Raw genomic sequence first — 283553 nt, forward strand, 5'->3', positions numbered from 1 at the left:
AGAGTTTTTTCTTTGTAGTTGTTGTCTTTGTGCATAATATTCATGCAAATGCAGTAAATAGCGCTTCACATTTCAGCAACTGAATTCTTGACATTTTCATGTTTTTTTCTGTATCAATACAGCACCAAGGATTCAGTAGGTTTTTTCCTAGAGTAAGCCCAGGTATAAAACTACAGTAGTCTGTACTAGTGCACGGTTGAGGTATGGCAGTTTTGACTCCAGTCTCTTGTGGAACAATATCACATCTTTTATATTTCTGCCTGAGAATTGTCAAATGAGGATGAACAGTCTTTCGACATGGCTATCTAAAATACACACATATGTAACAACATGTATATATGTATATGCATACTTGAAAGGTCTCAGTAGAAATCAAACATCATCCTTTTCATAGCTTTGTTGTTGGTGTTTATATTATTTTAAGACAAAATGCAATGGTCCTAATTGTCATCCAGATAATGACCTGAAATAAATCACGGAAATCTAAGAGCCTTCCAGCTGCTGGTTATGGTTATATTGAATAGAGGTTGTATATGTGCAGCCCAAACCTGTTGGTTCTGTGATAGCACCAAATGAATGTGGTTACAGTGACATGTATCCAGCAGCCATCTTTCAGTTTCATGTGAAATATCGACAGCTTGTGGAGTCAATGTAACAATATGAAGTGCATTTCAGTTCCCCGTAAGACCTAAAGCAAACAAATATAATACAAAAAGTGAACCAGAATCTTTAAATATGCTTTCATAAAGGGCTGTATATACAAAAAAACTCAAATAGATAATACAGTACACAGCTGGTATCCACAACCAAAAGGGCAAACAAAAATGGGAAGGATTGAAAGAAAATCCATAAACCCAAGAAATGTGAAGTAACACTAAATGATGGAAACACGCACTTGATCAATTAGTACACAAAGGGTAAAGATAGGCTAATCTTTTGCCTAGACCCTTCTGATGAGCCATTCATTCACCTAGACCACTCTCACAGGCTCTCCATTGGATGTTTACAAAGTGCTATTGGCGAAACCTGGTTGCAGGTCTCCTGATTGAAGATAGCTCATATCGCAGGTTCTCACGAAAGAGGGAGAGTAGAAATGTATTTATTTATTTTTAAAAGCTCTTTTGAAGCCTTTTCAAAAAATCACTAAGCACACACATTCCTCATCAGAGCTCACTTCAAGGAGTTGTATGTAGGGGATCAACATTCAGTCTTCAGGTGAACTTACCCGGGAAGATAGGTTTTACAGGTTTGATAACCAAAATCTTTGCCATCACATTCTTCAAGTCCCTTCCATAGGTATCCATCCCCACAGTGGGCTTGCTTACAATCTGCAACAATGCAACAACACAGCACTTGTATTATCGGAAGCTTATGACACAGATCAGCATCACTGAAGGGTATAAAGTAGTTCTATTAAATTGTATTTAAAGGTCCACTTTTTAAATCATAAATTATTATTATATTCACTAGAAAGTGTAACCTGCACAGCATTTTTATATTCTTAAACAGAATATGTATATTAATTAATTTTCCAAAAACAAGTGTGCTTTGATGATTCTTTAGTCTTCACTAGTGACATTCAGAGATAACAAATTATTACTGAAGATACTTGAAGGAATTTATTGACTAATTATGAATATTACTTTTGTCCCAGTTATTCAGAAACATTTAACCTGATTGGACTTTAAGATTTTAGAGATATTTGCGGCACTAATGACAGATTTGGTTTTTTTTGGAAATTAGGAATGACTGTGAATAGAACTACCTGCTTACATCCATACAAACAAGGGGATGTTCTTTTACTGACTACTGCAGTCCTCTGGCATGACCATCACCATCAAATTGTGGATGAAATTTGGTTGCCCAACTCAATACTCTTCAGGTTGTATTATTTATTTGACTGCTAATGCCTTTCTGCCCATGGAGCTGGGTATTGTGGAGTCACTGGGCCAAGGGTAATCTTAAGTTAGCTTGGTTTGATTCAAATGTTTGGTTTACGCATGGCAGGACCCTTCCCAGAAAACTCTGAGAGCAGCGCTCAAGAAGTAGGTGCAGAGGAGACCTCGGGCAGAATTTTCTGCCTTCTGGGCGGGCGAGCCCAACCCAATCTCTGGCGGGCGGGGAGCAGATCACCGCCGGAGAAGTGGGCCCCGCCACCATTTTACATGGGCGGGCCCATTAAGGACCGCCCAGCGTGATGTCCGCCGGGAAGCGCTATGCGCTTCCTGTGCAGGCGGAGGGGGGGATTCCCCAAAAGCGAGAGTGCGCTTTTTCGCGCATGCGCATGAAAGAGTGCACATCTCTCTGAGGCAAAGTGCTGTCTCAGGGAGATCGCTGACAGCTGTATAAACATTAAAAATAGGAAAAAAAATCATTAACATGTCCCCCTCATGAGATGGGACATGTTCATAATTTACACTAAAACTTTATTAAACTGTTTAAATCCCTACATGAAACCTCATTCTGCCGGTGGTTGGACAGGCAGGTCCTTTAATTGTTAAATTATCCTGTCAATGGCCTCAACTGGCCATTGACAGGTTGGCGGGCCTGCAGCTGATTTTGCTGTGCCCCCGCCTTCCTGAAAATTTAAATGGGGCGGGATGACATCGGGGGTTACCCCCGATGTCATCCTGTGTCATTTTGCGCGTCGGCAAGCGGGCCCCGCCCTCTCCCCTGCTCGCCTACGGCAAAATTCAGCCCCTCATTACTGAATCTCAATCCCTGCATTTGTTATCCCAGCATTTCTAGAGCTTCACCTCCAAGGGTGTGGAGTGTGGTCAGCCCCAGGAGAAAGTATTGGCCAGACAGGGCCATTATAATAAGACTTAAGGGGGTGTTCCTAGGCAAGGACCTTGGGCAGAATTTTCCATCTGGCAGGGGGGGCAGAGTGGGAGCGGTTGCGGGTGGGCAAAGACCTGATTGCCGCCCGCGATCGGGTCCACGCTGCCAATTAAGGCCTGCGCAGCGTATTTCCCGACTCCCGAGGATAGTGGGATTGTGTGGGCGGCGGCGGGCGTGCACAGAGCACCGGGTCCAATGGCGACCCGGCAGTCTGTTTAAAAGAAGGCCTGGCAGCCTCCTGTAGGCTGCTCACAATGGTCAGTGCTAGGCTGCAGCAGAGGGGTTCGGGTGAGTAGGCCAGGCTGGAGGGTAGGCCAGCGCCCCCCTCATTTTTCTGATGACTGCCTTGCTGCCCTCTTTGAGGAGGTGGCAGCACAGCGGGAGGTGATGGTTCCCCAGGACGGGAGGAGGAGGCCCTCCACATGACCAAACGTACCTGAGAGGAGGTGGCAGAGATGGTGAGCTCCCGCGACGTGGGGCAGCGCACCTGGATTCAGTGTTGCAAGCGCTTCAACGATTTGTTGCGCTCTGGCAGGGTGAGAAACATGTTGGCATTGGGCATTTAACCCAGCAGGTAGCCTTACCCTCTGCGGCCCCCCGCCCCCACCCTCCCCACCACCACCACCCCCCCAGGTTTCAGTGTTGTGACTGCATTGAATCATTGACAGCATTTTTCCTTTGCTGGGTGGGCAAGCAAGTAGTGCCCATGCTGAGGTCAGCCTGAGTGGGTCATGAGGAGATGAGTTTTCCCCCGCAGCATGTGTTACACTGTGACTCACATGACTGGTTTGGGGGCAACCTGGAGGAGCTGCACCAAGGCTCAGACTCAGAACTCCAGGACATGTCCTAGTCAGGGTGATGAGATGGTGGAAGGGGAGCTTCAAGATGGCGTGGCAACGAACCATCTGCTGCCCTCTGCGCTGCACGTGCTTGTACCTCCTTGCTATGGGAGGAAATATCCTGTGGTTCCTAGTGTGATGGAGGCAGCATGTGTCCAAGGGGGCGGTGGGGGGGGTGGGAAGCAGGCCTAGTATCTTTTTCTGAGTGATCGGCTGCAGCGGGGCGAGGAGGCACTGGAGGCCTGATATGTCCCACTCTGGTTGGGGTGGGCCGTGCGTGAACAGAGTCCATGTGCAATTTGCCCTAATCAATGCTCTTCTCTCTTTTTCAGGAGAAGAATGCGCAGAACGTGACTGAGCGTGTGAGGATTGGAAGCGGCCAGGCACAGCTCTCCATACTTAGCTGCTTCAAGCAGGAGGCCCTTAAGCTGGAGAGGCGCCATCCACCCAGGTCCACTGGTGTTGGTGAGGCTAGGGTGCCACGGCCAGGTATTTATGCCCAACAGTGAGGTCAGCATTGTCCTCCCAACAGCCATAGCACTGATGATTATTAAATTAGTTATTGTTGCAACATTGCTGGACCATTAGTTGTGGAAGGTTGAGAGCATAATGAGCCGGGGGGACAGGGATGAACTTTGACATTGTCTACACGCTAACCGATCCACTGTCCTTGTTCTTCCTTTCAGCATCATCAGAGCACAGCCAGGAGGAGGAGCAGCAGATTCCCCCTCTCAGACCTGAGTGGCTTGAAGTCTCACCAGCGTCACACCATTTCTGCGAGGCAGGTACCAGCGCAGATACTAGCACCACGGGTGGGAATTCAAACAACGGCTAGTGTCCTGGGGCACAGTGGTGAGGGCACTTCACACTCACTGGAGGAGCTGGCAGAGACAGAGAGTGCCCATGGTGCCAGCAGTCGGAGGACTGCAGGGGACCAGGCACATGCTCAGTCGGTGCCTGATGATGTGCCTCTGGAGTCGTCTGCGACGCAGCAGGGGCAGGAAATGCGGCCGGGTGTGCGGGAGCATCTGGGAGAGATACATGAGGCTATGCTTGGCTTGGTCTCCGTGGTGGAGGAGTCAACGCGGACACTCGCCGAAGCAATGAGACACATGTCCGAACGCCATGTGTCCTCCATGGAGAAAAAGGCGACTCTCATGGAGAGGCTCCTCCAGGAGACCCATCAGGGCTTCCTGGGGATGCAATCTGACCAGCAAGACCTCACATCGGCAATTTCCCTGTGCTTGCTCATCCTCAGAATCATTGCTGGACTCATCGTGTGCAGCCGCAGCCTCTGCGTCGACGTCTTCATCGTCCACTGCATCCCCCCTTTTCCAGCGCAAGATTATGGAGAGCACAACCACTATCACTGAGGCACAATCTGGGGGTACTGGAGTGTGCCCCCTGAGCAGTCCAGGCACTGGAAGCGCATCCTGAGAAGACCGATGGTTCTCTCCACCACAGCCCTTTTGGTGTCGTGGCTCCTATTGTACCACTGCTCAGCTTCTGATATTGGATGACGGAGAGACGTCATGAGCCACCTTCTGAGGGGATAGCCCTCGTCACCCACCAGCCAACCATCGAGCCAGACCAGAGCACTGAAGATCCCCGGCACCTGGGAGTGTCTGAGGATGTAGGCGTCGTGGGAGCTGCCTGGGTACCTTGCACAGACTTGCAGAATCTGCATCCTGTGGTCACGCACTATCTGCACGTTCATGGAGTGGAATCCCTTCCTGTTGACGAAGGCACCGGGCTCACCTGCTGGCGCCTTGATGGCCACATGTGTACAGTCTATAGCACCCTGGACACGGGGGAAGCCAGCAATGGCCACGAAGCCTCTGGTTCGCTGTGTCTGGTTTGCCTGGTCCCAATGGAAATGGATGAAGGTCAATGCACACCTGAACAGAGCGTCTGTAACCTGCTTGACACAAGTGTGAACAGCTGATTGGGAGACACAGTAAAGATCACCCACTGAGCCCTGGAAGGAGCCAGAGGCATAGAAGTTGAGGGCAGATGTGACCTTTAGAGCCACTGGCATTGGGTGTCCGCCCACACAGTTCACGGAGATCTCAGGCCCAATCATCTGATAGATATAGTTCACTGTCTCCCTTGAGAGATGGAGCCTCCTTCGGCACAGCACCTCAGACATATTGAGGTAGCTGCTTCGCTGCCTGTATACCCTGGCAGCAGGATAGTGGCATCTTCTGTGGCCCCTTCCGCCTTGGACTACCTCTTGGTCCTGCGCCCCTTGTGCCTGCGCCTGTCCTCCCAAAGGTGGCTCTCCTGGAGGCTGAATGTGCACTCCTGGCCTCCTCCCCCTTCTAGCCCACCCTTCCCCCTCAGAGGAGCTGCCTCCAGTGGACCGTTCAGCTCCCATTCCTAGGCTAAGGGAAGGCTTCCTGAAACCTGCAGGCCCGGAAAAGATTCCTCACTGCAGAGTGCTGACCTGAAGGTTAAGAGTCCAGCAAAAGCAGCTGGATGTGTTCTGAAGTACTGCAGATCACACAGGCAAGTTTCAATAACTTTCAAAAATAAATAATTCACAGAGCAGATTCACAGCCCCACTGAGCCCTCTTATCCTGCCCGTGGATGAGGTTAATGCAAATGTCTCCTACCCGCCTGCCTGTTGTGCCCGTGCACTGACCCAAAGATCACTTGGGCGCCAAAAAATTGATGCCGATTGAACACTAAAGGGCCTTAAGTGGCCCGTTAATTAATGGCGGGTGTGCGTCGGACTCTATCGTGCGCCCGCCAGCGAAATATCACAATGGTGCGCAGTGACGTCGGGACGTTCACCCAACGTCATCGCGCGTCATTTTACAGGCAGACTTGCGGGGCCCGCCCCCCACACATCAAACCGAAAATTCTACCTCTTATTTCCCTAGGACAAAATTTTTCACTCAGCCTGACGGAATGGAAAATGACGCGCGATGACGTTGGGCGAGCGTCCTGACGTCATCGCACACTCATGCGATATTTCCGTCGGTGGACGTGCGCCGGAGTTGGCAGCGTGCCCGCCGACAGTTAAAAGGCCTATTAAGGCCATTAAAAAGTTAATTACAATAAACTTTTTGCTGCCTGTCCAACCTGACAGTTGGCAGGCAGGCGAAAATGCCAAGAGGCCTTTGCACTTTTTTGGAAACCTCATCCAAATAAAAATGAAATAAAAACTTAAATTTTTCATTAATAACATGTCCCTGCTCATGTAAGTGAGTTACATGAGGGGACATGTTTCGGTACATTTTTATTTTTTTAATTATATTTTTTCATATCTCTTCATCTCCCCGAGGCAGCAGTCTTCCTCAGGTAGATTATGTAGCACACATGCGCATGCATGTGCGAAAGTCACCCTCGCCCCGCTCGCACTCCTCCACCTGCCTGCACAGGCAGCGCTCAAAACTGGCGCTTGCGTTTCACGCTGGGCGGGCCTTAATTGTCCCACCAGCGTGAAATTGCCTTCCGGGCCCGATTGCGGGTGGTGGTTGGCTTCCCGACCGCCCCTGCCAAGTCCACATGCCAAGGGCAAAATTCTGCCCTTATATACTGCTTGTAAGATACCAAAGTGTAAAGTCATCCAAAGATGGTGGCACTGTGGATTGCTCTAAATTCCCAGCTGGCCCTGATTCCATAAAGGTCACGAGGGAGGCTGAAAATTAGGTAGGACACCCCACCACTCCTTCTCTCCCACTTCTGGATTGAATTAGAACCTCCTGGCTCCTAATGGTCCTGATCCTATAGCTACATTTGCAGCTGCAGCTGGCCTTCCTGCCACTACCTCTAATGCTGACCTTTGACTGGGGGTCAAGCCTTTCCCCAGGCCATTTAAACGGATTTGAGCAGGAAAACCAGGCAATTCTAGGACTAGACAGGATTAGTCCACTTCAGGTTTGTTGCTGGTGCCCAGTTCACAAGCAGGGTGGTTTCAGGAACATTAGCTGTACCATGTTTGATTCTTCCTAAATTATGCTCAGCTCAGTTGTCCACAAGTAAAAATAATTATGTGTAGGAGTACTTTTCAAATGAAAATTTTAAGAAATTTTTAAAAATATATAAAAATGACTAACTTACTTATACAGCTATCAGTGACAACCTTGTTTCCATCGTCACATTCTTCTCCATTTTCCTCCTGAACTATTCCGTCTCCACAAAACCCTGCTGGATGTGGAGAAGCCACTGCTAGCTGGATAGGGGAGATCTATATGAAAATAGAAACCATAAGGCAGAATCGTCACTTGCTACAGTCTCATTATTGGCATGGCTGCAGGTTTATGGAGCGGGGTTAATGTAGCCCATTTCATTTATCTTTATTTGTTCATCGGATGTCAGCATTGCTGGGAAGGCCATCATTTTGTCCATCCCTACTGCTAACAGCAAGTCAGTAAAGATGGTGATGGTAACTCTTTTTAAACTAAACCAAAATAAAAATTGACACGGACCTAATGAAGGAGACATTAGGACAGGTGACCAAACACTTGGTTAAAAAGGGACCTATTAAGCAGCACTTTAGAGGGTGACAGAAAACTGAAGAGGCTTGGAGGTTTGGGGAGGGAATTCCCAAATTTAGGATCTAGATGGCTGAAGACATTGCCACCAATGGTGGGTTGAAGCAAATCTGGTGTACAAAAGGGCAAACATGGCAAAGGGCTGGAGGACGGTACAGCATTAGGGAGGGATGGGGCCATTTGAACTCGAGGATAAAAGTTTTAAAATTGAGCCATTGGTCAACCAAGAGCCTATCTAGATAGAGAGCACAGGGGCAGTGGGTGAATGGGACTTGAAGTGAGTTAGGATACGAACAGAAGAGTTTTGGGTGAGCTCAAATTTATGGAGGGTGGAAGGCGGAGGCCAACCAGGAGTGTATTGGAATAGTTAAATCTAAGGGTAACAAAGACGTTGAAAATGGAAACTTTTTATTTGTAAACTTTTAGTAATTTGTTTGTCTAGTTCAGGAAGTATCGATAAATCTCAAGAGTTGATCTTGGTGAATTGATATCAGCTTAACTGCCCTTTGCTGGTTAATTTGAATTGTTGAATCCATTAATTGAAGTAAAAGTTAGAATTTAACAGCTACAATTAATTCTACACTGGCCAGTTTTCAACAACTTCATGTCACCTTTCACTGACTTACACAAACTCCACTACTATTTCCTCTAGAGTAAGCTTCCTTCTTGACAGATGGACAGGCTCTGAGTGAACTCCTTGCAGGTTATGCTCCCAAAGACAGCTTCAAACAAAATGAAGGAAGAATATAATTATTTATTTGTTTTCTGAAGACTCAAACCATGATTCCTGCCTTATCACATCGCTTACAGGTCTTAATGAAGGTTGGAATGAACATTTCATTTGGGGAAAAATGATTTCATCCACTTGGCTTGATGCCTGAAGCCTGGAAGATCAGTGCATGACATATTTCTGGATTGCCAACAATTTCTTCTGTTACTCAGAGCAAGGAAACATCTTTAATTACAGAAGCATGACTCGTTCCTTTTCTTTGCCCTTCTAACTACAGAAAGATGCTACAACCTCTAATTACCACTTCCCCAGCGGAGATAGATGTCAGTCAGATCAACAAATGGTATGGGAAAAATTTAAACTCCTGTTCTTCCCTCACCCACAGCATTTCAAACACCTCCTTTAAGCCAAGACTTTTTAGTGCAGCATTTAAAAGAAGCACACTGGGAGGGATTTATGAATTCACACTCTCGCTGCACACTTTCATTCCACAATAAAACATGTTGAGAATATTTTACATTATTTATTTTCCTTTTCCAATATGAATGGCAAATCCTGCAAGACCCACTAACCTACCTATCTAAATTCCCAATATACACTCCAAGGCCAGCTGTGCGAGTGTAAATTAGTAAAATTGGCCTCAACTTCACATTGTTTCTTTTATCAGTTTATAGCATTTTCAAAAAATGTACTTTCAAATTAAATAACCAACAGTGAATATTTACTGATTATAAATGTCTGGGCCAACTGGGGGTTGGGCAGTGACTTTGTGTGACAGATCATTCAGAAGGAGTAAACACAAAGGATTTTTTCCCTAATGGTCTCCCTTCTTTTTAATGCCAGGGATTAGTTTAACTTGTAACAAAAACAGCTGGAAAAACTCAGCAGGTCTGACAGCATCTGTGGAGAGGAATACAGTTAATGTTTCGAGTCCATATGACTCTTCATCAGAACAAGTTAGTTTAACTTGTACTGCATTTTGGTGTCCCAGTGGAAACATTACAGAATTATCCCAATGAAATTTGAAGGGAAGTAAGCACATAAAATTATGACATTCTGGCTGAGAGCCAAGCATTCACCCATTTGTACCATCAGGCCTCACAAGCCAGCCTGGCAGTTCAAGAAGATTAATTCTCCTCAATGACTGTTAGGGCTCACAAGAACTAAGTCATGGCATTGTCAGATGTGACATTCTCTTTGAGCCAAACTAACAAAAATCAAAAACCTTAAAACATAAGGCCTAGCTTTCTGCCCCTCCAAACAGCACACCCACCTTCGAATTTGTTAAATTAATATTGAGTGGGCAGGGCTTAAAGTTGTTCAGAGACACACTTCCCTGCATCTCCTCAAGATTTCCGGGCAATTGATCCGATTGGGATATGGGTGGATACATGAGGGAAGATTATATAAATAGCATACTAATGCAGAAAACCTGGATTCTGCTGCATTATCTGCCATTTCCATTGTTTCAAAGCTGTGTGCAGAGGATGTTTGGAAGAGGAAGAAAATAGTTTTGCTGTTGCCATTCACAGACCCTAGCCTTGAACACACAAAAGAGGGCAGAGGAAGAGCTTAGTGAAGAACAAAAACATGGAGGTAGCTTGCTTTCTGATACTGCTGTGCTCTCTTCCTAGCAAGACTTCAGTCCGTAGCTCATCACCTGAAAGCCAATGATCCCAAAGCCAGAAGAGTGACTGTAATTTGGGGTTTATTTACTTGGTGGCTAGAAATACCCATTTTTTCTTCTCAGCTGATCAAATGTGAGAGACTGAGCATCAATCACAAATATTTGCAAGCTTCATAGTCTCTGGTTGCAGACAGTACAATCTATGAAAAGAGATTCCAACTCCCCTATACACAGTTGAGGTTAAAAATTAGGTGTTAGAATGCATTGCTGTGTGTTTTTGGTGTGATATTTTGTGTGTCAGATCAAACCCTTACCCCTCCTTGCATCTACAAATCTGATTGGTTTGAAGGCAAGGCCAGCTTGGCATTGATCTGACTGTAATATTTCTTGATCTAGCCAATAAATGTCACAACTTGTAACAATAGATTGTCTCATTGCAATGGAGCAGGGAAAAGCCTGAAAAATGAACACAGTGCACCTGCCTCCATCCTATTCACTCCACCCTTGGTTGAAATTAAGAGGACACAGCCTCAAATGGGGAAATGAAGGGACAGCTATGAAAATAAAATATTACCTATAATTATTGAAATGCCCTTATAGTCGTGACAGCTTAAACCCAATTTTCCATCTTAATGTTCATACAGTCCAGCAGATGGCACTCTGCTATGACTAGAAAACCAGTTTGCATTTAAGAAGCACAGACCTATCTTTAACTGCTGCTGTTCACATTACATTGTTCCAACACAGAAATATGTGAATAAAACTCATAACAAGAGTGGTAGGAGAAAAATTTCAATTTCCTGTTACGCTGTTACTTTCACCCTTCAAATTCCAAGATAAAAGTTCAAGGGAGGACACAACAGTTAAACTCTCACTACCTGAATTGGCAGCCAGCCAACGGTGTCTTTGAAGTACAATGATCTCTGATCTTTCCGGAAGGCTAGTGCATTTTCAGTGTTCAGTTTTTCCAGCTCTTCTTCGCTATCTACAACAAAGATCTAAAAGGAAAATGAAACTCTTTTTCATTTTATTAAATATTACTTTGATGTTTCAATATTTTCAAGAAAGCCAGAATGGATGCAGTATGATTAATTGAAGCAGCAAAAGAACTCAAGAACTACACCGATAATTTGGCCTTTCTGACTGCAGTATTTTTATGAGCAGATTCTAATCTTATACATTGGATGTATAACTATGGGTCGAATCTCCCGAGGAGCGGCAACTACCTTCAGATTGCCACTTTGCTCCTACTTTTTTGCACGAAGATGGAACTCTGCATTTCTGGCCCAGACTTCCGAATGGGCCTCTTCAGAAATGCAGAGCATACCTGTTCTCGGAGTCCTTCCTCGTAGGGTAGGATCGTCAGAGGAAGCCAAGCTATGTCCACTTTTTACGGCATTAGCTGCTGTATTTTAATAAGTCTTCATTCACTAACACAGTGGAATGCTTTGGGACATTTAAGTAGCTTTTCACCGTGTTAGTGAATGAGTGGAAGCGAGATAAGTGGGTAAGTGGATAGAGTGGCAGGGTGATAGGTTGCAGGGTGGGTAGGGTGGTCAAGGTGGATCGAGGGAGTTGGAGGGTAAGGGTTGGGGGGGAGTTGGTGAGTCAGTGGGGAGTTGGAAGGTCAAGGCTGGGGGAGTCAGAAGGCCAAGAGGGGGGAGTCAGAGGTGTCGGGGGAGAAGTCAGAGGGTTGGGGGTGGAGTTGGGGGGTCAAAAGTTCACGGGGGGTAGAACGGTCCTGGGGTGACGGGTGAGGGGTGAAGTGAGTCAGAATATCAATCTACGTAGACAAATGTCATATTTCTTTTTAAAGACTATTTCTGTGTCTATAATGAATGACACCAAGTTCTTTTTCAACTTTGTTTTCTGTTACCAATTTCACTTGGAGGGACATCTTAACATCACCCCTTCATCCATATCCAATCACATCATATGCACATAACGGCACAAACATAAATCCACACATACACATACACATCAACAAAATTAGCCAAGTTAAATGCAGAATTGAAACTGAATTGGATAGCGAGTCAGTAAGTCAAATATTTTTGGAATATAAATTATAGTTCCCACCTAAAATATGTACTTACCGCTGGTACTTGTGGAGAGTTGATCAAAGATGGGAGTTCACCATATGATGGATTGCTTACGGTCTGAGGGAGATTACAGTAACATCTTCCTACTGGCCCTGGGAGTCCTCTTTCACCCTTTGGCCCAACCATTAGGCGACCTTTTATATGAAAACAAATGAGTTAGTATGTAATAATGGCCAGTCAGGAACCATGTGCTTCTTTTTTGCACTGCACGGTTGATTCATTTCCGTGCACATTCCACGCTTCAGAAACACGTGAATGCATTACTATTGTGAAATCAGGCACTAAATTAAGCCTCCTTCAAATAACCTTTGCTAGCCATATAAAGAAGGTATTGAAGGAGCGAGTGTGAAAGGAGCTTAGCATAGTACATCAGACAGCATTCAAAGAACATTCATACATTTCTGAATAATTTTGCATTTGCAAGTCATATTACTGCTCATATAATAAAAGCAAAATGCTGGAAGATGCAGATGCTGGAGATTGGAATTAAAAACATAGTGCTGGGAAAACTCAGCCAGTCTAGCAGCATCTATGGAGAGAGGAACAACCTTTCAGTCTAATGTATCTCTTCAACAGAACCGAAGTTCTTCAATTCCAAACTCGGAAGTGCTAACTCTGTTCTTCACTCCACGGATGTCGCCTGACCTGCTGACATTTTCCAGCACTTTCTGCTTTTAGTTATTATTATATATTGCTGCTCATGCCTGGTGAACATTGGACCAATGCCCATGTGTACCATACCAGATGAATAGTTACTCCTATCTAGAGCGTTCTGCAATTCAAACAATTCTCTTCAAACTAAGCACATACCCACTGTAGATTCCTACCAAGGGGCAGAACTTAATGCTCCTCCCGTTGGCAAGCTTGGACATGGTGGGGAGGGGGAGCAGGAGGCATTTCATCTGCCTCCATCTGATTAAGTCCAGGGCAGGAAGACTTGTGGGCCCCACCCTGACTGCCCAGGTGCTATTGAGGCCCTTAAATGGGCAATTAATGCCCACTTAAGGGCCTCATCATGCTGCAGGCAGAGGATTCACCATGCATGGAGATTGACAAGCAAATCATATCAGACTCATATCTGACACAAACTGTTAACCCGGTTTCTCTCTCCACAGATGCTGCTAGGCCTGCAGAGTTTTTCCAACACTGTTTTTATTTCAGATTTCCAACATCCGCAGTATTTTGCAGTGCTTTTAACATTATAAAATATCCCACCGCTCTTCATAGGAGTATTATAAAGCAAAGTTATACACCTAGCCTCATAAAGCAATATTAAGGTAGATAGACAAAAGCTTGGTCAAAGAGACAGGTTTAAAGGAGCGTCTCAAAGGAGGAAAGTGAGATAAAGAAGTGTAGAGTTTTAGGGAGAGCATTCCAGAGCTTAGGGCCTAGGCACAGCCACTAATGGTGCAGCAATTAAAATAGGAGATGCTCAAGAGGCCAGAATTGGATGAGCGCAGATATTTTAGAGTTATGAGCTGGAGGAGATAATAAAGATACCCAAATTCCTCTGAACACTAACATTTAATAGTTTCTCACCACTTTGAAATCATTTTGTTTTTCTGTTCTTCGTACCAAAGTTAGCCTCACATTTCCTCACATTATATAACACGTGCCACTTTCTTGCCCACTCACATAACCTTTCCAAACTTTGGGCCTACAGGAACAGGAAACAGGAGTTGAGATATTTTCTGGGTCCTGAACCATTATCACCTCCCCCCTCCAACCACCCCTGCCACACACACCGCTACCCCACCCCCCACCCCCCCCGCAAACACCCTCAGAGGAAAGCAGTCACACATTGGGATTTTCACGGAGATGTTCCCTTATTTGGCATGGAGACAGTTTCCCAGTCCAACTAAAGATGGCAGATGGGCTCTTGAAGCTGAAGGGTCAATCAGAGGCCTTCCAGCTTGAGGGGAGCAGCAGAGCAGCAGGCTGTGATGGTAGGTAAATCACTGAGAGGGTGCTTCAACATCGAGTTGCTCTCTCACCAACTTTTTAAAAACTTTAATTTAAAAATGGTTCTTGCATCCAGACCATTATTGTGGAGATCGGGAAGGGAATGTACTCTAAAGGAAGCATGTGGTTGCTATTGCACCCAGCCGGGTGGGCAGGGAGGCCCTCTAGGGTTGCCTGGAGTGCTGGCCTGCTTCTGGGTGCCCGCCTCCAGGCACCTAACCCAGCTGCAGTTGGCCTCTAATTACCCGTAAGACAGAATTTTTCAGTTGGCGTGCGGGGGTGGGCCTGACACGCCGATATGTAAAATGACGTGTGATGACGTTGAGCGTGTGTCCCGACGTCATCTCGCAGTCCTGTGATATTTCATTCGGCAGGCGTGCACCAGAGTCGGCTACACACCCGCCGATATGTAAACGGCCTATTAAGGCCATTAAGAAAGTAAATGAAGTAATTGTTAATGCTGTCTGACCAACCTTACCAACCCAACCTTAAGGTCAGGTCCATTAATTAGTTAAATGATTCTGTCAATGGCCTCAATTGGCCATTGACAGGTCGGCGGGCGCGCAGCTGATTTTGCTGTGCCCCCGCCTACCTGAAAATTTAAATGGGGCATGATGATGTTGGGAGTCCCACCCGACGTCACCATGCGTCATTTTATGCGTCGGCGAGTGGGCCTCACACCTCGCTCGCCGACAGAAAAATCCTGCCCATAGAACCATAGAACACTACAGCACAGAAAACAGGCCATTCGGCCCTTCTAGTCTGTGCCGAAATATTATTCCGCTAGTCCCATTGACCTGCACCTAGTCCATAACCCTCCAGACCTCTCCCATCCATGTATCTATCTAATTTATTCTTAAAACTTAAGAGTGAGCCCGCATTTACCACGTCAGATGGTAGCTCGTTCCACACTCTCACCACTTTCTGAGTGAAGAAGTTTCCCCTAATGTTCCCCCTAAACCTTTCCCCTTTCGCCCTAAAGCCATGTCCTCTCGTGTTTATTTCTCCTAATCTAAGTGGAAAGAGCCTACTCGCATTTACTCTGTCTATACCCCTCATAATTTTGTAAACTTCTATCATATCTCCCCTCATTCTTCTACGCTCCAAGGAATAAAGTCCTAACCTGTTTAATCTTTCTCTGTAACTCAACTCCTTAAGACCCGGCAACATCCTAGTAAATCTTCTCTGCACTCTCTCAATCTTACTGATATCCTTCCTGTAGTTAGGTGACCAGAACTGCACACAATACTCCAAAGTTGACATCACCAATGTCTTATACAACCTCACCATAACATCCCAATTCCTATACTCAATACTTTGATTTATGAAGGACAGTATGCCAAAAGCTTTCTTTACAACCTTGTCTACTTGTGACGCCACTTTCAGGGAATTATGTATCTGAACTCCCAGATCCCTTTGTTCCTCCGCACTCCTCAGTGCCCTACCATTTACTGTGTATGTCCTACCTTGGTTTGATCTTCCAAAATGTAACACCTCACACTTTTCCGCATTAAATTCCATCTGCCATTTTATGGCCCATTTTTCCATTTGGTCCAGATCTCTCTGCAAGCTTTGAAAGCCTTCCTCGCTGTCCACAATGCCTTCAATCTTAGTGTCATCAGCAAACTTGCTGATCCAATTCACCACATTATCATCCAAATCATTGATATAGACAACAAACAACAATGGTCCCAGCACAGATCCCTGAGGCACACCACTAGTCACAGACCTCCAGTCTGAGAAGTAACCACTCTCTGTCTTCTGCCACACAGCCAATTTTGAATCCAGTAAATGTAAATGTAAACATTTATTTTAAATGGGTTAATGCTTCCACTAAAATAGTGCAGGAAGGTCAGACAAGTATAATTGTCCACTAACAGGCAACAGCAATGCAGCAATTTTTGCTGTCAAAGATGATCTAGCATTGCAGTGAGGAAAACAGGGTGTTTGGGACCACAGTGAACAGGGCAAGCAACTCTGTATCTCCATAATCAACCAGATTTAAATTGATCGCCTAAGGACTGAGAAAGAAGTATAAATTAGAATGGGGGAATTTAATGTCAAATCAGGTACAGAAAAGAAAGAAAGAAAGAAAGAGAGGGGAAACAACACTAGATCAAGAGAGAAACAAAATGTAGACAGAAAGGAAAAGTAAAAAAAATAAATTTGATATTTGACATTTTTAAAACCTCCAAAAACAGTTCTTACAGGAAATAGTTAATTTTCACTCCCAGAGAGGTTGTTTGGCAGTAATTAACATGCATGCCATTGTTAAGTGGGTCCTTAGACTGAAATGGACGAGTTTTAACTTTTTGTGGTGAGTTGAGCTCATACCTCCTGCATAAATACAGCAACGTACAGCATTCAATGCTTTCAATAGTGAGGCAAACAGAAAGATGCTGTTTCCATGAAGCTAACAGTGGAGCAGCACAACCCAGAGAGCAAGTTTTGGATATCTGAGTTTAGCCATGCATCTGCCCAATTGCCTGAAGTTGATGTACCATTTATGCATAAATAACAGTGAGCACCATTAACCTCACTCTTATTTTGAGACCAATATCTTCTCATACTTTAAAACAATTGTACTTTGCCCCATAAATTAATGTACAGAGTTTCTCACCTGATGTCGATACCCCAGGTGGACCCGGACGACCAGCTGGTCCTGGTGGACCTGAAGGTCCCATAATTCCAGCTGGACCAATTTCCCCTTTTAGTCCCTTATAGATAAAGAAAATATATTAATATGACACAATAGATTCCTTTTGGAAATTAAACATATCTGATAAAGTAAGTAGGTTATACATCTACATCACAAATCATCTTGAAATGAAGTCCACATTACATTTCTAATAAACTAATAAAATCAATGGCTGTTGTTTTATTTTCTCTTTATTCATTCTCATCATATTATAGGCATAACATGAGGCAGATATTATAGGGGTGCTTTTGCAAGATTCCACTGTTGGTGTGGAGATTCATGAGATGTGAATGTGGGGTTATAATTCTATAGCCCCAATTTTCTAAACGTGCTTGTAGCTAGTGGACAAGTTCCCAAAGCTGCTCTGCAGCCTTTCGGGTCCAGATATAGTTATGGCTTGTTTCAAGTAGTTTGGTGAATCATCACAAACATAAGCATAAGGAAGAAAATAAGGAATGTCCTGTGTTCTCACAGATCATTAAGCAAATGATAGGACATGCCATCCACTTTTGGCGTACATGAATAGCACAGAAACAAATGGTTGGCCCTCCTATCAACTGTGTTTCAATGCCATCTCATTGTATGAAAGATGAAAGGTCTTGGATTTGCAAGTGTTTCTAGCAAAGATATTTCGGCCTAATGCACGTTTATCAGGATTAGCCCCATGTATAGGTAGCTGGACTTTTAAATTCTCTGCAGCTCACCAGCTGGCTAAAACGTCATCTACAACTCTCTCATAAAGGAATTCATTGGATACATCTACAAAAAAAAAGTTCTCAACACACAATGGATAATCCATCAATAAATAAACATTCAGTACAAGGACTAAAACAATTGAAGAGCGCACTCAGTAGAGCGTATACTCGGCCACACTGTGTGAACTCAACATTACTACAGTTATGCAGCTCTTCCTTTTCCCTGTCTGGTTGATGCTGTCAAACTAAAAAGCTGAAAAAAGGAATCTTTGTATTAAGAGCTTCCATCTCACCCAGGATGCTTCAGGCCAATCCATATCCAACAATTTGCTCTGAAAACTCTGCTCACATTTTGACAGCTGTGACAAATTCCACCTCAGCAGCTGAGACAATCCATAATATCCTAACTAAACCAACCTACAAGATTCTAAAAAAAATAGTCAAATTGCCCCAACTCTCAATGTTAACAGGTCTTTTTAAAAAGTTCCACGACCCGGATTTACATCTTTGCTAAAAACTAATCAGTTCTTCCTTGGGCCACATTCTATCTATGTACCCAAGTGTTTTGGAAATCTGTCCATTATTTTTTGAGATATATTGTTTACAGGCAAACAGACTAATGGGGCAAAAAGATTACTTCCGCCCAACCTCCGTGATGGAGGTAATAATTCAATTTAATTTACTTTTAGAAAACATTAGGGGCACGAAATTTGGATCTCTAGCATTGCTGTTAAGGAAGCCAGTGGTTCTCTGAGTGGGATGTAGCAGAGCCTTTGCCCATTTCTGGCATGGCCTGCATGGTGTCCCATGGAAGGGTGCTCACATGCACGTCCACTGCATGTACCTGAACCCTCCCAACTGATGCTGCCATGACATCAAACAGCCATAGTGACTGATTTGATGCTCTGTTTACAACTTGGACCACACAGAACCATTCATATTTGATGTCACTCACCAAAGAACATCTCTTCTGCTGTAAGGCAGGTCCAGCACTGTTATTTAAAGGCCAGGCTCTCAACATGCAGGTATGGCAATTTAGAATAACTTCTGCTATTGCAAATTCTCTGGAAATAGTGTCGGCTGTTTTGGAAGTGTTATTGGATTTGGCAATGAGTGTTGCTGCATCCTTACAGGGAGGGCAAAGGGTTTGGTGATCTGTCCACGCAAAGATTGCAATAGGTATGGGGAAGGCAGCTGCAGTGTCTCTAAGTCTGCAACACGACAGGGAGATGAAACAGAGGCTGCGGAGAGGGCAAGCTCTGCACAACGCCCTCTTCCAGCTGGGAGACAGACTCCTCTATGCTCCTTGACAATAACTGCAGCCTCTCTGACAGGTCAGCCAATGCACCCTATCAAGATCCCTGTAGCAGAATGCATTTGCACCTCATTCCCCTTGGTGAGCTGTCACAATCTATCTTTTCCCTTGGCCACTGGCTGCAGTCCACTCATATCCAGTGACTCACCAGGCTGGATTTTACCTCACCAAACCCACACAGTTGCGGAGGGGCTCTTGTCTTTTAAAGAGACAGGCGCTCTGAGGGCAACTGAATACACTTTGGACACATGGAAAACGCAGCTGGGGTCTCTCAAACAGCCGAGGCGGGGTTCCCCCCAGAGTTGAGAAGGGGAATAAAGCAGGAACATCCCATCAACCGCAATGTTCTCAGCAAACTCGGTTGTCACGGTCTCTTTTGCTGCCAGCCCAATGTTGAGGGGAACCATCTCCTCCATAGAGTTCAGGAGATGCAGGCATGTCTGTCCAGAGCCACTTCTGTTCAGTTCCTTCCTATTTTGTGACACTATCCTGCAGACAGGGGGTAGAATGTCAATGATTATGTTGCACAGTGTTTGGGTGTAGTTCCTAACACAGCTGAGTAGCTGGATGTATGAGGAATCAGCAGGAGCTGGGTGTGAGGTTAGCAGCATTGCTAGGTGTGTGAAGGTGAGGTGGAGATTTTTAATTTGTCCATGAGATCCGGGCACCACTGGCTTGACCAGCATTTATTGCCCATCCCTAATTGCCTTTTAGAAGGTGGTGGTGAGCTGCCTTCTTGAACCGCTGTAGTCCATGTGGTATAGGAACACCCACAGTGCTGTTAGGGTGGGAGTTCCAGGATTTTGACCCAGCGATATTGAAGGAACGGCGATATGTTTCCAAATCAAGATGGTGTGTGGCTTGGAGGAGAACTTGTAGGTGGTGATGTTCCCATGTGTCTGCTGCCCTTGTCCTTCTAGGTAGTAGAGGTTGCAGGTTTGGAAGATGCTGCTGAAGGAGCCTTCGTGAGTTGCTGCAGTGCATCTTGTAGATGGTACATGCTGTTGCCACTGTGCATTGGTGGTGGAGTGAATGATGAACATGGTGGATGTGGTGCCAAACAAGCAGCTGCTCTTTCCTGTATGGTGTCAAGCTTTTTGAATGTTGTTGGAGCCACACTCATCCAGGCAAGTGGAGAGTATTCCATCACACTCCTGACTTGTGCCTTGTAGATGGTGGACAGGCTTTGGGGAGTCAGGAGGTGAGTTACTTGTCGCAGAATTCCCAGCCTCTGACCTGCTCTTTTAGCTACAGTATTTATAGTCCAGTTCAGCTTCAGGTCAATAGTAACCCCCAGGATGTTGATAGTGTGAGATTCAGTGATGGTAATGCCATTGAATTTCAAAGGAAGATGGTTAGATTCTCTCTTGTTGGAGATGGTCATTGCCTGGCACTCTTGTGGCATGAATGTTATTTGCCATTTATCAGCCCAAGCCTGAATATTGTCCATGTCTTGCTGCATATGGACATGGACTGCTTCAGTATCTGAGGAGTCGCAAATGGTGCTAAACATTGTGCAATCATCAGCAAACATCCCCACTTCTGGAAGGATGTTCATGGAAGGAAGATCATTGATGAAGCAGCTGAAGGTGGTTGGGCCTAGGACACTACACTGAGGAACTCCTGCAGCAATATCCCAGGGCTGAGATGATTGACCTCCAACAACCACAACCATCTTCCTTTGTGCTAGGTATAACTCCAACAAGTGGGGAGTTTTCCCTCAATTCCCATTTACTTCATTTTTGCTAGGCCTCCTTGACGCCACACTCTGTTAAATTGGAATATCTGTAATATCTGGATGTTAGGTGTGAGTTCTGAGTGCGATGGAGTTCTGCTGAGTGAGTGATGGGGATGTGGTATATTATACAACACTTGAGGTTACTGTTGTGGTGGGTAGATGTCATATGAAGATGCATTCACTGAACTTGACCACCACGTGAGGTCATTAGACTTTTTGTGGCACTGTTGCTAGGTCCTTGGGGCTAGATCCTCAGCATTGACCTCACTGGTCACCTGCTCTCACTCCTTTCTCAGGATTTGACTTGAGGGCCTCCTGCCTCCTGCAGAAACATGAATATTCTTCAGTTGACCTCCTACATCAAAACCTCCAGCACAGTGTACCTAGGAATCCTCTCTCTTCCCTGATGCTTTATTTTTGCAGCTCATCCATGCAGCCAGTATCAGTACAGACAACTAGCAGCAGCTGCCTTTCTTGAGTGCAGCTCACCCTTAAAAGGGACACACTGCCTTTAAGAAGAGGAGACTCACTGCACCACATGCTATCTGCACACTTGGTCCCTGCAGAGCTTGTTTGTTCAAGCAGCTTGCTGTCTAGGTCCCACTTGGGCCAATGTTATAATCAGGTAAATGAAGAGGCAGCACCAAATTTGCATGCTGCCTACCTCCATGTCTCACGGGCACAGGCTGGTTGTCCAAAAAATGGCATGCCCAATTATTAGCTCAAGCTCATAAAATGAGTAACGACGTAGCTGATTCCAGAGAAATCACCTGCAGATAAAAGGAACCATCAGATTAGAAAATAGTGAATATAATTGCTCTGTTCAAGAAATGAAATGAAAGTCGCCATAGCTCAGAGCACCATTGGCTACTCTCTCATTAGAGACGACTGGTGGTGAGCTTAACCTGAGGGTCACCACACCTCAGGTGAGGTGCGTGGTTGAGAAGGCAGGGCCTTTATGGATGACCTCAGCCCGTATGGGGATTGAACCACGCTACTGGTGTCACTCCATCACAAACCAGCTGTCCAGAAAGGAGGGAGACTGAAAGCAGGAAACCTCAGGTTAGTTGGTTTAACATCTTTCATAGGGAAAATGCTAGATCTATTATTGATGATATAGCTGCAACATCATGCTAAGTTAATAGTTATGACAGATCTATTGTCTGGTATATTACTTGCTGAACTGTGTGCTCGCTTTGTCCTCCAATTTATCCTCCCAATCTTCTGTTCTGCTGATATGCAACCGGTATTACCTGCTACACCATTGCTCTGGGGCAGTAAACCTGTCTGTACTATTCAGATTTTCCACAGATGTGGTAATGCTTTTAAACTTTATTAAATTCACTAACCTCAGGTCTGACCTGAAAATATTCCCCTTTCCAATTTAATGCTGAATATAGCACAATTTCCTTATTGTCAATCTCAACAATCAAGGAACAGACTTTTAATTCACTATTCAGATAATCCTTGCTAATCATCCTTTCTGGATGGGGTAAGAATTCTCAGCCGGTGCTAAGTAGAGAGGAATGTTCTTTTAATATTTTCTACTGGTGTAATACTACGTTTTACTTTACTGCTAAAATTAGTAATGAAGGAAAAAGCTTCATCTATAGTCCATTTTACTGTTCAAAACATTATAAAGTGACAGTGTCTGCAAAAAGCCTCCCTTGTTTTTAATGCTACCCATTCAGCCTATTTATGTACCATTGATTAAGGACATTGAAAAAAATCTTACTTCAGACCACTTTAAATTATTTCCAGTTTCAACACTTAAAAACATCCTTTTCTCCCTCTGTCTCCCTGCCTTTAGTTTTTTTCTGGTTATGCCTGGGGAATATAAAACAAGAAATATAATACAGTACCAAGGAAACATGTCGGGGCATGACATCACAAATCTTATCAGGGTTCAACTTTCGCTCCAGACAGTTAGAGAGTAAATCATGCCAATAGGTTATTTATGTCTACAAATATGCCAAATTTGCTTGTGATATAATTAAACTGTGGAAATAGAAATTCAGTGACCTTTTTTGAACAGGAATTATAAGAGGAGTTAGAATCTAAGAGGACATGCTGCAAAAGAATACCAAATCTAGAAGCTGTCTCTGTTGGATGGTCAATAGCTTGTGGTTTAAAATAGAAATGAGAAGTTTTTTTTTTCTCTCTCCTGAATTAGTGAAAACTTTTTGTGGAGCATCCAATCACAGTGCTCCTATATTAAGAAGTCAACTAAAATATGAAGACTCTTTCAGGAAATAGATTGGACTCCGGCATGACTAACTTTTGGCAGTCTCCTTATAATATCAAGGAAATTATTTTGTCTGACTTTCTTTTAGCTCATTGAACCCAAATCAAAATGGTGTTGACTAAAGGCCACAATCTCAAAACTGATGTTCAAACAGGCAATACCTGCATAAAAAATATTTATTCTATAAGATCCAGGGACTGATATTAACTTTGTGCAAGTGGGTGGATTTTGAGCGAGTTAAAATCTCACCCTTGGATTTGAATCGGTTTGCAACCATAATTCAGAATATCTGTCAGGCCAGAATTTTGACATCGGCATGCAGAGCCAGGCCTGGCATGCCAACATATAAAATGACGCGCGGTGATGTCGGGCGTGCATCCCAATGTCAGCGTGCGTCATTTAGATATTACATTTGGCGGGCATGCACCAGAGGTGGCTGCACGCTCGCCGAACTGTCAACAGCCTAATAAGGCCATTAAAAACCCAATTAAAGTACCTATCAACACTGCCTTAAGGTTGGTGGGCAGGTGAAGAGCCCAAGTGGCCTTCGCGTTTTTCAGGAAACCTCATCCACGGGTGGGATGAGGTTTCCTGAAGGTTTTATTAAATAAATAAATATTTTTTGCACAATTCATAAACATGTCCCAGCTCATGTGACACTGTCACATGAGGGGATATGTCTAAATAATTTTTAACATTATTATTTCTAACCATTTATTATGTACTTAATCTCCCTGAGTCACGGAGCTGCCTCAGGGGGAAGTCTGCGCTCTTTTGCACGCGTGCGCGCTGGTCTTGACTCTCGCTCCTTCCCCGGCCTGCACAGGTAGTGCTGAGCGCTCCCTTAATTGGCCCGCCCACGTAAAATGGCGGCGTGCAGCCAATTGTGGGCGGCAATCGGCTCTGTACACACCTGCACTCGTGCCCATACCCAACCGGCCTGCCCGACAAACAGAAAATTCTCCCCTCACTGTACTATTATTCACAAAATCTATACTGCCTGTAAATTCAGATGTATTATCATTTTATTTCTAATAGTAACAAAAAGTTAAATTTAGAATTAAAGGAGGGAATTGTGTAATCCCAAAAATGAACAATACAAAAAGGGCAAGCAGGGTAATTTATTTCCATGTAACATGATTGCACTAGAAACAGTGTGACAGCGAAACACTGTAAAATTTGTCTAAAGGAAAGTAGAATATAGAACAGTAGAAATTTGTAGCACAGCATAACCTTGCCAGTGTCAGCTTTTTGTGAAAGCAGTCCAAAATTACTGTTCGCTCCTCCTAATCCTGTATCTTCCTCTGTTTCAAATGTTTATCCCAACCTCTTTCTTCACTCCCTTGGGCATAATTTAAAATCGGTATTCCCTTGTCAGTGACTCCCCAACCAGAAGAAATAACCTTTCCCTATTCACCCATACAAGGTTCTTGACAATTTATAAAATCTTGAAGAAATCTCTTCTTTGCTGTCTCTGCTAATTTGGCGTAAATAATCTCAGTGTCTCAAAGTCTCTTCTCATTACTCTAGGTTTTTGTTCTTATCATTGAGATGATTTTGAGCCTTCTGCAATCCTCTGTCTTTAATAGGATGCAAGAAACAGCAGATCCTTACTGTGATTGAACAAAATTATTGTTATCCCTACACTATGTGCCCTTATTATAAGACCAAAATGCCTTTTTTTATGACTTTGCTCATGAGCATCCATACTTGAAAAATTTATTTCCGACAGGGTAGTTCATCAAAGTCTAGCCACGCTACAGTTCCGTTTAGCATCATATATTTTACTGACAGTTGAACTAGTCTTCTCTGAGATCTGAGTGAATAATTTTAACTGGGTTTGACATAGAATAATTTGCATTGAGATTTAAGACATAATTCTTCTCTGAACTACTAGAGGAGATTGAAGATTTGAGAGGTGATTCATCAGAGATTTTAAAGCTGATTCCTCATTGTAATATTATTCTATGGTGACTATCTAGCAAAAATGTCTATTTTGTAAGCTTGAAAATTAAGACAGAGTCTAATAGAACAATAGAACATTAGGACATAACAGAAGATTAGAATTTAATTCAAAGCATGTCTTAAAGCAAGTCACAGAGTGGGGGTGAGGGCAGATGATGGTTGACAATTGTCTGCTCCTATGTGCTAGAAGCCCCATTTATTGAACAAAACCTGTTACCTGTTACAAAAATGCAGTTTAGTTGCTTGCATAAGACCCTAACCCCTAGACTGCATTACAAGAGATGTCTCTTTAAGTGAAGGTGGACACCCAAGAAATGGCCTCAAATGGAGGAATGCAACAGAGCGTGATCCAGAGCAGTCAGTCAGTGAGTCCCAGGTGAAGCAAATGCTATTTAAATAGACTAAAAAGTGTGGGGTGGGGGAAGGGAAATGGAGAAATATGAAGGCAACCAAAAAAGTTTTTTTTCCCCAATGGACCAATCAGCAACATTATTTTTTGTTCATTTGTGGGATGTGAGCCGTGTTGGTAAGGCCAGCATTTTGCTGTCCATCCTTGATCCAACTGCGTGGCTAGATCATTTCCGAGGACAGCTAAAAGCCAACCACATTGCAATGGGTCTGGAGTCAAATGTAGGCCAGACTGGGTAAGGATGGCAGATTTCCTTTCCTGGAGGGCATTAGTGAACCAGATGGGTTTTTATGGCAACCTGGTATTTTCATGATCACTATTACTGAGGCTAACTTTTTGGACTGGATTTTCATTCTACAGGTGGGTAACAGGAGTCGGGAAATTTTCCAGATCGGCGTGCCTGCTTTGGGAGAAAGTGCCTGTAAAGGTGGGATTTTCGTGTCAGAGGAGTGGGTGAAGTCAGGCCTGCCGCACCTGGGAATAGTTTAGAAGCAGCCACATGGGCTTCTGAGTGGTGAGATGGGCTGGTTAAAAGGCCCGCCTCGGTGCTCTGGGACTTCATCCCGTTGTTTTATTTAATATTAGGCCCTCCTTCCCTCACCCCTCACACCCTGTCACTCACCCTCCAAGCCCAATCCATGCCAACTCATGCCCCTCTACCTTCCCCATGGCACCTCATACCCTCCATGCCAAATTATGACCCTCCATCACACTCCCATGGCCCTCATACCCTCCATACCAACCTATGGCACTTGCATGCCCATGTATACACTATGTACAGAACCAACGAACCCAATAGTAACAATGGCATGTGTGGAAAAAGTCAAAAACGGTCATTCAATCGGGACTTTCTCTTAAAAAATTGCTTTTACCACAGCCTTAAAAAACTATCAATCATCACACCTATGTAGCATCAATAGCAGAAACTGCAGGCACTTGACACATTTTTATCTGGTATAAATAAACATTGTACAATTGACAAAATAGATCCTAGAGAAAGAGTTGTAAATCAAGAAATGTTTTCCCTTGGGCACACTTGTTTTAACAGACTAATGGATGTCTTGGCTGTCAGCCAGTAGTCAATTTGTGTGGAAACAAATACTTATTCACTTACCACATCAAAGAGAGATGGTCCTTTCATAACTTCTTAAAACTGTCAACATAGCCCCCGCTGAGATAAGTGGTTCCTTGGCTGTTGAAACTCAGTCAGCTATTCATAATAAGCTCAGCTATCAAAATACAAAGCCTTGGAAATTTAACCAATGGACTTTGTCAAACTGAAGAACAGATAGCCTTTTTTTTCAAAGCACAGATGGTGTATTTTCCATTTCAAAGCAGATGGCCTGTCAATCAATGGAGTGGAGCAGGTGGCTTCAAAGGTAATGATCTTTGGACATTTAAAACTCAGTCCAAAACATGACAGGAGTGTTTCCCAGCACATTTTTCTCCAGTTTTGAATGCATTAGGGCACTTTTTCCTCTGGGAAAAGTGCTCTAATGCATCTCAATAATTAAACAATGCTGATTAATTTAATGGTCACATTTCTTATCAGGACAGAGCCTGATGAATCACTGTAGTTAAAACACATTTATATTATAATACAGCATCTAACAGTGTCATGTGAAGTTGTCAAAACCTTTAACATTCACCTGTCGTAATGTTCCCAACTCCTCAGCAGGCTTCCCCTAGTGGTCTTGAATTCTCCAAAGAATCATTTTTTTTTTTAGAGCTTCCAGTACTCACACCAGCACACAAAAATAATGGGAGTCGAGATCGGGGATTGGTGGTGGGATGGGGATGGTTTGAAATTCAAACTTCCTCTTGAGCTCACATGGCAACCCTGACTTCAGAAGAGGTGTGAGTTGCAACCTGAGGTCTTCCCAATCAGAAAAAAGGCAGCACAAAAATAGTACAGGGTCAGGAAGGCGCTGTAAATTTGAAATTACTGCAAAAAATTCTAAGATTTGTCATCTCCAACCTCAATCTCACCTCCATAACCAGACAAATATCCAGCTTATTATGTTTCTCTTCAAAATATTTACCTTTTTAACCTTAATATTTGATCTTAAAGAGATCTAAACTACTTGGTGCTAAAATCCTCCTTGGTATGCCATTCTGGAAACCTTCCAATCAGATGTAAGATTCCTTACATCTGGCTCTAATCTACCTCTCTTCAGTTTGTACTCGGGTCTCCCTGTCCTGGCGTCGCATACCAATTCCTCTATAATCCTGAGCTTTATGAATTTGCAATCTCAACCATGTTCTCTGTTTCTTCTCCAATGCAAAGATTCTCTGCACTATGCCCATTCATATATATTTTATTCTCTAATTACCACTCATTTATATAGCTCTAATTTGCATATTTGAAGGCTCTGTTGGGCCTGATTGAGGTAAGAAATCACTGCATAATAACTTTATAAAATGCTGAGAAATGTATTGAATATTATAGGAATAGCTCTCTCTCCCTTATAAAGAAAGCTCCCATAGCAATTTTCTGGGCTGACAAATACAAGACAGCAAAGGCTGTTATCTCTGTCAAGGATGTGTCTCTAGCATAGCCACTAGAAAAAAACATTGCTAATCTTGATTGGGGTGGGTAGGAGGGGGTGGGAGGTGAAGTCATGAGCCATATGTGAACCACCTCTCTGAAGGTTAAACAGGATGCCCCAGGAAGCGATGAGCCACAAGATGACTTCATAGACTTCAAATGGAAATAGGATGGATTACCTTGAATATCTGTCCCTTGTCAATGGACAGATGAATAAATGATTGGCATAGCCTCCCAGAAATAAGATATAGAAACAGACTCTTGAGAGGGAAAAACAACACTTCAGATGGTAGAAAGCTTCTCGAGGTGGACTGATACTGATTCCAGCCTAAGACTTTGGCTAGCTCAAGAAGGTGGAAGAAAACAGAAGAAACTGCAACTTCCAACCCTCGCCCAGGAAATGACGAAGAGTTTGCTGATATCTCAGGCGACTCAAGGAGGCAAAGACCAACGAGAGAAGTCGACTGGTGTTTGCAAAAAGTCAAGAGACTGTCACTTCCAGCCACGGAGATCAGCTTCATCCATCTGTTTGTCTGATCTGGGACTAGTAAACCATTCTGAGAAGACTGCCACCCTCAGCCACAGAGCTCAGCTTCCCCCATCCATTTGTCCAATTCGGGACTAGTAAACCATCCTCACTTGTTATGGGTTCTCTGCCTATTTAGATTAGGTATCATATTTCAACCTTTGCTTCTTAATAAACTACCTTAAAATCACTTATGAATCCTTGACTGCCTATTTTGGGAATATGTGACCCTGAACCCTAAATCTTACAATGACTCTAAACATGGGTTTTTTTTTTCTATTTTGTTAATTCTGAGCTCAAGCAGACTGCTCTGATAACTAATCATGCTAAGTTCAAATGAATCGGGTCTTCTCAACCATGAAAAGATGTAAATGATCAGTGAAATGTCCAAACTGACTTTCAATGTCTGAAGCATATTGGATCAAAGACTCTGGGTTTCAATCTACATCTCCCTGTCCTGCTGTCCTGTGAATTTAATGTCCTGAGTGCTAGGTTTAGCACAATAATCACATATTTAACATATATTAATCCAAGGTTCTTCCATGACGGTATCATCAGGAATCCTAAAATGTTGCAGCTATAGTGCCTCCTATCTGAACATTGTAAAGACAAAATCTAAGAGCAGAATCTTAAAGTTTAACAAGTGGAAAAGTAGATAAATCTTAGCAGCAGAATGGAAGGAGAGGAAGCAACTACAGCACCCTCTTCCTCCATGGAGGGTATCACAGAGTCATTAGTATTGCAGCCAGACCCTATACTGTCATCTTTCACATGCTGGTTCACAATTGGTTGTAAAGGAAATCTGTTGGCAACCTGGGCCCCAACTCCCTGCCTCTTGGCTGGGGAAGGAATAGTGAGCAGTGGTTCCAGCAGGAGTTGGGGGGAGCAATTCTTGGCCACACAGTGAGGCCACAGCAAGTTTCATGGTATAGATTTTTAATCATTCTCCACTGAAAATTACCTGATTTTAGGTAGAATCAGAGGACAATCCTTCCCCCTGCTTCATGATGTATTCAACACACTTTAATTGACAATAACCAGCAGTGACATCTTTTGCTAATTTTCTCTTGCATGGCCTAAAACCTTTTGTATTTGCATATTGCTAATTGAACATTAGAAAGCCTTCTGATGGAAGCAATCACATTGCAGCAATTACACTCTTATATTGTTTTGTTGCATCCAATGAAAATATCCTAGACAGTCTGAAATGAAAGCAGCCATTATGTTTCTACATCGGGAGTGCTTAATGGATGGAACAGAGCCCAGGACCTGAGACCAGCTGTAATGTTCCAGCCAGGATCACATAACCTAGAGCAAACAAGGAATGGGACCTTAAGCCATCTGTTCCACATGACTTCATGTGACAGTAAATGGTGCCGTTATCAAGTAAGCCACAGAAAGACTGGGTGGAAGCTTTCCTTCCAAGTATTTTTCAAGGGAGCCATATATGTTGTTTGGTAGAATCTGTTTTCTGTGTTTAATGATATCTGTTTTTGTTAACTACTCACACAACAGTGAACCCTGAACCATCATGCAAAATATAAAGAAAAATTGGAAATAATGTAATAGATAGAAGGGAAAAAATTCTTACAGATTTTCCTCTCTTTCCAGGTCTACCAACAGGTCCTCTGTGTCCAGGGGCTCCAGACTCTCCCTTTGGACCCATTTCGCCCTTTTATCAAGAAAAATATATTATTTTAAAATGTTAGGTTCTTGATATATCATTGTTACTCTTCACAGTTTTATTGACATTTGTAAAACCCCAATTCTTATTCATCATTTGTACCATAACACTGAAGAAAAGAATTCCATAGATTCATATTTTGAGCACCACCTAAAATCTATGATTTTGAATTAATATCCATTTGTATTCTTACCGGTAATTTCAAAATCACTAGTACTTAAGTTACACTGTCTATCACTTGTAAAACCAAGCATGCTGGCACAAGATTTGCCCAAAAGATACTTTAATACCTCTCTTTACATCTCTGCTCCCTCCACCTCCTCACCCACCCATCCTCACACACACACAGACAAAGGTAGCAGGTATGAAAGAAATTTGCCAATCTCTGGAGTTTGAGCACCTCGGAATATCCCAGGGGCACTGGGAGCAAGATTCAAGCCCATGTCCCTTTAGAGAGGGTGGGCCTTGGCATTTTCCAACAGTACTTGGGAAACTTTAGGTGTATTTTTAAATAGTTTCAGCAAATTCTTTTTGAATGTTTGTCAGATTATACACAATGTATGTTTTAGTTGTCAGTTGGATAGAAAAAAAACATGACAATTAAAGAAGCTGGAAAAATTGTTTCTCTAATTTGATTGATTTCTTTTCTAGAAACTACAAGATCCTCATTGGTGTCACTAGGAACAAAATTGACCTGTTGCTTTCTATGACTTGCTGGTTCTTGATTGGTAGTTCACCTGTCTACTGGTTAAGGATTAGAAGTTTTTCCTACCTGTCTAAATTTAAACTAATTGGCAGAGTTAAAGGAGGATGGTGAGGTGCAAGTGCAATGGATACTGTGGGCAGAATTTAATGAGAGTGGCAGGTTGCTTGATGTCCGCCACCAGAACCGGTGACATCTCTGCCAACCAGATTTCCATGAGCCCAGAGGGATTTAGGTTCCTAGTTATCAGCGGGAATGCTGCTGCCAAGCTCCCAACTCCAGGGGGAACATTTAATTGCTGCACTTCCCTGAGCAGGGCGGGAATCCTGCCCAGAGTACCGTCAACCAATCAGAGCCAATCTGCACCCTCTCAGCCGAATAAATGGCCCCTCCCTCCTCAGGACTTGTCTCCAAGGGGAGCATTAAATTACACCGTGTGTGTGTGTGTGTGTGTGTGTGTGTGCAATTCTTTGAAGTTCTTCCGTACACTACATACTTGAGAAATGATGTAGGCAGTTTTATTTTATTATTACTCCATGGCCTGAATGTTTAGGTCAGTGGGCGGGTGTGATCAGCGGGCCCAGGAGTGGCCGGGAAACAAACCGCTGAACGCGATTGGCCCCTGACTATGATTTCACGCTGGCTGGCCAATTTATGGCCAGCCAGCGGGAAACGCGCGGTGAGAAGCTCAGCTCTGCTGGTGTGGGGGCGGGAAGAGGGCGGGCGCTGACGTCGGTGCGGGCGTGGACAAACGCTGACAGAAAGCTCCCTGAAGGCAGGGAGCTGCCTCACGGAGCTGAAGGCCTGAAAATAAAGTTTTTAAAATCAGGGAAAAAAATGTGCAAGCAGCATAGTCACCTGACCATACACATAGTAAAAATGCTGTCCGTAGATTTTTCTTCGTCTTTCATGTAATAACGGAAACCTCATCCCGCCCATGGATGAGGTTTAATGAAAAATGCAAAGTCCGCCTGGCCAATTTGCCCGTCCGCCAACTGTAAGATTGGGCAGACCACGAAAAACCAGAGACAATTGCACCTTTAATTGCCATAAATGGCCTTTTAATTGTTGGCAGGTGCGCTTCCGACTTTTGCATGCACCTGCCAACTGAAATATCGCACGGGTGTGAGGCGCTTGTCCGATGTTATCTTGCGCGATTTCGCATCCAATTGGGTCAGGTGCACACCCACCCGCCGAGCTAAAAATTCTGCCCCATGTGTTCCATTGGCGCATGTGTTATGGTAACCAGGATACATCTCAGGGTTGCATTGTGATTTAGGCAACTTTACTGGGAGTCTGACCTGGAAGTGCGTACTTCACCAACTCTCACCCTCACCTTTTAAAGACACCAAATAAAGCATCTTGTGGGCCAATTAGCGGCCACCTGGTGGTAAGCCAACCAAATAGGAAAGGGAAGAGTGGGCAGTGCACCAAATTGGGCCTCCTTGGCTGGACGTCCAGGGAGTGAGGGGGCAGGCCCCGAACCGGAGGTTGGTCAAGACCACCCATTTAAAGGCACCCTGGCACGGGTTTCTGGCATCTACACTATCATTAGTGGTTTTCAGACCAAAGTTTTGACCCAGAAGTGTGAAATCCTCTGAATTATTGGAGCGGCAGCAGTGAATCAGTGGAGTCGCACAACTGGCTGAAGTGAGTTTGGAGAAAGGCCTCGGGGTGGTGAGATTCCAAGGGAACAAAGCTTTCTCCTGCAAAGATAGTGCTGAAGGTAGGGGGAGCGGCGCGGTCGGAAACTATGCACTGTGGCAGGAGCGAAGCATTGATAGCTTTTGATTTTAAAGGCTTTCTGAATTCAGAGAGGAATGTGTGTCTCAATGTTGAAGGACCTAGGGTTCAAACTCTGCTTACCATCTTGCAACGTTGCAAGTGTGCGTTTTTAAGCAGCATGTCTCTCTGAAGTCACCTGAAATGATACTGTTGCCCTCCAGTCTCCTTGTTCAATTCCCCCACAGGTAAAACATCAGCAGCAGCAGCCACCAGTCCTGAGGGACCAAAGTTAACCTCTGAGGAGGAGGAGGGAGCCCCGGAGCATGCAGCGTCACAGCTTTTCAGAGCACCGTGCGCCAGTGTGGATGCACACACCTCAGTGGGCATGCGTGAGTGAGCTCTCAGGAATCCACAGACTGGTGTGAGCACATCACAGTGACAAGATCAGCTAATGGAGACTGACATGGAGCAACCCTCTGGCAGTCTGAGGAGAGCTGGAGATGACCTAGATGCTGAGCCCCAAGTTGAAAACGAGCCTCTGCAGCCGTCAGTCAGGTGGCAGATGCTGGTTGTGCAGCGTGAGGTACATGAAGATGTGGCAGAGATTCCAAAGGGGGCTGCACACACTGTCACGGACAGAGGAGTCCATCCAGGCCATGAGCGTTGCAATTGCCTGCTCTTCAGAATGCATGGCTTCCTCCATTGAGAGACCAAACCCAGCAGCTCACTGATGGGATACTGGGTATGTGTTCTGACCTGCATTTTATCAGCTTGTCTCTGAGTTCCGATGCCCAGGGCCAGGATGAGAAGTGGACGAGGAGCCTGGAGTCACAGCCAGGTCCTGGTTCCTCTCAGGACAGCAGGGAGGGTCAAACAGCTGAGGATAAGCAGCTGCTGTCACCATCGGGGGGACCTCTCAGGATGCTTCTGATGGGGACAGCATCTCGTCCACCCCTCTGCCATTGATATAAATGCCTTTGAGTGTCGCAGTGACAGATGAGCCTCCTATACCACTGTGCAGAAGACCCCAACCACACCGAGGCTCTCATGGCCTCAGGTGACCACGGAACGCCCGCCAAAGTCATCCCAGGCAAAGGAGAATAAGGATCAGCAGCCTGTATCCAGCACAGGGGGCGGGGGATGGGGGGAGCACCACGTAGTAGTACCCGGAGAAGATTTAAGACACATCAAGACACATTAGTCACACATGGGTTCACAACAGTGATTGTTCAGTCCAGAGTTATGAAAACTATTGAATCATTTTGTTATTACATAATTGTTCTTTTCACTTGATTTCCTGCTGCATTAGGGTTTCATGTGTATGATGTGCTGGTTTTGGTTTGGATCGACCACATGCTGTTAAGAGAGATTGTGCTTATGTGGGTCCCTCTTATTGGTCTAATTTGATACCTCTACATTGACACATCCACAGGCAGACCTTGTGTTGATGCATGGGATATACCAACAAAAAAAGCGATTTTGGTCAAGATGTTATAGTTGAGCAGAAGACACATTGCTATTGGAATCTTCGCAGTATTAGAGAATCTTGCATCTCTTGGGCATCAAAAACATGCTGTGCACCAGTGTGCTCAACTTGGTGGCATGGCTCACCCTCCTCATTATCAGAGGATGTGGCTCTCTCTATCAGATCCTCCCTCTGCCAGGGCTTCCCTGCACTGGAGGGCCAGGTTGTGTGAGGCACAGCAGACCATGACCATGAATGAGATTCTAGCAGCAGCATATTGCAGAGCGCCACCTGAGTGGCTCTGGTGGATGTGTGCCTATCGTTATACCTCCTCTCAGGCTCTGTGCATGGATTTCTCATCGGCTCATTAGCCATTTCTTGAGGGTGTAATCTTTATCAACCAGAAGCCAGGTATCAAAAGGTTTCGAGCCACTAGACATCCTTGCTACCTGGGAGTGCCTAAGTATGTATGAATCGTGACTGCTCCCCGGGAGGAGCTTTTATTGCAACACGTGCGCACTCAATTATGCTTTGCACCCTCAGAAATCCAGCCATGGCTGCAAAGCCTCTGGTTCTTTCTGCTTGACTGGTGTTGTCACTGGTAACTGAGATAATGCATGGGCATCCGTAAAAACCTTTACGCAGTCATGGGCTGCAGGCTGTGAAATTCTGCTATGTATTTTTGTTCCTTGATGGGATGTGGGCATTGCTGGCAAGGCTAGCATTCGTTACCCATCCCTAATTGCCGTTGAAGTGAGTGGCTTGCGAGGCCATTTCAGGGCAGTTAAGTGTCAACCACAGTGCTGTGGGTCTGGAGTCACATGTAGGCCAGACCAGGTAAGGATGGCAGATTTCCTTCCCGAATGGACATTCATGAACAAGATGGATTTTCACGACAATCAATGATAGTTTCGTTACACCATGACTGAGATCAGCTTTCAGTTCCAGATTTAACTTGAATTCCACCACCAACCATGGTGAGATTTGAACCCATGTCCACAAAGTATTAGCCTGGGTCTCTGGATTACTGGTCCAGGTGACATTATCACTACACCATGACCTCCCCCATCTCCACATGATGCCTGGAATAATCCAGAGGCAAAAAGAAAATCAAAACCAGAGCTACTTTTAATACCACAGTCACTACATGGCCACCAACACAAGGAGACAATCTCCCCAGACAGCATGTCACACAGGAATGTGACTATATCCCTTAAGAGATGCAGTTTCTAAAACACTGTCATTTGGACATCTGGAGGTGTGTCATCCTCACCCTGTAGACATGGTTGGTAGGATAGTGCCTTCGCCTACCTCTGCCTGTCTGGTGTTGGTATCTGTCCTCCGCAGCCCCTTGTGCAGCAGCAGGTTGCACGCTTTGCTGGACACAGGGTGCACCTGTCCCTGGCCAGCTCCCCTCCTCACTCGGTGACTATAAAATGAACAATTCCCATGGGGACAGCGATCTAAAGGCCCAATGCTGCAGTGTACAAACTTTCTGTATGCCCCCTTTCCTGAGAAAATATCCTAATGCAGGATGAACGCAATGAAAAATTAAAGTTCAACCATTGTGAAACCTTCCTACCTTCCGCATCAGAGCCTTCTGCTGAATGTAGCCACAGTCCCACTTTGAGCTTTATATTTGACTTTGCAACATATCCTAATACCTGGCATGACTCCCTACGGACATTTTTCACGGGCACCCACCAAAAAATGGTATGGGCAATGTAAAATTCAGGTCTATTGCCTTGTTAACAAGCTTGTTAATTCATTTTTAAAAAATGGCGGGTAGGCTGCTGATTTTGGAGACCCCGAATTCTGTATCATCAGAGACAGCGTGCTGATATTGGGCTAGTGTCCCGATTTTACGTGCGGAAGGGTGAGTGGGTGGCAGCAGTCCCGATTTCTGGATGTAAAATTCTATGTCTTCTGCCTTTCTTCTATTTACCATGTTGGCTACCATCTCAAAACATTATGTGAGATTTGTGAAGCATAATCAAACCTTTTGAAGTTCTTCTACAATTTCCTCTTTATCTAGATATAGCCAGCAGCAAGCGGATAGCACTAGCTGCTCATTACACTCACACTTGTCCACAGAATATTTTGCACTAGAGCTCGCTGTGATTAGAAAGCTGTTTCAGTGCAGCACACTTTGCAAGAGGTCTAGAATCTGTGTGCACAAAAACAAGCAACTGTGTATCTCCCTAACTAATCAGATTGAAGAATCCCTACTGAGGAATGCAGAATCTGAACCAGGATTAGTGAATTTAATGCCACATCATGTACAGAATGCAAAATAAAGAACGGGAAAGAAAAATGCAATCGAAAGACAGATGAAAGGGAGAGAGAGCCAAAGTTAAAAATGCATTACAAATGTTTACTTTCTTCAAATCTCCAACAATAATTAAAATCAGGAGAAATAACACTCCTTACTTGTCAAAGTAAGTTTTCAGTGCCAGAAGTTTGTAGATCAGTAATTAAGACCAATCACGTCATTAAACATTCACTGACATGGGAATGGACATGCCCTGACTTTTTCTGGCTTGTCTGGTGATAGCTGTCAAGTACATACCACGACTTCACACTGTTCCACATATTTAGATACTGAGTCGCTTGGCAAGATGCCAATATAATGCAGCTTCTGGAGGAACAGGGCAACTTGGACAGCAGCTCCGTGATTTCCGTGTTTAAATGTGCATGTGCGTTCACCAGAAGCTGCTCTCAGAGGTGATGTAATTAAAACATGTCACACTCTTAATAGGCTTGACAGGGTCGGTGCGGAGAAAACCTTTCCCCTGGCTGGGGTATCTAGAACACGGGGTCAGAGTCTCAGTGTAAGTGGTTCAGCCATTTAGGACTGAGATTAGGAGAAATTTCTTCACTCAAAGGGTTTTAATCCTTTGGAATTCTCTATCCCAAAGAGCTGTGAATGCTCAGTCATTGGGTATATCCAAGGCAGAGGTTGATAGATTTTTTTGGTACTAAGGAAATTAAGGGATATGGGATAGTGCTGGAAGGTGGAATTGAGGTAGGAGATCAGCCGTAATCTTGTTCAATGACGCAGCAGACCTAGGGCCAAATCACCTTCTCCAGCACCTATGTTCTCATGAATTTGAAGTGACTAAAGAAAGATGGGTAAAATGAAAATTTCAGATACATTAGGCTAAAGGAAGACAAAGTACCAAAGCCAGATGGGATGAATCATGAAAGGTGAAGGAGAAAATTGCTGATGCCCTAATATGCTATTTCATGGCTCTACTGAGTGTAAATGTAAACCAGAGGACTTTAACGTGACCATTGCAGCATCCAAATTTACAAAAGGGAGACCGATTCATGTTTTAATAACCGCAGGTGCTAATAGCCTCACCGTATTTTACCGCAAAATCCAGGCTATGGTGGCAATTTTTTCCTCTGAGACTTTACAATTTTCCCCACTACAGTGTTAATTATCTCCCTTTTTAAGTTCCTCATTCTAACTGGACTCGTGGTTCCCCATGACTTCTGGAATGGTTTTTGTTTCTACTTTTTCACTTCCAAGATCCATCTCATGCATCTAGACCACTGCAAAGTGTTTATCAAATAGCCCTTGCCATTTTTGATCATAATTTACAAATTGGCAAGTCTTTCCTCTCAATGGGGCCACTTCACTTTAACAACCTTACTTTTACTGATGCACTTGTTGCATACTTTACTAATCAATTTTGATGAGTTGAAATGTTTTTCTTATTCTGCCTCTGCATTTTCAAGCACTGCTTTAAATCTGTTTCCTTATTTTTCTAACACTCTCCCAAGTTTCTGGCCAACATTTCTCTTTCTCTGGAGGTGCCTTCCATTGCTGGTACATGACAAACACCGCCCAATCCCTCTTACCCCTCTTTGAGGGCACCTAGCCATTGAGATGTCCTCTCTCTGCAGCTGCAGCCTCAGCAATGGCCACTTCTGATTGGGCCAATAGCTCTCGGCACAGGTCACTGCCCTCATTTAGATGGCAGCCCTAGCTAAAGTCACTCAATTGGTTTCTGCCTGCAAGTTGCAGCCCCAGGTTCCACCACCTACTGAAGCGAGGTCGCCTCCTGCTTTTGGCCCCAGCAGCAGAACATCTAACTTTATGATAGAATATAGCCAACTGTAGATCTGGCAGCATCTGTGGCAATAGAAATAGAGTTAATGTTTCAGGTCTGTGACATTTCATTAGAACTGACAGAAGTTAGAAATATAATGGGTTTTGTGCAAATGCAAAGAGTGGAGGCTGGGAAGAAGAACAAAAGGGAAGGCCTATGATAGGATGGAGGGCAGGAGAGATTAAATGACAAAACGTTTCATGGTACAAATCCAAAATGGAATGGTAACGAGAGAAGTAAAGAAACAAAAAAAGATGCCTCGAGGATATGTGGATGGCAGGATAACAGCCATTTAAGTGCAAAGTAAAGGAATTAAGAAAGAAACCAGAGAAGCAAAATAAACCGGTAAAAAAGGAAACAAAATGGAGGCTGAGGTTGTGATCTAAAATTGTTGAACTCAATGTTGAGTCCAGAAGGCTGTAGAGTTCTGAGTCAAAAGATGAGGTGCTGTTCCTCCAGCTTGTGTTGAGCTTCACTGGAATACTGTAGCAGGCCAAGAATAGAAAGGTCAGAGCAAAGGTAGAGACTTCAAATTTGAAGTGACTAGCAACTTAGGAATCATGCTTGCGGATATGTCCCATAAAGTGGTCACCCAGTGTGGAATTTTATGCTCCCCGGAAGTGGGCTGGCTGGAGGAGGGGTGCAATGCCCATCACCCTCTCCAACTCCACTGACGTTTTACCAGTGTCGGGCTGCCCATTTGTCCATGGGCCATTTGAAGCCCTTAAGTAGCCAATTAATGTGCACTTAAGGGCTTCTTCCCACTGCCACTGGTATTTTACTAGTGCTGGAGGGTACTCATGCCACTTGTCAAAGCCACCAAGTATACTCTGGCAGCCTGACTGCAGAAGCCAAATCAGCTTCCGATCTTGGACTTGCTGCAGTGGCCATGGCTTCTGGTGGCGCTGCTGGGACTGAAGAGCTGCCGGCCCTCTGATTGACTGGCATGTCTTAGATGTGGGACATCCTGCCTCAGGGGGCGGAATGCACAATCTCAGGCAGCCACTTGCATGAGTCATGCAAAATAGCATCGCGGCTTCCAGGGCCAGTGGAGACAGGCTCACCTCCAACTTTCCAGCCAACAGGCTGGCTCTAGGCTCCAGACGCTATTTGGTCTCCCCAGTAAAGAGGAGACCACACTGTGAGCAGTTAATAGGGCATATTAAATTGAAAGAAGTACAAGTAAATTGCATTTTCATCTGGAATTAATTTTTGAAGCCTTGGGTGCTGAGAAAGGAGGAGGTAAAAGGGAAGGTGTTGTATTCCTTGCACTTGCATGGAAAGATGCCATAGGAAAGGGAGGTGGTGCTAGGGTGACTGGGGAGTGGACCAGGTTGTTGCAGAGGGAATGCTGCCCTCAGAACTGGTCATTCATATTTATGTTATTTGTAAATATTAGATGGCTGCCATTTATGCCACAGCTATTACAATTCAAAGTACATAATTGCCTCAGGAGTGCTTTGGGATGATCTTTTCAAAAGTCTATACAAGTGAAATCCTGTATTTCCCTTGTCAACAGATCCTAAATCTATAATCCTTTGATAAGCTCGGGCGGTGGGGGGATTCCCCAAAAGCGGGAGTGCTCTTTTGTGTGCATGCGCATGGAAGAGCGCACACCTCCCTGAGGCTAAGTGCTGCCTCAGGGAGATTGCTTACGCTTTTAAAAAGATTAAAAACAGAAAAAAAAATTCCCTAACATGTCCCCCTCATGTGACATTGTCACGTGAAATGGGACATGTTCATAAATTATAGTAAAACTTTATTAAACTGTTTAGAACCCTACATGAAACCTCATCCCGCCAGTGGATGAGGTTTCATGTTTTTTCTATTCCCCGCTGGGGCTCCTGGCCGACCCGCCAACCTTAAGGTTGGACAGGCCGGTCCTTTAATTGTCAGCGGGCGCACAGGTGATTTTGCTGTGCCCCCGCCTTCCTGAATCTTTAAATGGGGCGGGATGACGTCAGGGGCTCCGCCCAACGTCATCCCGCATCATTTTACACATCGGCAAGCGGGCCCCGCCCCCTGCTCGCCGACGGCAAAATTCGGCCCCATGTCATTTATATAAACGACATAGATGACCATGTGGGGGGTAGGATTAGTAAGTTTGCGGATGACACAAAGGTTGACCGGTTAACAGTGAGGTTGAGTGTCTTGGGCTACAGGAAGATATAGATGGGATGGTCAAATGGGCAGATAAGTGGCAGATGGAATTTAACCCTGAAAAGTGTGAGGTGATACACTTTGGAAGGAGTAATTTGACAAGGAAGTATTCAATGAACGGCATGACACCAGGAAGTTCTGAGGAACAAAGTGGCCTTGGGGTGTGTGTCCATAGATCTCTGAAGGCGGAGGGGTATGTTAGTGGGCTGGTGAAAAAGGCATATGGGACACTTGCCTTTATCAATCGAGGCATAGATTACAAAAGTAGGGAGGTCATGTTGGAGTTGTATAGAACCTTGGTGAGACCACAGCTGGAGTACTGTGTGCAGTTCTGGTCGCCGCATTATAGGAAGGATGTGATTGCACTGGAGGGTGTGCAGAGGAGATTCACCAGGATGTTGCCTGGGATGAAACATTTAAGTTATGAAGAGAGGTTGGATAGACTTGGGTTGTTTTCGTTGGAGCAGAGAAGGCTGAGGGGCAACCTGATCGAAGTGTACAAGATTATGAGGGGCATGGATAGGGTGGATAGGGAGCAGCTGTTCCCCTTAGTTGAAGGGTCAGTCACAAGGGGACGTAAGTTCAAGGTGAGGGGCAGGAGGTTTAGGGGTGATGTGAGGGAAAACTTTTTTACCCAGAGGTTGGTGACGGTCTGGAATGCACAGCCTGGAAGGGTGGTGGAGGCGGGTTGCCTCACATCCTTTAAAACGTACCTGGATGAGCACTTGACACGTCATAACATTCAAGGTTATGGGCCAAGTGCTGGTAAATGGGATTAGGTAGGTAGGTCAGGTGTTTCTCACGTGTCGGTGCAGACTCAATGTGCTGAAGGGCCTCTTCTGCACTGTGTGATTCTGTGATTACATTAAAAGCACTATTATAAATGTGAGTTGTTTTGTCTATTTTATTAATATTACTGTGGTCAGTGTTTCATCAAATATCCCATCTTACATGCCTCCCTCTTCCCTCTACCCTGACTGGGCTAAAATCATAATCCATTCTTTTTTGAAACTTGGATGCTTCTGTCCTGAAATTAGCTTCTTTCCTCCTGTTATCAATTGACATTTAAAACTCAAGTACAGTGTCACCTAAACATTTCAAATCATTCAACTGCTCTTTGAATCCTTCATCTGGATTTCGTCTGTGCCAAACCTGTACCAGCAATATGCATGTATGTGTTTGGAGGCTGGGGGCACATGGAGAGGCACTTTGTGTGTATTTTTGGGGAGAGGGTGGAGAGGCACTAACTGTGTGTGTGTAGTTAGAGGGAGGGTGACATTAGCTGTCTGTGTGTAATTGGTGGGGGTGGTGGGGAGGCAGGGGTAGAGCGAAGGGATGGAGAGGCGCTATCTTTTGTCTGTGTTTGTGGGTGGTGCTGGAGAGGCATTAGTCGTGTGTGTGGTCAGAGTGTAGGTTGGTCAGATTTCAATAGAATGGAATGATCATCCAGTATCAACAAATACTTTTCATAGCTAGAGATACAAAAGACATGCATAACCATCTATTAAGATATAAGCTTAGAAATAGTTATTTCAGCATTATTGCGGGGTTAACTGCACTTTGCTTAATTCTCTGAAAGTTACTAAGCATGATAGTTAATTCCCCATTTTAATGTTGTGTTGGAACTGCAGCAAATTACCCTCACAGCAGGTCACCCAATAAAACAGCAGAATCAATAATCTGAACCAGTAGTTCAAACTTCAATAATGAGCTATTTAAACAGCTGGAATCATGCTGGAAGCCACGGGCAATTAAGACTCAGCAATATCCATGAAGGCTGGAATATTGCAGCCAAAGGGAAGCCACATTTACTGAAAGAATAGTGAAAGCTCTGGAGGAAGCAGCTAGGGAGAAGAAGAACCCAGTTTATGGGATTGATGGACACCCTGCTTGTTGAGAAGCAGGTAGTGCCTGGTACAACAGGAGGAGAAAGTGAAAGAATAAACACCATGTCTAGGAAAAGATATTAGGCCTGAAGAAATCTGCTTAGGTGATTACACATCACAAGCACCTGCCACAAGTAAAAAAATCATCTCTGCAGGCATTTCAATCCTTTCACCCTGGAAGAAATGGTGCAGTTAGAAGAGATTGCCCAGATTCAGAGCTGGCACAGTAGAAAACCTAAGAAATGAACACTTTGCATGCATGGAGAAATTTAGATAAATAGTACAGCTACAATTATGAAGGATATATGAACACTTGTGTGTATAGCAACAATTGTTAGTCTTCACACAAGGAATACATATCTTTAGTTTATAGTATGCAGTATGCCTGAAACTGTGCAGATCTAGAACATTGTCACTGCTCTTGCTGCAATATCTGCACACTTACAAGGTGGCTCCTGATGCTGTCAGGATACAGGAAGACAGAATTCAGATAGCTATCTTTCACATCATTGCTGGGACAGCGTAACAGAATAGGGCATGGTGAAGTCAGTTGCACACAAGGGCCAGCAATACGCAAAATGCAATTGATTAACATTACAATATGATCACTTTCCACACATATTATTATGCTGGCAACAATAAGCTCAATTATCCTAACGGAGATAACACAGATGCATTAAATGAGTGGGAACTGTATGCTATACAGCACTCCTAAAAACTCAGGCACAACTGATGCTGACAGTTATTTCCAGTCTACAAAGAAGGCTACTATGATTATTAAAAATTACTTATTCTCATTGTTTTTTTGTATTGGGTAGTAAATATTTAGGATAAGGGAATATTATAGTCTCAGTTTGCTTTATTTATTTTCTATTTCAAATTTTAATGTTCTTAATTTTGGTTTACCTCTATCACCTTCTCTGTTTTTAGCTTTTGTGTTATTGTGGTCACTATTTGCAACATGTGGTGTATTCAGCTAATTATAACCTAGCTTTAACTTTTCTATTTTTCAGATAGCATGTTAATCATGGTTCCAGCATTGGCATGATGGGCCGAATATCTACCTCTGTGCTGTATCATTCCATGCATAATTCTATGGTAGATACTTACTTTCTGTCCCAGCATTCCAGGAAGACCCATAACACCCTGAAATTTAACAAGAATCTGAAGGTCAATAACCTTGTCAGAGCAACTTTAAACATTTCATGTTCTATTTTTCAAGTCACAGCACATTCCATATTTTATAATGTCAGTGTAACAAATTAGAGAAAATAGTATATGTATAATATATGCCATAATCTACACTACAGGTTATATGACAATTGCTCTTACCATTTCTCCTTTGATTCCTTGTTGACCCCTTTCACCTATTATCCCCTGTAAAAAGCACACTTTATTAGAATACATTTAAAAAATATATTTTTAGCCTGTCCTCTGCAGAGAACAAGTACTAGAAATAGTACTTTAAATGCAATTTTTCAATTTGTTTCCCTTGGCCTTGGTGGTTCTCTTCACGTCCTAAAAGTTCTGACTCATTGCTTGGGTACAGTTACTCCAGGATGTACTGGGCATCCTCCAAGTATCCATCATCAATGCTTCAGCTTACTTGATTAACAAATTCTGTCCTCACCTGACATCCACTTCAGCAGAGGTAGCTGGCTAACAAGCAGGATCAATCACCTCATCCCTAATACAGTAGCAACATGCTCACACTATAGCAGCAATTAACTAAGTCAGCATAGTCTGGGGATTGAACCTCAGAACCTCCTGGTCTAGAAACTGGATTTTCACTGAGTCCCTTTAAAAATCGCAGCTGGGACCCAATTCTGGGATGCCTGACCCTATTCCCGGGTTTCTGATTTTCAGGCGTGCCTTCTAAGGGTGCGGGCAGTCTGGGTTGTGAGCCCGCACCCTGCACTCCCAAACTAGCTGGCTCCATTGCAGGGATAGGTATGTCTTAGTCCTCCACAATTTTTGTGGAGTAGGGCCAGCTTTTCAATGAGTCATGGTTCATGGATCCTCAGAGGGGTAGTGAACCTTACGCAGCATGAGGGAACCATTTGAAAGGTAAGTTCAAAAGGTACTCCTCATGCCGCTCCATGCCAAAGTATGCCCCCAAACATTCCCTATAGCCCCTCATGCCCCCCCATGCCAAGCTATGTCCCGAAAACAGCTTCTATGGCTGCTCATGCCCCCCCCATGTGAAGCTATGTTCCCCCGCACAAACAATCCCTATGGCCCCTCATGCCCTCCATGCCAAACTATGCCATTTCCATGCCTATTCACTCACTATAAACTGTATAGAAGCAATGAACCTTATATTGACAGTAGGATGTGTAAATAAAGTTTAAAAACACCATTTATTAATAACTTTACACTTACTTTTGCCCTTTTCTACAACCTAATAAAAGTATCAATCATCCAGATCCTTTTAAGTATCAATAGCAGAAACACAACCACTTGAAACCTCTATCTTGTGTAAATAATCATTGCAAAATTAACAGCATAGATCAGAGCCAGAGCTGTCAATCGAGTAATTTTTTTCTGGGGTTCAGGTGTTTCAACAGGATAATGGATTTCTGGGTTCTCAGCAAAGAATACATAATGAGGCTTGGCTGAGAGCCCATAAATTCATTAGCCTGTTGAATCACCTGAGCCCCAGAGAAAAACTTGCTTGATTGACAGCTCTGGCTCTCTTGTCTCAGCTGTAAATTGCACAATGTTTCTTTACACAAGATAAAGAGGTTCCAAGTACTTGCAGTTTCTGCTATTGATACTTTAAAGGGTCATAATGATTGACACTTTTATTGGGCTATAGTAAAAAGGAGTTTTTATTAAGAAAGTGGAAATTTATCAATGAATGATTTTTTACTGTCACAGTGTATAGTGGGTGAATGGGCATAGAAGTGCCACAGCTTGGCATGGGGACTTGAGGAGAAATAGGGGTGGTTTGGGGGCATAGTTTCACATTGGGGGCATAGCTTCACATGGTGGGCATGAGGCACCATAGGGGTTGTTTGGAGGGGTATAGATTGGCATGGGGGCATGAGAGGGCATAGGGGGTGGGTGGGTAATGAGGTGGCATGGATGGGGCATGGGAGCATGTGGAGGGGGTGAAGAGATGTGAGGGGTGAGGACTGGAGGGCCTGTTTTTAATTTTACTGGGATGAAGTTCCACAATACCAAGGTGGGCCTTATAAACAGCCCGCCTCTGTACCTGGCAACTCTTGTGGCTGCCTCCAAACTTTTCCTGGGATAGATGGCCTGACTGCAGCCTGTAACCGTGCCCTCATAATGAAAATCCCATTCTTGCAGGCACTTTCTCCCTAGGCGGGTGGGACAAGCCGAGAATTTTCCCAACTCCCGCTACCCATCTTGAGGATGAAAATCCAACTTTATGTACCTGAGTTACACTGTTTCAACCACTAAGTCACCAAGGACCTGAAGGTGGATGTTAAAAATTAAGCTTATTTTATATATCTTGAATGATTTACTGACCTTTTCGCCTTTTTGACCCATCAAACCCTAGAAAAACAGAATAAAAGTGCGATTAACTTTTTCTTATCTTCAGGCAAGGAATGAACATTCCTCTCTAATATGGACATTTTGCCCAAAATGCATTGACCTACAGAGTCAGATTTTACTAATCCCCTTAACAAACAAAAATCTATTAATCTCAGTATTAAAAATTTCTACTGACCCAATATTTTGTAGTCTAGATTTCACTGTTTTTGAAATAGTGCTTCTTGATTTCATTTCTAAATAGTCTAGCTCTAATTTTAGTATTATGCTGCCTCATTCTGAGCTCTCAACTAGAGAAAATAGTTCCCCTATGTCTACCTTATTGCATGCCTTTCTCATTTTAAGCACCTCTTTAAGGTAATCTCTTAACCTTCTGATGGATCCTCCCATTGCTTCAACAGATGAGTGTTCAGCAAGAAGATCAACTGTTCACCACCTAGAGTGGTGTCGTCTTGAATGTGGTGTTAAACTAAATCTCGATTTGCTAATCCGATTGCAAATATCACATATAAAGTTACTGCTTGAGGGCTGGATGAAGGCACTGGCTTTGCAGTGTGCCCACTTACCCTGTAGGTACCTGAGTCTGCCCTCCTCAAATGTTGAGATTACTTGAATACAGAAACTTCTCCGTTTGGATCCGTTCGGGGTCTATTTTTCCCCATGTGGTGGGGTCCAACTTACAGGCCCTTTAACTTTCTAAATTTAAGGAAATACAAGCTACATTTATGCAATCTGCCCTCATAATTTAACCTTTAATCCCTGGCATCATTCAAGTGAATCTGTGCTGCACCCACTGCAAGGCCAAAAAATCCTTCCTGAGATTTAATGACTAAAACTGGTTGCAGTGCTCCAGATGAGGTTTAACGAAGACTCTGCACAACTGTATTCCCACCCCCTTGAGATAGAGGTCAACATTCCAATAGCCTCTTTCTTTACTTTTTCTACCTGTCTACTAGCTTTTGGTCATTTATGCACATGGGTCTCCTTACTACTCCATAGCTCCTAGTTTCTCACACTTAAAATATTCCGATTTGTCTTTCTTAGATCCCAAAGTGGATGATTGCACACTTCCTCACATTGAGCTCCTTTTGCCACAGTTTTGTTCACTTAGTCAGTGTAATGGCCACAGCCGGTGTTAATTGCTATGGAAACCAAATCCCAGAGGGAACCGTGGCTTACGGCCCACAACCTTTTGTTTGTATTCTAATAATGAGAAAATGACATACCAAACTCAGCAGTAAGAGGGTCCATGAAAAATTGAAAGTAAAAGTTTTATTAACCAAAAAAAATGTAAATTTAAACACACAAGATTACAGTTACACAACTAAGGTTAGTCTTATAAAACATTCCCCCAAAACGCTCTACTTGGTCAAACCTACAAGTAAACAATGTCCAGACAACACTCCCTTATAGATATTTAAATATGGAATCCAGTAATATCACACAAGGCAGACTGCTATAGCTTCAATAAACATGTACCACATGACCTGTACCCTCTTCCACTTTGCTATGGAACTCATTTCAGAATAAAACTGCTTGCTACAGGACAAGACTACTCAATAGCTCGAACAGCTCCAACTACCTCCAGCCATCTGCAGCTTAACAGCTCGACAGCTATCCAGCTCAATAGCTACAAACTAGCTATCCACCGTAACTCTAATATACCATTTTCCCCTTTCATCTCAGTCCCATTGTTCTTACACCCCTTTGAAACTCAAACCCTTCCAAATATAAGATCTTACATGTTTCCATCTTGTCTTTGCTTTTGGGTCAATAGAAATATAATATCCCCATTTCTATTTACCTATGGATTCCTGCAAGATGCAAACATTTTCCTTTTTCACCTTTGATCCCTCTTTGAAATTCAAACAACTTCTCAATTTATCTAAAAATGTAAATTTTAGATCTGACCTATTTACTTATACCTCAAACTTTTAACCTTTTCATATTTCCAAACACCCAGACAGCCTAACTCCTATCAACCTGTTGCCCAGCTTAATTAACATGTTGCCCACCTTAATCAACCTGTTGCCCAGCTTAATCAAATCAATCAAATCAATCACTCACACACGCACGTGCACACACACACACACCCCCTAATTCAGATCCCTGGGAACACCAACTTTCTTCTTCATAGCTCCCAACCAAGTCTGAACCCATGCAGCAAGGTTAGCTCCTTTTCTCTGTGTGTTCATTCCGCTAATAATGACTCGTGCAGAACCTTACCAAGTACCTTGTACAGGGAAGTGATTAACTAAACAAGAGTAGTTACTGATTCTGAAATGCTTTCACAATTCTTGCTTGGAAAACCCTTTTTCAATCATACTCATTTCATAAATGAATGAGAATAATTTCTCATCAGGTTTTTTAAAACACTAATATAACTTGCTAATACAGTAATGCAGATTGATAGTTTGTAAGTCAGCAATTATGTTGTAACAGGACAGAATTTTATCCACACTAAGTGGAAATTCCAGCTGTACTTGCAAACCCTCCTGTATGAGCCTCATTATGGTTCAAGGGCATGGAACACACTGGCAAATGGTATCTGCACTGCCAGCCACTGGTAGCACAAAAATGTCCTAAAACTAAAATACCCAACCCCTTCCCCCACATGTTAAATTAAAACGCTATGTTATAAATAGTAAGATATCAGCGAGTCACTTGAAAACTGTAAGCCAATCTCAGGGTTCAGGTGTCGGTCATAAATATCTTGAATTTCACTCACAATTCATGACGTCATCTGAACTCTATGGTTGGATTACAGCCTTGTGCTCACTCCTAAGTACTTTAAAAAAATTATTACTTTTATTTATTTATGCCGTTTGATTAGCATTATAATATTGAGATCAAATGATGTCTCTCATGACTTTAATTCTGATAATAAATATGTTTTTGACAGATTACAAAACCATTCTTTGGTCTCATCAATGATATGGCTTTTAGATGTTGATTCCATTAAATACAATAGCTATGCTTGGACCAGGCACATCAACAATTCCTGTGTAGGCCTGTTGTGACTACATATTTTAAAATCAGCATGCATCTATCTTTGCATATACATTACAAAAACAACTTCACCCCCATTTTGACTCTAGGAACAAGTCGCCTTTTTCCATTCGGTGCTCTATAGATAGATTTCTGTACCATGTAGATGCCATTCAGATGGATGACAAGTAAATTTAGTCAGAGCTGCTATACCTATCTCAAAAGAACAGCTGATTATTGCTGTACATTAGCTTCACTGGCTCCAGTTAAATGGAACATTAGTTGCAATATATAGAGTAATCTACATTCCTCAATGAGTTATATAAGAATCTCAGAAGACTTTGAGTAAGTCTGTTGAGGGCCTGGCAAAGATACAACACGATAATAAGTGACTCGGGAAATGCATTGGAGTATTTTGATCATTCATGCATGTTCAAGCCCAATTCTAAGAGATACTCTTAAGTCACATCTTCTCCCTCAGCTATTATCACAGAAAGCAGATTTTCTGTCTTCATTGATCCTATTTCTTAAACATAGACAAGCAAGGCTAAAGAACTGAGTAATAGGTTAGTTCTAGTTCCTATTCCAATGTCAGGTTATTCTATGATTTGAGTACCTAGTGTAAGCAGTCTCAGATGCAGCACTGAGAATAGCTGCATGTTAAAGTTGCTGTCCTTTGAATTTGATCCAGCGGTTGAGGGTAAAGATGTTAACGATCCCATGCCACTCTTTGAAGAGCATGGAGATTCCAACATTTCACCCTCTGGCAACACCGACCAACAAGTGAACTGATTGTCCTATTAGTTGGATCTAGGTATGCACAAATGGATGTTCCATTGATATAAGTAACAGTAGTCAATGCACTTCCTTCCATGTGAATTGCTGTGATGTGATAGGGTAACATAACTTCAGATTTTTCTTTTACTCATTCATGCAAAATACAAACTTCTTTTTCTGTTGAAAATTTAATTAATTGCCAATTTTTTTTTGATCTTGCTACTTTGTAAAGAAATTCTTATTTTTATCTATCTTTGGAATGTGATCAGTCATGTTAAATTTGTGTTACTGTAAGTGTTGTGTCCCTGGATGAGAAAGAATTCATATCCTGTAGGTATGGCTAGAAATTACATTGTGAGAAAAACCAGATCCACAGATGATGTGGCTGCAAACAGCTGCCATGATACTAGTCGGTCAGATCTGTTGATATGTAATGTTGATCTCGCCAGAAGCAATTCTTAATATAGATAATGATCTGCATTGTTGTGATACTGAATCCAGCTACTGTCAACTCATAGCCTTGATTGCTGGAAACAATATTTGTTGGGATGGGATTGGGATGATGACAAACATGGCTGACTAAAGAGTAAAAAGTATAGCCTTCCCCACATCATCAGATCATCTCGTGCCTCTGTATTGCCTTGAGGAGGTGGTGAGTGGAGAGACTCGGGCTGAATTCTGTTATCCCGTTGGCAGTACCATTGACAGGCCTGAAAGTGGGGTGGGGTGGGGGCAACATCACTTCAGCATCTGTGGAACCTAGAGCTGCATCTTTCAGTGGTAGGTAACTAACTAATTAGTAGGCATACTATTAAGGTGACCGCCCAACCCCAGGAGCTGCCAGCCAGAGGGCCAGCAATTCTTGAGCTCGGTAGCGCCACTGGTATCAGTGGGCACTTCTGGGGCTGCACCTGGAAGAAAAGAATACCACAGAAGCAGGCCACCCTCCCAATCAGGTAAGTGGGGTCTGGATGTGCCAGGGCCAGTTAGGAATGCCCCAGCAGGGAGGGTTTGGTTAGTGAGGGCAGACAGCTCTGTGGCCCAGGGTGTGGCCATTGCCACTGGGGACTCCTCCATGAGCTCCTAAATTGGGGAGCCTCCAAGCTGGCTCACAATGGATGGGCAATCTGGGCTTAACTGATGGTTTCCCCACATGGCAGAGAGCCCACCCACCACTGATAAAATACCAGCAGCAGTGGGAAGAGGCTCTTACTTCCCCACTGTTGGTCATGGACACTCCACACCCCACCTTCCCTCACCATTTTACAGGCCTCACCACCTCCCAGCCAGTCCCCAGAGGGCTGGTAAAATTCAGCCCCTTGTGTTTGTTTGACAAAAAGTCACATATGGCTCATGCTCTCAACGCCGGCCCAGATTCAGTGTTATAATGATAGTTAGAAATAGATAGATAGTTAGAAACTAGAAATTCTGTTACCAAATGAAATTTGTTGTACTGACTTTATGCAATTATTTAGCTGCAAATTTTAATAAAGACAACTCATAGTTTATAGCCTAAGTTACACCGACCGATAAAGTGTTTAGATTATAATAAGTATTATCTTGCCACTAGGCAAAAATTAGGAAAAAGCTAGACAGCTTACTAGAAGGAAAATTTCTTCCTGACCTTTGGGCAATGCTTTCTTGTGTATATAAAGGCACACACTAGGTTCATAGGGAATAAGGGCTTGATTGCTGGACTGGTCTTGGGCAACGAATATGAGAGAAATATCAGAGTAATAATCACATTAGCAGCTTCTTACCCGACGGCAAAATGAAGCTAATGTCTGATCCTGCACAATCAGGTCCAGTTCCCAAGTGTTGCAGTCATTGGAGACACTTGCTTTCTTTCAATTACTGGATACTATGCAAAGTATTTCTGGCATTAAGAGAGACACACAGGAGGAGGAAGTTACAAACCTTAGAGCCCATTGGTCCTCTTGCACCTGGCAATCCCATTAATCCTTGATCACCGATTTCACCCTTAAAATAAGAGATAGAAATGAGTCATTGTACTGAGCACTAAATTACTGTATTGTAATGGCAAAATAGCCTGTGTGATTCCTATTCAACAAAATAGTTCTCTGCAATCCATATCAATTGTGCTTCCTTTGTAATGATAAAGCAATAGCATCTTCAGGGAAAAGTAATTGATAAAGACTTATTTATTTGCAAGTACATTATGTAATTGCATAGGGAGCATTGAGGGTAAATTTCCCAGTGCCTAATTCCATGGGGTGGGAGAAGGACATTATGTGTTCACCACTTGCCCCCTTGGAATTGATGAACAGCATGTGATTGGTTGACATGAGAATAATTCTGGAGAGCTGGCTGCTCCTAATAGGCATTGACAGGTAGCCCCCTTATGGCAGGAGGGGAAAAGGCAGCAGCTGCTCCACTCAGCTGAGATAAAAGGGAGGAGGCAATCCCAGAAAGGGAACTGGAGGAACTGGTAGTGACCATTCATGCCCCTCCTGGCCCCGCAAGAATCAGTGTCACTGTGTATTTTCAGTGGGTTTGGAGGTGCCTGTAATGGTCCCTTCAATATCTGCTGGTTAAGCTGTTACTAAGTACCAATGGTACCTGACAATTGTGTGGGGGCCCTATGTATATCACAGGACATTGAATTGTATATGTTGTGAGGGGCTTGAATGAAATGTATGGACACTCCAGCCACCTATTACCAAGACCCGATGGAAATGGCAGTGGAGACTGGGCTAGAAGCAATGCATTGCCATTTTCCCTGAACTACTGCCCTGTTCCTGCCTGAAATTGAGAAGGAAAATCAAGCCCCATTGTATCAGATTTTCTTGATTTTTTGCTAGACGTGACACACAATTCTACTGGCTCACCCGCTGCTTCCAAATAACAAACAAGGGGCGGGATCTTGTCCATGCTGGAACCTTGAGATGAGTTTTGGGTCAGAAACCCAACTAACTGATTAGCACACCTTGTGACTGCTCTTTGACAGAGCAACCTAGTGATCATCCTACCTTCAAGTTCCCTGACCAACCAGGGAGGGTGGGTGGGTGGGATGAGTAGGGGTTTCTAAATAAAGGGATCAGGCCATGGGTGGGAATGAAGGTGAAGAGAGCAAACAACTTGGCAAGAGGCAGAGAGGGGGAGGAAGGGGGAGGTGGGTTAGTGGTTGGCCCTCCAGTGACAGGCACCTTGTCAGCTATTGACAATTCATCCCTACCTGCTCCACCTGGAAGGAGGTCATGTTCCAGGAGGCTGCAGATGTCCACAGTGACTGGCCAAGGGAGCCTGAACCTCCTGAGGTACTGGGAGAGCTGATCCTCTGCCTGTAGACTCTGTGGTGGAGGGTTGCACCTCCTTCCAGTGGATCTGTGTGTTTATTTCATATGCCCTTTGCAGGGGCATGACATTGTTGGTATTGCTCATTCTGCTGCTGGTGCTGTTGGGGGTGGGAGTGGCTTCTGCTCTTGCACCCAGTGGTGGAAAATAAGCAGCATAAGCTGCTCCCATGCTGTGGTAAAGGCTGGCAGCAGGGAAGTGCAGCTGAAGGCAAGTGAAGTGCCAGACAGGTGAAGTACCTTTGAAGAAGTTGGCAGTCACCAGTCAAACAGAGAGTGCACTCTCAGAGAGAAATGCTTTGAACAGCAGCCTCTCAGTAGCCATGGCTGGAGATCTTCAGTGTAACTGATCAAAACCTTTGCAAATTGTCAGTTTCATTCAAGAAGCTCTTCCCACTGTGCACTTGCCCCAGTGACCCTGGCGAGGTGCAGGCACTGTGTGGAAGATGTGCCCTGTTGGGAAAGAAGGAATTCATGGTTAAAAAGGCTCTGAATTGTCTTTTTAATCACCCCTATTGCTTTCCTGCCAGAATCACAGGAGTTCCCCTGGGAAAGCAGGAAGAGGGCATGATGATATTGGGATTCCGATTCAATGTCATTTTCCTGGACTTTCCCACCCTACACACACTGGAACCAGCCCCGACCTGGCTGGGAAAATCCTGCCCAGCGTGCATAAATAATTTTCTTGAGAATACAGTGCCCCTTTAAAGAAATCTGCCTAAAATGGAAACGATTGTGCAGCATTTTAATTAACTTCTGTTTTGAAATAGTTAAAAAGTGTTTTTTTTTGACTAGGTACTTCCTCCCCCAAGTGTAAATTATTGAGCCACTGGTTTGGTGTAAACATTGCTACTCTCATCGGGTAGATGACGGAGTTCCTGGTGTACAATCACTCTCTGTACTTACGACCCAACAATGAGAAAATTAGCAACAATGTTTGTTCTGAATACCATATATATTATCTGCAACAACAAATAGCTGGTACTGATTCAATCCCAGTCTTTGTTGTCTTTATTTCATAGAATAGTAGAAATTTACGGTACAGGAGGCTGCTATTTGGTCTATCAGGTCTGTGCCAATCAAAAAACAGCCATCCAACCTAAGCCCATTTTCCAGTTCTTGGTCTGCATGATCCAGCACCTTCAATTGCGTATCCAAGACATCTTATAAACACAATGAGGGTTTCTCTCTTGACCACAATTTCAGTGAATTCCAAACCCCATCACCCTCTGGATGAAAAAAAAATGTCTCGATTCCCCTCTAATTCCCCTTCTGTAGTTACTTTAAATCTATGCCCCCTGATATTGACCTTTTTGCTAATGTAAGCAGGTCCTTCCAATGCATTCCAACAAGACCCCTCATAATTCTATCCTCATAAATCTCCTCAATACCTCTCTAGTGCGATGACAACCTTCCTGTAACGTAACGATCAGAAGTGTATGAAGTATACTAGCTGTGGCCCAACTAGAGTTTTAGCATAACCTCCCTGCTCTTGTATTCTATGCCTCAGCTAATAAAGGAAAGTTTTTCATATGCCTTCTTAACTCTTAACTACCTTATCTACTTGCCTGTTACCTTCAGGAATCTATGGACATGCATTCCAAGATCCTTTTGTTCCTCTATACTTCTCAGTATCCTATCATTTATTGTGTATTCCCTTATTTTATTTGCCCATCCCATCTGTGTTACCTCACACTTCTTCAAATTGAGTTCCATTCGACACTTATCTGCTCATCTGAACAGTCTATTGATATTCCCCTGCAGTCTACAGACTACGTGACCAATTTTTGTGTCTTCTGCGAGCTTCTTAATCACAGTCTTACACTTAAGTCTAACTCATTGCTATAAACTATGAACCATGAAAATCAAAGCACCCAGTCCTGAGCCTTGCGGAACCCCACTGGAAACAGCCTTCCTGTCACAAAATACGCACTGATCATTTCCTTTTTGCTTCCTGCCTGAGCCAATTTTGCAACCAAATTGCCACTTTTCCTTGGATCACATGGGTTTTTATTTTTCTAATCAGTCTGCCAGGTGGGACCTTGCCAAAAGCCTTGTCAAAATTCGTGTAGACTGCATCAAACGCGCTACTCTCATCAATCCTTCTTGTTACCTCCTCAAAAAATTCGATCAAGTTAGTCAGACGGCATTTTTCCTTAACAAATCTGTGTTGACTGTTGTTAGTTAACCTGTGCCTTTCTAAATGATGATTAATACTGTCCCTCAGAACTTTTTCCAATAATTTGCCCACTGCCGAGATTGGGCTCACTGGCCTGTAATTACTCAGTCTATTTGTCCCTTTTTAAATAATGCTCCACCTCGCATGTTGCCAGAGAGGATTGGAAAAGGATGGTCCCAGCCTCCATTATTTCTACCCTATATTTAAGCAATAGCGGGCATTTGAAAAGTGACATTGCAGTTATGTTGTACTCCTCTGACAATTAAGGGATCAGGGCACTGAGAAGTTCACTAATTAAGTAGTAAACTTGAAATAGGTTCCCACACAGTCTAAATTTTACTTTCAAATTTTTCCCTGTTGGTAAAGAGTCAATGGGCCAGTTACCTTTTTGCTAAAAAGTAAAAGTAGTTGGAGTTGGACACGTTGGCTAAATAATATTTATTGTTATTGGCCTGTACATCAATTTGTTTATCGGATTAACTAGGTTGATAACTTCATCTCAACATTCTGTCTGGGATTCATATATTTGAAACAATTGGATCCGTTTTAGAGGCAGGAAGTATATGTCTGCGTGCAATATGTCTGTGTGAATCTGGAAAATCAACAGCCCTTACCTTGGGCCCAATTGGTCCTGGTAAGCCTGCTGGCCCTGGCATTCCATGAGGGCCTGGTAAACCTGTACTACCCTTAGAAATAAATATTAAAGAATTAGTGAGATTTCTTTTTTTGAAACAAAACAAAGGCAAGAAAACAATCACACGAAAAGCTTTGAGAACGTCTGTTTTGGAGCAATAACTGTCAATGGTTAAGAATTGATTCTATCAGTGTCCACATTTACTAAACAGATAATACATCAAACTAAATGCAATATTGCTATAGACAATGCTTCATGTTCATTTACTGTGAGGAGAACTGATCGCTGAATTATATTGTTAATACAGTAAAATACAAGCTAGAAGATGTCATGGTAAAACCATATAATCTGCTGGATTGCAATTTGGTCACTGTGACACAAGGAAGTCAGGCAAGCATTGGGGTCGGTGCAGAAAAAGTCACAAAACTGGTCCCTAGAAACTTGGAAGCTGATTGTTAACCCTTTGAATGAAAATACAAACAAAGTCATTCCTAAAATGTAACCGATTCTTAAAATGAAGGTTAAAATGAAAATGAAATGTAGAGCAATATTAATAATTGAGACTCCTGAGTATTGCAGACCACTTCATAATTTGGGAGATGGATAGGATACTAACTTTATTAGGGTTAGGGGATACCAGGAGTACAATATCAGGCACATTTTATCTCAGATCAATTTTAAACTGAATTAGTAGAGGGACCACAAAGCTGAAGAAATGTATTGTTGTCGGCCTTAGCTTTACTCACTTTTCTTCCTGGCCTTCCAATTTCCCCCTAAGAAAGGCAGAAACACACTTGATTGATACCTGTTTCTTGCACTGAGTTTGCAAAGTGATGACTAACAATATAAACTTTAGAATTCCTGTGCAAAGTCAGACAGGAAAGCCGATACAAAGATACTTACATTCTCACCTTTTGGTCCCCTAATCCCTGGAATTCCTGGTGGACCCTGTTAGTAAAAAAATGCACTATTTCAGTTTGAAAAATTCCCAGGTTTGAGGGAAATGTCAAATGCAACAACTGTAAGTTCAACCTTTTGGGAGCAGTGATTTCATTTAATTAAATAGTTTCATAGCTATATCGGGGCTAATTTTTAGCTGAAACAAATGCAAACTCATAGGAGCGTGAAGACATACAATTTCTGACAGCTGAGTATAGCAATGATTTATATAGCATAAATATGAGTATAGCAAAGTGAGATTTATCATATTAATAAGGGCACCAAATTTCTGGGAATTCTCAAGTGTGGAGGAGTGCGATACTCATCCTGCCCATGTAGACCCCATCATCCCTAATTCCAAGAATTGAAATCATTTGCAACATCCCTGCAACTGCACATGCACAGTAGAGGTATAGAAGAAATGAAAATCAGAGCGGGGCCTTAGTCCTGAGGCCCAAGAATGGCCAAAGACAAACATCTCTTAAATTAAGAAAATACTCCTAAGTTATCTTCTGGGAATTTTAAACAGATGACCAATCTTCCCCGAGATCAATTATCTCTTGATAGTGCATTCCTGAGACCCCAATAAACAGGACTCTCACCAGCCCCCTGCTCATTTGACTAACCCGTTTCTCACTGACAGGAATTCAAGAGCTTCTTGTAAAGAACAGGGTCCCAGTGGATACAAGTTCAGCTCCAAACTTCAGCCCTTGTCCAGCACTCTTTACCCTCTTAAATTTATAGCCAATGTGAAAATCCTGCTCTCCCTATTAATAATCCACAAATTGAACATCTGTGAATGGTTTTGGGGGGTGAGTGAAGTAATTTTTTGCCTTTTCCAGAACGGCACCCTGCAGCATCCACAGGCACGGAGGTGGTTTAGGTATTTCTGTCAGCTCTTGGTTTTAAAACTGACAACAACTTGTATTCATATAGTAATTTTTACATAGTAAAATGTCCCAAGACACTGCACAAGAACATTATTGATGAAAGGTTTCATATTGAGCCAATAAGGACATATTAGGTCAGGTGACCAAAAGATTGGTCAAACGAGTAGTTTTTAAAGGAGCGTCTTAAAAGAGCTAGTGAAGTGACTGCCATGATAATAGTTGATTGTGGCAGTGGACTCCAGTATTAGATAACATACGGTACTCTGCACTAGAGAGGGACTGAAGGTCAGCTAGCACATGTTGGAGCCTGTCTTGATAGAATTCAGTTACTGCAGAGATATGTGTTTATGTCAGTAAAATGTGTTATTAATAAAGTTAGCTCAGCTACAATGTCGACAGCCTATGACATCATTGAAACAAAAAAACAAGACATGGTGTCAGAAATAAACTAAATACAACAGTGGAGGTTCTGAAACCACCGACAGAGCTCAGTTTGGAGGGAAATCTCACTCAAAATTGGAGGAGGTTCCGGCAGCAATTCGAGCTGAACCTCACAGCGACGGGCAGTGATAAAAAAGACCCTCAGGTGCAGTCTTCCATCTTTCTTCACGTAGCAGGGGAAGTAGCCCTGGAAGTCTATAACACATTCATGTTTGAAAGTGATGAGAAACAAAATGACTTGAAAGAAATAATGCAAAAATTCGAAGCCTACAGCAGCCCTAACAAAAACATCATCTATGAAAGATACTGATTTTTTACGCGCGTGCAAGACAGCGACAACATTAGTCAGTACATAACTGAGCTGAGAAATGAGATAAATCACGTGAATTTGGAGAGCTTGAAGAGCCACTCATCAGAGATAGAATAATTTGTGGAATGGCAAATAACACTCTGAGATAATGGCTTTTGAGAGAAGTTGATCTCACGCTAGAGAAAGCAATAAATACCTGCAGAGCGGCAGAGACAACAAAATGCCAGATTAGACAGATGACAGAAGATAATAAACTGCACATGGTCAAGCAGTTAGATGCAGTTAAACAGAAACAGCCCCGGGAAGGAACAAAACTGCTGTTAAAACATTTAAATGCAGCTGATGTGGAACAGAGCATTTATCACGTACTTGTTCAGCCTACAGAAAGCAGTATAAGAACTGCGATAAACTAAATCACTTTGCTAAGATGTGTAAATTGAAGAAACTGCACACAATTGCAGATGATGACACAGACACTGAAACTGAGTTCTTTTTGGTGCAGTAACAACAAATTCCAAAGAAAATGAATGGAAGGTTGATTTAAAAATTGCCAATACGATGGTGAATTTCAAGCTTGACACAGGTGCACAAGCAAATGTCATTCCCATAAGCCTGTAAGACAAGCAAAGAAAAACCGCTAAGTAAAACAAAAGTGAAACTGTCTACTTATACAGGTGAAAGAATTGCAGTAGAAGGCAAGTGTACACTTCAAGTGAACTACAAAAACAGTCTCAAGCAGTTCCATTCATAGTGGTGAGAACTGATGCAAAACCCATTCTTGGAATCAAAGCTCGTGAAAATTTGAAACTAATCAAGAGAGTAATGACTGTCACCACTGATGACAGCCTGAGTGAGTATAAAGATGTGTTCCAGGGGATTGGCTGCCTAAAAGGAGAACACACCATCAAGACTGACGAAACTGTGTTGCCCAAAATGCACCCGTCCAGGAAAATACCAGTAATGAGAGACCCACTGAAAGCAGAGTTGGACAAAATGGAGAAACTTCACATCACTAAGAAAATTGAAGAACCAACAAAGTGGGTTAATTGAATTGTAATTGTAGAAAAATCAGATGGGAATCTGCGAGTCTGTCTGGGTCCCAGAGACCTGAACAAAGCAGTAGAAAGAGAGCATTACCAGCTGCCCACAGTAGAAGAGATCACGTGTAAGCTAGCTGATGCTAAATACTATTCATCTTGGATGCAAGTTCAGGCTTCTGGCAGGCCAGGCTGGATGGACGCAGCTCCTATCTCTGTACCTTCAACACACCATACGGGCAACACGGGTTTTAATGCTTACCTTTTGGTATTAGTTCAGCTCTGCAGATGGTCCACAGAACAGTGAAGTAGCTGTTTGAAGGATTAGAGGGCGTGGAAACCTATATCGATGGTGTGCTGGTCTGGGGAGCCTCACGAGAAGAACACGACCACAGACTGAGGCAAGTGCTGGCCAGAGCTAGAGAAAGGAACCTCAAGTTGAAGAAAGAAAAGTGCAAAATAGGTCTTCATGAAATCAAGTGTTTGGGGCATGTGCTGACAAGTGAGGGACTGAAGCAGGACCCGAGTAAAGTCAAAGCAGTCATGAACATGCCACCCCCAGAATGTCAGAAAGACTTGGAGAGGTTTTTGGGAATGTTGACCTGTTGGGAAATTCATTCCAACATGTCAGACCTGACAGCACCTCTCAGAGAACATCTATAAAATGATGTAGAGTGGCACTGAGAACAAAGTCACCAGGAAGCTTTGACCAGTCTGAAGAGGACACTGACCCAGGCAAGTGTTAAAGTATTACAATGTCAGTCAACCAGTCAAGATCTCTGTGCACGCTTCAAAAACTGGCCTGAGAGCTGTCCTCTTGCAAAATGAGGCACCAGTGGCATACGCTTCAAAGACGATGACTGAAATACAGCAGCGGTATGCCCAAGTAGAGAAAGAAATGCTAACAATTGTGTTTGGCCTAGAACGCTTCCAACAGTTTGTCTATGGCAAAGTCATAGAGGTAGAGTCTGATCATAAGCCTTTGGAAGCTATACTTAAAAAGCCCTGAACCAAGAACCTAAAGATTATTAATGCATCTGCAGAAGTACCAGGTCAGAGTTAAATACAAACTGGGCAAGGAAATGTACATCGCAGGCACTCTGTCACGTGCATAACTACCCATCACGGCGGAAGAGGATAAAGAAACTGAAGCACAGGTTCACATGCTGACAAAGAACTTACCTGTGGCTGGAACCAAACTGGATGAGACCAGGGAAACGACCAAGAACGACACCACCCTGACAAAACTGCAGCAGATTGTGCAAACTAGCTGGCCTACACACTGAAGCAGAGCCCCTTCTGCTGTACAAGGATACTAGGACTTTTGTGAGGAGCTTCATGTAGCAGAAGGGATACTTTTCAAAGGAGAAAAGATCATAATTCCTGCAATACTGGGGAAAGAAATGCTGCAGCGCATACATCAAAGTCACCTCAGCATAGAAACATGCAGTTGAAGAGCTCGAGATGTAATGTATTGGACTGGAATGGAATCGGGTAATTGGTGAATGCGTGTGCAGTGTGCCAAAAGTAAATTACAACACAAAGAACCACTTCAACCATACAGTGTTCCAGAGGCACCCTGACAGAAAATTGGAGTGGAATTGTTCACATTTGACAACAGTGAGTACCTACTAGCAGTAGATTATTACTCAAAGTTTTTTTAATCCGTGCTGCTGAGAAATTATAGTAAAAGCATACCTGAAGTGCTCACCTCAGTCAACAGTCCGCATTTCTCAGGCACTGAGTTTTGCAAATTCGTAAGGACCGGGAGTTTTGCCATACTACGTCAAGTTACAAATATCCACAATCCAACATAATGTTGGAACATGACATGCAGACCTTAAAACATCTGTTGAAAAAGGCGAAGGTGGATGGAAGAAACCCCTGCCTGGCTCTGCTGGATTTCAGGAATACTCCATTAGAGGGCATTGGGTCATCTCCAGCACTGCTCCTGATGGGGAGAAGACTAAGAAACTAAGCTTCCAACTGCTCCCCAATTGTTATTTCCACAGCCAGTGAGCTAAAATGTGCAGGAACTGCTCAAACTGAGACAGCAGAAGCAGAAACAGTACTTTGATCGAGGCGCCCAATCTATGCCTGACCTGAACATCGGAGAGACAATGAGGATTCAGCATGAAGGGATCTGGAATCCTGCTGTTGTCACAGGAATCACAGGAGAACCAAAGTCTTACATAGTGCAGACTCCAAACGGACAACAGTACAGGAGAAACCAGAAATTCTTACAGAAAACAAATGAAATGCAACCCTGCTCTGAACCAGAAAGTGTCACTGACGATCAAAAACCAGAATGCACCAGGGAAGCAACAGATAACCAGGCAAAGCCTGAGAGTCCTGAAAACTATCCAAGGGGTGATAGTGACATGGAGCTGGAGAAGGCCCTTTGTCCTTCAAAATCACCTCTGTCACCATTCAGAACATCCAATGGAAGAATTGTGAAAAAAAACCACAAGAGATACAGAGATGAGTAAAAGACAAAACAGGCTGATCAAAACAGAATGAGAAAGAATAGATAAGAGACTTTGTGTACTTGAGTTGTATAGAAGTTTTTTTTTTAAAAGGGGAATGTCATAATAGTCGATTGTGGTAGTAGACTCCAGTATTAGATACTATACGGTACACTGTACTAGATAGGGAGTCACCTGGCCTGGGGATTGAAGGTCAGATAGTACTTGTTGGAGCCTGTCTTGATAGAATTAAGTTACTGCAGAGATATGTGTTTTTATGTTGGAAAAATGTGTTATCAATAAAGTTAGCTCAGCTACAATATCGACACCCTGTGTGCATCACTGAAACAAAAAAACAAGATAGTAACGAGGTGTAGGGAGGGAATTTCAGACTTTAGGGCCTCAGCCGCCGATGGTAGAACAATTAAAATTCAGGGACATACAAGCGGCCAGAATTGGAGGATTGCAGATATCTCGGAGCATTGTACTTCCTTTCTTTGGTAATCGCAGATTCACCATTGCTCTGTATTAAAGCAGAAGGCAAATCAGATTCCTTCTTTTTCAAACGCTGCTCATCTTTCTTCTGTTCAGATCAGAACTCTCCAGCCAGATGTTGCTGGCAAAATATTTTGAAATCTGAATGAGGTTGCAGAATAGGGAAGAGCAAGGAGGCCATGGCGGGGATTTTAAAACGAGGATGAAAATTTTAAAATTGAGGTATTGCTTAACCAGAACCAATGCAGGTCAGTGAACACAAGGGTGGTGAGTGAATGGGACTTGGTGTGAGTTAGGATACAAGCAGCAGAGATTTGGATGAACTCAAGTTTACACTTGATGGCTGGTCAGGAGTGTGCTGGAATTGTCAAGACTAGTGGTAAAAGGCATGGATGAGGGTTTCAGCAGCAGATGAGCTGAGGCAGGGGTTGAATCAGATGATGTTACATATGTTGAAATAGACAATTTTAGTAATGGTGTGGATATGTGATCGGAAGCTCATCTCAGGATTAAATATGACACCAAGATTGTAAACAGATTGAGGGGTTCAAACACGGAGGTCTGGGATAGAGGGACATGGATTTGGGAGGCAGCAGAAATGTTCAAGAACTTTAAAGAGAAAGGGGAGGTTGGAGATGTGGCTGTGGTATCCAAGTATGAAGGGGTCAAGGCCTGGTTTTTTGAGAGGTATGATAACAGCAGATTTGAAGGAGAGGGGCAACACCAAGGAGTGGGAGCTGTTAACAATATCAGCTGCCAGTATGTGTGAAAGAGTGGCCCAAGGGACCCACTAGTTCTTAACTCCTTTCCTGTGGGCGCACATTCAGCTTCCTTCTCCTGACACTTTCTTACAGCTGGGTCAAAATCCTGGAACTCCCTTCCTAACAGCACTGTGGGTGTGCCTACACCACATGGACTACAGCGATTCAAGAAGGCAGCTCACCACCACCTTCTCAAGGGCAGATAGGGATGGGCAATAAATGCTGGCCCAGCCGGCGAAGCCCACATCCCATGAATGAATTTTTAAAAAGCAGTATTGGTGAGTAAAGGAATCAAGTACAGTAAGGGATTATGGCAATAACTTCTGTAACTGTGGCAGAACACGGTTGTGCTCCAACATGTGAAATTATGGTGCTTTTCATCATGCAACAAACTAAAAACTAAAATTCACAGATTCCTAAAAACAAATTTTGAACATACATAATACATTTCTAAATACATGTACTATATATGCATTTACATTTATATGAGTGTATTGGTGTATACTGGAATCACACTGCATGATAACCGTTGCCGGGGTATTTGGATCAGTGGGAGACCATTTGATCTGGATATGGAGTGGTGACACTTGTGCCACTAGGGGTACAATCAGAAAGCCTGCCTGCTCCCAGAGGCCAGAAAGTTCAGTGGAGCTCTACCTCCTCTGTAAAAAGATATTCACATTTACTTCATAAACTCTCCTTGCAAGGAAGTTGAACAACTCCCCTCAAATTTCTTATCTCTTCATCCAGCTTTGGACCCCTGATGGATCCCACTTTTACAAGGGGGAATGTTGACACACTGATCGAGAATATTCCAGCCCCTGACTCCGAGGAACCAGCATTAGAGGTGGGGGACAAAGGAAATTCTGAAAGAGAAGCATTGGGCTGACTCCCAGGACTATCTCCATCTCCAGCTATTTTCCCAGGGTATTATGAGTGAATAGATGGTGAATAGAACCCACGTGGCAATGGCAGGATTTTCATGGCAAAGCACAATTTGCCTGAGGAGAACAGGATTGCCACTGTGTCTGCAGCTTGCCTCCTCAAAGGTGGCAAGAACACAGTGGAAGGTCAGAGCGCCATTGTCTGTGTTTGGAGTCTAATGTTCAAAACAGGAAAAAAAGGTCTTGCACATCAGATCCCAAAAAATGCAGTCATTTGGAGGCATTGCTCCTGCAGCCTGATCCCCAAGATGGTTCTGCTTGTTTGATGCTATTTTACCTCCACCTTGTGGTGCCCTCTTGCTCTCGATCTGTCAGAGCAGTGCTCACCTTTCTCAGTGGGGTTGCTGGCTGACCCTCCCTTCAGTTCCTCTGATTTGCTCTCCTGTATCTGTGCGCTGCTGGTCATTGCTAATTGGATGGCAAATGCAAAGGCAACCTAACAATTGTCTGCCTCCTGTAAAATTAAGCTGGCGGGTATGACACTAAAATGCGTCCTGAAGTTGGGTTCCTGACACCCATGGGAAAGTTCATCCCAGTCATCAGCATCAGAAAATGTGTTTGATCACTGAGTAGTTGAGGTTGCAGGGCCTCAATATGGAAGATGGTGCAGGGAGAGGGGTAATATTAATTTTTGCTAATGGTATGAAATGGCTGATAGCAAATCACCACCACTATACACCCCGATCCAATCTTCTCCAATGATGTGAATAGAAAAGGAAATTAGGCATTGGTATAACTAATATCAACCATTTTGCATCAATGGCCAAACATAAAATTACCCCCAGGGATTCTTCACCCCTCCCACCCCCCCACCCCACCCCCTCCTACCCTAATGCCATCATGTTTTTGGCTTGTAAGCAACAAGGGAACTCCCAGCAGAGAACACTGCTCATCATATCCAAATCCTTGCCTATTTCATGCAATAGTTTAAACACAGGAACAGGAGTAGGCCATTTAGACCTTTAAGTGCATGCCACCATTCAATGTATTCAGAGCATTTTCCTCTGCACTTCCTCTGGTGTCAAGGGCAGGAAAATGCTTGAAGGATTGAGGATCTTTTAAGCCCATAAATATCTTTCTAAAGAAAAATGTCATTCCAATTAAGCCTCATTTCTACAAGGTCTCACAAGTAAGCAAATTAATCCTCACCAGCATTAATTTTATGAGGCTATTAATTATTTTTCACTGGTCATAATGAAACTTCAGCAGAATCAATTAAAGAGGTGTTTTGTAATTATTATTACAATTGTGAGTTTTGTAGGATTATTATAAACCAAAAGATATAGTCCAAAAACATGTGTTAGAGTTTGGCACTGTAACTCGAATTTAGGGTAAACGAAGAGTCATGTGACATATGCTGGCATCTGCCTGACTGTAAAGCTGGTGTGGGTGGTTTAATTGTTAAAGATCAAAGAAACACTCAGACTGTTTTATTGAAAAGGAAGTGCCAGATACTTACACAAGGGGACAATGGCGGGTGTTTCTATGGGAAGACCCTAAGTCTCCTAAAATCCAGAAAAGTGTTGTCGATGCCAAGTTTTAAACAGTTGGTGCTGGAACCTGTCCCTTGGTTTCCAAGATGAAAGGCCATTTTGATTAGAGATAGCTGATTAACATTGCCACTTGGATACAGAGCTAATGGGCAAGATTTTCCCGTCAGCGAGTGGGAGGCGGGGCCGAAGTGAGGTTTCATGTAGGTTTTTTAAAATTTTAATAAAGTTTTTTTGGAAATTATGAACATGTCCCAACTCATGTGGTATTGTCACATGAGGGGACATGTAAGGGATATTTTTTTCTATTTTTAATACTTTTGAAAGTAGAGGCGATCTCCCTGAGGCAGCACTTAGCCTCAGGGAGATGAGTGCGCTCTTTCGTGCACATGCGCGAAAGAGCGCACTCTTGATTTTAGGCAATCCACCACCCCCCACACCCCCCGCCCCGCCCGCACAGGGAGCACCTAGCACTTCCCTGCGGACGTCACGCTGGGCGGGCCTTAATTGGCCCGCTCATGTAAAATGTCAGCGCACATCCGATCGGGGGCGCTGATCGGAAGCGCGCATGCACGCGCCCGCCCATCAACTTCCCCACTGACGTGGGGAAAATTCAGCCCTGTGATTCTGTGAGAAGGTCTGCTTGGGACTTCTTCCTGTTCCACTCCCTTCGATTTTTGGGATCTTTCCTTTAGCTTGGGATTGGCTATCTGTCCCCTTTTCCAGCCTCTCCTGGCAGTTACTTTCAAAACCAACTGAACTCAAAACAACTTCCAAATCAAACTGCTGTTTCTTTAGTTTTTCTGTGTATGTCTATGGGAGGGACCTGCCACTCTGGACCCCTGTTGCTCAGCAACAGCACTGTTTTCCTACTTGTGTTTGCTTAACTTCTTAAGTCGTATAATTCTCAATAGAAATGCAAGCACCTTTTTTAGTTTCACTTTAACTCAATTTGACCTTTTCTTAACACAGATACAGAAAAAATGCAAATCAAACTTAAACATTAAAGCTAAAACTCATTCCTAACACCCACAAATACAAATATAACTTACTTAAGCTGTCTCTATTTCCTAACAGGTTGCAGATTGGATTTGTGAGGTTTGCAGCCAACTGAGAAAGGGGAGAGCAAAAGGAAGGCCTACACAAATGCTGAGCCTATCATTCAACAGACAGAATATGGGTTGAAGCTCGCACTCAGTTTGAAGATCAAGCTCGTGAAGAGTCCAAACAAGGTTGGAGGGTTCACCTAACTAGAGCTAGAGGGAGATTCCCATAGGAAAACTCTCACTGTGGAAGATAGTATTGGGGAAAGGAAAAGAACAGAAATAAAATGCTTGGGAGCTGCAAAACACTTTGAATTCCCCTGGAATCAATGTCTACTTAAGAGATCGAGCAACATAACAAAATTGGGATTTTTAGTTGTCATTAAAGGCAGAAAGGGGAAAATTCTGTCTGGTAGTTCTATCTTCAAAGAGAAAACAGTATTTAGTTTAAAAAGTGTTCTTTTTGTTTCATCATTTGATACAGTATAAATTTTAAAATGAAACCTTGTGTATCCTTCTTTCAGATAATAACTGGAAGTTTAAATTTCTCTTTAAAGCAATACCAATCTCTGTGGAGATCTTAATTTTATAGAATTACATAATTATAATAACAAGATTCCACTGCGCTATTAATGATATTTGCATTTATGCACATCACATCAAGACATCTAACAGTACTTCACAAACAATGTATTACTTTTGCTGTTGTTCAGAAGATTCAAGCCCTTGTCCTAGCTAAGGTTCTATTACATTCAACAGAGGAGCTGAAAAATTTGATTGTATGAACTCTTGCTTAAACTCTCTTGTTAGTTCCCATGTACTTTTAAGAATTACAGCTGGATGTTTGTTCTTGGGCAAGTTTCTTACTTGGCATTAACTAATATATTCACTTGTTTACACTTTCGGAAGCTTATCAATCCAGCTAATTTACACACTAGAGACCTTCATCGTTTATGACAAAGAGCCACATCTATCTTTTCAATTTCTTCTTTATCCTTCCATTTTAATCTCTTTGAGACTTGGACTAATGAAGCAATTAACTGAATGAGTTCAATTATACACTGACTAGGAAAAAGAATCTATATTAACATGTAATATTACTTATATCCCAGAGATCTTTATTAATGCTATTAGCAGATTAATGCTTAATGCTTTCTAATGATCATCCTCTGTCCACTTTTTAAATATCAACCCATTGATAATGTCTCTTTTAAATTAACAGGCAGACAAAAGCCATATAAATATGTTGGGCTGAATTTATGCCATTGAGTTGGGAATTTCGAGTTGCAAAATCTCCAGGCTCGACAGACCAGTCTCCTTGGAAATGACCCACACACACACTATTTCCACTCTGGGGGTGCAGGGGCGTGGGTGAGTTAGGCTCACCGCCTCTGGAGACAGTTCAGAGGTGGCCATGGAGGTGAGCTAGTGCTGAGGCAGGTTGGTTAGAAAGCCTGCTTCTGTTCTGAAACTTCAGCCCATTTGTGCAAAAGGCTGTTAGGCCCTTTAGCCCTCACCCACCCCCACTCAACTCCTATGCCCCCTTATACCCCTCATGCCACCTCCAAGGCCACTCATTTTGTATCCACTATGGGCAGAGCTCAGGAGCCAGGTGGAGATGAATAAAATTAAAATTCAACTTTCAACTCTGTAAAAATCTGGCCCATTTTGTATCAGTATTTTTAGATTTCCTGGTTTAAATCATTTGTAAAATTGATCTTCACTGCATCCTTGAAATTTAAAATTCAATAATATTTTTCATTCATTCCTGGGATGTGGGTGTCACTGGAAAGGCTATATATTGCCCATGGCCAATTTCCCTAGAGAAAGCGCTGGTGAGCCACTGCCTTGAATAGCGGCAATATGGGTGGTGTAGGTACACCCACAGTGATGTTAGCAAGGGAGAGAGTTCCAGGGTTTTGACCCAGTGACAATGAATGACAGCAATATATTTCTGAATCAGGATTGTGAGAGACTTAGAAATTGCAGTTGGTGGTGTTCTCATGTGTCCGGAGCCCTTGTCCTTCATGGCAGGTTTAGAAGGTGCTGCTGCAGGAGCTTTGGTGAGTTGCTGCAATAGATTTGGTAGATGGTACTTCCTGCTGCCACTGCATACTGGTGTAGGTAGAGGGAGTGACCATTTAAAGTGGCAGATGGAGTGCCAATCAAGAAAGCTGCTTTATCCAGGGTAGTGTTAACCTTCTTGAGTGTTGTTGGAACTGTACTCATCCAGACAAGTGGAGAGTATTTCATCACACTCCTGATTTGTGCCTTGTAGATGGTGGAAAAGATTTGTGGAGTCAGGAGGTGAGGTACTCACTGCAAAATTCCCAGCCTCTGACTTGCTCTTGCTCTGGCTGCTCCAGTTAAATTCCTGGTCAATAATGACATGCAAGATGTTGATTCTGGGGGCTTCAGTGATGTTAGTGCCATGGGCCGTAAAGGAGAGATGCTAATATTCTCTTGTTGGGGCTGGTCATTGCTTGGCACTTGTGTGGTGCAAATGATATTTGCCACTTATCAGCCCCAGCCTGTTGTCCATGTCTTGCAGAATGTGGGCACGGACTTCTTCATTACGATGAGTGGTGAATCATACTGAACACTGCAATCATCAGCACACATACCCACTTCCAATCTTATGTTGGGGGGAATAGTTGTGCTGCATACGTCAAAGTGATGACATTAGTTAAAAACAGGGTGGACCACGTGAAGGTTGTCATCTCCCACCCCAAGGGTTCAACCTCCCTCGAAAACAGTGGTCTACACTTGACAGAATCCGCATTCTCCATGCAAGGACATCACACCTCCTCCACAAATGGAATCTCAAGGGAAACCCAGAATGCAACCATGATCACCCGAATCAAACTGTTCACCACAATGAATGAATGTGGCCTATGTAAATTTGCTGCAGGATTCATGGCAATTAACCTAACAACACATTGTGCTGTGACTTGGCTGTCTAAATTGGATTTAGACTTGTAAAGTTGCAAGATGTCATACACAAGAAGTTATTGGAGGGAAAGTCATTGATGAAGCAGCTGAAGATGGTTGGGCCTAGGACACTACCCTGAGGAACTCCTGCAGCGATGTCCTGGAGCTTAGATGACTGACCTTCAACAGCCACAAACTATCTTCTTTTGTGCTAGGTATCACTCCAAACAGCGGAGAATTTTCATCCCGATTCCCACAGACTTCAATTTTACCAGGGCACCTCGGTGTCACTCTATCAAATGCTGCCTTGATGTTTGGATCAAGGCTGTAATGTGGTCTGGAGTCAAGTGATCCAAGTGGAATCCAAGCTGAACATCAGTGAACTAATTAATCTCCTGTGGTGTTAAGGAGAAATATAAAAATGGTTTCCAATAGAAGATTACATGATTGCTAACTCCATCTTACTTTTTTATTTTATCCCCTGAAATCAGGCAAGAAATGAAGGCATAGCAAACAGTGAGTCTACTCCTGCAACTCTGGCCCTACCACTATCGACCTAAATTTCCCTCTCTACCTGCCTTAAATAAAACAATGTGCCCAGACTGCCCTGTCACACATAAATGGCATGGAGCCCAATCACCTTGCTGATTTTCTTCCCTAACATCACTTATCCGTGACCAGGAATAGGCTATTGGTGGTTTTATGACCAGTCCCTGCACGAGGTCCACCAATTTGTTATGCTCCTGGGTGAGGAGGAAGGAGCTGGCTTCCATTCTTTATTCAACTCCCCCTCTGTAGGTTGCAACAAGGTTTAATTTAAAAGGTACCCCTTCCCTCGTGGATGCCTTTTCCAAGTCCAAATGTATTTATGTTCTAGAAGGAGCCAATTTAACCAGGCTTTCTTGAGTCAAAGAAAGTGTAAGATAATTATTTAATAAAACCCAAGAAAAAAATAATAAAAACACAACGCACATAAACACAGATTAGAAATGAGAAGTTGAGTTCAAAAATAAGAGTTAAAAAAATATACAAATCAGTCTTTGGCTTGTCAGTGAGGCGTAGATGGTGAAACCCTACGGCCGTTAAGTTGGGTGATTCCGGTAGAGCTGACTTTGGCAGTTGAGCAATTGGTTTGGAAACATTTGGTTCTGCAGGTTAGCTGAAGTTGTCCTGTTGCCTTTTTGACTGTGGCTTTGCTCACTTACCTCCAGCAACAGAGAAAGAGGAGAGAGAGACTTTTATCTGCAAGTCGCAGGGATGCCTAGTTGCTGTTCTTCTGCTGCAACCTTCACAGCACACACTAGCACATCAGGTCTAGAACACACAGATCATTGCCGGCAATGGTGTTGTGGTATTGTCGCTGGACTTAATAATCCAGAGACAAAGGGTAATGCTCTGGGGACCCAAGTTCGAATCCTGCCATGGCAGATGGTGGAATTTGAATTCAATAAAAATCTGGAATTAAAAGCCTAATGATGACCATGAAACCATTCTCAATTGTTATAAAGACCCATTTGGTTCACTAATCCCCTTTAGGGAAGGAAATATGCTGTCCTACATGTGACTCCAGACCCACAGCAATGTGGTTGACTCTGAAATGGCCTAGCAAACCACTCAGTTGCATCAAACCATTACAAAGCCACAAAAAAAAAAGGAATGAAACCAGACAGACCACCTGGCATTGGCCTAGGCACCGGAAAAAACAACAGCCATGTTGGCCCTGCAAAGTCCTCCTTACTAACATCTGGGGGCTAGTACCAAAATTGGGAGAGCCATCTTGCAGACTAGTCAACCAACAGCCTGACATAGCCATCCTCATGGAATCATACCTCACAGATAATGTCCCAGTGGTATATAGTCAGGAGGGAGTTGCCCTATGAGTCCTTAACATCGACTCCGGACCCCATGAAGACTCATGGCATCAGGTCAAACATGAGCAAGGAAGCCTCCTGCTGATTACAACGTACCGGCCCCCTCAGCTGATGAATCAGCACTCCTCCATGTTGAACACCATGTAGATGAAGCACTGAGGGTGGCAAGGGTGCAAAATGTACTCTGGGTGGGGAATTTCAATGTCCGTCACCAAGTGTGACTTGGTAGCACCACTGCTGACTAAGCTGGCCGAATCCTAAAGGACATAGCTGCTAGATTGGGTCTGCGGCAGGTGATGAAGGAACCAACAAGAAGGAAAAACATACTTATCCTCACCAACTTGCCTGCCGCAGATGCATCTGTCCATGACAGTATTGGTAGGAGTGACCATAGTCGCTGTGGAGGCAAAGTCCTGCTTTCCATCATGTTGTGTGGCACTACCACCATGTTAAATGGGATAGATTTTGAACAGATCTAGCAACTCAAGACTGGGCATCCATGAGGTGCTGTGGCGTAGCAGCAGAATTGTATTCAAACACAATCTGTAATCTCATGGCCCGACATATTTCCCACTCTACCATTACCTTCAAGCCAGGGGTTCAACCCTGGTTCAATGAATAGTGCAGGAAGGCATTCCAGGAGCAGCACCAGGCATACCTAAAAATGAGCTGTCAACCTGGTAAAGCTATAACGCAAGGACTACTTGTGTGTCAAACAGCATAAGCAGCTAGTTATAGACAGAGCCAAGCGATTCCACAACCAACGGATCAGATCTAAGTTTCAGCAGTCCTGCCACATCCAGTCATGAATGGTGGTGGACAATTAAACAACTCACTGGAGGAGGGGGCTCAATAAATATCCCCATCCTCAACGATGGAGGAGCCTAGCACATCAATGCAAGAGATAAGGCTGAAGCATTTGCTACAATCGTCAGCCAGAAGTGCCGAGATGATGATCCATCTCAGCCTCTTTTGGAGGTCCCCAGCATCACAGGCGCCTGTTTTCAGCCAATTTGATTTCCGCCACATGTTATCAAGAAACAGCTGAAGGCACTGGATAGTGCAAAGGCTATGGGCCTTGACAATATTCCAGCAATAGTACTGAAGATGTGTGCTCCAGAACTTACCGCGCCCCTAGCCAAGCTGTTCCAGTACAACTACAACACTGGCATCTAACCATCTATGTGGAAAATTGCCCAAGTATCTCCTGTACACAAAAAGCAGGATAAATCAAACCCAGCCAATTACCGCCCCATCAGTCTACTCTCGATCATCAGTAAAGTAATGGAAGGGATCATCAACTATGCCATCAAGCAGTGATTGCTTAGCAATAACCTGCTCACTGAAGCCCAGTTAGGGTTCTGCCAGGGCCACTCAGCTCCTCATCTCATTACAGCCTTGGTTCAAACATGGACAAAAGAGCTGAACTCTTGAGGTGAGGTGAGAGTGACTGCCCTTGACATCAAGGCAGCATTTGACAGAGTGTGGCATCAAGGAGCCCTAGCAAAACTGGAGTCCATAGGAATCGGGGGAAAACTCTCCACTGGTTGGATTCATACCTAGCAAAATGTAAGATTGTGGTTGTTGGAGGTGAGTCATCTCAGTTCCAGGACATCACTGCAGGAATTCCTCAGGGTAGTGTCCTCGACCCAACCATCTTCAACTGCTTCATCAATGACCTTCCTCCCATCATAAGGTCAGAAGTGGGGATGTTCGCTGATGATTGTGCAATGTTCAGCACCATTCATGACTCCTCAGATACTGAAGCAGTCCATGTCCAAATGCAGCACGACCTGGACAATATCCAGGCTTGGACTGACAAGTGGCAAGTCACTTTCATGCCACACAATTGCCAGGAAATGACCATCTCCAACAAGAGAGAATCTAACCATTGCCCCATGACATTCAATGGCATTACCATCACTGAATCCCCCTCTAGAAACTTCCTGGGGGTTACCATTGACCAGAAACTGAACTGGACTAGCCATAGAAATACTGCGGCTACAAGAGCAGGTCAGAGACTAGGAATCCTATGACAAGTAACTCACCTCCTGACTCCCCAAATTCTGTCCACCTTCTACAAGGCACAAATCAGGAGTGTGATGGAATACTCTCCACTTGCCTGGATGAGTGCAGCTCCCACAACACTCAAGAAGCTTGACACCATCCAGAACAAAGCAGCCAGTTGACTGGCACCAAATCCACAAACATTCACTCCCTCCACCATTGACGCACAGTAGCAGCAGTCTGTACCATCTGCAAGATGCACTGCAGGAATTCACCAAGGCTAATTCGACAGCACCTTCCAAACCCATGACCACTACCATCTAGAAGGGCAATGGCAGCAAATAGATGGGAACACCGCCACCTGAAAGCTCCCCTCCAAGTCATTCACCATCCAGACTTGGAAATATATCGCCTTTCCTTCACTGTCGCTGGGTCAAAATCCTGGAGCTCCCTTCCTAACAGCACTGTGGGTGTACCTACACCACATGGACTGCAGCGGTTCAATAAGGCAGCTCACCACCACCTACTCAAGGGCATCTAGGGATTGGTAATAATGCTGGCCCAGCCAGCGAAGCCCACATCCCGTAAATTAATATTAAAAAATGATTTGCAGCTGACTTTTTAAACGATTCCCTTGTGTATTCCTGGAAGGGAAAAAACAAATGGCTTTTGCCCAGAATCTGCTTTCTTTCAACTCAGATCATGTCTATATTCTGAGACATAACTCAACAGGAGATGGTTTCTGCTAAGATGTGGTAATCTGTCTCCATTGTCTCTGCAACCACAGGAGGTTAAAGTTCAGTCTTTTGCATTGCCTCTCTCCCTTTCAAGTGTCTTTGTATGAATTGGGCCTTGACATCTTTTTAGGCGTGTCATTCCAGGGCCTCTCTGGATTAGTCAATCAAGTATAATCCACATAGGAATTTTCTAGAAAGTGGTTACTTTGCATTCTCAGTCAGCTTTTGCTTGTAGGTATTTTTAAAAAACACGTCTTACTTAAAAAGTTCAATATGACTGTAAGTAATTCAGGATGTGATCTGCTGTCATGACAGTAGTGGTGTATTGTGGGACAGTAGTAGCAATCCTGCTTGGGGTAATATTGGGTAATAGGGCCCTCCCCCTCCATAATGGTCCCTTAGCTCATGTAGCTCATGGAAAGTTTTGTCAAGCTTTAGCAATGTTTCCTCCTCCTTACAGTGCTGTGGCACATGTTCCACAGCAGAACCACTGACCTTTTCCTTACATTCTGTGGTGGGCTGCCTCTTTGTGACAACAGTCCCCTCTTACATGTATAATATGCCCAACTCAGGGTCAGGGTGCGGGTTTGATTGGGAAGGAGAGGCAGGAGGGGGAGAGCTACCGTTACAAATTGTTTGTAAAGTACTATTTAACTGTATCTACTCTGCAAAACAGAATGATTGCACATAAGCAAAATGCCGTGGATGGTGGAAATCCTAAATTAAAGCAGAAAATGCTAGAAATACTCAATATGTCTGGCAGCATCAGTGGAGAGAGGAACAAAGTTAACGATTCAGGTCTGTGACCTTTCATCAGAACTGGGAAAAGCTACAGATGTAATAGGTTTTAAAGGAAAGGGAAAGGGGGTCAGGTGTAAAAAGAACAAAATAGAAGATCTGTGATAGAGTGGAGGGCAGGTGAGATTAAATAGCATTATGACATGGCAGATGGCGTGTGCCAGGCAGACCAAATTCATGAGGGAAACTTGGTCACGCTATCACAGTGGTTTCGCAATTTGTAGTACGAGATGTGTACACTGAATTCAGAAGTAATAAGTCCACAAGACCTTTAAAGTTTTTTTAAAATTAAATTAAAATATTTATGAACAAAATAAAAGATGTCAAGCACATATATAAAACTACAATTACTACTATAATAACTCCTAAAATTCCTAAATTAATCTGACTCCCAGTTACATTCCCTTTAAAGCAATGGTCCACAATAGATTTTAGATTTAAAACAAACTCAGTAAGTTAACACAATACTCTGGACAGTGGAATTCCAAATGGTTTTTCTCCGGGTTCAGTTTCGTTAGATAGCAGACTTATGCACAAATGCTGGAGGCTTCATTAATGCTATTTCACACACACCTGTTAGATCTTACATGACCTTCTGACACATAACCTCTCATTCTCCTTTATATATGTTTCTCTCTTTTTAATATGCAAACTCTGTTGTTCTATATGCATTTGAAACTGTATCTTTCTCATAATATAAAAACTTTCATGTTGCCACTATATATTGACAGTAACCTTTGGGAAAATAAACACCTTCCTTTGCCTTGCTTATCTGGCTTGTTGTAAACAGACTAAGATTCCTCTGAAATCCAAATATCACTTCATTTATCTAAAAATTATAATTCCCTTCACACCTTACATGCTAAGCCAGCATCTACGCTTACTCATTAGTAGTCAAACACCTAGCTTCCTTTGATGATTTAAAGCTTGCAGTCTGCTTGACTACAAAATGTAATTAAATCACACAGACCCAACTATACTTACCCCCCATAAACCTACTTCACAATAAACCAGAAAAATATTCTGAAGAAAACCTTAGTTTCATTACAATAGCAAAAGAGTTCATGGTATAAAGCATGATCGCAATTGTGGTCTGAGGTAGTTAGGAATCTATTCTTCTGAATAACTGGTAATCAGACAATTGAATATGAAGATTTCAATGGCCAACAGGGTTGCCAACTCTGGTTGGAAGCATTCCTGGAAGTTTGATCATGTGACATTATGACCTCATGATATTTGTCAATATGATGCCCAATCACAAGCCATCTGGCCACATGACATCTATAAATTTGTTGTGTATTTTTGCTCTTGGTTTCACCAGTAGCTGTTGTGTAACAAGTTCCAAGAATCAGGAGGCTACCTGTGGGCAGGTGAAGGGAAAGTGAGGATGGGGAATAATTTGCAGAGGGGACACTAGAGGTGGGGATCTTTAATTCCACATGTAATGGTAATTCACTGACACTACATGGACAATGCTAAAATGGTGATACTCCGATTCCCTTCATAACCAACAGTAATGCAATAATTCACTGATAGACTATGTAACTGGTAGTAAAGCCGTGATCACCTAACTGTAAAAGCAATCCTGCTGATATTCATCCTGAAAAAGTAGTTAATTCTTCCTGCACTGCACAAAGAGTGATTTGGCTCGCCAGTCAGCCACTTTAAACAGACCTGATCTGTCTCCTTGGACTATGGTTTGGACTCAGGCTGTGCGTGAAGATGACCACTTTGACCCGAAACCTCATTCAGGCTGATTTATACTTGGACTTCACATGACAAATATCGAGCAGCACAGAACAACCTGACCTAAACCAAGAGGTCGCAAAAGGGGCAGAGGGCTCAGTGTCTGGACAATTCTCACAGGGCACATTGCTCTAAACTCAGCTCAGTGTGCTTACGACACAGGTATCAGGTAGAAAATACAATTGCGGACCAAGAGGAATACAGAAAGTTCAGAAGGGAGGTGAAAAAGCATATCAGAGAAGCAAAGAGGGATTATCAGAAAAGACTGGCAGCCAACATAAAGGGGAATCCCAAAGTCTTCCACAGGCATATAAATAGTAAAAGGGTGGTAAAAGGAAGAGTAGGGCCAATTAGGAACCTCAAAAGGAATTTACACATGGACGAAGGGGCCATGGCTGAGGTATTAAATGAATACTTTACCAAGGAGGTAGATGCTATGCAGGCCATGGTGACAGACAAGGAAATTCTGTCACTAGAAGGGTTCAAAATTGATAAGGAGGAAGTGTTGAATAAACTGTCGATACTTAAAGTTGACAAGGCACCAGGACCGGACAAGATGCATCAAAGGATATTGAAGGAAGTGAGCGTAGAAATTGCAGGGGCACTGCAATAATTTTTCAGTCTTCCCTAGACTCAGGGGAGGTGCCAGAGCACTGGAGAATTGCAAACATCACACCCTTGTTCAAAAAAGGTTGTAAGGATAAGCCCAGCAATTACAGACCAGTCAGTTTAACTTCAGTGGTGGGTAGGATTCTGGAAACAATTATTCAGGATAGAATTAGTAGTCACATGGAAAAATATGGGTTGATAAGGAAGAGCCAGCATGGATATCTGTGTTTAACTAACTTGCTAGAGTTTTTTGAAGAGGTAACAGGGAAGGTCAATGAGGGTAATGCTGTTGATATGTATGGACTTCCAAAAAGCATTTGGTACAGTGCCACACAGACTTGTGAGAAAAGCTATTGCTCATGGAATAAAAGGGACAGTATCAACTTGGATACAAAAGTGGCTGAGAAATAGGCAGCAGAGAGTAACGGTCAATGGATATTTTTTGGGCTGGAGGAAGGTTTGTACTGGAGTCCCCCAGGGGTCGGGATTGGGACCCTTGCTTTTCCATATTTATATTGATTTAGATCTTGGTGTGCAGGAGGCTTGGGAGTATTGTAAACTGCGAAGAGGACAGTGTAGAACTTCAAAAGGACATGGACAAGTTGATGGAATGGGCAGATAGGTGGCAGATGAAGTTCAATGTGGAGAAGTGTGAGGTGATGCATTTTGGTAGGAAGAACATGGACAGACAATATAAAATAAGGGGTGAAATTTTGAAGAGGGTCCAGGTGCAGAAAGACCTGTGTGTTTATGTGCACAGGTCATTGAAGGTGGCAGGACAGGTGGAGAGAGCAGTTAATAAAACATATAGTACTCTGGGCTTTAATAATAGGGGCATAGAGTACAAGAGCAAGGAGGTTATGCTGAATTTATATAAGACACTTGTTAGACCTCAGCTGGAGTATTGTGTACAGTTCTGGGTGCCGCACTTTAGGAAGCATATGAACACATTGGAGAGAGTGCAGAAGAGGTTTACAAGAACGGTTCCAGGGATGAGAAACTTCAGTTATGAAGATAGATTGGAGAGATTGGGACTGTTCTCCTTGGAGAGAAGGCGGCTAAGGGGAGATTTGATAGAAATGTTCAAAATCATGAGGGTGCTGGACAGAATAGATAGGGAGAAGCTGTTCCCGCTCATAAAAGGATCAAGAACGAGATGGTGCAGATACAAAGTGATCCAGAAAAGAATAAAATATGACGTGAGAAAAAACTTTTTCATACAACAAGTGGTTTGAGTCTGGAATGCACTGCCTGGGAGTGTGGTGGAGGCAGGTTCAATCGAGGCATTCAAGAGGGCATTAGATGATTATTTGAATAGAAACAATGTGCAAGGGTACAGGGAAAAGGCAGGGCAATGACACTAAGTCATAATGCTCATTTGGAGAGCCGGTGCAGACACAATGGGCCAAATGGCCTCCTTCTGTGCCATTAAAATTCTGTGATTACCAAAATTCCTAAACTACTCTTTGGTCTCAGTTTCAATAAAGTAGAGGTTTTATAGAATAATGGAAATTACAGCAGAGGCAGAAGCCATTTGATCGCTGGTGCTGATGGTCTGTCCAGTAGCCCCATTCCACCCACTTCACGCCACCCCCCCCCCCACAAAGATCTTTTTAATATTCCACCTTTTCAGGTACATATCCCATTCCCTTATTGAAATTGTGTTTTAGTCTGTTTCTCAAATCACCACACATGAAGGATCCTATGGTCAAACAGCCCTCAGTTGGAGAACTTGCCCCTTCCTCTCTATTGTTTCTTCCATTAAGAAGCCTTGATCTCTGTCCCTGAGTTCCCCATTCACCCACCAATGTGAACAATATTTCACTTATATCCACAGGAAGATCTCACGGTTTCAGCCATAATTTTACTGGCTGTTCCTCTCTTTGTCTTTCCCTCTCACCACGTATATTGCCTTGACCCCAACATTTCACTTTGAAACAATAGGTCGGATTATCGCTCTTGGGCAGTTGGCCAGCAATGTATCTGAGCCAGCTGCCTAATCCCGCTGGCAAGAAGCCTGGACTATTTTGAGGATCAGATCTCATTACATGCTGCTGGCAAGCTGCACACCATGGTGAGCTGCAGCAGGAAACCTGCTATCACCAGGCCAGCCTAATATTGGGTTTTCTGGGGGCTGATCCAGCTGGCAGCAAGGTAGGCCTGGGAAGTGGGGGAGGGGGTGACGGGTGGGGGAGAGAGCCAGAGTGGCAGCAGCCCACATTATTTTTGCCAAGTATTCTTGCCCCTCCTGACCTCTCAAAAATAATTGGTCCCATATCTTTCTGAGACCCCTTCTTCTGCATCACCTGGTAGAAGTGAGGAGCTGCATACCTGGTTATCCCTCAAAGTTATGTATGTCATAGGACACCAGTTTGCTTACAGTAATGAAGATGTAGAAATACACTCTGGAAGGCTTCTTAGTCAAACAAAACAAACTTTATTTACTCGAGAGCTTCCGTGGCTTGATTCAGGTGGACACCTGCGACTCTTGATGGAAAGGCCTAGTAAATATGGTGACAGAGCTGGAACAGGCTGGCAGGTATTGCACAGCTGTTTTAGCTCAATCCCATTTTCACCTTGTGGGCCGAATTAAAAACACCCCGAATAGTTGAAAGAAGCCACCTGGAGGGCAGGGTATGGATCTGCATGAAGTCACCCAACTGCCAGATTACAATACCAGCTCTTGCTTTGCAATCAAACATCATGTGGCAGATTTAACACCAAAGTGGATTATTACAACAATACCTACAGATGTAACTGGTACTGTACATACATGTGGGCACTTTTGTAATGAACTTCCCCACAAAGAATGCCTGACATAGGTGCTTTCAATCGCTTTGAAATGGAACACTGTGGACCACTTAGTGATTTTAATATAAATTTAGATATTTTGATTTTAATTCATTCTAGTTAAATAGTAAAATCTATAGTAATTTGGGAAGCAGCGAAGCAGAGGTAGGTTGAACAGAGAAACTCCTCAACCATTCAGGCTGGAGTTATAAACCCAAGCTGCTCCATCATCACCAGTGGCCGGAGAGTGTAATTACAATGCAACACATTTACAGAGATCATTTCTATTATAAATATGGGCATAGGAAATTAAAGCACATGGAGCGTGCACAGACATTTTTAATATATTAAAGATTCACATTGCACTCCATAGGCTAACACCACAGGAAATGGCAATCAGATTTTTTAAAATTGGTAAAAAAATAAAGGCTGAACTATTGTCAGGGAAAGTCATCTTTTGTTCATTAAGCCATAGGCCAGGATTTTACGGCCCCTCCCGCCTGGCGGAATATTACAGTCCCGCCAAACTGAATGGAAATTTAAATGGCTCGCCCCATCCGCTGGGAGAGACATGCTGGGGTGGGGCCACGATTACCAAATGAGACTCCCACCAACCTCAATGCCAAATTAAATCATGTTTCCTCTTTGGACTCTGTCCTCCAAACGTAGAGGCACAAAATTTGTTCACACAAATGAATCAGCAACACAAAAAATAAACACCTTTTTAAATGTAGCTGCAGCATCTGGAGAATACCCATATTAGAAACTTTACAATGGGAAGTATTACATGAAATTCTTGCATGTGACCTCGTTCACTGCAGAATTATCTATAATCCTGCTCTTTTATTCTTTCAGGTCCCAAGTCTTTCCTTTGGGATCTCCATATACAGTTGTATATCAAAAGGCCTCCATTTACTTTTAGTACTGGTTCATGCAGAGATTTTCACAGTGTTTCTGTATACATCATTTTTATTTTACCGTTAATACCAAACTGATGCAAATATTCTCACAGGACAAAGTCTTCTCCAAATAGTAATTACAGCTACTGCAAAAAATGACAACATTTTAGTCATTGTGTTATTGTTTAATTGTTCATCTTAATTTCTTCCTTAAGGAGAACTGTATAATGTTGGCATAAAGTGCAGAAATCATGTTAAACTAATTTTGGTGCCTTTGACATTTGGATAACTCTAAAGGCAAAGTCCATTTTCATTTTTCAAATCATGGTGCACAAGTCAAAGAGATACCAGATTCTAAATCTATGTTGTAGAGATAGTGCAGTGAAGTTCACTCACCAACATCTGGTCAGTCTCTCAAATACTTGAATTTCCACAGTTTATAAATTTTAAACCCATGAAAACTCAAGCATCCAACACTGATCTTTGACAGACCACTTTACTGTTGTTTCCAAAATATGAACCGAAACTTCCTATCCTTTCGTGCCTTATATGGCACAAAAGCACCTATTGTAGTGGTCTGACAACGTATAGTTTATTCAATAGCATTGATCCAAGACAAACAAAAAGATTAGCATCTTCACTCCTTTAATGGGAGAATGGTTAGGACTGGGTTAAAGAAGCAGGCTGAGTGAAAACGAACTCAAACACCTGCAAATTGCATTATTTCTAAATAGTGCAAATTCAATATTAAAAGAGAGTAAAGACTCAGATCATCTTGCTCATCCCAAAATATTACTAATCTTACCTGGGGGCCTGAAGGCCCAGGAGGACCAATTGTACCTGATACTTTACAAGATTCAGTTGTCTTTATTTCCAGTGGTAAATTCTTCAAATTAATTTCTTCTTGCTATGAAACAAAAAAATTACAGAAAAATACCACATATAAATAAGCTCATTCAAAAGATGATTAAGGTGTAAAAAGGACTGCTCTTCTCATTTGCAACCAGTCCATTAGTTACTCAAGAGTCATGCATTGCAATGACAGCTCCTAAACATTGATGGCACAGAGTAAAAACAAGTGAGGAAGGAGAGATCCAAAAGCAGAGCTCACTCAACTTTCCAACTATTTTCATTAATGAACAGAAATTTGGATAGGCTCAATTAATGTGTGATTCTTCCTGTGTGCCAACCAAGTACACTAATAGGAAATGTTGACCCACTGCTAATTAAATTGAGTCACCAAGGTGAAGGGTCAAAGTCTGTGGCACTGGACACTACCAAATTTGAAAAAGGTAGGAGAGCAGACACAATAAAATAAAGAGCAAGTGGTTAGATTGGCAGTCATTGATTTGCAGCCATACTGCTCCATGAGGCGTGACTAAATCGTCCACTGAAACAAAAAGCTTTCAAGTCCCTGTTCAATAGTCACTGTCAAAAAAAATTGAACCACTAAGGTAAACTTTGTCCAGCATGCACTACTATCTAGGTCACATGTCAGGTTGTACAGACTGTTACAAAGTAATCTGTTACCGAGTAACAAGTATTATAGAATCCTAATTAGGAAACCCAAGGGATTTCAAAAGGCAATCCACACTTTTTAGATGACCCAGCTTGTGAATGCACCGCCTACTGCGGATGAGTCACACAGAGTAGGAAGGTCAAATGTTAATCCATGCTGAGTTATTTCTTCCGTGGGTTAAATACCCTAACAGCAAGACTACCTCCGCTTAAAACATTAAAACATTTAATGTAAGATCACACATTTGTGTAAGATGCCCATTGAACCATATCCCAAGAAAGGTCAGGAAATTGGAAAAAGGGGTGGGGGGAATGATAATACCATTGCTGTTAGGAAAAATACAGATCTCAAAATTGTTTCGCCAGTGCAAACTTCAAAGGTATTTATCGTCTTTGACAACAGCCTCCAAAAGTTGAGCAATTTAAACATTGCTTAAATGTTTTATTTAAGTAATCAAATTCATGCTTAATTAAAAGTCAGCTCTGCTTTTAGTTTATAGAAATTCTGCAAATATTTTAAATTCCTCAAATACATTAACATTCTAGTAATTGTCATTCAATCCCTACATCCTACCAGAGGCTTTCCCTTTTGTTCTTTCCTCACCCTCGCACCCCCCCCACACCACCAGGCCTTTTCCCCCTGACTCTGCAATCGCTTATAAACTGTGAAATCTCTTATTCATTCCAGCTCCGATGAACGGTCAATGATCTGAAATATTGGGGAAATTGTAACCTAAAGAAATGGGTGGGTTTGGGTCACTTGGGAGTTAAAATCTTAAAAATCTGCTTCCAACTCAAGCCTGGCTCTAGTCCGCTCACTTCAGTCTTTAGTAAAGACGGAGGTGGGTGAGTGGGGGACCAACCTGCTCCAAGGAGGCAAGCCTCATTGTCATTCAGATTTTAAACTCTGATCAGCCAGGAAATAGCTGATGGACTATAATGTAGCAAAATGTGAATTTGTCTACTTTGGCAGGAAGAATAGAAAGATAGTATACTATTTAAATGCAAAAATTGTAGAGCTCGGACGTGCAGAGGGATTTGAATGTCCTGGTACATGAATCACAAGAAGTTAGTATGCAGGCATATGTATGGGGGAGGTGGTGGTGTAGTGGTAATGTGGTGGTGGTGTAGTGGTAATGTCACTAGACTAGCAATCCAAAGGCCTGGACTCATACTCTGGGGTCACAGGTTCAAATCTTAATGCAGTTGATGGAATTTAAATCCAATTAATAATCTGGAATTGAAAAGGAGCCTGGATTTCTGCCACAGCAGAAGGGTTCTTCATTGTGTAAGACCTACCTCAAAGCCCAGCATTTCCCATCTCTGTGAGGGGGACTGTAACTCTTGTAGAGTTAAAACAATTAACTAAATTAACAATAACAAGGGAGAAATCAAGCACAGCCCCTAAGTCAGGTCAGCTGTAAAATCAAGGAAAAACTTTAAAGGAACCTTACAAACATCAAACTAAGATGTGATTAAAGGGGTCAACAAAACACCCCAGTCCCCGCGGTGCCCACCGGGCACGGAAGGCCTCGATGGTGCCGGCAGACACCGCGTGCTCCCTCTCCAGGGACATCCGGCTGCAAACATAGCCGCGGAAGAGGGACAAACAATCGGGGGGGGATCGCCCGCTGCCTGGACTTGTTAATGGCCAACCTGGCCAAGCCCAGGAGCAGGTTCACGAGGAGGTCCTCCTCCTTCCCGACCCCCTTCCGCACCAGGTGTCCATAGATCAGGAGCGTGGGACTGAAGTGCAAACGAAACAGCAACAGAAGGTTTTTTAAATAACTAAAAAGGGAGTGCAGCCTATCACACCCTATATAAACGTGGTCCACGGACTCCACAAGACCGCAAAAAGAGCAGGTGTCTTGGGAGTCCGTGAACCTACACGTTCTACGGTTGTAGGGGACTGCCGCATGCAACACCCTGTAACTCTTTTCGAGTCAAAACAATTAACTAAATTGACAATAACAAGGGATAAATCAAGCACAGCCCCTAATTCAGGTCAGCTGTAAAACCAAGGACAAAGTTTAAAGGAAACTTACAAACATTAAACCAAAATGTGATTAAAGGGGTCAACAAAACACCCCAGTCCCCGCGGCACCCACCGGGCATGGAAGGCCTCGATGGTGCAGGCAGACACCGCGTGCTCCCTCTCCAGGGACACCCGGCTGCGAACGTAGCCGCGGAAGAGGGACAAACAATCGGGCGGGACTCCCCCCTCAATCGCCCGCTGCCTGGACCTGTTAATGGCCAACTTGGCCAGGCCCAGGAGCAGGTTCGCGAGGAGGTCCTCCTCCTTCCCGACCCCCTTCCGCACCGGGTGTCCGTAGATCAGGAGCGTGGGGCTGAAGTGCAAACAAAACAGTAACAGAAGGTTTTTTAAATAACTAAAAAGGGAGTGCAGCCTACCACACCCTATGTAAACGTGGTCCACGGACTCCACAAGACCGCAAAAAGGGCAGGTGTCCTGGGAGTCCGTGAACCAACACATTCTTCGATTGTACGGGACTGCTGCATGCAAAACCCTCCAACCCAGGTCCCCGATAGAAAGCGGGAGGACACCTCCGTAGAAGGCCTCCCATCGGGGGCCTCCGCCGCCGGACGGCAACAAGGCACACCAGGGCGTGTCCGGGCGGCGGACCAGGGCGAGAAAATGGAAGGTGTGCAGCAGCAGTCCATACAGAAAACTCCTCCGTGCCGTGCCAAATGGCACGGAGGGCATGTCCCTGAGGTGGCTCATATTATTGCGGGGCACCGGCACCCGAGGAAGGGTTCGGGGCTTGGGGCCAATGTGAAATTCTTTCCGAACAGGGGAACGTTCAGCCGGAAGATCACCGCGCACCTGGGCCACCTCGAGACCTAAAATGACATCGGGTCCGAGCACGACCATTCTTAGGTCTTGGATGGCATCGGCTGCGACCTGGATACTCACTGACGCGCGACGCGCCAACACCTGCGGGAGCATCCAGCCCAGTCCTCCGCCACCCAGCACATCCCCGATCCTGGTCACCCCGGCAGCCACAGCCCTCCTCTCCGCCAGCCACTGAAAGGGATGGAGGGGCGGATTCCTGAGCAGCGGCTCTCTGACGATAGCCGCTACTCCTGACGGGGGAGAGCTGCGTCGTGAGGCGACCACATTCCAGACTTTGATCAGGTCCTGGTAAAAGACGGGCAACGCCTGTAAGGAGCCACCGAGGCCCCTCTGCTCTATAAACAGGAGCTGCACGTCATAATTCAAACACCCTGTAGTCAGACTGGGGTTCACACATGCATAATTGACAGAGGCAGCTGGCCATTTAAAATCACCAGCTGCCTCCACTGAAGTGGGATCTTGGAATGACAGGAGTGTGGAATCCAGATTGCATAGGTTAGAACAGGAAAGAGGAGGTCTAAACTTGGTGAATTCTTATTGATAGCCTTTGGATAGGGTTCCAGAGAACCTTTGGGAGAGGTAAGTCACTTGTTGAACATGATTATGCATGTTTTACGCATAACTCATTGGAACTGCCAAGCTCTAAAAGAGGGTGTAAAGCTGTCCAGGAACTGTCCAACTGTCCAGTAGCTCTCCAGCTGTCAAATCGGTCAAAGCTATCCAGGAAGTGTCAAACCTGATAAATCTGTCAAAGAATTGTCCAAGGATACTAGATGAGCTGGCATGGAGGGGGTAAGAGCTAAGGATGGTGGGCCTATGGGTTAGCACTAAGTTGGCATGGGGCTATGGGGGCAATGGGGTGGGTAGAGGGGCACTAAGTTGGCAATTGGGGTGTGGGGACCATGGGACGGTGGGTGGGAAGGGTTGGGTTGGTATGGATTAGGTATAGGGAGTTTGAGGGGTGAGATCTGGAGGGATTTTTTTGTATTATTATAATTATTTATTTATAAACAGTGTGGGCACAGAGGCAGGCAGGCCTTGCACTTGGGAGCCTGCAGATTCATTCCAGGATTGTCCACCCCACCTCCTGTTTCAGCCCGCTCCCCCCGCAACCGAAAATCTCACCTGCGGGGGGGGGACCATTTTTAAAGTTTGGGTTCAGCAAGCCGGGAAATCACCCAACCTGGGGCCTAGTCTCAGTAATGGTGACCATGAAACCATTGTCGATTATTGTAAAAAAAACCCATCTAGTTCACTAATGTCCTTTAGTGAAGGAAATCTGCCATCCTTACCTGGTCTGGCCTACATGTGACTCCAGGCCCACAGCAATGTGGTTCACTTATATATATGCCCTTGGAAATGGCCTAGCAAGCCACTAAGTTGTATCAAACACTATGAGGTCTGAAAGAATGAAACAGGATGGACCACCTGGCATCGACCTAGGCACCAGAAATGACAACAGCAAACCCAGCCCTGTTGACCCTGCAAAGTCCTCCCGACTAACATCTGCAGGCTTGTGCCAAAATTGGGAGAACTGCCCCACAGACTAGTCAAGCAAAAACCTGCCATAATCATCGTCACAGAATCATTTCTTACAGACAATGTCCCAGGCACCACCCATTACCATCCGTGGGTATGTCCTGTCCCACCGGCAGGACAGGCCCACTACAGCTGGCGGAACAATGGTATAGCAAGCGGAGAGTTGCCCTGGAAATCCTCAACATTGAAATTTCATGGCACCAGGTCAAACACGGGCAAGGAAACCTCCTGCTGGTTACCACCTACCCCACCGCCACCCTCACCCCAACCCCACCTGATGACTCAGTACTCCTCCCTCCAGTTGATGTTCAACAGGAAGTACTGAGAGTGGTGAGGGCACAGAACGTACTCTGGATGGGGACTTCAATGTCCACCAACAAGAGTGGCTTGGTAGCACCACTACTGATGAGCTGGTCAAGTCCCGAAGGACATAGCTGCTAGACTGGGTCTTCGGCAGATGATGAGGGAACCAACAAGACAGAAAATCCTACTTGGCCTCGTTCTCATCAATCCACGTTTGCAGATGCAACTGTCCATGACAGCATTGGTAGGAGTGACTGCCGCACAGTCCTTGCTGGAGCGAAGTCCTTCCTTTACATTGAGGATACCCTCCATTGTATTGTGTGGCACTAGCACTGTGCTAGATAGGATAGATTTTGAACAGATATAGCAGCTCAAAAGCTGGCCTGATGGGACTAAGACCTCATCCTGTATATTTTTTTAATAAAATATAGATATCCTCATGGGCATTTCTAAAATTTTAAAAACTGGACAAAGACCTTTTAAAATGGCTGAAGCTGTTTCAGTCTGTGGCCTTCTAACAAAAGAGGAGCTAGCTGGTGGTATTGCAGAAACTGGCACCTTGTTATCTCTGAAGAGACACCAAAGACCCTACTGTAGCACACAGAGACCAAATTCAAAGAAAACTATACAAAGGTCATCTGCATTTCATAACCCAGGCTGGCCAACTGGAGTCTATTTGTCTGCTAGGACAAGGGCCCCGCAATGTGCCTTTCAATTCTTAATGGTTGGAACATTTAACCACCCTATCTTGAGTTTGCTGTGGGGTTATTACAGAAATTGGATCAAACCAAAACCGAAGAGTTTTATATGCCACTGCATATAATGGGGGAAGCAAATCCAAACAGCTTTATGGGGAGAAATTTCCCCCCAATGGGAGGGTTGTGCGGGGGCGGGCGCGGGCCCAATCCGCGCCCCCAATCGGGTCTGCACCGCAATTTTACGTGAGCGGGCCAATTAAGGCCAACCCAGCGTGACGCACACCTGGAAGCGCTGAGTGCACCTGTGTGGGCGGGGGTGAGGGGAGTTCCCTGAGTCAGGGCTTGCATTCTTTTGCGCATGTGTGCGAAAGAGCACTGAAATCTCCCTGAGGCACAGGGCAGCTTTGTTAATTGTTTTAATTGCTATTTAAATGGCCTTAATAGGCCCGGCTGCGTGCCCGCTGAATTGAAAATCTAAATGACACACGATGACGTCGGGACGCATGCCCAATGTCACCCCCGCATCATTTTACGCGTCAGCGAGCAGGCCACGCCTCCACTCACCGACCCGAAAATTCTGGCCTATGTTTATGGATGGGTGAGAGGAGAAATTAATGCTGTTTAAATTAACCCCCCTTCTGTCTGTAACATTGGGCGTGATGAGGTGCTGTGAGCCATCATTAGCAGAATGGTACTGCAAAGGCTATGATCCCGATAGCATTCCAGCAATAGTACTGAAGACTTATGCTCTAGAGGTAGCCGTGCCCCAAGCCAAGCTGTTCCAGTACAGACACAACACTGGCATCTACCCGGCAATGTGGGAAATTGCCCTGGTATGTCCTGTACACAAAAACCAAGACAAAACCAACCTAGCCAGTTACAGCCCCATTAGTATGCTCTCCAATGTGATGGAAGGTGTTGTCAACAGTGACACTTGCTTCGCAATAACCCGCTCACTGACAGTCAGTTTGGGTTCTGCCTGGGCCACTCAGCCTCTGAACTCATTGCAGCCTTGGTCCAAACATTGGCAAAAGAGCTGAACTCCAGAGGTGAGGTGAGAGTGACTGCCCTTGACATCAAAGCAGTATTTGACAGAGTGTGGCATCAAGGAGCCCTAGCAAAACTGGAGTCAATGGGAATCAGGGGAAAACTCTCCAATGGTTGGAGTCATACCTAGCACAAAGGAAGATGATTGTAGTTGTTGGAGGTCAAACATCTTAGCCCTGGGTCCTCGCTGCCAGAGTTCCTCAGGGTAATGTCCTCGGCCCAACCATCTTCAGCTGCTTCATCAATGACCTTCCCTCCGTCATAAAGGTCAGAAGTGGGGATGTTCGCTGATTATTGCATAATGTTCAGCATCATTCGCGACTCCTCAGATACTGAAGCAGTCCATGTCCAAATGCAGCAAGACCTGGACAATATCCAGGATTAGGTTGATAAGGGGCAAGTAACATTCACACCACACAAGTGTCAGGCAATGACCATCTCCATCAAGAGAGAATCCAACCACCTCCTCTTGACATTCAATGGCATTACCATCACTGAAACCCCCACTAATGACATCCAGGGGTTTACCATTGACAAGAGACTGAACTGGACTAGCCATATAAATACTGTGACTGCAAGAGCAGGTCAGAAGCTAGGAATTCTGTGGAGAGTAACTCACCTGCTGACTCCCCAAAGCCTGTCCACCATCTACAAGGCATAAGTCAGGAATGTGATGGAATACTCTCCACTTGCCTAAATGGGTGCAGCTCCCACAACACCAGAGAAGCTCGACACAATCCAGGACAAAGCAGCAAGCTTGATTGGCACCCTATCCATCACCTTCAACATCACTCCCTCCACCACTGATACACAGTGGCAGCAGTGTGCATCACCTACAAGATGCACTGCAGGAACTCACCAAGGCTCCTTTGACAACACTTTTCAAATCCGCGACCTCCACCACCTAGAAGGACAAGGGCAGCAGATGCATGGGAACACCACCACCCTCAAATTCCCCTCCAAGCCACACACCATCCTGACCCACAACTATATCGCCAATCCTTCACTCTTGGTGGATCAAAATCCTGGCACTCCCTTCCTAACAGCGCTGTGGGTGTTTGTACAACACATAGGCCTGAATTTTGTGCTTGTCAGGTGCGCAAAATCAGCAGGCCCAGGAGTGGATGTAGAATCTGCTCCCGGGCAAGATCATGTTGTCCAGGCAATTTCACACTGGGTTGCCAGTTAAGGCCTGCCCAGTGTGCAATGCATCTTCAGGTAGGTCAGGAGAAGCAGTGGGGCGGGAACGAATAGGGCGCTGGGTCCCCATAATTGGGGTCCAATTAAGCCCCCCCCCCCAGCGGGCTTTAAAAACTCTGCAGGCAGCACCCTGAAAGCTGCCAGGGGTTGTGGGGAAGACTGTGGAAGTGTTCTTCAGAGGATCAAAGAAGAAATATCTGCAGCGCTAATGGCCTCAGCACCCAGGTGAGCAGAAGGTGGGAGGGCAAGTCCGGTGGACACTCTTCCCCCTGTTTCACAGCCGAGTCCCTGTACATCTTCATACTGGTCAGTGCCAGGCACGATGTCTTCATGACTAGGGATGGGAAGAGGCAGCCACTGCATGTCACAAAGAAGGCATAGGTGGCCGCCCAGGTAAGTGTGCACAACATGGTGCACTGAACGTTGATACAGTGCCGCAAAACACTCAACAATCTTCAGTGTTCAGCAAGGGCGAGTACAGAAATGGCCTGGAAATGCATAAAGGTGTATTTTGGTTGGCTGTCCCTCATCACCCTCAGGGGTGTAAGAGTGTGTGTGCCAACTTGCACTGAAGCCTGCGCCAGCCAAGGCCGGGAGGTCGGACTGCTTGGCCCAAGTGCATTGAAGGGTGGGGTGTGCCACTCTGGCGTGCCCCGCAACCTGTGCAACGAAGCGCTGAAGAACGGGCAGCGGGGAGCCCAATCTCCTCGCACTCAGCCGCTACGAGGTGGACACCCTAGAGCTAGAGTGCTACGTCAGAGCTCGTTCCATCGGATGTGGTGAGGCAGGGGTCTCTGAGGAAGGTAAGAGTGCAGTGCACAGATGTGAGTGTGACAGGGACAGCAAAAATCGTAGGCTCTTCTCAGTTGAAATGGAGGTGTCAAAACACCAGTGCCCATTGATCCTCCAATCGAGATGGCACCATGCTCCATTGTCTCATCAGTCCGCCAGCATGCACATTGACCATGTGATGATTGAATGTATTGACAAGTTCTCTTCCTCTCACAAATGTTCCATCCGCAAAAGGCTCCCAGGACTCTGAGGACCCCCCTTTAGCACCAGAGGAGGACACGCTCTCACCAGCACCCACGAAACACCTGTTAATTGGCCAGCCAGCGTGAAGTCGTGGTCAGGGCCCAATCACGGGTGGCGGACTCTTGAGCCCCGCTGCCGAGGGGAAAATCCTCCCCGAGAAAATATTGTGCTCGTTTCTTGTAATATCACAAAGATTGATTTCATTTTCATGGCCTGAGTATGCATGATGGCCCTGACAGGTGCAGTGGGGGCAGCAGGGGCTTTGAACTTTATTGCATAGGTTACGGTTGGAATTTGGGGTCTAAGGTGCATCACAAATGTCTTGTACAGAGGCAGCGCCCTTGGCATGAGCTGGAATCCATACCATGGCAGCCTAGCTGAAGGTGCACAATTTCAAAGCCTCCCTGAAGGTTCGTGACATCTGCCTCCACATCCTCACCCTGTGCCTCCCTGGGCTCATCAGACCCATTAGCAGATTCATCCTCCGCAGCATCTGGAGCTGCCTCTCAATCCTCAGACTCCAGTGGGTTCCCCCTTGCCAGGGCCAGATTGTCTGCTGCGCTTTGCACAATGACAGTAAGCGACATGCACTCTGGAGGATACTGCAGTGTTCCCCAATTGGCCCGGGCATCCAAACTGCAACTTCAGCAGCCCAAAGATCCTCTCTACCACCGCCCTTGTGGAGGCATGACTCCTGTTGTAGCTCTCCTCCACCTCTGTTCTTAAGGTGCCAGAGCGGGGTCATAAGCCACCATTTCAAGGGACAGCCCTTGTCACCCAGCAGCCATCCATCTGAACGAGGAGGAGCCACGAACAGCCTTGGAATCTGCGACCATCGCAGGATGTAAGCATCATGTGAGCTGCTAGGGTAACGGGCACAAACTTGCAAGATCTATGTCTTGTGGTCGCAGACGATCTGAATGTTCATTGAGTGGAACACCTGCCAGTTCACGAAGGCTCCTGGCTCACCTGCAAGCACCTTGATGAACACGAGTGCGGTCAATGGCAGTCTGGATGTGGGGGAAGCCTGCAATCGCAGTGACGCCTCTGGCTCCCTTAGCCTGGCTGATCTCGTCCGTCTGGTAACAGATGAATGTCATCACCCATCTGAAGAGAGCATCAGTAATGAGACTGACACAATGTGGGCAGCACATTACACCACACAGATCCCCCATTGACCCCTGGAAAGAACTGGTGGTGTAAAAGTTGAAGTCCACTGTGACCTTTAGAGCCACTGGCATAGGGTGGCCATCCCAACTGGCAGTTGGGGGCGATCTCCGGCACAATCATCTGTCATATAGAGGTGACGGTGTCCCCAGAGAGGTGGACCTCCTTCGACACTGGGCCTCGGACATGCTGAGGTAGTTGGAACGCTGCCTGTACACTCTGGCTGCAGGGTAGTGGCATCTCCTGAGGACCCTTCCACCTTGCGCTCCCTGCTGGCCTTGCACCTGCATCTCTCCTTCCACTGGTCACTCCCTGGGACGCTGCGTGCAGTCACCTGACCTCCTCTCCCTGTTGGCCCTCTCTTCCTCAGGGGAGGAGGTCCCAGCAGCTGAGCATGGTCAGAATTGCAGCAGGTACTGTCTCATGCACCTAAGGGTGCAAGCTGTTGAAATCTTCAGACAAAGATGGCAAGAAAAAGTATTCCGAAAGAAAGCTTTCCATGCATGGAATGCATCAGAAATGACAGAGAAACCTTTCAAATCACTTAATTTCACAGCAAAAGAGTCTTTGCCCCAGGGGCCTTTTATCCCACCCCTGGATGAGAACTCGAGGAAAACATCTTGGCCACCTTCCTGTGAGACGACCGTAAAATCACCAGGGCAACGTAAAATTCCTAGCAATTGATAAATTAATGTTCTTATTGGCTCAAAATGTCTACAGGTGCACTTCTGACTCCCGTGTGCGCCTGCCAATCTTAAAGAGCTTACACGCACGATGACGTCAGGATGCTCATGCAATCTTCTCGCACAATTTCACGCAGGTTTGGGTGGGGCGCAAACCTGTTTTCTTTGAGTAAAATTCTGACCATGGACTGTAACGGTTGGAGAAGGTGGCTCATGCCCACCTTCTCAAGGGCAATTAGGGATGGGCAATAAGTGCTGTTCTAGCCAGTAACTCCCACATCCCATGAATGAATAAAAAACAAAGGTACAGCAAGTGATTAGGAAGGCAAATTGCAAGGGGAATGGAATATAAAAGTAGGGGAGTTTCACTGCAGCTGCACAGGACATTGGTGAGACCACATCTGGAATACTGGGCAAAAATCTTTACCACAGCAGGTGGGCACGCGCCCGACCCACTCAAGCGTAAAATGACACGCGTTGACATCGGGCGAGCGTCGGAGTCGGCAGCATGCCTGCCAACAACTAAAAGGCCTATTAAGGCCATTAAAGGGTCAGTTAAATAGAGTTTTGCACTGCCCGTCCAATCTTATGGTTATGCCTTAATTGGCCCGCCAGTGTGAAAATACCTTCCGGTCTCGATCGAGGGCAGCAGTCGGCTTCCTGACCTCCCCGCCTGCCCCTGCTGAGCCTGCCTGACAAGGGCTAATTTCTGCCCACTGTGTACAGTTTTGGTCTCCTTATTTGATAAAGGTTATAATTGCTTTAGGAGCAGTGCAGAGAAGGTTCAGTTGGCTCATTCCTGAGGTGAAGGGCTTATGAAGAAAATTTGAACAGGTTGGGCCTATGCCCACTGGAATTTAGAAGAATGAGGGATGATCTTATTGAAACACACAAGATCCTGAGGAGACTTCACGGGATTGATTCTGGGAGGATGTTTCTACTTGTGGGGCAGACTAGTTTGGGCGATACAGAATAAGAGGCCTCCTTTTTAAGGAGATGAGGAGAAATTCTTTCCAAGTGTCATTGGTACATGGAATTCTCTACCCCAAAAAGCAGTGAAGGCTGGGTCATTGAATTTATTCAAAGGCAGAGTTAGACAAATTTTTGATAGGCAGGGGAGTCAAGGGTTATGGGAGGGAGACAGGAAAATGGAGTTAAGACCACAACCAGATCAGTCATGATCTTGATGAATGGTGAGCAGCTCGAAGGGCTGAATTGGCCTCCTCCTGCTCCTAAGTCCTATGTTGCTATATAATCCAGCAGCTCAATTAAGGTAAGGACTTAGTGGATTCAGATGATAAGTGCCCTCACACCTACATCCTGGATTCAGGTGTCTGCCTGAGAAGTCTCTGTGGTCAGACACCCACTCCACTGACAGTTCCCCTCCCACCCAACTCTACCAAGTTCCCCCATCCTACCAGAGGGCCTTTAACCTGCACCCGCACCATCACCCCAACCACCAGGTCTACAATTTCCAATTCTCCCCCAAATCCCCAAGCCTCAGGATTTTTCTAGTCTCCCCACCTCGCCCCCCACCCCATCATCACTAGGCCCCAGATCCTACCCCACACCCCCAGCAGCTAGCCTCTGATTTCCTCCACCCCTGCACCACCTACCCCCGCTGCCAGTTTCCCCTTCCCAGCTGATGACTTACCTGGTCCTGCAGCCTTCACCATCTAGCTCCCTGCCAAATGTCAATCAGGCTTGGCTTCTGGACAAGGAGCCAGTGATATCTGGCACACCCTAAAACACTAAAACTCCAGTGTGCGGGGGAATCCTAAATTCTGGATTCTTTGCAAGTTTCGCACCCCCCATGCCTCCTCACCCCACTTCCAGTGGATCAGATAAGTAAAAATTCGGCTTGTCAACTCTGTTTACCTCTCCAAAGATGTTGTCTGACCTGCTGAGTATTGCCAGCATTTTCTGTTTGTCTTTCCAGGGCAGAATTTTTTGCTGAGCGGGCGGGCACGCACCCAACCCACTCGAGGGTAAAATGACGCGCGATGACGTCGGGTAAGCTTCCCAACGTCATTGCACACTCGCGTAATATTTTGGTCAGCAGGCACCGCTGACAATTAAAAGGCCTATTAAGGCCATTAAAAAGGTAATTGAAACAAATTTTTTGCTGCCCGTCCAACCTTACGGTTGGCGGGCAGGCGTAAAGGCCAAGCGGCCTTTGCATTTTTTAGGAAACCTCATCTAGGGGTGGGATAAGGCTTCCAACAGCAAATAATAATTAAAATTTTTATATTTCATTTATAACATGTCCCTGCTCATGTGACAGTCATATGAGGGGACATGTTTTTAAACATTGATAAGTTTTTTACTTCTGACTTTTTAAATCTTCAGCTCCTTGAGGCAGCTCAGGGAGCTTCTTGTGTGTGCACCCGTGAAGTTCGCGCTCACCCTCTTCCCCCTTCCCCCCCCAACACACAGGCAGCGCTGAGCGCTGTTCTCGCGTTTCACGCTGGGCTGGCCTTAATTGGCCCACCAGCGTGAAATCGCGGTCCAGCCCCAATCACGGGCAGCGGGCAGCTTACCGACCACTCCCGCTAAGTCTGCCCAACAAGGGAAAAACCCTCCCCCAAATTTCCAGCTTCTGCAACATTTTGCTTCATTGACAATTGTGCTAAATTTGGTTTGTTTAAAATATTCCGAAGGAGTTCTTAGCAAGCATTCCGTGCTCTCGCAAATTAATGGTTACTGTTAAAGGGGTTATCACAGGCAGTTTTTAATAACATTGTAGTATATTAATATTTAGTATCTTGACACTTCCTCTTTCCTAGTGGGTTTTGTAGTTCAGGTACCTACAAAAAAGAAAAGTAGCGAAGCAAAATAATTCTGGATAATGGTGGATAATTTGTTTGTGTAATAATCTATTTCATATTCTGCAAATACTTCAACCTACGGTCAAAACTGTGAAGGAAGTTCACTTCAAGAAAAGAATACAGCTAATAGCTATATGGGTCAAACACTACCTGGTTATTCATATATTTTAAGGTCATTACCTCACCTTGGCCTTTAGTCTCCCCATGCCTGTGCCTCCTGTGATGGAGAGGACAGCTTTCTCCCATTTCTTGGCCAGCCCTGCTCTGAAGTCCATAGGTGACTCTTTCCTAGATTTATTCTTCTTTCTTTTCTAAATTGTCCTCTGATTAGTATCTTCCTACACTGGCGCAGTAGAGGTCTTTAACTCTGTAATGGTGGTGGGAGTCTGCGGGGGGTGGGGTGGAGTGTGTAAGAGGAGAAATCAAACCTATTCCATGATACCTTGTATTGGTGCTTAACAGCATTTCAGCAATATGTTGCTCAAACTGCTATATGATTTATTTTAGTTACAGATTTGTTAATTATAGCCTGGAGTTCTGATAGTCTATCCAAATCATATAAAGCCAAATATAGTCAATCTAATGTGTGCATCTAACATAGCAGAGTGTTGCTGGAAGTCTTGAGACAGATGCAACAATTTTTATTTAAAATTTCTGCACTCTTGACCTAGTTCTTCCTGCTTGATCAAAGTCACAGTACAACATAGAGCCTCTCTTAAAGAAGGTATTGTTAGTTTTATCCCTGTAAACAGTAAGTTAGCAGCACCTATTAGCAAATGTTTACATTCATGTGTAAACTCAAGGGTGGTTTTAGGAATTCATACCCCAGGCACAATCTTTGCCAGCACTGAGTACAGCAATCCTGAGACTTACAACATAATTGATTCCTGAAAACCGTGTCGTAAGTTGGAATTGATTTTCCCCATAGGAACAATGTTATAAATGGGGGATTGGTTTATGAACCAAGGCCCAATGCCCTATTTACCAGTTACCCATTTCTCCTTTCCGACTTAGTCTCAGGAATTTATGTTTGTTATTTTGGTTAATGATTTTATACTTTATAACCCATTTTGAGGATTTTTATAGGGTGATAATGGGTCTTTTTGGGCTTAGCCTCTGAAAGCTTTATGAACAGGAATCCACATGCCCGACTCTGAAGGGCAACCTCCATCCCTGTGTGTTTTACTGGTCCCACCTGGTGAATTCAGACCTCTCCTGGACGGCTGTCCAAGGGATGGCAGACTTGGCTTTGGCAGTGTTGGATGACGCTTGAGCCCAGCTATGGCCAGTGGGTTGCATGGAACCGGTTGGGTGTGGTATTCTGGGATGATTGGCTTCAGGCTGCAGGCATTAGAATCCCATTGTAATCAATGGGAGTGTCGCCAGCTGGACAAGGCCACATTTTTACCAGCAAATCACGACATTATTTCCCACGGGTTTTAGACGTTCGTCCCGATGCATTCAGACCTCTGCTGGCAGCTGACTTGCTTTTGGGGTTGGTGTGGCATCGAAACAGGTGTCAATTTGTAACTCGAATGTCAAAGTCAAGGACTGCCTGTATTGGAAATCTAGGTGCAGAGGTAAGCAGGTCTTGTGGGATTTCCCATATGAAAAAAAAGACTTACATTGACGTAGCCCTTTTCACAACCACTGGATGCAAAGTTCTTTACAGCCAATGAAGTATAGTCACTGTTGCAATGTAGGAAATGCAGCAACCAATTTGTGTAGAGCAAACTCTTGCAAACAGCAATGTGATAACGACTGGATATATTTTAGCCAGGACACTGGGGATAACTCCCCTGTGCTTCTTCAAAGCAATGTCATGGGGGAACCTTTTAACTGAGCAATCAGATGGAACCTTGGTTTAACGTCTCATCAAAAAGACAGCATCTCCAACAGTGCAGCATCCCTTAGTACCACATTAGATGGTGTCAGCCTAGATTTTTGTGCTCAGGCCCTGGATTGTAGCTTGAACCTGGAACCTTGGGATTCAGAGGTGAGAACCCGACCAACTGAGCCACAGCTGACACTTCAACAGGTGATAAATGCTGCAGAGCCAACTGAGCTCACTGTCTATATTGTTAGTATGCACACCAAGTGAATAAATGCATAAACTCTATCCTTCGGTATTTTACATTGTATACCACAATCTTTATCCATGCTATTTAAATGCTTCTACTCACATTTTATCCTGGCACACATTTCCCATTGTTTCATTTCTTTATTTTTGTAAGAGTGGTTAAGTCTATTTCCCTTTGTATTTTCATTTGTCTGGCTTGGTGCTTGGTGCCAAGGGGATGACTACATGGCTTATTCCCAGATCACTATAATATCCTCTATAATTGGCTGCCAGAAATCACCTACATGGGATGGTCCCCTCCAATTATCAGGAAACATGGTATTATTCAGGATGTGGGGCTGCATTGGTACAAGGTGAACTTATACAATCAGTAAACTTATATATTGTAAATCCAGAGCTAAAATCAAGCTTACTTCAGAGCAACGTAGAAAGAAGCTGCCTTCTCCACCTGAGTCTCATTCCAATGATGGGCTAGGTCCTGACTCTAGATTACAGTTTCAGTTAGATGGTAACTAGTGCTGGTGCAAAGTAAAGTGCCGCTGTTGTGTAAATGGAAAGTTTCCCCGAGTAAGCTAGCACTTAAATTGCATTCACTCCAGCTCTGTGTATTGAGCATTAGCCACTGTTCAATATCACTGAGCTACTTCAAGTCTCTGATCACTTGCATTGAGTTTCTGAATCCAATTCATTAGTGTAAATTAGAAACAGTCATGTTACCAGCACCAAGCTCTGAAGTATCCCATTCAGTACTCCACTTATTCCAACATAACTCCTCTAATAAGTATCCATTAGTCTCTACCCTATAAGCAAAAGGATTCCAATTAAACTCTTTGCACTATAAACAGGAACCATTGAGGTGTCAGCTGTGGCTCAGTTCATAGCGCCCTCGCCTTTGATTCAGAGGGTTGTGGGTTCATGTCCCACTCCCGGAAAACCAAGAACTGTGATTGTACTCAAAAGAGTTGCAATCTGTGACTGTTGATAACTCGAAAGAAAATAAACAGGAACCACGGTGCATCAGAAACTGGGTACAATCATTCATATAAATATAAATGTTGAATAGTAATAAGGAGGCAAAGGTAATGTTGTTAAAAGCTTTATCACCTAAACAAAACTGGTGTGCAGGCCGAACAAGAAACACTATATCAGAGAGCGAATGACTGCATAGAAATTAAGATATTTTCTACGCCCAGTTGAATATTAGGAGATACAATAAGTTGTCTTAGGAAAAACAGTGTTTATGTCTCGCACTAGGGTTCTGTCCCATCCCCTAACCTGACCTTCTGGCCAGTTTTGGACTTGACAAAGAGTGGCTGTTGTATATTTTATATCTCAGAGCTAAGCGGAGATGATACACCAGTTTCTATGTGTGTAGGAACTTCATTTACAAGAGGTTTTTTAAAAAAATGCCTGCTCCATGCTTAGAGCTCTTTGCTTTCAGCATCTTCTTCAGTTTGTTTACTTTTCCTGAGTCCACACCCAAGCTTAATTAATGAAGCACAGTGAGCACCAATAGTAAACAGACTCACAATCAAACACAGAATAATTGAACACTACAGTGGCAATTTTACCTTTATATCATTCTGGAATGCTCTGTAACCAGCTGTGGGACAGTATACAGGAGCAGTTCTCTGCCTCCAGGAATGCAAATGATCTAACTGAGGTATATTATCTGAATGCCCAGCATAAAGAACAATCTACTCCATGTTTTCACCTTTTAAAAATTAAACTGAAATTAAATTTGTTTTCTTAGCAGTTGAACTAACCACACAATGCATATAATATATGGATGAGCAAAGACACTTTAGACAGAACACAGCATTGGAGATTCATCACTCTCACGTGAGGACAGTAACTCTGTGGAGAATCACTCCATGGTGCATTGCATTGGCACATGTTACCATTGTTTCCATATGTATTTGGAAAATATTTTGGCTGCACCACAGTCCCCAGTAGGACCTGAGTTGGACTGGAGTGTTTTAATCAGCTCAAGCATACTGTCACTAAAAAGCCTCAAAAGCAACTAGTGGATAGATAGGCTCAAATTGAACTATTGTCCTTAGAATGTGACACTGGGGATTACTCACTTACAGCCAGCCAGTCAGAACACTTATAATGCAATTTACTAATATAAAATTAAAATGTCTGTGATTCCACATATTTCCCTTGTTGGCAGTAAACAACGTGACTGTACTATGAATGAGGTTTTATTGGTTAAGGATGGATATTGACATGAGGTGCTGGAACATTTGCTGACAAATTTACTCTTGAGGATTTTCTTTAAGCTTAAATGTAGCACGTAATTGCCAGGAAGGCTGTTTGACTATAGGGGCATCACAACTGAGTTGTTTTTTTCCTCCCCAGGAACACTGAGTATCTGCTGTCGCTGCTGCTGCTGCTGCTGGCTGAGATCAGCTACTTCAGCTCAAACCACAGAGCAAACCTGGGACCTTCACAGCCTGTATCACTCACTTACACAACAGAATGTACATCTGCTCAGCTCATTAATGTCATGAGAGTGCATATTCATAACTTTGTACATATAGAAGTAGATATGTATTTATATATTTGCAAGATACTAAAACAATTGAAATTAGTTGAAAAGCTGCAAGAAAAGGCACATTGGAGTTTGAGCTGAATGTTGAATTCAAAAAAAGAGGTTCACAACCAATGTCAGCAATCCTATTCATTCAGAGCGAGTTCATTTTTAATGCACATCATTGAAATTTGTTGCAGATAATTTCTACAGCTGTTATTTGATGGACCATAGGTGTAGCTGATGAAAGTTGCAAAGGACATTTCAAAGCTTCAAGATACAATGAAGGGAACCACACAGTCATCCATCATACAGTTAGTAACAATGTTAGCAGAGTGGGTATGACACTAAGGAACATGGTGGTACTCACAAGGTTTTTGCTTTCCCTGAAGATGGGTGGTGGAAACATTGGGGGTGGAGGAGGGGTCAGAAGACAACACTTGTTAGTGCTTCTCTTTTTGTGTTCCACAGGTGCCAGTGCTGCATCACAAAGGAAATATAATCAGGCATCACCTTTCTGTTGTTACCATTACAGCTCAACAATTCAACATTAAGGAATAAGCATCTCAAGAATCTCAAGATCCCAAAGAGTTTTTGCTCAATATTTTGCTTTTAGACAGAATTTCTTAATATTGCAACATAAATCCTAAAGCTGATTTTGTATTGATTGAAAGGTATTGACATTAAGAGTTTAAAATAGTATAGGCAGAAATAAAATTCTACAGATTAGTATTGATTCATGTAAAATAACAGAATTATCAGTTAATCCAAATGCTCAATTTCATTTTGCAGTAAAATTGACATGTTAAATTGACTGAATGAATTTTTCATTTTGAATATCTGGAGGCATTAATTTTGCACAATTGTTTACTACATTTGCAGCATTTTTTAAAGAAATATGAAGTAGAGATAAACAGCAGTGACAGGTTGTCCTGGGAATTGTTCCCTTAACATAACTGCAGATATCACTGCTGGTAGAAATCTAACCCTGTGATTCTCACTTTAAAACGCCACACAGCATTAAAGGCTTCTATTTTCATAGCAGTGTAAGCGAGGAACTGCTTAAGCATAAGAATATAAGAAATAGGGACAGGAGAAGGCCACCTGGCCCATCAAGTCTGCTCCGCCATTCAATAAGATGATGACTGATCTGATTGGGGCCTTAACTCCACTTCCCTGCCTGCCCCCCATAATCCTTGACTAAATCTTTGTGTATATATATATTGCTGGGGAAGAGAGTTCCAAACACTAACAACCCACAGAGAAAAACATCCTCCTCATCTCAGTCTGAAATGGGAGACCTCTTATTTTTAAACTGTGGCCTCTTGTTTTGGATTCCTCCATGAGAGGAAACTTCCTCTTAGCAGTTACCTGTCAAGCCCCCTCAGAATCTTTCAACAAGATCATCTCTAATTCTTCTAAACTCCAATATGTGTAGGCCCAACTTGATTAACCTTTCCTCATAAGACAAACCCCTCATTTCAGGAATCAGCCTACTGAACCTTGTCTGAACTGCTTCCAATGGAAGTATGTCTCTCCTTAAGTAAGGTGATCAAAACTGTACACAGTACTCTAGGTGTGGTCACGTGCTGCTCACTAAAATTAAAGCAAAATATAGCAGATGCTGGAAACCTGAAATAAAAACAGAAAATGTTACGAATACCCATTAAGTTAAGCAGGATCTGTGGAGAGAGAAATAGAGTCAATGGGAAGAATCTTATGCCCTTTGAAAAATTTCATGCATTGGGATCATTTCTGAGTGTGACAGAGGTGACTGACAGTTGGAATGTTCTGGGAATTAAGAGGCCGCTAAGAGGCCACCTCCACTTTCACCATCCAATTAAGGACAGCAGGCAGGATCCTGAGGTGGGTGATCCAATCGAAGGGCTGCAGCACTGGATGGATGGCAGCCCCACCAGCAGAGAGAGGCGTCGCTGAGGCAGGTAGAAGTGCGCAAGGGCACTTCAAAACACTTCAGAAGCTCGATTAATATTTGTAAAAACAGGCCTTTGCTCTTTTTGGCACATTCATGGGGCTGGTGATAGGGGGTCCTTAGGACTCTCCTGACTGCCACCAGGAGGTTACCTCCAAGCTGCTGGCAGCCTCCTGACTCAGTAGGGGGCCAGTTCAACACCAGGAATAGCCTGGTAGTATCAGCAACTTGCCTCAATTGATCCCTTAATTAGCTTAAATGGTTACTCGCTGCTGCTGCGTGAAGCTGCTCCCACGTTGACCCCAACTCCAGCAAGACCACTTGCAGGCAGGAACACATCAAGGAGCTGACCAGATGTGCAAGTTTCATATTTTGCTTCCACCTCTGCCTCCAAACCTCCCTTCATGGGGATGGCATGATTCTGTCCAATGCTTTGGGTTGGTGGCCTATCAGTCAACTAAGCGGTTTCTCACTCCACAGATACTGCCTCGTGTTCCTCTGGGACACATTTCAATATTCAGCTTCAGAGGCACATTGTCAAGAGCTAGAGGTTAAATCATCAAGTCTCTGACCAATGCATGGAAGCCCAAGAAAAACTTGTGCACAAGAAAATGTTTCAGGGTTCCTTACAACGTGGATGAAAAGATACAGTAGACATCAAACATGAAGAAAAGGAAATAACATGAGGGGTCTAGGGTGGGGAACCAAAAGCATTGGTGAAAGAGAGTGTTGAAAGCAGAGAGGTTGATGGAAAGGCAAAGGGAACATGATGGAGAGTTCCAGGGGCATGGTTGTATAAATATACATCACAAATGCAACATAAGGAGCATGAGAAAGCTAAGACTATCATTAGAAAAGTAGAAGGTCTATGGAAGGGTGTATGGTAATAAATCACTAAGATAAGGTAGGGCAAAACCCTGGAAAGATTTGAAAACATGGATGCAAATTTTGAAATGATCACTATGGGGCATAGTGATCCAATTGAGCTTGGAGAAGTTGGAAATATTGGTCTGAATTTTGAAATGATCACTATGGGGCACAGTGATCCAATTGAGCTAAAATATCATGAAAATCTTTCAAAAGTATTATTTCAAAAAATAGTTTAAACATCTAATAATTGATCTTAGTGGTGACATTTAAAAACACTCCACAAATATAAAATTATTTTTTCAGGGCTAGATCTGTTGTGCAGCAATAGTTATTATTCTGATCACCCATTAAAAACCCAGTTATACCTAAATAAGATGCAACTTTGGAGGTTTTTAAACAGTGATGAGAAAGCAGAAAAGGGGAAGTTCTCACCACATCAACTGGTTTCACCAATTACTGACTCAGGAGGATTTCTGGAGGTTTACAGCATAGCTGGTGGCAGAGTAATGAGTGACAAAGCACAACTTCAGGATTGTTGTGTTAATCTGCCCATGCGCTAAATACTGAAGTTGCGGCCAGTTTCGGAGGGTAATGACGGTGAACACTGACAATTTATTGTCAAAAATTCCTAAAAAATCCAGGCCATTGCCAATGTGAAACATTGCACAGAAGAAGACTTAGAAAAAAAAGAGGAAGGAAATATATTTAAAAGTAAAGAGTAAATAAAAGCTACCTCTAAAAAGAATAATGAAGTAAAAAGGATTTAGTTGATTGGGTTCCAAGTACTCTCACTTAAAGTATTAAAGTGCTGTGTTATATAGTATGGTAGGATATCTGCTGCACTTTAAACAACCATTTCACTAATGAGAATGTTTTTAGGATTTTTTTAATCATCTCCTCTCAATGATTGACCCAAGTCACCTAAAGCAGGCCTATCCATTCCAATCTAGAAGCTGTAACCTTTTCCTTGTTCTCTTTTCACAGAAATGCACATCTGGGAGATCAATGGCTTCATTTGCACTAATTGGTTTACTGAAATTAATGCAGTGCTATGGTATGGTAGCAAAATCACTCTGAATTGGCTAACCATGCTGACAGGAGAGTGATTCACAAACCAAAGCACCAGATTGTTGTTTCATATTACTACTTTATTGTAAAGAAAGTCTTTGACAAATACTATTAGTGGAACCCCTTGAGCGTGTTGTCATTCAATAAAATTATAGCTGTCCTATACCTCAACTCTATTTACCAGTCTTTGTTCCATATTCCTTGATGCCCCTTGAACAAAATTCTATTGACCTCAGTCTTGCAAATTTCAATTGACCCAGCATCCATAGTACTTTGAGAGAGAGAGTTCCCGGTTTCCACTACTGAAAAACTGCCTCCTGATTTCACTCCTTAAATGGTCTGACTTTAATTGTCCTATGGGGTACATTTTCTGAGTTTGTACCAACAGCAAAATACATTAACCCATTACTAAGGTGCACTTGAAACATTTTCTAGAACGCTCTAACAGCACGGGCGTGATCTTTCATCACCAGCAAAGGCTCAAAATTAAGGCTTGCACTTATATATCTGCCCAACAAGTCTGTAAAGTGTTAACTATTCTTCCTGAGAAGGTGGTTTTCAAATATAAAAATTTCCCATAAATGTGGAATAAAATGCTGTTTCTGAATGACGACTTCAATTCGCCTGATCTTCTTACAAAAAACTTTATATAACAGTATATTGTAACAGGTAAAATGGAGTCTTTCTTCAAAGCAATCAGCAGACCTCAGAATCAAGACTTTTTCCAAGTACCAGTTTCACTGACGCGGGCGATGGGAGCAAGGTGGGTGGGGTGTGTGGGGATGATGGAGAGGAGAAACACAGGGTGGAAAGACTTTGGTGGGGGACCTCCAATGGGCACAGTGGGCCTGTAACAGAGGTTACTACCCATCAGCCCGAGAAATGAATCCTGTGACAGCAGGAGGAGGCTGTTAAGAGCCTCAACTGGCCCTCAGGAAGGCCTCCTAACACTTCCCAGTCACTAATAAAATTAAGGTGGGGCAGGAGTGCATGCGTAGGCACCAGAATGGAGTTCATGGCATGCTGCCCCATTCAGAAGCATTCACTGCTGAATCCAGTGTATGGGATTGTGACACATGTCTGATCTCCATTTTAAAAACTCTTCACTCCATGTATAAATCAGCATGTAATACATGCAACAAAGTCACAAAGATTTAATACTAAAGCCTGATAACATGACTACATTAGCATATCCGAGTGTATACAGGTAGGGCACAATTGTTAGATTTGGGTATAGCTGTTTACAACGAGTATTGTAGAGTAATTGGAGGTGCACCTATTGTGTTGTAAGTAAATTGGCTGTGTTAATTGCTGCTTCTGACTCCATTTATCGTTTGTTCCTCAAAGTAACCTGCCACACTGAGTAACAGTGTTACGGTAAGAACATAGGTAAGATACCTTACCATGCTGGTTTACAGAGCAAGAGTTTCTTTCTGTAAATGAAGTCCTTCTGTTATGGACTGTTTTTCTCTGTATGGTTAATTGGCATACTCACTTAAAACCCATAATAATTCGAAGTTAAACAGGGTGGGCTACTACAGAAGGCAAAGTTACAGACCCTGACAGTCGAGGCCAAGGGTGGGGAACATTTTTCTTTCAAGGGCCACTCACACAGATAAAATCAGTCGTGGGCCACACATACACAAAAACCAACTTAATTTATTTTTTTTTAGAGAGAATACAGAAACATTCAAATCACCCACTGCTTTAATGTGATGGCTGAGTTTTCCTTAATGAGCCTTGTTATGTCTGCTGGCACTGATATTGCTAATCGCAACTGGCTTTGCTCTTTCTCCTTTCCCACTCTGCCTGCCTGCCTCTCCCACTCACCCCCTCTCACCTTTTCTGTGCCCCCTCTCCCCTCTCCCTATGCCCCCTCCCCTCTCCCGCGGCCCCCTCCTCACTCCCATGGCACCCCCCCTCGCGCGGCCCTCCTCCCCCTCCCCCACCCACGGCCCTCCCCCTCTCCCGCAGCCCCCCACTTTCCCTCTCCCAAACCAGTCCAGGGCAGAGTCTCAAGCCAAGACTCTAGCCAACTCTGAGTCAGAGGCTGCACCTGGGCCTGGAGCTCTTCCAGAGTCTGCAGGGGCTGAGCCCCGGTCCTGGGAACTCTTGAAGCTGGGAGGGGGAGCGGGTTTGAGCCACCGATGGAGCCAGGTGTCCTGCTCCCTTTCTCCCCCGTCCTGGGTTACTCACAATTCACTATCCGATTGGCAGCCTGCAGCTTCCCATCCCTGCTCTGCGCTCCTGCTCCCGGACCTTGGGCTTTGCTCTCTCCCCACAGCCTGGGCCTCTGGTGACTGCGGCCCAGGCTCAGGCATGAGAACATGGTAGCAGAGTGCAGCACGCAGGGGGGCAGGGATTTTGAAATCTCACTGCGGGCCAGATGAAAAAGTGCAATGGGCCGGTTCAGTCTCTGGGCCTGGAGTTTCCCATGCCTGGTCTAGGCTGAATATGACCAAACTGGAAAAGTTCAAGTCATGCAGGACTCTGTTGGCCCTGGTGTTTTTGCTCTGATTTTATAGATGCTGTGATATTCGCTGGATATTGATTTTATCTAATGTAAATGTTCTGCAAAACCATTTATTAATTTCACTAAAAGCAAATGATATATTTATATAACACATATAAAAAACACGATTTATGGATAAACCATTTGTGAATAGCATATATCCCAGCGTGAGTAGGGGCGAGGGGGGGGCAGGTGGGCACAGGGTTGCAAGAGTGTTTTGACACTCATGCTGATTTAAAGGGCTGTGCTCCTGAGTGGCCTCTACATCTGCTAGGCATAGCTGTAAATAATTGAGCATAAGACAATCAGGCCAAGTTCCTGACTGACAGCTCCCAATGGGACCATCAGCATGCATTCCCCTGGAGCCCTTTCTTGTGAACTGCAACTTCTGGGCTCGAGCCCAGGTCTGCTCCCCGGAGGTTACAGTTCTTTTCTGGCCCTCAATAGCAACGAACGTTTCAGCATTTGCCACTACTGGGATTGCAAGATCCGTGCCATTGTTTTCTATAACTAGGGCCCCCTGTGACATCACAAGTCATAAAGTTTACCTGAGGCCTCTTATGGAACATTCCCAAAACAAGAAAACAGTAAAAACTGGGAAATAAAAATACTGGTCCGAACTGGTCTTGTATTCTTGAACCCGGATACTGTACATAAACCCGAGTCCCTGCCCGGTGCCTGTTGTTATCTGTAATGCATTCTGTCCTCTTTATGACATGATCCATGGAAGGAAAACACTTTTCACCTTACTACGAGATGCATTCTATAATGAATATCATAAAGGTCCAACAGCATTGCAGCTATGGCACAGATTTTGCAGTCCCAGTAGTGGTGAATGCTGAAACGTTTGTCGCTATTGAGGGCCAGAAAAGAACAGTTAAGCACTCCATTTAATAATGCTAATATTACCTGCAGTGAGATACATTAGTTTTAGATTGCCATCCACCTCCCAGCTTTACTTTACACTATAGTGAGGCAAATAGCATGAGGTATCACTTGAATGAATATAAATGACTATTGACATGGAAGGGACATAAAATGTTAAAACATTTAGGTGAATCACAAAGTGCAAGGAAAACATATTTTTGCTGTGACAGAGCATAGCAATTTGGTCCATAAGTTGCATTTTAATGAAGAATTTTATTTGAATTGCAAAGTCAGGTAGTGACTGATGTAGTGCAGTTATACTGTAAATACAGTTCAAAGTTCTAAGCAGTGCGAGCAGTGTTTTCCCTGGATCATTAACACCACTCACCCTACAAGCCAAGCAGATATTTCTGCTTATGTGCATTGACATACCTACATAGAACACTGACTGTTGGTTTCTGATTACCAGTAAAATATCTGAATGTCTGCTTCAGCTTTTCCAACTTCTTACCACTAAGTTATGCACCCTTGCTTCTCCTTCCTAGAATCCCTTTCCTCCTGGCTGAGCTGTGGCTCCAAAAGTACCAGGCAAACTCCAAGCAAGATAGGAACAGGAGTAGGCCATTCAGCCCCTTGAGCCTGTTCTAACATTCAATGGGATTATGGCAGATCTGTGACCCAACTCCATAGGCACACCTTTGCCCCAAATCCCTTAATATCTTTGGTTAACAAAAATCTATCAATCACAGATTTAAAATTAACAATGGACTTGGTATCAATTGTAGTTTGCAGAAGAAAATGTCAAACTCCTACAACCCTTTGTGTGTACAGCTGTTTCCCTATTTCACTCCTGAAAGGCCTGGGTCTAACTTTTGTACTGTGCCCTTTATTCCTAGACTTCCCAACCGGTGAAAATAATTTCTATCTACCCAATCCATTTCCTTCAATATCTTGAAAATCTTGAAAATTTCCATCAAAGTGCTCCTTGACCTTCTAAATTCTTGGGAATTTGTGAAATCTCTCCTCATCATTCAACATATGGTGAATGGTAACATTCTGGTAAATCTACATGGCATTCCCTCCAAGGACAACATGTCCTTCCTAAGTTGCTGTGAGTTATTCACCCGCAGTGAGCCTGATCTGGTCCTATATGGTATTACACATGCGCAATCTTCCAGCAGGGCGTCAGGAGATAGTGACCAGGAGCAGGAATCCTGGTTGGTTTTTCCCTCCTACCATTGAGGCCAGTCATGTATCACTGCTCTGGCTAAGATTAATGTGGTAACTGGGGGTATAGTTCCTCCCTTCTATCAATCGGGGGGGTCACGTGATGTACTGCAGGGGCTCCAACCAGTGAGCTGGTCACGCGGGCAATCTGTGGGGCAGAGCTTCCTGACGAGAGTCCTGATCGAGTGTGAAAGCATCTTTAAATCTCTCTTTAATAAAGTTAACTGTTTCTTGATGAAACTTGTCTGCTCCGTCAAGTCATCACAATCAACGAACTGTGCAGGACAGAAATCAAAATTGGAACCTGACTACTCTGTATGGTCCTGCTATTTACTAGCTTAATCAGGGAGCATCCTCATCTCTCAATAATCATAAAAAGTTCAAAGTTAGTAAGGGTGCTTCAACTGGTTATGTGAAGAGTTTCAGAAGATGAGCTTGACATAGGTTATAGTCACACTACAGCCAGCGCAAAGATGGTGTTGAACAAGACTACCTACTCTATTTGGTCCCATGGCAATGTTATACTGCTCATCTTTCTCCACTCACTGGGAAATCTCCTGGCACCAATACAGATGTGCAACATAGCTGCCCCTTTGTACAATTGCAGCCAAATAACCTGGAATTATGGCAAAAAAATTGAATTCCCTTTTATATGGTTATATGGCTTCCCTCTGGAATTGTAATTCTAAAGCACTTATTTTCACTGCAGTGTTTTTCTTGTTATTTTTCTTCTTAGACAAATAATCAATGTTAGTGAGCCCAACAGCTACTATGGGATATATACATGTCTTAAATGTATAATAATCATAGAATAGCACAGCACAGAAAGAGACCATTTAGCCTATTGAGTGTGTGCTGGCTCTTTTGAAGAGCAAGCCAGGTAGCCTTGCACCATGGCTCTTTTCCCATATCCCTGCGGTGTTTTCTCTTTCAAGTATTTATCCAATTCCATTTTGACAGCTGCCATTCAATCCATATCCAACACCCTATTGAGCAGTGCTTTCCAAATCCTAATCACTCATTGGAGAAAAAATGTTTTTCTTCATGCCATCTCTGGTTCTTTTATCAATTACCTTAAATCTGTGCCCTCTGGTTATCAACCTTTCAGCCATTGGAAACACTTGCATTTCTTTATTTACTCTACCTAAATCCTTCATGATGTTGAACATCTCTATCAATTCTCCTCTTAACCTTCTCTTCTCCAAGGCAAAGAACCCCAGTTTCTCAATTCTATCCACGTAACTATAATCCCGCTCGACCAGAACCATTCTAGTAAATCTCTTCTAACGCCCTTTTTAAAACCTTCACACCCTCTCTAAAGGATGGGATTCAGAATTGGACACAATACTCCAACTGGGGTGAAAGTAGTGTTTTATGCAGGCTTAGCATGACTTCCTGGTTTTAGTATTCTATGCCTCTATTTGTAACGTCCAGAGTCGCATAAACTTTGTTAACCTGTCCTGCCACCCTCAAAGGTTGGTGCACAAACAGGCCCCAGGTATTCACCTGTTCTTTCACCCCTTTAAAATTGTACCATTTAACTTTCCTCACCTCGTTCTTCCTACAAATAATAAGTTTACTGCATTGAAAATGAGTGTTACATTACTGACAATAATACTTCATTGTTGCTCTGCTAAACAATGCACATGTATTACTGGCAATAATACTTCATTATTACTCTGCTAAACAATGTACATATATTACTGCTATATTAAAAGTTATTTTGTTTGTATTCTTTGGTATAAACCTATTCTCCTCACATCCCTATCTGAATTAGGTGCATGTTTCTCAGAAGTAGACTACCAATAACATCGCCTTTTAAATTTATGGATTAAAAATGTGATACCTCATGTTAAAACAAAATACCATAAAACCTGCATCCAATGAGCGCTGAATGATTTCTAACTTTAAAATAAAATGGACTTCCGACTCTGAAGCCTTAAATATGTCAGTATTAGTACCGGGCAGAACATTTGTCGTATAACGGTTCCAGTGGTGTGCTAACCAATTGGATTCTTTGACAGATAATTTCTCAGTTGCTGGGCTCAATAACTCCCACCAACCCAAACATGCTGTTGGCCATTTAGAATTGCAATTCCAGAGGGAAGCCATAATTCCAGATTATTTGGCTGCAGCTGGACAATGGGGCAGCTATGTTGCACATCTGTATTGGTGCCAGGAGATGTTCACAGTGAGTGGTGAAAGATGAGCAGTATAACATTGGCGTTCCCAAGGCAGCATCCGCAAACAATTAGAAATAGTTTCCCATAAATTCCCTCTGGCTGAGCAAGTTATTTCAGGAGACCTGACTGAATGTGAGATACGAAGGGAGCCAGCTGATGTTTACCCTCTCACATCCGACTGGAGTCCGATGGCAATAAGGAAGAGATCCGAAGTATTTTTAGAAAAGAAAATTTACGTTCTCTCGCCTGGTGGACCGACCGAAATAGAATGAACGCCAACCAGTTTACATTGGAAATCGAACACTGGAGCTAGAAAACCTATTAACATCCTGATCCGGGTCAAATCGTTAATCCGGTGGGATTCGATCTCTGTCCATTAACGACAACAATCTGCAGCCGAATCCAGATTGTCGGCTTCCCTCATTTACTCACACTGCCGATCGCTTGCATTTTACACTGAGCAACAAGCAAAGGGGGGAAGGAGGGAGAAAAAATGAGAGAAAGAGATCACTTCATCTCTTAATACCTGCTTGTAATGGGAAAGCGTTGTCCAAGAAGGTGGATTCAGCCAACACATGGCAGAGAAAGAACTGGAGGAAAAGTCCGAAGGTGATCGGGAACATCCCGGCTCGGCTGCAGTTCAAACTTGACGCTGGCGTCGCTGTTGCCTTTAGGAGAAGAATGGCAAACATTTCCCATTAAATCTTCTCCTTACCGCACACCGGCTATATTTAAACTGCAAGTACATCAGCTGCTTTTACAACACAAGCCCCATCGCGGATATTAGACACTGGCAGTGCACATTACTGCTCGGTGGTGATGAATGTAGCGAACGATGGGACCGTGTAGAGATTTAAACTCACACACGTACAGTAAGTGGGATGAGAGATTTAGGACATTTCTCCAAATTCCAAAGGCGCCTTTGAAATTACAAACATTATTTTTCAGCTTGCGCATTCCAATGGTACTATCTCCCCACACTTCCCATCTTCTTAAGGTGCCGATGAATTTTTTAAATAAGTTTGTATAAAGTAAAATCCTGGTTGTTTGAGCGAATATTAACCCACACGAGTGCCCTCATCTTCAGAAGGGAAGACGCAAATTTGAAATCAGAAGCGATGTTATTTACAAATAAAAATCCGTCAAGCGCATGCAAATACCACCCTCTTAAACCGAATCTCAAAAAAGATACCACCCCTATTAATCTCAACCCAATACCAACCCGGATAAAGATTCAATCCTTATTTATCCCAACACCAATAAAGGTACAGACCCGATTACTCTATCCCCCAATAAAGATACCACCTCTATTAATTAGTCGCTCCAACAACGCTCCATTAAATCTTACCCCCAAAAACCAAAGTATCATTAATCTAGGGTGAACATATATCCTGTTTTAAAGGGACAGTCCCGTGTTTAAACCCTATCGCAGATGTCCTGACTTCCGCTTAAGTGGCAAATTGTCCCATATTGTTTGCCTCCGGATGTCTAATGCATTTCCTACACCCGATTTTGTCAAACGGCTATACTGTCCCTGAAACAAAACCATGGGTAGTTTTATATTGCTATGTCATTCCATAATCATTTAAGAATTATATTTCATGCGTATGTATACATGTATATCCACAGTACCACATCACTCACGACTGCACACAGTCCATGTATCAAACCAACATTGTATCATGTTGCCACACAGGGAGCGATGAGTTCAATTTAACTCTGAAAATGTCACAAAAACATACATGCTCTTTTAATGATGACGTACAAAAACAATTGAGGTTTTTGGAAGAAGACTTCTCAGTAGCTGACAATCGTCAACTAACTAAAGGTTATATGTCACACATGCAAAGCACATTTTTCAATTGTTCACCTTAGCGTCTTCAGACAAAAACATGCAAGGAGACTGAGCAAAATAATCGTGCAACTTCAAGTGTTTCGGAGCTTTGTTAAGCAAAACACAAAAGCTGATCAAACATTTGCAAGTAAGGGACTGTTTGCTTATCATATGCAATTTAGAGATGCGCTCATTTATCATTTAATGAGGCAGCATCAAACAAAAAAGACCAAAAGCCATTCTCTGTTCTTACGAACATATGACAAAGGAGCAGGAGTAGGCCATTTGGTCCCTCTAGCCCGATGCACCATTCAATAAGATCATGGCTGATCTGATAATAACCTCAAATCTGCATCCCGCCTACTGCTGATAAGCTATCACCCCCTTGCTTACCAAGAATCTACCAACCTCTGCGTCAACAATATTCAAAGACTCTGCTTCCACCACCTTTTCAGGAAGCGAGTTTCAAAGACTGGCAAGCCTCTGAAAGAAAAAAAATTCCCTTCATCTCCGTTTTAAATGGACGACCCCTTATTTTTAAACAGTGACCCCTAGTTCTAGATTCTCCCACAGGAGGAAACATCCTCTCCACATCCACCCTGTCAAGCCTCCTCAGTATCTTAAAAGTTTTGATCAAGACGCCTCTTACTCTTTTAAACTCCAGCAGATACAAGCCTAGCCTGTCCAACCTATCCTCATAAGACAACCCACCCATTCTAGGTATTAGTCTGGTAAACCTTCTCTGAACTGCTTTCAATGCATTTACATCCTCTATTTAAATAAGGTGACTGATATTGTACACAGTACTCCAGATGTGGTCTCACTAGTGCTCTGTGTAACTGAAGCATAACCTCCCTACTTTTGTATTTTTGCAATAAATGATAACATTCTGTTAGCTTTCCTAATTACTTGCTGTACTTGCATTCTAGCCTTTAGCGATTCATGCACTAAGACACCCAGATCCTGCTACATCTCAGAGCTCTGCAATCTCCCAGCATTTAGATAACATGCCTCTCTTTTATTCTTCCTGCCAAAATGGACAATTTCACATTTTCCCACATTATAATCCATTTGCCAGGTCTTTGCCAACTCACTTAACCTATCCATTTTTTTTGCAGCTTCCTTATGTCCTCTTTACAATTTACTTTCCTACCTGTCTTTGTGTCATCAGCAAATTTGGCAACCATCCCATCCATCCCTTCATCCAAGTCATTTATATAAATTGTAAACAGTTGAGGATCCAGCACTGATCCCTGTAGCACACCACTCGTTACATCTTGCTAACCTGAAAAAGACCCATTTATGCCTATTCTATGCTTCCTGTTAGCCAGCCAATCTTCTATCCATGCCAATATGTTGCCCCCATACCATGAGCTTTTATTTTCCACAATAACTTTTGATGTGGCATTTATCAAATGCCTTTTGGAAATCCCTCGGTTCCCCTTTATCCACAGCACAGTTACTTCCTCAAATAACTCCAATAAGTTGGTTAAACATGATTTCCCTTTCACAAAACCATGTAAACTCTGCCTGATTACCTTGAACTTATCCAAGTGCCCTGCTACAATTTCTTCAATAACAGCTTTTAACATTTTTCCTATGAAAGGTGTTAAGATAACTGACCTGTAGTTTCCTGCTTTCTGTCCCCCTCCCTTTTTGAATAATGGAATTACATTTGCTCTCTTCCAATCTAATGGGACCTTCCCCAAATCAAGAGAGTTTCAGAAAATTATAACCAATGCATCAACCATCTCACTAGCCACTTCTTTTAAGACCCCAGGAGGAAGTCTATCAGGACCCGGGCTCGTCAGCCCACAGCTCCAACAATTTACTCAGTACATCTTCTCTGGTGATTGTAATTTTCCTGACTTCCTCTCTCCCTTCCATTTCCTGGTTTATAGCTGCTTCTGGGATGTTACTTGTATCCTCTATGGTGAAGACGGATGCAAAATACCTGTTCAATTCATCTGCCATTTCCTTGTTTTCCATTATCAATTCTCCAGCCTCACTTTCTATAGGACCAACACTCACTTTGTTAACTCATTTCTTTTTAAAATATCTATAGAAACCCTTACTATCTGTTTTTATATTTCTGGCTAGCTTTCTCTCGCACTCTAATTTTTCCCTCCTTATTAATCTTTAAGTCATCCTTTGCTGTTCCTTATATCTTGTACAATCTTCTGGCCTTCCACCTATCTTTGCACAATTATATGCTTTTTCTTTAAGTTTGACATTATCTTTAACCTTTCTGGTTAACCACAGATGGTGTGTCTGTCCCTTGGACCTTTTCTTACACGTTGGAATGTATCTATTCTGTGTGTTCTGAAATATCCCCTTAAATGGTTGCCACTGCATCTCTATTGACCTATCCCTTAACATAATTTGCCAATTCATTTTGGCCAGCTCTGCTTTCATGCCCTCATAATTGCCCTTATTTAAGTTTAAAAACATAGGGTAGAATCGTCCCAGATTTGCACTAAGTGCAGTGGCGGGCAGGTAAAACGATGTTTACCCGCTGGCCGCGATGGCGGGTTTTCAAGCCTTATCATCCAAACCCGCCATATTATTTATGCATTTCCATGAAACATGCCGTTTCCATGATGGGCGGGCTCTTATTTGCCTGCCTATTATCATCTTGTCGCATCCTCACGCCGGGTGCCATATTTAAAGTCCAGACGTGCACATACATCTCAGTGCTTCCAGCCCATGTCTACTGCAGGGAAGATGTCCACAAGAGGCAAAAACACTGCAGCCCCCAGGTTTAAAGACACATCACTAGAATGCCATTTAGATGCCATGGAGGCCTGCCGTGATGTCCTCTACCCCTACTCTGGCTGTAGGACAGGCCGTGGTATCACCAATCCAGCACGGCAGGCGATGGCAGCAGTGGTCAGTGCCAGTGCTGCACAGAAAAGGTTGGCCATCCAACGCAGAAAGAGGATGAATGATCTCATCCGTGCAGCCAGGGTAAGGCAACCATCTCATCACTCTAAACTCACACACTCAAGCCCATCACACATTCACTGGCATCTCACTCACTGCCAGCTGAAGGGACATCACCACCCATTCTTACACACAACCTCACATGTCCATCTGGCCTCATCTCCATCTGGAGGCTGCCTCCTCAGCCCTCACCATCTTGAGGCCATTTTCACAAATCAACATGTACCCCCACAGACACCCTGAGATACCCTCCTTCCCCAGTACAGCTCTTGTCCTGCAACCTCTTCCCTTGCCTGAAGCCACTTCTCCCCCTTCATCAAGCAAGACCTTGCCCTGCAGCCATTGAAAAGCCACCCGCATATGGCCGATCTGGTAATCTATAGAGACCCACCAGTAAACCCCACTAAAAGTGATGAAGCCTGGCGCTGATGACTGTGAGTGCTGACCAAAGCAAGGTAGGCAAACAAACCTTGAAGTCCTGAGTCAAGTGCAGCCCGCCTGGTGCACTTCGCTTATGTACTGTTGTGAAACACATCGGCATGTTTTTCCGCTGATATGGGCGGATGGTCCAGCAGCGGGGGGGATGAGTCTGGCAGGCTGGCCTCATAATGATATGCTAATGTACTACAATGAGGTTCTCGAAGTCCAATGGCAGGAAACGCGGCCTGCCATCAGCGGGCTGAGTGGGCAATCGCAAAACTGTGAAACTGATTTATGACCTTCCCGCCATATTGTCTGCTCAAGCCACCAAACACGCCCGATGCCAGCAGGCATGGAAAATCCCAGCCATAGTCTCGGATCCACCCCTCTCTCATTCAAACTGAATGTAAAATTCAATCTTGTTATGGTCGCTGTTATCTAGGGGGGCCTTCACTATGAGATCATTAATTAATCCCATCTCGTTGCACAATACTAGGTCTGGTATAACCTGCTCTCTGGTTGGCTCCAGAATGTGCTGTTCTAAGATAATATCCCAAAAACATTCTATGAACTCATCTAGGCTACTTTTGCCCATTTGACTTTTCCAGTCTATATGTAAATTAAAATCTCCCATGATTATCGCCGTGCCTTTTTGACAAGCTCCCATTATTTCTTCCTTTATGCTCCATCCTACCATGTGGTTATTAGTTTGGGGCCTGTATACAATTTCCACAAGTGACTTCTTCCCTTTACCATTTTTCATGTCTACACAAACCATTTCCACATCCTGGTTTCCTGAACTTAGGTCATCCCTCTCTATTGTGCTAATACCATCATTAAGTAACAGAGCCACCTCTCCACCTTTTCCTCACTTCCTGTCCTTCCTAAATGTCCTACACCCTTTAATATTCAGGTCCCAATCCATGTCCTCCTGCAGTCATGTCTCGGGTAATGGCTATCAAATTGCACTTAATTATTTCTATGTGCGCTCTCAGTTCATCTATTTTGTTTCAAATGCTTCATGCATTAAGATACAACACCTTTAGTTTTATCCTTTTATTCTTTTTATAACCTTTAGTCTCATCTGTTAACTTACTGTTAAATTTATACTCTCTATCCCTTCCTGTTACAGTCTGTTTTTCATTTCCTATAATAATACCTTTCTCTTTTGCTTTGTCTCTGCTCTTTGATTTACCACATCTTCCCAAATTTGTACACTTGCCCCTACCACTTAGTTTAAAACCCTCTCTACTTCACCAGTTATATGGCTGGCAAGAACACCGGTCCCAGCACGGTTCAGGTGTAGGACGTCCCAACAGTACAGATCCCACTTTCCCCAGTATTAGTGCCACTGCTCCACAAACCGGAACCCACTTCTCCCACACTAGGCTTTGAGTCATGGATTCATCTCCCTAATCTGATTTGTCCTATGCCCATTTGCACGTGGCTCAGGTAATAATCCAGGGATAATGACCTTTGAGGTTCTGCTTCTAATTTGGTGCCAAGCTCCTCATACTGACTATGCAGAACCTCCTTCTTTGTCCTGCCTATATCATTGGTAGCAACATGGACCATGACAACTGGGTTCTCCCCCTCCCACTGCAAGTTCCTCTCCAGCCCTGAGCAGATATCCCAAACCCTGGCACTGGGCAGGCAACACAGCCGTCTGGACTCATGCTCTTTCCTGCAGAGAACAGTGTCAATCCCTTTGACTATATTGTCCCCTACTATCATTACATTCCTTGTAATCCCCCCCGCTTGAATGGCTTCCTCTGCACCACATGGTCAGTTTGCTCATCCACCCTGCAGCCCCCACTCTCATCCAAACAAGCTGAAAAAAACCTCTTACCTGTTGGACAGTTGCGAGATCTGAGTCACCTGCACTCCTGCTCTCTGGGTCCCCTTACCTGCTTCACTTGCAGTCACACCCTCCTGTCCCTGACCACTGACCAAATCAGAAGACCCTATCCTAAGGGGTGTGATCGCCTCCTGGAATAAAATGCCCAGGAAACTTTCCCCCTTCCTGATATGCCATTGCGTCTGTAGCTCGGCTTCCAGCTCAATAACTCGGAGCTGAAGTTCCTGCAGCTGCAAACATTTACTGCAGATGTGTTTGCCCTGGATCACACTGGTATCCAGAAGCTCCCACATCCTGCAATCGCAGCATATCACCTGCCCTGCCATCTCCAATATAATTAATTTATAATTGCTAATTAATTAATTTATAATTAATAAATCCTACATCATCCAATAGGTTTTGGCACTGCCAGTAAACTTCTTGAGTGTCATTTTCTTCAGTGAACTTGATCTTAATTTGAACGTTAGTATAGAATAGTTCTGACTGATTCATGTTGAACCCACTTGAATGTGAATAATTTTACCAGGTATCCCAACTTCAACATAGGGAAATATGGCCACCTTATCTTAATACCAGCTCCCATAAATGTACCATCTTCATTAATTCCAATAAATGCAATAAAAGTACTGTCCCTATTAATACAAATTCCAACAGAGTTAACACCTCAATTAATCCTTCCACTGATAAAGATACCATCCCATTAATTCTAAATCCAATAAAGATACTGCCGCTATTTATCCCTAAACCCAATAGATACCACCCTATTAAACATAACCCCAAGAAACATATTGCACCTATTAATCTTAATAATTACTGCCCCTGTTTATACCAACTCCAATAAAGATACTGTCTTTATTAATCCTAACCCCAGTACCACACATACAAATCCTAACTGCTATAAAGGTTCTGCCCTCATTAATAGAAACATAGAAAATAGGAGCAGGAGTAGGCTATCCGTCCCTTCGAGTCTGCTGTGCCATTCATTATGATCATGGCTGATCATCCAACTCAATAGCCTGCTCTCGCTTTCTCCTCATATCCTTTGATCCCTTTCGCCCCAAGAGCTATATCTAACTCCTTCTTGAAAACATGCAATGTTTTGGCCTCAATTACTTTCTGTGGTAGCGAATTCCACAGGATCACAACTCTCTGGGTGAAGAAATTTCTCCTCATCTCAGTCCTAAATGGTCTACCCCGTATCCTCAGACTGTGACCCCTGGTTCTGGACTCCCTCACCATTGGGAACATCCTTCCTGCATCTATCCTGTCTAGTCCTGTTAGAATTTTATAGGTTTCTATAAGATCCCCCCTTCATTCTCCTGAACTCCAGCGAATATAATCCTTACTGACTCAATCTCTCCTCATATGTCAGTCCCGCCATCCCAGGAATCAGTCGGGTAAACCTTCGCTGCACTCCCTCTATAGCAAGAACATCCTTCCTCAGATAAGGAGACCAAAACTGCACACAATATTCCAGGTGTGGTCTCACCAAGTCCCTGTATAATTGCAGCAAGACATCCCTGCTCCTGCACTCGAATCCTCTTGCAATGAAGGCCAACATACCATTTGCCTTCTTTACTGCCTGCTGCACCTGCATGCTTACCTTCAGCGACTGGTGTACAAGGACACCCAGGTCTCGTTGCACATTCCCCTCTCTCAATTTATATCCATTCAGGTAATAATCTGCCTTCCTGTTTTTGTTACCAAAGTGGATAACCTCGCATTTATCCACATTATACTGCATCTGCCATGCATTTGCCCACTCACTCAGCTTGTCCAAATCACACTGAAGCATCTCTGCATCCTCCTCACAGCTCACCCTCCCACCCAGCTTTGTGTCATCTGCAAATTCGGAGATATTACATTTAGTTCCCTCATCTAAATCATTAATGTATATTGTGAATAGCTGGGGTCCCAGCACCGATCCCTGCGGTACCCCACTAGTCAATGCCTGCCATTCAGAAAAAGACCCGTTTATTCCTACTCTTTGTTTCTTGTCTGCCAACCAGTTTTCTATCCATTTCAATACACTACCCCCAATCCCATGTGCTTTAATTTTACATGCTAATCTCTTATGTGGGACTTTGTCGAAAGCCTTCTGAAAGTCCAAATAAACCACATGCACGGACTCCCCCTCATCAGCTCTACTAGTTACATTCTCGAAAAATTCCAGTAGATTTGTCAAGCATGATTTCTCTTTCGTAAATCCATGCTGACTGTCCGATTCTGCCGCTGTTTTCCACGTGCTCAGCTATTAAATCTTTTATAGTGAACTCTAGAATTTTCCCCATTATTAATCACAATTCCAACAAAGATAGCACTCAAATTCTACTGCCATTATTAATCCTAAATCCAATGACGATGCCACTCTTAAAATTAAGGTATCACTGCTATTGATCCTAACCCCAATAAATGAATTAGGGCAGCATCTTTATTGGAGTTATGTTTAATGGGTGTAGTATTTCTGGGATTGGGATTAATAGGTGCAGAGTTATTATTGGGGTAGAATTAATAGAAGTAGCATTTATATTCAGGGAAGATTTATGAGATTTATATAAAGGTATCTCCCTCTTAATTAAAGACGCCAAAACTTACTGCACTGTTAATCCTATACTCAATGAAGATACTGCCCCTATTAATCCCAACCCCAATAAAGTCACCACCCCAAAAAATGCTAAACCCTAAAATATAACGCCTCTTTTAACTATTCTTCCAGTAAAGATATCAGATCCATTAATAATAACCACAAAAAGACATTGGCCCTATTATTCACAATGGCAATAAAGATAATAACCCTGTTAATCAAAATAGAAAAAGATACTGACCCTATTAATAACAATAGAGAAAAGATACTGACCATATTAATCCTAATCCCAATAAAGACACACCAATATTAAACCCAATAAATATACTATCCCGATTAATCTTAATTCCATTAAGATATTGTCCATATAAATACTAGCCCCCAAAATATAGTGCCCTATTAAACCTAAAGCAAACATAGACTTTATTGAAATTGGGATTAATAGGGGCACTATCTTCATTGAGGTTGGGGCAGTAACACTACTATTAATCATCATTCCAATTAATAAGGGTGGTATCTGTCTTGGGGCACTTGGGGGCAACTGCTGCCTGGCCCCGGAGACGACTGTACTCAGGGTGGGAGTGTCCGGGGCAACTGCTGCCCTGGCGTTGGATCCCGCACACAAGCAATCGAGGTGGGGGGGGCAGGGCATGTAAGGGAATTGGTCACGCAGTAGAAACACCTGTATAAACTGACCATCTCTCTGCAACTGAGACAGTTCAGACACAGCCACAGTGATATGATTGGGGTGGGGCTCCTAGCCTGCCCACCCATGCAAGCAATGTGGAGGCGCCAGTGTGCCACCAAGCCCTCCAGACCTTACCCCCTACCACCCCGGCACACACTGTGAGTCTGCGACCACCTTACTGGACCGTGCAGCAGTTGTACAATCTCCTCGCCAACGTTGGCCATGTAACAGTCCCTGCTGGAGGTGCTCACAGCCCCTTGCAATCTCAGCAACCTGGTTCGGACCAGTGTCCCCCATGTCGCAGGTTGACAGGGCAGCCATGCAGCGCACTCATCTCTGGCCATCCGAGAGGTGACCAGCACTTTCTGGGAAGCGTTAAGGGGCAGTCACACAGGGCCAAGAAAGGATACTAAGTTCTCCCATGCTAACCACGTCTCTCTCTCTCTTTCATGCTGCAGGAGGACCACGTCAGGGTCATGGATCCTGGTGACCTAGCTGGAGGCCTGATGGCCAACAGAGAGCGAAGAAGACAGAGGAGAGAGTGACTGAGGCACCTGGCCGCGCAAAGGCAGGAGCAGCAACCTCAAGGAGAAGGGGCTGCTGGGGCTCCCGCACATGCTGCCCAGGAGCAACAGTGCGCTGTGGCAGGTCAGCGCCTAGTGACACCCAGGGTCTATAGACGCCGCCTGACATTCCTGCAGGTGACTGAGAACCAGTGTCGCTGACGACTGCGCATGTCTAGGGACCTGGTGGCTCACATGTGCCACTTACTGCAGGACTTGGCAACAAGGGGACATGGAGGGCATCCACTGCCAGTGGCTGTGAAAGTGACTGTGACGCTCAATTCCTATGCCAATGGCTTCTTTCAGGGCTCCACAGGTGACCTCTGTGAGATTTCACAATCCGCCACCCACAAATACATCCATGAGGTCACGGATGCCATCTTCTCCATGGCACACAACTTTGTGCATTTCGCCTGGGACCGGGACAGCCAGGATGCAAGGACCATTGGATTTGCCCTGATCTTGGGATTCCCACAGGTGCAGGGTGCGATCAACTGCACCCATTTGGCGCTCTGGTCTCCATCGCTACACTCAGTGGACTTCATCAACCACAAGGGCTTCCACTCACTGAACGTGCAGCTGGTATGCCACCACCAGAAATACATCCAGGTATGCGCAGTTTCCAGGGAGTATGCACGACGCCTACATCCTGAGTCGCTCGCAGATCCCTGCAGTCTTCCAGGGTTCACAGAGGCTGCAGGGTTGGCTCCTTCGGAACAAGGGCTACCCACAGAGGCCGTGGCTGATGACACCCGTGCGACGGCCTCAGACTGCAGCAGAGCGACGCTATAATGAGGCTCATGCAGCAGCTCACAACTTGGTGGAGCAGACCATCAGGATGCTGAAGATGAGGTTCCAGTGCCTGGACCGGTCTGGTGGAGCCCTGCAATATAGTCTACAGAGGGTGACACGCATCATCGTCATTTGCTGTGCCCTTTACAACCTAGTGCTGCAACGGGGAGAGGAGCTTGCTGAGGAGGAGATGGAGGAGCTGCACATCTCCTCTGATGAGGAGGACGGCAGCAGGGATGAGGGTGAGGAGGTCCTCGGTGGTGACGATCACAGGGATGAAGCTCTCGCACTGGCTAGATGAGGCAGGCACACTCGGGAGGCCCTCATAGCTGCCAGATTTGTGGAGGATGATGACGACATGCAGTGAGGTGTCCCCATAGATTCTCACATCGCAGCTGTGAACATTTGACTCCAGTCTGGCTTATCTCAGTGCCAATACACTCAGTGAGAATGCTCCTGTCAGGGAGATGCAGTGGAGTCCCTAACAGTCACTCGATCTTAGGAGGATGATGACAACATGGAGTGAGGACACTCCATAAATCTTCACATAGCCCCTGAGAATGTCTGACTCCTGTCTGGCCAAGGGCAGCTCGCTTGCGCTCTATGATCAGGGCCATCTCATAGAGACACAGCCATGAAACTTTAGACTCATCTGCCTTCACCACCTGAGCCCTTCAGGAGCTGGTGCACAGTATCAATGGTAGCAGACGCTGGTGTGATGCGGGCCAGCCCCACCTTAAATGTCCTGAGAGCACACAGAGAGAATGTGAGAACCATGTGGCACCTGCCCACTACATTCTAGCAGCAATGATCAGCACCGCTGAGATCCAGGCATCAGTAACGTTTCCAGGGAGTGTGAGGCTGGACCATCACTGTGGTCTGAAGGCTGCACAGAGCACAGGGAAGAGGCCATGGGCTGAGACATCTGCCTTTTAACTTGTGCAGAAAGGCTTCACATCTGAGTGACAAGAACACTGCTCATCAAAACAAGGACCCGCAAGTAGGGTGACATTCGTAGGAATTTATTGACAATAATGAGCAGTATGTACAAGTGACCAACACCCGTGCCCAGGCTGTGCAACTACTTTTCCTTAACTGCCCTAACCCTGCTGCTATGCCTTGGTGCTCCCCGGATATCCACAGTGGAGGTGGAGGCAGCCTGCTGACTGTGACGCCCTGTCTGTGATGACTTTGGCGGGCGTCCTCTGGAGGGCCCCAGCCTGCTTTTGGGGTCCTACTGTGTGGCAGTGACACCCTCCTCGGCCTGTGAAGCTGGATCTGCGGAGGTCACAAGAAGAGGCGATTCGGATGGGCTGGACACTCCCGGAATCACCTGGGTGGGTGACCCTGGGGTGTGCACCTGCTGATCCTACTTCCTATGGGTCCCCGAGGGCCCCTGGCTGACTCCATGAGGGGAAGGGTTAGCCGGAGTGAGATCGAAATGCTCAGCACCCCTCTCACGTACACACTGTTGGAGGCCAACCATGGCATCAGCAATGAAATTAAACCCACACAGCAGTGCAGGAGTGACGTACTGCACCAAGATCTCCATGGCGGCCACCATCCTGCCAGTGTTGACCTTGGTGCATTGCAATGCCAGCGCTATAACCTCAGCCTGAAGATGGATGGACTCCTCCATTGTGCCTTGCAATCTGAGGAGTGCAGTGGATATCCTTTCCTGATGTTCCCTAGCTCGCCTTTGCAGCTCCAGCAACTGTGACAAGTCCAGAGGCTTGTCTTCTGGACTCAACAGGTTCCTGGACCCCAGAAGTCCTCCAAATGCCGGGGACCTGGGAAGTCCCTGTCATCGCCTGCTGTGGATCAGACTGTGCACTGCGCTTACCAGTATGTGATCCTGTACTTATTCTAGAGCTAGGTCCCACCGAGGTGTGTGTCTCTGCGAGGTGGAGGGTGTGGGTGAGCGCTGTGACGGAACTTGTAGGGGGTTGCATTCCAGTTCCCCTTTGGATGTCCGTTCCAAACTGGCTTGGAGGCCTTGGGTCATGGACCCCATCAGCTCTTGGAATGATGGGCCTGCGGAAGCAAGGGGAGATAATTAGTGCATGGTAGTGTCTAACACATTACTCACAGCAAGTTTATCTGATGGACGTTGCACTGCTGGATCCTCACTTGGTAGAGCAGCGCCAACCTCACTATCAGCACAGGATCGGTCCCAATCATCGCCGGCCAGCTGGATGGCCCTGTTCTCAAATTCCTTAAGGATCTTGAACTCCGACATTCCTCCACTGGTCTGCAACTTTTCCCTCCTGATGTGAGCCAGTTTGTCCAGCATGGATAGAGATGGGGAGAGTGTATCAGGATGCCTGCCGGGCCAGTTGATACATGTGCCTGGCCTGTGCGGGTGGTGAGTGATCCCATGGACGGGCTGAGGACAACGCAGATGTATGTGTGAGAGAGTGAATGTGATGTCCTTTGAACTGGCAGTGAGTGAGGGCCCTGTGGATGTGTGATGGGTTTGTGAGTGTGTGAGTTGAGAGTGATGAGAAGAGTGACTTATCCTGGCCGAACAGAGGAGATCATTCATCCTCTTGTGGCACTGGGTGGCTGTCCTCTTCTGAAGGGCATTTGCGCTGACCACCACTGCCACCGCCTCCCAAGCTGGGTTGGTGACATTGCTGCCCATCCTGCAGACAGAGCCGGGGTACAGGACATTCCGGCGGGCCTCCACAGCATCCAGCAGTCACTCGAGGGACCCATCATTGAAGTGGAGGCTGCAGTCTTTTATCCTATCCTGACCATGTCTCCCAGGCAGCAGTGGTGAGCTGGTAGCGATCAACGCTATGCTGGCAGCTGCCTTTTAAAGATGGCGGTCGGCGTGATGTAATGGCGGGGTGATGGCAGGAGGCGAATGAGAGCCTGCTCGCCATGGTAACAACATGTTTCCAAGGAATGCATAAAGAATGAGGTGGGTTTGGGACAATACGGCGTGAAAATCCGCCATCGCTGTCCGTGAGTAGGGTGCCATTTTGCCCACCAACTACCGCACTTAGTGCAAATCTGGGAAAATTCCATCCATTGCCACTATTAATCATATCTCCTAGACAGATACCGCCCCTATTAATTCTAAACCCAAGAGAGATACAGTCTATACTAACTCTAACCTCAATAAAGTCACCATCCCTATTAATGCTAAGCACGATACCGCCCCTATTAATCTTTACCCCTATAAAGATACCGCCCACTAATCCTAAAGCCACAAAAGATATCGCCCATGTTATTCCTAGCTCCAATAAAGAAATCACCTTTATTAATCCCCAGTCTATTTAAGATATTGCTCCTATTAATCTAAACGCCAATTATCCTAGCCCCAATAAAGATATTGTCCCTATTAATTTCAAACTCGATAAATATGCCACTGTTAGTAATCCTAAACCCAATAAGGATACCATATCGATAAATCTTAAACCCAAAGATACCACCACTATTAATCGTACCAATAAAAATACTGCCCCATTAATCATACTCCTAATAAAAGCACCAACCTTATTAATCCTGACCACAGTAAAGATACAGCACCTATTAATCATAACCTCAATAGATACCACACCTATCAAACTTAACTTCAATAAAGATGCAACCCCTATTAATCCTAACTCCAATAACAATACTGCCTTTATTAATTCTAATACCAAAAATACAACATAAACCTTGACTCCAATTAATCTCAACCCCAATACAGATCTCGTCCACATTAATGCTAAAACACAAAAATCACACTGCCCCTATTAATCCTAGCTCCAATAGAGATACTGTTCCTATTATTCTCAACAAATATAAAGGTACCACCCCTAATGTATAAACCCTATAAATCTTTACCCAAATAAAGATGCTGGCTCTAGTAATCCTAATCCCAATAATGACACTGCGCCTACTAATATCAAACCAATAGAGATGGCACTCCTATTAAAATTAACCCTAATAGATACCAAATTTATTAATCCTAACTCCAATAAAGACACTGGCCCAGTAATCACAACACCAATAAGGAAAACCACCCTCTGAAGTCTAAATGCAATAGCAATACCACCCATGTTAACCCCCATTCCAAACAAGGTGTCACCCCTATTGATACTCGCTCCAATATAGATACTGCCGATCCTATTAACCCCTATCCCAATAAAGATACCACTCCTCTTAATCCTAATCACAACAAAATATCAACCATACCAATGTTAACATTAAAATAGATACTACCCACATTAATCCCAAACCCAATGAAGATATCATCCCTCTTTTTAATATGTCAAAACAGATATTAATTCTATTAATCTTAAACCCAATCTTTATTGATTTATTTATGACACCCTTATTAATTCTAACCTCAATAAAGTCACTACCCCTCTACTGTTAAACTCAACACAATACTGCGGCTATTAATCTTTTCCCCAATAAAAATATCACCTCTATTAATCCTAACCCCGATAAAGATACTGCTCCTTTAATCCTAAACTCAGTAAAGATACTGCCCATATTAATCCCAACCTTAATAAAGGCACCACAGCTATTTATTCCATCCCAACAAAGAACATAAGAACACGAGAATAGAGTATAAAGCCCTTCAAGCCTGCTCCACCATTCAATATGAATATGGCTCATTTTCTCCATTTTCCTGCCCATTCCCCATATTCCTTGACTCCAAGAGATCAAAAATCTGTCTATCTCAGCCTTGAATATACTCAGTGATGGAGCCTCTGGATTACAGAGTTCCAAAGATTCACAGCTTTCTGAGTAATAAAATTTCTCCTCATCTCAGCCCTAAATGAATAATCCCTTAACCTGAGACTGCCCCTGCACCCCTGTTCTAGATTCCCCAGCCAGGGGAAACAACCTCTAAGCATCTACCCTGTCAAAATCTTGTAAATTTCAATGGGATCACCTCTCATTCTTCAACACTCCAGAGAATATAGGCCCAATTTACTCAGCCTCACATTGTAGGACAAACTTCTCATCCAAGGAACCAATCTAATGAATCTTCACTGTACCGATTCCAAGGCAAGTATATCCTCCCTTAGATATGAGGACTATAATTGTGCACAGTACACCAGGTGTGGTCTCACCAAAGCTCCATACAATTGTAGAAACACTTCCTTAATCTTGTATCCAACCCCCTTGTAAAAAAGGCCAACATGCCAGTTGCCTTCCTAACTGCTTGCTGTACCTGCATGCTAACTTTCTATATTCCTTCTGCTTGCACATTCAAGTCTCCCTGAACATCATCATTTAAAAGAATAAAAGGTTAACTGAATACTTTTTAAAAGCATTCTGCTTTTCTATTTTTAGTACAAAAGTGAATTACCTCATATTTGCCAGATTATGCCTCATCTGCCACCTTGTTGCCCACTCACTTAACCTATCAATATCCTTTGTGTCCTCCTCACAACTTACATTCCCACCATGTACCATCAGTAAACTCAGATACATTATTCTCGGCCTCTTCATCTAAGTCATTAATATAGATTGTAAATAGCTGAAGACCCAGCACTGATCCATGCGGCATCCACCAGATACGTGACAACATGAAAAAGCCTCTTTTATTCCAACTCTCTGATTCTTGTTCATTAACTAATCCTCCATTTAAGCTAATATATTACTCCAAACCCCGCAAGTTCTCTTTTGCATATTAACCTTTTATCTTTAACCTTATCGAATGCTTTTTGGAAACCCAAGTGTGCTATGTTTACTGGCTCCCCCATCTATCCAACCAGTTATATCTTTAAAGACTCTAAAAAGTTCTCACGTTATTTCCCTTTCATGAAACTATGCTGACTCTGCCTGGTCATACTATGATTTAAGTGCATTGTTAAGACTTTGTTAACAATAGATGCCAACATTTTCCCAACTACTGATGTCAGGCTAACTGGTCTGTTAGTTACCTGCTCTTTTTTCTCAACCTCCTTTCGTGAAATGTGGTATTATATTTGCTGACTTCCAGTCCAATGGGACCATTCTAAAATCTAGGGAATTTTGGAAAATTATAAGCAGTGCATCAACCTATCTCTGCAGCAACCTCTTTTAGAACCCTAGGATGTAGGCCATCAGGTCCTCCGAATTTGTCTGCTTTTAGTCCCTTAAGTTTATCTGATACTTTTCCTCTGCTGATATTAATTACTTTAAGTTCCTCAGTCTTATTAGTCCCTCGGTTACCTTCTATTTCAGGATGTAATTTGTGTGATCTACTGCGAAGATTGATACAAAATATTTGTTGAACTCTCTGTAATATTTCCATTCCCATGATAATTTCCTGTCTCTGCCTGTTAGGAACCAATGTTTAATTTAGCTACTTTCCTCCTTTTTTATACTAGTAAAAGCACTTCCAATCTGTTTTCATATTCCTGAGTAGTTTGCTCTCATATTCTATTTTTTGCTGTTTTATCAACTTTTTTTGGCCACCTTTGCTGGTTTCTAAAACTCACCCAATCCTCAGGCTTACTACTATTCTTCCCAATACTATAAGCCTGTTCTTTTAATCTAATGGTATCATTAACTTCCCTTACAAGCCATGGATGGATATTTCTCATTGAGTTTTTGTCTTATAACGTAACATATTTTTGTTTAAAGTTTTGAATAATTTATTTAAATATTCGTGAGGCATAGTGAGTGTTTATTTACCACAATATCTTTTAATGTGTTTACCCAATTAACCTTAGCCCGCTCTCCTGTTATACCTATGTGATTGGTTTTATTTTTAGCTGAAGATTCTTATTTTGGACTCAAATTTTTCAGCCTCAAATTTAAGATGGGATTATATTGCTTTATGGTCACTTTTTCCATGGGGACCTGTTCCTATGAGTTTACTAATTAACCCAGTCATTGCACAATCGTAGATCTAAAATAGCATTGAGCCTGAACTTCCATGGAGTTGCAATCAGCGTCGGATTGCCACTCTGTGCCCAATTTCTTACCTTAAATTTTCTTCAATCCTATCTCACCCGACTTTCTGACTCAGGCCGGGTGAGTTCCAGGCAGTGCAGTGCATCCCCGGGGCCCATTGTCCAAGTGCAGCTGAGGCCACATGAAGGAGGCCACGCCCCCTTTTTTTACAGCACCAGCTGCTGTAAACCAGGTAAGTTTAAAGGTCCATTGAAATTTAAAGATCCTTTGACAGGCCAGGGAGAAATTAAGTGTCTAAAATAAGTGGGTAGGATTTGGGGGTAGTGGGGGGATCGGAGGTCGGGGGTGGTGGAATCGAAGGTCGGGGGGATTCAGAGGTCGGGGGGATCGTAGGACGGGGTGGAGGGGAATTGGAGGTTGGAGGTGATCAGAGGAGGTTGTTGGGCCCCAGGGGTGGGGGTCGGGTCGGGTTGGGCCTGGGGTGGTGGTGGCGGAGAGAGTGCCGGGTCTTGGAAGGGGGTCGGCCTTGTTTCGGATCGGGCCTGGCGGGGTGCTGGGGGATGTCAGGTTTCAAGGGAAAGAGTATGGCCTTGGGTGGGGTGGGGGCCGGGGGGGGGGGGGGGGGGCGGTGGTGGCGGTTAGGCCTCAAGTTGGGGAGGCTCAAGCTTCAGAGGGAGTGGGGGTGAGAGTTGGGCCTGTGGGTGAGGGCAAGGAGTCCCATGCGGTTGGGGGGAGACCCCTGGCGGGTCAGGAGTGTGGGAGGGAGTCCGTAGGTGAGGTAGTCGGGGGTGGGGGGGGGTGGAGACACCTAGGGGTCGGGGGTTGAGGGATTCCTGTGGGGGGTTTGGGGTGTTGGGGAGGGGGAGTGGTCTGGGTCTGTACAGTGTTACTCAGAAGTTAGAAGTGGTTTTAATTCTTCTAACCTTTTCTGGATAACCCAGTCGGAACCAACTGAGATTTGTGATTGGGTGGTTCCGACTGCCGGGCAATTGCCCAGGGGAAGTTTGCACGTCTGGGCCATTGCCATGCAAACCTTACCTGGGAACCTCCGAAGGGCATTCCCCAGTGCATCTTTGGGGTACCCTTCCAAAAGACTCTGGGGGCTCGGAAGCTATGGACCCAGGTCTCTAGCTGGTTCCACAAAGTACTGTTCTAGCAAGCTGTTGCAAAAATAGTCTACAAATTCATTTTGCAGACTACATTTGCTAATTTGATTTGTCCAGTTTATATGAAAATTAAAGTCTCAACGATTATTACATTGTCATTGTTACAAGCTCCAATTGTTTCTTGCTTAATGTTCTGTCTAATGGTATAGCTACTATTAGGAGACCTATAAACGATTTCCATCAGCATTTTCTAACCTTTGTTACTTCTAATCTTCATCCATACTAATTCTTCTTCTGATCCTCTGAGCCATGATCCTTTCTTCCTACAGTCCTTATGTCACTTTTTATTATTAGAGCTACTCCAAACCTTTTTTTCATCCTACCTGCCTTTACAAAATGTTGGGCAGAATTTTCCTGGCCCTGCAGAGGCAAGCTTGGGAGCAGGACTGGGGAGAAAATTTGGAAGTTACTTGTTGGACCGGCTCCCGAACACCTGCGGGAGGTGGGGTCAACACGGCAGGATCCAACTGTTCAGCAGCAATGGGTAGGCAATTAGGGTCACTTAATAGTCAATCAAACAGCATTCAGAGATCTTGCAAGCAGCCCACAGACCCCCGAGCTGTGCCAGCCCCCTGGCAGGTGAGCAGAAACTTGTTAATTTTAAGGCTGTTTGAAGGGTAGCAAATGGCAAGGCTGCTGTCTGCCATATTACAGCCATGCCATTGAGTGAAGAAATGTGGAGATGGATGTCTCCAATGGTCATATGCCATGAACCCTGCATCCATTCCACAGACAGTAATGGTGGCTGCAGTTCCTCCCTGCCACACCATCATTCACATTGTCTGCAGTGCTCTCACTGGTTTCACAGTGGGGACCACTGGCTTCCACTGGAGTGAGCTTCAATTTCATGCACCTTCCTTAATTGGAGAGTGAACACTGTCATAGCCTCTTATTTGGCCGCCTCCCAGAAAAGTTTCTCCCGTTGGCATATCTTTAACCCCTACGGAAATGGTCCTGATGCCTACGTATGCTCTAAGAACATCCATTGTGTATACTGGAATATTTATTTCCTATCTTGATCACCTTGAAGCCTTATATTTGTAATGCTGGTTACTGTAGATCATTCCCATGTATCTTTATTTGCGCCACTAGTTCATCTATCCTGTTACATGCATTCAGATAAAGACCCTTTAATTTTATTATTTTACCATTATTATTTGCATAGACTTTAGTAATGCACCATTATTGTTAAACCCTCCACCCCTTCCTGTTCCACTCTGCCTGTCTTTACCCAAATTGCTACACTGCGCAATTGCCTCAACTTTTCCATTTGGATTTCTAAATCAACTTCACCTGACCTCCCAGCAGCAGCCCCCCCTCCCCCTTCTTTTATGTTAAGCCCTATTCACACCTCTGACTATATGATTTGCCAGGACATTGATACCAGTCCAGTTTAAGTAGAGCCCATCCTAACAGAACAGAATTCCCCAATACTGGTGCCAGTGTTCCAAGAATTGAAACCCCTTCTTCCCACCCAACACTTTAAGCCACACATTTAATTCTCTAAACTGCTTGCCCCAATATCACCTGGCATCTGACTCAGGTAAAGATCCAAAGATTATTTATCTTTGAGCTTCTGCCTTTTAATTTGTATCCCCAAACTCTCACAGCAGAATGTCATTCCTAGCTCTACCTATGTTGTTGGTTCCTAAATGGACACCTCCTCCTCCTCCCACTCCAAATTCGCCTTTAGCCTCATTGAGGTGTATTTAAACTTGGCACAGCAGAAAACAGAACCTTTGGAACTCCCAACCACAGTGCAGAGAACAATAGCTCTTTCTCAGACTATACTATCCCCTATCACTACCACATTCCCTTTCATTCCCAGGCTTCCTGCACTATAGTGCTATGCACATTCTGCCTTATTCCCAAAAAAGGTACTGCCCCTGTTAATCTTAAACCCAATGAAGATAACTCAGCTATTAATTACAGCTCCAAGAAAGATACTGCAGCTTTTAATCCTATCTAAAAAAGTGCCTCATTAACCCTAGCCCAATAAGCAGAACTTCCCATTAAGTATAACCACAATAAAGAAACTGCCCCATAAACCTTGCCCCAATAAAGATATCGACCCTATTAATCCCAACCCAAATAAAGATATTACTTTATTAATCCTAAAACACATTAAAAAAATCTAAATCCTAAACCATTTAAAAATACTGTTCCTATTAATTCCTAACCATAATAGAGATAATACTCATACTAATTAAATGAAAAAAACTACGGATCACCGTCAAAAACTCATTTGGTTCACTAGTGTCCTTTAGGGAAGGAAATTTGCTGTCCTTATCTGGTCTGGCCTACAAGTGATTCCAGATCCACAGCAATGTGGTTGACTCTTAACTGCCCTTTGAGATGGCATAGACCACCACAGTAAAGACCTGGCACCGACCTAGGTACCGTAAACGACAAATGAACACCAGCCCAATCGAACCTGCAAAGTCTTCATCACTAACATATGGGGGCTTGTGCCAAAATTGGGAGAGTGGTCCCACATAGTCATACACATCAAATCATGCCTTACAGCCAGTGTCCCGGAGTCCTTCATCACCATCCCTGGGTGTGTCCTGTCCCACCAGCAGAGGTGGCAGCACTGTGGTATACACTGAGGGAGTGGCCCTGGGAGTTCTCAACCTTGACTCCAGACCTTATTGAAGTCTCATGGCATCAAATCAAAAATGGGCAGTGAAACCTCCTACTGAGTACTGCCCTCCCTCAGCTAACGGATCAGTAGTTTTTCATGTTGAACACCACTTGGAAGAAATACTGAGGGTAACAAGGACACCGAATATTCTCTGGGTGACAATTTCAATGTCTATAACCATGATTGGCTCAGTAGTACCACTACTCACAGAGTCGGCAGAGTCCTGAAGAACACATCTGCCAGACTGGGCCTTCGGCAAGTGTTGGGAAAACCAACAAGAGGTGTTATGGCACACTTGATGGTAAATGCTGAGCTGCCCAAATCCCAGAGGTAAACTTGAAACAGCTGCCAAAATTGTTTTTGCAATTTGCATAGTATGAGGAGAGGTTCTGAAATCAGGAAACGATGTCTCTGACTACATGTGATGATTTTATAGTAGAATAAACATTTATTAAAAGAATAAAGCAACATAAACACAATTACACTTAAATACAAGAATAGCTTCAGACAGTAAACAGTACTTTAAAACAGCTCCACAAGATCTTAATTTAACTACTCTCAGAACTAACCTTCCCTTTTTCTGCTCAGCAACTATCCTTATAAATTTTAAAATCTACAGAAATCCAGTAATTTTTACCACACAGTGCCTGTTTCCTTGGGGTGTCCTCTGAGGCTGACAGCAACTGGTTCTCCCTGTCTGACCTTGTTCACACTGTCTTCTGGGAGATCTGACCTGCTACCCCCACCTAAGCTTCAATATTTCCTTAAATGCATTCCTTCACTTTGATCTCTCTATTGTTTCAACCAGTCTCTTCAGAAATGCTTTCTTCCCAGAATTGATTAGACACTTCTATACTTTAGCTCTTAGGCTTTTTTTAAAAAGTAAACTTACCTTATTTTACCTGATTTAATTACAACTTTTTACAACCTTCATATATCTCCATTCAAACTAAAACAACCCAATTCAAAACTACTCCTGTTATTGCTTTATTTAAAACACTGATTGAAGTTCTTATTGGTTCATTAACATATCAAAACCCCTTCTTACTGTTGGTTTTAGATTCTTACAGTCACTCTGGCTCTTACTCCAATTACCATATTTACAAACCCCAACAGCCTGTCTTCCAGTACATAAGAAATATGACAGGGTTATTAACAGAAGGAAAATATTACAATTTCTTGTTTTCTTGACAGAGGGAAAAGTCTACTTAAACTTACCCCCTATCTACCTGTTGTAGATACATCTGTCCATGACAGTATTGGTAGGAGAGACCACCTCACAGTACTTTTGAAAGCAAGTCCCTCCTTCACACTCCTTCTTACCCTCCATCATGACATGAACACGATGCTAAGTGGGATAGATTCAGAACAGATCTAGCAACTCAAAACTGGACGTTCAAGAGGTGCTGTGGGGCTATCAGCAACAGCAGAATTCTATTCAATCACAATCCGTAATCTTATGGTAAAGCATTTCCCTCACTCTACCATTCCCATCAAGCCAGTGGATCAAACCTGATTCAATGAGGAATGCAGGTAAGCATGCCAGAAGCAGCACCAGGCATACCTAATAATGAAGTGCCAACCTGGTGAAGCAGCAACACAGGGCTACTTGCGTGCCAAGCAGTGGAAGCAGCATGAGATACACAGAGCTAACTGATCACACAATCAATGGATCAAATCAAATGGTGAATGGTGGTGGATAGTTAAATAGCATGAGGAGGAAGCTCCAAAAACATTCCCATTCTCAATGATGGGGGAATCCAGCATGTTGGTGCAACAGACAAGGCTGAAACACTTGCCACCATCTTCACCCAGAGGGGTGAGCATGCATGATCCATCTTGCCCTCCTCCTGAGGTCTTGACCATCACAGATGCGATTTCGATTCAATCCACATCATATTAAGAACTGACTGAAGGCATTGGATACACCAAAGGCTTTGCGGCCTGCCAGCAACCAGGCTGTGCGACTGAAGGCTTGTGCTCCAGAACTAGCTGCACCCCTAGCTAAATTGTTTCAGGACAGATACGACACTCGCACCTACCAGACAAAGTGGAAAACTGCCAAGGTTAAGTCCTGTCCACAAATCCAATGTGACCAATTACTGCCCCATCAGTATACTCTGAATAATAGTAAAGTGACAGTGCTATCAATGAGCACTTACCTAGAAATAACCTGCTCACTGATGCTCAGTTTGGGTCCCACCAGGGCTATTCAGTTCCTGACCTCATTACAGCCTGGGACCAAACATGGACAAAAAGAGCTGAATTCAAGAGGTGAGGTGAGAGTGACTGCCCTTGACACCAAAGCAGTATTTGGCTGAGTGTGGCATTAGGGAACCCTAGCAAAACTGGAGTCAATGGGAATCAGGGGGAAAACTCTCTGCTGGTTGGAGTGATATCTAGCACAAAGGAAGATGGTTGTGGTTGCTGGAGGTCAATCATCTCAGTTCCAGGACATCACTGCAGGAGTTCCTCAAGATAGTGTCCTAGGCCCAACCATGTACAGCTGCTTCATTAATGACCTTCCCTCCAAAATAAGGTTAGAAGTGGGGATGTTTGCTGATGATTGTACGATGTTCAGTAACATCTCCAACTCCTCAGATACTGAAGCAGTCTGTGCCCATATGCAGCAAGACCTGGACAATATCCAGGTTTGGGCTGATACGTGGCGTGAAGGTTGCTTGCCACTTAAGTGCCATACAACGACCATCTAGAACAAGGGAAAATCTAGCTATCTCCCCTTGATGTTCACTGGCAATAAGATAGCTGAAATCCCCAATCGTCAACATCTTGGGGGTTATTGCTGACCAGAAACTAACCAGCCATATAAATACTGTGTCTACAAGAGCAGGTCAGAGGCTGGGAATTCTGTACTGAGTAACTCACTTCCTGACACCCACAGCCTGACCACCATCTACAAGCCATAAATCAGGAATGTGATAGAATACTCTCCACTTGCCTGGATAAGGTGGTGGTGGCAGTGGGAAAATAGTGGGAATCCATGTCAGGGCAGTTCCTCACCTCATTCCCACTGCCTGGGATCTTTCCTAGGTGCATCCTTGGAAGTGGATCAATTGTCCACTCCATGAAGGAAGCATCTGATTATTAGAGTTAAAGTAACTCACAAGTAACTCACCTCCTGACCCCAAAGCTTGTCCACAATCTACAGGGCACAAGTCAGGAGTGTGATGGAATATTCCCCACTTGCCTGGATGAGTGCAGCTCCCACAACACTCAAGAAGCTCGACACCATCCAGGACAAAGCCTGCTTGATTGGTACCCCATCCACAAACATTCACTCCGCGATGCACAGTGGCAGCAGTGTGTACCATCTACAAGATGCGCTGCAGGAACTCACAAAGGCTCCTCAGACAGCACCTTCCAAACCCACGACCATCTAGAAGGACAAGGGCAGCAGATAGCTGGGAACACCACCACCTGCAAGTTCCCCTCCAAGTCACTCACGAACCTGACTTGGAAATATATCGCCGTTCCTTCACTGTCGCTGGGTCAAAATCTTGGAACTCCCTTCCCTAACAGCACTGTGGGTGTACCTACACTACATGGACTGCAGCAGTTCAAGAAGATAGTTCACCACCACCTTCTCAAGGGCAACTAAGGATGGGCAATAAATATTGACCCAGCCAGTGATGCCCAAATCCCTTGAATGATTTTTTTAAAACTCCAATTACGGGGCAATTTTGCAGCATCCATGGCATTTGCCACCAGCAGAGCCTCCCACGCCCGCATATGGAGGGCACCACCTCCTTGGAGGCCATCTCCCTCAGGCAGGCCAGGTGGCCATCAGAGCCGGAGGCTTCATGTTGCAAAAAGGGAACTGCATTCAGGAAAGGTCTGCTTTCGCAGCCAAGACAGATCCAGTGGACTGAGGGTTTTCTCCTCTGCCCTGATTGACCTACCAGTGTAATCCTAGTTATTTGTTGACTGATGTACATGCCAGTGAGGGCGTTTCCGTGTTAATCTGCCCTTGGGGTTTCTGACCTGCCTCAGCAGTGCCTATCATTCCCATGGGACTGCTGGTGCTCTGTGAGCTCAGAGACTGGCAACTTGGAGTCTGCCTCTTGAAAGATAGCTCCAACGGTCATGCTGCTGGTAAGAGCCGGTTCGAGACCTCCATTTGCTCCCAACATTGGGGTCCGAAGCCCATGGCAAAATCCAGTCGACGTGACCCCATTAACCCCAATTCCAACAAAAAAAAACATCCATCTTAATCTTACCCCAATAAAGATAGCCCCCTATTAATCCCATTGCAATAAATATACCACGCCTATTATTCCTAATTTCTAAAATACCACCCCTAATATTTCCAACCACAAGAAAAGTGCTGCCCTGTAAATTCTAAAACTCAACAAAAATCCCTATTAATTCCAAATGAAATAAAGATACCATCTCTATTAATGCTAAACCCACTAAAAACGCCACTAGACTTGAGGTATCACCTATTAATCCTAAACTCATTAACGACACCGCCCTTATTAATCGCAGCTCCAATATAAATAACGACCCATTAATCATAATCCAGTAAAGATAGTCTATTACTTTTTAACGCTGGAGGAATCGACCCGCCAGCCTTGCTGGTTTTGACTTTCCGAAATGCTGCGAATTACTGATAGAAAATAACAGCATTGTTTTTGTCCAGTCTGAGGAGATGCCGCGCTGATTCCCATTGCTGTTTAACGGAAACACTTGCTCTGTGAGCTGGTTCGCGCTCGGTTGTCGCTGCAGCCGCCTGATCCCTTTCAGAATCATTCAGCACTTGTGCACGATGAGGCATTTTTAATGATTGAGGGCAATTCTGGGGATTGCAATGCTCAATGTGTAAAATATATGCCTCAACAAAGTTACAACGATCGAGCCAACTGATTGCAGGGGCACCGAGGGGGTCGGTGAGTCACGAACGTAAAATAAAAAGTGTTAAAATTAGGATTTTTATATCGAGAGTGGAATATAACTCTCTTGAGTGACTTACCTTTTTTAGATCATTCAACTCTGTAAAGTCAATCCTAAAGCCCCTCTCATTGCTTTGACCATAAATTTAAAAATCAATGAGATGAACTCCCTTGAGTGCCTGCAGCCGAGACGGGTTTCAATAAAAATGCCAATATTCCCTTCTCCAGGTAGTCGGTAGAATACCCAGTGCGTTTTTCATATCTTTGGTCACTGCGTGTAGCACGTGATTTAAAAAAACCCCTCTTGCAGCCAGAGAATGGAATGCGATGTTAAAATACCCAAGTGTGCTGAAGCCCCCCAGGAGGCTGGTACACCTTTGAGAAGCGGCCAGTGGCACCGAGGAGGCGCTCAGCTGGAGAAAGCTTCAACAGATCACACTTCACGTACAACAACAACTTGCGTTTAGGTAGCGCCCTTAACGTCTCGAGGCGCTTGTTCACAGGGGTTTGTTTTAAACCGAACGGAGCCAATATAGAAACAACGACAAAAACAGACTTTCGCCTCGGACACTGCGCCTGGCCTCTGAAGTGGGGCTGGTGTCCAGTTAGTGTGAGCTTCACAAGGCTCACCGGGCAGGACAGTTACTCGCTTCCCTCGAGGACAAATCTGACAGTCGTGACAGATCAAAGGCTGACTTGAAGTCTTCAACGAAAATAAATACTCAAATTCTGAATTACAACTTTTAAAATTAGAAGGGAGCTCACACGAAACTCTCTCTCAGTACACACTTTCCGCACATCTGCTCGGTTACAGATAAAAGCAAAATACTGCAGATGCTGGAAATCTGAAACAAAAACAGAAAATGCTGGGGGGAAAAACTTAGCGGGTCTGTCGGCATCTGTGGAGAGAGAAAGAGTTAACGTTTCGAGTCCGTATGACTTCTTCAGAGTTTTTCCAGCATTTTCTGTTTTTTCCCGGTTACAGTTATCTGTATTGGTCTGATTTCAATATAACTAGATCGATGTTAGTAATTAGCTCTACATTCTATAGGTACTACCATCGATATATTATATCCCTATTTAAATGTGCTTCCATACAACCAGCTTCCAACAGTTTATACCAGCCTGTTACTGGAGATGTACATTCAACAATATAATTTATCTCTTTAAATAATAGTGCCTTCATTTGTTGATATAGGTATTTACTCTCGTTCATGCAACAACAGATGTACCTCCAATGATATCACCCCAAGCTGTGCCTGACCTGTGCACCGAACTGCTGCAGACGAGCCTGTAACAATTGGACCTGAATTGTATTTCAGTTGAGTTGCACGGAAACAGTGAATAAAAATTAAGAAACTTACAGAGTTCTTACCACTCGACGGCCCTTGATCAGCCTCTCAGCGATAGGTCCGCACTCTAACACAGTAAAAGGTTATTGATCTGCTCTATCACGTAAAACTGATTTATTAAACCTTCCTATTTTATTCTAGAATTAATCGCAATGTAATTAAGGAGAGGGCTATGCCACAGCATAGCACTGCTTTCACTAATGCTTTTTTTTTGACAAGGAAGTTAAATTATTTTTTCTCCTTTTATTGAGGGCTGAAGTCAATGAAAATCTCTGGACAAAACGGTTAATGAAGTCGGGTAAAGCAGAAAAAAACACACAGCTCTTGTGGAGACCAAACAAGCGCTCGGGTTGTACTGTACTGCCACAGCATAGTCTCACAATGCAAACTTACATCTACGAAATAGTCAGCCACTAAAGATTACAAATACTTTATTTTGATTTACAGAATCTCAGTTTTAAGTTAGCGAATGAGGATTGGGTTTCCTACGTGGAAAGCAACTTTAGAAACCGGCTTCGACAGTTTCAAAATAAACGAAGCAACAATTGTATTTTACAGAAAGCACTGTTGTTAGAAAATGAACACAAAACTGAAACTTACCGGAAAAATACGGAGCTAAATTTATAAAAACATATCCCTAGTTTACTGCAACTTTTTTGAGTTATTGATATAAATGTTTACTTCAACCTGGATGCTGCTCAGCTACAGAGGTCAAACTTTACCTATTCAGGATAAAGCTTACATGTTTCTCGGTATCAGCATTAAATTGCCCAAACAGTTGGAAAATAGCCATTAGCTAATTGACTGGCAGAGTATGGGACCATTGATCTAATTACTTTACAGTTCCTACTCTCTTAAGAGATACTCAGGCTTGTCACTTTATGACCAGATCAGAGCTGATGATAAGGAACACTTGACACAGCACACAGCAATATTGACATTTTTCTTGTGAGGTCTGTGAAGCAGGATGTAGTGGAGGTTGGGAAAAAATTGAATTACCACTCATTCCAGTTAAAGGGAATCCAGTGTGCCAAGGCAACCAGCACTTCTATACTGGTTTGGGTAATACCAGGTCACACATAAAATGACCTGGCATCTAATGGAAACTACAGTGTTGGATTTCTGAACCCTACCTTATGCAAATGCGAAGGAAATTTGAGGACAATGGATCTGCATGGGCTATTTGAGAAGAAGCATTGTTTTCATTTTTTCATGGGATGTGGGCGTTGCTAGCAAGGCTAGCATTTGTTGCCACCCTTAATTGCCCTTGAACTGAGTGGCTTGCTAGACTATTTCAGAGGGCAGTTAAAAATCAACCACATTGCTATGGGTATGGAGTCACATGTAGGTCATATCAGGTAGAGATGGCAGATTTATTTTCCTAAAGGACATTTGTGAACCAGGTGGGTTTTTACAACAATTGTTGATAGCTGTTATGGTCACCATTACTGAGAACATAAGAACATAAGAAATAGGAGCAGGAATAGACCACATGGCCCATCGAGCATGATCCGCCATTCAATAGGTCATGGCTGATCTTGGGTTTCAACTCCATGTTCCGGCCCGCTCCTATATGCTATAATTCCCTGAGAGACCTCTCATTCTTCTAAACTCCAAAGAATACTAGTCCAATTTACTCAGCTACTCATCATAGGACAGCCCCCTCATCCCAGGGACCAATTTAGTGAACCTTCGCTGTACCACTTCCAATGTAGTATATCCATTCTTAAATGTGGAGACCAAAACTGCACACAGTACCTCAGATGCAGTCCCACCAAACCCTGCACAACTGTAGCAAAAGACTCTCTTATTCCTGTACTCAGATCCCCTTGCAATAAAGACCAACATGCCATTTGCCTTCCTAATTGCTTGCTCCACTTGCATGCTAACTTTCTTTGTTCCTTGTGCAAGCACACCCAAGTCTCTTTGAACATCGACACTTGAAAGTTTCCCACCTTTATATAGATCTATGTCAGTCTGGCTACTTCATAAAATTATTTTTTATGTTTTTCAAAATGGACAATTGCTGGGCTGTTAAAATGGCTGCAGCTGATCACATGCTCATAGTTCTGGAAGATTCTAAGTTGTTCCAATGGACCAAGGCTACTTCATCATCCTCCTGGAATGTGACTTGCATTGTATAAACACTCTAGCCAAGCCAACATAAAGGATTCATAGATGATAAGTCTACATCAGCCAGCTATGGACAAAGATAGAGCTATTTGTGACTCCTAATCTCCAATGTTGTGCTGATGGCCCCACCCTTACCTGCTCCAAAACACAATGGGGTTCAACCAGGTGCCTCATTAGCTGAATAGCTCGACCTGAATCCACCCTGCCACATGACTGAGACTTGAGCTGTCAGGGGTCCTTTAATTATACAACTTTCGAATTTTATCTTCAGTTGTGCTTTAACCTCCGAAGAGAACCAGACTCCAGGATAGCAGCCTTTCCTTTGACCCCCACCTCTCTCCATGTCTGATTTCCAGCAAGAACCCTGTATTTCACCTACAAAGTGAGTTAATACCCAAGCTACAAGAATCATCTGCTGCATTTTCATTGGACTCAACCTGCAACTGAGTTCCTAAGACCAAGACCAGGAATTCTGCCAGACAAAGCCACCTAAAAGAACCTTCCTTGGACATTGATTCTCGACTCTGGACTCACATGAAACCATAATTCTTATTTTTATCATGCTCTTTGCCCTGAAGCCCTTTCTTTCCTTTATCCCTCTTTTATTGTATGAATGCAAAAGGGGCAGGTGTTGCGAAACCGCTTCCCACGTTTTATGTGTGTGTAAAATAAACGACACCTCTTAGTTTACCTTGAGTTTGCTGTGGGGTTATTAATAGGGGATTGCATCACTGCAAAACTGAAGAGTTTGGGAAAATATGTCACCACTCATAAAGGGGGAAATCAATAATCAAAAACACCTTTCTGTTTACAGGGTAGTGAGTGGAGAAATTAGGGCTTTTTCAATTAATCCCACTCCTGCCCAGAACAGAAATTGGGAGTTCAAGTCCAGGAAAACCCAATTTGAATTTGGCCAGTGTACAAAATTTTAAAATGAGCCTGAATTGGATGCTAAAATAATTGATTGGAAGCCAAAAGAGGGAAAATTCAGTGGCTGAAATTATCTGTAAGACAAATACATGTACCACAGCAAACTCTTTTAGTCTTACGTTAGAGCAACATGGTAAATTATACTACAGATATGGGTATGGAAAATGGAGTACTAACTAGCGAAACCTCAGCCTCCCTAAGTCAGGGACAATCAGGATTTGTAGCCTGGAAAATACAGGCAAAAGTTCCTCCTGAGGCCAAAAATGCCCGAGGTATACCAGGTACTTTTGGAGAAGTTAGACCTCAGTCCCTATCCAGAACGAATAGAAGAATCAGAACCAAAAAATGATTACAGATCTGTATTCAAGATAGTTACACTAACAACAAAACGACTGTTAGAGCTGGAGAAGAGAAGACTAGAGAAACAGTCCCTGAAAAGAGAACAAGGGTGAGAATGGGGCTCACCAGAAAATGATGCTGGAGATGAAATTAACAGCTTAAGAAGCAGAGAGGGAATTCCAAAAGGAGATGCAAAGGAGGCAGAGGGAATTAGTTCTATCAGAGGGAAATGACTTGGTGAGGTCCTAAGCACTGTGCCCCAAAAAGCCAGAACAGTCCAGAGAGGCTGGTCAACCCATACAATTTCAGCAAAACTCTGCAGTGTGGCAGGAGGCTGAAAACAGTTCAGAGACCCTGCAGAGGGTGAAAGAACCCATCAGGGGTAAGGTGGCTCAGGGAAAGTTACCTGGATTTAAACAGGCTGAGATTAGGTCAGTAAAATTAAAAGAGTTCAGGAAAATGGATTTCAAAAAAGATGAAGGGAGTGAGCCAGAGATCGAATTGGCTAACACCTTCTTTGCTAAATTAAACAGGGAACAAGGCTATTTCCAGGCAGCAAAACTGATAATGAGGGAACTGCCTCACACAGTCAAAGAGCCACATGGCAGAGCTGTAGAAACTAGTCAGCCCCATGTGAGCCAGGGTGGCCCAGAGGACATGGGGCCGAATAGGGACCTGCTCACCCCTACAGTAACTACATTGGGGAAGCCATGAGCAAGCCCACACTCACCACCACCCAAAAGGCAGAACAAATGTTGCATTCAAAACTGGTATGCAGTACTCAACGAGGAGACAGGGGGATGCAAAAAGGCTGGTATGGGAGTAGCAAAGGGTGGAGGAGATGCAGCCAATGAGTGGCTAGTGAAATCCTTCTCCCTGGGATTAAATAGGGGCACAGAAAGTCCCGAGACCCAGCCAGCAAACTCAAAAAGAAAAGAGCCAGTACCCCTGCTGGATGAACAGAAGGTCTGGCTGTCCGAAACCCTCTTTTCACTTTTTGAAGAGGGATGCCAGGGAAGTCCCTGACTAGGTACTCAGTTGGTGAGAAGACTACCTTGCCCAGATTTAAAACAAAAGGAGTTGGAGGTCTGGCTACCCAAACCTGCCTTTCCAAATTTGAAGGCAGACCCAAGAGGTTCCCCAAGTATCCCAGAATTAAATAATGACCGGAGAAGTCCTAGAGCAGGGAAAGAAATAGCAAGGGAGATGTCCCATGTAGCTAATAGCCTGAAAGAAGACAGGTTATTAAGCCAGGAAAGGAAAAATATGGCCAGCGGAATCCTTCTTTCTGACATTAAATAGGGAAAAAGGGAGCTCCCAAACCCATGAGAAGATAGGGAATGAGATGCCCCTCTCAATCAAAAAGCCACCAGGGAGGGTAGCTGGAGCTGCACCTCCACTCGAGGGGAGTGGTGTTCCAGAGGACATGGAACACGTTAGGAGAGCGGCCCCTCCAAAGCCAAAGGCCCTGGCCAGGAAGCCAGTGATTGATTTCACTGACTACATTTTTGGCGAAATTAAACATGGAGCAGAAAAGTTCCCAAATTGGCCCAGAGTGAGGGTGATGCCTCACCCAGTTGATGAGCCACCTGGAGGTACGACAGCAGCTAGACACCCCCCTGAGGGCAGTAGTACCCCAAACAAAATGAGACAGATTGGGAACCAACCCCTCTCCAAAGTAACAGATCAGGGAAAGACAGTAAGCCTGAAACTCCAGCGCCCTTGGGACCACCACAAGGGGAGTTCAACTGCAGTTAGAACCAAATTGAATGCAGAGCCCAGTCAACCAGTGAGGGTCTACCAGGGGGTGGACACATCTGAGGGTGACCAGGATTGGTCAAGTGAGAAGGAGGGTTCCCCAGTTGAACCCTCATCTGCCAGACTGGCAGATCCTGGAGTCTCAAATGCCCAATCAGCAAGCCTGACCCAAGAGCAGTGGGAGGATGTGGCCACCCTGCTTGGGAAATTTAAAAAAATTCACAGGGATCCACTGGAGAGAACTCCATTAGCAGTCCATGATGCGGATGTGGGAGAAGAACCACCAATACATCAAAAGCACTACCAGCTGAGCCCCAACCACGTAGCCCAGGTCAGACAGGAAACTCAGCACCTGCTGGACCCTGATATAGCTGGAGCTCCCCACAATACCCTGGAGGTGGATCTTGCAGCCTTTTAACCAAGAAAATTGCTCACATTGACTGACACCCTGTCCCGTATGTAAACCTTGAGAATGTAGCAGGGGACTGACATTTCTCCCCGTTAACTGTGGGTAGGATTTTCCCTTCATCAGAAGGGCGTGGTGGGCGGGCCTGGGAGCGGCCGCGAAATGTACCGGCACCTGTGATCAGGCCCCGGCCGCGATTTCACGCTGGCTGGCCAGTTAATGAATCGTGCACTGAGAACCTCAGCGCTGCTGGGGTGGGACGGGAGGAGCGCGAGTGCTGAAGTGTGCGCATGCGTGGGGTAGCGCACGCTGACAGCTCCCTGAGGGCACAGAGCTGCCTCAGGGAGCTGAAGAATTGGACACTGACCCATTAAGACTTTACAGATGATATAAACATGCCCCCACATGTGACTCAGTCACATGAAGAGGGACACGTTAAAAATGATGTTGAAAATGTTTTTATTTCTTTAATTATTGCTGGAAACCTCATGCCACCCGTCGATGAGGTTTCATAAAAAATCCAAAGGCTGCCTGGCCGATTAGCCCACCCGGCAACTGTAAGGTTGGATGGGCAGTGAAAAATAGCATTCAATTATTTGATCAAAGGCGTTAATAGGCCACTTAATTGTTGGCGGGCGCGCTGCTGACTTTTGTGCTCGCCTGCCGACTGAAATATCGCGAGTGTGCGATGACATCAGGACACTCACCCGACATCGTCGTGTGTGATTTTACGCCCGATTGGGTCGGGCGCGCACCCGCCAGCGGGACGTAAAATCCTACCCTGTGTCTCTGATGTGCCAGCATGAATGAGAAAATGCCTGTATACTTCTGCACGTCCTATTCTTCTTTCCCTAAGACCACCCTGTCACGAAAGTATAATAATTCTCAAAATATTATTGTGATTTATTGTAAAAGTAGTTTAATAGTGGACAGTTTGCCTGTGTATTTGTGTGTGTGTGTGTGTGTGGTTGGGGGGGCGCGGGGAGCGGTGGGGGGAATTTAACTGAATTGGAGACAGCTGGTCTGGAGATTTGACTTTTAAAAGAAGCTAGAAGCTAGAAGTGCTAACTACGTGAACATGGCTGAACTTTTAAAATGTGAGGTGAGAAGGATTTGCATGTTTAGATAAAACAGGGTAGTTTGAATTTCAAAGATATGGCAGGATGTTGCACCTAGCCAGGGAAGCTAGGCCAAGCAGTGTGCTTATTTTTCCCGAAGGTTATTGACAATATTAGCACCATGAATAGACTTATATTATGAGAAAGGTAAAGTTCCAAAGACATATGGGAACAATGGAACTTGCATTAAAAGGGGGAACCACATATAAAGGAGAAGAGGCTGTATGTCAGAGAGGAAAGCATTGCAAGATCTACCAGAAGTGTGAAAAGCCTCAAGTATTTGTGCACTATGCTACTGTCTACAGAAACTGAAGCTGGAAAAAGTCACTTTGAATTCTACTGTCCAGGGTATTGTGTTTGACTTGCCTGGATCTGTTTAAAATCTGGTTTTTTTATCTTTGCCTTAATGGGGGTGTAACTGGAAGCCAGATTAATTAGGGGTTTTAGGAGTTATTATAGTAGTAATTTTTAGACCTATGTTTGTGCCTGAAATGTTTTCTTTTGTTAATAAATGTTTAATTTAGTTTTGTAAAAAATCTCTAGAGTCTTGGTGGACTTATTACTACTGAATTCAGGGCATGCATCTTGAAATAAAATAAAAATTGCAAAATCATTGTGATCACATGATCACACACATCATCTGCTTATCATAACAAACTGGGGGCTCTTTGCAGGATATTTGAAATTCCTTGATTGGTTTGAGTTGGTGAATCTTAAGGTTACGAGTATGAGAAGCACCTTGAATTCAGGAGTTGGTGTGAGGGATTTTTAAACTGGTGAGACTGCAAAAATGGCTGTATCCATGGCTAAAGCTTTTTTGGAAGTAGAAGATATAACTCTGCTTGGGTTACAAAAAGCATCCAAGGGTAAGTTAACAGAGTTGGCGGATAAGTTGCTGCTGAGGTTACCTGTAGGGGAAAAGAAAGCAGACATAGTTGAAGTGAAAGCACAGCATTTGAAGTTGGAAGTGATACCTGACACTTGTGAATCACAGCTGGAGTTAGCGAGACTTCAGTTAGAAATGAAGAGGCTTGAATTTGAATAAATGGCAACAGAACTGAAAAACTTGAATTGGAGGCAAAAGAAAAGGTAAAAGAATTGGAAAAGAAAATAACTGGAACTAGAGGCAGCAGAAAACGAAAGGGTAAAAGAGAGATTATTTCAAAAACAAATGGAAATGCGAAAACTTGATCTCCAGAGGGAAAAGTTAGCAATGGAAGAGAGAGAGAAGGGAAGAGACAGAAAGTATCAACTTAAAAAGCTGATTTTAAAAAAGAGACATCAGATGCTGAGGAAAGTTCTGATGACGAAAAAAACGTTAACCTAAAACCCAGGGGGAGATGTTTAAATTTGCACAATCTGTTCCGAAGTTTGAGGAAAGAGATGTGGAAGCATTCTTTATTTCATTTGAAAAGATGGCTAAACAGATGAAATAGCCACAAGAAAACTGGACATTGTTGTTACAATCTAGGTTAGCGGGTAGAGCATGTGAGGTTTATGCTTTACTGTCAGAAGAAATGTCAATGGACTATGATGTGATAAAAAAAAAGGCTATTTTGAGTGCATATGAGTTGGTTCCTGAGGCATGCAGGCTGAAATTTAGGAATATAAGAAAACAGCCTGGGCAAACTTATATTGAAGTTGAGAGAGTAAAACAAAATAATTTTGACAGGTGGATACGGGCATTAAAGATAGAGATGATATATGCAACTCTTAGAGATGTAATTCTTTTGGAAGAATTTAAAGATTCAATTCTGTGAGTAGTAAGAACTCATATGGAGAAACAGAGGGTTAAAATGGTAAGACAAGCAGCAGATAGCTGAGGATTATGAGTTAGTTCATAGATCTAAACCCTTTTTTCATCACCCTTTTAAATCAGAGAGGTATAGAAAGTGGAAAGGTGAAAGGAAGGTGGGTAGCCAGGGAAGAGGAGTAGGAGGAAATTCCCGCGAAGTTTATTCTCAGACTAAAAAGGAAGGAGGGGCTAAAGATAGAAGTGACACTCAAATATTGAAGTGTTTTTCATTGTAATAAAGTTGGGCACACAAAGTCAGTGTGTTGGAAATTACAGGCAAAATCTGATGGAATTATAGGGATGCAGGAAAGTTCTGGAAATAAAAGAACTGTGGGTTCTGAGGTTCAGGCACAGGAAAAAACAATGGTTTGTGTAAAGGTAAAACAGGAAGAATCAGTGATGGGTAAAGAAGTGAGAATGAGTTCACAATTTACCCAAGGGAGTTCTGAGGAGCAGGTTGCCGAAATGTTTAAAGCTTTTATATGTGAAAGGGAAGTCTTTCCATGTGTACAGGGTGGAGTAGGTAAAGATATTAAAATTTAAAAGACACAGGGACTAGCCAATAAATGTTGTGGAACAGTGATATGTATTGTTCAGAGGGAGTATTGCAGGAACAGGTGATAATATGTGGGGTTCATGGAGATGTTAAACCTATTCCATTGTGGAAGGTACATTTAAAGAGTTAGTCGAAAACAAGTGAGGTAATTGTTGGAGTAATGGAAAAATTGCAAAAATAAACTAAAATTTATTTTAGCTAATGATATAGCTAGGTAGCAGATGTGGGTGATGCCTATGGTAGTTGAGCAGCCTGTACAGGTGTTTTCAATAGAAGTGTTGCAGAAAGAGCATCCTGGATTGTTTACAGATTGTGTGGTAACAAGATCACAGGCTCACAGGTTGATACAGGAAGGAGAGGAACTTAAAAGGCAGGGAGGCGGTGTTTAAATTCAATTAGCTGACACTAGCTTTGATAAGAATATTCAAGAAGAAAGAATGGAAGATAATGCAGCTGAGGTATTTAGCTCAAGGCAATTGGTAGAGTTGCAGAAAAAGAGTCCAAAATAAAACAGTTATATTAGACAGTTTACACAGAAACAGAGGCAGAATGTATTCTAGAATGGTAATGTGTTATTGAGAAAAAGTGGCGGCCATATCAAGTTTCAGCAGATGAAACTGGAGGGAAGTACATCAGATTATTATACCATAGATAAAAGCAAAAAACAGCGGATGCTGGAAATCCAAAACAAAAACAAAAATACCTGGAAAAACTCAGCAGGTCTGGCAGCATCTGCGGAGAGGAGCACAGTTAACGTTTCGAGTCCGATTATTATTAAGATTATTATACTATTTGGATATAGAAATGAGATCCTGAGAATAACTCATGAACCTCCAATGGGGGGCATTTAGAAATTAGAAAGACGCAGGCGAAACTACATAAGGTTTTTATTGGCCTGGGTCACATAAAGATATAGTCAAATTCTGGAGAAGATGTCACACATGTCAGGTGATAGGGAAACCACAAGCAGTGATGAAGTTGGCACCTTTAAATCCAATTCAAGCGTTTGAAGAACTTTTTACTAGGGTCATGATTGATTGTGTAGGACCCCTCCCTAAGACTAAAAGTGGAAATCAGTGCAGACTGACAATAATGGATGTGTCTATAAGGTTTCCTGAAGCTAAACCTTTGAGAAATATTACCACAAAGGGAATTGTAGAAGAGTTGACTACATTTTTTTTTACAAGATATGGTTTAACAAAAGAAATTCAATGAAGTCAGAGTTTAAATTTCATATCACAACTGTTTAAAGAAGTAATGAACAATCTGGGGATAAAACAGTTTAAGTCAACAGCTTACCATCCTGAGTCACAAGGAACTTTGGAAAGATGGCATCAAACTTTAAAAATTATGATGAGGGCAAAAAGTCAGGACTATCCACAAGATTGGGAAGGGGAATTCCATTCTTGTTATTTGCTATTAGGGATTTTCCTAATGCATCAACTGGATTTAGTCCTTTTGAATTAGTCTGTGGTCATAAGGTAAGGGGACCACTGAAATTGATTCATGAGAAATTAGTGGGTCAAAATTCAGAAACTACTCTTCTGGATTATGCATCAAACTTCAGATAAAGATTGAACAGAGCATGTGAGTTAGCTAGGGAACAGTTAAAAATATCACAGTAAGTGATGAAAGTGAAGGCAGATAGAAGAGCCACAAGCTCATAGTTTTGTTGGTAGGGGGAAAAGTGTTAGTTCTGTTACCAGTACTGGGTGACTTGTAAAGGCAAGGTTTAGTGGGCCTTACAGGATTGAAAAGAAGCTGAGTAAAGTACATCATTTAATAAATACTCTAGATGGAAGAAAGAAGCAGAGGGTGTGTCATATAAATATGCTTAAAAAGTACTTTGACAGGGAAGAGGACCAAAAGGAGGTATTAGTGGTAGTAGATAAGGAGAAAGAGGTAGAAATGAAGGAATCTGAACTTGATTTTCCTCTTATCAAATTGGATAATGAGGGGATACTTGAAAATTCACATGTAATATTGAGTTACCTTCTAGGGAAGTGTCAAAGTGATTTGGAGAAGCTATTGCAGTCACACAAAGCTATTTGTGGGAATAAGCTGGAGAGGTCAAATTTAGCCCAAGATGTCAGTGTAAAAGTTTCATCTTCGATAAGGCAACATCCTTATGGATTAAATCCAGGAAAGTTATCACAGTACAGAAGGAAATTGAATTCAAAATGACATCATTGAGTCTAGTTGCAGTAACTGGAGTTCACTACTGTGATGGTACCGAAAGTGGATGGAACACAAAGACCGTGGGCAGAATTTTGCCGTCAGTGAGCAGGGGGCGGGGCCCACTCGCCGACCCGTAAAGTGACGCGGGATGACATCAAGCGGAACCCTCGACGTCATCCCGGCCCATTTAAATTTTCAGGAAGGCGGGCCCGCAGCAAAATCAGCTGTGGGCCCGCCGACCTGTCAATGGCCAATTGAGGCCAGTAACAGGATCAATTATACAATTAAAGGACCTGCCCATCCAACCTTAAGGTTGGCGGGCAGGCCAGGAGCCCCAGCGGCAAATAGGGAAAACATGAAACCTCATCCACCGGCGGGATGAGGTTTCATGTAGGGTTTTAAAAAGTTTAATAAACTTATTATGTAAATTATGAACACGTCCCATCTCATGTAACATTGTCACATGAGGGGGACATGTTAGGGAATTTCTTTTCTATTTTTCATATTTTTAAAAGTGTAAGCAATCTCCCTGAGGCAGCACTTAGCCTCAGGGAGATGTGCGTTCTTTCGTGCACATGCGTGAAAGAGCGCACTCTCGCTTCTGACACTCCTGTGTCCATTAAAACTTCTTTTTCTTTTTTTAATAGTTCAGTCAATGGAGCAACTACACTGCTAAAATATGGAATCCCCTACCCCCCACCCCACCGCCCGCACAGGAAGCACATAACGTTTCCCGCCGGACGTCAGGCTGGGTGGGCCTTAATTGGCCTGCCCAAGTAAAATGGTGGCGGGGCCCGCTTCTCCGGCGGGGATCGGATCCCCGCCCGATGGAGATTGGGTCGTGCCTGCCCGCCCGACAGGCAGAAAATTCTATCGACTGGACTATCGAGAGGTGAATGCAGTGACAAAAGCAGATTCATATCCTATTCCACAGTTGGAAGATTGCATTGAAAACATGGGACAATCAAGGTTTATCACAAAGATTGACTTGCTGAGAGGATATTGGCAAGTGCCTTTATCGAAAAGAGCAAAGGAGATTTTGGCTTTTGTGATGCCAGATGGATTATATCAGTTTAAAGTCATGCCATTTGATATGAAAAATACACCTGCAACATTTCAAAGACTGACAAACAAAGTAATTGCAGGACTGAACAATTGTGCTGTTTATATCAATGACTTGATAGTTTTCAGTCAAATGTGGGAGGAGCATTTACAACATCTGGAAGAATTATTTAGTCAACTGCAAGGAGCTAATTCAGTGATGAACTTGACTAAAAGTGAATTTGCAAAAGCGCAAGTTACATATCTAGGCCATACCATTGGACATGGTAAGGTAGCTCCGAGTGATATGAAAGTCAAAGCTATCGTGGATTTCCCATGCCTACAACAAAACAATAAGTTTTGAGATTTCTGGACATGAGTGGGTTTTACTGGAAATTTATTCCATATTTTAGCAGTGTAGTTGCTCCATTGACTGAACTATTAAAAAAAGAAAAAGAAGTTTTAGTGGACACAGGAGTGTCAGAAAGCATTTGACAGTTTAAAAACTGTATTGACTACAACACAAGTTTTATCAGTACCCAAGCAATTTAAGCTAGCCATTGATGCAAGAGAAATAGGGCAGCATTTTCCCTCCCATTGGGGGGTTGTGCGTGAGTGGGTGCGAGCCTGTACGCTGCCTGTGTGGGCGGGGGATTCCCTGAGCCGGGAGTGCGCACGCGAAAGAGCGCACAGATCTCCCTGAGGCAAAGCCTCCCTGGGAGGGGGTGGCATCCAGGGTCAGCTCCCATGATGTGGTGAGGCACACATGGGTGCAGTGCCATAAGCGGTTCAATGATCTCCTGCGATTGGAAAGGCTGAGTACTGTGTTGGCTTGGGCAACTTAGCACAGCAGTTAGGAGCTGTCCACCCCCACCCATTTGCCCTTGGACCTCAGGGTTTTTAGAGTCTGAGTGGCAAATGTCAATGAGGCAGCATTTGGGCAAGGGGGTGAGTCCTGGCTGCTTGGAATGAGTGTCTTGCGGCTCCAGGGTCACGAATCAACTGAGCCCTGCGAGGTGTTCCTCAGGTGGGGTTGGCCAGGCTGCAATGGCGATGCAGGTAGAGAGTGGACTAATCAATGCTCTTCTGCCCTTTCAGGAGAAAACATCCCATAACAATGCAGAGAGGTTGTGGACTGGCGGAGGACCACCCCACCTACTCATCCTAACTCGATATGATCAGGAGGCCTTGGAACTGGAGAGGCGCCAAGGTCAACTGGGTGCCACAAGGAGGTAAGAGTGCAGTGCACTGAGCTCAGAATGTCTGTAATAGCAACTATTCCACTGTAGTCTCTATATTGATGTGAGCCTCAAACCTGGAATCCCCATTGATAATGGAAAGAGGAGGGCACTCTGATCCAGGTGCCAGGCATGCACAGTAACAGTGTAATGACTTCAACTAATGAGATGTCCTTGTTTTACCTTTCAGGCTCACCAGCAGCCCATCGGGGGGTGAGGAGCCTGAAGGCTCACCCCTGACCCCAGCATCCATTGGAATGTACCTGGGTCACACCCTCTCAGCCAAGTAGGCACCAGTGCAGATACCAGCACCCTTTTCTTTATTCATTTATGGGATTTAGGCATCACTAGCCAGGTTAGCATTTAGTACCCATCCCTAGTTGCCCCCGAGTTCAGAGGGCATTTTTAAGAGTCAACCACATTCCTGTGGATCTGGAGTCACATGAAGGCCAGACCAGGTAAGGACAGCAGGTTTCCTTCCCTAAAAGGCATTAGTGAACTAGATGGGTTTTTACAACAATTGACAATGGTTTCATGGTCATCATTAGACTTTTAATTCCAGATTTTTATTGAATTCAAATTCCACCATCTGCCATGGTGGGATTCGAACCTGGGTCCCCAGAGCATTACCCTGGGTTTCTGGATTACTAGTCCAGTGACAATATTATGATGCCATCGCCTCCCCTCGGTGGCATTACATCAGTGGCTAGTATCTCGGTGCACAGCGATGAGGACACTTCACTCTCGCTTGAGGTGCAGGCAGAGCCAGAGAGCGCCTAGGGCCCCAACAGTCGGAGGACTTCTGGGGACCAGGGACATGGTCAGTTGGTGGCTGATGATGTGCCTCTGGAGTTGTCCCTGAGGCAGCAGATGCTGGAAGTCCAGCAGAGTGTGTGGGAGGATCTGGTGGAGATACATGAGGGAATGTGTGCTATGGTTTCCATTATGGAGGAGTCCTTGTGGAACTTGAGCAATGCAATGATCCCTATGGCCAAGCGCACTGCCTCCTCCATGGAGAGAGTGGCGACTCTCATGGAGAGGCTTCTCTAGGAGCTGAATCAGGCATTCCTGGGGATGCGCTCGGACCTGCAAGCCCTCACACCGGCAATGACCTCAGGTGGTCACTGTCAGTGTGGAAGATGGATTGGGCACCGAGTATCCCAGCTAGATGTGCATCCATCAATGGTGAGCAGGGAGGTCCAAAGCGACCTCACAATGGTGCACGAGCTGCTTGTTGTCTCTGTGGGCTCCTTTCAGGGCGCTTCGGATGAGGGGAGCAGCTCCTCCGCCCTTCTGCCAGTGACCGTGGCATCCAATGAGGCCGTGGCAACTGGGAAGATGCCAGCCGTGGCACTAGCAGCTCCCTCCCAGGCGGAGCCAGCACAGGCTCCATGGGCCAAGGTCATCGAGGCCAACAGGACAGCAGAGTGAGCTGGTTGTCTCCAATGCCGGTGCCAGCGAGGGCGGAGCATCTAGACGTAGCATCCGCAAGTAAAAACTTAAAAGCACCTTAAGCACAACACGGGCTTATCATTGGTGATATTTCTTCCCCCATTTTACGTTAAATATTCTTAGTTGTGATTAACAACACCTACCAATTTAATTTGTTTCATGTATGCCAGGCACCGCACCATTAAATGTGTCTGTGTTCAACAAGCCTCTGGGTGCTTCATTAGTTCTGCAGGTGCAGGATGACCCATGATGTTATGAGTGACTTGTTTGTCATTGAGCTTTATTGAAATGGCACATAGTGCATGTTGTTCACCAAGCAAATGTTCCTGTCAGGTATCGAGTATGGAGCCTGCAGCCCTGGCATGTGGTGGTGGTTCATCTTTGTTAGTCTATCCGAAGGAGCATTGGATCAAAGCCTCCCGGATGTCCCTGCCTCCCTGGAGGTTGCACAGGTCGGCATCTATCCCCTCAGCATCCTCCTCACCGTGCTTGTCCTCAGACTCACTACTGGACTCATCGTCTGCTGCCAGAGCAGCTGCGTCAACATCTTCTCCCTCCACTGTGCCCCACCTTTCCAGTGCCAGATTGTGGAGAGCACAGCATGCAACCACTATCAGTGACACACGATCTGGGGTTGTGTGTGATTGCCCGTTGGATCATCCGAGCGCGTCAGTGTGATTGCTCGCTGGATCGTCCGAGCGTCTCAGTGTGATTGCCCTTAAGATCGTCCGAGCGCGTCAGTGTGATTTCTCGCTGGATCGTCCGAGCATCTCAGTCTGATTGCCCGCTGGATCGTCCGAGCGTCTCAGTGTGATTGCTCGCTGGATCGTCTGAGCGCGTCAGTGTGATTGCCTGCTGGATCGTCCAAGTGTCTCAGTGTGATTGCTCGCTGGATCGTCCGAGCGCGTCGGTGTGATTGCCCGCTGGATCGTCCGAGCGTCTCAGTGTGATTGCCCACTGGATCATCCGAGCGCATCAGTGTGATTGCTCGCTGATCGTCCGAGCGCATCAGTGTGATTGCTCGCTGGATCGTCCGAGTGTGTCAGTGTGATTGCTCGCTGGATCGTCCGCGTGTGTCAGTGTGATTGCTCGCTGGATCGTCCGAGCACGTCGGTGTGATTGCCCGCTGGATCGTCCGAGCGTGTCAGTGTGATTGCTCGCTGGATCGTCCGAGCGTGTCGGTGTGATTGCTCGCTGGATCGTCTGAGCACGTCGGTGTGATTGCTCGCTGGATCGTCCGAGCGTGTCAGTGTGATTGCTCGCTGGATCGTCCGAGCGTGTCAGTGTGATTGCTCGCTGGATCGTCCGAGCGTCTCAGTGTGATTGCTCGCTGGATTGTCCGAGTGTGTCAGTGTGATTGCTCGCTGGATCGTCCGAGTGTGTCAGTGTGATTGCTCGCTGGATCGTCTGAGCATGTCAGTGTGATTGCTCACTGGATCGTCCGAGCGTCTCAGTGTGACTGCTCGCTGGATCGTCTGAGTGTGTCAGTGTGATTGCTCACTGGATCGTCCGAGCGCATCAGTGTGATTGCTCGCTGGATCGTCCGAGCACGTCGGTGTGATTGCCCGCTGGATCGTCCGAGCGTGTCAGTGTGATTGCCCGCTGGATCGTCCGAGCGAGTCAGTGTGATTGCCTGCTGGATCGTCCGAGCGTGTCAGTGTGATTGCCCGCTGGATCGTCCGAGCGAGTCAGTGTGATTGCCTGCTGGATCGTCCGAGCGAGTCAGTGTGATTGCCCGCTGGATCGTCCGAGCGAGTCAGTGTGATTGCCCGCTGGATCGTCCGAGCGAGTCAGTGTGATTGCCTGCTGGATCGTCCGAGCGTGTCAGTGTGATTGCTCCCTGGATCGTCCGTGCGTGTCAGTGTGATTGCTCGCTGGATCGTCCGAGCGAGTCAGTGTGATTGCTCGCTGGATCGTCCGAGCGTGTCAGTGTGATTGCTCGCTGGATCATCCGAGCGTCTCAGTGTGATTGTCCGCTGGATCGTCCGAGCGTCTCAGTGTGATTGCCCGCTGGATCGTCCGAGCACATCAGTGTGATTGCTCGCTGATCGTCCGAGCGCATCAGTGTGATTGCTCGCTGGATCGTCCGAGCGTGTCAGTGTGATTGCTCGCTGGATCGTCCGAGCACGTCGGTGTGATTGCTCGCTGGATCGTCCGAGCGTGTCAGTGTGATTGCTCGCTGGATCGTCCGAGCGTGTCAGTGTGATTGCCCGCTGGATCGTCCGAATGCGTCGGCGCATTTGTCTGCTGTATCGTCCGAGCATCTCAGTTTGATTGTCTGTTGATGTCCTTCACAACAGCATATATAAGGCGTGCACTTGGCGGACTGCACTTTGAGGGGAATTTCGAGGTGAATGCACAGTAACGTTGTGGAACGCTCATGAGGGTCGCCTGTTGGACTCCAAGGCTGAGGCGCGTTGGGTGGGCAGGGGCTGCAATGCGGTTGAAGCAACATGGGGGGGGAGGTAGCAAGGGCTGCGCTGCGTTTGATGGTGGTGCGCGAACACGTGTGGTGTGGCAGAGTGGAGGGAAGCGGCCATGCATCAGGGAAAACTTGTATAAAGTGACCTTCCTCCACAGCGGAGACAGTTCAGACGCAGCCACATTGGCGTGCGTGGAGTCTGATCTCTAGCTTATCTGCCCACTCAAGCAATGCAGAGGCATCAAAGTGTCACCAAGTGCTCCAGAACTTTTGATCGCAAAGACTGCAAACTAATACGTGTTTTAGTGGAATGCAGAACAGTTGGACGACTGGTCACGTTGTACAATCTCCTTGCTAAAGCTGGCCATGGAGCAGTCACTGGTGAAGGCGCTCACAGCCCCTTGCAATGTCATCATCCCAGTTTGGACCAGTCTCCCCCATGGTTCAAGCTAACAGTGCAGCCTTGCAGTGCAGGTTAGGAGAATGCCTGTGCCTGAGCTGAGAGCACAGCATGCAGTCCAATGGGCAAAGCTGCTGCCAATCGGTCAGGTGGAGTTGGGCGGAGGTGGGTGGGGTTTCTGGCAGCCAAGCAGCGCACTAAACTCTGGCCATCCAAGTGGTGGCCAGCACACTGCGGCATGCGTTAAGGGGCTTCAGACTTAACCGAGAGGTTCTTAGAACAACCAAGCTAACCCACACGTCTCTCTCTTTCATCCTACAGGAGAAGTCCGTCAGGAGCGTAGAGCCTGGTGAACTTGCTGTATGCCTCATGGCCTACAGAGAGTGGAGACAATGGAGAAGAGAGAGACGGAGGCACCAGGCTAGGCAGAGGGAGGCGCAGCACCCTCAGGAAGAAGGGGTGGCTGGGGCTCTCGCACATGCCACCAAAGAGCCATAGCGAGCCATTGCTGGTAGTTGCTGAGCTAGACCCAGGATCTATAGACACCGCCTTTCATTCCTGCTGATGACCAAAAACCAGTGTCACCAAAGACTGTGCATGACTGGGGAGCTGGTAGTCACATCTGTGAGCTGCCAGGGGATTTGGCGCCACGAGGACATGGAGGGCATCCACTGTCCATGGCTGTGAAAATGACCGTGGTGCTCAATTTTTACATCAGTGGCTCCTTTCAGGGCTCAACAGGTGATCTGGGATATCACAATCCTCCACCCACAAATAGATCCATAAGGTTACGGATGCTATCTTCGCGAGGGCACACAACTTTTGTGCATTTCGCCCGGGACCGGGACAGCCAGGATGCGAGAGCGATTGGATTTGCTCAGATCTCAGGTTTCCCACAGATGCAGGGTGCCAACAACTGTGCTCAGATCCCTGTCACAACCAGTGGTCAGCTATGTCAACCACAAGGGCTTCCATTCGCAGCTGGTGTGCAACCACCACAAACGCATCCTGCAGGTCTGTGCACGGTTTTCAGGGAGTGTGGACAACTCCTACATTCTCAGTCAGTCACAGATCCCTGACGTCTTTCAGCATCCACAGAGGCTGCAGGGATGGCTCCTCAGGGACAAGGGCTATCTGCAGAGGACGTGGCTGTTGACACCCGTGTGGGGGCCTCAGACTGCAGCAGACTGACGCTATAACAAGGCTCATACTGCAGCTCGCAACTTGATGGAGCAGACCATTGGGATGCTGAACATGAGGTTCCAGTGCCTGGACCGGTCTGGTGGAGCCCTGCAATACAGTCCGCAGAGGGTGTCATGCGTCATCGTCACCTGCCGTGCCCTTTACAACCTGGCGCTGCAGCGGGGAGAGGAACTGGCTGAGGAGGAGATGCAGGAGCTGGAGGTCTCCTCTGATGAGGGGGACATCGGTGGGGATGAGGGTAAGGAGGTCCTTGAAGGCAACAATGCAGGGGATGAGGCCCTTGCACTGGCCAGACGAGGCAGGCGCGCTCGGGAGGCCCTCATAGCTGCTTGATTTGTGGAGGATGATGATGACAGGCAGTGAAGTGTGCCCGTAGATCCTCACATCGCACCTGTGAACATCTGACTCCAGCCTGGCTGACAGCAGCGCACATATCCTCTGTGAGAATTCTCTTGTCATGGAGACGCAGTGGAGGCTTTAATAGTCACTCAATTCCAGGAGGTCATTCCATAGATCTTCACATAGCCTCTGAGAATGTCTGACTCCTGTCTGGCCAAGGGCTTCTCACTTGCGCTCTGTGATCAAGGTCAAATCATAGAGACACAGCCATGAAACTTTAAAAGCACCTGATCCTTTGTCCGCCTTCAGCACCTGACCCCTTCAGAAGCCGCATCACTGGTCACATGCTGAAGAAATGGAAGCCAGCCCTACCTTAAAAGGTGCTGAGAACACACAGAGAGAATGATGGAACTCTGTGATACCTGCCCATGACTTTCTGGCAGCAATGACAAGCACCGTTGAGGTGCAGGTATCAGTAATGTGTCCAGGGAACATGAGGCTGGACTATCATTTTGGTCTGAAGGCTGCACAAAGCACAAGGAAGAGGCCTTGGACTGAGACACCTGCCTTTATCTTTTCAGGAACTAAGGTTTCACGTCTGAGTGATACGAACACTGCTCATCAGAACAGGAGCCATAGGCAGGGAGACATTCTTAGCAGTTTATTGACAATAGTGAACAGTACGTACAAGTGATTATCAACCATGTCCAGGCTGTGCAACGACATCCTCTTAACCTTCCTAACCCTGCCACTATGTCTTGGTGCTCCCCTGACATCCTCAGTGGAGGTGAAGTGCTGACTGCTATGCCCTGTCTGTGATTACCGTAGATGGAACCATCTGGAGGGCCGAGATCTGGAGGGCCCCGGCCTGCTTTCAAAGCCCTGCTGTGTGGCAGTAGAACCTTTCTCGGACTGTGGACCTGGAGCTGCTGAGGTCACAGGAAGAGGAGATTCGGATGGGCTGCACACTCCCGGAGTCACCTGAGTGGATGGCCCCGGGGGGTACAGCTGCTGATCATCCTCCCTATGCGTCCCCAGGGGCCCATGGCTGACTCCTTGAGGAGAAGGGGAAGCTGGGGTGAGATTGAGCTGCCCCGCATCCCTCTCGTGTTGACACTGTTGGAGGCCAGCTTTGGCGTCGGGGATGGGGTTCAGCCCGCGCAGCAGTGCAGGAGCAATGTCCTGGACCAAGGTCTCCATGGCGACCGGCGTCCTACCAGTGTTGACCTTGGTGTATTGGCATACTGGCTCTATCACCTCAGACTGAAGGCGGATGGACTCCTCCATCGTGCCTTGCAATCTGAGGAGTGCAGCGGACACCCCTTCCTGATGTTCCCGAGCTTGCCTTTGCAGCTCCAGCAACTGAGGTATGACCCAGTCCAGAGGCTCGTTAACTGACTCAGACTCAGCAATTTTTTGGCCTCCAGCAGTCCTCCGAGTGCTGGAGACCCGGGAGGTCCCTGCCGCCGCCTGCTGTGGATCAGATTGTGATCCAGAGGTTACTCTGAAGCTAAGTCCCACCAAGGTATGTGTTTCTGTGCTGGTGGAGGGTGTGGGTGAGCACTGCGACAGGTCTTAAATGAAGGTGCCTTCAGATTCCTCTTCAGGGTCTTCTTTGGGGCTGAGTCGAGCACCTGGGTCACGGACACCCTTGGCTGTTTCCCCGATGCGCCTGCGAAAGCAAGGAGAGACAATTAGTGTATGGCAGTGGCCTGTGAAACAGGACACATCACTCACGGCATGGTTGTCTGATTGATGTTGCACTGCTGGATCCTCACTTGGTAGAGCACCGCCGACCTCACCGTCAGCACAGGAATGGTACAGATCCTCGCCAGCCAGCTGGATGGCTCTGTTATCAAATTCCATGAGGACCTTCATTTCAGGCATTCCTCCACCAGTCTGTGACCTCTCCTTCTTGTTGTGTGCCAGCTTGTCCTGCATGGATAGAGATGGGGAGAGTGTAAGCAGGGTGCCTGCCTGGCCAGATGATAAGTATACCTGGCATATGTGGGTGGTGAGGGGGCCCATGGATGGGATGAGGACAATGAAAGTGTGTGTGAGAGAGTGAATGGTGATGTCCCTTGAACCAGCAATGAGTGAGGTCCCTGTGAATGTGTGATGGGTTTGTAAGTGTGTGAGTTGAGAATGATGAAAAGAATGACTTACCCTAGTGGAACGGAAGGGATCATTCATCCTTTTTTGGCACTGAGTGGCTGTCCTCTTTTACACAGCATTGGCGCTGACGACCACTGCCACCACGTCCCAAGCCGGATTAGTGATGCTGCTGCCCAACCTGCAGCCAGAACTTTGGTAGGGGACAGCATGGCAAGCCTCCACGGCGTCCAAAAGGTGCTCGAGGGGCATGTCATTAAACCAGGGGGCTGCAGTCTTCTTGCCTTTCGTGGCCATGTCTTCCATGCAGCAGTAGTGGGCTGGAAGCACTGAGAGGTATACGCGCGGCTGTACTTTAAATATAGTGCCCGGCATGAATAAGCAGCGAGGTGATGGTGTGGCTAGCAAATGAGAACCCTTCTGCCATCTAAATGGCATGTTTCCCGGGAATGCATAATTAATGTGGTGGGACTGGGATGATACGGTGTGAGAACCCGCCTTTGCGGCCCATGGGTAAAACTTCATTTTTCCTGCCCGCTACTGCACTTAGTGCAAATTTGGGATGCTTCTGCCAGGGCTGTGACTGTCTCCTCAAATAGAGTGCCCAGGAAACTTTCCTCCTCCCTGATGCATCACAGTGTCTGGAACTTGTCCTCCAGCTCTTTGACTCGTCGAGCCACAAACTCTTACCAGAGGATTGTGGCCGGGAATATACTGGTGTCCAAGAGCTGCCACATTCCACAGTCGCAACACATCAACTGACCTGCCACCATTTTTTGTGTTAATTAATTAATTATACTTTCCTTAATTAATTTATAGTTATAAACAGTATTACTCCCAATAACCTTTGCTACTGTGAGCAAACTTTAAATCTACCATTAAATCCTTACAATTATTAATAATTTACAGACTTCATAAGGATAAAGGAGCAAAATAGCCAACAACCAATCTCTTGTCTGTTTCCCTGTGACTTTGCAATTTGATAATCCTCCAAATGCTGTTATTCCACAGACTGAGCCTCTGCGCTGGCTCCGCTGTTTACTGGACTCTCGCCTCTCTGTCTCCCTCTCTCCGCTCTTTACTGGGCTCTCACCTCTCTGTCTCCCTCTCTCCACTCTTTACTAGGCTCTCACCTCTCCGTCTCCCTCTTTACGCTCTTTACTAGGCTCTCGCCTCTCTGTCTCCCTCTCTCCACTCTTTACTGGACTCTTTCCTCTCTGTCTTCCTCTCTCCACTCTTTACTGGACTCTCACCTCTCTGTCTCCCTCTTTCCGCTCTTTACTAGGGTCTCGCCTCTCTGTCTCCCTCTCTCCACTCTTTACTGGACTCTCACTTCTCTGTCTCCCTCTCTCCACTCTTTACTGGACTCTCACCTCTCTGTCTCCCACTTTCTGCTCTTTACTAGGGTCTCGCCTCTCTGTCTCCCTCTCTCCACTCTTTACTGGACTCTCACTTCTCTGTCTCCCTCTCTCCACTCTTTACTGGACTCTTGCCTCTCTGTCTCCCTTTCTCCACTCTTTACTGGACTCTCGCCTCTCTGTCTCCTTCTCTCTGCTCTTTACTGGACTCTCGCCTCTTTGTCTCCCTCTCTCCACTCTTTACTAGGCTTTCACCTCTCTGTCTCCCTTTTTCTGCTCTTTACTAGGCTCTCGCCTCTCTGTCTCCCTCTCTCCATTCTTTACTAGGCTTTCACCTCTCTGTCTCCCTCTTTCTGCTCTTTACTGGACTCTCACCTCTCTGTCTCCCTCTCTCCACTCTTTACTAGGCTTTCACCTCTCTGTCTCCCTCTTTCTGTTCTTTACTAGGCTCTCGCCTCTCTGTCTCCCTCTCTCCGCTCTTTACTGGACTCTCGCCTCTCTGTCTCCCTCTCTCCACTCTTTACTGGACCCTTTCCTCTCTGTCTCCCTCTCTCCACTCTTTACTGGACTCTCACCTCTCTGTCTCCCTCTTTCCGCTCTTTACTAGGCTCTCGCCTCTCTGTCTCCCTCTCTCCACTCTTTACTGGACTCTCGCCTCTCTGTCTCCCTCTCTCCACTCTTTACTGGACTCTCACTTCTCTGTCTCCCTCTCTCCACTCTTTACTGGACTCTCGCCTCTCTGTCTCCCTCTCTCCGCTCTTTACTGGACTCTCGCCTCTCTGTCTCCCTCTCTCCACTCTTTACTGGACTCTCGCCTCTCTGTCTCCCTTTCTCCACTCTTTACTGGACTCTTGCCTCTCTGTCTCCTTCTCTCTGCTCCTTACTGTGCTCTCGCCTCTCTGTCTCCTTCTCTCCGCTCTTTACTGGATTCTCGCCTCTCTGTCTCCCTCTTTAATCGACTCTCGTCTCCCTCCCCTTGTTCCTTTTTCAAGGCATGAACTCTTCCAGTTTCCTTTTGAAATCTCACAGGCCAATCAAGGTTGATTAACATTAACCAGTTTTGCCCTAGAAGGCTTGGTCCTCTGCCTCTTAATACCATCACTGGTACCTTTGTTTCTATAATGGACGGTTACTCTGCTGATTCTTTTTACTTGGATTTCTTCGTCTGTATACATTTTCAACTTGGCAGATTTTTGTTCCAGGTTTAATTGATGCTCATCATTATTTAAATATCTGAAAGTGGGTTCTCCAATTACATTAGTGGAAGCTCCCATGTCACCTTCCATTTTTACTGGTTTACAATTCACTTGTACTGTAACAAATATTGGCTGTCTTCCCAACTTTCACGTAAACAATGAATAAATGTCAGAATTTGTTGTTTCAGGCTCTTCTACACTGTAGATTTCAATGGGCTTCTTCTGCTGTTTGCAAGCTTGCTTTAATCTCTCTTTGCACTGTCTCATTATATGTCCACTTCTGTGACAAAAGTAACATTCTACATTTTTAAACTGCCAATTGCTAAAAGACTGATTGTTTCCACATCGATTAAAGTTGTTCTTCGATTTAGTGGCTAAATTATTTCTTCTTATTTTTCGGTTAGTGGGGACTGCTTCCCGCTTTGCGATGGTGTCTCGTTTTTTGCGCCACTTTTGGGTGACTGTTCCAGCCTGATTTAGAGCACCGTGCCATTTTTCACCCTTGTATTGCTTGTAAATCTCTTACAGAGCTTTCCATAGCCAGCGTTATTTCTAACGTCTTCTTAAAATCCAGATTCACTTCAGCCAGCAATCTTCTCTGAATAGTGTCTTCTTTCACACCACACACTAAACGATCTCTGGGCATGTCATTCAGAGTCTCACCAAACTCACAATGTCCTGTCAGTTGCTTCAAATTCACCATGTAGCTAGCAATTGTCTCACTCGGGGCCCTATTTCGCGAATTGAACCTGAACCCCTGCATTGTGACTGAGGGCTTGGGTTGAAAATGTCCTTTTGCTAGGTTCACCAATTCTCCAAAATTCTTCGAGCCTTGCTCCCACAAGTACTCAAGAGGATACCTCGCCTCTTCTCTTCCCTCGTGATTTTGTTTCCTTGAAAGAAGAATGCTAAACTGAGACCAATCGCCTGTGACTGCCTCAAAGGGATCAATTCTACCAAACTGTGGCATTTTGGGGGAATATGTTTTCTGTTATTTTAAAGGGAGATCGATACTCACAATCACTGGGCGAGGCTCAGTACCGATTCAGATTTGTCTTGATTTATCCTGATCCCACCATCATCGACAGTTTGTTGTAGTGTGGCCGAGTCGCCTATTTGTAATAGAAAGTTGCCTGTAGATCAACTCTAAGCGGAAACATTGGGTTTATTTACAATGCAGCCAGCAACAACTACATGTATGCTTTCAACTCCATCTCTATCTCTACACCGACTGTGGAGGCAGCCCACGCTGCTAACACATTGGTTTACAGAGATCATGTGATCTTACATCACAGGACTATTCTTAAAGGAACAGTCCAACATTTAACAAAACCATAATTACAGTACTCACCTCTCTCTCTGCTCTTCAATGAACTCTCGCCTCTCTCTCCGCTCTTTAATACGCTCTTTCCTCTCTCTCCCCACTGTTTAATCTACTCTCTCCTCCCTCTCTCTCCACTCCATAATGTACTCTCTGCTCTCTCTCTTCGCTCTTTAATGTACTCTCGCCTCGCTCCCCACCTTTAATGTACTCCCCACCTTTAATGTACTCTTGCCTCTCTCTCTGCTCTTTAATGGACCGTCACCTCTCCTTCGGCTCTGTAATGGACTTCCGTCTCTCTCTCGCTGCTCTTAAATGGACTCTCACCTCTCCCTCTCTCAGCTCTTTAATGGATTCTCACCACACTCTCGCTGCTCTTTAATGAACTCTCGTGCCTCTCTCTGCTCTTTAATGGATTCTCACCACTCTCTCGCTGCTCTTTAATGAACTCTCATGCCTCTCTTTGCTCTTTAATGGATTCTCGCCTTTCTTTCTGCTCTTTAATGGATGCCATTGTCTCTCTCTCCATTCTTTAACGGACACTCGCCAACATGCTAACAAAGTTCGGAAATGGGAATCTCTGAACTTCCTCATTGTTACATATGATTTAGGTAAGGTGCAAAATTTCAAGAACTGATCATCGCAAACAGGTGCAATGATACCCAAAGTGGTAAGCACTGACCTGCCAACACCTTCGGGCTCATAATTATCCATCCTACCTGGACATGTCTGAGGAGGCCTCTTTTCACTGCTCACTAGAAGAATTGTGACTATGTCGCTTTGCTACCTGCTCCAGACTAATCTTCAGCCAACTGCAAGAACTGGGAAGGCTGCTCTGTAGCTGTGATGGTCATCTCTATAGTAAATGTCCATGCTACAGGATCCATCCAAATCAGTCACTGTTATCCAAAGATGCACAAAGCAAATGACATGTGCCATATTTGTGAGGAGGAACTCCTCCATATCTTCCCCTGAAGCAAGAAAGCAATAGCTGGAGAGGGCATAGAATTTTTTTTCATGTCAAACTTCCCAAGAATCCTGGTATTATAGATGGTACCCGTGTGGCTGGGCCACATCCCTCCTTAGGCAAATACATTCATGCTGTTTCTGCTGACACTCTGTGCAACCTAGTAGTGTGGCCCACTAGATTCGTGCCCTACATCTCTTATGCAAAAAGAGACTGTGAAGAAAACTGGGAAAGGGTATCTATACCCTTTGCATGCAATATCCCTGAGGGTACAGTCATGAAATAATTTTCTGCCCCAATAGAAATAATAACGTATGCAATAGTTGTCTTAGTGCTACGGGTGCTGTTTTGGGAGCACAATGGTGTCTGGGGTATATGCACACTCTGCTGCTGCAAATCACACCAGATGCCATATTGGTGAATACATTAGCATGTCACAACTAACACCCACTGGAACTATGCAATGCAGGTACATCATGATGTCAATCAATGTGCAATACCGCTTTGATGCCAGCAGTGCCATTTTTGGATACAATGCTCCAGCAGCATCCTCGCCTAGGGTGGATTCACCCCAGGTTTGCACTAAGTGTGGTGGTGGGTGGGAAAAATGATGTTTTACCTGTCGGCGGCAATGGCAGCTTCTCATGCTGTATCGTCCCAATCCCGCCACATTAATTATGCATTCCTGGGAAATACACCATTCCAAAAGTGGGCAGGCTCTCATTTACCGGCCACGCCATCACCTCACTGTTTCATCACGCCAGGCACCGTGTTTAAAGTGCAGCCACGTGTACACCTCTCAATGCTTCCAGCCCATGACTGCTGCACAAAAGACATGGCCCCAAAAGGCAAAAAGGATCAATGACACGACCCTTGAGCACCTTTTGGACACAGTGGTGGCTTGTCGTGATGTCCTCTACCCAGCTCTGGCCACAGGAGGGGCAACAACATCACCAATCCGGTTTGGGAGGGGGTGTTATGGTAGGCAGCATCAACGACCTGCAAAAGAGGACAGCCACCCAGTGCCACAGGAGAATTAATGACGATCTTTGTTCTGCCAGGGCAAGTCACTCTTCTCATCGCTTTCAACTCACACACTCACAAACCCATCACACATCCAGACGGTCCTCACTCACTGCGAGGGCAAGGGACATCACCATTCGCTCCTTCACACACACCTTCATTGTTCTTACCTCGTCCATGGGACCACTCACCACCCACGCATGCCAGGCATACTTATTTACCAGGCATACTTACTCCTCAACCCCCACCTATGGCACCTCCCCATGCCCACGCAGAAGATGCAACACCTGCCCCTTCAATTCCTCTCTCCTCACCGTCCAAGGGCCCAAACATTCCTTTCAAGTGAAGCAGCATTTCACTTGCATTTCCCCTAACTTAGTCTACTGCATTCGTTGCTCCCAATGCGGTCTCCTCTACATTGGAGAGACAAAACGCAAACTGGACAACCGCTTTGCAGAACACTTGCGGTCTGTCCGCAAGAAAGACCCAAACCTCCCTGTCACTTGCCATTTTAACACTCCACCCTGTTCTCTTGCCCACATGTCTGTCCTTGGCTTGCTGCATTGTTCCAGTGAAGCCCAACGCAAACTGGAGGAACAACACCTCATCTTCCGACTAGGCACTTTACAGCCTTCCGGGCTGAATATTGAATTCAACAACTTTAGATCTTAAACTCCCCCTCCCCCCATCCCCACCCCGTTTCTTCCCCCTCCGCCTTTTTTTTCAATAATTTATATAGATTCTTCTTTTCCCACCTATTTCCATTATTTTTAAATCTAAAACTAAAACTTTGTTAGTCTTTCCACCCCACCCCCACTAGAGCTGTACCTTGAGTATCCTACCATCCATTCTTAATTAGCACTTTTCTTAGATAATATCACCACCTTCAACACCTCTTTGATCCTTTTGTCTGTGACATCTTTTGATTCTCTGCTCCTATCACTGCTTGCTTATCCCTAAACCACCCCACCCTCAACTTCTCTCTCCCCCCGCCCCCCACTTTAAACCAGCTTATATTTCACCTCTCTCCTAACTATACTCAGTTCTGCCGAAGGGTCATGAGGACTCAAAACGTTAACTGATTTCTTCTCCACCGATGCTGCCAGACCTGCTGAGTTTTTCCAGGTAATTCTGTTTTTGTTTTTGATACTTATCATCTGGCCTGGCAGACGTCCTGCTTACACTCTCTCCATCTCCAATCATGCAGGACAAGCTGGCACACAACAAGAGGGAGAGGTCACAGACAGGTGGAGCAATGTTTGAAATTAAGGTTCTCACGGACTTTGAAAACAGAGCCATCCAGCTGGCTGATGAGAATCTGGACTATTCCTGTGCCGAAGGCGAGGTTGGCGCTGCTCTACCCAGTGAGGGTCCAGTAGTGCAACTTCCATCAGACAACCATGCTGTGAGTGATGTGTTCTGTTTCACAGGCCACTGCCATTTATCTCAGATTGCAAAGGACGATGGAGGAGTCCGTCCACCTTCAGGCTGAGGTGATAGCGCTGGCATGCCAGCACACCGAGGTCAACACTGATAGGATGGAGGCCGCCAGGGAGACCTAGGTCCAGGATTTCGCTCCTGTTCTGCTGGGTAGGCTGAGCTCCATCACTGACGCCATTGTTGACCTCCAACAATGTATAAGTGTTGGGAAGCAGGGCAGTTTGATTTCACTCTAGCTTCCCCTTTTCCTCAAGGAGACAGCCAGGAGCCCCTGGGAACCCACAGGGAGGAGGACATCCATCCAAGTGTCTCTGGGAGTGTCCGGCCCATTCAAATCCCCTCTTCCTGTGACCCCAGCAGCTCCAGCTCCACAGTTCGAGGAGGGTGCCACTGCCACACAACAACTGTGCACTGGTCTCATGGTCCAGAGGATGCCCGCCAAGGTTATCACAGACAGGGAATAGCAGTCAGCAGGCTGCCTCCACCTCCTCTGTGGATTTCCGGGGAGCAACAAGACATAGCGGCAGGGTTAGAAAAGTTAAGAAGATGTAACTCTTCTGGTTACAAACAAATAAACTAAATTAACAAAATCAGGGATAAAGTAAAAGGCAGCCCCTTAAAGGGAAATTGCAAAAACAGACTAAATGAAAGGAAACTTATGAACATTAAATCAAAATGTGATTAAAAGGAGTCAATAAAACACCCCAGTCCCTATGGTACCCAATGAGCACAGAAGGCCTCAACAGTGTCAATGGACACCGTGTGCTCCATCTCCAGGAACACCCAGCTGCGAGCATAAACCCGGAAGAGGGGCAGACAGTCGGGTCAGACGACTCCCTCAATTGTCCACTGCCTGCATCTGTTAATGGCAACTTGGCCAGACCCAGGAGCAGGTTCACGAGGAGCTCCTCCTCCCTCCCGGAACCCTCCGCACTGGGTGTCCGTAGATCAGGAGCGTGGGGCTGAAGTGCAAACAAAACATCAGTAAAAGATTTTTTAAATAACTGAAAAGGGAGGGCAGCCTAACACACCCTCTTTAAGCATGGTCCATGGACTCCACAAGGCCGTAAAAGATGCAGGTCTCTTGGGAGTCCGTGAACTGACACATCCTGCTGTTGTACGCGACTGCTGTGTGCAACACCCTCCACCCCAGGACCCCGATGGAAAGCAGGAAGACACCTCCGGAGAGGGCCAACGGGGACCTCCGCCACCGGATGGCAACAAGGCACACCAGGGCGTGTCCGGGTGGCGGGCGAGGGAAAGGAAGTGAAGGGTGTGCAGCAGCCCATACAGGAAATCCCTCTCTGCAAAATGGCATGGAGGGCATTTCTGCGAGGCTACTCAGGTTGCAGGGCACCAGCTCCCGAGGGAGGGCTCAGGGCTTAGGCCAATGTGGAATTCTACCTGAACAGGGGTACGCTCAGATGGAAGACCACCGCCCACCTGCACCACCTCAAGGCCCAGAATGACGTCGGGGCCGAGCACGACTGTCCTAAGGTCATGAATGGCATTGGCCGCGAGCCAGACGTCCACGGACGCGCGATGCGCCAACTCCTGTGGAAGCATCCAGGCCACTCCTCCGCCACCCAGCACATCCCCAATCCTGGTCACCCTGGCAGCCACAGCTATCCTCTCTGCTAGCTACTGAAAAGGATGGACGGGCATATTCCTGTGCAGTGGCTCTCTGACGATAGCCGCTACTCCTGACGGCAGAGAGCTATGTTGCGAGGCGACCATGTTCCAGACTTTGATCAGGTCCTGGTAAAAGACGGGCAATGCCTGCAAGGAGTCACAAAGGCCCCTCAGGTCTACAAACAGGAGCTTCACGTCATAATTCAGGCCGTGCACCTGGCGGAAGAAATACATCACCAGGGCACACCATCTTGGAGAGGGTTCGACGTAAAGGTATCGCTACAGGGCCTGAAGGTAGAAAGTCGCCACTTGGATGCATAGGCACACCAGTGCCTGACCGCCCTCCCTAAGCAGGAAACTTAGAACCTCCGCAGCGACCCAGTGCAGCCTTTTGTCCCAGAAGTCAACGAGCATTCTCTGGATTTTTGTCCGGGGGAGGGGTCAAAGCGACCAGCCGGTACCACAGCATGGTGCCAATCAGCTGGTTTATGACCAGAACTTGACCCTGGTAAGACAGCACTCAGAGCTGTCCTGTCCAGTGCCGCAGGTGCATGGTGACTTTGGTCTCCAGCTCCTGCCAGTTTGCCGGCCAGGATTCCTCAGCAGGGCAGAGGTGGACCCCCAGGTAGAGGAGGCTGGTCCTGCACCAGGTGAAAGGCCTGAGTTCCTTGGGTAGGGGATTTATCTGCCACTCACCGATCAGGAGTCCCGAACACTTGTCCCAGTTGATCCTGGCAGAGGGCCCAGTAGAGTAAACCTCCTGATACTTGTGCATCCTCTGCAGGTCAGCCGGGTCGGTGAACATGAGGAGCACATCATTGGCATAAGCTGAGAGGACCACCCCGATGCCCGGCTAGTGCAGAACCAATCCCGAGAACCTCCTCCGCAAGAGGCACAGGAAAGGCTCCACGCAGATAGAATATAATTGGCCAGACAGGAGGTAGCCCTGACGCACTCCTCTCCCAAAGCAAAGGGGCACCGTCAGAGACCCGTTAACCTTAACTAGACACTCTGCGGCAGCATACAGAAGTCGGATCTGGGTGACAAAGTGCGTCCCGAGCCCAAATGTTCACAGAGTCCTGAATAAACATTCATGATCTACCCTGTCGAACGCCTTCTACTGGTCAAGAGACAAGAAGGCGCTCGACAGACCAGTCCTCTGGGAAAAGTGGATGACGTCCCGGACCAGATGAATGTTATCAAAGATGGTATAATGTAAGAGTGGTCAGGGTGGATCATGTGGTCCAGCACGGTGCCAAGGCAAGAAGGGATTGCCCTGGCAAAAATCTTGCAATCTGTGCTGAGGAGGGAGACAGGGTGCCAGCCCTTAATGTGGTGGAGATCCCCCTTCTTAGGCAGCAGGGCAACCACAGCCCTGCACCACGAAAGGGGAATCTCCCCCATTGCAATACTCTCCCCCAGGAGCCCCGCAAAGTCGTTCCCCAGGATGTCTCAAAATGCTCTGAAGAACTCCACAGTCAGCCCGTCCTGCCCCGGGGACTTGCCCCTCGAGAGGCTGTCAAGGGCACATTCAGCTCCCTCAGACTTATAGCTTTCCAGCGCCCTCCGGGCCGACCTGCGGCAGGTCCTCCCACAAAACTCTGCAAGCATCTTCGCTGGATGGACCTGGAGAGAACAGGACAGTGTAATAGTCCCAGGCAATGGTCCTGATGCCCTCCGGATCCGAGACAAGGGATCCGTTGTCGGCCAGCAGCGTAAGGAGCTGCTGACGGACCCCATGCCTTTTTTCCAGCGAGTAGAAAAAGGGGGAGCCACGGTCCAGGTCCTTGAGGAACCGGATCCGCGACCCCTCACGAACGCGCCCCGGGACCCGACGAGCTGCAGGTCCCGCAGCGCGCCCTTCTTCTCTTCGTACGCCAGCTGCAGGGCCGGGTCCGCGTCGGGCTGACAGAGGTGTGCCTTCAGCTTGAGCACCTCCATCTCCAACTCCTCGACCCTGGATTTCCACTTCCTTGTCGACCCCCTCGCGCACTTCTGACAGAAGAAGTGGAGGTGAGCCTTGTCCACGTCCCAACATAGCCTCAAGGAGGGGAAATTTCTTTGTTCTTTTTTACCTGTGCTGTGCATCCCTGCTGCCATTGCTGTTGAAGCTGGCTATGGTAGTCTTCATTGTCAAAAGTATGTGCTACCATCACCTAATGCAAAGGAGAGGACTATTTTAATCCATCCTCTCTTTCAGGAGCCCAGTGAGAAACGTGTGGACCCTCCTCTTAGCGTTCTGGTCCAACCCAGGGGCCTTGAGGGCTTCGCGGGCGGATCAGAACACAAGAGGAAAAGAATACCACCGGTCCAGGGCCAACTGGACCCTGTCTCGGTGACTGCGATTACTCGCTAAAAAATTCTGGAGCTCCTGTAAAGGGAGAGGGGAGAATCGGTGTGGGGCACCAGGGGATCCATCACCTCACTTGACAATGACTCTAAGTCACCCCTGGTGCTCACCACCGAAACTCTGTCCTCCTCCAGGTCATCGCCTCCAGCTTCCAACCCCTTCCCCGTATTGAGTACGGGGGCTAGTTCGGAGCTGCCAGTCGACTCCACCTCCACCTCGATCCCACCCCCAGGATCAAGGGCAGAGGAGTCCTCTCTGGTCTCCTCTTGGCGATATGGGCCAAGGGGTGGCAGCAGCTCAGAGCCCTGCTCTCCCTCAGGCACCGGGTCGGCAGGCGAGTCTGGACTGAGTATGGAGGCGCCTGGCGCTGAAGGTTTGGAGGGAGCGGGAGGCTTTCCTCGCCACCACCGCCCGATGACCCAGTTGTCGGGGCCATGAATGGACTGCTGCAGTCCCCTGGCGGACCAGGTGGCATCTCGGGGGTACAAGGTGGGTAAGGGTGGGGCACCACCATAAGAGCGATACCCTCACTGACCCCTGAGGGGCCTTGCCAAGGGAACCACAGCAAGGGAACGGAGGTTTGGTTTCCCCACAGAGTGCAGAGTGAGGACTTAAGGGGTGAGGACGCCAGTACCTCTACATTGAGGGAGGGCTCACATCTGACCTCACGAGTTACGAGGTCCTCCCCTTCCAAGGGGTGGTGTCTCTTCCGGGGTAGGCCAGGGGCTGGGGAGACCTCCATCTGCGAGGCCCCCACTGCCTTGTCCAGCCCCTCCGGATGCTCCACCCTCTGGGGTTTTGGCAGGTCCACCCTCTTTAATAGGACCACCAGCTTGGGGTCGCATGCCCCACAACTGCCGGACCCGGGAACCCGTGCATGAAAGACGCCGGGCCCAGCACATGGCACTGAGGCACACACGGGCCTGGGAGCTCACGCGTTCACAATGCTGCTGCTGGATGATGTTTCTCCCTCCGAGCCAGTGTCTTCAGGCCTTTGGAGATAGGGGGGGTTTGAGGAGTTCAGGGGGTTTGGGGGGCTGCCTCCACATGGCGGGTCTTGCATCACGTCTTCTTCTGGTGTGGGGTGTCTCCCTCGCCTCGCCAGCAGCTGAGATGGCGGTGGCTGCTGGAGGCACCTCCCCTTGCGGGGAAGAAGATGGAGTGGTGGTGGGGGAGAGGCGGCAGTGCCAGCCGTGGCCGCCTGAGTGACATTGGCGGCCTTGGAGGTGGGGCAGTTCTTTCGGACATGCCCCACCTCCTTGCAGGTATGGCACCGCACGCCGTCCATCGACCAGAAGACGCGGTAGGCAGCCCCCTCAAAGGTGACATCAAACTGCCCCTCTGTGCATTCCTCCCAGGCCAGGCGAACAAAGACCTGGCACTGGAAGGAGTACACATGGCGGAGACTGGGCTCCCTGAGGCCGAGCGGGATCGGCACCACCCCAGACCTGACCTCCCCCAGTTGGTGAAGGTGCGGGAGGAGGAGCTCACCGGGAATGAAGGGCGGGACGTTGGATAAAACAAGCCTCTCCATGGTGGCCTCAAGAGGATCCATCGCCAGATAGGTCCTGCCTATGGTGAGTCCCTTGGTCAGGGCCGGGTACACCGCCTGCTCGGAAGTCAAGAAGAACACCCACCGCCTTCCCATACATGCGCGAGGCTGCAACAATGGCCGAGGGGCCGACAACCCCGGCCAAAGCCTTCACGCATGTTTCTACAGTCACCTTGGGGTGAATGTAGCTCTTCACCCCCATGGCCCTGGTCAGGAGGTGGAATGGTGACGGGGCTGTGGGAGCAGCGGAGGCTACGGGAACAGTAACTCCTGTATAGGTCTTCTTGGCAGCCCTGCCACTGGTGATAGCGCCACCTCCACATCTGCACCGGAGGGCCCGGCCACTGGCAACCCCATGGGAGCCATTGGAGGATGTGCCACACTCACCCCGAGCTCTGCTGGTGGTAGCAGCAGTGTTTAGAAAGGAGGAGAGGGGGAAAAGAAAGATTACCCTCTCCCTCCTGATGGTGTGTAAGGACAAACGGGGAGGAGAGAAAGAGGGAAAAAGGACAGGGAGGCACAGATGGGGAATGGGTAATGGGTGCAGAATGGATGGGTGTCACTGGGTGGAGTGGAGCAGGGCAATAGGGGCCTAATTTTTCTTCACGGGGGGGAGGGGGGTGTCTTAGCCAGGCAGCTGGTACAGCCTGGCACACGGAAATCAGGTCTATCCCTGTTCACCAGGCAGCACCTGCTACCTGGACTTGGACACGGGCAGGGTGAGAAGGGTCGAGGGGAGGGTGCAAGATGTTAACTGGACACACGCATACACCCCTTCTCTCCTCGTAGTCTTCTTCCTCCCCCTACAAAGCAACATGGCCTTCACAGCCCCCGCCAAACAAAAGTCCAGACACCCACTGCATCCCACAGCAGCAGGATCAGACACAGGAAAACAGCAGCAGGATCAGCCTCAGCCTCAGCCATACCTAGCACCCAGCACCCAGCACCCTGCACCCTGCACCCAGCACCCAGCACAACCACAGCAACAGCACATAGCTCAGCAGTAACAAGCTGCAGTTGAGCCCAATCAGAATCTTGCAGGTTAAGTCACGTAGGGAAGGGGAACAGAGATGCCATGTGCATGGCCTCCCCTGTAGAGGGAGCTCCGACCCCCCCTCCCCAAACCAAAAATTCTGCAATGTTCCAATCACACAGGAAGCACAGCCTGGGCAAGTTAATCACTTGTACATAATGTTCACTATTGACAATAAACTCTCAACAATGCCTCCCTGTCTGTGGCTCCTTGTTCTGATGAGCAGTGTTCTTGTCACTCAGGCATGAAACCTCTCTGCACAAGATAAAGGCAGCTGTCTCAGTCAATGGCCTCTTCCCTGTGCTTTGTGCCGCCTTCAGACCAAAGTGATGGTCCGGCCTCACACTCCCTGGAAACATCACTGATGCCTGCACCTTGACAGTGCTGGTCATTGCTGCCAGAATGTCGTGGGCAGGCATCACAGAGTTCCATCATTCTCTCTGTGTGCTCTCAGCACCTTTAATGTGGGGCTGGCTCCTGTCTCTTCAGCACCTGTGACCAGTGATGCTGTGCTCCTGGAGGGCTCAGGTGCTGAAGGCGGACAAAGGATCAGATGCTTTTAAAGTTTCATGGCTGCTTCTCTATGAAATGACCCTGATCACAGAGTGCAAGCGAGCTGCCCTTGGCCAGACAGGAGTCAGGCATTCTCAGAGGCTATGTGAAGATATATGGAGTGTCCTCATTGCATGTTGTCATCATCCACCTGCAATCGAGTAACTATTAGGGCCTCCACTGCGTCTCCATGACAGGAGCATTATCACAGAGGGTGTGTGCACTGCCATAAGCCAGACTGGATGCAAACATTGATTGGTGCAATGTGAGGAACTATGGTGCCTCCTCACTTCATGTCGACAACATCCTCCACAAATCTAGCAGCAGTGAAGACCTCATGAGTGTGCCTGCCTCGTCTGGCAAGTGCGAGGGCCTTATTGCCGATATTGTCGCCTTGGAGGACCTCCTCACCCTCATCCCCGTCGGCGTCCTCCTCATTGGAGGATACGTGCAGCTCCTCCATCTCCTCCTCAGCCAGCTCCTCTCCGCAGGTTGTAAAGGGCACAGCAGGCAATAATGATGCCTGGCACTCTCTGTGGACTATATTGCAGAGCCCTGCCAGACCAGTCCAGGCACCGGAACCTGATTTTCAGCATCCCGATGGTTTGCTCCACCAAGTTGCGCATTGCAGCATGAGCTTTGTTATACCTTCACTCTGCTGCAGTCTGAGGCTGCCACATGGGTGTCAACAGCCAGATCCTCTGCAGGTAGCCCTTCTCCCCGAGGAGCCACCCCTGCAGTTTCTGTGGAATCTAGATGTCAGGGATTTGTGACCGACTGAGAATGTACGAGTTGTAGACACTCCTTGGAAACCTGGGCAGACCTGCAGGATGAATTTTTGGTGGATGCACACCAGCTGCACATTCAGCGAATAGAAGACCTTGTGGTTGACATAATTGACCACGTGCTGCGATGGAGACCTGAGTACCACGTGAATGTAGTCGATGGCACCCTGTACCTGTGGGAAATCCAAGATCTGGGCAAATCCAATCGCTCTTGCATCCTGGCCTTCTTGGTCCTGAGTGAAATGCACAAAGTTGTGTACCCCCGCGAAGATGGCATCCATGTCCTCATGGATGTATTTGTGGGTGGAGGCTTGTGATATCCCACATCACCTGTGGAGAGCTGAAAGGAGCCACTGGCATAAAAATTGAGTGCTGTGGTCACTTTCACGGCCACTGGCAATGGATGCCCTCCATGTCCCCGTTGTGCCAAAACCTGTAGTAGTTGGCAGATGTAACCAACCAGTTCCCTAGACATGTGAAGTCTTCGGCGACCCTGGTTCTCGATCATCTGCAGGAGTGAAAGACAGTGTCTATAGACCCTGGGTCTGGCTAGGTGCCAGCCAGCGATGGCTCTCTGTGGCTCTTCGGCAGCGTGTGCAGGAACCCCAGCCGCTCCTTTCTCTTGAGGTTGCTGCTCCTCCCTCTGCCCAGCCAGATGCCTCATTTGCTCTCTTCTCCATCATCTTCACACTCTGTAGGCCATCAGGCATATAGCTAGTTCACCAGGCTCCATGCTCCTGATGTACTCGTCCTGCAGGATGAAAGAGAGAAACACCTGGGTTAGCATGTGTGTACTAAGAACCTGCTCTGGTTAAGTCTGAAAACCCCTTATCACATCCTGGAGAGTGCTGGCCACCACTTGGATTGCTAGAGTTTAGTGCGCTCCATGGCTGCCCGAAACCCCACCCTCCTCCGCCCCACTCCACCTGATCGATTAGAGGCAGCTTTGCCCACAGGAGTGCATGCTGTGGTCTCAGTTTAGGCGCAGGGATTCTCCTAACCCGCACTGCAAGGCTGACCTATTAGCTTGAACCATGGGGGAGACTGGTCCAAACTGGTGATGATGACATTGCAAGGGACTGTGAGCATCTCCACCAGTGACTGCTCCATGGCCAGTTTTAACAAGGAGATTGTGCAACGTGCCCAGTCGGCCAACTGTTCTGCAGTCCACTAAAACACTCATTAGTTTGCAGTCTGTGCCCAAGGGGCAAAAAGATCTGGAGCGCTTGGTGGCACTTACATACCTCTTCATTGCTTGACTGGGCAGATAAACTAGTGGCCCATCTCCAATCATATTAATGTGGCTGTGCCTGAACTGTCTCAGCTGCAGAGGAATGGTCACTTTATGCAAGTTTTCCCAATTGCATGGCTGCTTCCCTCCCCCATACCCCCGCACATGCATTACCATCAACTGCAGGGCAGCCCTTGCCCCCTCCCCATAACGTGCCTCAGCCACAGGGCCACCTCCCCCCCCCACCAAGTTGCTGCAACCACAGGGCAGCCCTTTCCCCACGCACCCCAAGTCACCATGATTGTGAAGCCCAACAGGCAGCTCTCACGTGCTCTGCATAACGTAACTGTGCACTCACCCCCGAGTTTTCCTCAAAGAGCAATCCACCATGCAAGCCTTTGTCATGAAAATATAATCATTCTCATAATATTAGTGTGATTTATTGTAAAGGTAGCTTAATAGTCGGGTTTGTATAATTTCTCTGTGTGTATGTGTGTGCGATTATGTATCAAACTTCAGAGAAAGATTGGACAGAGCATGTGAGTTAGCTAGCAAACATTTAAAGATATCACAGCAAGTGATGAAAGTGAAGGCAGACAGGAAAGCTACAGCTCATGGTTTTGTTGCTGGTAAAAATGTGCTAGTTTTGCTAACAGTACTGGGTGACTTGTTAAAGGCAAGGTTTAGTGGGCCTTACAGGATTGAAAAGAAACTAAGTGAATAAAATTACTTAATAAACACTTCAGATGGAAGAAAGAAGCAGAGGGTGTGTCATGCAAACATGCTTTAAAAGTACTTTGACAGGGAAGTGGATCAAAGGAGGTATTAGTAGTGGTAGATAAGGAGAAAGAGGTAGAAATGAAGGATTCTGAAATTGACTTTTCTCTAATCAAATTGGATATTGAGGGGGTACTTGAAAATTTAAATGTGATATTGAGTTACTTTCCAGACAAGTATCAAAGTGATTTGGAGAAGCTACTGCAGTCACACAAATTTGGAAGTGGACTGGAAGCAGCTACATGTAGGAAAGTCTACATCAGACCAGAGGGAGTCAGGGGTTAATCAGGGATAGTCAGCATTGCTTTGTCAAGGGGAGATCATGTCTAACAAATTTTATTGAATTTTTCATGGCAGTGACAGTTGTGTAGATGAGAGTAGTGCAGTTGAAGTAGTCTACATGGATTTCAGTAAGGCTTTTGACAAGATCACGCATGGGAGAATGGTCAAGAAGGTAAGAGCACACATCTCCCTGAGGCTAAGTGCTGCCTCAGAGAGATCGCTTACACTTTAAAAAAGATTAAAAATAGAAGAAAAAAAATTCCCTAATATGACCCCCTCATGTGAAAATTCCCTAATATGACCCCCTCATGTGACAATGTCACATGAGATGGGACACGTTCATAAATTAAGTAAAACTTTATTATACTTTTTACACTGCATGAAACCTCATCCCGCCGGTGGATGAGGTTTCATGTTTTTCTATTCCCCACCGGGGCTCCTGTCCTGCCCACCAACCTTAAGGTTGGACGGGCAGGTCCTTTAATTGTTTAAATGATCCTGTCAATGGCCTCAATTGGCCATTGACAGGTCGGTGGGCGCACAGCTGATTTTGCTGTGCCCCCGCCTTCCTGAAAATTTAAATGGGGCGGGATGGCATTGGGGGTTCTGCCCAATGTCATCCCGCATCATTTTACGTGTCGGCAAGCAGGCCCTGCCCCCTGTTCACTGACGACAAAATTCTGCCCTATATGTCAGAGGGAAAGACATTTTAAGATCTAACACAAGTGTGAAAAGCCTCCAGCCTCTGTGCATCAAACCGCTGTCTACAGGAACCGGAGCTACGAAAACTCACTTTGAAACTCACGGTCCAGGGTACCGTGTTGCTTTGCCTGGGTCTGTTTAAATCTATTTGTTTTTACTGTTGCCTTAATGGAGATGTAACTGAGAGCCAGATTAATTAAGGGTTTAAGGAGTTATCATAGTAATAATTTGTAGACCTATGTATATGCTTGAAATCTTTACTTTTGTTAATAAATGTTTAATTTAGTTTTCTAAAACCTCTGAAGTCATGGTAGTCTTATTACTACTGAATTCAGGGCACGCATCTTGAAATAAAATACAAATTGCAAAACGGCTGTGACCACGTGATCAAGTTTCCCTCATGGATTTGATCCGCCTGACACACATCATCAACAAATTAGGGGTTGTTTGTGGGATATATTTGAAATTCCTTGATTAGTTTGAAGTTGGTGAATCTTAAGGTTACAAGTATGAGAAGCGCTTTGAATTCAGGAGTTGGTGTGAGGTATTTTTAAAGTGGTGAGGCTGCAAAAATGGCTGCATCCATGGCTAAAACATTTTTGAAGATATAATTCTGATTGGGTTACAAAACACATCTAAGGGTAAGTTAACAGTGTTGGTGGATAAGTTGCAGTTGAAGTTACCTACAGGGGCAAAGAAAGCAAACATAGTTGAAATGATAGCACAGCCTTTAAAGTTGGAAGTGATACCTGCCACTAGTGAGTCACAGCTGAAGGTAGTGAGACTTCAGTTAGAAATAAAGAGGTTTGAATTTGAACAAGCAAAGGAACTGAGAAAACTTGAATTGGAGGCAAAAGAAAAGGAAAAAGAATTGGAAAAGAAAAAAATGGATCTAGAGGCAGCAGAAAAAGAAGGGGCCGAGAAAGAAAAGGAAAGAGAAAGGGCATTCCAAAGGGGACTGGCAGAAAGGCAAGAGAAAGAAAAAAGACAGGAATGGGAATTTGAAATGGTGAAGCTAGGAAAGGAAGAGAGAATGAAGGATAGAGATAGAGAGCACCGGCTTAAAAGGCTGGATTTTTAAAAAGAAGACTTCAGCTGCTGAGGAAAGTTCTGATGATGAGAAATCCCTTAACTTAAAGCCTAGTAGGGAGATGTTTAAATTTGTACAAGCTCTTCCGAAGTTTGAGGAATGAGATGTGGAGGCATTCTTTATTTCATTTGAAAAGATAGCTAAACAGATGAAATGGCCACAGGAAAACAGAACATTGTTGTTACAATCTAGGTTGGAGGGTAGAGCACATGAGGTTTATGCTTCACTGTCAGAAGAAATGTCAGTGGACTACAATGTGGTTAAAAAAAAGGCTATTTTGAGTACATATGAGTTGGTTCCTGAGGCAGAAATTTAGCAATTTGAGAAAACAGCCTGGGCAAACTTATATTGTGCTTAAGATAGTAAAACAAAATAGTTTTGACCGGTGGATACGGGCATTAAAGATAGAGGTGACAAATGCAGCTCTTAGAGAAGTAATTCTTTTGGAAGAATTTAAAGATTCAATTCCTTCAGTACTGAGAATTCATGTGAAGGAACACAGGGTTAAAATGTTAAGTCAAGCAGCGGAGATAGCTGATGATTATGAGTTAATTCATAGACCTAAACTTTTTCTTCATCACCCTTTTAAATCAGAGAAGGATAGAAAGTGGGAAGGTGAAAGGAAGGTGGGTAATCAGGGAGGAGAAGGAATAGGTGGAAATTCCCAGAAATTTTTTTCTCAGAATAGAAAGGTGCTGAGGATAGAAGTGACACTCGGAAATTGAGGTGTTTTCATTGTAATAAATTTGGGCACACAAAGTCAGTGTGTTGCAAATTACAGGGAAAATCTGTTGGGGTTATTGGGATGTAAGTAAAAGTGCTGTGGGTCTGAGGTTTAGGCACAAGAAAAACCAGTGGTTTGTGTAAAGGTAAAACAGGAAGAATCAGTGAAAGGTAGAGAAGTGGGAATGTGTTCACAATTTACCCAAGGAAGTTCTGAGGAGCTGATTGCAGAAATGTTTAAAGATTTTGTATGTGAAGGGGAAGTCTTTCCATGTGTACAGGGTGGAGTAGGTAAAGTTGCTAAAATTTCAAGAGACACAGGATCTGGTCAATCCTTAACATTATGGGACAGTGACATTTGTTGTTCAGAGGGAGTATTGCAGGAACAGATGATAATAAGTGGGGTTCATGGAAATGCTAAACCTATTCCATTGTTATATATGGATTAGAGTATAACAGTGGAAAAAGTCTCACTACAATTATTCCTGGAATTGGTGAGGCCATACCTGGAATACTGTGAGCAATTTTGGTTTCTTCTTCTAAGGAACATCATTCTACTCTATAGGGAGTGCAATGAAGGTTCACTAGCCTGGTTCCTGAGATGAGATTGTCCAAACCGGTAATTGAGTAGACCAGGCCTATATTCCCTTTAATTTAGAAGAATGAGGTGATATAATTGAAACATAAAATTCTTAAAGGGGTTGGCAGGATAGATGCTGAGAAAATGTTTCTCTGGCTGGGAAATCTAGAACACAGGGTCAGTCTTGGAATAAGAGATATGTTATTTGATACTGAAATTAGGAGAAATTTCTTCACTCAAAAGGGTTGTGAATCTTTGGAAGTCTCTATCCTAGGATGGAATCGTCTCAGATTTGCACAAAGTGTGGTAGCGGGCAGGTAAAACAATGTGCCATATGTCCTGCTCACACTCTCTCCATCTGTTTTCATGCAGGAGAAGCCTGCTCACATCAGCAGGTAGAGGTCCCGGACCGGGGGTCATAAGGCCCCTCGCTCACTTTGAGGAGTGTGCCATCGCACTGACTGGTGAGGATGTGGACCGTGCCTGCAGCGACAGTGAGGAGGCGAATACCCACCTGAGGGTTTTGCACCAGATCATCCCTCTCTCAATGCAACTGTGAGTGCTCTCTCTCCTGCTTTTGACTCTGCTGACATGCACTATTATCTCTACTTTGGTTCATAGGGCGCTCTACCAAAGGACTGACACCCTTAGCCAGCCAGTCCTTCAGCTCCATCCAGGTCCTCATCTGCAGCCAAGAGGACACCTCCTCTAGTGAAGAGGTGGAAATAAGCAGCCTGGAAGACCCAACACAGCGCTTGCCCATACCCTCCACCAGCGCACACACTGGTACCTAGATCTAGAGCAGGCACAGGTTCACAATCTAGTGGTCACTGCACGGACACATATCCACAGCGTGAGGAGGCAGGTTCAGCCGAGCTCCCTGGCACTCAGACTACTGGGAGGAGACATCTGTGAGGTCTGAGTCAGATGATGAGCCTCTGGATTTGGCCTTCCAACTCATCCTGAAGAGTCAGCAGAAGGTAGGGGAACATCACACAGAGCTGTTGAAAGCCCTCAACAGAGTGACACACGAGTTGGAGGAGTGCGTCCGACTGCTCTCTGAAGTGGTGCCCCATGTGTGTGTACGGAGGTGTCCATGTGAGAATGGTGGACGCCATGGAGGCCCTGGTCCAGCAGAGCGCAGAGATATGTGCAGACCTGCACTCCATCGCGGGAACCATGGGTGAGTTCCTGCAGTGGCAATGCAAGAGAGAAACGGGGCACCTCAACATCCCTCCAGGTGCTCCTTCTCCTCAATGAGTCAGGCCAGGGCCCTCGGGTACCCGAAGGGAGGAGGAGCGGCAGCTGGACACCCCCAGGTCATCAACTCAGGAATATCAGAGACTGCCTTCTCCCTCCGAGTCTTCTTTGACTGTGACCCCTTCAACCTTGTCCTCTGTCCCACAGAGGAAGAAGCTGGCCAACGAGTGATTCTGGAGGGAGAAGTGTATGTGTGACAGGGCCTTTTGGAACCTCATGCAAGCACTCTCACACACACGCGGATCTTTCACATATTACATTCACCTCAATGTCCTGAGCATTTTCAATGTTGCCTGCTGGGGCTCACTTTCAGTTGTCCATCTGAGCTGACCTGCATCTCCGCCCACCCACTCCCATGCGGCACCTGATCCACCACGACTGTTGTTTCACTTTTGATTTGGACAGCATGGTCTGGATTCAGTCTTTTGTGTGCTCCCCCATCTATTCCCCTTCCCCAATCACCCATTTCCTTTCTCCCATCACAGTTGACCACCCCCCCCACCACTGGCATCACCTTGCACCTCCCCTCCATGACCTACCAGCCACAACCCTTTTGCTTCGGGGATGTCCAGGTGAACGTGCATTCCCTTCCTCCCTGAAAATCCATCCCCATCCACATTGACCTCCTTCCCACCCCCAGGGTCTGTGTTTGCCTCTGAGTCCCCACCAACAACCCTCGCCATCCCTTCTATCACTATCGTTGAACCCTCACCCTCCCACCATACCGCTTCACTCCGCCCTCGGTCATTCTCACCATTACTTCATACTATGCCAACCCTCAGTTCGCTCCCTAGGAGGCAGACATGGACCTATCAAACCCCTTCCTTGCACGTTCACCTGCACATCCCCCCCTCGGACGCCTTCCCCCCTCCAGACACCTTCCCCCCTCTGGACACCATCCCCCCTCTGGATTCCATCGCCCCTCTGGACCGCTTCGCCCCTCTGGACCCCTTCCCACCCTTCACACCCCTTCTCCCCTTTGCACCCCTTCCCCCCACAGAGCCCCTTCCCCCACTAAGTCCTCCCAACCCCCAACCCCGGACCTCCGCACCCTCTTAGTCCCACCTCCTTCCTGATTCCTTCCTCCACCCTTACTTCTTCTGCCATCCTTAGTCCTTCCCTCCTCATGACTCCTTCCTCCAGCCTCACCTCTTCCTCCAACTTTACTCCTTCCTCCTTTCCGACTCTTTTCTCCACTCTTACTTCTTCCTCCACCTTTACCCCCTCTGCTTTCCACACTCCTTTCTCCTCCCAGACTCCCCCCGCCCTCCTTCCGCCCTCCTTCCCCCCAACCCCGTACTCCTTCCCTTACACCTTCCATCCCCACCTTATACCTACCTCCTCAGTTGCTGTCTTCTCCCCCATTATCCCCTCCTCCCGCTGTACTCCCTCCCCTCACTCCTAACACCCCCCACAATCTTCATTCCCCTCCTCCCAACATCAAACGCCCCAACACCTTCATTCACGCCCTCCCAACCTTAGCTTCTGATATCTTCATTCCCCCTTCCCAACCTCACCCTGCCGACATCTTCATTCCCCCCTCCCAACCTTACCTCCCCCCGAAGCCTTCATTCCCCACCCTCTCAACCTCACACCCCCAGACACCTTCATTCCCCACCCTCCCAACCTCACCCCCGACACCTTCATTCCCCACCCTCTCAACCTCACACCCTCCGACACCGTCATTCACCCTTCCCAACCTCACCCCCCCCAACCCCCCGATAGCTCTTCCTCTCCCAGGCAATCCTAGACCTTCCTCTCCCACCACTTCAACCATCATCTGTTGTGACCATCAACAGTGACTAGCCAACTTCTGTGAGCTGCTTCGCAGCAGAGCCAAGCCCATGAGAATCCACCCAGCATGTCAGGGATGTTCCTCCAGTATGTTGTTGCTGTTGGTCTCCAGCATCTTCTGCTCCTCGGACGTCCGTGATGTGAGCAAGGCCCTGGTGGGTAAGTCCCGACTGCTGCACGTCGCACTTATCAAGACGTGTTCTACACCGGAGTGTTTTCCTGCTGACCTGGGCAGACGATCCAGTGGGAGGAGTGGGGGGGATTAGTCCGGCAGGCTGGCCTTGTAATGATATGCTGATGTATTACAATGAGGTTCCCAATGTCCAATGGCGGGGAGCGCAGCCCGCCATCAATGGGCAGAGCAGATGATTACAACCTGGTTTCGCAATGTTGTGAAGCCAATTTTTTGGCTTTCTCGCCAGATTGTCCGCTCATGCTATCGAACATGCCCGAATCCAGTGGGCACGGAAAATCCTGGACCTAGTGTAAGATTTTGATAATACTGCTAATTTGTGGCCTTCTATAAACAGCTTGAAGTAATATTTTAGGATTTTGCCTCAGTCATTAAATATTCCAGTTTGAATTTCGGCCTGCTGATTAAGACAATTAAATAGTTAAAAGCTGAGAGCAATCACAGCAGCAGACCTGGGTGTTAGTTTGTCTGGCTCAAAACCACCACCACATTAATTTTAGTTACACCGTGTGCAATTCTTTTGTCAGCTCTAAAGAAAAGGTTTGAGCTCAGCAGCTTGTACATAGTATGGCACAAAAATAATTAAACAAAAACCATGCATTTTAAATAGGTGCTGGCTGACTTACTGCCTTAATCCATTAACCATATCTGTAGGACAGAACACCTATATTTTAAAAAGATATTCCTTTCCTGGCATTATGATAGGAATTATTACTAACATCAGTTTTTAATTTCCTTAGTATTCATGGGAATAGGTTAGCACATTTACTTGAATTGCTTATGATAGGTTGCATTATTGATTAGAGGATTTTATTTTTTATTCATTCATGGGATGTGGGCTTTACTGGCTGGGCCAGCATTTATTGCCCATCCCTAGATGCCCTTGAGAAGGTGGTGGTGAGCTGCCTTCTTGAACCGCTGCAGTCTGTGTGGTGTAGGTACACCCGCAGTGCTGTTAGGGAGGGAGTTCCAGGATTTTGACCCAGCAACAGGACCCACTGACCCAGGAATGGAAATATATTTCCAAGTTAGGATGGTGAGTGACTTGGAGGGGAACTTCCAGGTGATGGTGTTCCCATCTATCTGCTGCCCATGTCCTTCTAGGTGGTAGTAGTTGTGGGTTTGGAAGGTGCTGTCAAAGGAGCCTTGGTGAATTCCTGCAGTGCATCTTGTAGATGGTACACACTGCTGCCACTGTGCATTGGTGGTGGAGGGAATGAATGTATGTGGATGTGATGCCAATTAAGTGGGCTGCTTTATTCTGGATGGTGTCAAGCTTCTTGAGTGTTGTGGGAGCTGCACTCATCCAGGCAAGTGGGGAGTATTCCATCACACTCCCGACTTGTGCCTTGTAGATGGTGGACGGGCTTTGAGAGTTGGGAGGTGAGTTATTCGTCATACGATTCCTAGCCTCTGACCTGCTCTTGCAGCCATAGTATTTATATGGTTACTCCAGTTCAGTTTCTGGTCAATGGTAACTCCCAGGATGTTGATAGTTGGGGATTCAATGATGGTAATGCCATCGGTGGTTGATTCTCTCTTGCTGGAGATGGTCATTGCCTGGCATTTCTGTGGTGCAAATGTTACTTGCCACATGTCAGCCCAAGCCTGGTTATTGTCCAGGTCTTGCTGCATTTGGACCTAGATTGCTTCAGTATCTGAGGAGTCCTGAACATTGTGCAATCATCAACGAACATCCCCACTTCTGACCTTATGATGGAAGGAAGGTCATTGATGAAGCAGCTGAAGATGGTTGGGCCTAGGACACTACCCTGAGGAACTCCTGCAGTGATGTCCTGGAGCTGAGATGACTGACCTCCAACAACCACAACCATCTTCCTTTATGCTAGGCATGACTCCAACCAGCACAGAGTTTTCCCCTGCTTCCCAATGACTCTAGTTTTGCTAGGGCTTCTTGATGCGACACTCGGTCAAATGCTGCCTTGATGTCAAAGGCAGTCACTCTCACCTCACCTTGGGAGTTCAGCTGTTTTGTCCATGTTTGAACCAAGGCTGTAATGAGGTCAGGAGCTGAGTGGCCCTGGTGGAACCCAAACTGGGTGTCAGTGAGCAGGTGATTGCTAATTAAATGTCACTTGATAGCACTGTTGATGACCCCTTCCATTACTTTACTGATTACTTGGAGCTGGTGTCTTTGGTCACCACCTTTGTCCCTGCCGACACGACGTGCTTGGCCAGTTCCCCAGGCAGCAGCAGGTGCATGGCGGTTTGGATCTCTTAGGAGCTGACGTTGCTGCACTTATTGTAATGGGCCCGGCGGGAAGCCTCACCCGCGACGCGCTCGAAAATATTGTTCACGAGCACTTGGAGAAGATGCCGGTGTCGGGGAGAACTTGTTTCATCACTTTTTAGATGTAGATGGAGTAACTCTTATTCCTCGACCTTCGCCACTTCTTGCCGCCCTTTGCTACTGGTTTCTTTAAGGCTTTCTTGGCTCCCTTCTTGGGATCTGGTTTCTTCTCATCAACCATCTTCAGTTTCAGACAAGTAGACTGATGGGGCATAATTGGCCGGGTTGGATTTGTCCTGCTTTTTGTTGTCAGGACATACCTGGGCAATTTTCCTCATAGCCAGGTAGATGCCAGTGTTGTAACTGTACTGGAACAGCTTGGCTAGGGGCGTAGCAAGTTCTGGAGCACAAGTCTTCAGTACTACTGCCGGAATATTGTCAGGGCCAATAGCCTTTGCAGTATCCAGTGCCTTCAGCCATTTCTTGATATCATGTGGAGTGAATCGAATTGGCTGAAGACTGGCATCTGTGATGCTGGGGACCTCTGGATGAGGCCAAGATGGATCATCCACTCAGCACTTTTGCCTGAAGATTGTACAAATGCTTCAGCCTTATCTTTTGCACTGATGTGCTGAGCTCCTCCATCATTGAGGATGGGGATATTTGTGGAGCCTCCTCCTCCAGTGATTTGTTTAATTGTCCAACACCATTCATGGATGTGGCAGGACTGCAGAGCTTAGATCTGATTGGTTGGTTGTGGGATCACTTAGCCCTGTCTATCACTTTCTGCTTATGCTGTTGGGTATGCAAGTAGTCCTGTGTTATAGCTTCACCAGGTTGACACCTCATTTTTAGGTATGCCTGGTGCTGATCCTGGCATCCTGCACTCTTCATTGAGCAAGGGCTGAACCCCTGGCTTGATGGTAATGGTAGAGTGGGGGATATGCTGGGCCATGAGGTTACAGATTGTGTTCGAGTACAATTCTGCTGCTGTTGATGGCCCACAGCGCCTCATGGATGCCCAGTCTTGAATTGCTAGATCTGTTCAAAATCCATCCCATTTAGCACAGTGGTAGTGCCACACAACACGATGGAGGGCTTTCTCAATGTGAAGGTGGGACTTCATCTCCACAACAACTGTGTGATGGTCACTCCTACCGATACTGTCATGGACAGATGCATCTGCGGTAGGCAGGTTAGTGAGAATGAAGTCAAGTATGTTTTTCCCTCTTGTTGGTTCCCTCACCACCTGCCACAGACCCAGTCTAGCAGCTATGTTATTTGGGACTCGGTTAGCACAGTCAGTAGTGGTGCTACCACACCACTCTTGGTGATGGACATTGAAGTCCTCCACTCTGTGCCCTTGCCACCCTCAGTGCTTCCTCCAAGTGGTATTCAACATGGAGGAGCACAGATTCATCAGCTGAGGGAGGGCGGTACATGGTAATCAGCAGGAGGTTTCCTTGCCCATGTTTGATCTGATGCCATGAGACTTCATGCAGTCCGAAGCCAGTGTTGAAACTCCGAAGGCAACTCCCTCCCGACTGTATACCACTGTGTTGCCACCTCTGCTGAGTCTGTCCTGCCGGTTGGACAGGACATACCCAGGGATGGGCCTGGGACATTATCTGTCAGGTATGATTCCGTGAGGATGACTATGTCAGGCTGTTGCTTGCCTAGTTGTGAGACAGCTCTCCCAATTTTGGCACAGGCCCTCAGATATTAGTAAGGAGGACTTTGCAGGGTCGACAGGGCTGAGATTGCTGTTGTCATTTTTGGTGCCTTGGTCGATGCCAGGTGGTCCATCTGGTTTTATTCCTTTTTGAGGCTTTGTAGCGGTTTGTTACAACTGAGTGGCTTGCTAGGCCATTTCAGAGGGCATTTAAGAGTCAACCACATTGCTGTGGGTCTGGAGTCACATGTAGGCCAGACAAGGATGTCAGACTTCCTTCCCTAAAGGGCATTAGTGACCCAGATGGGCTTTTACAACAATCGACAATGGCTCCATGGTGATCATTAGACTTTTAATTCCAGATTTTTATTGGATTCAAATTCCACCATCTGCTATGGCAGGATTCAAACCTGGACCCCCAGAACATTACCCTGGATCTCTGGATTACTAGTCCAGCGACAATACCACTATGCCATCACCTCCCCATGTAACAATATTTGTACAGCTGTAACCTGTGTCTAAAAGGGTGTATCATTTGGTCTTAATGGAATGTAACCCACTGCAGCCTAAGAAAATAAGACTGACATCTGTGTCAGCCTATGACCCACATGGTAGGACTACGAAGGTAGCTAGATGACCCTCACCCATAGCCAATGAAAAATGTTAATTTCCTAATTATTATTACTATTTCCTAATAAAGGGGAGAGGAAGAGTCAGAATTTGGGATAGAAGCTGAAAATTCAGAGTCTTCTTCAGTACGGTTTCACCATTGCTTCTGTGGTGTAATTCTTCTGCGACACAGTTCAATATTACTTAAAAAACAGAAGAAGAAAGCCATCATTGTGCTGGGAGCATTCAAGGAACCCTGGACCTTGAGGGGAAAGAGACATTAACACTGTCTTCACTGTTTTTGTTAAGTATATATAACATCTTGCTGAATAAATTCTGAAAGAATTCAGAACTTAGATATTTTAAGTAAAAACGTTTTATACTTCAAAATCCCAAAAATTTACACCCAAGTGTAGTAGATTAGTGGATGCTCAGACGATTAGTATTTTAGAAAGAGGTTGAAAGAATTTTGGATACTAAAAGTACTAAGGGATATGGGGATAGTGCAGGAAGGTGGAGTTGAGGCAGATTAGCCATGACTTTGTTGAATGGTGGAGCAAGTTCAAAGGACTCAATGCCCTTCTCCAGCTCCTATTTCTTAGGATACTATAATTCAGAGGTAATTACAATTAGGCTGTACAGTATTCTAGATAGACCACACCTTGAGTACTGTGTCCAGCTTGATCATGGAGACATAAAAGAGATTTTAAAGCATTAGAAGCAATGCAGAAAGGAACCAGCAGGTTCATCTTGCATCACAGTCTGAGCTATAAGGAAAGACTGTAAACTGGAGCATTTCAGCTTTTAAAGGATGCATCAGAGAAGTGATCGTGTTGCAGCATGAGATGGTTATGTGCGTGGAAAATACATATTTGGAAAATTAATTTAAACTGAAGCGTGAGCATACAACAATGGGTAGCCTTGATGAAAGCCCATCTCCATGCATATAAAACATTAAAATGAGCAGAAATAATTGAACAAACTATAGTACTTTCTCAAGCAGTAGGACTAGTGCACAGCACAGAAGGCAACTTAGGATTTCACCCATAGACTAATTGAAAGGAACTATAACTTCCAAACATCTAGAGTGAATTATTTGCGTGAACCGCCTGTGCCAGGGTGATTGTCAACTTGCAGTCTGATAGATCAGCTAAAATGTTATGCAGCATTTCAACGATGACCCCATGATTCCTTTCACAGAATCCAATGCTGAAAGGGCTTTCATGATGTTTATGCTTCCACACATTATCTTTGAACTAGTATTGAAAATGAAGGGGACTTTGCCAATGGATTGTCCAACTGCTATCCATTTTTCCTTGACTTTATCTATAATAACCATTCTGTCCTTACTAAGCATTATTTTAGAAATATTAAATCTTGCCTTCAGGTCTATAAAATGTAGAATGAAAATATTTCTGACTTTGCCTCATTAGGTCCATGGCAACCACCTAGTTAAAATTGCATGACAAAGCAAGGCTTACAATAGGATGTGGCAGCATCCTCAGATTCTTTTTTTTACAGATTTCACACTCCTCACTAATCTTTTCTATTATCTTGGATACTTTTCATGAACCATACCTCCATCTTTTAGCAGGATTTTTAACCTTTGACAAATTGAGTGAGCAAATTGTCTCTGTAACTATAAGACAATTTGCTTTTTTTCCCATTCTGATTCCATTAACACTTGTCTGACACTAATTAGAAAGATGAAAGTTTTGTTAAAGGGATACAATTATGTGCTGACTGGCTAAACTGCAGATTTATTGACTTTCCAAAAATAATTGCCTTATCATGCTCAATATCAAGATTCATTTGTGCCTATTTAATAGAAGGTTTACTTAACAGCATTGATATCGCAATTAGTCTACATCAATAATTATCAAATAGTTTTCTCAGCTACTTTACGTGGAATCACAACTCTCTTTCGTGTCCTCAACATGTTGTTACTACCAAACCTAAAGCAAGTTGTTCTTTTGTATGCCTTAACCTCAAGTTAACTCTCACCACTTTGTGAATCAAAGTAACATTTTAACGAATCTGTCAAAGTGCAAGCACTATCACAGCGCAGTTAAACAAGTCCACGACTGACATATTTATCACAGCATTAAACCTCCTTGTGACCAGCATGATTTGTTTGAATTCATCATTATCTTCAGCCTCAGAATTCTGTATCATATGTCATTTCAAGGACCTGACCTCCCTGCTTTGAGCAGTTCATCACAATGATACTTGGAGTCACAGCTGAAGCATCTATTAACAGTTCCTTGGGAATTCCTGGGATTCGTTCATCTATTAGTGCAGTTCCAATTCTGTCTTCTGCTGTAATAGCCAGATCTGCCAAAGGTGTTTTTATCTTCATTCTGCCTGTCTTTAACCCTTCCATTGTATTGATACTGATCACCTGGACCATTTTGAAAAATGATGTCAATGAGCCACTGCAAAATGCTCCTTTTGTTCAACTGATGGTGAGGAAATGACTGTTTCCCAGGATTTTTTCAAGGCAGCAGGCATCTAATCAAATCAAACAGGATGTCCCTCTTCAAAAATCGAAGGCCAATTAGAGCCAGTAGCCCATCCATATGAGACACCATAGCACAATCCAGCAATTTAAGCACTAGCACTGACTTAGGGATCCCAAATTTGAATTTTGTCAATCTTTTATACAATCTGTTAAAGTACATGCTATATTCCCCTGTGGAATGACCATCAGTTTTCCAAAATCTGACCATGCCTCTTAGGTATTTAGCAGATAATCTTCCATATCAATTTACAAAGTCTATTAGAAATTCCAAGCCTTCATCACAATCCAACTGACAGATATCCAGTTCACAAAATACTTCACTTCTTGATTACTTCTGGAAGGAATTGACAATGCCTTGTTTCCTCTTTGGTAGGGGTGTAACCTGTGTTCACACATCCACTTCATTCTTCCACTGGTCACATGGTTCAGACTCCGCGAACATCAGTGGGCAATCATACCCCAACAATTTACACTTGCTTTCGGCCATTTTCCACAATGACCACAAAGGTCGTAGCTTTCTGTCTGAATATCTTTTCTTAGCTTCCAAATTTTACCTTTAGGCAAACATCTCTGCTACCACATTCTATTCCGGATAGCCAGTTGATGAAGGATAGAATTGGAACCAATCTTTGTGCACTTCTATCTTTATTTATAGGGTTACACGTTACAAGCATACACTTCCTAACCCAACAATCACAGTTTTAGGATGGAATTGTCCCAGATTTGCATTTAGTGCAGTAGTGGGTGGGAAAAAGAATGTTTTACCCGCCGGCCGCAATGGCGGCTTTTCACATCGTGTCATCCCAATCCTGCCTCATTAATCATGCATTCCCGGGAAATTTGCCGTTTCGCTGGCAGGCGGCCTCCGATTCTCCACCATGCCGTCATATCACTACTTGCTCAGGCCGAGCTCCATATTTAAAGTGCAGCAGCGCGTACACCTCTCTGAGCTTGCAGCCCAGGACAACTGCACAAAAGACATGGCCCTGAAAGGCAAGAAGATTGCAGCCCCAAGGTTCAGTGATGCGTCCATGGAATGCCTTTTGGACGCCATGGAGGCCTGCCATGATGTCTTCTACTCCTGCTTTGGCCGCAGGAGCAGCAGCAACATAACAAATGCGGCTTGGAAGGCAGTGGTAGTGGTGGTCAGTGCCAATGCCCTGCAAAAAAGGACAGCCATTCAGTGCCGAAAGGGGGTGAATGAACTCTTCCATTCCACCAGGGTAAATCACGTTTCTCATCACTCTCAACTCACACATTTACAAACCCATCACTCATCCACAGGGATCTCATTCACTGCCAGTTCAAGGGACATCATCATTCACTCTCTCACACACACTTTCATTGTCCTCATCCTGTCCATGGGACCACTCACCACCCACACATGCCAGGCATATATATCATCTAGCCTGGCAGGCATCCTGTTTACGGTCTCTCCATTTGTCTTCCTGCAAGACAAGCTGGCACACAACAAAAGAGAGAGGTTGCAGACTGGTGGAGGAATGCCTGAAATCAGGTCCTCATGGACTTTGAAAATAGAGCCATCCAGCTGGCCAGTGAAGATCTGGACCATTCCTGTGCTGACAGTGAGGTCGGCGATGCTCTACCAAATGTGGATCAAGCAGTGCAACATCCATCAGACAACCATGCTGTGAGTGATTGTGTCCTGTTTCACAGGCCACTACCATGCACTACTTATCTCTCCTTGCTTTCCCAGGCACATCTGGGAAACAACCGAGGGAGTCCGTGAGCCAAGTCCTCGACTCAAGCCCCAAAGACGCTTTAGAAGAGGAATCTGTTGAAACCCTCATTGAAGACTCATCACAGCGCTCATCCACACCCTCCACCAGCGCAGAGACAGACACCTTGGTGGGACCAAGCTTTAGAGTAGCCTTCGGTTACAATCTGGTGAGCACATCGCACTTTCTGATCTACAGCAGGTGGCGAGAGGGACTTACTATTACTAGGTTTCTGGCACTCGGAGGACTGCTGGAGACCAGAAAGCTGCTGAGTCCAAATCAGATGACGAGCCTCTGGACTCGTCTTCCCACAGTTGGTGGAGATGCAAAGGCAAGCTCGGGGACATCAGGAAGGGATGTCTGCTGCCTTGAAAAATTCATGGGAAACAGTCATTTCCTTCACCCTCAATTGAACAAAAGGAGCATTCCGCAGTGACGCAATGACACCATTTTTCAAGATGGTCCAGATACTGCAAGGCACAATGGAGGAGTCCTTCTGCCTTCACTCTGAGGTGATAGCGCCGGCATGCCAACACACCAAGGTCAACACTGGTAGTTTGGCGGCTGCCATGGAGACCTTGGTCCAGATCATCACTCGTGAACTGCTGCGCGGACTGAACTCCATCGCTGATGCCATAGTTGGTCTCCAACAGTATATATATGAGAGGGGTGTGAGGCAGTTCAATCTCATTCCAGCTACCCCTTCCCCTCAAGGAGTCAGCCGGGAGGAGGGTCAGCAGGTGCACGCCCCGGGGCCATCCATTCAAGCGACTCCGGGAGTTTCCGGCCCATCCGAGTCCCCTCTTCCTGTGACTCCAGCAGCTCCAGCTCCACAGGATGAGGAGAGTGTCACTGCCACACAGCAGGGCCCTGAAAGCAGGCCAGGGTCCTCCAGGTTTCAGCCCTCCAGAGGATGCTTGTCAAGGTCATCACAGGCAGGGCGCAGTGGTCAGCAGGCTGCTTCTACCTCCACTGTGGATGTTGAGGGAGCACCAAGATGTAACAGTAGGGTTAGGAAGGTTAAGAAGAGGTAGTTGCACAGCCTGGGCACGGGTGTTAATTACTTGTACATAATGTTCACTTTGTTAATAAACTCCCAAGAATGTCTCCCTGCCTATGGCTCCTTGTTCTGATGAGCTGGGTTCATGTCACTCAGATGTGAAATCTTGGCCCTGGCGCAAGATAAAGGCAGGTGTGTCAGTCCAGGGTCTCTTCCCTGTGCAACCTTCCCAGCACACTGATGGTGCGCCTTCACTGTCACTGGACACATCAGTCGTGCCTGCACCTCAGTGGGGCTTATCATTGATGTCAGAATGTCCTGAAGAGAATGAGTTCCGTCATTCTCTCTGTGTGCTCCCAGCACCTTTGAGGTGCGGTTGGACCCCCATCTCACCAGCAGCTGTGTCCAGTGACAGTGCAGTCCTGAAGGGTTCACCTCACAGAGGATGCCAGCAGATCAGGAGAAGATAAAGTTCCCCCGTTGTATCTCCATGATGTGACCCTATTCACAGAATGCAAGTGAACTACCATCAGCCAGACAGGAGTCAGACATTCACATAAGCTATGTAAAGATCCATGCATGTCGTCATCATCCTCCTGGAATGTAGGGAATATGGGCATCCACTGCGTCTCCATGACAGGAACCTTAGCACAGAGGGTATGTGCACTGCCATCAGCCAGACAGGGGTCAAACGTTTACAGGTGCAATGTGGGGATCTATGGTGTCTCCTCACTGCATGTCGTCATCATTCTCCACAAATCTAGCAGCTGTGAGGGCTCCCAGAGATCACCTGCCTCATCTGACCAGTGTGAGGGCCTCATCACCTTCATCCTCACCTTCAAGGATCTCCTCATCCTCATCACTGTCAATGTCCTCCTCATTAGAGGAGACGTGCAGCTCCTCCATCTCCTCCTCAGCCAGCTCCTCTCCCCTTGCAGTGCCAGGTTGTAAAGGGCGCAGCCGGCAATGACGATGCGTGACACCCTCTGTGGACTATATTGCAGGGCTCCATCAGGCTGGTCCAGGCACCAGAACCTCATTTTCAACATTCTGATGGTTTGCTCCATCAAGGTGCGAGTTGCAGCATGAGCCTTGTTATATCTTCTCTCTGCTGCAGTCTGAGGCCACTGCATGGGTGTCATCAGCCACATCGCCTTGTCCCAGAGGAGCCAACCCTGCAGCCTCTGTGGACCATGGAAAAGGTCAGGGATCTGAGACCAACTGAGAATGTAGGAGTCATGGAAACTCTCTGGGAATTGTGCGCAGACCTGCAAGATGTGTTTGTGGTGGTCGCACATCAGCTGAATATTCCACGAGTGGAAGCCCTTGCGGTTGACCAAGTTGACTGTTTGTTGCCATGGACGCTTGAGCACCACATAAGCGCAGTCGATGGCACCCTACACCTGTGGGAAACCTGAGATCTGGGCAAATCCCAGCGCTCTTACTTCCTGGCTTCCCTGATCCTGGGCGAAATGTTAAATGCCATCTGTACCCTCATGAAGATGGCATCCATGGCCTCATGGATGCATTTGTGCATGGAGGCTTGCACTATCTCACAGAGGTCACCTGTGGAGCCCTGAAAGAAGCCACTAGCATAAAGATTGAGCGCCGCAGTCTCTTTCGCGGCCACTGGCAGTGGATGCCCTTCCTGTCCCCTAGGCACCAAATCCTGCAGCAGCTGGCAGATGTGACCAACCAGTTCCCTGGACATGTGCAGTCTTCGGCAACACTGGTTCTCGGTAATCTGCAGAATGACAAGCGCCGTTTATGGACCCTAGGTCTAGTTAGGCGCCTACCAGCGACCGTTCGCTGTGCCTCTTTAGCAGCGTGTGCGGGAGCCCCAGCCACCCCTTCTTCCTGAGGGTGCTGTTCCTCCGTCTGACCAGGCAGGCACCTTCATTGCACTCTTCTCCTTCATCTCCGCTCCACCATGAGGCATACAGCTATGTCACCAGGCTTCATGCTCCTGATGCACTCCTCCTGTGTGATGAATGAGAGTTAGCGTGGGTTAGCTTGGGTGTACTAAGACCCTCTCTTGGTTAAGTCTGAAGGCCCCTTGATGTATCCCAGAGAGTGCTGGCCTCCATTTGGATAGTCAGAGTTTAGTTGGCTGCCTGATGCCCCACCCACCTCCGCCCCACTCCACCTGACCGATTGGCAGCAGCTTTGCCCACTGGACTGCATGCTGTGCTCTCAGCTCAGGTGCAGGCATTCTCCTAACCCGCGCAGTAAGGCTGCACTGTTAGCTTGAACCATGGGGGAGACTGGTCCAAATCTGAAGAAGATATTGCAAAGGGCTGTGAGCACCTCCACCAGTGACTGTTTCATGGCCAGCTTTAGCAAGGAGATTGTACAATGTGCCCAGTCATCCAACTGTTCTGCGGTCCACTAAAATGCTCATTAGTTTGCGATCTGTGCACAAGGGTGGAAAAGCTCTGGAGCATTTGGTGGCACTTTGATGCCTCTGCACTGTTTGAGTGAGCAGATAAGCTAGAGGCCTGACTCCAAGCATGTCAATGTGGCTGCACCCGAACTGTCTCAGCAGGGAATCCAAAGTTTCCCTAATGCATGGCCGCTTCCCTCCCGCATATGCTTGTGCACTACCATCAACCGCAGGGCGACCCTCGCCTCCCCTCCCCCTGAACCTTCCTCAACCGCAGGGCAGCCCTTGCCCTGGCACTGCACTGTCAGCCAGCTGGGGAAATGCGACTTGCCTGTGCCCTCGCCTGAATACATGACGCCTCAACCTTGAGGTCCAACAAGTGACCCTCGTGAGCATTGCACAACGTCACTGTGCACTCACCTCCGAGTTCCCCTTGAAGTGCAGCTCACCAGGTGCATGTCTTATAAATACTGTCGGGAAACATGTCGGCATGCAATCAGGCTGACATGTCCAGATTATGCAGCACGGGGGATGATTCCAGTGAGCAGGGCTTATAATGATATGCAGATGTATTAAAATGATGTTCCCAATATGCGGTGGCGGGAAACATGGCCCGCCATTGACAAGCGGAGCGGGCAATTGCAAACTGGTTTCATGACGTTGTGAAACCGATTTTTGGCCTTCCCACCATATTGTCTACTGACGCCGCCATGAAGTCTGATGCCAATGGGCACAGAAAATTCCACCCTTAGTCTATGTCTATTTATATGGGGCTCAAGTGAATCCCTAATGAATGTCCACCACTTGCATACAATTAAAAATAATATACAATTGACAGCAGGTATCAGTTTATAAGAGAATTAGGAGGAAGATTGGATAAGACACATTTTTGGACATGGGAATTATGGTGCAGCAAAATTCATGCTGTTTCCTCATGTTTGCAGATTGGTTGCACACTCGACATGGGGCCCAGAAGCATGCATGGTTAGTGCAACAAACAAATAGCTAGCCTGGACCCCTTAAAGAGGAGCTGCATTGGTCCAACTGAAGCTGCTGTAACTGTCCCTGGAATGCTTGGCTGGAAGAAAAAGCACAGCAAATGGAGCAATAGACAAGGCAGAGGGCTCCCAGGTTTATCTGACATGGCGCTGGATGCAATAGTGATGGAAAGGAGGAAAGGCAACAAATTTCCACATGGACCAGTAGGCCCTCAAGACATAACTTCCAAAGGGGATGGCAGCAGGTGGCTAGGGAGGTCAATTCCCAGAGTCTGGCCACAATGACCTGGCAACAGTGCTAGACAAAATTCAATGACATCACCCGGATGGTCAAGGTCAGTGAATGCATCTTTAGAGGATATCTCATACACTTGGTATCACCAACCTCTCATGCTACTCAATGCACTACACCCCCATCACTCACCTCCATTCAGTGCCACCATACCCAGTAGCAGACAGGACTTATGCCTAACATCCAGATACCCCAACTTACCCTCACAAACCTACCAATTCAGCCAACCTCACATCTACTTCTCACTGCCTCCACATACCTACAGTTATTCAGCTATGGAAGGGACCTCACCCAACCACAGTGCTATACATTCATTGCCATCTTTCTCTCTCTCTTGCTGGACAAGGAGGCCCGTGACCACAGGGAAAAGCTCTGAACCAGAGGGGAACAGGCACGCCTGCATCAGCCCTCCGGAGAGATAGTGCTCTACATCATGTGGCTGACTGTGTCTAAGGTTATTGCATCCAACATTGCTTAGAACATCCAGGATGAAGGTACGTTCCTGTCTTCTGTACTTTCACCCTCATCTGCCATCTGGCAGATGGTGTGACCATGCATGTCTTGTTTTCAACCCACCCCCCTTCCATCGCCCCTAATCCTTCCCTGATTTTGTATTTTCGGATAACCAAAAATTGCCACCTGGACAGCCACCGCAGCCTCAGCGTGAAGAGTGAGATCTACACCAGACCTCTGATGAAGAAGCACAGCCACTTGTCCTGACACTCACAGCCATCAGCTCTGATTCTGGCTCTGTGAATCTTTAGAGGCTACATTAGAGTTGGAATCTGCATGCACTGAGTCATTGGGCATGAGGGACCTGCAGCCAGGCTAAGGTGAATGGATAGTGTTTGTGACAACTCACCAAGACCAAGGTTGCAGACAAGTTCTGTTGCAAAGAACTAAGATGAAGACCTTGATGGGTGATATACAGGAGAACACTGATGGGTGTGTACACTGAGATGCTTAGTACATTAGCATACCTGTCACTGAGCCTCTTCTGACTGCCAGGGAACATGGAGGACTTCTGTTCCAATATGACACAGAGCCACACGCAGAGCACGGAGCCCACTGTTTCCTGCATGGAGCCACTGGCCAACTTCATGAAAGCACTTAAAGACTCACCTGTGATGAAGCTCTGGTGAGCCACATAACTAGGGAAGTAGAGAGAGCTTTAAACTAAACAAGGTGGATGATGGATCAAGCTTGGGTAGATGTAGCAAATCAAGGGGTAGAGTCAAGGTAAGAGAGCAAAATAGTGATATGGGAAATGAGGGTCAGAGAATGGCAGGAAGGTTTCGTATTAATTTTCCAAAATTCCCTAGCTTCTGGAAAGGTTCCATCAGACTCAAAAGTAGCAAATATAACCCCTCTATTCAAGAAGGGAGGGAGACAGAAAAAAGGAAACTATAGGCCAGTTAGCTTGATGTCTGTCATGGGGAAGGTATTAGAATCGATCATTAAGGAGGTTATAGCTGGGCACTTAGAAGAGCTCAGTACAATCAGGAAAAGTCAGCATGGTTTTGTGAAAGGGAAAACATGTTTAACCAATTTACTGGAGCTCTTTGAAGGAGTAACATGCGCTGTGGATAAAGGGAAGCCTGTAGGTGTATTTAACTTGGATTTCCAGAAGGCATTTGTTAAGGCGCCTCATCAAAGGTCATTATGGAAAATAAAAGCTCATGGTGTCATAGGTAACATATTTGCATGGATAGGAGATTGGCTGGCTGGCAGAAATCAGAGACTATACACAAATGGGTCTTTTTCTGATTAGCAGGATGTGACGAATAGGGGTCCTGCAGGGGTCTGTGCTGAGCCTCAGCTTTTTACAATTTATATCAATGACTTAAATGAGGGAAATGAAGGCATGGTAGCTTAATTTGCAGATGATGTAAAGGTAGGTAGGAAAGTATTTTGTGAAGAGGAGGTTGCAGACAGATATAGATAGGTTGAGTGAGCGGACAAAAAGCTGGCAGATGGAATATAATGTGGGAAAATGTGAAGTTGTTCACTTTGGCCGAAAGAATGAATAAGCAGAACATTATTAAATAGAAAACGGCTGCAGAATTCTGAGATGCAGAGGGATCTAGTTTTTTTAGTGCATGAGTCACAAAAAGTTAGTATGCAGGTACAGCAAGTAATTAAGAAGGCTAATGGAATGCTATTCTTTATTACAAGAGGAATTGAATGTAAAAGTAAGGATGTTATGCTTCAGTTATACAGGGCATTGGTGAGGCCACACCTCGAATGATGCGTGCAGTTTTGGTCTCCTTATTTAAGGAAGGATGTAAATGCGTTGGAGGCGGTTCGGAGGAGGTTTACTAGATTGATACCTGGAATAAGTGGGTTGTCTTTTGAGGAAATGTTGGACAGATTAGGCTTGTTTCTGTTAGAGTTTAGAAGAGTGAGAGGTGATTTGATTGAACTACATAAGATCCTGAATGGTCTCGACAAGGTGGGTGTAGAAAGGATGTTTCCTCTTGTGGGTGAGTCCAGAACTAGGGGTCACTGTTTTAAAATTAGGAGTTGCCCTTTTAGGACAGAGATGAGGAGAAATTTTTTCCCTCAGGGTGTTGTGCAACTTCTGACTTCTGACCTTATGATGGAAGGAAGGTCATTGATGAAGCAGCTGAAGGTGGTTGGGCCGAGGACTCTACCCTGAGGAACTCCTGCACTGATGTTCTGGAGCTGAGACGACTGACCTCCAACAACCACAACCATCTTCCTTTGTGTTAGGTGTGACTCCGACCGGTGGAGAGTTTTCCCCTGATTCCCATTGACTCCAATTTTGCTAAGGCTTCTTGGTGCCATACTCTGTCAAATGCGGCCTTGATTTCAAGGGTAGTCTCTCTCACATTACCTCGGGAGTTTAGCTCTTTTGTCCTTGTTTGAACCAAGGCTGTGATGAGGTCAGGAGCTGAGTGGCCGTGGCGGAACCCAACTGGGTATCAGTGAGCAGGTTATTGCTAAGCAAGTGTCACTTGATAGCACTGTTGATGACCCCTTCCATTACTCTACTGATGATGGAGTGTAGATTGATGGGGCGGTAATTGGCCGGGTTGGACTTGTCCTGCTTTTTACATACAGGACATACCTGGGCAATTTTCCACATAGCTGGGTAGATGCCAGTGTTGTAGCTGTGCTGGAACAGCTTGGCTAGGGGTGTGGCAAGTTCTGGAGTACAAGCTCAGTACTATTGCTGAAATATTGTCAGGGCCCTATAGCCTTTGCAGTATCCAGTTCCTTCAGCTGTTTCTTGATAAGCGTGGAGTGAATTGAATTGGTTGAAGACCGGCATCTGTGATGCTGGGGACCTCTGGAGGAGGCTAAGATGGATCATCCACTCGGCACTTCTGGCCGAAGATTGTAGCAAATGTTTCAGCCTTATCTTATGCACTGATGTGTTGGGCTCCTCCATCATTGAGGATAAGGATATTTGTAGAGTCTCCGCCTCCAGTGAGTTGTTTAACTGTCCACCACCATTCACGACTGGATGTGGCAGGACTGCAGAGCTTAAATCTGATCAGTTGGTTGTGGGATCGCTTAGCCTTATCTATCACTTGCTGACATTCCACATTTAGATAAATGTAAATGAGGGCCAGAGATACTGGCACACCAACATTCCAGAAATAATGCTTACAATGCAGTACAAATAACTCAGAACAGGGTTTATAAGGAATGCTCATTACCAGAATCAACTGGAACAGGCAGAAGTGATGAACTTTTGAGCTTAACAATGGCCAAAGCTTTGACCATGAACTATTGGAGACATTGTTTTGCTTTCACTCTGGACCATGACAAACTTACTTCTGACTGGTTGTGGAACAGCAAGATCCCAGTGATATCTTTGCCTCCATCCATAGTGGGAGGTTCTCAGGATCCAGATGGGATTCTCAATGGGCATTTCTTTGCCATTAAAATGGAGGAGGAGCAGGAAAGCAGTGGAGGAAAGAAGTATGCATATGCACCTTTAAGAGATTACAGCCACCAAAGAATATACAGAGAATACTCATCTTATGAAAATGTTCACAAGGAATTCTGTATTTGCAGAATGTGCCATACCAACTGGCAATGGGAGAACCATGCCAACGAAAACCACTGACCACTGTCAGTTATGAATGTCACATCTGCACTCAATTTGCAAACATTGGGTCATTTTAGGTAGCTGTGGGGGCTATGTGCATTATCAGCCAATGGTTTGAACATGTATCCATCAGGTAATGGACATACTTTTCCAGAGGGTGGGTAAATTCATCCAGTTTGGCATGACAGCAACGCAGCAGTGAGATAGAACCAGCCGTAATCAACCTCTTTTGTGCTTGTTGCCTCTCAAGGTGCAGAGCGCAAGAGGTGGCACACACAAACACATATTTGTTTCAAGTAGGCATGCTGTACACACAAAAGTTGCTGGCTGCCAAGCATATACTTCTGGGAAAATTGGATGTGAGAGATTATGCTAGGAAATAGGTCCTCCAACTCATTTTCTACCCAAGAAATGGTCATGATCAGGGCTAATTTCTCCCTCAGGTAGACAAACCGACAGGTATAGATGGGATGATTAATTTAAGGTACTATTTCTATTAGCATTAGAATAAGATTATAATGTATTTTCTACTTTGATTGGGAATGATTTTTGGCTGCAATATGGTCAGAATTGTTTTGCAGATGGGAGAACATTGGAAGATTTAAAAGAAAGGATTTGTCCATGAATATTGGACTGATAACAGAAGTTGAAGATAACCAAGTGAAAGGCAGAAAGAAAAAAGTAGAAAGTAATTTTACATGTTCGGATCCAGGGAGCAGACCGGAATACTGTGCTTGTTGTATTACCACGGAAATTTGCATATTCTCTAATAATCTCATTCTTGGCGAACTTCAAGAAGTTGCCATTTTTAGAAATTCGCTTACTTTGAGTGCTGCATTATGAGCTAATGTCTCCTGAAACAAAGGCTGAGATTTATTGGAGCCTGCTGGAGCAGACAAGGGGGCAGGCAGGCCCAAATAATCACAGGGAAGACAATGCAGCCCCATTCCTGCCAGTGGGAAATCTGACCCCCATTTGGTCAGTGCTGGGAATGGGCCGATAGATATAAGACCATAAGACATAGGAGCAGAAATTAGGCCATTCAGCCCATCGAGTCTGCTCCGCCATTCAATCATGGCTGATAAGTTTCTCAACCCCGATGAAGAGAACACACTTGCTGGCTAATTAAGCTCATTATTGAGCCACTTAATGGCCATTATCTCTGAGCGCACGGGGATCTAGTGTTGGCTCAGGGATTCTCCCAAACCCGTGCAGGTCTCCCTTGCCGAGTGAAGGCTGCCCAGCAAACCCTGTCGGGGTGCCAGCAGCCTCCAGGGGAACGGGGGTGGAGGTCCTTCTTTCAAAAGCTCTTACTGCCCAATCGAGGGACCAGGCATCGGGAAGCTGGGTGCTTGCTGGGGGCTGACCACCTACCCTTGCATCCGACCCTCCTACCCATCCTCACCGGCGACCCCGAACCCACCTCACTAACTTGTCTCCGGGGATCCCTGGTGAAGGCCTCGCTGAATTACTGGCAGCAGCCACTGGTCCCAATGGTGCTGCCTGTAGTGCAGAGCTGCTGGCTTCTGATTGGCCAACGGCTCTTGGGGGTGGGATTTCCACCCCACTGGGGACTTAATTCTGTGGGAGGGCTGGCATTGCCCAATTAAGTGCCTGATTGCACTTAAATGACACCCCTTGAAGAGGTGACACAGTAGGGTCCCACCGGTTCTCCCAATGCTGGGCCAAACCCATGTCACCTACAATAAACTCTGCTCAAAATGTTAGTTAACAGAGTTGAATATAAAATAAGAGATGCTTATCATTATTCTTAAATAACAATTATTACACTACAACTTTGACAACCTTGCTAGTTTCTTATTTAAATCCACTTTTATCATCCGGCTAGAGTTTAAAATGTTGACTAAGGGTGAGAAATTGTCTGTTAGCAACTGCCTATTCCAAACTGGAGAGTAATTCCAAACTCCTCACAAGCAGCAAAAATAAATCCAAACATAAAGTTCAAATATCTGCTTAGAGCACCAGTACGGTTACTTTCGATCTGAACAAAACAAAGATATTTGAGGAAAATATACTGAAAACTGGTAGAAGTAGAGTTGTCAATTCTGATTGGATGCACTGCTGGAGGTTTGATCACATGACATTTGGATATGTGACTTTTATAGCAGTTAGTCACCAATCGTTCAACAGGGTCATTAGCAGAGGTCATGGGTGTGTTGGAATTCCCATTCAGTTGCATTTGCATAAATCAAGCAGAGCTCTGGAATTTCAATTCCATTAAGCCATATCTTAGAAGTTTTATTAATCCAGTATGCAAACGATCACAGAGCAAAATTCCTCTGAAAGTTTGTTTCCTGCCTAGGTGACCCATACAGTGTACACTGGCTCACTGGATGGCAACTGTGACTTGTGAGTAGTCGAGTGAAGTACAAACACCGGCGTGGACTGTTTGGGCTGAATGGTCTGTTCCTGTGTCGTATATTCCATGTAAGCATTGCCCACACCATCAAGACATGGATGAATGACCTTCACACACTCCTTCAGTTCCTCATCCTTTTCTTCGGCCTGCTTCACAATGTGTCCCTGTTCAACAGAAAGCTGTTGCGACTCATCGTGTGCTGATCCCACAAACAGCCCAGGGCATTGAGGGGTTAACACTAGATCACAGTCGCAGAATGATTTACTGGAGACTAATAACAAACCGTAAGGAATGCTGAAGCATTTAAAAGAGGAAATACGTAATGCAAAAGGCCAAGCAGGAAGCTGAAGAACTGGTCGGAAGAGAAACTTAAGCTGCAGAAACATAATGCAGAGCTTGTGGAGAAGAACTGCCAGGCTGAAGACTGACTGCAGCATGCTGCCTTAGTTCAGAGGAAGAGGCACACATTCTACCACTAAGCGATACCATGAATAATATTATTGAGAAAAGGAAACAAACTATAAAAGACTCTAAAGGTGCTAAGTTTAATTATAAAAGTCAATTATTAATCTACTTTAGTTTAGATACCAAAAAATGTTAATAATTGGAACAGTTATATTGCTATATAGAGACATTATTTTTTTAAAGAAACAGGAGCGTTATATTGTTACATGATTCCAATATGATTTGCGTATGTTTACGCAACTATCCAGAGCGCTACATCACTGATAACGCTTCATGGCGTGATCTGAGAAATACACCTGATGAAACTCCAGCATTTGAGTTTATAAGTGCTATTATTTTGAAATTCTGGGAACCATAAGACAGGTATTCAGGCAGTATGAACCCACACTTCCTCCTGTACTCTCCATTGCTCCCTATGCCCCCGTCCCTCACTCCCAACTTGGCTCCGATTCCCCACAACTCCTGTGCTCCTCCCACAGCTCCCTCTCACCTCCCTCCCCCTGCTCACTTAGTCTGCCCTGTCCTTACACTCTCTTCCCCAATCCCTCAACTCCCTTTCCTTTTACACATTCTCTCCCCCTGCTCCCTCACTCTCCCCCTTGACCCACTCTTCCCCCTCCCTCTCCCACATCCTCCCCCCTTCCCCTGCTCACTCTCCACTCTCTCCCCTTATTCCTTCCCTCACTTTCTTCTCCACTCCCTGCCTATGTTTTTTTCCATGTTCTCTCCCTTGCTCTCTCCTCCCCTCTCCCCCAGCCATTAGAGAGTTTTCCCTCTGACTCTGTTTGACTTCAATTTTACTAGAACTCCTTGATACCACATTGGGTCAAATGCTGCCTTTATGTCAAGGGCGACTCTTACCTCACATCTTGAACTCAGCTCTTTCGTCCATGTTTAAACCAAGGCTGTAATGTATCGAGGAGCCAAGTGGTCCTGGTGGAACCCAAAGTCAGCATTGGTGAGCAATTTATTACTGAGTAAGTGCCACTTAATAAAACTGTCAGCAACATCTTCCATCACATTCCAGGAAATTGAGGGCAGGCTGATAGCTGAAGGATCTCTCCTGAATCTATCCCATTTAGCATGGTGGTAGTGCCACACAACACAATGGAGGGTATCCTCAGTGTGAAGATGGGACTTCATCTCCACAAGGACTGTGTGGTGGTCACTCCTACTGACACTGTCATGGACAGATACATCTGCGACAGTTAGACTAGTGAGAATGAGGTAAAGTAGGTTTTTCCACTTATTGGCTTTCTCACCACCTGCCACAAGTACAGTCTTTCAGGATACGACCAGCTTGGTCAGTAGTGGTGTTGCCGAGCCATTCTTGGTGATGAACATTGAATTTCCCACCTAGAGTACATTCTGCACTCTTGCTCCCCTCAGTGCTTTGTCCAAGTGGTGTTCAACATGGTGGCTCACAACTACCTTCTCAAGGCAAAATAGGGATGGGCAATAAATGCTGGTCTTGCCAGTGATGCCCACATCCCATGAATGAAGTAAAAACTCTATGTTTGAAGGAAAAACATGCAATTTGGTAGAGTGGTGGTGGGGTGGGAAACAAGGAGTAGAATAATTTAAACCTTCAACTGAATTTGAGATGAGACTGTTAAATGAATAGAGCAGAAGAACTTGAAATGTGTAGACCACCTGGTGTATACCAAATTCATCATACATTTCTGTTATACGCACCACGAAGAAAGTTTCCAACTTCACATTACCTGCGAGGAACCTTTTCTGCTGAAAATGCATAAAAGCATATCAGTTGTGGGCTTTGTACAATTTATTAATCATTTTGGTCAGCAAATCATCTAAAGTGTAGTTTAAATTCCTAAAATAATTCCCTTTGGGTCATGCTCCCTGTTGTAAGCATGAAATAGGGAAATTATCCTTAATATGTAACATCAAAGGCCTGGATTTTCGCTCCAGAAGTGGGTGTGCAGAGTTGGGAAATTTTCCAGCTCGTCGCACCAACCTCGGGAACAGGTACCCCAATTACTGGGAGGGGGAGCGGGTGCACACTGAAGTGGGGCCTGCCATCCCCAGACGCAGATCAGAAGCAGCTACAGGGGCTGCTGAGTGCTGAGGCGGGCTGATCAAAAGGGTTGTCTTGATTCTCTGGGACTTTGTCCCAGTTTTGCTGTTAAATATTAGGCCTCCTAGCCCTCATCCCTCACATGGCCCTATGCCCCACCCACTCCCAAGCCCCATCCATGCCAACTCATGCTAACCATGCCCTTACCAACCCCCAATGTCCCCTCACACCCTCTGTGCCAACCCATGCACCTCCACTCAGCCCCATGGCTCCTCATAGCCCCTATGTCAGCTTAGTGCCAACTCACGCCCCCATCCACCACCCTTTCCCCTTACACCCTCCATGCCAACTCACCCATTATCATACCTTGGAGTTATGCTAACATGAAATATAAATAAAGTTCTAAGTATCTATTACAGGCTTCTCTGTATAAAAGACATCGTGATTGCTAAAAGCCAATTCAATACATTTAAATCCCCTCAAGTACTTTATCCCTTATAAAAAAACCAAATATTTATATTCATAACCCTAAATCAAACTCAGCTAATTCTTTAATAACCTCTTGAGCTGTCAATGAAACTGTGAACTTATAGACCGCCCCTCCAAACCCAACCCCTCTCCCCCCCCCCAACAACAATGCTGATAATGACACATTGTGGAAGCTGTCAAGCAGTAATAATACTATAATGATAGCATTTAGGGTTATGTCAACAAAAATTTATTGAAACGCAAGCACAGGTTATGTAGATTATTTTCAATTCAGAAACACAGGTAGGCTGTTTTATTCAAAATTTAACGGGGAGGTGATTTAAATAATTTGACAGTTGCACAGACTGTATCTGCCTTGTATGAGCATCTACAACTATTCTAAAAAATTGTAAATCACACACTGCAGGATAAAGCCTTTAGTCCAGTGAAAATGGGTTCTGTCTGAACTCAGCACAGAGTTCAAATGGTCCCACTGAGTTAGGGTTCCCCCTTGTGTAAGTCATGTCCTGCCCCCGTTCCCCTACTGGCGAAAATAGGATCTGTCAGAATGGTGGAGGGAATTCCGAATACAGGTTCCCATTGCCATTTTGGATAAGCTATGGAGTCTCCACAAAAATCTAGGCCAATGTGTCAATACAGGTTGGTGTAACTCTTTCGAGTTATCAACAGATCGCATGTAACTCTTTCGAGTACGTTCACAGTTCTTGGTTTCCGGGAGTGGGACATGAACCCACAACCTTCTGAATCAAAGGCGAGGGTGCTATGAACTGAGCCACAGCTGAAACCTCTACAGGTTGGTGTAGTGATACTAACATTTATCAAGCAGATAAGTTTGCTTATATACTCAAAGGAGCTGATAAGAGAATGGATAACACCTGAAAGTATTGGGCACTGACTGTCTGGAAAAGATCCCTGGGCAGTATTTGAAGAAGGGTAGGCTATACTCCTTGTGTCCTGGCAACACCACAAAAGCTCATTCATTGGCCATTTATCTCTTTGCTGTTTGTATACTTTGCATGTAAATTGGTTGCCCTGGCTTCCTTTCAAAAATACCTTATTCACTGTGAAACCCTTTGGTACAGCCTGTGGACAGGAAAGGTGCTATATAAATGCTAGCTCTTTCTTCGGTTTCATTTGTCAAAGCCATTGCACAACAATGTAAATCCCTCTGCAAATCATGAAATATCTCTTTCAATACTATTCTTTCCAGTTCAGCATTCAATGCAAATTTGAAAAGCTTACAGAAAGTTGCAGTCTTTAAGTCATTTTTTCAGATTGGAAACAGAGGTTCAAGCAATGATCTCTGCAATTCACTCAGCACTCAGCCAACACTACACCCTCACTAATACTCTGGCCTGGATTTTCACTCCCGAGTCAGGAGCACAGAGAAAGGAAAATTCTCAACTCAGCAAACCTCACTCGGGAGAAAGTGCCCTGGATGTTCTAATTTTTGTTCTGGTAGTGGTGGGAGTGGGGGGGTGGGAGTGCTGGTGTTAACAGAAGTCAGGTGCAGAGGTGGGCTGTGTGAAAGACCGGCCTTGGTGCTTCAGGACGTGGAAGATAAAAAATAAAGCAAAAAACAATCACCTAGCCCTCACCTCTCACATCCCTTCAAACCCCTGCACACTCCTCATGATACATCCATGCCAACTCATGCCCCCCACCCACTCCCCATGGCTCCTCAGACCCCCTATGCCAACCTATGCCTCTCTACACATCATGGCCCTTTATAGCTTCTATGCCAGCCTATGCTCCTCTACCCACCCCACATGACCCTTTATAGTCCCTATGCCAACTTAATGCTAACTCATGTCAACCCATGCCCCCCACCCAGAAACCTTTGCCTTTATACCTTCCACGCCAACTCACCCCATATCCACCATGGACAAATATTAGGATCCTTGCTAAGATGAAATAACATTCTAAGTGTCTATTGATGACTTCATTATTTAAAAAAAACTCATTCATAAAAACCCATTCACTACATTTACATTCCTTCAAGTACTTAATCCATTAAAAAAGCAAACATTTCATTCGAAATACTTAGAAATACAAGCATTTGTATTCATAGTCCCACTTTTACCTGTGCAGCCGCTGCCTTGACCTGAATTTTTCGGTCATCAGGCACATGTGATCAGCAGGCCTGGGGGTGGCCAGGAAACAGGCCGCCGACCGTGATCGGCCCCCAACTGAGATTTCACCCTGGCTGGCCAATTAACAGACAGCCTGGGTGAAACGTGTACTGAAAAGCTCAGTGCTGCCGGGGTGGGGGTGAGAAGAGGGCAGGTGACGACTTCACCGTGGGCAATGGAGAGTGCTCCAAGAGAACTCCCTGAAGCTGGAAAACTGCCTCAGGAAGCTGTAGACCTGCAAATAGTGAAATAAAGTTGAAAAGAAATGTCCATGCATCACAATCTAGCATCTGAAAAGCATATCTCATAAAAATGCTGTCCCCAGGTATTTATATTTTATTCCCTAACAAAGATTTCGTCCCACCCTTGCATGAAATTTGATGAAAAATGTAAAGGCCGCCTGGCTGATTCATCTGTTCGCCAATTGTAAGATTTGACAGGCCACAAAAAATTGCAGACAATTGCGCCGTTAATGGGCTTAATTGCCGCTGAATTGTCGGTGGGCACACTGCCGACTTTTGCATGTGGCTGCCGGTGAAATATCGTGTGAGTGTGCGATGACGTCGGGACGCCTGCCAGACGTCATCTCGTGTGATTTTACGCCCAATTGGGTCAGGTGCATGCCTGCTCGCGGGACGTAAAATTCTGACCCTTGAATCACAGATGTGCAAACTACAGCCCGCCCCCATTTCCCCCAGTAAAAAAATTGGGTGCTGGGTTCAGGGTCAGGACTTCTACAATCGGGGCTCCAGCACCATTTTGGCTAAGCTCGAGACCCTCTCAGCCCCCACGAACATTCAGGCCTCTGTTACCTATATTTCAATAACTATGAGCTGAGACATAAACATAAAAATGTTAACGATGACATTGAGCACAAATTGTCCTGACACTTCTGTTTTCACTGATAACAGCTGTGGCTAAGTGCCATCTGATGTAAAGCAGAGAGAGTAAAATCCACCACATTCGTAGCACTGACTTGTAACTTTGTTCTTCTTTCTCTTTTCAAAAAATGCCATATCAAGTATTTCTAAAATATGGGAAGAAATTAAGAGAATGAGCCCTCAAAATGGAGGGAGGTATTGTCAACAAACATTGCAGTTTTTCTAAACCATGAGTAATACACCACAAACAACTTATAAGACTTTCTTTAGCGTGGGAATATTGGGTAATAAGCACAAGTGTTGAATGTGATTTCAGACACTTACTCCCACCTACTGGCATAGTTGTGAACTACAGGAACTGAAATTCTCTGTGCATGAACCTCACATATTTGAACTCAGCCTGTTTGTCAGGACCTGTGCTTTCAACAAAATCCAGCAGAAAGGTAGTCATAAAGATTTCATCAAGCTTTGATCAAGCAATGATCTCCCTTTACCTCATTTTGTTCTATCGGGTAGCTTATTAGAAACACATGGAATAAATCTGAGGCAATCTGCAATGATATTTACTGAAATCTGCAGCATGATTTTTCGACATTTACTGCAAACTTTGATGTATATATGACATCTTTATACATTCCTACACTCTCTAAGTATAGGAAGATACTTACAGATGGCATTTTATGGATAACATGGCATTAGGCCATCTAGCCCACCAAGTTTATTTCATTTCATTAACCAAGCAGCATTTTTATTTTTTTAAATCTTTATTTCTTGCCCTTTCTCCATTTCCCATTAGTGATCCTAATTGCTAATGATTTATGTGCCATTAAAATATTGCCGTGACGCTGAACAAGAAGTTTTAATGTGTTTAAAGAAACTAGATAGGCTCTTGTCAAAACAAAATGGGATTCAGAGTTGGTGGAATATTAATCAATATTAATATTGGTGGAGTATTAATGGAATAATGTGGATCAATGAGTAAGATGGACCTTGATCTCTGGCCAAACACTTTTGCTATGGGCCTAATTTTAACCAAGGGCATGATTCACGAGTGTGGGGGCCAGAGTGGGCAGAGAACAGCCCGGCCGCCAGGAGTACAAAGCCCCTGGTTTTCAATACATTTTTACGTTCCTCATGAGTCCTGCCTGAAGCTGGCAGGAATGACATAGAGGCTGCAGAAAGTGATGTGGTTACAGACCGCCATTGGGGATCCAAAACAAAACAAGGTTAGAATGAGGAGGGCGACTCCGTGTGATGGAGGAAGCCTGGAATAGAGGAGGCCCAAGTTTTTTGCTGGACCAGGAGGAAAACACCTGTGCTTCCTGACATTGAAGTAATCTCATAAAATGCAGAAAATGAGCCTCTTCTGGCTCATTCCTCTTGCTGTCAGCTTTGGTTAAATTTGCAAGTGTGGTCCAAATTCCATTTTTTACGCCAATATTTACAATTCATGTGGCCCCCCCATCTGCCTGTAGTAAGTGGCCTCCAAGCTCCCCAAAAAACAGCATATTAAAATCATGGAGCAGAGGCAGGAATGCAGCACCTACTGCTAGACACTCTTTTAACCCCTCTATCCACACAGTTTCTGTCAAAGTAAAAGTTTGGCCTTCTGTTACAATCTTATTTTAATTGATTGTGGTGTCTATGGTATCTGGGACAGTAGGGCAGGTGTTCTGCTTTACCACCTGGGGATAAAGCTTCGCCTGGGCAAAGAACAGAGAAAAATGTCCTACCTCAACCTCAGTAGTGACCAATGTTTGAGATAACTGAACTTTACTAAGGAGGTCACCACTGAAATCTGCCGACTGCTGTTGTCTCAACTCTAACCTTAGAGCAGAACAATGACTTCCTTTCCGGTGCTGGTGATCATGGTGATGAACTTTTATGTGTCTGGCTCCTTCCAGGCTGAAGGTATTAGCAACACTTCACAGTTTGCTGTCCACTGTTGCATAAAGGAAGTCACTGAGGCTCTGTGTGCAAAACGAAAGTCACCTAGACCTCATTCCCTCTTGCTAAAGATAAGCTGGCAGAGCAAGCATGTGGCTTTGCAAGAATTGCAGGCTTCCCCATTGTGCAGTGTGCCATTGACTGCACAGACATTAGTTAAATGCACCTCATGTCAGCTCTGTCATGTTTCAAAACTAAAAGGAATTTTATTTCCTCAGTGTGCAGCTGGTGTGTGACCATAGGCAACGCATCATGCAGTTCAATATTATAACCCCATAACCCTAATGTTAACAGGAATAAAATCAGCGTATAAGACATAGAGGACACAGAATTCTTAAACTGCATTCAGAAGACTTTTTTTTAGCTAGTATATGGCTAGTCCAACAATAGGTGGGGGCAGTACTAGACTTAGCTTTAGGGAATGAAAACAAAAAACTACTGCGGATGCTGAAAATCCAAAACAAAAACAAAATTACCTGGAAAAACTCAGCAGGTCTGGCAGCATCGGTGGAGAAGAAAAGAGTTGACGTTTCGAGTCCTCATGACCCTTCAACAGAACTCTGTTGAAGGGTCATTGGACTCGAAACGTCAACTCTTTTCTTCTCCACCGATGCTGCCAGACCTGCTGAGTTTTTCCAGGTAATTTTGTTTTTGTTTAGGGAATGAAGCTGGACAGGTGGAAGCGGTATCAATGGGAGAGGATTTTAGTAGCAGTGATCATAATTCAGTCAGGTTTAGCATAGTTATGGAAAAGGGCAAGAGTAAAAGTTTTCAATTGAGCAAAGGCTAATTTTACTAAGGCGCGATGTGATTTGGCAAAACTGGACTGGAAACAGCAACTTGAAGGTAAATGAGCCTCAAAGCAGCGAGAGGCATTCAAGGAGCAGGCAGAGGGGATGCAGAAAGTAATATGTTCTCATGGAGAAAAAGGGTGTGACTCCCAAATCTAGATCCCCAAGGATGTCAAAGAGCATACTGACTAGGATAAGGTAAAAGAAAAGGGAAGCATATGTCAGATACCCAGGGCTGCATAAAAAAAATAATAGCAAGTAAAATCAAGGAAAACCCCTATATGTTTTAGGGTGCATTCACTTGTGCCACAACACGAGGGAGAGCATTTCCTGTACATGCACACATACAATGTCAGTGTCAGGCATATTAAAGTGAGAGATGCTTTTAAGTACAGGTCTGCTTTCTGTCATTGAATTGTTCATTTTTCTGCATCCGGCACCTTATAACTGTCTCCTTCGCAACAAAATAAGTCAAAGGAAAAAAATTGCAACTGCTCAGGGAGCAACCATTTTAACAGTCAGGTTCTTGAAATGGCAAAAATAATGATTGTAAATTTACCTTTTGTGGAAGATTAACTTGAATGTCTGTTGCCTTAGTTATTGTAAATCCCATTAATATATCCTTCTTCAGTGTTTTGAATAAAAATTATAAAATAAATTCAAAAGTCATCACCCAAAGTGGGGCCGGGGTGGGGAGTGGTTGGGGGACAGGGTGCTCAAGACCATAACTCTGGGATTAAGGTAGTTAAGCTGAACTAGGCAGGCTGTGTAGGAGCTCCCACCGTGCAATGGGCGGAATCATCCCAGGTCTGCACTAAGTGCAGAAGCAGGCAGGTAAAACAACGTGAGATCCTCGGTGAGGATCTGGACCATTCCTCTGCTGACAGTGAGGTCAGCGGTGCTCTACCAAGTGAGGATCCAGCAGTGCAACATCCATCAGCCAGCCATGCTGTGAGTGATGTGTCCTCTTTCACAGGCCACTGCCATGTACTAAGTATCTCTCCTTGCTTTCTCAGGCACATCTGGAAAACAGCCGACAGATTCCACGACCCGGGGCCTCCAATCAAGCCCTGAAGAAACCTCTGAAGAGGAATCTGAAGGCACCCACCCTGAAGTCCCGTCACAGAGCTCACTCACACCCTCCCCCAGCACAGAGACACACACCTCAGTGGGACCTGGCTTTAGAATAGCCTCGGGATCACAATCTGCTGAGCACATCACACAGTCTGATCCACAGCAGGCAGCGGCAGGGACATCTCAGGTGTCTGGCACACCGAGGACTGCTGGAGGCCAGAAATTTGCTGACCCCGAGTGAGATGATGAGCCTCTGGACTTGATCATGCCACAGTTGCTGGAGCTGCAAAGGCAAGCTCAGGAACATCAGGAAGGGATGTCCGCTGCACTCCTCAGATTGCAAGGCACGATGGAGGAGTCCGTCCGCCTTCAGGTTGTGGTGATAGTGCCGACATTGCAATGCAATGGGCACTATCAGGTCAACACTGGTAGGATGGAAGCCGCCATGGAGTCCTTGGTCCAGGATTTCACTCCTGCACTGCTGTGCGGGCTCAACTCCACCGCTGATGCCATAGTTGGCCTCCAGCAGTGTGTACGCAAGAGGGGTGCAGGACAGCCCGATCTCACTCCAGCTACCCCTTCCCCTCAAAGAGTCAGCCGGGGCCCTTGGGCACCCATAGGAAGGAGGATCAGCAGGTGTACCCCTTGGGGCCATCCACTCAAGTGACTCCGAGAGTGTGCAGCCCATCCGAATTCCCTCTTCCTGTGACCTCAGCAGCTCCAGCTCCACAGGCTGAGGAGGATGCCACTGCCACACAGCAGGACTCTGAAAGCAGGGGAGTGCCCTGCAGGTCTATACCCTCCAGAGGAGGCCCGTCAAGGTCATCACAAACAGGGTGTTGTAGTCTGCAGGCTGCCTCCATCTCTGCTGTCAATGTCCGCGGAGCACCAAGACATAACGGCAGGGTTAGGAAGATTAAGAAGATGTAGTTGCACAGCCTAGGCACAGGTGTTAGTCACTTGTACATAATATTCACTATTGTCAATAAACTCCCGAGAAATTCTCCCTTGTTCTGATGAGCAGTGTTCATGTCACTCAAATGTGAAACCTTTCTGCACAAGCAAAAGGCAGGTGTCTCAGTCCAAGGCCTCTTCCCTGTGCTATGTGTAGCCTTCATTCCAAGGTGATGATCCGGCCTCTCACTCCATGGACACATCACTGATGCCTGCACCTCTACAGTGCTGGTCATTGCTGCCAGAATGTCATGGGCAGGCGTCACAGAGTTCTGTCATTCTCTCTGTGTGCTCTCAGCACCTTAATGTGGGGCTGGCCCCCATTTCTTCAGCATCTGTGACCAGTTACGCTGTGCTCCTCAAGAAGTCATGTGAAGGCGGACACAACAACAGATGCATCTAAAGTTTCATGGCTGCGTCTCTGAGATGGTCCTTATCATGGAGCGCAAGCGAACTGCCCTCGGCCAAACAGGAGTCAGACATTCTCAGAGGCTACATGAAGATCTATGAAGTGAAAAGCCTGAGATCTGGGTGAATCCAATCGGTCTTCCATCCTGGCTCCCCTAGTCTGGGTGAAATCTACAAAGTTGTGTGCCATGGAGAAGATGGCATCGGTGTCCTCATGGATGCATTTGTGGGTAGAGGCTTGTGATATCCCACAGCGGTCACCTGTGGAGAGCTGAAAGGAGCCACTGGCATAGAAATTGAGCACCACTGTCACTTACATGGCCACTGGCAGTGGTTGCCCTCCTTGTCCCCATGGCACCAAATCCTGCAGTAGCTGGCAGAAGTGACCAAACAGTTTCCTAGACATGTGCAGTCTTCGGCGACACTGGTACTCGGTCATCTGCAGGATTGAAAGGCAGAATCTACAGACTCGGGGTCTAGCTAGGCACCAACCAGCGACGGCTCACTGTGGCTCTTCAGCAGCATGTTATGGGAGCACCAGCCACCCCATCTTCCAGAGGGTGCTGCTCCCCCCTCTGCGCAGCCAGACGCCTCAGTCACTCTCTTCTCCATTGTCTCCACTCCCTGTACATCACAAGTCATATAGCAAGTTCACCAGGCTCCATGCTCCTGGTGTACTCCTCCTACAGGATGAAAGAGACAGACGCGTGGGTTAGCATGGGTGTACTAAGAACCTTTGATGGCCAGAGATTAGTGCAGTGCACGGCTGCCCGGAACCCACCTTCCTCCGCCCACTCCACCTGACCAAATGGCGGCAGCTTTGCCCACTGGACTGCATGCTGCGCTCTCAGCTCAGGCACAGGCATTCTCCTAACCCACACTGCAAGGCTGCACTGTTAGCTTGAACCATCGGAGAGACTGGCCCAAACAGGGATGATGACATTGCACCAGTGACTGCTCCATGGCCAGCTTTAGCAAGGAGATTGTACAATATGCCCAGTCTTCCAACTGTTCTGCAGTCCACTAAAATGCTCATTAGTTTGCGGCCTGTGCCCAAGGGGTGAAAAGCTCTGGAGCATTTGGTGGCACTTTTATGCTTCTGCATTGTTTGAGTGGCAGATTAGCTAAAGGCCCAACTCCAATCATATCAATGTCAAATCGTCATTTAAAAAGGCATGAATTGGTCAATAACAGTCAGGTTAGTCTGATTAACATGACTGAATTTTTTCAGGAGGTAGAGGAGGGTTGATGAGGGTAGTGTTTTTTAATGGGACCTACATGGATTTTAGCAAGGCTTTTGACAAGGTCCCACAAGACAGATTGGTCAGAAAATTAAAAGCTCATGGACTCCAAGGAGAAGGGGCAAATTGACCTAAAATATATTCAGTGGTAGAAAGAAAATGGAAAAAGTTGATAGGTGTTTCTGTGATGGGATGGCTTTTTCTAGTTGGGTTGTGCAGGGGTCAGTACTAGCTCCCTCTTGTTCATCATGGTCTGGTTGAAGGAGACAGGAGAGAGAGATTTAAGAAGACTGTTTTCAGTGGAGACAAGAAGCTGTGGGTTACCTTTGCATCCAGGATGACCCTGAGATAGTGAGCAGTTTTCTCATACGAGACCAGGACGTGATAGTGCTTTATGTGGTCCAACTAGATCTAGCTGTGAATGGCTAAACCAGTTGTCCTCCATGTCCTTTCAAGTCTGCATCCCTTGGACTTAAGAGAGGGAAGATGAGAACTGTACCAGGGTATTGGGCAGGGTGAGTGCAATGCAGCCACTAATGGGCTAATCCTGATAGTTATTATACTTTTGGCAACATTGCATACAGGTCCTTGGGGTTTCACCCCTGCCATTGAACTTTGTGGCTATCTTTATCCATTACTTTGTCATCATGTGTCTTGAGGGCCTCCTGCCTCCCACGGATACAAAACTTCCTCCTTTCCACCTCCTGCACCAAGACCACCAAAGCCACATCTGAAAACAGTGCACTCTCTCCCCCATGATCATCCACTGTTGGTTGTTGCACAGCACAATTCCTAACAATCTCAGCACCTTCAGCAGCCACAATGCACATTCCCTTTGAGACGTGTAGACTAGATTTAAGTAGCATCATCTTTAAGAATTGTAGGCCAGTTTTAAGAATTGTAGACCAGCTTTAAGTAGTACAGGCTATCTGCAAGTCGTGCAGACTAGCTTTATGTAGTGCAAGCCAGCTTGAAGAAGTGCATTTCTCTGGCATGCTTTTCATGATCTCAGGGCATTCCAAAGTACTTTATAGTCAATGAACGATATTTGAAGTGCTGTAATGTAGGTAAAGGTAGAAGCCAATTTGCACACAGTAAGATTCGACAAACAACTTGGCCAGATATTCTGTTCTTTGTAATATTTTCCTAACTGTGGCCTATCCAATCTTATGTGTAAATTCATAATTCATTATTTACTCTTCCTGCCTTTCTTTGCATTCAGATCATGTCACTTCTGGCTTTCGGTGTCTAATGAACTCAATTACATGAATGTCAACGAGCTATGTCCATTCAGAAAACACGGAATGCTTTGCTATTCATTAGCAACACAGTTGATGGCATTCCCTGGTAAGGTATTCCAAATGTCGATCACTTTTTGTCACAAGCGCCAAGCTACTTGTAGTTCATTGGATTTTAAAATTATGTCCACAGGTTTCTGCGCTTTCATCAGTGTGAATAATTTATGCAGATCAACTATAAAACAGTTTGTATGAGAACCAGTACTTGGTTCGTTGCAGCTGTGCACTTGACTGGCCAATATCAATGATTTTTCCATTGTAACCCCAAATCAGGGAGCTGATTGGTTCTTTCCAGCCAACATATGTAAACATATTTAGACTAACTTTGTGAAAATGTTATTGTTAAAACTGTACAGATCAAGGCTTCTATATGATGCTATATTTGGAGGTGTGTCATACAGTATGATTACACAGTATATGCCTCCTAATTCAAAGCAACAACCTGCTTTTATAGCACTTTAATGTAATAAGGCACTTCACGGGAGCATTATAAAACAAAACATGACACCAAGTCACTTGAGCAGATATTTGGTAGGTTTTATTAAGCATTTTAAAGGAGGAAAGAGAGGTAGAGAGGCAGATAGGTATAATGAGGGAATTCCAGAGTTTAGAAGCCAGTCAGCTGAAGGCATGCCTACCAATGCTGGAGTGATCCCAATCAGGGATATGCAAGAGGCCATAGAGGAGCTCAGATGTATTGGAGGTTTGTAGGGCTGGTGGAGATTACATAGGCAGGGAAAGATTTAAAAACAGAAATGAGAATTTTAAAATCAAACTAGGAGCCAAGGTAATGGTGATGGTGAACAAGACTTGATGTGAGTTTGGACACAGGCAGCAGAGTTTTGGATGGCATCAAGCTTATGGAGGGTTGAATGTGGGAGGCCAGCTAGGAGTGCATTGGATAGTTAAGTTTCAAAGTAATAAAGGCATGAAGAGGGTTTCAGCAGCATAATTGTTTAATTCAAATTATACAATAATTTAAACAATTTACCTCCTTGTAATTTATATTGCTTCATTCTAACTTATGGATAATTAAATTTTTGTTTGAATATAAAACAATTTTAAATTATTAGAAGTAAACTAATTGGATATCTTTGTGTGGTTTTTCTGTCAAGAAGGAAGCCAGAAACATTGGGCTACAATTTTCCCCTTCCAACTAGTCGCAAGTTTGCAGCTTGCGTCAAAGGCTTGCTTTTCCAATCTTACACATCAATCAGTCACAATGTGCCATGGCTCAAGCTTTACTACTGGTGTTGAGTAGATGGGGAAGACTTTCCACTCGGTTACAATAGTTTTCTTGGCGTGGGTCACCCAAAATGGGCTTAACTCATACAAAATTTAAGCACATATTACATCCAGTGCAAGTTGAGTTTCCATGATCTTTCGCACTAGTTTAAAAAACACTTGTGCTTAGAAGCAAGCACCACCCACAAAACAAGCCACGTTCCCCCATTGGATGTTTCCACTATTGCACTCATTTTCAGGCTTTCAAAGAGACTCAAAAAATTGAGCTGGTTCTTTTGGGCACATGGACATTAATAGGCACATTGTAAATGTTTTTGAATGTATTTTTTTTAACTTTACCAATGGACTAACTACTATACCTCAATGGGTCTGTATTCCTTTTAAAAGCCACTTTCAATGATTTAAAATGGGGCCACCCACAGGCGATGGATTGACAGTTCAACTAAAATTCCTTTTTTCATTAGTAAACATACTTACAGCTGTATTAACCAAACTGCAACAAGTTACCATGCCAAAATATACCGAGGAATATTTCTAAAAGCAAATTTATTTTTAAAGAATTACATTTTAAAATGATGCCTGATTGCACTGATTCCTCGTAGATCATTCAATGATATGCAAATGAGTTTGCGTGGAAACTCAAGGAAAAACTAGCTTTAAAAGCTAGCGCAATTTTGGAAGCAATTTGCACCTGCCCACAGATTGCGCCCAAAGTGGAAACTCTAGCCCAGCTATGTTTTATAGGAAGTTTGAGATGCATTCCCTCACACGTTAACACCTCAGTGTAGCTGTCTTTGAAAAAACGAAACTCTTGATAAAACATGCATTTCTTGTGACTACTTCCCTATTAGGTAAACCTAACTAAAACCCCTTCAGACCTTAACACTTAATACTTATTCTATGGAAGATATGCTGTCAATACTAGAGGCAATCTATAGTAGAATTTGATTCAACAGGCAAAACAGTAGGAGCCACAGGCTGTTCATAACATATAATAAGGCACTTTCTTGAATCATTTGAGTGAAGGATCATAGGAAACAGCAAGTGACCTTTAGCAGCAGTTCATTAGATCACTTCTTTATACATCCTTTGGAGCACTGTGGTGATCGTTCTCAATTGTTCTGTAACGACTACTTCAGAGAATCTTCTAGGGCACCTTTTTCCCTTTTAGCTTGTCAGTGTGCAGCCTTTGAAATTGCTACTATAGTCATTTCAGAATGGTTTCTTCTCATTTCTTAGGGGAAGGCTGCATTCAAACTGTGACCCATTCTGCCATCTCCTAGCACCAGAACGGCGCTGCTGACAAGACTGTTGATGATAATGGCTTCTTGGTGTCCCGCAGATCATTTACACATTTCGGCAAACCTTCCAAGTTACCAGCCAATCAACACTTTCTCTATTTAAGATTGTTAAAGATTAAGTTTCAGAAACATCAAAATACATGGATAAGAAAGCATTTGGAATGTAGCTATTCTGTCCTGGAGTAGAATGAGATTCCTGCCCCCATTCCAGCTCAGCTGTAAAAACTGTGCAGTTACAATGTCATTAACCTCTCAGTATAGTTACTGCAGCTTTGCACTTGCTGTCATTAATAACAGCGATATTAAATAAAGGCACAATAATTAAAACACAATTTCATCAACTATTTAGCAGTGGATCTGACTATTTTATTGAGCAAGTTGGCACAGCTTTCCTATACACTAAATGTGCATTGGAAGGTGCAAGTCTAGGTGGGGTAGGAAAGTCATTAAAAGTTGTGCCAGAGATTAGCAAGGTCATAAAAAAGCAAACTAAACACGAAGCTTTATTTCTAGGGGGATAGAACTGAAAAGTAGGGAGGTTATGCGAAACCTGTGTCGAACATCGGTCAGACCATACTTAGTGTACTGTGTGCAGTTCTGGTCACTATAATAAATGTAACACAGGAAAAAGGACACTGAACGCATGCAAGTTCTACTTCAATGACCCTTTATTCCACTGGCATTGAACATACATGTAGACATGTGGAACTTATCCTAAAGAAACAAACTCATCAAAGTGGACAACCAATGCTTGACACCTGAATCCAAAAGAATCCTTGAGAGCTCAACGCCTTGTTTTGAATCAGAGGCGTTGTAAGCTTGTTTGCTAAACAATGGGGAGCAGAATGCCTTGATTGCGCATGAATGAAGACTTGTGATTCTGAACTGTTCTCTTTGGGGATAATGCGCTTTACCTTCAAGTCTTTGGCTGATCTGCTGGAAATCCCTTGGCTGAACTTGTCCTCCCCCTGTTGTTCCTCACAGCCCAGGCCCCAAAGAGTGAGTGGCCACTGGCTGCTGCTCTCTATACCTTTCAAAAACAGCTGCTGCAGCCTCCAGCCCAGTCAGTCCAGCACTCGGCTCGGCATACCCTGGCACTTCTCTCCTGCTGTCCCACTCCATGCCCAGACACTCTCAGAGGCTCATTCTCCTCCTCTCCATGCTGCCTTGGAGGTGCCTCCTCCTCCAGACCACACTTCAGACAGCCACTCGTGGCCTCTGGCTCTGCCCTCACAAGCCCACCAATGGAACTGCTCCTTTCTTCAAAGGGACCCAGAGGAGCTGAAAAATTCCCCTGCCCGGAATTCTTCCCTTGCCAATGCCACGTGCTAGTGCGGACCTGGCTGACAGCCACCAGAGCAACTGCTGGGCTCAGTGCGAGTAGGAGAGATAGCGCAACATCACCGTCATAATATAAAGGAGAGAAGCGCTGGAGAAGGTGCAGAGAAGAGTTACAAAGTTGATACATATCAAGAAAAAGTTGACAGACTGAGCCTCTCCTCTTGTAAAAAGAACAAAAGAGCTTAAAAATATAGGAGCAGGAGTAGTCCATTCAGCTGCTCGAGTCTGCACTGTCATTCAATAAGATTATGGTTGATCTGGTTCGGACCTTAACTCCACTCTCCTGTCCTATAATCCACGAATCCCTTGCAGATCAAAAACCTGTCTAACTCAGCCTTGAGTATATTCAATGACCCAACCTCTATTGCTCTCTGGAGTTGAGAATTGCAAAGGGAAGATGGAGAATCTGCCGCTAGCTAATTAGGTTCATTATTAAGCCACTTAAAGGCCATTATACCTAAACCCACCAGGATTTAGTGGTGGCTCAGGGATTTTCCTGGACTTGAAGGGATCTCCTGTGCCTCCAGAAATCCACCCAGCACACCCTGTTGGGTTTGCCAGCTGCCTTCCTGGGAGATCCCTCTTTCAAAGGCATGCAATGCCCAATTGAGGGACCCAGCATCAGGAAGTGGGGTGCTCATTGAGAGCCAGCCCCTTACCCTTGCATCTGATCCCCCTCCCAGCCCCTTCCCTGACAATCCCCTCCCGGACCATCCCATCCTGCCCCAATCACCCTACCTCAGAGCATTTACGGCAGCAGCCGCTGCTCCCGGTGCCACTGCCTGTGGTGTAGAACTGTCGGCCTCTGGTTGACCAACAGCTCTTGGGGGCAGAGCTTCTGCCCAACTAGGGCCTTAATTCTGTGGGAAGACCAATGTTGCCCACTTAAGCACATGGTTGCACTTAAAAAGCATTGGGAGCCCCTTGGAGAGGTGACATGGATTTCACACCACTTAACTCACCGGTGGGCTGAGCCCATATCACCTACATTAAATTCCACAATTTCTGTCTTCTGCACAACGTTCTTTCCTATCTGTCTTTGTATCATCAGCAAATCTGGCACACCACATGTTAGGCTCCAAGTCTTGAAGGTTGAGGGGTAACCTAATAGAGGTTTTTAAAATTGTGAAATGTTTAAATAGAGTGGATACAGAAACAACATTTCTGCTTGTAGGGAAGAGCAAAACTAGAGGCCAGGAACATAAGATAGTCACCAAGAAATCTAATAGGGAATTCAGAAGTAAGGCCTATACCCAAAGAGTGGTGACTATCACATTTGAAAGAAATAGTATAGGTGCATTTAACGAGAAGCTAGACAAGCAATGGAGAGAGAAGGGATTGGTAGGTGATTATGATAGATTTATATGAGGAAAGATGGATAGATGCTCCTGTGGAGCATATAGACTGGGATGGACTGGTCGGGCTGAATGGCCTGTTAGGTGCCATATATCCTATGTAATTCTATGAAATTATAATGAACAGCTGAGTATAATTTCCTACCCTCTATTGCAGAAATATGTTACAGATCTATCAGTTATATATTGAATATGAAATTGCAGTGATTCATAGGGCAGAATTTTATGTTCCCCTGCTGACAGGTTTGTAGGCGAGGTGGTGGGGGGTGGTGGTGGCCGTAAAATTCTTTGGGTGGCCTTCCCGCTGAGCTCTCGCCAGCCCCGGACGCTCTGCAATTTTACAGTGGGATTGGTGAGGCCCTGGCTCCAGTTGAGGCCCTTAAGACCGCTTCCCACCCAGCCTCAATTTTCAGTCTGACAGGAGGAGTTCAGGGGCAGGGGGAAGCCCAAAAAGTGACACTGCTCAGGTCTGAGACAGGTGAGGTTTGGGTGAACGCCTCCATCAACAACTTTCTTTCAACATCGGTCACTCCCCCAAAAGGTTTGGCCCCTGCAGGGGCTCCCTCCCACCCCAGGCCTCTCCACCAACACCCCCACTGGCCTCTGCCGACCCAAACCTGGGCCTCACCTCCCCTCCCCAACCTAACACCCCGACACTTACCTGGTCCTGGACTTCCGAGACTTAGTCCGGTGACTGCTTGCAGTGCCAACCCTGTCCACTACAGCTTCTGGCGCTGCTGAGAATAGAGACCTGCCAGCCAATCAGATTGGCCGGCAGCTCTCTGAGGCAGGACTTCCTCCTGAGTGAGGGGTGCAAGTCCCATCCCCAAATAATTAACACTCGCAGCGTTAAATGGCTGCAGGACAGGTAGTATCAGCAGGGATGCATTCAATGCCAACTCCTCGGATGGTGCTAAGGGAAACCCTGCCATCTGAAAAATCCCAGCCATGGAGCTATAGAGATTTCTTGCCATTAACCATAATGTAGTTGGAAGGAAGCTTAGTATTTTAAAATGCTGAATCACATTTATTAAATGCTACACTTTTTAATATAAAAGATTATGGTATATGTTTTCCTCATTCACTCCTCCAGCTGGACAAAAGTGAAGCAGAGTACACCTGAAGTGTGCTCCACCTGACCTGATCTGAATCTGTCAATATGGGCAGTTCAGGCCATAAGCCGTCGACCAATTTAACACAGGCACAGACTCACTCCCTGGCAGTGCCTTAAACTGGAAATGGCAATGGAAATCTACCCAGTGCTGCTAGTCTGAGAAGGTTGCATCAGCAGTAATTGTCACTGGTTAGGTAGAGGCCTGGCTTCCCTCTAAACACACCAGCATGGCAACAGCTTGCATTTTTATAGCACCCTTAACAGTAAGCATCCCAAGGCACATCACAGGAGTGCTGCAAAACAATATTTTATACCAAATCACATATAGAGACATCAGGACAGGTGACCAAAACTTTGTCAAAGAGGTAGATTTTAAAGAATGTCTTAATGGATGAGAGAGAGGCAGAGAGGGTGAAGGAGGAAATTCCAACACTTAGGGCTTAAGCAACTGAAGACATGGCCACCAAAGGTGGTGTGAAGAAAGAGGGGATGTGCAAGAGGCCAGAATTGGATGGGAGTAGTTAGTGATCTTGGAGAGTTATGAGGCTGGAGGAGATCACAAAGATAGGGAGCAATGAGGTCATGGAGGGATTTGAAAGGGCAGCAGATGCATAGGAACACCACCACCTGCATGTTCCCTCCAAGCCACTCACCATCCTTACTTGGAAATATATCGCCGTTCCTTCACCGTCGCTGAGTCAAAATCCTGGAATTCCCTCCCTAACAGCACTGTGGGTGTACCTATACCACATGGACTGCAGCAGTTCAAGAAGGCAGCTCATCACCATCTTCTCAAGGGCAATTAGGGATAGGCAAAAAATGCTGGCCCAGCCACCGAAGCCCACATCCTGTGAAAGAGTAAAAATAAAATCAAGGATGAAAAATGTAAAATTTTAAACACAGGGGCCAGAAGGCATCGAGTCCTGAGTGTGTCTTTGAAAAAAAAGGTCACACTTACCTTGATCGATTTCCATGGTTCTTGCTGCCTGCTTCTCTCAGGCCCTCCTATATTTTATTTATTCTCAATGCCCTTCCTACTGACTGTACATCTGGTATTGGGGGTGTAAAATGAGACGGGAGGCACCTGGATGTCTTTTCTTCCTCAGGGAGGCATCTTTACAGACCCCCCCACCTCACTCATATCTGATTAGAATACTCGCATTTGCTCCACACCCTCTCAGAAAATAAATTCCGTGAGAAATCTGGAAATCAATGGGCTAAAGCCCCCAGCATCACAGAATTGCAGCAATTTTTCATCCGCTTTGTACCCAGGAACTGTTTCTTCCCAGGACACAAAGCAAAGAGAAATTGAACGTTCTACCAAATCTGACATTAATGGAAATTGTACGCCAGCCAATTGTCTTAATGATTTGCAGACACAGGGTCAGCCAACTTTTACATAGATGAACAAAGTAAAGTCCATATAATAATGATGCAGCAAATCTGACAGCACACTGCAGAAGGCAAAACTGTGGAATCCAAAACCATCTCTCAGCATTGATGCCACAAAATTTATCTTTTAATTTTATATTTAAACTAATCTGTCATTTGACATTCAGGGAAATGTCACAGACAATGAATTAACAAATTATAATGCTTGGGATAACAGTTTTACATTAAGAAAAGATCAGTAATTATCTTGACGAGTGAATGTCTTTGTAAAAATTCCCAAACATTACAATGAACACATTGGTCTGAATTTTTACACAGGCGGAAAGGATCTCCTTCTGCGCGAAAATGCTGGCAGAGGCCCGAATCTGGAAGTCCCGCCCCCAAACCCAGCCTCCACCATTTTCGCACGGCTGGCGGTGGAGGGGAAACGGGGATGGGTTATAAATCACACATCCTTGGTTCCCAGAGACAGCTGCCCATATAAATCATCAGCTGCCCCCACTCCTGTGTGATTGGAGCTGGAAGGAGCAGGTCTGAAACTTGTGGATTCATTTGGATAGCCTTTTGGAGGGGGAGGGTACCCCTTTGGATATTGTCCCAGGACACATTTTTCAGAGGCAAGACACCTTTTGGGAGAGGCTATTCACCCTTTGGGGTAAGTCAGGTGCCTTTTTGTATTGTTAAAATTAGACATGATTAAGCATTAAAAAATGCATAAACTCATTGTAAACTAAAAAAAGATCAGTGGCCTGAATTTTACATTGACAGAGTGGGCTCACAGTGGTTCTGATCTCATGTAAAATGGCATCAGGGGGGCATCCCGACCTTATCGCACCATCTCGCGATATTACGGTCAGCGGGTGCACATGGAAGTCAGAAGTGCACCTGCCAACAATTAAAGGCGTGAGTTAGGCTAATTTAAAAGCTAATTGACTGTGGTTTTAAGTGGTCCATGCGCTTTTACGCTCAGCGCGCAGGCCGCTTGGCCAGGCGACCTTCACATTTTTCATAAATTCTACATCCATGGTGGGTTAAAAGGTGGACAGGGTCTTGGCAAGTTCAGTAGGTAGGAGTTTTGATGTGAGTTGGTTGAAGTTGTTTTAAAGATAGCTTCTAGCAGACTTTCCACAGAGAGGCCACTCTGGGGATTGTCTACTCTGCTGGTAGGACCTCCTCAGAAGTGGAGAAGAGGGCCAGAAGGGAGGGGAGGCCAGATGCCCGCTGAGTGGGACCTGTGGAAATAGAGGCACAGCCAGAGAGGGTGCAGAGCCAGCAGGAGGTGTAAGGCAGAAGGGACCGCAGAAGAAGCCATTATCCAGCAGGCAGAATTTACAGACAGTGCTCTTGCGACCTGGTCTTGTCTAAGGTCCAGTGCTGAAGGTGGCTCTGCCTCTCCAGGGACACTATGGCCTCCATATGTGAGATGATTGGTCCAGAGATTGTCTCAAACTGTGTATGTGTCACCCTATGCCAGTGGCTCTTGAGGTTACAGTGGCCCTGAATTTTCTCACCTCACGATCTTTCCAGGGCTCAGTGGGATTTTAAAAATTAATTTATGGGATATGGGCATCACTAGCTAGGCCAGCATTTATTGCCCATCTCTAACTGTCCTTGAGAAGGTGGTGGTGAACTGCAGCAGTCCCTGTGGTGTAGGTACACCCACAGTGCTGTTAGGGAGGGAGTTCCAGGATTTTGGCCCAGTGACAGTGAAGGAATGGCGAAGTGTTTCCAAGTCAGGTTGCTGAGTGGCTTGGAGGGGAACTTCCCGGTGGTGGTGTTCCCAGGTGTCTGACGCCCTTGTCCTTTTGGATGATAATGGTCATAGGTTTGGAAGGTGCTGCCTAAGGAGCCTTGGTGAGATTCTGCAATGCATTTTGTAGATGGTACACACTGCTGCCACTGTGCGTCGGTGGTGGAGGGAATGAATGTATGTGGATGTGGTGCCAATTAAGTGGGCTGCTTTGTTCTGGATGTTGTCAAGCTTCTTGAGTGTTGTGGGAGTTGCACTCATCCAGGCAAGTGGGGAGTATTCCTTCGCACTCCTGACTTGTGCCTTGTAGATGGTGGACAGGCTTTAGGGAGTTGGGAGGTGAGTTACTCGTCGCACGATTCCTAGCCTCTGACCTGCTCTTGCAGCCATAGTATTTATATGGTTAGTCCAGTTCAGTTTCTGGTCAGTGGTAACTCCCAGGATGTTGATAGTGGGGGATTCAGTGATGGTAATGCCATTGATGGTTGGGTGGTTGGATTCTCTTTTGTTGGAGATGGTCATTGCCTGGCATTTCTGTGGTGCAAATGTTACTTGCCACAAGTCAGCCCAAGCCTGATTATTGTCCAGGTCTTGCTGCATTTGGACCTAGATTGCTTCAGTATCTGAGGAGTCCTGAACATTGTGCAATCATCAACGAACATCCCCATTTCTGACCTTATGATGGAAGGAAGGTCATTGATGAAGCAGCTGAAGATGTTTGGGCCTAGGACACTACCCTGAGGAACTCCTGCAGTGATGTCCTGGAGCTGAGATGACTGACTTCCAACAACCACAACCATCTTCCTTTATGCTAGGTATGAATCCAACCAGCACCGAGTTTTCCCCTGCTTCCCATTGACTCCAGTTTCGCTAGGGCTCCTTGATGCCACACTCGGTCAAATGCTGCCTTGATGTCAAAGGCAGTCACTCTCACCTCACCTTGGGAGTTCAGCTCTTTTGTCCATGTTTGAACCAAGGCTGTAATGAGGTCAGAAGCTGAGTGGCCCTGGCAGAACCCAAACTGAGCGTCAGTGAGCAGGTTATTGCTAAACAAGTGCTGCTTGATAGCACTGTTGCTGACCCCTTCCATCATTATACTGATGATCGAAAGGAGACCGATGGAGCAATAATTGGACGGCTTGGATTTGTCCTGCTTTTTGTGTGCAGGACATACCTGGGCAATTTTCCACATTACCGGATAGATGCCAGTATTGTAGCTGTACTGGAACAGTTTGGCTAAGGGCGCAGCAAGTTCTGGAGCACAAGTCTTCAGTACTATTGCCAGGGCCCATAGCCTTTGCAGTATCCAGTGCCTTCAGCCATTTCTTGATATCATGTGGAGTGAATCAAATTGGCTGAAGGCTGGCATCTGTGATGCTGGGGAGCTCTAGAGGAGGCCAAGATGGATCATCCACTCGGCATTTCTGGCTGAAGATTGTAGCAAATGCTTCAGCCTTATCTTTTGCACTGCTGTGCTGGGTTCCTCCATCATTGAGGATGGGATATTTGTGGAGCCTCCTCCTCCAGTGAGTTGTTTAATTGTTCACCATCATTCACAACTGGATGTGGCAGGACTGCGAAGCTTAAATCTGATCTGTTGGTTGTGGGATCGCTTAGCCTTGTCTATCTCTTGCTGCTTATGTTGTTTGGCCTGCATGTAGTCCTGTGTTATAGCTTCACTAGGTTGACACTTCATTTTTAGGTATGCCTGGTGCTGTTCCAGGGATGCCCACCTACACTCTTCAATGAACCAGGGTTGATCCCCTGGCTTGATGGTAATGGTAGAGTGGTGGATATACTGGGCCATAAGGATACAGGTTGTGGCTGAGCACAATTCTGCTGCTGCTGCTGATGGCCCACAGCACCTCATGGATGCCCAGTCTGGAGTTGCTAGATCTGATCAAAATCTATCCCATTTAGCACGTTGGTAGTGCCACACAACACGATGGAGGGTATCCTCAATGTGAAGGCCGGACTTCGTCTCCACAATGACTGTGTGGTGGTCACTCCCACCAATACTGTCATGGGCAGATATATCTACGGCAGGCAGGTTGTTGAGGATGAGGTCAAGTATGTTTTTCCCTCTTGCTGGTTCCCTCACCATCTGCCACAGACCCAGTCTAGCAGCTATGTCCTTTAGGACTCGGCTAGCTGGGCCTGTGTTGGTGCTACTGAGCCACTCTTGGTGATGGACATTGAAGTCCCCCACCCAGAGTACATTCTGCGCCCTTGCCGCCCTCACTGCTTCCTCCAAGTGGGGTTCAACATGGAGGAGTACTGACTCATCAGTTGAGCGGGGCGTTGTGGGGGTGCAGTACGTGGTAATCAGCAGGAGGTTACCTTGCCCATGTTTGACCTGATGTCATGAGACTTCATGGGGTCAGGAGTCGATGTGGAGGACTCCTAGTGCAACTACCTTCCCACTTTATATTATTGTGTCGTCGCCTCTGCTGGGTCTGTCCTGCCGGTGGTACAGGACAAACCCAGGGACGTGATGGTGGTGTCGGGGACATGATATCTGAGGTATGATTCCGTGAGGTCTGATTCCACTGTATCAAGTTGCTCACTGGTGCATGTTCTGGAGGGTCAGTACTTTCATTCACTTCCAGACCGACAAAGTCACCCAGGCTGAGCAAGCCAGAGGCGTCACTGGAATTGCTGGGTTTCTCCGCATCCAGGGAGCCATTGACTGCATGCACGTAGCCATAAAAGCGCCAGTGGGGGAGTTGGGTGCCGTCGTCAACAGAGAGGGGTCCACTTCCTGAATGTGCAGCTTGTTTGTGAACACAAGACTCAGATATTGCAGCCATGCGCCAGGTATCCTGGAAGCTGTCATGATGCCTATATCCTCTGACACTCCCTGGTGCCAAGGTTCTTTGTTGCCCCAGCTCACTTGGATGGTTGGCTCCTGGGGTCAAAGGCTATTCCCTGAAAGGTTGGCTCATGATGCCACTCAGACATCCAAGGATAGAAGTGGAGGAGGGCTACAATCAAAGTCATGCCTCCAGAAGAGCAGTAATTGAGAGAACCATAGGGCTACTAAAGATGAGGTTCCGCTGCCTGGACCGATCAGGGAGAGCACTGCAATATCATCCAGAGCACATGTCATTTATTGTCATTGTGTAATGTGCACTGCACAATCTAGCTCTGTCAAGGCGGGATCCATTGGAGAATGAAGATAGTGATGCTGCTCCATAGGCCGCAGAGGACAACTCAAGCACTGGACCTAAGGACGGGCTGGAAGAGCCCCAGAGTGAGTAGGCGGATTTCGACGTGAGGGTCCTTGCGGGAGGCAGAGAGACCAGGGAGGCCTTGATTCAATGTAGTTCAGCTAGGCATCCCAGGCATGGGTGAAAAATGAGGGCAAGGGTGATGCCACCTTACTGATCGTTCCCGATGAGGCTATCCTGTCAGCCTTAAGTCAAGTTACAACCTCTGAAATTAAAAAATCTTTTTTATTTATTTATTTATTCATTCATGGGATGTGGGCTTCGCTGGCTGGGCCAGCATTTATTGCCCATCTCTACCTGCCCTTGAGAAGGTGGTGGTGAGCTGCCTTCTTGAACCGCTGCAGTCCATGTGGTGTAGGTATACCCACAGTGCTGTTAGGAAGGGAGTTCCAGGATTTTGACCCAGTGTCAGTGAAGGAACAGCGATATATTTCCAAGCCAGGATGGTGAGTGACTTGGAGGGAAACTTCCAGGTGGTGCTGTTCCTATCTATCTGCTGCCCTTGTCCTTCTGGGTGGTGGTGGTCGTGGAAGGTGCTGTCTAAGGAGCCTTGGTGAATTCCTGCAGTGCACCTTGTAGATGCTAAACACTGCTGCTACTGTACGTCGGTGGTGCAGGGAGTGAATGTTTGTGGATGTGGTGCCAATCAAGCGGGTTGCTTTGTCCTGGATGGTGTCCAGCTTCTTCAGTGTTGTGGGAGCTGCACTCATCCAGGAAAGAGGGAAGTATTCCATCATACTCCTGACTTGTGCCTTGTAGATGGTGGACAGGCTTTGGGGAGTCAGCAGGTGAGTTACTCGTTCCAAGACTCCTAGCCTCTGACCTGCACTTGTAGCCATAATATTTATGTGGCTAGTCCAGCTCAGTTTCTGATCAATGGTAATCCCAGGATTTTGATAGTGGGGGATTCAGTGATTGTAATGTTATTGAACATCAAGGGGCGATGGTTGGATTCTTTCTTGTTGAAGATGGTCAATGCCTAACACTTGTGTGGCACAGATATTACTTGCCACTTGTCAGCCCAAGCCTGGTTATTGTCAAGGTCTTGCTGCATTTGGACATGGGCTGCTTCAGTATCTGAGGAGCCGCAAATCGTGCTGAACATTGTGCAATCACCCCCACTTCTGACCTTATGATGGAAGGAAGGTTGGGCCGAGGACACTACCCTGAAGAACTCTTGCAGTGATGTCCTGGAACTGAGATGACTGACCTCCAACAACCACAACCAACTTCCTTTGTGCTAGGTATGACTCCAACCAGTGGAGAGTTTTCCCCCTGACTCCCATTGACTCCAGTTTTGCTAGGGCTCCTTGATGCCACATTCGGACAAATGCTGCTTTGATGTCAAGAGCAGTCACTCTCTCCTCATCTCAGGAGTTCAGCTCTTTTGTCCATGTTTGAGCCAAGGCTGTAGTGAGGTCAGGAGCTGAGTGGCCCTGGTGGAACCCAAACTGGGCATCTGTGAGCAGGTTATTGCTAAGTAAGTGTCATTTGATAGCACTGTTGACGACCCCTTGCATGACTTTACTGATGATCGAAAGTAGATTGATGGAGCGGTAATTGGCTGGGTTGGGTTTGTCCTGCTTTTTGTGTACAGGACATACCTGGGCAATTTTCCACATAGCTGGGTAGATGCTAGTGTTGTAGCTGTACTGGGACAACTTGGCTAGGGGCGCAGCAAGTTCTGGAGCACAAGTCTTCAGTACTATTGCCGGAATATTATCAGGGCCCATAGCCTTTGCAGTATCCAGTGCCTTCAGCCATTTCTTGATATCATGTGGAGTGAATCAAATTGGCTGAAGACTGGCATCTGTGATGCGGGGGACCTCTGGAGGAGGCCAAGATGGATCATCCACTCGGCATTTCTGGCTGAAGATTGTACAAATGCTTCAGCCTTATCTTTTGCACTGATGTGCTGGGCTCCTCCATCATTGAGGATGAGGATATTTGTGGAGCTTCCTCCTCCTGTGAGTTGTCCACCACCATTCACAACTGGATGTGGCAGGACTGCAGAAGTTAGATCTTATCCGTTGGTTATGGGATCGCTTAGCTCTGTCTATCACTTGCTGCTTGGCACGCAAGTAGTCCTGTGTTGTAGCTTCACCAGGTCAACTCCTCATTTTTAGGTATGCCTGGTGCTGCTCCTGGCATGCCCTCCTGCGCTCCTCATTGAACTAGGGTTGATTCCTGGTTTTATGGTAATAGTAGAGTGGGGGATATGCTGGACCATGAGGTTACAGATTGTGTTTGAGTACAATTCTGCTGCTGCTGATGGCCCACAGTGCCTCATGGATGCCCAGTCTTGAGTTGCTAGATCTGTTCGAAATCTATCTCATTTAGCACGGTGGTAGTGCCACACAACACGATGGAGGGTATCCTCAATGTGAAGGCAGGACTCGGTCTCCACAATGACTGTGCGGTGGTCACTCCTATCGATACCGTAATGGACAGTTGCATCTACAGCAGGTAAGTCGGTGAGGATGAGGTCAAGTCTGCTTTTCCCTCTTGTTGGTCCCCTCACTACCTGCCACAGACCCAGTCTAGCGCAGCTTTGTCATTTAGGACTTGGCCAGCTCAGTCAGTAGTGGTGCTACCAAGCCACTCTTGGTGATGGACATTGAAGTCCCCCATGCAGAGTACATTCTGTCCCCTTGCAACCCTCAGTGCTTCCTTCAAGTGATGTTCAACATGGAGGAGCACTGATTCATCAGCTGAGGGAGGGCAGTACGTGATAATCAGCAGGAGATTTCCTTGCCCATGTTTAGTCTGATGCCATGAGACTCCCTCCCGCCTGTATACCACTGTTCCGCCACCTCTGCTGGTCTGTCCTGCCGGTGAGACAGGGCATACCCAGGAATGGTGATGGTGGAGTCTGGGAAATTATCTGTAAGGTATGATTCCATGAGGATGGCTATGCCAGGCTGTTGCTTGGCACTAGCCCCCAGAGATTAGCAAGGAGGGCTTTGCAGGTCCAACAGGGCTGCGATTGCTATTGTCGTTTCTGATGCCTAGATTGATGCCGTCTGTCTGGTTTCATTCCTTCTTTGTGACTTTGTATTGGTTTGTTACAACTTGCTAGGTCATATCAGAGGGCATTAAGAGCACTGTGCGTCTGGAGTTACATGTAGGTCAGACCAGGTAGGAACCGTCTGACCCTGAAGGACATTAGTGAACTAGGTGGGTTTTTAAGACATTCAACATGGTTTCATAGTCATCGTTAGACTTTTAATTCCAGATTTTTATTGAATTCAAATTCTACCATCTGGTGTGGCAGGATTCGAACCCAGTTCCCCAGAGATTTACCCTGGGTCTCTGGATCACTAATCCAGCAACAATACCACTACACCATCACTCCCCATAAAATAAAGTTTGCAGCCTTTCCCCTGTGTCACATGCAACTCCCAGGCCTATCACCTCTGAAAATCATGAAGCACATTCAGGCCATCACACATAATGAGACATATACATGTTGTTTTCGAAAATACAAATTAAACAGAACACATTTGAACAAAAGTTACATCGCCCGTGATGACCTTGTGCTTAAAGTGACTAATACTTCCATTTGCAAGTGTTGTGGGGGGGGGGGGAATGCGCGGGCAGAGTGTCCACTGGCATTGCCTACTGTGGGCCACGGATCCTGAGACCAAGATTAATGCACAAAGTTAGTAATCCCTTCCAGGCAATGTGCTGTGTCAGACAGCTCCCTGTGGCTCCTGAACACCTCTTGGCAGCCTTCAGGGAGCTCCCTGTTCACTTTTAAATTCCCTCTCCAGAACCCCATTGTACCTGGTGCCCACCCTGCTCCCACCCCTACACCCCTACCAGTAACTCTGAGCCAGTCTGAGCACGTGTTTCATGCTGACCGTTAGTTAGTCAGCCAGCATGACACCAGGGTTAGGATCCAATCATGGGCGACAGCAGATCTCGCACCCGCTTCCGTGCCCACGGATTACGCACGTACACCAAGGGTAACATTCAGACTAGTGCCTGCTGACTTAAGCCTGAAGCCTATAATTATAGGATATGTGCTGCATGACTGATTTCACAACCTAACATTATCACAGTGGAGTGCTTGTTAAGTGAGCAGTTTGATTCGCAGCTCCAGGTGGTTATAGAAAGTATTCGTTTTCATAAGAGATTAGTTGAAGGAATTTCAATGTATTGAATGTTTTTTTTAATCAATGAGAATATTCTTTTTTAAATAGTGACATCACTAATAAACACTTCATTTAATGTCAGCATGGTTCCTGAGGGTTACCTTTGGTGGATACTAGATGGGTTCACATGGAGGAGGTTAGGACAAAGGGGGTGGATGGAGAGCATGGATTAGGATGAATTGCCACTAAATTGGCCTAGGAGCTATAAAAGACCCTGGCGATGAGTGGGGGGCATGGATTGGCATGGGGGGTATGAGGGGCAATGGGGGTGGGTAGAGAGATTAGAGTGTCATGGGGCAGAGGGCCCACGGGCAGTGGGTAGAGGGACATAGGGTGGCATGGGGGTATGAGGGCCATGGGACTGAGTAGAGGGCATGAGATGGTATATGTTGGCATGCATGGGGCATAGAGAGTGTGTTGGGGGTGAGGGGAGCTGAGAGGAGAGAGCTGGCTGGGATGCTTTCTGTTTTAATCATTTTCTTAATAACTTCAACACAGCACCTGAGCACAGAGGCAAGTCTTCTGCCCAGCCTGCCTCCGCATCCAGTAGCCTCCTCACTCGTTCCAGAGGCAGCAGGCCCAACTTCTAACCCAGCTTCACCCCACCGGAACGAAAACCTAACCTTCCAGGCCTCTTTTTTCTGGGTCGGGATGGTGGAGCCAGGAGATGTCTCACCTCTGAGGGAGATAAATCTGGGCCATTTTGACTATTGCCAGGACACCAGGCACTGACCTGCATGATGCACTCCCTGTGGTCACCCACTAGCCTCACATTGAGCAAGTGGAATCCCTTTCAGTTCAGGAACATGATAGAGTTGGCATGAGGTACAGACAACTTAATGTGTGTGCAGTCAATGGCACTTTGCCTGGCTGGGAAGCCTGGAATCCATACAAATCCTTGTGTTTTCTCCACCTGTTTCTCATTGCCAAAAGGGAATGAAATGAAATTGTGTCTCTTTGCGTAGAAAGATTCATAGACCTCCCTTATGCAGCAGTGCTCTGCAAGCAGCGAGATGTTGCTAATATCTCCAGCAGCAGCCTGCAAGGAGCCAGACACATAAAGTTCATATCCACAGTAACCTTGACAACCGTAGACAATGTCCTGTGGCTGGTGGTTTGGCAGCAGCAGTTGGCAGATTTCAGTGTTGACCTCATTAATGCAGACATCTTGAATGTTGGTCATCACTGAAGTTCAAGTAAGAGAATTGTTAAGTGAAAACCCTGGCCAGACATGGCCACCTGTTGAGATCCCTTCCCCACCCCCAACACCTCACCTCCTCTACTCGTTTTCCCAGTCATGCTAAATTCCAAGGGGATGCCCTACCAGACCATCATGAGTAGAAGCAACTGTCTTATGCAGAAGCCCTGAAGGCGGCAGGAATACACTTTGACATCTGCCAGACCACTACCTGCAGACTGTTGAAACTTTAAACAACCATTGGAACCATCGACAACAGAATTGCAGCAAAAGCCACCAGAAATAAACCAGCCACCTGTGGTGGTTGACGATCCCTTTAAATAGCCCTGGTTAGGGATGGGGTGGTAATAGGGTTGGTGGCAGGGGTGGGGATGAGGTGGCAGTGGGGCTCCTTCACACTGCTTAACGTCATGTTCAGTTGTACCAGCTTAAGAGAGGGCGCTGGTTAGAATGTGGAGCGCAGGCATCAAATCAGTGGGTGGAATTTTCCAAGCCCACTGGTGTCCGGCATGTTCAGTGGTACGAGCTGACAATATGGCGAGAAGGCCAGAAATCAGTTTTCCGACATCGGGAACCTCATTGTAATAAATCTGCATATCATTATAAGGTCAACCCTCCAGAATCATCCCCCCCCCTCCCACGCTGCATCGTCGGCCCACATCAGTGGGAAAACACGCCCATGCAGAATACGCCTTAACAAGTGTGATGTGCAGAAGTCGGGACTTACCACCAGGGCCTTGCTCATATTGCAGACATTGGAGGAGCAGAAGACTCTGGAGCCCGACAGCAATGGCACACTGGAGGAATGTCCCTGGCATGCTGGGTGGATTCTCATGGAAATGGCTCCGTTGTGAAGCAGCTCACGGAATGTGGAAAGTCACTGTGAGGGTCTGCTCACAACGGATGATGGTCGAGGGGTTGAAGAGGAAGGTCCAGCTGTGTTTGGGGGAGGAAGATGTACCGGGGGGTGAGAGAGGAAAGCCTAGAATCGACTGGGAGAGGAAGAGGTGTGGGGGTGAAGTTGGGGGAGAGAATGAAGGTGTCGGCGGGGGTGAGGTTGGGGGAGGGGGAATGAAGGTGTCGGGGTGTGAGGTTGGGGAGGGGGGAGTGAAGGTGTCAGAGGGGGAGATTGGGCAGGGGTAGGGAGTGTGGGGGAGGAGGGGTAACGGGGCAGAAGATGGCAACTGAGGAGGTAGGTGTAAGGGGGGGGTGGAAGGTGTAAGGGAAGAAGTTCAGGGCGGAAGGAATGTGAAGAGGGGAGGGAGTCCAGGGGGAGGAAGGAGTGCAGAGAGGGGAAGGAGTAGGGGTGGAAGAAGGAGTGCGGAGATGAGGGGGAGTAGGGGTGGGGGAAGAAGTAAGAGTGGAGGAAGGAGTTGGGAAGCGGGAAGGAATAAGGCTGGAGGAAGGAGTTGGGAGGAGGTAAGAACTAAACGGGGGAGAGTCTGTAAGGGGAAGAGTTCTGGGGGGAAGGGGTTCTAAGGGGGGTAGGGTTCAAAGGGCGAAGGGATTCTGGGGGGAAAGAGTTCCTGGGGGGAAGGATTCCTGGGGGCAGGAAGGAGTTCCAAGTGGGGAAGGGGTACAAAGGGGTGAAGGGTTCCGGTGGGGGGATGTCCAGGTGAACGTGAAAGGGAGGGCTCTGATAGGCCCATGACTGCCCCCTGCGGAGTGAACTGAGGGTGGGCATGGTGAGAATGACCGAGGGTAGAGTGAGGTGGTAGGGTGGGAGGGTGAGGGTGAGGCAGGAGTGGTAGAAGGGACGACGAGGGTGGTTGGTGAGGAATCAGGGGCAGACACGGATCCTGGGGAGGTTAATGTGGATGGGGGTGGGATTTTCGAGATGGAAGGGAATGTGCATGTTCACCTGGACATCCCCAATGGAAAAGCGGTGTGGCTGGAGGTCAGAGGGCAGGGGGAGGTAGAACGTGATGCTGGGGGATCAACAGCGATGGGGGAAAGGAAATGGGTGACTGTGGGAGGGGAAAGGATGGGGGAGCAAATGCAATACTGCAATCACCACCACGCTGTCTAAATCCAAAGTGAAACGAGAGTCGTGGTGGGCGACATCAGGTGCTGCATGGGAGTGTGATCAGTGGGTGGGCAGAGATACAGGTCGGCTCAGATGGACAACTGAAAGCGAACCCCAGCAGCAGCATTCAAGATGCTCAGGACATTGCAGTGAGTGTGATATGGAAAGGATTACGTGCTTGACAGAATGCTTGCACGAGACTCCACACACACACACTTCTTCCAGAATCACTCTTAGGCCGGCTGCTCCCTCTGCGCTGACAGAGGACGAGGTTGTGGGGCTCACAGGCAAAGGGGACTTGGAGGGAGAGGACAGCCTGTGATTACTGAGTGCATGACCCAGGGCTGTCCAGCTGCCGCTCTGTTATGGCAGAGCCAATGATAAATGCTGAGCTGCTCAAATCCCAGAGGGAACTTTGAAATAACTGCCACAATTTGTTTTGAAATTTGTATAAATTTCAAGATGCGTGCCTTGAATTCAGGGGTAAATTAAACCTTTATTAATAGAAGAAATGATTTTAAATACACACATAGATCTACAAATTACCACCATGATAACTTCTAAATCCCCTAATGAATCTAACTCCCGAGCCAGGATTTTCCTGTTGGCATGTGGGGGTGGGCCCCGCACGCTCATGCGTAAAATGACGAGCGGTGACGGCGGGCGAGCATCCTGATGTCACCACGCACCGTTCCGAGATTTTGTTGGGCAGGCGCGTGTTGATCTCCAATGCGTGCACGCCATTAATTAACTTAAGGCCCTTGACTCACCAATCGAAGGCGATTTTTTGGCGCCTGTGCAATCATTGGGTCTGCGCATGAGCACAACGGGCAGGCGGGTAGGACACATTTGTAAACCTCATCCACAGGCGGGATAAGAGGGCTCAGTGGGGTCGCAAGTGTGCTCTGTCAAATATTTATTTTTCAAAGTTACTGATACTTGCCTGTGTGATCTGCAATACTTCAAAATGCACACCAGCTGCTTGGACTGGACTCACAACCTTCAGGTCAGCACTCTGCAGTGAGGAATCTTTTTTGGGCCTGCAGATTTCAGGAAGCCTTCACTTAGCCTGGGAATGGGAGCTGAACTCTCCACTGGAGGCAGCTCCTCTGAGGAGGAAGGGAGGGCTAGAAGGGGGAGGAGGCCAGGAGTGCACATTCAGCCTCCAAGGGAGCCACCTTTGGGAGGACAGCCGCAGGCTCAAGGGGTGCAGGACCAAGGCGGAAGGGGCCATAGAAGACACCACTATCCTGCTGCCAGGGTATACAGGCAGCGAAGCAGCTACCTCAATATGTCTGAGGTGCAGTGCCGAAGGAGGCTCCGTCTCTCAAGGGAGACAGTCAACTATATCTGTCAGATGATTGGACCTGAGATCTCTGCTAACTGTGTGGGTGGACACCCCATGCCAGTGGCCCTAAGGGTCACATCTGCTCTCAACTTCTATGCCTCTGGCTCCTTCCAGGGGTCGGTGGGTGATCTTTGCGGTGTCTCCCAATCAGCTGTCCACACTTGTGTCAAGCAGGTCACAGACGCTCTGTTCAGGCGTGCATTGACCTTCATCCACTTACGCTGTGACCAGGCAAGCCAGACACAGCGAGCCAGAGGCTTCGCAGCCATTGCTGGCTTCCCCCACGTCCAGGGTGCAATGGACTGTACACATGTGGCCATCAAGGCGCCAGCGGGTGAGCCCGGTGCCTTCATCAACAGGAAGGGCTTCCACACCATGAACGTGCAGATAGTGTGTGAACACAGGATGCTTATTCTACAAGTCTATGCAAGGTACCCAGGCAGGTCCCATGACGCCCACATCGTCAGATACTCCCAGGTGCTGGGGCTCTTCAGTGCTCCGGCCCGGCTTGATGGTTGGCTGCTGGGTGACAAGGGCTATCCCCTCAGAAGGTGGCTCATGATGCCTCTCCGCCATCCAAGAACAGAAGCTGAGCAGCGATACAATAGGAGCCAGGGCACCACAAGGGCTGTGGTGGAGAGAGCCATCGGTCTTCTCAAGATGTGCTTCCGATGCCTGGACTGCTCAGGGGCGCACTCCCCAGATTGTGTGTCGGTGATAGTGGTTGCATGCTGCACTCTCCACAATCTTGCGCTGGAAAGCGGGGACTCAGTGGACAATGAAGACATCGACACAGTGGCTGCAGCTGTACACAATGAGTCCAGCAGTGATTCCGAGGATGAGCAAGCACAGGGAAATGCTGAGGGGGTAAACGCTGACCCGGAACTACTCCAGGGAGGCAGGGACACCCGGGAGGCTTTAATCCAACGAACCTTCAGCTAGCACAACACAGATGGACCACCAGGACAAGCCTGCTCGATGCCCAAGTTAGGTTAGGAACAGTAACAAAGGGCCTTGTTAATAAAGCTGAATATCCCACAAATCATTCGTAACATTTTTGGAAACCATCCACCTGGCATCTGAGACAGCCTGCTCACTCTGCTGTCCTATTGGCCTCGACGACCTTGGCGGTCGTCCTCTGGCCCGTGAAGCCTGTGCTGGACCAGCCTGGGAGGGAGCTGCCAGTTCCACAGCTGACATCCCCCAGTCGCCACAGCCTCACCAGATGCAACGGTCACTGGCAGAGGGACGGAGGAGCTGCCGCCCTCATCCAGAGCGCCCTGAGAGGAGCCCGCAGAGATGACAGGCAGCTGCTGCACTGACGTAAGGTCGCTTCCGACATCCCTGCTCATCGTGGATGGATGGCACCGAGCTGGAAAACTTGATGCCCAGACCTTCCCCCACATTGGCAATGACCAGCTGAGGTCAATGCCAATGTGAGGGCTTGCTGGTCCGAGCGCATCCCCAGGAAGCCCTGATTGGTCTCCTGGAGAAGCCTCTCCACAAGAGTCGCCACTCTCTCCATGGAGGACGCATGGCGCTCGGACATGCGTCTCATTGCATCGGCGAGAGTCCGCTTAGATTCCTCCACCACGGACACCAAGTCAAGCATAGCCTCATGTATCTCCTCCAGATACTCCCGCGCACCCGGCCGCATTTCCTACACCTGCTGTGTCGCGGACGACTCCAGAGGAACATCATCAGGCACCGACTGAGCATGTGCCTGGTCCCCTGCAGTCCTCCGACTGCTGGCGCCATGGGCACTCTCTGTCTCTGCCAGCTCCTCCAGTGACTGTGAAGTGCCCTCACCGCTGTGCCCCGGGACACTAGCTGATGCTCTAATTCCCACCGAGGTGCTAGTATCTGCGCTGGTACCTGCCTGGCAGAGATGGTGTGACGCTGGTGAGACTTCAGGCCCCTCAGGTGTGAGAGGGGGCCTCTGCTGCTCCTCCTCCCGGTCCTGCTCTGCTAGTGCTGAAAGGAAGAACAAGGACATTGGATCAGTTAATGTGGAGACAATGCCAGTGTGCATCCCTGCCCCCTGGATCATTATGCACTCATCCTTCCATAAGAAATGGTCAAGCCATATTGAAAACTTCAATCACTGAACATTCAGCACTGCCACAGCTGTTGGGAGAACAATGCTGACTTCACTGCTGGGCACACATACCTTCCCGTGGCAACCCAGCCTCACCGACACCGGGGGACCTGGGTCCCAGGTCTAGGGCCACCTGCTCAAAGAGGCTGAGAATCGCCAACTGTGCCGGGCTGCCGCCAGTCCTCACCCACTTGGCGGCATTATGTGCATTCTTCTCCTGCAAAGGAGAGAAGAGCATTGATTAGTGTTACTTGTACCTGGATTCTCTTCGCGGATGGCCCACCCCAACCAGGGTGGGGCATTGCAGGGCTCCAGTGCCTCCTCACCCCGCTGCTGCTGAACACTCACACAAAGATGCTAGGCCTACCCCCCACCCTCATCCCCCACCCTCACCCCACCCCCCACCCCCTTCCCCACTTGGCCAAATGCTGCCTGCATCACATTAGGCACCACACGGTCTAACCTTCCATACCAAGGAGGCGCAAGCACATGGAGTGCAGAGGGCTGCAGATCGATCGGTGCCAACGCCACCTTGAAGCACCCCTCCCAGCATGTCATCACCCTGACTTGGACATGTCCTGGAGTTCCAGCTCTGCGCCTAGGTGCAGCTCCTCCACGTTGCCCCAAAACAGTCATGTGGGTCTCAGTGCACCACATACTACGGGTGCAGAACCCATCTCTTCACCACCCTCTCAGGGTGACCTAGGCATGGGCAACATCTGCTGGCCCACCCAGCGAAGGACACATGCCGTCAATGATTCAATGCAGTAACTACACCCAAATTTGGTGGGGGATGGGGGGGCACGTGGGGGCCAACATGGTGTTCACCCTTCCTGAGCCTAACAGGTCATTGAAGCGCTTGCGACACTGGATCCAAGTGCGTCACACCACGTTTCGGGAGCTCACCACCTCCGCCACCTCCTCCCAGGCACGTTTGGTCATGTGGGGGAGGGGCCTCCTCCTCCTGTCCTGGGGTACGAGGACCTCCCGCCGTGCTGCCACCTCCTCGAGGAGGGCAGCAAGGCAATCATCAGAAAAACAAGGGGCACAGTGCCCCCCTGCCCTACCCTCCAGCCTGGCCTGCTTACCAGCAGCGCTCTGGGGAGCCCTTCCACTGGCCATGATTCGCAGTCTTGGAAAGGCTGCAGGAGCTTTTTAAAACAGGCCGCCAGGTCGCCATTGGACCAGGTGGTCACTGCAGTCCCGCCGCCGCCAGCCCACTCCCACTGTCCTCGGGAGCCATGATTCACGCTAGGTGGGTCTTAATTGGCCCGTCCGCGTAAAATGGCAGCGTGGACCCAATCGCGGGCGGCGATCGGGTCCGCACCCGTCTGCACCCACTCTCATTCTGCCCGCCCAACAGTCAGAAAATTCTGCCCCCATTTCCACTTTCTTTAAGGCAACAGTCAGACCCATAGATTTTAAAAGATCCAGGCAAAGAAACATGATACCCCGAACAATCCAATTCAAAGTGAGTTTTCTTAACTTCAGTTCATTGTAGACAATAGTTTGAGGTGTAGATGCTGAGGGCTTTTCACAGTTGTTAGATCTTACAATGCCTCCCCTTACACACAACCTTCACTCCTTTATACATATTCTCCCCTTTGAATGCAAATTCCCATTGTTTCACTATGCCTTTGGGCTTTACCTCTGTTAATAAAAATCTCTCATAGGATTAATTTTACCAGTAATCTTTGGGAAAAGTAAACACAATGGACGGGATTTTCTGGTCCCGTCACAGGTGTGGCGGCGCCCCAGCCAGAAGTCTATTGACTTGTGACGGGACCACATGATCCGGGCGGCGGGCGGGTTTGGAAAATCCCGTCCACTATTTCTGAATTTCTCCTGGCTAGGTGACACATTTCACCCCTCCTTTGAAAACAATCTAGTCTGGTTTATTTAAAAATGCAAATGTTCCCTTTACACCTATGTCTACCTACTTAACATGTCAAACCAAACTTATCTTCTAATACATCAAAGTCTTCAGATCAGCTGCCTTTAATTCAATTAAGTCACATGCAGACATAGACCCATAGACACAGACCCCACTTTTACTCTACTTTACAATGAATTCCAATAACATTATGAGTGGGCTGTCTTATGAGGAAAGGTTGGAAAGACTGGGCTTGTTTCCACTGGAGTTTAGAAGAGTGAGCAGTGATTTGATTGAAGTTTACAAGATCCTGAATGACCTTGACAAGGTGGATGTCTATAGGATGTTTCCTCTTGAGGGTGAGTCCAGAACTAGGAGGCACTGTCTTAAATTTAAGGGTCACCCATTTAGAACAGAGATGAGGAGAATTTTTTTTTCTCAGAGGGTTGTGTGATTTTGGAATTCTCTGCCTCAGAAGGTGGTGGAGGCGGGTCATTGAATATTTTTAAGGCAGAGGTAAATTCTTGTTAGGCAAGCGGATCAAAGATTATTGGGGTTAGATGGGAGTGTGGAAATCGAAACACAAGAAGATCAGTCATGATCTTATTAAATGGCAGAGCAGACTTGAGAGCTGAATGTTCTACTGCTGTTCATATTTCTTATGTTCTTATTATATCTTCCTGAGATCACCATCCTTATTAAAAAAATTAACCGTCATGATTTAAAAAGATGACTTCATTTTCTGAACTCATCTTACACTACTTCCTATACTTATTACACTATTACATTACCAGATACATGCATTACATAACAATATATACACAAATTCTTGGTATCAACGGAAATCATTCTGGTCCAATGTCCAGGTTTTTAAATGTCCAATTTTCCCTTTAAGCTTCAAACTCTTGACAACGCATCTGCAATCAAATTTTCTCGTCCCACTACATGTATAATCTGTAGATTAAATGGTTGCAGTAATAAACTCAATCTGAATAGCCTTGCACTTCAGTCTCGAAATTTGTCCAGAAACTTTAAAGGATTGTGGTCTGTATAAACAATTGTTTTTGAAAAATAGTTTGCAACATAAATTTCAAAATGCTGCAATGCTAGTACCAAACCCAAAGTCTCCTTTTCGATCGTTGAATATCTTTTCTGTTGTGCATTCGATTTCCATGAAAAGTATCCTATTGGTTTTTCAATTCCAGTGTCATCTTCTTGTAACAGTACGGCCCCAACACCTATAACACTTGCGTCAATGGCCAATTTAAATTACTTGGCGTAATTGGGTACTGCCAAAATTGGTGTCGTAGTTAATACAGTTTTCAAACTTCCAAATGGCTTCTGACACTCCTGTATCCATTGAAACTTCTTGCTCTTTTTTAAGTTCAGTCAATGGAGCAACCACACTGCTAAAATTTTGCACAAATTTCCGATAAAACCCACTCATGGCCAGAAATCTCAAAACTTCTCGTTTTGTTGTAGGCACTGGGGAATTCACAATAGCCTTGAATTTCATATCTCTCGGAGCCACCTTACCATGCCCAATTGTATGGCCTAGATATGTAACTTGTGCTTTTGCAAATTCACCTTTAGCCAAGTTCACCACCAAATTAGCTTCTTGTAATTGAGTAAATAATTCTTCCAGGTGTTGTAAATGCTCCTCCCACGTCTGACTGAAAACTATCAAGACACCAATATAAACAGCACAATTGCTCAGACCTGCAATTACTTTGTTTGTCAGTCTCTGAAATGTTGCAGGTGCATTTTTCATACCAAATAGCATGACTTTAAACTGATATAGTCCATCTGGCATCACAAAAGCCGATTATCTCCTTTGCTCTCTCCAATAACGGTACTTGACAATATCCATTTAGCAAGTCAATCTTTGTGATAAATTTTGATTGTCCCACTTTCTCAGTACAATCTTCCAACCATGGTATAAGATATGAATCAGATTTTGTCACCTCATTCACCTTTCAACAGTCCACAACAGGCTTTGTGTTCCATCCGGTTTCAGTACCAGCACACTAGGCGAACTCCAGTTATTGCAACTAGACTCAATGATATCATTTTGAAGCATGAATTCAATTTCTTTCTGTACTTGTGATAACTTTGCCGGATTTAATTTTTAAGGATGTTGCCTTAGCTAAGATGAAACTTCTACAGGCACATCATGTATAGCTAAATTTGTCCTCCCCAACCTATTTCCACAAATAGCTTCCCCAAATTACTTTGACACTTGTTTTAAAGGTAACTCAAAATTACATTTAAATTTTCAAGTACTCCCTTATTATCCAATTTTATTAGACGAAAATCAATTTCAGAATCCTGCATTTCTACTTCTTTCTCATTATCTACCACCACTAACATCTCCTTTTGGTCCTCTTCCCTGTCAAAGTGCTTTTAAAGCATATTTACATGACACATACTCTAATGCTTCTTTCTCCTATCTGGAGTATTTATTAAATAATTTAATTCACTCAATTTCTTTTCAATCCTGTAAGATCCACTAAATCTTGCCTTTAATGACACACCCTGCACTGGTAACATAACTAGCATTTTCTCCCAGCAACAAAATCACGAGCTGTAGCTTTCCTGTCTGCTTTCATTTTCATCACTTGCTGTGATATCTTTAAATGTTCCCTAGCCTTCTCAAATGCTCCGTCCAATCTCTCTATGAAATTTGATACATAATCCAAGAGGGTAGTTTCTGAATTTTGACCCACCAATTTCAGTGGTCCTCTTACTTCATGACCATAAACTAGTTCAGAAGGATTAAAACCAGTCGATGCATTAGGAGCATCCGTGATAGCAAACAACAAGAATGGAATTCCCCTATCCCAATCCTATGGATAATCCTGACTATACACCTTCATCATAGTTTTTAGAGTTTGATGCTATCTTTCCAAAGCCCCTTGTGATTCAGGATGGTAAGCTATTGCCTTAAATTGTTTTATCCTCAAACTGTTCATTACTTCCTTAAACAGCTGTGACATGAAATTTGAACCCTGATCTGATTGTATTTCTTTAGGTAAATGATATCTTGTAAAAAAAATTAGTTAACTCTTCCACAATTTTCTTTGTTGCAATACTTCTCAAAGGTATTGCTTCAGGAAACCTGGTAGACACATCCATTATTGTCAGTGAGTACTGGCTTCCACTTTTAGTCTTAGGAAGAGGGTCCTATACAACCAATCATGGCCCTAGTAAAAGTTTCTTCAAATGCTGGAATTGGAATTAAAGGTGCTGGCTTAATCACTGCTTATGGTTTCCCTATCACCTGGCATGTGTGACATGTCCTACAGAATTTGACTACATCGCTATGCAATCCAGGCCAATAAAAATGTTTTTGTATCTTTGCCTGTGTCTTTCTAATTCCTAAATATTCCCCCATTGGAATTGCATGAGCTATCCTTAGAATCTCATTTCTATATCCAAATGGTAGTACAATCTGATGCACCTACCTCCAGCTTTCATTTGCTGAAACATGATAAGACTTCCATTTTAAAAACAAAAAGCTAAAAGCTACTGCGGATGCTGGAAATCCAAAACAAAAACAGAATTACCTGGAAAAACTCAGCAGGTCTGGCAGCATCGGTGGAGAAGAAAACAGTTGACGTTTCGAGTCCTCATGACCCTTCGGCAGAACTGAAGTAACTACCTTATACTTCAGTTCTGCCGAAGGGTCATGAGGACTCGAAACGTCAACTGTTTTCTTCTCCACCGATGCTGCCAGACTTCCATTTTATTCATTTAAACATTACTCTTAAAGTATTAACATTCTGGAATATATTTTGCTTCTGTTTCTGAGTAAGCTGTCTGATATGACTGTTTTATTTGTGTATCCTTTTTCTGTAACTCCACTAACCGCCTTGAGTTAAACACTACAGTTGTATTATCCTCTAGTCTTTATTCCTGAACAACCTTATCAAACACAGTGTCAGCTAATTGGATTCCACACTTTCTCCACCTTTGAACTTCCTGTTCTTCTTGTTTCAACCTATGAGCCTGTGATCTTGTTATCTCACAATCTGGAAACAATCCAGGATGCTCTTTCTGCAACACTGCTGTTGAAAACACTTCTACAGGCTGCATGGAAAGATTTTCCCTTCACAAACAAAATCTTTAAACATTTTTGCATCCTGCTCCTCAGAATTCTCTTGGGCAAATTGTGAACACATGCCCACTTCTTTACCTATCACTGATTCTTCCTGTTTTACCTGTCGACAAACTACTGGTTTTTCTTGTGCCTGAACCTCAGAACTCACATTACTTTTACTTCCAGTACTTTTCTGCACCACTATAATTCCAAAAGATTTTCAATGTGATTTCCAACACACAGATTTCGAATGTCCAACTTTATTACAATGAAAACACATCAATTTTCGAATGCCACTTCTACCCTCAGTGCCTTCCGTTATATTTGAAGAAAAAAACTTCCTGGGAATTCCCACTACTCCTTCTCTTCCCTGATTACCTTCCCACTTTCCATCCTTCTCTGATTTAAAAGGGCGATGAAAAAAGGTTTAGCTCAGTGAACTAACTCATAATCATTAGCTATTTCTGCCACTTGTCTAATTGTTTCAACCCTCTGTTCTTCCGCATGAGTTCTCACTCCCAAAGGAATTGAATCTTTAAATTCTTCCAAAAGAATTACCTCTCTAAGAGCTGCATATTGTTGTCTCTATCTTTCATGCTTGTATCCACTGGTCAAAATTACTTTGTTTTACTCTCTCAAACTCAATATAAGTTTGCCCCAGCTGTTTTCACATATTCCTAAATTTCTGCCTGTAAGCTTCTAGCTCAAGTTTTTTTCATTTCTTTGCTTGTTCAAGTTTAAGCTTCTTCATTTCAAACTGAAATCTCACTACCTCCAGCCGTGACTCACGGTATCAGGTATCACTTCCAACTTTAAATGCTGTGCTATACCTTCGATTATATCTGCTTTCTTCACCCTTACAGGTAATCCCAATTATAATTTATCTGCCAATTCCATTAATTTAACTTTGGTTACCTTTTGTAAAACAGCCAAAGTTATAACTTCAACTCCCAGACAAGTCTTAGCAAAAGCCAAAGCCATATAGCAGTCTCATCACTTCAACCAACTCCAGAATTCAAAGTGCTTCTCATACTCATAACCATAAGCTTCACCAACTCCAGCCTAATCAAGGAATCTCAACTATTTCCCACAAAGAGCCCCCAACTTTGTTATGGCACAGCCAATGGTAAAGGCTGAGCTGCTCTAATCCCAGGGGGAAACTTGAAACAACTGCCACAACCTGTTGGGAAATTTATATAAATTTTGAGATGTGAGCCTTGAATTCAGCAGTAATAAGATGACCAAGTCTTATAGGTTTCTTTAAAAACTAAATTAAACCTTTATTTATAGAAGGAATGATTTTAAATGCATACATTTTAATTAATCACAAATTAATACTATGATAACTTCTAAATCCTCTAAATAATCTAACTCCCAGTTACACTTCCATTAAGGCAACAGTAAGACACATGGGGCAGAATTTTTCCTTCGTTGGGCCCAAACAAGAGTAAAATAGTGCGCGATGACGTTGGGTGAGCATCGCGACATCATCGCGCACTCTTGCGATATTTCGCTCGGCAGGTGCGTGCAGATGCTGCAGCGGCACCCGCCATTAATTAGCAGATGATTTTAAACCCTTAACAATGCAATTGTCTGAGATTTTTCATTTCTTGTGTGATTTTCTGCTTGTCGCACGGGCAAAATGGACAGGCAGCCTGTCGACATTTCCTCAAGCCTCATCCAAGGGTGGGATAAAATGGGTCAGCAACATTACCAGAGTGAGCAGTGAGCAGCTTTGGAGATAGTTTGCAGTTGGTTGCTCATTGGTACTTGGCAGCTTCCTCTTTGTTCTGGGCTTCATTCTTAGCATTCCCAGGCCTAATTTCAGGAGTCATAGCTGTCTGCCAGGCCCCCAGAGGATTCAGACTGTGTGGACCCTTCCAGGTATCAGACAGCCTTCCATTACCCTGGTAATGGGGATCCTGGTCTCAGCTGGGGGCACCTCCTCTGAGGAGGAAGAGAGGGGCAGAAGGGAGAGGAGGTCAGGTGTCCCAATGCAGCTTCCAGGGGAGGGACCTGAGGGAGGAGAGGTTCAGGCACAAGGGACACAGGGCCAGCAGGAAGTCCAAGGCAGAAGGGGCCACAGAAGACGTCATTATCCTGCTGCCAGGGTTTACAGGCAACAATGCAGCTACCTCAATATGTCTGAGGTGCAACGCCAAAGGAAGCTCCGCCTCTCAAGGGAGACCATCACCTCCATTTGTCAGATGATTGGGCCTGAGATCAGCTCCAATTGTTTGGGTGGACCCCATGCCAGTGGCGCTGAAGGTCACAGTGGCTCTCAACTTCTATACCTCCGGCTCTTTCCAGGGCTCGGTGGGGGATCTGTGTGGGGTCTCCCAATCAGCTGTCCACATTTGCTTCAAGCTGGTGACAGAAGCTCTGTTCAGGTGGGTACTGACCTTTATTCTGGCCATATGGATGAGGCCAGCCAGGCTGAGCGAGCCAGAGGCTTTGCAGCGATTGCTGTGTTCCCCATTGGGTACAGGCTGCCATTGACTGTACACATGGGGCCATCAAGGTGCCAGCGAGTCAGCCGGGTGCCTTCGTCAACAGGAAGGGACTTTGCTCCATGAACGTGCAGATAGTGTGTGACCACAGGGTGCAGATTCTGAAGTCTGTGCAAGGCACCCAGGCAGCTCCCATGACGCATACATCCTGAGATACTCTCAGGTGCCGAGGCTCTTCAGTGCTCCAGCCTGACTGGAAAAATGGCTGCTGGGTGATAAGGGCTATCTGTTGAAGAAGTTGCTCATGATGCCTCTTTGCCACCCAAGAACAGAGGCAGAGAAGCATTTCAAAACGAATCATGCTTCCACCAAGGCGGTGGTAGAGATAACCATAGGTCTCCTCAAGATGTGCTTCCGATGCCTGGACCATTCAGAGGTTGCACTACAATACTCCCCAGAGCGGGTGTCACTGGTAGTGGTTGCATGCTGCGCTCTGCACAATCTGGCACTGGCAAAGGGGGACCCACTGGAGGAAGAGGATATTGACATAGCTGCACAGGCCACAGATAATAAGTCCAGTGGTGAGTCAGAAGAGGAGCATGGTGAGGAGAATGCTGAGGGCATGGAGCCAGAACTCGGTAACCTCCAGGGAGGCAGGGACACCAGGAATGCCTTGATCCAACACTCCTTCAGCTAGGCTAACAAAGATCAGCTTCAACCGCATGCCAGGGCTGCCGGCTCCATCCCGGGTGTCTGAAAGGACCCTTTCATTTGAACACAAAGAACACTCAGTACCTGTGCAATAAAGTTCAGAGCCACTTACATCCAGCATTACATACAGGCGTACCCTGCACTAATAAAATAAAAAGGTGGCATACTCAGGCCATGATGACAAAACCAGATTTATATCATTTTGACATGTACAGACTGTTTACATCAACCTCTCTGGTCTTAAGCCCCAGACCAGAATACATTAACTAAACATAAATGAACATTAAATCACCCATGACTTATCCTTCTTGTGCTCATGGTGCCTTTAACTTACGTTTGCGAGTGTTACATCTAGGTGCTCCTCTCTCGCTGGTGCCGCCATTGGATGCAGCCTGTTAACTCTGCTGTCTTGTTGGCCTTGATGACCTTGGTGGTCATCCTCTGGTCAGCGGAGCCTGTGCTGGCCTTGCATGGGGGGAGCGGCCAGTGCCACGACTGGCATCTCTCCAGTCATCGCAACCTCATCAGATGCCACGGTCACTGGCAGAGGGATGGAAGAGCTGCTGCCATCATCCGGAGTGCCCTGAGAGGAACCCGCAGAGATGCCAGGCAGCTCGTGTGCCAACGTAAGGTCGCTGTGGACTTCCCTACACGCCACTGATGGGTGGGAACCTAGCTAGGATACTGGGTGACTCATCCATCTCCCACACTGACACTGACCACCTGAGGTCAGTGCCTGTGTGAGGGCTTGCAGGTCAGAGCGCAACTCCAGGAACCTCTCATTCTTCTCTGGAGCTGCCTCTCCATGAGAGTTGCTGCTCTCTCAATGGAGGAGGCAGTGCACTCGCCCATGAGGGTCAACGCAGTATTCACACTCCGCATGGACTCCTCCACAACAGAGGCCATGGCAAACATACCCCCGTGGATCTTGGTCAAATCCTCCCACACATCCCGGTGGGCATTCAGCATTTGCCGCCTAAAAGACAACTCCAGATCATCATTAGCCCTTGACTGGTCCCCTGCAGTCCTCTAAATGCCATCGCCTTAGGCACTCTCTGTCTCCGCCTGCACCTGAAGTGAGTATGAAGTGCCCTCACCAATGTGCACCGAAATATTAGCCACCAAACTAATGCCCACTGAGGTGTTGGTACCTGTGCTGGTGTCTGCTTCAGAGACCTGGTGCAACACAGGTGACAGTGATGCCCGGTGGTCCTCTAGTGTCAGGAGTGGCCCTTCGGGATCTGCGGATGGGACGCCTGCTGGTGAACCTAAAAGGGAGAAGAAGGACATGTCATTAGTTAAAGTCGTCACACTATCACTGCACATGACAGATACCCTGGTGAGACAATGGAGATCATCATCATGGTGCCATCGTCTTTCAATGATCAATGAGGACACCAGGTTTGAGGCTCACATCAATGAGGAGACTACACTAGAGTGGTTGCACAATCCGAAACTCTCACCTCTGTGTACTGCACTCTTACCATCGTCTGGCACCTGCGCCTCTCCACGCCCAGTTGCACGGGGAGCGTGTCGGCTCTCCAGCTCCAGGACATCCTGCTTGAACTGGGAGTGCAGCAGCAGGTTGAGGGGGGGGCTCTGCCTGTACGTACCCTCTCGGTTTGGTTATGACTTGTCTTCTCCTGAAAGGACAGAGAAGCAGTGATTAGTCCACTCTCTACCTGCAGCGCCATTGCAGCCTGGCCAACCCCAGCTGAGGTACATCTCACAGGGCACATCCGAGCCGCAAGGCACTCAGTCCAAACGGCCAGGGCTCACCCCCTTGGCCAGCTCCGGTGTCTTTGACAGTTGGCACTCAGACTCTAGCACCTCTGAGGTCCACGGGGGGGCGGCCACACCTTAACACTTCTGCACCCTGACCCATGCCAACACATTACTCATCCTTCCTGAGTGCAGCAGGTCATTGAAGCACTTCTGGCACTGCACCCATGTGCGCCACCCCACATCATGGCTATTCACCAGTGCTGCCATCTCCCCCCATGCCCTCCTGGTGAAGGGCGGTGGCCTCCTTCTCCAATCTCTGAGAACAAGGGTGTCCCTCCTGGCAGCCACCTCCTCCAGGAGGACAGTGAGGCATTCAGCAGAAAAGGGGGTGGCTGAGTGCCCACCACACCTGCCATCCCACCTGGTGTTTGCTGCCACACTCAAATGCATGGTCCGAACGACAGCCAGATGTTCTTCCCTGGCAGCCTTTCTGGGCTTCCCTGGGCCTTCTTTGTGCTGGCTGCTGAGTCACCATCAGACCCGATGGCTGACAGGACCCCACCTCCACTCGACCCTTCCCAGCCAGTGACAAGCTGCATTTTACGCTGAGCGGGCCTTACTTTCTCAGGGCCCAATTGCGGGTGAGGGTCAGTTTAGCTGCCACTTCTGGGCCTACCCACCATGCCTGCCCGTCAAGGGCAAAATCCTGCCCTCTGCTTCTGAATTTCTCCTAGCTAGGTGATACATTTCACCCCTCCTTTGAAAACAACCTAGCCTGGTTTATTTAAAAATGCAAATGTCCCCTTTACACCTATGGCTAGCTACTTAACATTTCAAACCAAGCTTATCTTCTAATACATCAAAGCCTTCGGACCAGCTGCCTTTAATTCAATTCACACAGACATAGGGGAGAACCTTCCCCTTGTCGGGCGGGCACGGTGGGCGGGCCCGGGAGCGGCAGCATAACAGTCCGCCACCCGCGATCAGGCCCCGACCGCAATTTCACACTAGCTGGCCAATTAACGACCGGCCAGCGTGGAATACGCGCTGATAGCCTCAGCGCTGCTGGGGTGGGGCGGGAGGAGCACCAACGCTGAAGTTTGCGCATGCACAGCGGTTGCGCTCAGTCAGAGCTCCCTGAAAACACAGAGATGTCTCAGGGAGCTGAAGGTTTTTAACATTAAAAAGAGAGATTTTAAAATGAAGGAAAACATGTCCCCACATGTATGTCTATCAGATGAACAGGGATATGAGAGAAATTAGTTTAAAAATTTTGTTTTTTTTTTGTCATTGTTGGAGACCTCATCCTGCCCATGGATGAGGTTTCACAAAAATGCAAAGGCAACCTGGCCTATTCGCCCGCCTGTCAACTGTAAGGTTGGATGGGCAGCGAAAACTTCAATTTAATTAAATGAATAATGGGCTTATTAGCCCTCTTAATTGTCGGCTTCCAACAGCTCTGCGTGATGTCCCTTCTGCTGTCTCTCCAGGATGAGTTGGAAGGCCAAATCCAGAGGTTCAGATCCCACAGATGCCTCTTCTCCAGCAGTCTGCCAAGTGCCAGGGAGCTTGGCTGTACCTGCCTCCTCCTGTTGAGGACACATGTCTGTGCAGTGATCACCACATTGTGAACTCAAGTCAGCTCTAGATCTAAGTCCCGCCGAGGAGTGTGTCTCTGCTCTGGTGGAGGGTGTGGGTAAGCGTTGTGATGCGTCTTCCAGGCTGCTTATTTCAACTCTTCAGTGGAGGAGGTGTCCTCTTGGCTGGAGGTGATGACCTGGATAGACCTGAGGGACTGGCTGGCTGAGGGTGTAGGTCGCTTGGCAGAGCTCCCTGTGAATCAAAGTAGGGATAATTGGTGCATGACAGCAGAATCTCTCCTGAGAGAGAGCACTCATTTGCATTGAGACAGTGATGGATCTTCATGTTGGTGTTTACCGCTGACCTCCCCGTCGCCGCAGGCAGGGTCCACATCCTCCAGCACGAGCTCGAGAGGATATGATCCTGATGGAGATGTGAGGGTGTGTGTGAGAGTTAGTGGTGTTGTCCCTTGAGGTGTGAGATCGCTGTGTATGTGTGATGGGTTTGTGAGTGTGTGAGTTGAGGGTGGTGAGAAGAGTGAATTACCCTGGCGGTGTGGATGAGACCATTCATCCTGTAGCAGCACTGGGTGGCTTTCCTCTTTTGCAGGGCAATGGCCCTGACCACCACTGCCACCGCCTCTCATGCTGGATTGGTGATGCTGATGCCCGTCCTATGGCTGGAGCGGGGGTAGAGGACATCATGGTGGGCCTCCACAGCATTCAAAAGGCACTTGAGGGACACGTAACTAAACCCGGGAGCAGGTGGGGGAGGGGTGGGGGGTTGGTGGTGGTGGTATTGTTGGTAGGGGTGGTGGGCTACCGTCATTTTGCCTTTCGGGGCCATCCTGTCTCCTGTGCAGTAGTCCTGGGCTGGAAGCGCTGAGAGATGTGCGCACGGCTGGACTTTAAATGTGACACCCGGTGCGATGAAGCAACGAGGTGATGGCGTGACAGACAAATGAGAGCCTGCCCACCATAGAAACAGTGGGCAGAATTTTCTGCCTGTCGGGCAGGTGGTGCGGGAGCAGGCGCAGGTGGGCACAGGCCCGATTGCTGCCCGCGATCAGGTCCATGCTGCCATTTAACACGGGCGGGCCAATTAAGGCTCGCCCAGTGTGAATCGTGGCTCCCGAGGACAGCAGGAGTGTGCAGGCAGCAGTGGGGCTGCAATGTTTTAAAAAGTTGCTGCAGCCTTTCAGAGGCTGTGAATCGTGGCCAGTGGAAGGGCTCCCCAGAGCGCTGCTGGTGAGCAGGGTAGGCAGGAGGGTAGGGCAGGGGGGCACTGTGCCCCTCGTTTTACTGACGATTGCCTTGCTGCCCTCCTCGAGGAGGTGGCAGCACGGCGGGAGGTGTTTGTGTCCCAGGACAGGAGGAGGAGGCTTCCCCACATGACCAGACGTGCCTGGGAGGAGGTGGCGGAGGTGGTGAGCTCCTGCGACGTGGTGCGGCCAACTGGATCCAGTGCCATAAGCACTTCAATGACCTGTTGTGCTCTGGTAGGGTGAGTACCATGTTGGCATTGGTCACTTCGGATGTAAGCATGTAAGCTTTCCCCACCGGTGCCCCCCCTCCAATCCCCCACCAAGTCTGAGTGTAGTGACTGCATTGAATCATTGACAGCTTGTGTCCTTCGCTGGGTGGGCCAGCAGATGTTGCCCATGCTGAGGTCACCCATGACAGTGGCGAAGAGATGGGTTCTGCACCCGCAGCATGTGGTACACTGAGACCCAAATGACTGTTTTGGGGTCAACCTGGAGGAGCTGCACCTAGGCGCAGTGCTGGAACTCCAGGTCATGTCAAAGTCAGGGTGATTACATGCTGGGAGGGGAGCTTCAAGGTGGCATTGGCAGTGATGGACCTGCTGCCCTCTGCGCTTCACGTGCTTTCGCCTCCTTGCTATGGAAGGTTAGACTGTGTGGTGCCTATTGTTATGTAGGCAGCATGTGGCCAAGGGGGTGGGCCAGGGGCGGGGGTGGGGCAGGCCTAGCATCTTTGTGTGAGTGTTCGGCAGCAGCGGGGTGAGGAGGCACTGGACTCCTGCAATGTCCCACCCTGGTTGGGGTGGGCCGTCCGCAAAGAGAGTCCAGGTACAAGTTGCACTAATCAATGCTCTTCTCTCCTTTTCAGGAGAAGAATGCACATAATGCCGCCGAGCGGGTGAGGACTGGCCCAGTTGGCGATTCTCAGCCGCTTCGAGCAGGAGGCACTAGATCTGGAGAGGCGCCATGCGTCCAATTCCACTGGTGTCGGTGAGGCTGGGGTGCCACGGGCAGGTATGTTTGCCCAGCAGTGAGGTCACCATTGTTCTCCCAGCAGCTATGGCAGTGCTGAATGTTCAGTGATTGAAGTTTGCAACATGGCTTGACCATTGCTTATGGAAGGATGAGCGCATAATGATCTGGTGGACAGGGATGCACATTGACATTGTCTTCACGTTAACTGATTCAATATCCTTTTTCTTCCTTTCAGCATCAGCGGAGCAGGGCCGGAGGAGGAGCAGCAGAGGCTGCCTGCCGTCTCTGTGGGCTTCTCTCAGGGCGCTTCGAATGAGGGCGGCAGCTCCTCCGCCCCGCTGCCAGTGACTGTTGCATCCGATGAAGCTGTGACGACTGGGGAGATGCCAGCTGTGGAACTGGCAGCTCACTCCCAGGCGGGGCCATCACAAGCTCCACGGGCCAGAGGACGACTGCCAAGGTCATCGAGGCCAACAGGACAGCAGAGTCAGCAGGCTGTCTCAGATGCCACTCCCAGCGAGGGGGCCGCACCAAGATGTAGCACCCGAAAACGTAAACATAAGGCACCTTAGGCACACCACGGGTTTATCACTGGTGCTTTTGTGTTGGCCTAAGATGAGGTCTTTATGAGTTGGTGTGACTTTTAACACCTTTGTCATTTTGTTTTCTTAAGTTCCTTTTGTTATAATATTAAATTCAGACATGTCACCATGGCTGAGGGTGCCTCTTTTCTTCTGCAGGTGGATGGTTACCAACAATGTTATGAGTGATTTGTGGGACATTCAGCTTTATTATCAAGGGCCTTAGTTAATGTTCCTATCCAGGCAGATTTTGCACTTAGGTATCGAGTATGGAGCCTGCAGCCCAGGCTTGTCCTGGAGGTCCATCTGTGGTGTGCTAGCTGAAGGTTCGTTGGATTAAAGCCTTCCGGGTGTTCCTGCCTCCCTGGAGTACGCCCGGATCAGCGTCTACCCCCTCAGCATTTCACTGTGCATGCTCATCCTCAGAATCACTGCTGGATTCATCGTGTGCAGCCACAGCCACTGCATCTATATTTTCGTCATCCACAGTGTTCCCCCTTTCCAACGCAAGATTGTGTAGAGCGCAGCATGCCATCACTATCACCGACACATGATCTGGGGAGTACTGGAGTGCGCCCCCTGAGCTGTCTAGGCATTGGAAGCACATCTTGAGAAGACCGATGGCTCTCTCCACCACAGCTCTTGTGGAGACGTGGCTTCTATTGTACTGCTGCTCAGTGGATGACGAAGAGACGTCATGAGCCACCTTCTGAGGGGATAGCCCTTGTCACCCAGCAGCCATCCATCCAGTCGAGCTGGAGCACTGAAGAGCCCCGGCACCTGGGAGTGTCTGAGGATGTAGGCATCGTGGGAGCTGCCTGGGTACCTTGCACAAACTTGTAGAATCTACATCCTGTGATCACACACTATCTGCACGTTCATGGAGTGGAAGCCCTTCCTGTTGACGAAGGCACCGGGTTCACCTGCTGGCGCCTTGATGGCCACACGTGTGCAGTCTATAGCACCCTGGACACGGGGGAAGCCAGCAATAGCCATGAAGCCTCTGGCTTGCTGTGTCTGACTTGCCTGGCCCCAACGGAAGTGGTTGAAGGTCAATGCACGCCTGAACAGAGCGTCTTTAACCTGCTTGACACAAATGTGGACAGCTGATTCGGAGACACCACAAAGATCACCCGCCAACCCCTGGAAAGAGCCAGAGGCATAGAAGTTGAGGGCAGCCATGACCTTCAGAGCCACTGGCATGGGTTGTTTGCCCACAGTTAGTGGAGCTCTCAGGGCCCAATCATCTCACAAATAGAGTTGACTGTCTCCCTTGAGAGACGGAGCCTCCTTCGGCACTGCACCTCAGACACATTGAGGTAGCTGTTTCGTCACCTGTAAACCCTGGCAGCGGGATAGTGGCGTCTTCTGCGGCCCCTTCTGCCTGGACTACCTCTTGACCCTGCGGCCCTTGTGCCTGCGCCTGTCCTCCCAAAGGCGGCTCCCCTGGAGGCTGAATGTGCACTCCTGGACTCCTCCCCCTTCTAGCCCTCCCTTCCTCCTCAGAGGAGGTGCCTCCAATGGAGAGTTCAGCTGCCATTCCCAGGCTAAGGGAAGGCTTCCTGCAACCTGCAGGCCCAAAAAAGATTCCTCACTGCAGTGTGCTGACCTGAAGGTTGTGAGTCCAGTCCAAGCAGCTGGTATGTGTTTTGAAGTATTGCAGATCACACAGGCAAGTATCAGTAACTTTGAAAAATCATTATTTGACAGAGCACACTCGCGACCCCACTGAGCCCTCTTATCCCGCCCGTGGATGGGGTTTATACAAATGTGTCCTACCCACCTGCCCATTGCGCCCGTGCGCCAATCCAAAGATCGCATGGGCACCGAAAAATCACCATCAATTGGTGCCTCAAGGGCCTTAAGTGGCCCATTAATTAATGGCGAGCGCACATCAGATATCATCGCACGCCCACCGAATGAAATATCACGATGGCACGCAGTGACGTTGGGACACTCGCCCAACGTCACCACGCGTCATTTTATGTGTCGACATGCGGGTCCTGCCCCCCCAAGCCAACGGGAAAGTTCTGCCCAGCGTGTTTCCCTGGAATAGATAATTAATGCAACGGGCTTGGGACAATACTGCGTGAGAAGCTGTCATTGTGGCCAGCGGGTAAAACGTCGTATTTCCCGCCCACTACCGCACTTAGTGCAAATCTGGGACAATTCCGCCCAGTGTTGCACACTGACTGACATCATGATCTGCAAGCTCTTCATGCTGCTGATGGACATTAGAAATGTACATTAACCCCTTTACCAATATGATATCTCAAACCAACAGGCTACTACATCCAATTTCATCCCCACTATCTGGTCATTTATTTCACTGCTGTTTGTAGGATTGTGTACTCGTTGGCTGCCACCTTGTCCTGCGTGTACCTGCACATATGTCTACATTCCAAAGGTTCTTCATTGGTTGTGAAACGCTTTGGGTTATCAGATGGGATATATAAATGCAGGCTTTCTCTTTCAGTGTTTTTTCCCCAGACTTCTCCACCCTCTGGCTTTTTAAAAATTAATATCAAAACTTGAACATTTTAGTGCATGAATGTGAAAAGCTGGTGTCTGGAACAGATTACTTCTTAGGCTTGTAACTTTTACATTTTAATGGATTACTTCACTGTAATATGAAGCTTTCTATCTTCTGAAATAACACATGGCAATCCATTTTATTTCAGTTACTGCGAGTGACACGTCACACTCATTAACAAAGCACAAGAAATTCATTTGTGATTGTCAAGCTGTTTAATTTGTATTATTACACCTTACATTTGATTGGTAGTCTTCACTCACCGCTGGTGGTAAATTAAATGTAAAACTAGAAAAAGTTATGTGCTAACAGTTGGGCAGAAAGTACAGGTAATTACTGCACAGCTACCACTAAAATTGGGTTATGGCCCCAGGATGATACTTCATTTTGTTGTTCTAATATGGTTGCATTCAAGATATATTCCATAAATTCAGCAACAGTAGGTGACAGCAGAAAAATTACTTTTAATTATAAATTCAATTAACAGAACTATCTAAGATGGATTATTTTTAAATAGTAAGTTGTGGGGAGATGTTACAGTTTTGATTTGAAGTTCAGGTACCTCTTGGCCTGATTTCTGTAGTCAGCTGACCTTGACAAAAGCTGCCCACAAAGACCTAGCGATCTCTGTGGCATGGATTTCACCTTTCCCAACCTTAATCTGGCACCAAGTCAAAGTATCCAGCAACAGTGATGTCATCCAGCAGGGTACAGTAGCGTTGACTAATTCTCACAAACTGTAAATCAGCAAGTAAAATGCACTGATCATTTATTAATTTTATTGAGAGCGAAATAAAGATTGTGTATACACATTACAAAAAACAGTGGAAATGTTCTCATTACAAAAAAAATTGACGTTACATAAATACAAATTTAGTTTTTCAGGGCTAGAGACGTTCATCAGCAGTGGTTCTGACTTAGTACAGCATTAAAAACTCAGTTACACCTCATGAACAAGCTGTGATGTTTTTGGGGTGAGGGGATCTAACAAGTGATATTAAAAGGGAAGTGGTCTCATTTTTTAAGTGACTTCTAAAGATTGACCTCTTTGGAGACTTTAACAGTGCACCCTATGGAGGAGCAGGAAATCACTGACAGCGACTTCTAGATTTCTGCATGGAACTGCACATGTGTTGATGCCAGAAGTTGCTGTAGTTTCACAAGTTACTGCTAGTGAACAATGACAATTGTGCTATCATTACAAAATCCAAGCCAATCTATTTTATAACAATCATACCATAAAATTTCTAATTAAAAATAGTCCTTGTTTATTGAATAGTTCTCTTTTGATGGCTAAGTAGAAATCTGTCTTTGATTGGAAATTTCTGGATCTTTACCAGTAAGTGCAAACCAAAAAGATATATTTCCAAAGCTGCTTTATGTGATGGGTTTGTACTTGGATTATTATCTGAGTCCTGAAAAACTGGGCAATGTGTCAAGCTGTGTCACAACAGTGCTTTCAGTTGTAGTCCTTTTGAAGTCCACAGCACAATTTTTATTTTGAATTCTTATAAATCTAAGGGGAGGGAGAGATTAATAGATACAGTTTTGAAAATAGCTGGAAGTATGTAAGTCACAATATCTCTTACTCAGCCAGTTCCTCACCGATTTATGATGAACATCACCCTAGGCATTAATGTGATGTGATTTGCTGTGTACCCAATATTTTGAGTGAATGCAGCAATTTCCCTGCTGTTACTAATGACTGAGATGGCACACCACTGAAACTGAGGCCTGGATTTTCACAACAATGGAGAGCCATGTCATTGCAAAATGGCAGACGAGGTCCAATTCCAGAAGTCCCGCCCCCGAACATGGCACCAACCATTTTTACGGGGTGCAGGAATGGGCCTGGGTCGGGATTCACACATGCGCATTTCACAGAGGCAGCTGCCTATAGAAATCAGCAGCTGCCTTCAGTCATGTATGACTTTGGTATGAGAGGTTTCTGAAACCCAATGTGCACAGATAAGGCCTGGTAGGAGCAGGTCTGAACTTTGTGGATTCATTTGGATAGCCAGGGTGCCCTTTAGGAGAGGTAAGTTACCCCTTTGGATATGGTCCCGGAGCATCTTGAAGAGGTCAGATGCTCTTTGGGGAAGGTCAAATGCCCTTTGGTAGAGGTCAGGTTCCCTTTGGAATTGCTAAAATTAGGCATGAATGTGTGTAAGAAGTGCATAAACTCATTGGATCTATGAAGCTCATTGGAAAGGTCAAAACAACTGTCAGAAGTGACAAGACAAGCTGTCAAGAAGAGCTGTCAAAAACAATGTCGAAAGATTCAAGGTGAACAGACAAGAGGAGCTGTCGGAAACAACTGTCAAAAGTGTCAAGCTTAAAAGTCAAAGGGAGCTATCAAGGCATTTAAAACTCTTGCCCTTTAACTCTTTGAAAAACTGCCTGGAGTGCTAAAAAATGATTGCTTGCTATTTCACTTTGTCTGTTGACATAAGCCTTAGGGCTTCCATTACTGGATTAGTGCTGCATGACAACTGTCCAATATTACAGTAGGGTGCCTGCCATTTCACAGTTTGGTTGACAGCTCCAAGTGGTTATGGACTCTTTGAAGTGAGGCTATGAATTCCAATTCTTGTTTTTATAAGGGATTATGCAATTGAATTAAATGTTTGTTGTTATAGGGGATAATGTAGTTGAAGGAATGTAAGTGTAGGAAATGGGTTTTTATGAATAAGTGTGTTTCTTTAAATAAAGTCTGCAATATACACCTAAAACTTTATTTTATTTCATCTCTGCATGAGTCCTGAGGTCTGCCCATGGTGGCTACAGGGTGAGTTGGCATGGTAGGTGTAAGGGCAAAATGTGGTGGGTGAGGTGCATGGGTTGGCATGAATTGGAACTAAATTAACATAAGGGCTACAAGGGGCCATAGGGGGTGGGCAGGGAGCATAAGTTGCCTTGGGGGGTATGAGGGTCCAGGAGGTGTAGGGGGCATGAGGTGGCACATGTTGGCATGGGAGTGTGAGGGGATGTGAGAAGCGAGGGCTGGGTGGCTATTTTATGTTTTCTGTTCTTTTTTACCTGTACAATTGCATACATTACAGCAGTGACTACACTTCAAAAGAACTTCATTAACTGTAAAGTGTTTGAAGTTGTCATTTACATAGATGCAACTCTTTCTTTCTTTAAGTGTATTAAACAGAGGAGTTCCCCTTCAGCTGAGATTTTTATTACCACACATTTTGTGTTACCACACCTTATGCTTGTGTTCTGTTTTTGTGGCTATGCTTCTGCTGGTTGACAAAAGAGATTGATTGCTCAGCTGTTTTTAAGTAAATTGTCCACTGACAGCTTCCACTGCTGTAAGCTTCTAGAACATTCCTGCTAAACTATTTTCAATTTTATTTACTGGAATTCAGATCCACTGGTGCCTACATAGAAACATGGTGATAAGTGCTATCAGCATACATTATAAACTTGCATTCCATTTACCTTCAGATTTTCTACGCTTGGCCCAAATGTTAACAAGTGCCTGCCTCAAGCATAACAAGCCGTAAAGCATTAGTTCTTTTTTTAACTTAAATGTTGAGCTGCAGGCATTTTCTATTGAAGAACAATCTTCAGCTGTTTGTGAAGCAATCCAATGGAGCAGAAAGCTGTACCTAACTTATTTAAAGCAAACTCAGAGACCACTCAGATTAGTGCACTGAAATAAAGTCTAGAAATTGTCACTTCTCTTACTAGTAGACATGTATATTTGTGAACACATTGGCATGACATTCTTCAGACTGCTAATTTGAAGCAGGTATTAACCTGTTCAGTTCCAATGGGTTAATGCCTTTGTTGAAGCTGTAGACAGAATAGTTTCATAAGGCATTATGGCACTGGCAGAATATACAACTCAAGCTGAAACTATTAAACTAATTTATTGTAGGGCATTAAATTATACAGACGGAGAAGTAAATAAGGAGATAGAATACTGTACCACTTTGATACATAACTCTGAGGAAACTGGGCCGGCATTCTCTAGAGTTTCAAAGAATGAGAAGTGATCTCATTGAAACCTACAAAATACTTAGAGGGATAGACAGGGGAGATGCAGGTAAGATGTTTCCCCTGGTTGGGGAGTCTTGAACCAGGGGGCATCATTTCAAAATAAGGGGGAGGCCATTAGGAACAGGATGAGGAGATTTTTTTTACTTAGAGCACTGTGGAAACTCAGTCATTGAGTATGTTTAAAGAAAACATTGACAGATTTCTAAATACCAATGACATAAAGGGGTATAGGGATTGTGTGAGAAAAAGGCATTGAAGTGGATGATCAGCCTTGATCTTATTGAATGGCAGAGCAGGCTTGATGGGCTGAATGGTCAACTCATGCTCCAATGTCCCTTTGTTCCTATGGGCACAAATTGTGCTCAGAATTGCATGGGTTTTGTGATAAGAAATTATGGTTCATGGTTTCTTTTTTATTCTTTCACAGGAAGTGGTAATTGCTGAGGCAAGGCCAGCATTTGTTGCTCATCCTTAAATTGTTCCTGAGAAGGTAGGTGGTGTAGGTACACCCACAGTGCTGTTAGAGAGGGGGTTCCAGGATTTTGACCCAGTGACAGTGAAGAAACAGTGATATATTTCCAAGTCAGGACGGTGTGTGTCTTGGAGGGGAACTTCCAAGTGGTGGTGTTCCCATGTATCTGCTGCCTTTTTCCTTCTAGGTGGTAGAAGTCACAGGTTTGGAAGGTACTGTCAAAGGAACCTTGGTGAGTTGATGCAGTGCATCTTGTGGATGGTACATACTGCTGCTTCTGTACGTCGGTGGTGGAAGGAGTGAATGTCGAAGGTGGTGGACGGGGTGTCCTGAATGGTGTCAAGCTTCTTGAGTGTTGTTGGAGCTGCACTCATCCAGGCAAGTGGAGAGCATTCCATCACACACCTGACTTGTGCCTTGTAGATGGTGGACAGGCTTTGGGGAGTCAGGAGGTGAGTCAGTCTCTGTAAAACTCTGCTCAAATTATTTGCATAATCACAATCATAAAATATTGCATGAACCAGTGCAATTGTGCCACATTTCAGAATGTAATTGTTTCTTCTTTGCATTAGATAAAACTCTTTCATATATTAGGGCAACAACCTGGTGCAGTTTTATTAAGACAGCTGTCTGAGAGTGGCAGATTCAATTGTGACTAAATTTATTGTTTAAATTCTAAATTTCATCCAGTCTTAATTAGGGATATACAAGCTCTCCGCTGGTGAATAGTTGAAGTTAATTAATTAAGGAAACTAACTTAAACTGGCTTTCTGTACCTGGGGCTGAGCATATAAACACAGGCCTCTCAGTGCAACTTTGCATTGGAGTGCGACTTTGAACAAGAGTGCTGAAAGTTGGGCGAGCAAAGGAGTTAGGTAAAGAGGAGAAGGAGATGCTCCTTTGCTTTTCTAACTTATCATCCTGCAGGAATTGGTTCTTATTCAATGACAGGGAAAGAAGCTAGCTGTTTGGTGAGTATCTGGTAAATGTCTGGTAAGTGGTTATGGCCTATTCTATCCCTAAGGTTTAAAATAGTATACAAACTGATGGCAAGGTTAATAAAATGTACAAAAAAGGAAAATAATTAATTGAATAAAATAATTAAATAGTTAATTAAAACACATTATGGATGGCAGGAGAAGTGATGTGTCAAGGCTGCAACGTGTATGAGCTCTTGGATGTCATTGTGATCTAGGGCAAACATGCCTGTAGTAATGGTTTGCAGCTCGAGGAGCTTTGTCTCAGAGTCATCGAGCTGAAGGCCGAGCTTCAGACACTGCAGTACATCAGGGAGGGAATGTTACCTGGACATTTTGTACCAGGAAGCAGTCACACCCCTTAGGATTGGATCTTCTGATTTGGTCAGTGGTCAGGGACAGGAGGGTGTGTCTGCAAGTGAGGCAGGTAAGGGGACCCAGAAGGCAGAAGTGCAGGAGCCTCAGACTTTGGCATTGTTCAACAGGTTTGATGTTCTTTCAGTTTGTTTGGATGAGAGTGGGGGGTCCGTAGGCTGGACTGACCATGGTACAGTGGCACAGGAAGCCATTCAAATGGGGGAAGCTAAAAGGAATAGAGGACAGTGCAGTGAGAGGGATTGAACTGTTCTCTGCAGCAAAGAGCAAGAGTCTAAATGGCTATGTTGCCTGCCCAGTACCAGGGTTCGGGACATCTGCTGATGGCTGGAGAGGTATTTGGAATGGGAGGAGGAGGATAGAGTCGCCATAGTGCTTGGAGGTACCAGTGACATCGGCAGACAAGGAAGGAGGTTTTGCATATTCAGTAAGAGGAGCTAGGCACCAAATTAAAAAGCAGAACCTCAAAAGTAATAAACCCTGGATTATTACCTGAAACACATGCAAATTGGCATAGGGCAAATAAGATTAGAGAAATGAATGCATCACTCAAAGACTGGTGCAATAGAAGTGGATTCCAGTTGGTGAGGCATTGGCACCAGTACTGGGGAAAATTGGGGCTATACTGTTGGGATGGTGTACACCTGAACTGTGCTGGGACCAGTCTCCTAGCATGCCGCATAACTAGGAAAGTAGAGAGGGTTTTAAACCAAATAACAAGGCAAGGGATCAAATTTGGGAGGATATGGTAAATAAAAGAGGAGAGACAAGGCAAGAGAGAAAGTTAATCATATGGGAAATGATAATCAGACTGTGACAGGAAGGGATAGAGAGTACAAATCTAAGAGGAAATCAGCAGGTAAGGCTAGAGGCTAGAAAAGTAATAAAAGGGCAAAACTAAAGGCTCTGTATCTGAATGCACATAGCATTTGAAACAAAACAGATGAATTGATAGCTCAAATAGAAATAAATAAGTACGATCTGATAGCCGTCACAGAGACATGGCTGCAGGATGACGTAGATTGGGACCTGGCAGCACTTCCTGCATATGTAGTCATCTAGGACACCGATAGCGTCCATGACTTCCCACATATTATAGGCCACACATTCCACTCAACATTGGGTTCCGCGTTTCAGAGCTTGAGCGGCGACGGGATTCACTGTGGCACATCCGCAAGGCTGAGAGCTGCATGGATAGCACATTCAAAGAGGTAGCTTACCACAGCTTAGAAGCCTGGAGGCAGAAAGGGAATGGGTGACTGCGAGGCAGTCCAAGCAAACTAGGCAGGTGGTGCAGGACTCCCCTGGGGTCCCACTCACAAATTGCTTTCAGTTTTGGAAGCTGGTGAGGGCACTGGTTCCTCAGAGGAGTGCAGTTGGAGCCAGGCTTGTGGCACCATCAGTGGCTTGGCTGTGCAGGAGGGGAGGAAGGAGAAAGGAAGAGCAATAGTGATAGGGGATTCATTAGTTAGGGGAACAGACAGGTGTTTCTGTGGCCATAGACGTGACTCCAGGATGGTATGTTGCCTCCCTAGTGCCGGAGTCAAGGATGTCACTGAGCACTGCACAACATTCTTCTGGGGGAGGGTGAACAGCCAGAGGTCGTGGTCCACATTGGTGCCAATGACTTAGGTAGAAAGGAGGGTGTGGTCCTGTGATCAGAATTTAGGGAGCTAGGTAGAAAATTAGCAAGCAGGGCCTCAGGTGTAGTAATCTCCAGATTACTCCCAGTGCCACATGCAAGTGAGTACAGAAATAGGAGGATAAGGCATATGAATGCATGGCTGGAAAGATGGTGCAGGAGGAAGTGTCAAGAGGATATAATAATGTCTATAATGTTATTGGAAATTATTTTAAAATAGAGGTTAGTGGTGTCTGTGTCGATGTGTATGTATGGGTGTGTGTGTCTTAACTGGATTAAAGCCAGCTGGTCTAGAGACTTTGATGTATAGAAGAGGAGTAGGTTTCAAATGTTAATTAAGTAAACATAGGAAGTTACAAGATGAAGTGTAAAGGGGGAAATTTGCATTTTTAAATAAACCATTCAAAAGAATGGGTGAAATATTACATCTAGCCAGAAGAAGCCAAACAATGGGGAGAATTTTCTCCCCATCGGTGGGAGGGGGGTGGGGCGTTGCTGAGCGGGAGTGGAAATGGGCGGGGGCGCAGCTGATCACCGCCCGCGATTGGCTGTGCGCTACCATTTTACGTGGGCGGGCCAATTAAGGCCTGCCCAGCGTGACGCGCACCCGGAAGCGCTGAGCGCTCCCTGTGTGGGCGGGGGAAGGAGGCTGAGTCAGGGCCTGCGCTCTTTCGCACATGTGCGCAAAAGAGCACAGAAATCTCCCTGAGGCACAGAGCTGCCTCAGGTAGTTTAATTTCATTGTGGAAAAGTCAAATAAAGACTTTTTAAAATTATTCAGACATGTCCCCTCAGTGTCTACGAATTTTATTAAAATTTTTTATTAAAGTTTAAAAACCTTCATGAAACCTCATCCCGCCTGTGGATGAAGTTCCATGAAAAATGCAAAGGCCACCTGGGCTCTTCGCTTGCCCACCAATCTTAAAGTTGGACGGGCAGTCCTGTTAAGTGTTTTAATTGCTATTTCAGCAGCTATTTCAGCTGACTCTGGTGCGCGCCCACCGAACTGAAGATCTGAACGACACGTCGATGAGCAAGGCCCACCCCCGCATGCAGACCAGAAGATTCAGGCCAATGTGTTTACTTTTTCCAAAGCTTACTAGTAAAATTAGTGTTATGAAAGGGTTTTATTGTTAGAAGAGGTAAAGTTCAAAAACCCTAGTGAGACTATAAAAATTTGCATTCAAAGTGGAAAATATGTATAAATGAAGAAAGGCTGTTGGTAAAAAAAAGAAGAGATTCTAAGATCTAAAGCCTCCAGTTTGTAAGCCTCAAGCCACTGCCTGCAAGGACCCAGAGCTGAAAGGAACTCATTTTGAATGTGGCTGCCCAGAGTGTGCTTTGCCAGGGACCTGTTTAAATCTGTGTTTTACTGTTGACTTAATGGAGGCAGAACTAGGAGTCAGATTAATTAGGGAATTTTTTGTAGTTATTATGGTAGTAATTTTGTAGACATATATATGTGCTTACAATCTTTCTTGTATTAATAAATGTTTAATTTGGTTTTGTAAAAACCTCTTAAGACTTGGTGGTCTTATTACTACTGAATTCAAAGCCTGCATCTCGAAACATACAAATTGCAAAATGGGTTATGACAGTTGTTTCAAGCTTCCCTCTGGGATTTGAACAGCTGAGCATTTACCATTGGCTGTGTCATAATAGGAGGGTTTTAGATTCCTGGGAAACTGGGACTGGCTCTGGGGTAGGTGGCACCTGTTCAAGGTTCCGGGGGAGATGGCACCTGAACAGAGCTTGGAAATGGTCCACCACCTGCGATCTGCTCCCGACCGCGATTTCACGCTGGCTGGCCAATTAATGGCCAGCCACCGCGAAACACACGCTGAGAAGCTCAGCGCTGAAGCCTGTGCAGGCGCTGGGGAGCATGCAATGAAAGCTCCCTGATGACAGAGAGCTGCCTCAGGGAGCTGAAGAATTTTAAATACAAAAATAAAGAGTTTAAAATTCTGAAAAAAAAGTCCCCATTTCAGACTCCCTCATATGAACATATAAAGTGTAAAAATTCTCTCAAAGCATCTTTTTAAAATTACTATCAGAAACCTTATGCCACCCGTGGATGAGGTTTCCACAAAAACGCAAAGGCTGCCTGGCCGATTCGTCTGTCCGCCAACCGTAATGTTGGACGGGCAGTGGAAAATCCCTCTTAACTAATAAATTAATGGCATTAGTATGCCTCTTAATTGTCAGTGGGTGTGCTGCCAACTCTCGCGTGTGCCTGCCAATCAAAATATTGCGTGAGTGCGCGATGACGTCAGGACGCTCGTCCGACGTCATCATGCGCTATTTTCCGTTCAATTGGGTCGGGCGCGTGCCTGCCCACGGGACATAAAATTCTGTCCCAAGTGTCAATGGGGGAACATTTAGGAGACGGTGATCATTGTATCGTAACATTTAGAATGATGGTAGAAAAGGGCAATGGACAATCCAGAGTAAGAATAATCAACTGGGGAAGAGCTGACTTCAATGGGGCCAGAATGGAACTGGTCCAGATAGACTGGAACCAAAGGTTGGTGGGAAAATCTGTAGCTGAACAATGGGCTACCTTCAAAAAAGAAATGGTTTGGGCACAGTCAAGGTATATTCCCTTAAAAGGGAAATGTAGGGCAAAAAAATCCAGAGCTCCCTGGATGAAAAAGGCGATAGAAATTAAGATAAAGAAGAAAAAGTATGCTCATGACTGGTGTCAGGTAGAAAATACAACTAAAAGCCAAGCGGAATACAGAAGGTTCAGAGGGGAGGTGAAAAGCACATTAGAGAAGCAAAGAAGGATTATGAGAAAAGACTGGCAGGCAATATAAAGGGGAACCCCAAAGTCTTGTGTCAGCATATAAATAGTAAAAAGATGGTAAAAGGAGGAGCAGGGCCGATTAGAGACCAAAAAGGAGATTTACACATGGAGGCAGGGGGCATGGCTGAGGTGTTAAATGAATACTTTGCACCTGTCTTTACCAACGAAGCAGATGCTTCCAAAGCCATGGTGACAGTGGAGGAAACTGTCACTAGAAGGCTTCAAAATTGATAGGGAGGAGATGTTGGATAAACTGTCGGTACGTAAAGAACCAGATGAGATACATCCAAGGACATTGAAGGAAGTGAGGGTAGAAATTGCAAGGGCACTGGCCATTATCTTTCAGTCTTCCCTAGACTCAGGGGAGGTGCCAGAGGACTGGAGAATTGCAAACATCACACCCTTGTTCAAAACAGGCTGCAAGGATAAGCCCAGCAATTACCAACCAGTCAGTTTAACTTCAATAGTGGGGAAGCTTCTCGAAACAATTCACAGAATCACAGATCACAGAATCACAGTGCAGAAGAGGCCCTTCGAGTCTGCACCAACACATGAGAAACACCTGACCTACCTACCTAATCCCATTTACCAGCACTTGGCCCATAACCTTGAATGTTATGACGTGCCAAGTGCTCATCCAGGTACTTTTTAAAGGATGTGAGGCAACCCGCCTCTACCACCCTCCCAGGCAGTGCATTCCAGACAGTCACCACCCTCTGGGTAAAAAAGTTTTTCCTCACATCCCCCCTAGACCTCCTGCCCCTCACCTTGAATTTATGTTCCCTTGTGACTGACCCTTCAACTAAGGGGAACAGGTGCTCCCTATCCACCCTGTCCATGCTCCTCATAATCTTGTCCAACTCGATCAGGTCGGCCCTCAGTCTTCTCTGCTCCAACAAAAACAACCTAAGTCTATCCAACCTCTCTTCATACTATAAATGTTTCATCCCAGGCAACAACCTGGTGAATCTCCTCTGCACCCCCTCCAGTGCAATCACATCCTTATTCAGGACAGAATTAGTAGTTACATTGAAAAATGTGGGTTGATTAGGAAGAGCCAGCATGGGTTTCTAATGGGGAAATCATGTTTGACTAACTTGCTGGAGTTATTTGAAGAGGTAACAGAGAGGGCTGATGAGGGTAATGCTGTTGATATGGTGTACATGGACTTTCAAAAGGCATTTGATACAGTGCCGCACAACAGATGTGAGATAAGTTATAGCTCATGGAATAAAAGAGACAGTAGAAACATGGATACAAAATTGGCTGAGTAATAGGAAACAGGGGGTAATGGTCAATGGATATTTTTCGGGCTGGAGGAAGGTTTGTAGTGGAGTTCCCCAGGGGTTGGTATTGGGACCCTTGCTTTTCCTGATATATATTAATGATTTAGATCTTGTTGTCCAGGGAGTATTTCAAAGTTTGTGAATGATACAAAATTTGGAAGCATCGTAAACTGTGAGGAGGGCAGTGTAGAACTTCAAAAGGACATAGACAAGTTGGTGGAATGGGCAGATAGGTGGAAGATGAAGTTCAATGTGGAGAAGTGTGAGGTGATGCATTTTGGTAGGAAGAACATGGACAAACAATATAAAATAAGGGGTACAATTCTTAAGGGGGTTCAGGAGCAGAGAGACATCGAAGATCATTGAAGGTGGCAGGACAGATGGAGAGAGCAGCTAATAAAGCATATGGTATCCTGGGCTTTATTAATAGGGGCATAGATTACATGAGCAAGGAGGTTATGCTGAACTTATATAAGACACTAGTTTGACCTCAGCTGGAGTATTGTGTACAGTTCTGGGTGCCACATTTTAGGAAGGATGTGAACACATTGGAGAGAGTGTAGAAGAGGCTTACAAGAATGGTTCCAGGGATGAGAAACTTCAGTTGTGAAGATAGATTGGATAGGTTGGGACTGTTCTCCTTGGAGAAGAGAAGGCTAAGAGGAGATGTGATGGAGGTGTTCAAAATCTTGAAGGGGCTAGATAAAGTAGATAGGGAGAAACTGTTGCAGCTCATAAAAAGATCAAGAACGAGAGGGCACAGATTTTAAGTGATTTGCAAAAAAAGCAAATGTGATGTGAGAAAAAGCTATTTCACACAGCAAGCGGTTTGAGTCTGGAATGCACTGCCTGGAAGTGTGGTGGAGGCAGGTTCAATCGAGGCATTCAAGAGGGCATTAGATTATTATCAAAAGAGAAACAATGTACAAGGGTACAGGAAAAAGGCAGGAGAATGGCACTGAGTCATAATGCTCATTAAGAGAGCAGGTGCAGACATAATGGGCTGAATGGCCTCCTTCTGCAGCATAACAATTCTGTGATTCTGTGATTTTATTAAATGGCGGAGCAGGCTTGGGGGACCGAATGGCCTACTCCTGCTCCTTATTCGTGTGTTCTTATGTCCAATGACTCATTGCAATTATCACAGCCAAAGAAGACAGAGCTGTCAATTAAGCAACTTTCAAAGACACAGTGGATTATTTGGAACATGACACCATTCCCAAGTGAAATGGTTCACATTTCATCCAAGATTCATGTACACATACTTTTTCTTTTAAATAGAGTGCATATTCCCACAATTTTATAATTGGTATGTAAATGACATTGACAAAGCAGCATTTATTGCCTTTCCATAGTTGCTCTGAAGGCATTAAGAGTCAATAATGTAATGTGGGAATCTAACCACTTGCACCCAGACAGATGTAGCATCATTTCTGGAAGGATATTAATGAGCCATTACAAAAATCTAGCACAGTTACTCCAATGCAGCCCACAAAATGTCAGATTTTTTGGATTAATTCCATAATTTTCCATGGTGCGATTTGAACTCATTAACCTCTGGGTTACTGGCCCAACATCATAAGGAGAAGATGAATAAGTACTTGGAGAAAAGAACAGAACGGTATGCTGATAGGATAAGATGAAGAGGGGTAGGAGGAGAATCATGTAGAGCATAAATGGCAGCAAACAGCAACAGGCTGATTGACCTGTTTCTGTAGATTCTATGTAATTCTATGCAGTAACTGTTAGGTTACTGTATCGATTACAACACAGAACTTAGATTTGGTCACAGTCAAAGGAAGCAGAGGAGATTTGGACACATAAAACATGTTGCCCATGTTGTGCACGAGCTTACATGTTAAGAAAACTTTAATTATCCCCTGTTGGCTACTGGATCCTAATAGTTTTTTAAAAATCCCTGGACTTCTTAAATAAAATATTCAGAATTTGCACATTCGCAGTTACAGGATAAACTCAAAGGAAAGCTGTGCAAAGAAAAGCTTCTTTTGCAACCTGCACTGCATTAGACAATGAATCTTGTCTGATTCAATAAAAAAGCTTTTTCAATAATATAAATGGCCCTAGACATCTCCATTATTATGGTTTTTAATCCTATGCCATTCACTTGCTTGTCTAATGCCAAATATTCAATAGGTCAAAATTTTCTTTCGCTAAATAGAAAGAAGACCTTGCATTTCCGTAACATTTTTCACATCCTTTGTGTGTCTCAAAATGTTTTGAAACCATTGAATTGCTTTCGAGGTGCAGTCAACATTAGGTAGACAAATGTGACAGCCAATTTGTGCACATCAAAGTCCCAAAGGCACAAAATGACATAAATAACTAATTATTCTGCTTCAGTGTTGTTGATTGAGAAATAAATGTTGGCTAGAACACCCAAAGGACCTCCTGCTTTTCATTCTTTTACTTATCTATTCGGAGGATGCGGGTGTTGCTGGCAAGGCCAGCGTTTATTTCCCATCCCTAATTGCCCTTGAGAAGGTGGTGGTGAACTGCCTTCTTGAATAAATGCAGTCCATATGGTGTAGGTACACACAGTGTTGTTAGGAAGGGAGTTCAAGAATGTTGACCCAGTGACAGTGAAGTGATATAGTTCCAAGCCAGGACAAATGACTTGGAAGGAAACTTGCAGGCGTGGTGTTCCCATACATCTGCTCCCTTGTTATCTAGATTGTGGAGACACAGATTTGGAAGGTGCTGTTGAAGGAAGTTTGCCAAGTTGCTGCAGTGCATCTTGTAGGTGGTATACGTTGCTGCCACTGTGCGCCAGTGCTTAAGGGAGTGAATATTTAAGGTGTTTGATGGGGTGCCAATCAAGAGGGCTGCTTTGGATGGTGTCAAGCTTCTTGATAGTGTGGTGAAAGCTGCACTCATCCAGGCAAGTTGAGGGTATTCCATCACACTCCTGAATTAGAAACAGAGAAAATTTACAGAACAGAGGAAACCTTTTGGCCCAATATGACCGTGCCAACTAAAGTAAATTGCAACCTAATCTCACTTTCCTGCTCTTGGCTTATAGCCCTGTATGTTACAGCACTTCAAATGCATATCCAAGTGTGTCTTAAATGCAATGAAAGCTTCTGTCCCCTGAGTTCCAGACCCCCATCACCCTCTGGGTAAAAAACCTTCTCTTTAACCTCTGCCGCACCCTCCCCCCGCACCCATCCTTCAACCAATTACTTAAAATCAATGCTCCTTGGATATTGACCTATTTGCTAATAGAAATAGGTCCTTCCTATCCACTTTACCTCACCCCCTTCACAATTTTATACACCTTCATTAAATCTCCCCTCATTCTATTCTGTTCCAAAGAAAGCAATACCTGACTATTCAAACTTTCCTCAAAGCTAAAACTTTCCATTCTAGAAACATCCTCATAAACCTGCTCTGTATCTTCCCTCGTGCGTTCACATCCTTCTTGTAATGCGGTGACTAAAACTGTATGCAATACTCTAGCGTTTTATGCACTTCTAGTATTACCTCCCTGCTCTTATATTCTATCCCTCGGCTAATAAAGGAAAGTATCCCTTATGCCTTCTTTATTTAGCCGTCCTGCTATCTTCAAGGGTCTGTAGACATGCACTCCAAGGTCCCTTTGTTCCAATCATATCCTCCACTTATGGTGCACTCTCTAGCCTTGTTTGCCTTCCCCAAATGCATTACCTCACACTTCTCCAGATTGAATTCCATTTGCCACTTTTCTGACCACCTGACCAGTCCAAGGATTTGTGCCTTTGGTTCTGGAAAGGATTTGAAGAGTCAGGAGTTGAGATCATTAGAAATTGGAGCAGGAATAGACTCCTTGAACTTGCTCTGCAATTCAGTAAGATCATGGCTGATCTGACTGTGACCTTGACTTCACTTTTCTCGTGCTCATCCCTATAACCCTTGACTCAAATCAAATATCCGGCTAACTCAGCCTTGGGCGTATTCAATGACCCAGCCTCTACTGATCTCTGGGGAAGAGAATTCAGAAGATTAATGACCCTAACAAGGTGGGTACTTGCTACAGAATACTCAGCTCCGGACCTGCTGTCATAGCCACAGTTCTTATGTGCCTAATGCAACTATTTATGCGGCTAATCCAATTATGTTTCTAGGCAATGGTGATCCTCAGAATGCTGATGGTGGGGGATTCGGCAATGGTAATGCCATTAAATGTCATGGGAAGGTGGTTAGACTCTCTCTTGTTGAAGATAGGCCTTGCACTTGTGTTGCACGAAAGGTACTTGCCACTTGCCGCATTGTCTAGTCTTGCTGCATGCGGGCATGGACTGCTTCAGTATCTGAGGAATTGCGAGTGATAATGAATGTTGCCAATGTCAGAAAGCATTCCCATGACCTTATGTTGGAGGGAAGATGATTTGTGAAGCAGTTGAAGATGATTGGGTGTATGACACAGCCCTGAGGAACTCCAGTGGCAGTGTTATGGGCTTGAGATGATCGGCCTCCAACAACTACAACTATTTTCATTTCTGATAAGTATGATGCCAGATAAAGGAACATTTTCCTTGATCCCCATTGATTTTAATTTAGCTGGGGCTTCTTGGTACCACACTTGATCAAATGATGCCTTGATGTTGTTATGAATGTGAGATTTTATAAGGTGGTTATGTTTTAAACTGTGAGAGAGAGAGAGACACAGAGAGAGAGAGAGAGACAGAGACAGGGACAGCAATGGCTGCTATCAGTCAAGGAAAAATGGCTGGTTCTCTGTTAGCTAACAGCAGAATGCGCGTCCTCTGCTCGAAAGGACAGAATCCTTGGGAATTTAAGGACCCTGGAAGATTTGACCTGGTGAGGCCAGGAGAAGGAATCATTGGAGTGGAAGCTGTAAGTAACTTTTGTCTTGTTCCTGTAAAGGTGATAATTCTTTGAAGAGTGTGGCATAATATATAAACATGGATTGATGTTATCAATTATGTTACAATGCTAATAAGGGATGTCTTTTTTGTAGTTTAGTGTATTGTTGCCTACTAAGTAATGTTTAGTCATTGCTGGTTTTAGTTTATTTGTGATAGTAAAAGTCTTAAAACTTGAAATCTTGTCTTGTGATTCTTTTAAGCTAGTCACTGGGAATTCAGATCTCTTTTAAAATGTTACCGGTCTCGATGAGAATCATGAAAATGTCAAGGGCAGTCACATTCACCCCTGGAATTTAGGGGCAGGATTTTCCTGTCGGCAAGCGAGGGGTGGGGGTAAAATGACGTGTGATGATGTCGGGCGGAACTCCCAACGTCACCGTGCCCCATTTAACTTTTCCGGTAGATGGGGCGCAACAAAATCAGCTGTGCGCCCACCAACCTGTCAATGGCCAATTGAGGACATTGATAGAGCCATTTAGCTAATTAATGGACCTGCCCGTTCAACTTTAAGGTTGGTGGGCAGGCCAGGAGCCCCGGCGGGAATTAGAAAATTAAACCTCATCCACGGGTGGAATGCGGTTTCATGTAGGTTTTAAAAAATTTTATTAAAGTTTTTAAAAAAATTATGGACATGTCCCAACTTATGTAACAGTGTCACCTGAGGGGACATCAGGAATTTTTTTTTTCTCTATTTTCAATATTTGTGACAGAACAGCCAATCTCCCTGAGGCAGCACTTAACCTCAGGGAGATGAGTGTGCTCTTTCCTGCGCATGCACGAAAGAACGCACTCTCAGGTTTAGGCATTCCCCCACACCTCCCCGCGCCCCCCCCCCCCCCCCCCCCCACCCCCGCCCCCCCCGCCAGCACAGGGAGTGCATAGCGCTTCTGAGCGGACGTTGCGTTGGGCGGGCCTTAATTGGCCCGCCCACGTAAAATGGCACCGTGCCCCCAATTTGGGGCGCCGATTGGAGGCGCGCCTGTGTGTGCCTGCAATTCAATTTCACCCCCGACCGGGGGAAAATCCTGCCCTAGTTTGCCCATGTTTGACAAGGCTGTAGCCAAGTGGTTTTGGCAGAATTCAGGTCAAGTCAGCTCAGTTAGCAGATTATTGGTGAGGAAGTGCTGCATGATAGCACTGACGATGATACCTTCCTTAGCTGATGATTGTGACATAGAATCCATAGTTTCAAAGCTGGTATTTTTGACTGAGACTCTTATTTACAGCTTCCCTAAATGGGAACCAAAAAGGGAACTGTGAAAAGAGTCTGGCCCTCCCAGTTTCAAAGGAAACTAAGAATGAAACTGAGATTGGAAACCAAAACTTCTGGGGAGACTGAAACTGGTTGAAACCAGGCAAAAGAACACAGAGCCATCAGAGCTTAGATGATGATAATGATCCCAGTGGTGCAGCACAGGCAGGCTGAAGAAGACAGAGGCTATATCCAGAAGCTGAGAATAGGCAAATGTACAGTTGCTGCAGCTGTTTCTTTACTTGAAGATAACATTGCTGGATCTACGTCATCCAGATCATCATAAGCAGAGTTGAGAAGGTTCAGCAGACATATGCCATTTTTGATGAAGATTGTTCCACACACGGGTTGGTTGTGCATGTGCTGCTTTCAGTTGGAAATCAAGCTAAATCCTAGAAGAAGAGGAGCTGAAATTTTTCATGAGGAAGACAGGGTTTTTGAAGGATTGAGATTGATGATATATATGCTGAGAAAACTGCTGAGCCAATTTGTAAGATCTGTCTTATTTGTATCTGTTATTTAATGTGTAATTTATAACCAACCACAATTTGTCTGCAAATTTATGTTTAACCTATGTTGACTCTGGGTTTTAGAGCATAGGTGGTTACCCAATATTGTATTTAGTGTTTGCTTTGTTTAATTCTTGTATAGTAACAATTCTGTTGTTTAAATCCTGGAATCTTGTGGCTTCATTATTTCAGTAAATAACTGGGATTTCAGATTTCTTCTTTTAAAAAAAGTGACTGGTCAACTGAGTCATAAGAAAATTGGGGTTTCTTTGTGGGATTTCAAAGTCACAGATGGATACGAGTGCTGGAATTTGCCAAAATTTGGCTAACAAAATGTCACAGTGAATTTACTGTACCTATTGGAAAGCAGAATAGCTTTGTTAATTACTGAGGCTTTTCTGGAGAAGAAAGATTTATCACTGAGCAATTTGCAGCAATTAACCAAGGTTAGGTCAATAGCAGAAAAGTTGAAGATAGAGTTAAAAGCAAGGGCTAAAAACACAGAAGTAATTGATGTGAGGGAACTAATAGTAATGGAAGAATTTTAAAAAACAGTATTCCGATCGTTATTAGGTCACACCTGGATGACCATGAGATCTCTGAAATAAGAGAAACTGCGGTTCTAGCAGATGGGTATAATATATCACATAAGTAGTTAAGGATCAGTAGATCTCCATTTGTAAACCCAGAGGGAAACTGAAGGAATAAAATGTTTACGAATGAAAAAGATTCTGGCTTCAGGGAGAAGGCAGAAGTTGTTCCAGTCAATAAAAATTATAGTATAGAGGATAAAAGTGATGTAAAGAAACCAGTATGCTTTCACTGCTGTACAACGGGGCATGTAAAAGTGAGTTGTTAGTCAGTGGCAGTAATAGGGGTGTCTAGGAAGTCTTAGGCATCCCTATTACAGCCAATAAAGGAAACAGATAATAAAACACTAACAGTAGTTCCAGTGTTCCCTCAGAACCTACAAGAGTAGTGGATATGGTTCAGAATAGTCAGGGGGATTCTTCCCTGGGTATTGATGAAATGAGTCAGGTTACTGGAGGTTATAGAGGCTTTGTCTCTAAGGGAGAAGCATTCCCTTACTCCTCCAATAAAACAAGTAAACAAATTAATATTTTGAGGGATACTTGGACAGTTCAATCATTGATGGCAGCTGATGATATGATTTGTCTTCCAGGTGGCTTGATGAAAGAGTGTTGATAGGGGGCATTCGTGGAAGATATGAACCTGTTCCCTTGTGTAATGATAATCTACAAAGTGACTAGTAAACGAATTTGTTACAGTGGGAATTGTTCTTAGTTTACTTCTTGAAGGGGTAGATTTTATACTGGGTAGTGAGTTGGCAGGATTGAGAGCATTAGCATCTCTGAGAGTTTTGAGAGAACCTGTTGAGATGAGAGAAATTGAGATTCTTTCAGTGCTATATAAAATACAAGCTGTTATTCTTGCTTCCTTTCCTAAAGGACATTAGTGATCCATTTGGGTTTTTACAACATTATTGATACTAGCTCTTTACTCCATATTTATTCACTTATAGAAGAATCATTGCTGGATGTAACAGCATAGCAAAGAAGAAGGCCATTCAGCCTACAAAGTCTGCATTGGTTCTTTTGGAGGGAAACCCAATTTCTCTCTGCCAGTTATTCAGAAATCCAGTTATTCTCTCTCTTTTCCCATATTGTTGCAATTTTTTCTCCATCAAGTATTTATACAATTATCCTTTGAAGGTTACTATTGAATCTGTATCCACCATCCTATCATGCAATGCATTTCAAATCCGAAGCACTTATTGCATAAGAAAAGTTTTGCTCATTTTGCCTCTGATGCTTTTACCAATCACCTTAACTCTGTGCTATGCTCTTGAGCCGTTGGAAACAGTTTCTCTTTATTTATCTCTACCAAAGCCCTTCTATCAAACCTCTTTTTGGCCTTCTCTTATCTAAGGAGAAGAACACCAGCTTCTCCAGTCTCATCCCTGGAAACATTCTAGTCAATCTCTTCTGTACTCTCTCCAAAGGCGTCAAATCCTTCTTAAAGTGTGGTGTCGAGAATTAGACACATTATTCCAGCTGGGGTTGAACTCATATCTTATATAGCTTAGCATAACTTCCTGGCTTCTATACTCTTTTCCTCTATTTTTAAAGCTCAAGATCCCATATGCTTTATTAAATGTTTTGTTAACCCGGCCTACGACACTCAAAGGTTTCGTACAAATTCCCCTAGTTTTCTGTTCCCTTTAAAATTGTATCATTTGACATGATATGTCTCTCCACTTTCTTTTTATCAAAATATATCACCTTAAAAATTTGTGTTAAATTTCATGTGCCATGTGTGACAACCTCAGTAGAGACCAGTAACTGTTTTTTTCAAAAAACTAAATCTGAAATCCCAGTTATTTACTAAAAGAATGAAGCCACAACATTCCACATTTTCAAACAAGAATTTTTATTACACAACAGTCAAGCAAAGCAAACACTAAATACTTGGTAACCTCCTGTATTCTAACATCCAGAATCAACATAAGTTAAACATGAATTAGGCATGAAATAGCAGATACAACTAAGACAGGTCTTATGAATTGGCTCGGCAGTCCACACAGCATATAGGTCATTAGATTCAGTCCCTCAAAACTCTGTCAACCTCCTCATTTCCAATTTCGAATTCACAAACTGGCATGATGGGATTTGAACTCGTATCTCTGCATTATTAGTTCAGTCTCTGGAACCCTAGTCCTTGGGCCGATGCAAACCTCCTAGTTGGGGCATAGGCTGCCAGTGCATCAGTGGCTATGGACCCAAAATCAGGCCATGAACAATTTATACCCAAACTCTGTAAGTTCATCTCGGAGTGTGGATAACAAATCAAACACCTTATGCAGCCCAGCAAGAATATAGAAGCTTGAACTTTTCTCCTGGAGTGACCATTGACATCTTTTCTAACAAGGAGAACTGGGCGGACTTCACAGCTGCAAAACTTCAACTCTTCCAGCCCAATCTTGCTGCAACTCCAGAAGAAATGTGCTGGAAAGGCCTGAAAATGGGCAGCGAGCAGATATGCCAGGACTTTTTTTTCATTCTTTTCATGGGGTGTGGGCATTGCTGGCTAGGCTAGCATTTATTGACCATCCCTAATTGCCCTTGAGAAAGCAGTGGAGCTGCCTTCTTGAACTTGCTGCAGTCAATTTGGCAAGTAGACAGTATTCCATCACACTCCTCGGGCAGAATTTTCTGCCTGCCGAGTGGGCAGGCCCGACCCAATCTCCGGCGGGCGGGGAGCCGATCCCTGCCGGAGAAGTGGGCCCTGCCGCCATTTTACGTGGGTGGGCCAATTAAGGCCCACCCAGCGTGACGTCCAGCGGGAAGCGCTATGCGCTCCCTGTGCGGGGGGGGGAAGGATTCCCCAAAAGCAAGAGTGCGCTCTTTCGCGCATGCGCACAAAAGAACGCACATCTCCCTGAGGCAAGGTGCAGCCTCAGGGAGATTGCTTCCACTTTGAAAAAGATTAAAAATAGAAAGAAAATTCCCTAACATGTTCCCCTCATGTGACATGTTCATAATTTACACTATAACTTTATTAAACTTTTTAAAACCCTGCATGAAACCTCATCCCGCCGGTGGATGAGGTTTCATGTTTTATCTGTTTGCCGCCGGGGCTCCTGGCCTGCCTGCCAACCTTCAGGTTGAAAGGGCAGGTCCTTTAATTGTTTAAATAATCCTGTCAATGGCCTCAATTGGCCATTGACAGGTCGGCGGGCCTGCAGCTGATTTTGCTGTGCCCTCGCCTTCCTGAAAATTTAAATGGGGCAGAATGACATCGGAGTTCTGCCTGACGTCATCCCGCGTCATTTTACGGGTTGGCAAGGGGGTCCTGCCCCCTGCTCGCCGACGGCAAAATTCTGCCCCTGACATGTGCCTTGTAGATGGTGAACAGGCTTTGGGGAGTCAGGTGGTGAGTTACTCGTCGCAGAATTCCCAGCCACTGACCTGCTCTTGTAGCCATAGTATTTATATGGATAGTCCAGTTCAGTTTCTGGTCAATGGTAACCACCCGCCCCCCATCACCACCCGCCGCCCCCAGAATGTTGATAGTGGGGTTTCAGCAATGGTACTGTCATTGAATGTCAAGGGGAGATGGTTAGATTCTCTCTTGTTGGAGATGGTCATTGCCTAGCGCTTGTGTGGCACGAATGCTACTTGCCACTTATTAGCCCAACCCTGTATATTATCCAGGTCTTGCTGCATTTGGACATGGACTGCTTCAGTATCTGAGGAGCCACAAGTGGTGCTGAACATTGTGCAATCATCAGCGAATGTCATCAGTGAACATCCCCACTTCTGACCTTATGATGGAGGGAATGTCATTGATGAAGCTGAAGATTGTTGGGCGTAGGACACTACCCTGAAGAACTCCTGCAGTGATGCCCTGGAGCTGAGTTGATTGACTTCCAAAAACCACATCCATCTTCCTTTGTGCTAGGTAATGACTCCAATCATTCCCATTGACTCCAGTTTTCTAGGACTCCTTAATGCCACACTCGGTCAAATGCTGCCTTGATGTCAAGGACAATCACTCTCACCTCACCTCTTGAGGTCAGCTCTTATGTCCATCTTTGGACCAAGGCTGTAATGAGGGCAGGAAATGAGTGGCCCTGGCAGATTGAGTGCCAGAGACCATGTTAGTGCTGAGTAACTGCTTCCATCTTTGACCAGTTATTTCTGACTGGTTATTGGGATTTTGAACCTGAAACAGTGGTACATGTCCAAGCATAGACTGGCCATGGGGAAAACAGTAGGCTGTAAATGATTTCATAGCACTGTTTTATCTGTGAGGTTCCCATTGAGGACCCAGGCTGATTTTCCTCCTCTTTCTACTGTTCACCACAAAAAGGCAGTGGGCAGTTGTAAACAAGCACTCAAAATGGTGTGAGGCCAAAAATTTGAGGATAGCAATATTGATGCTTGAACACTCGAGTGGAGTAGGGGTTTACAACATGAGCCAATCTTTGCAGAATGACTGCAATCTGCTAAATGCTGCACAGTCCTAGCATCAACAAGATGATTCACTTGGAAACCAGTAAGGAATTCACCTGTCCCATGGATTTGCTGATATGAAACGCCAATCAACACCACTAGCAGAATTGGCAAGGGAGGTTAGGAACAATGTAATTAATCTTCAATGGATTTCCCATTGCCAGGTGGGAAATATTA

General features: G+C 45.6%; 1 protein-coding gene across 1 annotated transcript; it reads right to left on the reverse strand.

The window, feature by feature from the left end:
- Positions 1 to 318: 318 nt before the first annotated feature.
- colq (collagen-like tail subunit (single strand of homotrimer) of asymmetric acetylcholinesterase) lies at positions 319 to 111958 on the reverse strand. The gene is made up of 17 exons (XM_078539039.1): positions 111793 to 111958; positions 100977 to 101086; positions 81903 to 82004; positions 56798 to 56842; positions 56641 to 56667; positions 55875 to 55946; positions 51685 to 51747; positions 45979 to 46005; positions 43813 to 43857; positions 43591 to 43626; positions 30331 to 30411; positions 17221 to 17317; positions 12633 to 12772; positions 11418 to 11537; positions 7749 to 7875; positions 1226 to 1328; positions 319 to 688 (listed from the first exon to the last, which is right to left on the reverse strand). The coding sequence occupies exons 1-17, from the start codon at positions 111956 to 111958 to the stop codon at positions 619 to 621; spliced, it is 1431 nt and encodes a 476-aa protein (XP_078395165.1). The 3' UTR covers positions 319 to 618.
- Positions 111959 to 283553: the final 171595 nt, after the last annotated feature.

This window comes from Cetorhinus maximus, chromosome 3 (genome assembly GCF_964194155.1).
Source record: "Cetorhinus maximus chromosome 3, sCetMax3.hap1.1, whole genome shotgun sequence".
Lineage (NCBI taxonomy): Eukaryota > Metazoa > Chordata > Chondrichthyes > Lamniformes > Cetorhinidae > Cetorhinus > Cetorhinus maximus.

Bases quoted from the DNA above. Each gene is read 5' to 3' on its own strand.
- colq (XM_078539039.1), bottom strand. From the start codon at position 111,958: ATGTTTGCCATTCTTCTCCTAAAGGCAACAGCGACGCCAGCGTCAAGT. The intron at 56,843-81,902 runs GTAAGATTAGTA...TTTTACTAACAG, and splicing joins CTGGGCCTTCAGGCCCCCAG to GGTCCACCAGGAATTCCAGG. The intron at 43,627-43,812 runs GTAAGAGCAATT...GTTAAATTTCAG, and splicing joins AAGGAATCAAAGGAGAAATG to GGTGTTATGGGTCTTCCTGG.